The 283,592-nt window shown below is 40.5% G+C and overlaps 7 protein-coding genes across 15 annotated transcripts in view; 3 read left to right on the top strand and 4 right to left on the bottom strand.

Annotated features, from left to right (window-relative positions):
- Positions 1–150,317: 150,317 nt before the first annotated feature.
- On the bottom strand, positions 150,318–159,446 carry pfkfb3 (6-phosphofructo-2-kinase/fructose-2,6-biphosphatase 3). Of its 3 annotated transcripts, none has more exons than XM_049566706.1 (15): positions 159,186–159,445; positions 157,245–157,373; positions 157,006–157,102; positions 156,848–156,914; positions 156,667–156,741; positions 156,520–156,576; positions 156,278–156,402; positions 155,986–156,193; positions 155,747–155,893; positions 155,549–155,653; positions 155,247–155,376; positions 155,014–155,141; positions 154,611–154,799; positions 154,203–154,225; positions 150,318–151,779 (listed from the first exon to the last, which is right to left on the bottom strand). In XM_049566706.1, the coding sequence occupies exons 1-15, from the start codon at positions 159,262–159,264 to the stop codon at positions 151,773–151,775; spliced, it is 1,566 nt and encodes a 521-aa protein (XP_049422663.1). In that variant the 5' UTR covers positions 159,265–159,445; the 3' UTR covers positions 150,318–151,772. The 3 variants fall into 3 exon arrangements, with proteins under 3 accessions (XP_049422663.1, XP_049422662.1, XP_049422664.1); XM_049566707.1 differs by lacking the exon at positions 150,318–151,779 and adding an exon at positions 151,835–153,622 and having other exon boundaries at positions 159,186–159,446; XM_049566705.1 differs by lacking the exon at positions 154,203–154,225 and having other exon boundaries at positions 159,186–159,440.
- A 5,664-nt stretch (positions 159,447–165,110) lies between these two features.
- rbm17 (RNA binding motif protein 17) lies at positions 165,111–178,025 on the bottom strand. Its single transcript, XM_049566708.1, has 13 exons — positions 177,888–178,025; positions 177,400–177,547; positions 177,017–177,133; positions 175,667–175,833; positions 175,223–175,335; positions 174,091–174,135; positions 173,276–173,414; positions 173,006–173,157; positions 171,282–171,332; positions 169,995–170,071; positions 169,639–169,737; positions 169,490–169,562; positions 165,111–165,403 (listed from the first exon to the last, which is right to left on the bottom strand). The coding sequence occupies exons 2-13, from the start codon at positions 177,520–177,522 to the stop codon at positions 165,300–165,302; spliced, it is 1,260 nt and encodes a 419-aa protein (XP_049422665.1). The 5' UTR covers positions 177,523–177,547; positions 177,888–178,025; the 3' UTR covers positions 165,111–165,299.
- A 316-nt stretch (positions 178,026–178,341) lies between these two features.
- On the top strand, positions 178,342–191,650 carry il15ra (interleukin 15 receptor subunit alpha). Of its 6 annotated transcripts, none has more exons than XM_049566717.1 (8): positions 178,342–178,573; positions 179,748–179,954; positions 182,744–182,791; positions 182,907–182,954; positions 188,279–188,401; positions 190,455–190,559; positions 190,649–190,739; positions 190,921–191,650. In XM_049566717.1, the coding sequence occupies exons 1-8, from the start codon at positions 178,495–178,497 to the stop codon at positions 191,000–191,002; spliced, it is 783 nt and encodes a 260-aa protein (XP_049422674.1). In that variant the 5' UTR covers positions 178,342–178,494; the 3' UTR covers positions 191,003–191,650. The 6 variants fall into 6 exon arrangements, with proteins under 6 accessions (XP_049422674.1, XP_049422675.1, XP_049422672.1 ...); XM_049566718.1 differs by having other exon boundaries at positions 178,343–178,573; positions 188,282–188,401; XM_049566715.1 differs by having other exon boundaries at positions 178,343–178,573; positions 190,452–190,559.
- Positions 191,651–203,161: 11,511 nt separating this feature from the next.
- On the bottom strand, positions 203,162–227,049 carry fbxo18 (F-box DNA helicase 1). Its single transcript, XM_049566702.1, has 22 exons — positions 226,914–227,049; positions 226,605–226,680; positions 225,201–225,368; positions 224,503–225,092; positions 224,185–224,321; positions 222,362–222,509; positions 222,075–222,256; positions 221,252–221,326; positions 221,036–221,127; positions 219,860–220,028; positions 218,857–219,076; positions 218,672–218,759; positions 218,487–218,582; positions 218,230–218,366; positions 214,835–214,931; positions 212,501–212,667; positions 211,922–211,994; positions 209,834–210,031; positions 209,546–209,671; positions 209,185–209,291; positions 203,892–204,026; positions 203,162–203,557 (listed from the first exon to the last, which is right to left on the bottom strand). Exons 2-22 carry the CDS (start codon positions 226,621–226,623, stop codon positions 203,399–203,401), a joined length of 3,183 nt encoding a protein of 1,060 aa, XP_049422659.1. The 5' UTR covers positions 226,624–226,680; positions 226,914–227,049; the 3' UTR covers positions 203,162–203,398.
- Positions 227,050–227,972: 923 nt separating this feature from the next.
- nudt5 (nudix (nucleoside diphosphate linked moiety X)-type motif 5) lies at positions 227,973–234,534 on the bottom strand. The gene is made up of 10 exons (XM_049566726.1): positions 234,467–234,534; positions 234,063–234,136; positions 232,705–232,772; positions 232,518–232,570; positions 232,327–232,434; positions 232,060–232,155; positions 231,795–231,896; positions 229,336–229,344; positions 229,196–229,249; positions 227,973–229,117 (listed from the first exon to the last, which is right to left on the bottom strand). The coding sequence occupies exons 2-10, from the start codon at positions 234,117–234,119 to the stop codon at positions 229,008–229,010; spliced, it is 657 nt and encodes a 218-aa protein (XP_049422683.1). The 5' UTR covers positions 234,120–234,136; positions 234,467–234,534; the 3' UTR covers positions 227,973–229,007.
- Positions 234,535–235,135: 601 nt separating this feature from the next.
- cdc123 (cell division cycle 123 homolog (S. cerevisiae)) lies at positions 235,136–252,625 on the top strand. Of its 2 annotated transcripts, none has more exons than XM_049566710.1 (13): positions 235,136–235,292; positions 235,576–235,647; positions 241,041–241,104; positions 241,695–241,727; positions 242,319–242,414; positions 242,879–242,985; positions 243,420–243,471; positions 243,643–243,718; positions 246,013–246,135; positions 246,428–246,456; positions 246,555–246,659; positions 246,801–246,938; positions 249,085–252,625. In XM_049566710.1, the coding sequence occupies exons 1-13, from the start codon at positions 235,219–235,221 to the stop codon at positions 249,151–249,153; spliced, it is 1,038 nt and encodes a 345-aa protein (XP_049422667.1). In that variant the 5' UTR covers positions 235,136–235,218; the 3' UTR covers positions 249,154–252,625. The 2 variants fall into 2 exon arrangements, with proteins under 2 accessions (XP_049422667.1, XP_049422666.1); XM_049566709.1 differs by having other exon boundaries at positions 249,082–252,625.
- Positions 252,626–256,133: 3,508 nt separating this feature from the next.
- The window catches only part of camk1da (calcium/calmodulin-dependent protein kinase 1Da), an 86,702-nt gene continuing 59,243 nt past the window's right edge, over positions 256,134–283,592 (top strand). Inside the window, exon 1 of the mRNA XM_049566722.1 lies at positions 256,134–256,248. Within this exon, the coding sequence (XP_049422679.1) occupies positions 256,151–256,248 (98 nt within the window). The 5' untranslated portion in view covers positions 256,134–256,150. The remainder of the gene's footprint in view (positions 256,249–283,592) is intronic.

The following is a 283,592-nucleotide window of genomic DNA, read 5'->3' as shown; positions in this document are numbered from 1 at the left end:
GTTAGTGCTCTGTGCACCACCTAGGTCAGGTGCGAGCTAGCTAGCGGCACTGTTCATCCAGCAATTACTGCCAGTTACACCCATAGACTGTAAAAACACCAGACATAGCCACCGTGATGTCCCCAATAGGGCTGTTGACTCCTGGTTTTTCAACCAGGTCTCACTCCGAAGTTGTCAAAATCAGGCGCTTGGGCAGTGACTTGCGGTGTCACACACAGACGAAAAAAGCCGTCCTTTAATGTCGGCATCATGTGCAGCCGGTCGTCTGCGGTGTCAGGGGGATGCGCAGCAGGAAGAGAATGAAAGTTAAGGCGGTGAAAGTCTGAGGAGGGTGGGTGGAGGGGGTGGTGGATCAGTCCAACAACACTGACTTTGACCTGGAGAGAGCAGGGTTCATGTCCCGCAAGATTATAAAGCCAAGAACGTGTTTTTGTCGTCAAACATAATCACATGCATTTTTTGTCAAAGGGAGAGTTGTACAGACATGGTGAGTCTATTTTGAAAGAGACTGTAGGTAAATGGTAAATTTCCTGTGAAAACAGAAGTATATTTTGAAAGAAGACAATCCATGTAACAGGCAGAATTTGACACTGTGCCCCAGAACATCAACAACCAACTCTCCAGAGGTACCCTGCATGTCATCTCTGGATGTGGAGAGTCTATGACCAAACGTCGATATGTGACAGTGTTGGAGGGAGAATGTGTTTTGGCCTTGAGTTCGCCACTTTGGATGTTGCCATTTTGTTTTTTGGAGCCACAAGTAACCATATTTGGATTAGAGGCTGGTGCCATGAAGGAGTGAGGGGTAGATCTGACTGACAAGCCAAGGGCACTATCGGTAGACGGCCTGTCGCTCAAAGCAGCCTACCTTTAAATATGTGTAACTTCAAGCCTTAATAAAATGTGAACAGGTGAGTTATAGACAAAAGTTCACCCCTGTACAGTTGTCACGAAGACGTAATTAACTACAGAGACCAAAACTTCTATTTATTATTATTCCTTTTGTACCAGGCTGTAAACATGTTTATTTCTGCTGTAAAGTTAAGCATTTTAACATGAGGGTCTGTGGGGACTGACCGGCTTCTGGAGCCAGTCTCAAGTGGCCGCTCAGAGAACATATCTGTGTTGGCTTCATTTTTCATCCCTGGAGGTTGCTTGCTAACGGCGTCCTGACCCAACAGCATTACTATGAAAACATTGTACCCACCCTCCAGTTACATCCCAGGTTGTCTTGGTGAGCAAGCAATTTTGAGCTGCAAACCCCCTCTAGCACTGTTTACTGTCTTGTCACTGTTAGCACAGTTAGCAGTGTCAGCACAGGTAGTGGTGCTAACATAGATGACAATGCTAAAGGGGGCTCACAGCTCAAAATGAAGCTATCAAAAGCAAAATTAACTGAAACTGACATCCCTAGTTGTAACCTCCTGTAAAATTCTTTTGTGTAAATTGATGTGTAACATTTATATTTTTGAGTAAGATTTATCCATATAATGTCTTCTTTATAGTTCTACTGCAGCAGCTGGAGGCTCAATTTGCTCAAATGCACTTAGTATCTTGAGGACCTGTAATTTTATTCACACTTATCCATGGCATAAATATACACTAAAAAGTGTCATGTTTCCAACTGAACTGATAATTTCATCACTGACCAGAATAACAGCATCAAACAAAGAGGCAGACTTTGACACTGAGTACCGTGGTCTCCCGTCTCATACCAACACACAACACTGGTTTATATAACCATGACCATGAACTTTCTCTAACCTTAACCAAACAGTTTTCGTTGTCTAACTTTAACCAAAGCTCGACCACAGAGATGGCAGATAAGAAAACACTAATGTGACTAATTTATTTGTAACAGTCAATAGTATAAAGCACTAACAAATGACCGATTCTGTCTTTAGTGTATCTGCTCACTGGACGTCACTGTGTTGTGAACACAGCGGATTCTCCAGTAGACACACATAGTTTAATTCCATAGATGCGTGCATTCAGCTTATGAATCCTTTTGGACAAACTCTTGTCTTTCTGTGTCTGAGCGGATTTTAAAACCCAAGACATCAAAACACACTTGGCAGCGTTCTGTTAGCTGCACATCTGGTCTTCCTCCTCCATCTCCTGTCAATCTCAATGGCACATCTGGTATAGCTATGAATGCTTTCTTATTGGCCAGCACACACAGGCAAGCTCTGACCTGACTGATAATTGGACAGGTGAGTGGTGGATGGCGGGTGGACTGATACTATTAAACTTGAACAAAAGCAGTAGGTTAAATGGCGGTGGGCACACCCTCAACTCAGGCTGTGTACTAATGCTCTGCAAATCAAATAGTTGTGGTTGGATTTAGTCTATGTTGGCGGAGATTATAGTTTTTACTATAATGGGGTTTGAGTCTGCCAAACCGCAACCACGAAGGCAGATTTGTACTGTACCCAGTTTGAGGGAAGATTTGTGTGAAAGGCTAAACCGAGGGCAGGAAAAGCCTCCCTGACAAATTTAAAAAAAAAAAAAAAAAAAAGTTAAAGACACCCTGTGAAGGTTTTGACCACTGGGAGCACTATGGAGCCAAAAATCGTAATAATAATGAAATAATGTTTTGGCTCATGCAATATGTATTTTGGGTCATTCTGCTTCAGATGTGCAAAATATGGGAGAAGGGAATGGAAATGAAAACAAATAGCAGCTGATATATCCCCACAGACTGACCACTGCAGCAGAGCGCTATTTTATTGGACACATCTGGAGGATGACAGAGTAGAAACAGCAAACAGAAACACAAAGAGAGAGGCACCAATTAAAAGATGGATCTTAACGTTATTTGCCAGAGCTCTCAGCCGAGTGGCAATAAGAAAATGTAGGTATTTTACATTTTTTGGAACCACAAATACGTCACATTTGTATATTTTATATGTTTCATAACCACGTTTCTAAAGTGACATAATATATAAGCTGATATTCTCGTCAAGAGGATGGGTCGATGGTGTGTCACCTAGGCGAGATGCCTGCCAAGCTGCAGACCTCTGTAGATCACTGCTCAGGACCAACAAAAAAAAAACCGAACAGTTGTGATTCAGCAAGTTATTGTTGGGTTTTCATTGTTTTTTTAGGCATCAAATGTGGACATTTTGTAGCAATCCTTCACTGTTTTTCCAACAGCTTTAAGGCATGAAATACAGACATTGCTGCTTTGCCTCCCGGGAGAGTGGCCCAGAAGGATTGTTTATGACAGAGACATGGCTGCTTTTCCTCCTAGGATAGCGGCCCAAAAAATGATTATTTTTTTTACAGAGACATCGCTGCTTTCTTGTCAGAATTGCACCCCCCAAATGGGATATTTTAAGCAAAAACATTAACTTGGCTTTAGTGCCTAAAGTTCAATGAAATGATCAAGTCAAAGACACTAAGGTAATTTTTCATGACTCATTCAATCAATGATATGTTTTTTAGCTGACAATATTGGGCTAACAAACTATTATTTCCTCACACATACTGCAGCCTTGCTCTAGCAAGATAAATACATGCTTCTATTCTTGCTTCAAACATCACCTTGCAGCAAATCTAGCATCTCTTTGGACAGACCTTGAAACTCTATGTTGCAAAGAGTTGCCAATATTTTTCAGTGAATGTGCTCTCATGTGGCTCTGGCTCTCTGGCCCTGACTGTGTTTACTAAGTGGAAGAGAGCAGCAGCATGTTGAGACAGACAACTGTGAATGTATGAGAACTAAACTGATTCCCATTGTTTGTTCGAGGGAACTCTTTGTTTCTGTTTTGAATGATTTAACTTGTGTGATTTTTTTTTAAATCTCAAAATACAGTTTACAAGGATGAGTTTATTCCAGTGGCTGGAACCTCTCTAAAAATATTTTTCACATTTCTGCAATTTCAACAGACTTGGAAGAGGATGTGTTGTGGAACTTCCAGGTAATGCATGTGGTGTACCTGTACTATTGTTTCAGTCAAAAACAACTGCATCCGTCCTTCTATTTAGTTCCGAGGGACCTATAACTTCAAAGAATACATCATCCAAGTCTCGAGGAAAACTTGTTTCTTCTTGCATACCTCCAGGGTGAACAGAGAATCCAAAAAAGGTGGATCCTCTTCATGTATTAAAGTCATTGGAGGGGATTTTTATCAACAGCGAAGCAGTATAATACAAGTCTCATTTACCCAGTCGTACGCTCAAAAGCATGCCCTGAGCATGCATGTGCATATGAGCTCCGCTTTAGCAGAGTTCAAACACACCTGTGCCCAAGCATGCTACCCGGCCTACATGACGTGCTGTGTTTTAAATCAAGATGTTTGTACTGAGTATATAACTGGATAATGAGACTTGGATTATACTCACAAGTTATGTGAGAGTTTGTAAACTGATGTTTTGATCTACGTAGTTTTGCTGCTGTTAAATGCGGCCTTCATGTACTTTAATTCATGAGAAATGTCTGTCTTTTTCAGATTCTCCGTTCACTGTGGAGGCATGCAAGAAAAAGTTTTCTTCACAATTTCAAGGTAACACACGGTAAGTAATATATGATATACAAAGGGTCATTTTGTGGTTGAAATATTCCTTTAAAAAGACGGGTGCAGGCGGTTATACGTGACAAAGGAATGTGTTTTAGGGTTCAAAGATGCAGCACCAACATGTGCAGTCACCAAGGAGTATGTTGTATGCCACAGAGCGTCTCAAACATGAAGTGGTCCTAAGCCATTTGCATTTTGCAGCATCATAGGACAGAGAGAGTGTATGAAAGGGCGAATGAGCATCTAGATATGTAAGCAGTTTCCCTCTTGGCGTCTGGTAGCACTTTTTGCAATAAAGCTTTGCATTTACATTTTATGTTTGTTGTAAACAGAAGAAAAACATGGTAGTTGGCAAAGAGGAAAAAAAAAGTACAGCCAATAATCTTGGATGATGATGCTTCCAAAACTAAACCACGTTCACGTTCCATGTTCCAGTAATCCTTCAAGGCAGTTCTGCATCACTTTATGGTATGACGAATGCTGAAACAATCAAACATTTGGTTTGAAACAGGAGACGTCAGTGCATCTGTGGCTTCAGGTGACTCATAACTTTAATAATTACCTGTTTAACTTTCATGCCTTTAATCTGCTCTGCACAATGGCACCAACACAGGCATCTGCAAGTTTAACAATAGTCAGTTTACCAACTTATGGTGAAATTCATGCTTTCTTTTTCACTTTTTATTTTTAAAGGAATACCTCACCCACAAAATGATCACTTGTAAAGCAATTACTCACCCCATGTTACGTTTAATCCCTGCTGAAAACTTCAGGTTTTTTTGCATGTCTCCACAGTGAACAAAGAATCCGAAAACTGTGAAAGTTCTTGATGAACATCAAAACTATATTGAAAAATCCGTCCACATACTCTCACACAACTCTTGCAGTATAATGAAAGTCTCATTTATTCAACTGTATGCTCAGTACTTCCCCAACACATGCATTTTCGCTAAAAATTTACTATTTAAAACACTACAGGGTTCAACACTAAGGTTTTTTTTTCACTTGCCCGGTCGGGCAAGTTGGTCAGAGATCTACTTGAGTCAGTTTTTACTTGCCCTATAAAAATTGTTTAATTTAAGCAGCTATCAAATAACAAAGACTGCTTTTATGTTATGTAATCTTCATTCACACTGTATTTATTAATTAAAACAACATACGTCATGTATTGTAGCTTAATTCCTACACAAAAATGACAGTGTCAGGGCTTAAAGTGAAAAAAAAAGTGAAAAAAAATTGTTCTCCGTCTATAATTTTGCGCCCTACTTGAGCCATGCCCACCTCTATTTATTTTTCACCCCTCTCTCCAGTTCTGCTGTATTAACACTGGGTTTAATATATTTTGCTTCCATCTCTCTGCCCTGCTCTACTCTACTTCAACGCTACTTAGCTCTCTCTCTACTCTACCAGTAGACTCACAGTAGTGTTTCCCCTAGGATGGAGTTGTAGCAGCGGAGGTGAAGCACACGCATGAAAAATAATTTTCACATGCGTGAAACTTTTTTGTATGCTTGCAAAGCACAGCCTGCTGGGATGTTACATATGAGGTGTCTCAAGATTTAGGAAGATACAATTGTATTAAATATAATAAAAGTGTTGGAAGTTGTTCTTTACGTGACAACGCCTGAACGCAACACAAGCTCAGCATGAGTGCCGTGCTGCTCTGCTGTGCGAGCAGCTGTTTGTCTGTGCGTAACAGCAGTCTGTTGATGGTTATTTACACAGTGTCCATAACAATAACTTTGTCAGCTGACAAACTGCGCCGGGTTCGGGGTCAGGTTTGGTCAGGAAAATGCGGCCCGAGCCGCTCTAGCGTGCTCACCTGTGTGTGTGTGGTGGAACTCCGCCATGCGCAATACAGAGAGCAGAGGAGAATTGTTAACGCATGACCATGTAGAGACAGAAATGACACGATGACATAACACCATAAATAGTGTATTGTTATGTTATTATATGAAGCGTCTGTCGCGCAAAATAATATCAATGGGGGCTGTGGGCAGGACATTGTTACACAGCTGTGCCTGTGACTTCAGGCAGAGAGACCGCTGCATCAAAGCAGAAAAGCACGTTTTAAAATGCATTTATTTTATCAATTAGTTATTAACTTTTACTATTTTTAGCAACTTGCCTGATCGGGCAAGTGAGTTGTTAGTTTACATGCCCGACCGTGAGTTTTACTTGCCCCAGGCAATCGGGCAATCGTTATTGTTGAGCCCTGCACTATTACATAAACAGTCTCATGCACGTTCAAGTACGCTTGGGCATACGTCTGGCTGGAACCTTGCTCATGCATTCCAAGCTTGCCCAGGCATACTACTCTACCATGGAAATGTTTGAATCGTACTGTGCGAGTTGTGTGAGAGTTTGGAAACGATTGTTTCTTTAGTGCTGTTTGACATGGCCCCCTTTTTACTCCAATTTATTCCATTCATTTCCCTGTTTTTGGATTCTTCGTTCACCATTGAAGCATGTGAGAACAACAAAGTTTTCTTCACGAATTTGACGTAACATGGGGTTAGTAATTGCTACACAAATGATCATTTTCTGAGTGATGTATTCCTTTAAGTTCCCATGTGAACTTGATTTGAGTAACTGACATTAGCTTGAAAATGTGAACTTTCAAACTGTTACGGTACCTGTAAGATATTTCGTTTCGAGTTATCTCCTGAACAGGCAGCAAAATGTGAATTTTTAGAACAAATTCCAACAGAGCTCAAGCAAAGACACATTTGCACTGCACGTTGTTTTTCTCTTAACTTTATATGTTATAAAATGAACATACTGTATATTGTTTTGTAAGTTGTTTCCCCTCAATGACTAAGCATTAGTCATACATCATAAGAGGTCCCTTAATACCAACCTTTGGTTCAGCATCATCACTGTAAAGGACGTGTTCAATTTTTAACGAGCACAATGGCAACGCACATCTCCAGCAGGTCCCTTGGGCTCCCCACGTGATCATGACAACTGTGTAATTATTATCCTGGACGGCAGTGAAATCATCAAATATGAAAGGAGCGGGGGAGAGGGGGGAAGTTTTAGTGGAGAAAGTGGGGATGAAGATGCAGAGGACGAGAAAATAAGAGAACCTGAGAGAGGGGAAGATAACTAAGAAGAGTAGCTTAGAAAGATGGAGAAGACAAAGATGATTATAGGATGAAAGAAAGGAGAGACTGAAAAGGATTTTAGTTACAATAAGAATATGTACAGTATACTACTTTAATTTTCAACCTTTTTGTTTTTTGGTCACTAATTGTGGTTCGTCAGTGATATCTGTTCTGATTGGCAGTAAGAAAAAAGAGAGGACAGGAACACACAAAGTCACTGAAAGAGAAATCCAGCAGAATTTCTGAGTAGGCAAAAGAAAAAAGTTCCATCACTATGCACACATCTCAACTGAATGCCAGTGAATTAGGCTGCAAGTCAGAGCAGGTGTATCTATACAGTATCAACTTACTCAACATGTGTTTATTAACCACTAAGGCACTGGGAATGCATGATGCTAACTGCTTAGATAGGCTGATAGTTATGTGTATGTAGCAACTGCTAGCACTAGTTTCTTGAAGTTGGCTTTTGTGACTAGTACCAGTGTATCATGGGCAAGAGGGAATACAGTGTAAGCAGTTTTTACCGACTGTAACACGTACCTAATCTTTTGATAAACTTACAAGCTAATGGTCAAATGAAGTAATATGATTAGCAGTGTTAGCTTGTCGCTCCAAATCATATTTGATTGTAGAATTACAGGCAGAAGCCCACAAGTGCGAGCTAAGTCATCAAAAATATTTTAGCGTCTTACAGAAAGAGAAAAGGGAGGGAATAATACAAAAAACTGATTTGTTTAAAAATGTATAGCAAGAGAGCAATTACCAAAGGGACAGTGGACTACAACTTGGACAACCTATGAGATGCCTGTGAGAAAAAAGAAAACTCCCAACCCCTTGATCACATTATTTTCCAGATCAGTGCTGCCATAGCTCCCTCTCGTGCACCAGCCAAATATTAGGAATGCACAGATGCAACTTTTTCTTTCCCAATTAACTGACAACCACCCACTCTCCAAAAGACACTGACAACTACTTTACATGTTCAACAGTGGTACTACCTGGTTTACTTTTTTAAACATACATATATATATACCATGTATATATATATATATATATATATATATAAATTAATATTAATATTAATTAAATTGCATGTAGTAGGATGTTCTAAACTGTAGAGGCAATGGGAGTAATTGATAAAGCCAGACGAATGATTTCTGAGTTGTAATGTTGGAGGATACATATAAAAATACTGAAAACGCTGAGGCTTTGTTCTTTTAAAATGGTGTCCGTTCAGTTCCAGGGAGGTTTGCAGGACTTGCAGAAAGACAATTAATTCCAAAAGCTTTATTCGTCTGCTTGGCATCCATGTCGAGTTTTGCACTACTCTGTCAGGAAAAGACGTTTGAATCATTAACCTACAGTAAATCAACAGGGAAGTAATAACACATTTACCTTTTACTCTTAGCTGGATTAACAGCATGCCATTTCCTTTATTAGTCGTGGTTTTTCTTGGGCCTCCGGTGTATTTCCACTGACTGCAGGAATCTGGTCCTCAGCTGTCAGAGTCTGCTTGAATCTGATTGACTTCCCATCAATGGTCCTGGAGCCCTTGGCAAGACAGGCTGTGAGGCACCTCATATGTGGGTCTTCTTTGGCAATTTCCCAATCAGTTGGGCTTGTTTGTCCACTGATTGCAAACCTGGCCATACCTCCTTCTCCTTTATAATACTAAAAGAGAGAATACTTGCCTGTTAGGGTTATCTGTTATCCCAACTACATTTAAGAAAGCTGCCTCCAGCTACCTGCAGCTTTATAGACACAGAACCAGTGAAGCAGGTAAATGAGCCAGAGGACTGTCATATCAGTGACATCTTTGTCTGCTGTGTTTCGGTTGTCAAGAAACTAAAGTATAAAATAGTGATTTGATAGTAATGCATGTCTTCTTAACCAAGATAAACAAGAAATCTTTTAGTGTTTTACTGAAACTATCAATCAGTTGGAACAAAGGCTGCAAGCTAGTTCGGGCATATAACTCAAGTTTACTGCTACTCTTACCTGGCATACTCCTCCTCCAATACATATCCAGCGCACCCTTTTTTAGTATGGCAGTATTCTGTTTGCTCTTTTGCTGTGGCCATGTCTGCTGCCACACTCTTCACCTCATCACTTAAATTAATCCCATGTCACCCCCCCAATACTGTTGAATCCATTTGGGGAGTGACAGAGTCATTCAAAAATTGTATATTGTGCAGAATTTCTTTATTTATAAAGACATGTCACCAAAAACAGCCTGCCAGTGGCAAAATAAATATAGAGCATAGGGGGGTATTGTGGGATCATTGAGATGAGCCATTCGGTCCCTTCGTGATGAAAGTTAGAATTGCGTCCACATACTTGGCGTAAAGTCAAACACGTTCTCAGTGGGTGTTGGCCTCTGCCAGGACTGCCATGATGTGGTTCTGTTGGCTTCATCACACCGTGACCTCCAGCATGCACTGGGGCGGTTGCAGCCGATTGTGAAGCAGTCATGATGAGAGTCAGCACCTCCAAAACTGAGGCCATGGTTCTCTGCTGGAAGCTGGTGAATTGCACCCCCTGGGCTGGGAGCGAGTTACTGCCCCAAACGAAGGAGTTCAAGTATCTCAGGGTCTCGTTCATGAGTGGGTAGAATGGAGTGTGAGATGGATTGGCAGTTTGGTGTGGCATCTGCAGTGATGCGGGCGCTGCGCCGGACTATTGTGGTGAAGTGGGAGCTGAGCCGCAAGGCAAAGCTTTGATTAACTGGTCCATCTACGTCCCAACCCTCACCTGTGGTCATGAGCTCTGGGTAGTGACCAAAAGAATGAGATTGCAGATACAAGAAGCCAAAATGAGTTTCCTCCATGGGGTGTCTGGGCTCAGCCTTAGAGATTAGGCAAGGAGTACAGACATTTGAAGGGAGTAGAGCTACTGCTCCTTCACATCCAAAGGGGTCAGTTGAGGTCGTTCTGGCATCTGATTAGGATGGCCCCTATGTGCCTCCTGTTAGAGGTGTTCTGGGCACGTCTTACTGGTCGGAGGTCCCAGGGCAAACCCAGAACATGCTGGAGGGATTACATATCTCATCTGGCCTGGGAATGCCTTAGGGTCCCCCAGGAGGAGCCGGAAAGCACCGCTGGGGAGGGGGACATTTGGGGGGGCTTTGCTTGGCCTGCCGCCCCTGCAAACTGGTCCTGGATAAGTGGATAAAGATGGATGGATGGAACATTGTTTTGAAAATAAAAACAAAGGTTTGATTGATTTATAAGGGAGCGTGTCATGATACTGCAGCCCCAGCCGCATGTCAGAGAGAAAGAGAGCTGAAGCCCATCTTATGCTCAATGTTAAATTTGCTGCTAAAGCAGTCCACTGTAAAATGCCTTGTCTGTAATCTGTCACAGATACCACTTTACTCAGGTGAATAAATTCAAGTGTGCTGTGATGGCCTGTAACCACAGTATTTTGGGGGAATTGAAGGCACCCTGACAAAGCATGCTGTTGTTAGCTAGCTAACTTAATCATAGCTCTGTGCTGCTAAAAGTTGCAGACTGATTGATGGCTGGATGTTGTGATATTATTGGTTGAAATTGGTTGGTGCTAGTTTATATTAGCAAATGTCATATTTTGTCTTACAGGAAGAAAACATGATTGGATTTTGCTATAGGAATATTTTTGGGCATATATTCTTTAATAGATGCACAAAATGTCTGAAAAGGTTAAATAGGCATTTTTCATTTCATTTAGGTTACACTTGTCCAGACTGACTATAATAAAAGCAGCATGTTCACAGAGTAGCAGCAATTTTGTCCATCACTGAATGTGTTAAAACAGTACTAATTGCAGGTCACTTGCGTTTTCTGAACGCTTGGAAATTTTGCGTGTGACACATGAGCCATTACACAGCCTGTGTAGACAGCTGTATTGATTAAAATAGAGACGCCCATGAGAAGGTTGAGACGACTGAAATGCTTCCTGTGTAGGCAAGCCTTCAGGCAAGAGAATCGCTTGTTTAAGGTTAGGAAAAGTTTGTGGTTACAGTTAATTGCAGGTGCATTTAAGTCTAAAAATGTTACACACCCATCCTGGTGTATTTTTGGGTTAATACTGAAATCGCTTAGGAGACAAACTAGCTTCCCGTGGGAATTACTCGCCTACTCTGCTCCTCTTGCTGTTGTTGATCTTGCTTTGTGTCCTTTTGCTTATATTTTGTCTGTCCTCATGTTTGTTTAAACCTCCTCATAAGTAAATATGACTCGTATTAGCTTGACTGAATCCCAGATTTATAGTGTGGAGTTGGTCCATAGAGCCTGAAACATGATGCCATGTTGTAATACCCCAGATAACATTAAACAAGGAGACATGGTCTTTTCTGACAGACTAAATCCTGGCAAGATCACAAGCAACATCCTAAATTACATGAACCGGATTAGATTTGTTTGCACAGTAAATTCCATGTGATTCATACTGAGATCCGAGCACGGCTGTTCAAAAGTGCCGTGCGCTTGTGTCTTTGTTTGCACCGTGATAGGCATCAGCGAACAATCCCAACCACTAACAGCAAACACTGTTCCTGTTGCAAATATCAACACGGAGTAATTGATGGCACAGTGTTTTTATCACGGCATCTGCGTATCGTGCGACTCTGTTCCATGGAAAATTAAACAGCAGTGTTGACGGACACATGCATATTAAAAAGAGATGAATGCAGCACACGCATGGTTATTCAAACGCCAATGGGAACACAAATGCAAACACACACACGTAGTCATAATTAATAGAGACAGATGTGTGTTGGCACACAAAACAAACACACCTGAAAGAGAAATGAAAATGAGTGAGGGGGTGAGAGGAGGGAAGGTTGAACAGGAGTGAAAATAAAGAGGAAGACATGATGGAAAGCAGGTTGTGGAGAAAGAGGGCAGTCAAAAGGAGCAAACAGCAGGGTAGAGAAGGTGAAGAGGGCTTTCACACTCTGCTCTACTGCCTCCCAGACATTTAGACAAATAAACAGAGGAAAAAGAGAGTGGGGCCAGTGAATTACACACAGCGGATGTGTGTGCGTGTGTGCGTGTGTGTGTGTGTGTGTGTGTGTGTGTGTGTGTGCGCTAATTAATCCTGCAACCTGTAGCTTTGATGGAGTGGAAGCCTCCCTACACGCTGGTGAACACCTCCGAACAAACATAGACCTCACAGGGAGAGCATGTACTTGTGTTGACACAGGCACGACGTCGGTGCTGATTATAGACTAGCCTACTGCTCTTGAGGGACTAGTGTGACGATAGTATGTGTTTAGTGTGTGAGAAATTATGTGTGTACGTGTGTGTACATGTCTGTGTTACAACATTTTTTCTTGTTAGAATGTGTGCCTTTTTCACCAGTGTGTGTGCTGGTGTGTACGCTTAGGATTTAGTGGTCGGAGTTTGTGCATAAATGTAAGACTCTGTATTTGTATTACATGAATGCACAGTCATACAAATATGTGAATGTGTTTACAGCATGTGTCTTACATTTAAGATAGATATATAGTATACATGTCAATATATGTCTGTCACCAATATAGCTGATATGTTTTATATGTATAGACCCTCTTCATATCAGGTTAGGAAGAAAGTATTTACTGTTGTAGGGATGAATCACGTTACGTGTATTAAGGGTTGTCATGTCTATCTAATTAGAAATTGGGGAGGTATTAAGAGAAATATTGGACTTCTCCATAACGCTAACTTTTTAATGTATTAGCTAACATTAGCTTCGATAACAAAACGAACTGGAGGAAACCGTTCAAGTGTCGTCCTCCTTTGTAAGATTGGCATAGTAATCAAACACAAAGCCGGCCATCCCACCTTCAGCAAACCCGTCATATCATCCATCCACTGGGTGAGAGGATACAGGTTGTAAATCAAGGTAGTAAAACAAGTCATTTTGCAAGGGTTGTGACACTCATCCATCATCCAAAAGTCCATCCATCCACTGATTTACAGATGCCTCTTTCACAATGTAAGTCTGTGGGAAAGAGTCTTTTTGGGCCCAATGGCATCACGTGATGGACCTGAAATTTGTATTTCACAGTTTGGCCTCTATTAAATTTGGCTTCAAAGCCTGGTGCTGTTCCTGAGGGCTTGGTATCTATCCAATCAGATGGCTTTGGCTTTATTTCTAAATGTAACTTTGATTTTTAAACATAAAAGACTAAATCTAAACTTGAGGAATCTAAACTAAGAATGAATAATCCCAACTCACGGCCCTTGCCTTCATCTTTACAGCATCAAGACACAACACCATCTCTCTCTTTTGGCAACTTTAGACTGAATTAGTTTCACATTTATTTACTTTGCCAGAAAATCACAACCATCTCTAGTGGCTATACAGTATGTACATCTGCAACATATGACATGTTCCCTGACCTCCAGTACAGACAGAAAATAAACTGGAGAAACAAGGAGATTTATTATGGTATTTTATGAATGATTTGACATAAGCAAAGTTGTGCTCGTCAGAAGTCTTTTTTTGTTGACGAGCAGGGTGAAAGGGAGAAAGAAAGAGAAGAAGAAAGAAAAAAGAGCAATCAGAGGAAAGACCAATGATGATGATGATGATTATCAGAGCAGAACACTGCATTATTCATCCCGCTCTCTGGGAAGAGACAGGAACAGGAGTGATGGAGTGAGAGAAGGTAGAAAAGTAGGTGAGAGAGGAAAGGAGGAGAAATGAGCAAAGAGCACGAAGAGGAGAGCGGAAGGGGGGAAGAAGTGGAGAGAGGATAACAGGAGGTGAGACGGGGGAGGTTTAAAGAAAAGAGGGTTACTGAAGAACAGAGGAGGAAGGACGAACACAAGTTGAGGAGGTGAATGAGGATGGAGAGGAGGCTAAAATGGTGGGAGAAAGAGTTGCATTGATTCAAAGACACAAGAAATCGCTACAGGCATCCTGTCTCTTAGCTACAGTTAATGTTGGTTCCTTTCAACCTTATAGTTCTGATAGAGCCCTATTTAAACTGCTCTGGCCTGCCTACTGTTGCTGCTTCCTCTGCAACCCACTTTACAACCTGCCTCCACCCCAGCTCCTCCTTTTTTATGCTACGTCTGACTTATCAATGTCATCTCTGTTTGTCATTGATGCTGGCTCTGTTCTGTTCCGGGGAGTCTTCGCTACTGCTTTCCCTGCTGTAAGCTTTGCATGCAGGCGCATGGAAGGGCTGGGAGGTTTGCTCTCTCTGCATCAGAGCACCCATTTTTTATAGCATCAAATAACAAATTAAAACCAAACTTATCTGAAAAACAAACATTTGAACATACAGCAGTGTGGTAAGAACTATACAAAATGACAGAAACCATTTTTCTGAGAAAAAATGTATTTGATGTGTACTTTGAGTTTATATTTGGATCTATGTCCCATCTGCTATCATAGAGAGGAAGAGCTTAATGACCTATACTGCAGCCAGTCACCAAGGGGCAATCAAAATGTTTTGGCTCCACTTTTGGCTCCACTTTCTATCACGTCATCTATCTTTTTATACAGTCTGTGGTCAGCACTGTCAAGACGATTTGCCATTGATGTGAATTTTGGGGTAGTAGCCTAGTCAATTAAACTTTACCCCCATGAGTAAATGTGCCACCTGCAGCAAGTTCATTGGAGTTACACTTGCAATTACTGAAATCCATCCTGACTTTATCACCTGATGTTCAGATTTCAGATTTATTTATTTTCAAAAAATGGGACATTATATATTAATAAACAATTACTTGTAAATACATGAGATTATAGCCAGGCGGCTAATTTCCATCTCCAGTCCCATGGCAGGTTGATGTTAAACACATAAAAGGCAACAATGCCAACAAAAAGAAAAAAAGATAAATGAAACAGAGTAAGACAAGCAAAACAACATACACAGAAACATAGTAGGCAAGAGCTGGGAGACCATAGGAATTTTTAGATATCAAGTTATAAAGTGCTTGAGTGCTAGTTAAAGTGCTAAAGTGTTGAGTACAAAAGTGCCAAGTGCTAAAGTGTCTGCTTGTTTAAGTACTTGTTATATTGCACATTGCTCAAAATTGCACCAAATAGTAAAGTGCTAGATTGAATTGCATGATGCCCATAGCACACGCATGCAGGTGTGCGTCTAAATATTGCACAAAACTAGCATACATAGTGTAAAGTTTCACCTGTAACAAAAAAAAGACTTAAGGCGTTTCTCAATCTGCGTTCTTGCCTGTACTTGTGTTCTTGGGGATTTGTGAAATGTCATCAGTCGCAGCCCAAGTGCTATTCCAATTCAAAGTCTGCATCCAGCCAAGTACAGTCCAAATGCCTAGATGTTAACTTGCTCTGCCCGTTCCATCGGTGATGCATCGGGGGGTAACTTGTGTGGACTTTTGACAGCCAGGTATCCCAGAATGCATTTCTCACAGACCAGCGGCAATGGCAGCCATCCTTGGGAGTTTGTACTCCCGAGTGGAACTTGTCAAGTCCGAACTCTGAAGTGTGCATGTCCGAACTTGGCGTACTTGGTAATGAGAAACACCTTTAGAGTTCAAGATGGACTACATTACAGCAGGAAAGCTTTCTCTTAAAGAAAACACAGCAGGTTAACCTTTATCAGTCATCATGGAGGCTCTTTGGAGGTGTATACGAAGAATGGGTCTGTACTTTTGTGCAGTACAAGTCGGTACAGGAATAACTGGAGGTGTGATAGGTATGACAGTTGTCTTATGATAAAGTGATGTTTGAAAGACAGTGAAGAGGGGGGAAAGCAGTGTAACGATTGATTGAATGTTACTGTCTTGTTTTAACACTGCAGATGGTTCTCAAGCTTTTCATCACACATGGAAATACTTATCATCTTTATTTTGTTTCATTTTGCAAAAAAACATCTACTAAATGGGCTGTTTCAAGAATACTCTAAGTGGATAACCATGTGTTTCAAACCGTGTTTAGGTAACATACTTACATAACAACAAAGCTATTTTAACTGAAAACACAATCTTTTTTTAAGCCTAACTAAGTCCTTTTGGTGCCTAAACCCAACTGTGCCACCACCACATAATACAACATATTACATGTAATGCAATGTTACAGGTTTCACATATTTCTGTGAGATCACATTGGCAAAAAAAATGGCACAATTTATTGAAAGAAGGGATTCCAAAAATACTTGTTACACATAAATTACAATGTCTGGTGACAGTTTTGGGAATTGCATGTTCATTATGTTTCTTCATTTTGCAATTTGAAGAATGTAGGCCTACCTAAAGCACCTTCAAGTAAAGTGCCATAGGGATGACTATAGCGTGGACTTACGCTGTCCTTATTTAGACATCAGGAATTCTAGTATCCAGAGGCAGAGATGGTGTTAAATATTTTTTGCACTCTCCTAAAAGCTCTACTATCTGATCAAGATTGTTAAAAGAGATCCCACACATTTTAAGAATTTCCCATCTTCTCTTACAACTTCAGGCAGCAACTGGTAGGGGATTGTGAGTAACTGTGGCAGAGACAAGAGAGTTAATGTTTAAGTTTTATATCCAAGCTTTTCCAGGGATTTTTTCTCATGTAATTGATTTAAGATGTAGTATTATCATTTTGAAGAGTAATAAAAGTATTTTCAGATCTATGAGTTTTTCCTAGAGATGTCCTGAGCCAATGCTAAGGATCGTATTAGAGCCTATCTGGCCATATCTTAATGGATCATATCAGCTAAAACACAGCCAGTCAAATCTGGATCGTTTCTTTACTGTACTCTGCTATGCTTATTCCACCTCACTCCTCAGCCTGCGGGTTTGCACTGACTGCTTACCACTTCACAAATGTTGCCAGCGGCACGTCATATCAGCTTCCGCTAATTAACTTTTGCTCCAAGTCTTTTTATTTATATTTGTACATAGATAAATAGTGTACAAAGTACATAAATTCAAAGGCATTGATGATTAGAATACAAATATAAACATAAACACCCCCCCCTCAACCCTGGAACAATATTACTGTACCATTCGACAACCTAGTATTGATTGAGTTTGTATGCAACCACTTGTATTACATGCATCACGTACATATCATACATATTTTATATGAATAAATAAAAGTGATACAGTTAGAATAATAATAAGAAAAATAATAATAATTAATTAAAACAAAACAGCATGATAAACAAGTAAACAAAAGAAAATCAGCAAGTGATTGAGAGTGGTTCTTATGGGTTTCAAATTATGCATAATACAGGATCAGTCATATAGAACACCGATATAAGTGACATCTTATTTTTCTATATAACTCAAAAAAGGTTTCCATGTAGCATGAAATTTTTGAATACATCCTCTTGTAGAGTAACGAATCTTCTCTAGTACCAAATGGTGTAGAAGGTCATTGACCCACATCTTAAAGGTTGGGGGAAGTTTCTCCTTCCACTTAAAAAGTATTAATCACCTAGCCATAAGAGATGCGAAAGCTATCATATTCTTTGCCTGGCAGCTAAGGTGAGTGTCTTGTGGAGTTATTCCAAATATGGCAGTAATGGCAGAAAGTTCAATAGGTACTTGTAAAACATCTGAAAAAGTTTTAAATATTGACTGCCAGAAATTGTCTAGTTTTGAACAAAACCACAACATATGCGAGAGGGTGGCTGGTGCTTGCCTGCAACGATCACAAATGGGATCAATGCTAGATGCGAGCTTTGCTAGTCTCACTTTAGACCAATGAAGGCGATGCATGACCTTGAACTGGATAACTGTGTGTCGTAAACAGATTGAAGAGGAATGTATTCTATCTAAAGCTCTTTCCCAAGTCTCCTCAGGAAGTTCACACCACAAATCGCCCTCCCATTGAGTCTTTAATGATGTCAAAGGTTCCAAATAAGCTTCAGAATGGAATTTAGGAGGGTGTTGGGTGGTTGGGATGGGAAGTGAGTAAATGATGTGGATATGAAACTACGGAGCTGCAAAAATCTAAAAAGATGAGCATTTTGGATGTTAAATTTAAGCTTTAGTTGATCAAAAGATGCAAAAGTATTATCAATAAAGAGATTCTCTATTGTGGCAACTCCTCTATCAGCCCATTCCTGAAAAGCACTGTCTATGATTGATGACATGAACTGGTGGTTTCTTGTAGGAGCACACGTGGGTAGATCGCTGAGAGAAAAACTTCGCCTGAACTGTGTCAGAATTCTAAGTGTGTTTCACAATTGGATTTGAGGTGAATTTACATATGGAATTCAAAAGAGGAAGTTTTGAGCATAGAAGTGAGTGTAAAGAAGTATGAAAACAAGAGGAGTTTTCCATTCGTAACCACTCAGGAGTAGTGTCACCAGATGGAGACAGACGGAGACTTTCCAAAACAGCATAGACCTAATGTTGGCAGCCCAATAGTAAAACTGGAAGTTAGGGAGGGATAATCCTCCATGTTTACGATGCTGTTGTAAGATCCTTTTCTGTATTCGGGGGTCTTTCTTGTTCCATATAAATCCTGACACCAAATTGTCCACTGACATGAAAAAGGATTTAGATAGGTGTAGGGGAATGCACTGAAATATGTACAAGAATTTGGGCAAAACATTCATTTTAATTATGTTAATTCTGCCTCCTAATGACAGGGGGAGTAAACTCCAGCGTTCCATATCTTGCTTAAGGCGAGTCAATAATGGTGAAAAATTAGCTTTGAATATGTCTTTAAAGGCATGTGTTATCCAAATTCCTAAGTATTTGAATTTTTGCCGACTGACTTTAAGCGGGAATAAACCAAAGACAATTTGCTTAGCTGCTATATTCACTGGCATAATTTCACATTTCTGTAGGTTAATTTTGTATCCTGATATTTTGCCGAATTCTTCAAGCAGGTTGAGAGTATTTGGTAGACTAGTTAAAGGATGGGACAGATATAAAAGCATATCATCAGCATATAAGGACACCTTATTATGCGAATCATATCTCCGTATTCCCTTTATATTGATTTCACCACGTAACGCTAAAGCCAGTGGCTCAATTGCAGTAGCAAACAGGAGTGGCGACAGAGGACAACCCTGTCGGGTACCACGATGGAGAGGGAAGTAAGAGGAGAGGTTATTGTTTGTTCGGACAGCTGCAAGTGGAGAAGAATACAGAACTTTAATCCAGGAGATGAATTTTTCACCAAAGCCAAATTGTTTGAGAATATAGAAGAGATAATCCCACTCCACCCGATCAAACGCCTTCACAGCGTCAAGTGATAATAATATTTCTGGAATGTCGGGTGGAGTGGGACCATAAAGAATATTAAATAGGCGTCTAATGTTAAAAAAGGAGTGACGACCTTTAATAAAGCCAGTGTGATCATCGGCTACAATTGAGGGCAAAACCGCCTCTAAGCGGCAGGCCAGCATTTTGGAAAGGATTTTACTGTCTACATTTAAGAGTGAAATGGGACAGTATGAGCCACAATCTAGAAGGTTTTTGTCTTTTTTAGGAATAAGGGAGATGATCGCTTGTCGCATAGTTAGAGGGAGAGAACCAGTGGCGTGTGACTCCTCGAATACAGAGAGCAGGATGGGAGACAGCTGGTCTGCAAATTTTTTAAAGAATTCGCTCGGGAACCCATCGGGTCCTGGGGATTTTCCAGCTTGCATGAGCTTAACTGCATTCATAAGTTCCTGTGCAGAAAATGGTTTGTCTAGCTCGGATGCAGTTTTGTTATTAATTGTGGGGACATTTATTTTCCTAAAAAATGAATCAAATAGGATATGGTCGCCAAGAGATTCACTATCATACAGCTTCGAGTAAAATCTATGAAAACATGAATTAATCTCAGAATGATCTATATGCTTAATGCCCGATTCATCGTTTATCTCAGCTCTAGTTCTATCCACCGCTTTCTGATGGAGCTGATGGGCAAGAATCTTCCCTATCTTTTCACCACGTTCGTATGTTTTGCTCTGTGATTTATTTATTAAGTTTTCAATGTGTTTTGTTGATAGTAGATTAAACTCTGTTTGAAGAGTTAATCGCAGTTTGAATAAATCATCGGATGGGGTGACAGCAAGTGTAGTATCTAATTTGAGAATATCATTTGTTAGCTGTTCAAGCTTCATATTGTGACGTTTTCTTTGTTGTGTACTATATGATATTATTTGTCCCCTCAGGTGTGCCTTCATGGATTCCCACACTGTTAAAGGAGACATTCCTGGGGTCTGGTTATGTTCGAGGAAGAAGGTTATTTCAGAAGAGATAAATTTAATGAAGTCTTCATCTGAAAGTAGTAAAGTGTTAAGACGCCAGGGGTGATAGTTGGCATGGGAGATTGGTATACATAGAGTCATCAACAGGGGAGCGTGATCTGAAATAATTATGGCTTGATACTCACACTTTCTTATTAGTGAAAGAAGGCTTTCATCCAAAAAGAAACAGTCTATGCGCAAGTAAGTATGAGAAAAGAAGGAATAGCTTCTAGCCGTAGGATTTTGAAAGCGCCACACATCAGCTATGCCATTCGTATTAAGAACGAGCTGCAGTTGAGACGCTGCACTGGATTTGGATGCAGTCCTAGGCGAGCTATGATCCAGAGCAGGTGATAATGTGCAGTTCATATCCCCTCCGAGGATAAGATAGTGTGTATCCATGTTGGGGATATGAGCAAAGAAATTTACAAAAAAAAGAATTGTCATCCCAATGTGGTGCGTATACGTTGGCTAGGACAATTGGTGTATTATACAGTCTGCCCACTACAATTATGTAGCGCCCTGAGGAGTCTGTTTCAACCTTTGACATAACAAATGGGATGTTCTTATTAATAAGGATGGCCACACCTCTAGATTTGGAATGAAAATTAGAATGATATGATTGCCCGATCCATCCTCCCCTGAGTTGAAAATGGTCAAAGGTTTGGAGATGCGTCTCCTGGAGAAATGCAATTCCCGCCTTTAATTTTCTCAAATGAATCAATACTTTCTTTCGTTTAGTGGGATGGTTCAAGGATTTTACATTCCAGCTTACAAAGGTTACGTCACAGTTAGCTGATTTGTTTGAAAAATCTGTGTTAGTCGTAGCCATATTGAAAACAGAGAGAGATTAGCAGTGCATTAAGTCTGCCTGTATTTATACTTTCAAAAGTGTTGAAAGGACCTTTAAAGGATAAATAAGCATAAATGATGAACCAAGGGAAAAAGAAAAAAAAAACTGATTGGAAACCCAGGTACAGTAAATCCCCAACCCTCACCTGAAAGAACAAGGTGATTCCCAAACCCCTCGCAACAGTATCTACACATTTAAGTGCTTGTGTGAGGATACACTAGCTCTAAAAGAACAAACTCTGCTGTAGAACATAGTTTTGTATGAGGCACCTTAGAAAATGTTTGAAATTTGAAAAGACAAAAATTATTTCTTCAGTTGTCTAAGTGCTGAGTATAGACAGAAAGAAAAATGATACTGACAAGAGACACACAACAGTATTCTGACCAGTCAGATTATTATATCGGTTGCAAAAAGTAAAATAAAAGAATGGAAAAACAGGTGCCCTCTACTTCTTCTGGAACAGACTGGAGCCATTTGGCTCTGTAGAGTGTATTAGTCAAGGTGATATGTTTGCGTGACAGAATGGACAGCACCAACCTTATTCAGATGTAGAATTTAGCTATTCTCACTCATTTCAAGTTATGGTCAGTCTTTTGAAGAGTCCGATAGGATTCTGGTTTTCACGTAGGCCATGGCTTCTCCCGCATTTTGAAACTGCTTCTCAGTTCCGTTATGCATGATCCGGAGTCGTGCTGGGTAGAGAAGGCCATATTTAACACCGTCTCGTCCACGAAGTAGTCGTCTCACCTCGCCGAAGGCGGATCTGGCCTGCACGACGCTCGGGGGATAGTCCGGGAAGATGGAGATGTCAGTCCCTTTGAACCGGAGCGGTCCGGACTCCCTGGCGCGGCGAAGGATGTCAGCACAATCTTGGTAATAGTAGACTTTTGCCACGATGACACGGGGTTTACCGTCTTGGCTTCTCCGCTGTAGACTCCTGTGAGACCAGTCGATCAGGACTTCTTTGTCTATTTTCAGCACTTCTCTTAATAATTTGGAGACAGCTGTCGGTGTGCTTGAGCCTTGGGTCTCTGGGACATTTAATATTTGGATGTTGGAGCGTCTCATTCTTCCTTCCATATCAACATATTTCTCCCGCAAGTTGCCGACTTCTGTCTCGAGTTTCCCCACTTATGTTAGCAATGAAGTCACGTCGTCTGAGCATGACGAGAGCCCCTGCTCCATGTGTGCCACTGTTGTTTTCATCGTCTCCACATTGGAGCGAATCGCCACGGTGTTGTTTGCTGGCTCCGTTTTTACTGCCTGTAGCTCGGATTTGATGTTTTCAAAATCTTCGGCCAGAGCGGACTTGAGTTCCGACCTGAGCAGCATAGCGATGTCCGTTTTTGACGCCGTGAGGATTTCTGCTTTCAGGTCCACGATATCCATTTGGTCTTCAGGCTCAGGTGTGTTACACCTGGGTGGTGAATCACTTGAGCTTGAGGCTTTGGGCCCAGTTACGTTGGCTCCTCTGGTAAACTCAAATTTTCGCAAATTGTAGGCCATTCGCGCTACGGCGTCACAGTAAAAATAACATATACTGAAAAAGAATTAACTCAGAGCGATGTATCGTAGTTTTCTGTTGGTATAAGGTGCCTAAAAGAACTTTTAACCCGAAATTCAGCAGAGCACGTTGCTTATGCTGCCTACTCCATCGCCTGCTCGCTAGCGCCCCCCGCTAATTAACTTTTATTCAGTGGGTAACTAAATTGCAGGCCTGGTTCTCAGCCAAAGATCGTTTGTAAAAGAGAAAGCTGTATACCACTGTACAAGTAGATGTTCTGTTCTAACAATTCCAAGTATTTCACATTCTCCCAGATAAAGGTATACTATGCAGGCATTGTTGGCTGCTGTTCGGAAACTTCTAGTGGGTCATAAGTGATGATTGCTCCCACTTCTGTATGAGTGTATGTATATATTTTTTCTTTTTTAAGAAAATCCTGCATGTTTTACCTTTAAACTTTCTCTCTCAGCATACCGATAATTTAATCTTGTTAACTTAATTGTACATCAGTGTCTTATGAAGAGTAAGAAATTTAGTGGCTACAGCTGTTATTTAAGTGTGTCACATACATTTTTTTATTATATATGTATCAAATTGGAGCCGGTGTCAGCAGATACTCAGTATTGAAGACCTTGGATCAGGATTGTGGCCAAAAAACCTGATCAGGACATCGCCAGTAGGTGATTTAAAAAAAATAATGCCAGTAGATTGAGCCAAGATTAATTTCCTTTAAAAAAAAAAAAAAACCTTCCTGACATCCTGTAGACACTACACAAACACAATCCTCAGCCAGCCTTAGTTAGAAACAAAGTTAAAGACCTGTTTCTGCCCAAAACATTCTGAAGACTATGCTTTTATATTTTAGGCCTCAGCTGCTGAGATCTTCCAAATAGTACGCTATACACTGCAATAGATTTGCATATAGGGGCAGCCTGTTTGTTGACTCACTGAAAGCCATTTGTCAGACTTTGACTGTAATGACAGTTTCAATGGACGGCAGAGAAAACATCACAGAGAAGGAACGTACAGTGACTACAGGGAGGAAGAGTAATGATCTGACAAAACCGATGTTTAAGTGCTACGTGGAGCTCCCTCCAAAGGGAATTTCTTCTTTTGAAATATGAGTATTTATGAACATGTCTCTCGTTTCTTTTTCTTTTTTTTTTAACTTGACAAAGTCATATCAATTGAAACCAGCTAGTAAGCTAACAGGCAAAACTCCAAGTAAATAGAATACTTGTGTGCAGAAATGCACCTTTGGGATGAATGAGGTGCTGAGTCTAGCAGTCTATTTGCCCTAATGTGAATGCTCCCGTGCTAATCGCACTCAGATCACTGAGAACATACAGATGTAGATGTGAGCTTTCACTTTGTATTGCAATTCTATTGAACTGTGCTGATTCATTTCTAAGCGGACCTTTTCTGTGTAATCAAGTGTGGTAGCAGTATATAATAAGGGTTCATATATACTTGAACTGAATCTTTCGTATTTTTCAACCTGGACCATATTTTCACATGTTTTTGTGTCTAAGTGACTAATGGGAACAACAGTTTTTGAAATTGGTCCAGTATTAAACAACCAGCCTGCAGTCGACAGTGGCAGAACACGCTGCAATGTAACTACTCTGGGCATGTTCACACTGTCTGTTTACATCCACTAAAAGTACCTGTTTTTGCTACTGACAGGCTGATATTGTTATCATAGTGGGGCGGCATAGCTATAAAATAGTTCAGTTTTGTGATAAAAGCACCAAATTTGGCAGATGTGTTGACAAATATATTTAGAACAAATCTGGGTATTGGGGCATCAGAAACTTGCCCTCTGGTGGCCAGAGCAGGCAATTGAATCCTACCCGCCCGTGGACCCGTCCCATTAATTGGATCCACTCCAAAATGTAATGGCTTCTAAGTTGGACCATGCTACATGCCTCCACCAAGTTTTGTGCAAATCAGTTGGACAGTTTTCACGTAATCCTCATCCAAAAAATGAATGGAAGTGAACAATTTTTTAGCTACGTCGCCCAATTTTTTAGTTTGTTAGCAGAATTATACAAAAACTGCCTGACCGATTTTCACAAAATTCGGTGGAGGGATGTAACATATACCAGCTTAGAATACATTAAATTTTGGTGTTGATCCAACTCAGGGCACCTGTCCACGGGCCGCCCACACGTGACCGCCCATTCACTTCCATTAATTTTTTGGATGAGGATTACGTGAAAACTGTCCAACCAATTTTCACAAAACTTGGTGGAGGCATGTAGCATGGTCCAGCTTAGAAGCCATTACATTTTGGAGTGGATCCAATTAATGGGACGGGACCATGGGCAGGTAGGATTCAATTGCCTGCTCTAGCCACCAGGGGGCAAGTTTCTGATGTCCCAATATCCAGATTTGTTCTAAATATATTTGTCAACACATCTGCCAAATTTGGTGCTTTTATCACAAAATTGAACAATTCTAGAAAAATATTGAGCTATGCCGCCCCACTATCATAATTTTCCAACACTATTATGGGAAGGATTCCTACAGAGATAGACCTTTTTTGTTAAACCAGAAACAGCCCTGAAATCACCTTTGCCAAACTCAACGATATTATTTAGATAAACAATAATTTTAGCATGGAAAGAGCCAGCATAGTTTCACATCTAACTGGGTGATTAAAGGTTTATTCAAGCCAATCCAGAGTTGTTGATTGTTGGAACAGCAGAAAGACGGCTTTTCTGAATTTTGTTTTCTTTCTGTTGACTCTGATTGAAGTGTGTTTTCTGTTGGTAAAATTACTGTTTATTGAAATGTAGACTGGTGAGTTTGGTTATTGCCATTTTGAGGCAGTTTCTAGTTCAACAAAAACAGCAGAAAAAAGTTCTCTTTGTGGGCCTACTTGACAGAGCATAATTCCCCCCAGTGGTTGCATTTCAGCCTCTGCAGCCTGCAGGCATCTCACTTGGTACTAAACCAATTTAAAAAATATATTGTTCCCATTAGTCACTTAGACACAAAAACAATGGGAAAATCGGGTCAAGTTGAAAAATATCAAAGTAAAAAAAAAAATCTAATATTAAAGTTTCCCTTTAAGTAACACTTAACTAAAGCATGACTTTCGATGATTTAAATGAATGCAGGATATATCATAAATTCCTGTTGCTCACCATTAACACATAATAAAGTCACTATGACTTCATGTGATCATCTCACAACAGTATTGGAATAGTAATTCACAGTTACTTCATACATTGATATACATCCAAATAGCTGGATTCCATTAACGTAAAAGTTCATCGGCCGCTCTGACTGCAGAACAACACATATTCTCATAGAAATATGATCCTATTTTTGCAGTCCATTCTCTAATTGGTCAGTTGGCATATGCTAGACGAGTTTGGTTTTAGTGTATCTTTCTTTACTGTGCTACAATCTACTTAGTCAACATCAAACAGACAGTATGAGAAGACGAAATATCAACATGTGTTTTATGTGGCATAAGTACCATTAGGTCATGCAGCAACATGCTGCATCTGACAACCAGTTTGATTAAAAAATAGCTTCAGGTGTTTTTGTTATTTAGCAAACCCTCACTGACATAAATAGATTTATTGCATGGCTTGTATTAGACTGCACTGTTTTTTACAACCTAATAAGCTTCAAAGGGCTACATTAAAAAAAAACCTGACTTGTCTTGACCTATATCAAGCGGTCTTGACTAATGACTAATAATAACCTCTCCCTCAATGCTCAGATTGGGGTTCCCATGAGCAAGGCACTAAACCTCCAACTGCCTCAAGGAAGCAGGGGGAGCAGCTCCAGTTGCATCAGAGTGTGGGCATACTGAGCTGCAGCCTGTATGTGTGAGGGTGAAAAAGGGCGTAGCTAAAGGAGCATTTGTGCTAAGCAAACCTTCCCTGTGTAAATAAAGGTTAATTTAATTTAATAAGACATGCAAACACACACGCACTGTACACAAAGGGTGAATCAGAGATCAAAAGAAAGATGTTGCCTGTAAAAACGTGATACTACTTGGCTCCCTGAAAACCACCATGAAAGCCAATATTTACAGCTATGTGTATATTGTGGTGGACAGACATGGTTCGCATTTTGTGTGTCTAATTGATTATTTGGTCAAATTAAACACACTTGTTTGATATTGACATATATATTGTACAGTGTGTTCTGTACACTGGTGTCCTGCCAAAGGTGTTTCCCTGCCTTTCACCCAGTTCATACTGGGAGAGGCTGAAGCAGGAAGAAACCAGTCATAGATTTTCCAGTGTCCAAAGTGTAAAGATGGTACAAAAGTCCCAACACATACAAAAAACAACCTATTAATTAAATTAATTAATTTAATTTAAAAAAAAACAATGTTAAGCTGTTCAGCTAAAACATTTTCCCCAATTTTTTTTTCTTACCAAAGATAAAATGCCGTGCCTTTTTTAATCTTGAAAAAATAAAATAAAGCCTGTCTTTGAACTAAAGGGAATTATGTTACTAACTATTATTAAGTTATTTTTTCATTCAAATATTTATTCATCCATACTGTATGTCTCTATGAAAACAGTAAGGCCCGATTTATGGTTGGGCTCTTGATACTTCTGAAGAGTGACGCTCGACAGAAATTAAAGAGCAGCACGACATTTTCAATTTATGCTTCGCCGTTGGTTTTATTTGTTTCCATGGTAACTAGAGACCCCCTTTACTGTCCGAGTTGATTTCTGTCACTTTTAGTGTAGTGTAATCTGCACAGACAGCTGGTTAAAACAAATAAATATGTCGCTTTATTTGTGTTTTTAACTCAATAACCATGTGTTCATTAATTGATTAGCTTTCAGTCTGTCTGTGAGCGGCAGATTCCCCTCACTCACTAGGATGGGCTGGAAAAATTAAATTGATGAATCAGTAAATACAAACACTGTTGATTTCCTCCTGTGGCGCTGACTGTAAATTTTGGTTCAGTAAATGTCTGCTGTCAGTCAGCCTGGTTGAGGCAGTTTGGCCGGTCGCTGTCCTCTCAGCTCTGCAGGAGCTGCTGCTGACAGACGGCTGCTTCTGTAGACAGAGGTGCTGAATGCAGGTTGGGGTTGGTGTGCATTAAAAAGTACTATCTCCAACAATAGTTACACTACCAATTGCACTGCTTGACAAAATATGATGTTGTCTGCGACATAAAGTTTGAGTGACACTCCTCAAAAGCATCAAGACATCAATCATAAACTAGGCTCAACACTTCACATTCTGAATACCTGTGATTTCTTTCTATGTGCCATGCCTGTTCAAGTCCTTGAATTCCCCCAACCAAGACCTTGGAAGTATTTGAAAAGTTCTTGAAATTGATGTCCATGTAAGTGTGCTTTATTTTTGAAAGGACCTTAGATGCATTTTTAAAACACAGAACTTGATGATGAAAGGGTTACTGTAAAGGTAAACAATATGGTGAGACGCAAAGACAGATAACCAATAAAGGCTGAACGAATTGGGGTTTATTCTTATGCATTTGTTAGCCAACTGAGTGTTATTATTAGCCGATTAATGTAATGTAACTACGGTCCAATGGAGTTATAATTTATTGTCTTGCCTGTGTTTACTTCTTGTTCAGCCTTTACATTGGTTTTATGTGGTGGTTGTCACGTGCACTGACAACAGACAAGTCAAAACAGTCAGCCAAGGCTTCATTTATTTGACTGGGACACACGTCTATAACTCTGCATTTCAGAGGCAACAAAAGATGAGCAGAAAGTGAAAAGGGCTTTCCTCCTGCCCCACCTCTGTTTGTCCTGTCAGACAAGCTTCTTCAGAGATTAGACGGGACTCCAGTGGTCTTTGTGGTGTGGCAATATCTGTTTACTTACTGTACAAATGAATGTGTGTGAGAGCTGAAAGTATGTTTGTGTGTGTTCATGTGCTTGCACTGCTATGTGTGCCTGTGTGTTTCCAGTATGTCAACATTCCCATTTTGTGAGTTGTTTTGCTGAATGGCAGTGAGATAATAGTGTTGTGTTCTGCATAAGCTGGTCTGTATCCTGTCTGACAGACACTGACAGAGAATTAAATGTGATTATAAATAGCAGTTATGGTTGGTGGAAAGGTAATAGTACAGCACGTTCCCTAATGTGTGTTTTAGTGGAGGCACCCTGCCTCACCTGAAATAAAGAGCACCTCTGCTAACACCAGAAAAAATATGACATTTTTATAAAATGTAATATTAGCTGTGTTAAGCTCCAGGAATAGCGAGCAGTGATCCTACATCACATAGAAAAGAAGGAAACCCAGTGAAACAGATACCTTTTAAATGCCAAGTTTTATCACAATATTTATTTACTTATTTATTTTTTTACCTGCCTGGTCTACTTCTTATTTTTAATTCTATTTTTTAAAGACATTTTTAACTTTATTTGATAGGACAGACAAGTGTGAAAGGGGGAGAGAGAGAGGGAGTGACATGCAGCAAAGGGCCACAGGCTGGAGTCAAACCCGGGCCGCTGTGGCAACAGCCTTGTGTATGGGGCGCCTGCTCTACCACTAAGCCACCAGCGCCCCATGGGAATTTGTAATTCTATTTTTAACAGACAATTAAAAACATTAACAAATTACATGTGCACAGCTTACAACATGACATTAGTTCCCAATTATATCCTTTTTATTGGTTTCAGATACAAATACACAAAAACATAATCAACATACTGACATGCACACACATACAAAATCTCAATTTGCTGAACGCGGCAAAACTTTATTGCTTTTCTATATATATAATAGAAAAAATAGTGTGTAAATAGTGTATGAAAACACAAGACAATTAACCTACAGTATGTGCTCATATACTGTACACATACAGACCATTTTCTTCCAGGAAAACATGCGACACAAAGCCAGGAGATTATTTTTGACAGAGGTTGTTAACTTGAGTGGCACTTTGGTAACACCTTTAAGCAGTTTTTTTTTTTTTTTATTTAATTTTTTTTTAAACAAATAAGAGCTTCCTTTCTCTTTCACAGGTGAGTCAGATCCCAAGCTCTAAGATACTGAGTAGAATTTCCATTATAAAATGTATACAAAGATTGTCACAGTGATACTTCATTATTTGAAGTGTTGTTCATACAGGTTCTTATGCATTAAAAAAAAAAAAAAATTGATTTCCCTCAGCAGAACCTACAAATTGTTAACCAGCTTTTTCAAAATCCCTCACCAAACTTACATACAGAAATCAGGTTTGTTATTTAGGTGATGATTATGAAATCAAATTACCACTGAAAGCCAACAATAGCCCAGATACTTAATCACATGTTGGCATAGCTGATTTAAACTGAGACAAGTCTCTTTTATCCACTCACATGCAAGTGGATGGGTCAAACAAAACTGGACTTTCACCCAGGAGACCACTGTTTGTGTCCTGTGTGAAACAAAAGGTCAGTGTTGTTTTAACAAGACGTTGAGCAACTTATGTACCTACGTAGCACGTAAAGCCCAAAAGTCGATGTTAATACGCAATTTACGAACAGTCATTACTGTACAGTACACTGCGAAACATACTTATTTAAACCCAAAACATGATGCTGTTTTTCTAAACCTCATTAGCCACGTGTTTTAGTTTCAGCTGTGTGTCACATAGATATGCTAAAGGGTGCCCTGTGCTACACTACGAGACACAGAGGGGCATGACAAAATGTCAGTATTTGACGACCTGGGTAAGAGAAAAAATAAAGACAGTGCATTAAGACAAGGAAGCCATGTGTGACCGGACAAACCCACTTCACATCTATTTAGACAGTGAGCTGATGGTAATGTTTAGTTTTAGCTGGCATGCCCTGTTCAAGTTCTTCCCTCAGTGACAGCATGTATCACACAGAAACAGAGCGCTGTGCCCTGCACTGCAGGTTCTGATTGTGCTCAGATTTTATGCATATAGAGCCTTTCAAATGAATGTGGAACAGATAATAAATTTAGATTGAAACAGCATGCTGCCATTATTGATTGCACTGGTGATCAGTTTCCATGCTTACAGTTTTTATTTGTTTGTGTTGGTGTTGTTTAATAAAGCTATGGGAACGTAACTGTGTTCTGCACACAACTCTATAATTCTTAATTCTTTCTCAGAAAAAAAATATTTTCAATAGCTTGTTTGAATGGAGAAGTGTTGGAGTGCACTTTGGATGGAAGGGTATCTCTTTGGAACAACCATCTCTTTGCGTGTATTGACGTGGAAGTGCATCATAAGACTGAGGCATGGTGCACTTTGTGATAATTCAGATCACAAAGTTGGACGTAGCCGAGGTGGGTGTTAGAGTGAAGACCCACTTTTGTTATGCCCAACTGGTGCACTCGCCTCCAGGTCTGTGCTTTGACAAGAAAGGATTTATTCTGTGTGCTGGCGGGGTCTCACAGGGTTTTAATCTATGTGTAACAGATCTCTTATGAATCAGTGATATTGCCACTTCTGTCAGGCCATAATTCAACTAGGTGTGAAGTGGAATAAGGTCAAAACTGATCTCAACAGCTTTGTTGTCTTTTTGAACATTTTCAGTTATGACGGCATGTAGAGTCTGAATTCTTTTGATTTTTATTGTTTTCTCACTGACACAGTTCTTTGATCTTCGAAAGTCTGCTCTGTATTTTACAAGCTGACCTGTTAACAACCAACCAATAAGACAATAAGCTTGCAGCTTTTTTCCCCACTTGAATGTCAATCCCATAAACAAAATTCCCCAAGAAAATAAGCTGCATAATACAAAAGAAATAGAAAGAAACTCTAGGATCTTGTGTGACTGACTAGCACTAGTGTTTTCCTCACTGGCTAACGAGTTAGCAGTTAACTGGCCAACCACTGCAGTTCATCAGCTAACACTGTAAATAGTCACTACATCACCAAGTTTATCAATAAATAAAACCCTGCCAGTGGATATCATGGCCTTTGCACAGCCCTTGAGATGCATGGTGTCTTTTGAGGACTCAGAATGTTTGTGTGAACTTAAAAAAGTAGAAAAACAGTGTTGTCCAAGAAGCCTTATTTTTTCAATAAATATCAAGTGAGCTTTGAAATCAGAAAGATGTTGTTGGACTCAGTGACAAGATAATACACTGAGATGGTCTAGTAATGGAATTATGAAGTGGTTTGAACTCTCATCCAGGTTAACCCTTGTCAAAACATCTCTTCTGATTTAATAAATGGCCTGACTGTTTGGGTTAGATGGGTTTCAGTTTGCTTGCAATTTTGTGTTAATAACAACCAAGAGGACAGTCTTTTGTGCTCTGCTCAACCTGCTTTTAATATCTGTGTAGGTGTTTTTCCTTCTTGTGCTTTGGAGATAATGGTAGATGTTCCATGTCAGTCAGCATCTGTAGCCAATTAAGGCAGTAAAAGCAGACCATTTTCAGTGGACAGATATCCATCTGTTAGGGTGCTGTGGAATTTGAATGTGGTGGGTGGACAAGAGCTACACGAAGACGAAGACACTGGGTGTGGTTACATGATGGCTTCTCATTCGGAATGAAATAAAACTGAATGAAATCATTCGGAATTAAAGTTTTTCCAGGTAGTTTACATAGGAAATATTCATTCCGAATGAGGATTTACACGGGTCAGTTAAATCAGTTTAATCGCCTTTTAATCGCCTTTATTCGGGTCCGTGCAAGGTTTGGGGCAGGGAAGGTTTCTGATTGGATAGGGGGCGGGGCGGATGTTACGTCTTTACGTTTACCGGAAGAAAACACTGTAGTCCTCATGCCGGATAACAAGATGCTTGACGCCGCCGTTCTTAGTGCCTTTTTCAGGCTTGTTTTGCTTATATTCTTGAAACAGCAGTACGACAACAACCTTGTTCTGCTAATGCTTTGTCTGTTGATGAGGAGAAGGGAGGTAGAAGGTCGAAGAAGGGAGATAGAAGACCGTGCTGCCATCTTGTCGCACGCGTGCTATACACGTCATCGCACCAGAAGGGCAAGGAAGCAAGCATGCGCAGAAAGACCGGAATGAACTTAAAGAGGAATGAGTGTATAGTGCGAGAAATTCTTTCTTTTGGAATTCCAGCCCCTTACATCCGAATGAATTTTCAGTCTCATTGGCCATTTTCATTCCGAATTAGATGTTTACAAGATCACTTTTAATAGGAATGAACTTTCATTCCGAATGAAAAGGGAATTAAACTGTCCATGTAAATGCACTCAGTGAAGATGTTTTTGCACAGAGTAGAAGAAAGACTGCTGCACACATGATGGTAACGGTTTAAAGTAGATTAAACTGTGGTTGCAGAGGCAAATCAACAAGTCCTCCCCACTAAAGCCTCTTAAAACCACCCGTGTTTCCTGATCTGTCACGACTAACAGCAGGGTGCCATCATTCGTCAGTGCCTTCCAAAGTGGTTTCAAATGATTACATTTTCTGAAAGAACTGAAACTACTTTTTTAGTAAATTTATTGAACATATTCAAATAATAAAAACATCAAATGAAAAACTTATAAGCAATAAAAGCAAAAACAAGTGGGATCCTCAGCAACATATAAGCAACTCAAATAATAGCGTTCATGTTCAAAAGGGGTAAGGAGAAGTTAAAAAGTTTTCTAGTCCTCCCCCTTTTATTTTTATAGTTTAATCATAGAAAACAAAAGATCTGTTTACAGCCATCAGTGTCCATGATATTTATATTGGTCGGCTTAAACAAATCGACCCTTTTGGTCAGAACAAGATCAAAATAATCAGTCATAACAAGCAATAACCAAACAGAAAATCCCTGGTCCAGCTCATGCCCATTCAATGTTTTGAGTCTGAAGAGTTACTTTTTTTTTAGTTTGGATAAAGTCTACATATTTCATCTCATCATTACAGTTATTCCATAGACTAACACCCGTTGTTGTAATACGGTATAGTTTTGCATTTGTTCTTAATGGTGGTTTTTTGAATGTACAGGTTCCTCTCACCTTTTCTTTGTTTTCTCTCAGCTGGATACTACTAGGCAATTTTTGATTAGTTGCTCTGAACATAACTTGAATACATTTATAATCAATCAAATCTTACAGTTTTAGTGTTTTTAGTTTGATAAATAACTGATGTGTTGGTTCTCTGTAGGTGGTTTTATGTATGATTCGTATAGCTCTTTTTTAGAGGATGAAGACTGGATGCGCATTTGTCTTGTATGTGTTCCCCCATACTTCTACACAGTAGGTCATGTATGGGAGTATGAAGGAACAGTACTATGTATACAGGGAAGCTTGATTTAGCAGGTCTTTGGCTCTATTCAGTAATGCTATTGATTTGGATATTTTTACTTTAATGTAATTCATGTGTGGTTTCCAACTTAATTTATTCTCTATTAATACTCCAAGAAATTGTATGTATTTGATTATGGTCAGAAAATGACTGTGCTCTTCTGTTCTCTCAAAACAGTGGAAATGTATCATACACACTATTGAATTTGTCAATTACTGCTGAAAAGGCAGCAAAACAGATACTGTGTTGTTTTTGTTTAGATTATTTGGGGGAAATTTTGCTGTTAATTACTGGTGTTCAGTAGCCTGGAAATCCTGACTTAAATCTAGAAAGATTTTGAGTCTGGCCTTCACCGATACACCCTTCCTACCCAAGGGGCGGCACTAACTGAGGCATATTAAATGCCGCCGCACGCAAATGGATAGCACGATAGCCAATCAGAACGAAAAACAAGGTGACGTATTCATTGCAGTAAGCCCCATTGGTTTGCCGACCACTGGGGCTAACTGATATATTATGCTTTTGCAGTATCCCGTCGGCAAAACGGCAAAAACGTCCTTCCTGGAAGCGAAGGCTTCTAGGGCAGTCTCCTGTTCCTCTCTCAAGGAAAAAGATAAGTGTAGTTGGCTTTGCGTTTCTTCCAAAGCTACACTGAATGGATGCGGTCCTTCGGCAGCTGCCATCTTGGCTGTTACTTTTCGACTCCTAAGGCGCAGTGCTGTCCTCATCATGTTACGCCCGCCCAGAGCCCGCCTCTGTCAGATAGACTGATCTGATTGGTCCGATGGCAATTCAACGGCCTCTGCTCGTCTGGACCAGATCCCCGTGCAGAGCAAATTCAAATTTGCTAGGGGCGGGGCATCTGGATTTTCCAGGTTAGGTGTTCAGTCCATCAGGCAGACATAAAATGTGGCCAGAGAGAACTGAACAACACACAATAAAGGTCGCTGACCAAAATTGATCCAGGAGTGTTGCTATTTAGTTGTGAGCTGAATATGCATCTTAGCCCCTGGGCCCCAATAACAATATTATTATTTTTTCCAATGAAACACAGATGACATGAAAGAAGCGAACTGATTGGAACCATCATCGAGTTTGCACAGCCTGTAATCCCACTTGCCATCATTCATTATCTCACAGACAGCCTCTTTCAGGGTGAAATTGTTTGCCAGTTCTGCACAAAGTTCATGCACTGCACCAGTAAATGAGCAGGTTAGCACATTAGCTTGATAGCTAGCCACTGAGGTAGAACTATATGTTGATTTATTTAGCATGATGGGTCTGAGTGGGTATCAGCCAGTTCTCTGTCTGACCAGTAAGTTATCTTTATTATACGCCTATTCAAACAATATATGGCAAAACAGACGTAGAGGCGTGACACAACATAGCCGAGAGATAGTTTACCTAGAGTTACACATCTCTACCTTTCTTTAAAAAAATGACTTACCCCCGACCCTCTTCTCCTCTTACTGCATTCTTCTGTGTGTATGTGTGTGGGTGTGTGTGACAGTGATCCGTGGCCTGGAGCTGAACAGGACAGGAGGAGCATGGGAGGAGGAGATGGGCAGAGGAGAAAAGAGAGAAGGGAGGAAGGAAAAAGCATCTCGTTGAAGGTGGAAAAACATAGAAGGAAGAGAGAGATGAGAGGATAAAAGTGAGGTAGGGAAATAAAAAATAGGGGCGAGGCAAAGGACAGGTAAAACAAAAAGAGGGGAAGTAGCAGCTTTTACTCCTGTCAGGATAAGATTTCTAGCCAGTTTGATGGGTCATTGCTCAGCTTTTTAACCCACTTTCACACACATACATGCACAAGAAACACACTCACTGACACATGAAACAGTGCTCATGTTCACACACACATGTCCAATGTCAAGTAGGTGGATGAGGAGAGTCAGGTGATCCATGCAAGTGTCTAAAAGCACACAAAAGAACAACATGAAAGGAAAAACATCATGAAGACAACTGTAAAGAAGCTCTTAGGATTTTATTTTTTAGGTGAAAAAAAACTTAAAATGGACTTATAAAGAAAATCAAATGATTTTATAAATAAGAAATAAACACATATGCGCAATAACCTGTTACAGGGCTGCTCGCTATAAGCTTTCCCAGCAAGAAGTTTGTGACTTTTCCCTCAGGGCCTCTCCATTCCTCGGCTCAGTTGTTGGCTCAGTCTCATATTTACACTTGTCCAACACACACACACTCTCACTCTCACACCGCCTTTATCTCGCTCTCTCTTTTGCTTACACACACATGCTCTCGCTTACATGAGCAACATTTAATCTGTGAGTGAGGGGAAAAGAAAAAAAAAAAAAACGCACTCTTGCTTACACACAACATCTCATCAAAGGCTGAGAATCCATCAATCTGCTGTTGCTCACCAGATAGTGACCATGAACAAACACACACGCATGTGAGACTCACACATAAATCAAGTGTACAGATTTTGTAGAAAACCACACATGCAAATATATCTACCGGCACCCACTCATATGATGGTGACAGTGGGATCTTTCAGCCCTGTAGGGGTGTTCTAGCTTTCAGGTCTGCATGTTTGTACACAGTGTCTCTTCTAAGAACGTACTGCACACACATACTGACTGAATTCAGTCTGTTGTATTCAGGTTTGGCTCTTTTTTAGGACTCAACTAAATATTCAGGGCTCCACAGTCATGAAATTCTAGAAATTATGGAATAAGAAAAACTGTTAACTAGGCCTGGAAATGATTTGGAATTAACAGAAAGTTTTGGAAAAGTTTTGCAGTATACATTGTTTGAGGTTTTACTAAAAATGTGCTCATAAAAATCCCAAAACATGTCTAATGCAACATGAAACACTTAGTGTTGTTAAATTTATTGGTAAAACTGTGTGGGAACCCTGAATCTAACATCAACCCAGTCTGTTGTTAAGATTCAGCCTCCACCCTTAAACTTCAAAACTACCCGTTTACTATATTGCAATTGTAAAATTAGCTAATTTAAGAAATTAAAATTAAAAATTAAATTCCACAACCAACAAAGTGATAAAGTGCAGCGAGACAGATTTCTGTCGAAGTGAAAACTAAGCAGCAGTTAACTGCAACTGAACAAAGAGTCTGGTCGTTTTAATAATCTTATGTAAAATGATTCAACACAGCTGCAGATGTGAAAGTTTGTCACTAATCGAATGATTCTTTCAAACACAATGAGATTATAAATATCAGCAGGATCTCCTCATCTACAAGTTCTCTAGAACAAAAACCCTCCTTTAGCCTGACCCTTGAATGCAACATCGGGCCTTTCTTTACTAATTTGACTGCCATGGAAAGGTGTGCGTTTTCTCGGTGTCAAGTTTATGAGTGCAGCTACAAGTAGTAGTACAGTAGGGACACTTTGAAACGAAATGTTGCATTGATTTGGAGGCTTAAGAGATGTTTCACTAAGGTTCAGTTCAAATGACAGCTCATCTCGATGAGTAACAGCTGCCGGCGGCACAGTCTTGACCAGTTGAGTCAAGTTTGTTAAGTACTGCAGCTTAAGAAAAGTGAGGATGTGCTTTGTCTCAATTACCATTATCCCTCCCTCTCTCTCACACACTCACTCATTTACATACATACACACAGACCATCTGTTGTTAGGGCAAGTCCAGTACCACGCATCGCTAACCTAAAGCGTGAGACCATGTAGCAGGACATAGAAATGAGATAGGACAGAAAGAAGGGGAAGGGGGGAGGGGGAGAGAAGGAGGAGAGGACTGGAGAGAAGGAAGGAAAGGGAGGAGAAGACAGGTGGAGGAGGGAAAGAGGGGGGTAATTCAAGGCCGCAGGTTTAGTTTACCTGTCGTAGCAGCCAGACGGCAGGAGAGCTGCTGCATTAGATCACTCTGCCAGATAGGGGAGAGGGAAAGGGAAAGGGAAGGGTGTGTGTGTGTGTGTGTGTGTGTGTGTGTCAGAGTGTACAAGAGCACAAGAGAGTTGTCGGGTTAGATTGCCCAGTCCGATAAGTTTGCAGTCCCCATATGGGAGTAGGAAGGTAACAGGTAACACTAGAATAAGTGGTCCTCCTGGAATAAATAAAGGCCTCTCTTCAATGCAAAGGGGAAGGGGAATTGGGAAGGCAATTGGAACGTTTATAGACCTTAGGGCGAGCTGCAGAGTGAGCCTCTAGTTTTAGGGATTTAAAGAAGCAAAGAATTAAGACATCTTTGTAAATTAAGCTGTTTTGATTAATAAAATAATGCTATGACCAATGGCATACATGTCGATGGTGCAACCGGTGCAGTGCACCAGGGTCCAGAAGCTGTCAGGGGCCCATGTATTAAGGCAATGGAGAATTCAGGCTTTGGTGCTATGAGTCCAGGGCATGCCTTGATAAATGTGGTGCCACAGCTGCTGTCTGCTGTGTGGATCAAAGGCTGGGAGAGTCGCACTATAGTTCAACAATAGGGATGGCTGTTTTGATGCACCCTGCGTGCTGTTCAGCAGCAGTGTATTTTGGCCTTACTTCACCAGGAGGAGAGCAATGGACTGCAGGTATAGCAACTCTAATTCAACCACTACAAACCCTGTGGAAGGTGGGTCTGATCCTGCACTGCCCAGACTCCCCGCCTGATCAGTGATCTTTCTGTTGCTGCCATTACAGACATCAGACTCAGCACTGCTGCTGGCCACCACCCTGCTGTGAAAACTGTAATTTGGATTTTATCTACCAGGGCCAGCTGTCCAGCAGAAGCCTATGTGCTGAGGCATAGCCTGTATAAAATAATGGACATAGCTACCATGACTTCAAAAATTAGTTTTTGGACTCACGTTTTTGAGTTTGGCATTACGGCAGTCGCCGTCTTGGTTTTTTCGAGCCAAAGGTGGCCATACTTGGACAAGAGGATGGAGCTGTGGAGGAGCGACGGGTGGCTTTGACTCAAAGACTGTAGCCACACCTCACAGACAGCTTGTCATTCAAGTGGCCCCGCCCTTAAATATGCGTAATTTTAAGCCTTAAAAGCATTTAAACATTTGAGTTATACAAAAATTCAGCCCCGTACAGTTATCACGAGTATTGAAAATAGTAACAGAGACCAAAACTGTTTTTTGTACCAGGCTGTAAACATTATTTCTGCTGTAAAGTTGGACATTTTAAGGTGGTATGTGGGGATTGACTGACTTCCGCAGCCAGCCTCAAGTGGCCATTAGAGGAACTGCAGTTTTTGGCACTTCTGCCATGGCTTCATTTTAAAGCCTCAGAGGATGCAGCTTGGCTTAGTCCCAGTCAGCACTGGGCCATGTGTCTGTGTGCGTATGTGTAATTGCACAAGCGTGCACTTGTGTTTAGGGCGAAGGCCCATAAAAATCATTTGTACCAGGACCAATCACAATTCCGCTACGCTGCTGGCTATCACAGAAAACATGAAATTTTATTTGGAAGCAGGTAACAAAGATGTTATCGTTATCATTTTTCAAAGCTAAGTTTTGAGAAAAGAGTAAGGTATTTAGACTTAAACAACATTTTCAAGAATGGCCAGTTACCAAATAAACTGGTGCTGATTTCAAACCATGGATGTATTAATGGGAAATGCTGGATAATGTATTCAAAGTTGTAGCTCACTGAGCATCCCCATTTTGGGCCCATAAAACATGTGCATTAGAGACATCAAGAGTTTGAGAACATTTATGTCTGAGAATTCTGCTGGTCGAGCAGGCATACATCCTTTTGGCACACAATAATGAAAATAATAAACAATACTGCTCTTCTAGACTTTACAAATGGCAGCGGTTATGGGGCTATATGATGCTCAGAAAAATGTACTCACCGTTTTACAGCTGCTTCTTTTCCAATTATTGCGTATGGTCAAATAAGGTTTTTGTTTTTTTTTTTACTCAGTGTGCCTACACTGATGCCACTTAGAAGTTGCAGTAACACCACGTCGCCATTCTGCCAAAACTGCCTCACACTCCACACTGTCTGTGGGGACTTACATGAGACAGCGCACCATTCTACTTCCCATAGCCTTTCTGTTCTATAAAATTATGTACAAAGGAAAACAGTGTTCTCATTTGAGGACAGTGCTTTGTTTGTTCCCTCAAAACAAAACAATAAGTGGAATCAGGAGACCAATTCATACGATGCAGATGTTCAATCTTCACGATTGTCTCGCAGACATGTCTTATATGGTGAGTATTTCCAGTAAAATCACACGAACTGTTAAGAAGGTGGTTACCCAGGATTTCAGCCATTTGTCCTTAATAAGTGGGGCAACACCTCGGTTTGCATATGATCAAATCTTGTGTGTTTACGAAAGCAGGATGTTGGGTGAGTCAGCCCTGAGAAGAATATCATTTGGAAAGAAAAAGACATTTGAAAATGACAGGGATGGAAGTTTTATTGGCTGGAAATTTTAAATACATTCATGTTACATTCACTGATAAATTCACTGTGTCGATACTGGAAGACCTATGTACTGCAGTTGTAAACTTTTGTCAGCGGGCTTCAGTTCCCTCAACACTTCAATCTGATAAATGGTAACATAGTCTTGGCTGAACAAGAAAAGGTTTGTTCAGGTGAACTTCACTGCTTGGCTGCTTCAAATGTTTGACAGTCAGATTGAAGGCTGATAACAGAAAGCAGACCCCTAATTTGTTTCTTCACATTTAGAAAGTTCAGCGGTTATTTTTTCAAGAGACGGACCATGGCAGAGTTTGTACCAGAGTTAACACAGCAGAAAAGTATGCATATGTAACCAATACATTTGTCAGCAGGCACTATGACTTAGTTTGCCTTGTCCCTGACAAATTAATCCAAGCCACAACATGTGTTCCAAATACTTTGTATTTTCTCTCACGAGCTTCGGAAAAGTTTTTACTCTCTTCTGTTAGGGCCATAACGAACAGTGTAAAATGCAAAATACTACTGTGGATTGTTCTTAGCCACCATGACATAATGTGTATAATCACCAATACATTAAAAGGCTGTAAATGTTTCATGTAAGCTTAACTGAATAAATCTGTTTTTATGGAGCCACCACTGAGAGAAAATATTACTTACTGACCTGTCAGAGGTTGAATACATTTTATCCCAGTAGGAACACAGAGGGAATGTTAATTTAAGTCACATGGATCCTAAACACAATGGGTGGGATTTCACAACATAAATTTGAATCTTAAAATGACACCTTTGGTGTTATAAACTCACGATTGTCCATCCGAGATTAACGATTTTTCTGTTGATAATGTTTTTGTAATTTATGCTCTTTTCAACATCTTTATGTCTTTTATAGGCTGCTACCTTTGTTGTAGCTAATTAGACTCTTCTGGTCTGGTCCATAAATCACCGGTGCCCCAGAAAGTATTCAGGAGAGTGGCCAGATGGGGCTTCTGAAAATCTTGGGGTGGCACACCGAAGCCAAAAGTCATAACCAAATTTCAGGAATTTGATTATGCTGTTTAAGTATATAGGCTTGTGAAAAGTATGTCACTACGAGAGTTAACGAATCACATACTGATATATTTTGGTTTCTTATTTTATAGTTAATGTTACCGCTGTGCACTTATACTGGTACAGTTAATATTTTGAGTTTCACAACAATCCTATTTTGACATGTTATGTATCTATACATGTTAGGCGATTTATTGTTTTTCAAATAGGCTGGCTGTCCCGGTCCTCTAAAAGACAAATGTGCGGCCTCTTATTTGAAGGAGTTAATTGATTGTAAGGAGCAAATGTTTAGGGGAGACTCCTGAGCACCTATAGAAGACATTTTCATTCAGGTATCTTGAGGTGAGAGTTCAAGGAAATGCTTTTAAAATGCCTAATATTAGTTCCCTCAACAAAATTTAGCCTATCTTTGAAGCAATATTTAGCCCCCTTTCCAGCAAGACGTGACAACAGGTTGGTAACAATAAATGCCTGAAGTTGTCTAGTTTCTCAAGATACCAATATCTTCATTCTATCTTAAAAAATGTGTGTGCCACCGCCTGTTAAAAACAGTAAAGTCATTCTTCAATTGACCCTTCGCTAAGTCCCACCCCCTGACGCAGACTGACCAATCATAACGTAGCATTGGGCTGGCACAGACCAGGGTCCAACAACAACATGGCTGTGCTCCATTGACTCTAATGCAGTTGTTTCAGATTTCCTTCATTTTCAGGCTGGTTTTGTGGATTTGGAGCTAAATGTTGTGTCTGGGACACGTCATTTTATTAATGATACTCGTTACCTGGAGAGGTTCGGAAAAGATATACGTGTCTTCCCTGTCCCTAAATCAAACCCTGAAATGTGTAGGGGTAGCCATCAAGCTACTGAAGGTATAGCCAACTGAATGTATGCACATGCTGCTTTTGCTTTTTAATGATTATAACACTCAATAAAGATCAAGCCTGCTCTACAGGAACCAGTGAAGGGAAGCAGGGAAACTTTGCTGATATTAGACCAGCTGGGTGGCATCACAGTGTGTGCAGAAGAAAAGTGTTTCACTTCCCCGGTGCTCCCTGGCGGTCCAGCAGCGGAGGTCCGACGGCTGGCGGTGGCACAGGGGGGAAGCCGAACAGGATTTATCTGCACACACTGTGATGCCACACAGCTGGTCTAATATCAGCAAAGTTTCCCTTTATATTAATTGCCTTCTGTCTCAATCACCAGTGATGTGGTGGTTCACTTTTACACTGTGATCTGTAGCCTATAGTTCGGCTTTAGCTTCTATCTTTGTTTTAACCTGTTGTTGCTGCTGAGTTAGTTTGACATCCTGCATATATCCTTCAAACACAGACTGTAGACGCCTCTGTCTGCTTCTCTCTGGAATCACTATTTTCTTTTTCCAAAAATGTGATAACATCAGGGAGTGCAGTTAGTTACAGTACAGGCTCCATGCTAGCTCCAACAGCTTGACAGACCATCACAAATGGGTGGGCCTCAGCGAAGGGTCAATTATTTTTGCCACTTTTGCTCTGACTGAAAAATCGTTAGATGGATTGCATTAAATTTATTTACATACCCAATAATGTAGTAACTAGTTATTTTTCAACCTTTTATCTAGGGCCATCATTCCCATCAGTTTCTGTTATAGCCTACTTTTGCGCTAATTAGCAAATGTTAGCATGCTAACATGCTAAACTAAAATGGCAAACATCAGCCTATGCCTGCTTAACATTATCATTGGGAGCTTGTTAGCATTTACCTAAACAGCCTGGATCAAGCAAACTTATGCAATGCTGCTTGCATTGTGGTCCAGTTTTGTTCAGTTCAAGATGATAAGTTTTCAGACCAGGCTCATAGTAAAAACACATAATGATTACAATAAAGAAACTATATACTGCACTATAAACAATGAAATCATAGTAATCCAAACACATAAAACATAGTTAATATTGGTCCACCCGTGTGCAGTGCAGACCTTAAACTGTCAGGAAGCAGTACATTTAAAGGTCAAATGCAGACCGTCGACTGCACCATGTTGTTTTTCATTATGATTTAATGATTGAAACTGAACTGTTCTATTGCATACAACACACACACACACACACACACACACACACACACACACACACACACGTGTGCTCTATACAGGCTTGTTAAACATGCAGGAAACACACTGTTTGCTGGAAAGATGCTGAATGGCCTTACAGTACATGCATACTGTTAGTTGTTGTTATATTTAGATTGAGGATACAATGCATATGATACAATCTTAAAATACCCTTAAATTTGGCAGTTATAAAAAGCTAAAATTACACACTGCAACTATTAAGAGATGCATTTATTGTCATACTGTTTTATGCTTTATATTCAGTCGAGCCAAATAAAACACTGATGGGAGCAGAGAGTTCAGCTTGTAAACCTAAGGAAGCACAGACCTATAAAACCATCCCGCTGCTTCATACTGGCATTAGATGCATCCGTGTTTACTATCACCATAGCATGCTTTCATACAAAGACACTTGGTCTCATTAAGCAGCAGGCCATAAAATGCATGCTGAGAACGGAGGAAACATACAATGGAGAGGAAAAGGGTGTTGCCTGTGAAGAATTACGTGGGAACTGTAAGTGACAAAACAGTGGGCAATCAACAGTAGAGGTAAATGCAGACAGGAAGGGTGTAAAGCATGAGGACAAAGTATGCTGTATTGCCTCGGCCCTTAAGGACAGACAGGGAGGGTTTTGTTAATACATTTATTAATACATTTATTCATATCCTCACCCACAAGTCTGTTTTACAGGCTTTATCAGGTGCTTTGATCATCTACTAGCAGTGTGGGTAGGGTTTCTCTAAAATTGTATTCCATTACAAATTACTGAATACACCCTAAAAATTAATTTGACATATTTCATCTGATTACCCAAGTTCAGTATCATATGCTCAATACTTTGGATTACTTTTGAAACACTTTTCTGGATGTTCTGTTCTGGATCACTCTTGATTAAGTTGACTCTTGTTTTGGGCAATGACAGTATTACTGTCCTCAGAGAAAAAGTTAAGCAAGTACACAAAACAAAAATGTGGGATCTTTTCCTGCAGCCGATACTGTTTAAAAAGAGGAGTGGCATCCACCAGAAAGCAAGACAAAGACAAAAGACTTCGGTTTTCATTTACTTTCTCTTTTATTTCCACAGCAGCAATGTACTGCAGCATTTTTTGATGAGTAAAGTAGTATGGTTGATGACAAGCAGAGCCTGAGATGCACCAAAATGCTCTGACCTTTTTGCCAAACACGTGGTCTTGATGGTGTCCTAGTTGTGCTTCTCCCTTGCCATGGTCATGTGGTGTGTGCAGGTGCGCTGCACATGCACACATTGTTACACTTTATTTTTTTATAATCCAAAAACCTGCTGATGTATTTTGGGCATGCATCTCGACACCACAGCCTTACATGCTGTTGGCTTTGTGGTTTGTGTACAACAAATCCATGACCATGCACAAAGCTGACCATTAAAAGTGGTAAACCATGTGTTGCAAACTGTTGTAGAAACTCCAGTTAAGATGCATATTCTGAATGTGCTATATATATGCCCAAATAAGGCTCCTAAAACCCAAATAATATCGCCATATTCCACATCTTGATTGGAAAATGCTTCATTTGGGAAAAGGCCTGATTCCAAAGAACCCAAATGTAATGATTGAATGTCAGTCTGGTTTGTTCTGGTGTGGACACCAGGAAGAGTAGATGTTACTATGGTAACAACTAATGGGGATACTGAATACTAAAGACGGAAAGAATAAAGCACCTGTTATTTTGTCCCGCTGGCACACGTGTCTTCTCAGAGTGAGTGATGCTGGCCATCTGGGGTCTGTTGCAGGGTGGGGCTGGGTGGGGCCTTACCCTGAGGGGGGCTGACAGTGTGATGGACTTTCATTGTGTTGAAAAACCTTTCATAATGTTGCTCATGTAACATTTATGCCGGTTAAGTGCAATGAGGCTTCTTATGAAAAACACGATATAGAGTTGCATAAACTTTACATCTTGGCAGTGGCTGGGTCAACTAATGTTGATACAAGAAGTCCCGTAGGATAGTGGAATACAAACTAGGAACTAGAGGCTGTCATTTTTTGAGAAATCCTGTAGGTTACAAGATTCCTGGGTTTCCCACAGAATAGGGGTCAGTTTTACATCTCATCATGTGAATGGGATGCAGCCTCACCGCTAATTCCACATGCAGCATGCACTGTGCATAGGGTACCAAAACAGCCCAATATCATCACCATCAATCATATTTATATGTGTTGCGTTATGTCTCTCAGTTAAGGCCCTTTCAGACACAACGCGGTTTAAGCTATGTTGTTGATGGTATTACTGAACACAACGCAGCTGGAGTGGAAGCCGCGGCTAGTCAGTTCTTCGGCGATTCTCTCCTAAGTCGGCCCGTTTTTCACCATCCCCGTCATCTGACTGTTAATGGCCTCTTCGTTTGTGAGGACAAGGAGGGCGCGCAATTCCTTGTCTCCCCAGTTGCTCATCTTTACAGTGTCTGTCAGGTTTGCGTTTCCCTCTTGCTACTAGCTGCTTGCTAATTCCTGCTATCAGCTGTTTCCTGTTTATCCACTGCCAGTGGCTCGCACGTGCGGCATCATCAACAGCTCCTCCCACAAGTCTTCAACAGCCCCTCCCGTTGCGGAAGGGCACTATGGTCTTTTTAAACTAAAAGGGTTCTGCCAATATGACTATCCTACGAGGCGGATCAATTCGCCAATCCGGTTCTATGTGTCTAAACACTCACAGCTTGCCGGCAAACCAGTCCAACATTCGCGGAAAATCTGGCAGTGTAAAAGGGGCTATAGACAGTGCTAAAATCACAGAGAGAAGTTCGGCTAGTAATTTAAATGGCTTCTTTTTAGTAATTACAATTTTGACCGAATAACTTGGTAAGAGCACTCGTCTTCCATGCAGAAGGTCCGGGGTTTGAAACCTGCTGGGGTCGACGTCAGCAAAGGCATGCGGTCGCAACAGGTTCCCACTGCCCAACCGAATGGGATCAGATTAATCTGAGCCAAGTCCTCAACATAGACAGGAGGTTCCAGACGGAAAAGTGGATTCAACTAGGTCAAAACAAACACAAAGGATACGAATAGTGATCACTAGCTAAAGATATCAGTTGTTTAAGGTGTCCACTTGTTTAACATGTTGAAAGTACCACAATAAAGTGATACTAAGTTTAACTGTTACTGTAATGACTTGACTACAGCCCCATCAACCAAAACAGCGTTTTTATTAACTGATAAAACTGATATCACACACTGCTGTGGGAAAAATGTCACTTTATAAAATTGTTACATTCATAATCATATCTACCTGTCTGTTGCAATGACACATGTATATTAGTTCTGGCGGCACGGCAGCCTGGCTAAACAGAGCAAACAGGAAATAGGGAGGGTGACAGAAGCAATTTTAGGAGAGAAGACAAGATAGTCAACATGATCGGTGATGGGATGGCATCCTGTCAGCAAATCCTGTAAGACACCCACAATCAAAATATGTCAACAACAAGCCTCTAACGAGTTATTCCATTTCCCCATCCAAAACAAGACAGGAGGAAAGATCAGGGTGAAGTTTGGGTAAAGCTGCTGCAGGGCAGGTAGAGCGAAAACTGGCAACAACCATGCAGGTTTCTAGATAACAGAGTAAAGTGATACAGCAGAGAAAGAGAGAGGCTTCTACCCTGAACACTGACCTCCAGAAGAAAGGAATAAAGAAATGAACAGGCTTTCATTGTCGACTTGCCTCTCCATGTCTTGTGCTTAAGGCAGTTGGGGTTTTTACCTGCTGGAGGGTCAGAGGGAGCAGGAAGTGTCTTCTCAAGGTATAGGAGGGGTCACAGGGTTGAAGCCAACGCCCGGATTGTATTATTGCTGAGACCTTGTTGATGCATTCATCTGCATTGAGTTGAGCAGTGCAAACAGCTGAATTATTGGTCCACTAGTTCATATATCTTTGTTACAAAATGTGTGTGACTATGGTGCTCCTGCTCTGGTCTTGGATTATTATTAAAACAGTATGTTTGGGAGTTTCATTTAATGTGTTTAAGTGAAATCAAAATGAATGCATAAAATCAAAATATCTAATAATTTCTACACGTACTTTAAGTAATAATGCATTGAATATTTTTACTGTCATCTGTGTGACAGATTTAGAGCTTTGATTCTCTGCCTGGACCCCACAGGGCTGACCCAACCTGCCAGATTTGGGCAGGCCAGGTTGTGATTACTTAAAATACCTCTGGGGATGAATCTGGTTAAGTTTGCACCAATTTCCCAATTTTTAATTTTTTTTTTTTTTTTTTTTTTTGAGATTGACAAAACATTAGAATCAGGGGGTCATTTGCTCACATACTGTACAGAAACTCCAGTAAACTACATAGGAGACACATGAAACAGGTAGGTCTCTTCATAAATGACAAGAGTCGCATTGGACTGGTGGGAATGAGAGAAAAGCGAGAGGGGTCACAAGGCAGCTTGGTTGCCGATTATCATCTGCATGTCTCATCACTGTGGAACGCCATGTGTGCCTAAAGAGTATGACACATTGCTGATGACATAGTCTCTAAATAATAGAAGGAAGAGGAGGAGAAGTGGTGCTATATACTGTATGTATGTATATATGATGTATTTATCTATTCATTTACAGTGGAAATTCAGGTTTCTAATCCAGCTCAGGCCCAAAACTGCTGTTGTCTAGTCTAGTCTAGACCAAGTCATCTGTGACTGAAAAGAAAGAAAGAAAGAATGTCTTTGAACTCAAAAGTCAACAAATCTTCACAGCATTGCCATCACTGCAGAATTTCCCTCTGTAATGCCAAATACCTTTTCATGTTTCAATTAAAGATTATTTTTTTGAATAATTCATGTGAAATGTTGGAACTGAGTGCTGACACATTGCATCTGTCCTTTCTTTAAATATTTGGCACAGTGACATGTGTGCCTTCCTCGCAATCAGTAGTCCTTGTGTAATTGCTACCTGTCAGCGTCCTGGTTAAATAAATCTAAGCACAACCCACAGCATCAGCTCATGTGTGAGCTGATATCTGACTGCAGGAATCTTGTTGTTTTCAGCCAGGAAAATATGTGGCATGTGTGACAAGCTAGGCCAACTAGCTTTCAGTTTTCTAATGGATGCGAGTTAGCCTAGCTTGTTCGCTTTTGCTTTCCAAGTAAAAGAGCCCTTTTCACAGGAAACATTATGAGTTATCATAGTTGGAAAACCACAGGTGTTACTAATAACAGATAGATACATGCTGACACAAAATAAGGAGAATTCAAATTTCTGTCAGACTTTAAAGTTTAACAATCTGCTTTATAGCTGAACTGACAGGTATGATAAGGTATTATAAAGGCTGAGGAATTACAGGCTGGGCCACTGCTAAAAAATAAAAATGACATCAGTGATTTAAGTATCTCCTCTTCTTCAGTATCTTTCTGGAATGAGGGAGTGCTTGCCAATGAGAAAGGGTTCAACCAGAGACAGGACAACGCACTCAGAGTAGAGAGAGTAAGAGTCATTTCCTGTATCTGTGCAAGGAAAACATAAAAGAAGGTGCCATGACATCAGTGACAACGTTCAAAGAGACAGATTTTGGTGCCACTTCTATTGGAGTTAATGGGGCACCCTTCAGCTGCTTCTAAAAGGTGGTAGTAATCCAAAGCAAGACCAGGACAATACCTCTCATTCTCACCGTCACACCAGTCTCCACTCACCGCAAAACACTGGGCTCCTCTCCCTCTCTCACCAGAGTCCTCCGCTCTGTCAGATTGGCACACAGAAAAAGAGCCCCCTTGCTTACGGGCACTGTACGGGTTCCAGTCAAGTTTTTGGTGAACAAACGGACAGTGACCGGCAGGATGCTAGATCAGCTGGTGCCCATCTTCTTTATCTTCCCTCGATGTTTACTGATGTTTACATTTTAAAACTTCGACCTGGCTAGCTAGCAGCTAGCTAGCAGAAGTCATCAGAAGGAGACTTTACGGACTGGGGAATGGATGTCCTGATCCTGACGAGTGACCAACAGCTAGATGCCACCACCGCCCAAAGCCAACCACAAAGCACAGAGCACAAATTTTGCACAAATTTTGCACTAATTTAGCAGAGCTGACAGAGAGTCAACTGGAATCATCCGTGACACATCACTTTCTGTATTGTTGTTTCCAAATTTTTGTGCTTTATTAGACTGCTCAAGGAAAAGACAGCAGTACTGTCATGTTAGACTGTCATTTATGCTAAGTGATTTAAGCTTTTATTTTTCTATTTTTTATAAAATGACTTGTGACAACACAGTGGTTACGGTCCTAAAGGGTATGACTGGTGGTAGTTGTAATGTCCCTACAAAATTTCCAAATTGTAATTTATGGCCCAGTGTTAATGTGGGTTACCATTAGCTGTCACTTGTTACTATAGCAATGGTTGACTTTCGGGCTGGGTTAAAATAATCCATTCATCCATTTCAAACCGATCGTCATTTGAATGATCCGATATCAATTCATAAAATCGGAAATCGATCTTTTAATATATGCCTTTTCCCACTGATGAGTGAAGCTTTAACACCGTTAAAATTGCCGGTATTAAATGGGCCCTGGCACTACATTATTACAGACTGTAATACTGATAGGATCCTGAGAATTTCTTTCACATTCAAGCAAAATTGACATTGTAACTGAAATATCCCTAATCAAATCGATATCAAATCGAATCAGGACCTTGTGACTCGAAATTGAATTGAATCAGCGGTGATACCCAGGCCAGGAACATCCAGGTAGTGGGCTTAAAAAGGAAGTGCAATCACGCTACATCGTAAATATGAATAAGACACATTTTACATAAAATGAAAATAGGTGTATTGCATTTGGATATACGTGAATCTATAATGTCTAATAGTATTATAAATTTTGGGGAAAAAAAATTGTAAGTGAATGTTTGTTGAGTCATATTATGAGACATTCAATTTTTTTTAGATATTTTTTGGGGGCATTTTTAGCTTTATTTGATAGGACAGACAAGTGTAAAAGGGGGAGAGAGAGAGTGTGAGTGACATGTAGCAAAGGGCCACAGACTGGAGTTGAACCCGGGCCGCTGCGGCAACAGCCTTGTACATGGGGCGCCTGCTCTACCACTAAGCCACCGACACCCCGACACTCACTTAATTGTACTCAATAGTATAATATTTGAAATGATATTTTTTAGTATATCAAAATGTAATGTAGTTTGAATGCATGCCATTGTTGCTTGTTTCTCCACACAATAACAATTTACCTTAACTACAACAAGTAACATTAACTACCTACACTATCTAATAACACAACACATATAGCCTTACTAATGCTGTTTACGCAATGTCCGTCCCTCACCTTCAGTGGGGGGAAAAAAACTTCTGAGGAAACCTGAGGAACCTGAGGAAATATACGTTAGCTAGTTAACAGTGCAGCAAATTACCGTTGATTCTGCCAGGTGATAACCTGTTAAATGACAGGTCATGAGCGAGAAGACACTGATCCCATTCTTTTTCTATGTTAGACAGAGCCGTGATCTGTTCGTAGACCAATAACAAGGAAAATGAACACCCACATTTGAATAAAAAAATATATAATAAAATATATATATAATAAAAAAATATATAAAAAATACACCGCTCAACATCACATAATGTTTGTTTTTTAATCTGGTGGAAGGATTTTTCAGTCAAAGTTAAAACAACAAAGATTTAATGGGTTATATGTGATTTGCCGTGCCTGCCCCATTGCGTGGCACCAAGTCTGGCTCTTCAAATGCTGCCACTGATGTCATGCCGTTCCCCTCTTTTATGTTTTCCTTGCACAGATACAGGAAATGACTCTGAAGTGCGCTGTCTCATCTCAAGTGGAACTCTTTCTCATTGGCAAGCACTCCCTCATTCCAGAGAGATACTAAAGATGAGGAGATACTGGAATATCACTTATAATTATTGTGTGTGTGTGTGTGTGTGTGTGTGTGTGTGTGTGTGTGTGTGTGTGTGCCTGTGTGCCTGTGTGCCTATTCACACCGTTTGGCAAGTCCTAACAGAACAAATTAGATAAATGACACAGCTGACATCTTAATAAAGGTGCACATCCTGTTCCTTTGAATTGAGGCTGGTTTGAGTGGAACTACTGGTGTTTGCAAACCCTGCAACATTAACCCTGTCAGAGACTGTCAGAAATGTATCTTAAAGAGGACATGATATCACTTTTACTTACATTCACCAGCGGCCAGTAACACGACTTAAAATAAAAGCTAATGCTGCTCTGAATCAGATGGATGTGTAAATAGACAACAGTTTACCATATTAACTTCAAAGGCGTTGCATTTATAGCTTCTCGCACTGCCCCCAAGTGGTCATAAAAATCAGCTAATGCAGGTTTAAGTTGGGGTACCTCCTCAGGTCACAAGATGATTTTCATGCTTAGCCGTTTGTTCCAATATCACAGAAGCAGCAGCAGAGTACACTGCAGACACAGTCATTTATTTAATTGTGTAGCCTGGTAGCTGTGTCGAGAGAAAAACCACCATACCTTGTAGGTGCCAACTGTGTGTGTGTGTGTGTGTGTGTGTGTGTGTGAGTGTGAGGAATTCCTTTGACATATAATACATATAATACACCTGGTGACTAAGACAGCAAGCATCCTCGCTATGCTTTCATCCAACCAGAATGTTTTCTCTGTGGCTCATTATCTGTCACTTTGTTTTCTCTGCACTGTTTTGGCTGGACATAATCTGTAGTGCTTCTTTAAAAGCATTTTGAGAGTTTATTTTCTTTGCATCGTTCTTTTACCCTCCAGTGTCTGTCAGCGATCGCCCTCGAAGGCACAAGGAACTCCCACTCTTTTTTTCTTTTTTTTTTCTTTTTTATTCCCTATCGTTCCTGGAAGGCGCTTGCTCTAACTTCATATTCAACGCCGTCATCCAAGCCGTGTCTGCGTCAATTAAGAGTTTATGTGCCATATCGTCAGATACCTTTTCAAGAATTTACTCGGTGAGCTTTTCCTGGACCGCCCTGCTTCTCAAGCAGTTTCATTGCAGTTCAACCTGGGCGTGAGCGGCTCGTAAGCAACACATTGCTGTCTTATGTAAAACCTCCACAGCTGTCCACACTGGTTCCATTTAAGCTGTGCTTTCAAAAGAATAATGTCAAGACCAAAACAGAGTCAGCCTAATATTGTTACATTAATATGATTAAGGGTGCTTCAGGTATGTAGCAGCCCGATTCATTCATCAAGAACATAATATTGAATTTTTCAAATGATTGTTCAATTGTTCAAACATGTTGGAAAACACCATCAGTTATTCACAGCCACTGCTGTTGATTTAGACCTGCCAGCATGCAGTCAGTCTTCTGCATGTCATTTAACAGCTGCTGAAGATTTGCTGAAAGTCATGCAGTGTAACCAGGTGCCAAAACCCAAGAAGTAGTACAAAACTATACAAGATGTAAGGCATAAGAAAGACTTTGTTGTATTACAGGGCAACATAATCATACAAATAAACCAAACAAAAGCACATGCTTTTGCAACTGACATGAATCTATGTCAAAGGTCTAAGCTGAGGTTCTACACAAACTATGCATCCTAGCATCTAAATGTACAAGCTACAGATATACCAATACAGCATTGTTAGTCATGCTAAAAGCATGGCTCATGGGATGGTCCACCACTTCACTTCAGACAGAAATATCTAAAGGGGAACAAACGCCATTTTTCAAACTGATACTACACAGGAGGCTAAATAAAATGGTGGAAAAACTCCTGCCAGTGTTGGGCAGTAATGTGTTACAGTAGTAATATTACTTTTCCAGTAACAAGTAGAATAACTAATCACTGATAAAATGTCAGTAATAATAATACAGTTAATCCACAACCAAACAACTCTTTACAACATTACTTTTGTTATCACATCACACCAGCGGGCTCACTTCAGTAATCATTGCACTGCGCAGACACATGACATAGCAGCAAGCCGGTTGGAAGCGCTTACCTTAGCAACTTAAAATATTCCCATCATTTTGATTTTGTCAGGGGGGGAGAGATGACGAGAACACTATTGCTGCAGGTAGTTGGACTGAAACTCTTTCCACTGCACAACAACACGTCCTCAAACCTCCGGTCTGAAACACCTCGGCTACCACAACAGACAACACAACAACGTGAAGCTCCAGGAAATACACCAAAGGTGAGCCCTCCTCGGCTGTGGAGGTTGGCTGTAGCCCTACACTGGCTAAACAACCAAAACAGGATTTTAATCATAGACAGCTGCAGCTACAAAGAAGTAATGGAGCTTGAGGCTAGACATGTTGTGGATGAAACATTAATACGTGAGTGACACTTTCGGGCAGAGCCTTGGGAAAATACATACTTGGGAAAGAAGCTATCCGGCCTTAGCTACACTACAATTAACCTCAATTATGTTGACATTCGGGGCGTCGGTGGCTCAGTGGTAGAGCAGGCGCCCCATGTACAAGGCTGTTGCCGCAGCGGCCCGGTTCAACTCCAGCCTGTGTCCCTTTGCTGCATGTCACTCCCTCTCTCTCTCCCCTTTCACGCTTACCTGTCCTATCAAATAAAGGCTAAAAATGCCCCAAAAAATATCTTTAAAAAAATTATGTTGACATTCACACAGAAGGGCACATCTGAATTTTGGTGAGATACGCAGTAACAGATTTTATGTGGTGTAATGGAAAAGTAATATAATGAGTAGTGTAATGAATACTGTTGGCAGGGAGTAATAAGTAAAGTATTATAATTACTTTTGAAAAGAGTGACTAGTAATGAGTATTATATTACATTTTTAAAGTGATGAGCCCAATACCAAATACTGCAACCGCCTAATTTATACGCATGTTGTGAGAGCGCGGCAGGAAACCACTAAATAGTGGCGTCATCAGGGTAAATCGTGACTGCCTGCTAGTGGCAATATGAATGGACAACAGAACCTAACAACACTGGCAATACAAATAAACATGCTGTCACTTTCAACGATGCTTGTATATGTGGTGTTATGTGGTGTAACTTTAGCTACGATACACCTGACAGTGATGTGAGATTTACAAAATAGTAACCTAGGAGCATAGCCCACATAGAAAAACAGAGACTAGAGAAATACAGGAGGCAGTGGGAAAATGATTACCAATGGATGCCTGAGTGAGAATGTCAACTTTAGCCTTTTTCATAGTTTCATTTCAGGCGCCTACATTTAACAGACCACTTCAAAACAGTGTGCACAGATTGTGAAGTTAGTTGTACTGGAGATTTTAACATTACAAACTATGTAGTGACACAACCACTGTCAAGCTGTTGGAGATACTCTGGGCTCTCCCTCACCTGCAGTGAAGCTGCAGGGCGTGCAATGGTCTCTCTCTGATCTGATGCTTACACTGCTGGGACTTCTCTGTCATCTGTGATGTAGCCTTTTATTTCTGTCAATCACTGTCTTTACATTCAGGTAGGCCTGTTTCATCCCTGTCAATCCCACTGTTGCCTTCTAAAGCCTCCTTACTGGCTCTGAACTATATAACAAATATATATATATATATTATTTTCATGCCAATATTGTCTCTAAAAAGGCAGAAAATATCACGAAATGCACCCTGTGTTATTGTTTTTTTGTTGTTTTTTATTCTCATCATAATAGCTGTAGAGGGGAAGGGTCACTTAGGGTTGCCAGACGTTCTGGTTTTCCTGGGATTGTTCTTTTTTTTGAGTGACTGCCCAGGAAAATGACTGGTCTTTCCCAGGACACAAATTGGCCCTGTTTTTTGTGAAAATGTCACTCTAATTTAGAATGTTCAAAACTGGATGCGTCTATTGCTGTTCAGTCAATCCAGTGTCTGTAAACTGGTAAAATTGAGTGATGATTGGCCATGTGCCTATACTTGCTTTCAATAGGTAGCAGAAATACCAAAGTTTTGCTTATCACCTAGCAACTACTGCACAGGCTGTTGCTGCCTTAGATAGGCGATCCAGTCATTTAACATTATTTTGTGCAGTTAGGAGGCTACTGTATTCCCCACCGTACTGTGAGATCTTCATAACTGACACATTGGAGTGCAATGATTATTTTATTTTGAAAGCCTATGACCAGATGTCACAGTTAGGCTACTCTCATGTCTTGTGATGCTGTTGGGATGATGAAGGTGTCTAACGGCACTTTTGACGAATCAAAAGGCTGAATCACTCTGAAACAACTTGACAAAAACAGTTCAGGTTTCTATAAGCTGTCTGACTTTATGATCAGTGATCAATTCTATTTCAGCCACTGATGTACTTGGCCTATGCGTCTGTGTCCGTGGCAGCTAGTCTCTAACTCAGTCATGACTGAATGGAGATTATGCGCTCCTGTTGCTCGTGCATTAAAGGTAGGGTCTGGAGGATTTTCCAGTTGCTGTTTGTAAACACACATTCAAATTCGGCCCCTCCTATCAGGCTCAACTCTCCCGGGTGTACGGAGCCCGGAGGTACGGAAGAAGGCTTCACAAGAAGAGGTTCAGGCAAGGCTCGCGCTGGTGCACGCTCAGACACGCTCTGGCACGGCACCTGCACTCTCTCATTGGCTGGGGAAATCTCCGCTCAGAAGCAGTCCGAGCTCACAAAAACATCAAAATACAGTTAAAGGGCAGGAGCTCTGCAAACAGAGTCACCACCACACATGAGTAGAAGCCCATAGGTGATGATTAAGCAGGATTTCATTTGTATATGTCTATATTTTGTTTTGTTTGAAAATCCTCCAGATCCTACCTTTAATAACTTTTGTCATTACTTCAGTAAACGGTCAGGTGTAGTTAGTGAAGCTTACATCCATAAATAGTCAAAGAGAAGAGCAACAGCTGTATCTGACTGCTGAGTGATATCAGCTTGGCTGCACGTCAGGACAAATAGAGGATATTTGCATTGCGTGTCAAATGTCCTGGTTTTTCACAAATCAAATGTGACGCCCCCAGGATCATTCTGGGGGCCCTGCCTCACAAGGCCAGCTTCTATAAATACAGCTATCTTTCAAGATTCTCTTATTTTTCTGCAACCATACAACCAGAAGTGGTGATCCTTTGCATGTAATCAAGGCGACTGTCTGTGCACCACTGTCACCACAACAAGGACTGTCTATGCGTTGTGTTCAGACAACAAAGTGATTCTAATGTCCAACTGCTATCAGGATATGACAACAAGGTATCTTTGACCTTAAGCCTCCACAACAGGTGAACCCTGTGGGAGCATTACTGTTTTAAATTACTGATAGGTAAGTAGGAAGATTTAATTAATTGATACACATCTGAATGTCAGTTACTCACTGTGAGGTAAAAAGAGCAAAGCTGGAGGTGATGGGAGGGTGGCTGAGATAGAGACCTGGAGTCAGAAGGGTGAACCAACAGAGAGAGCGATCGATCTTGAGCCCACACACAGCTGTACATAACTGTGTGTGTGTCACTGATTAAAGGAGATGAGGCATTGTGCATTAAATTGCGTCATTGTTCCCTTCTTCCCTCTTTTAATCAGGAGAAGTCACAGCTGACAATCTCCCTGCCCACACAGTAGCTTCCTGAACGACCCAGATACAATTATCTTCTATACAGTATGCTGGTGTGTGGCTGAATCCAGTGACCTTCCCCGTATCCGTTGTACTCCTTTATGTTTGTAGACTGTCCTGGATTTGTATAGCACTGACTCAGGAAAAATCATATCACTAGGGAAATTTACTACTCTTCTTTTTATAGGTAGATCCACCACTGCTTGTGAAAAGAAGTGAACAAGTTGCCATTAACTCACACAGATTAGTACTTGACCCAGTTCCCCCCAGTTTTACAGGTCATTATTGTTATCACTTCTATAGGGTATTATTTTTTACTTTGGCAGTACAATAAATCAACAACCCAAAGCATTTTTGAAAACCTAATTTTTAAAATATTTTTTACAATTAGGAATAATATTGTGGTCATTGTACAGCAAATAATTTTACAACCATTATTTTTTTATTATTATTATTTAATTATTCTCTAGAATTTATTTGCTCATCCACTTTTCCTCCCAGTAACCCTCCTACCCCTCCACTCATACATCAACACAGGGTATCTGTCTCTGGCTCATTGAGAACAACATGCGACTGCTCGGTACATTTCAGCTGAATGTTATCTCGTCCTTACCGTCTGTAAACCAGGACAAGCAGAGCATATCTTCGGTGTGCTCTGTCTGCTCTGCTGATGAGGTGGAAACACTTAGAGGAACCACTTAAAATCCTGATCCAGAGCGGCTTAGCTTTAGCACAGGTGTAGATAAGAAGTGATGAGCCAGGGGGCTCAAAATGGAAGACGTGTCTTAGCTTATTGGCTGTGTTGCACCGTTCACTTGTATTTGACCTTTCTCTGTGAGAGTATGAACAGAGAGGTGTGGAGTGAGGACGGTTGTATGACCGGAGTCAGTGGACGACAACCTGTCTTTTGAATAACTTGTATGAACTTGTCGTCTCACTAGCAGCTAAGCTAATGAGCTAATTAACTGAGAGTTAGCAAGCTAGCTAGCTTGGAGATTTTTCCTACCCTCTTCAATAGTGCTATTTTAAATGACATAAAATCCTAAGAACACTGTCCAAAAAAACCCAGAAAGCTTTGAGAGCTTTTGAAACTGACAGCAGTCGTGAGCTCCTGGCTTGCTAGCATGTTACCTGTTAGCTAACCACTGACAGGAGTAGTCAGGCCATGGACATACAGAGAATTGGATACAGCGTTAAAAGCAGGGCCTCATTCATTCCTATGAAAGTTGCTCAGAGATGCATTAAGCCAAAAAAAAGCTTAATTTCCACCATATGAAATTACCCAACTGTTCTGCACCGTGAGGCCCATAAAGCAAATGCTTTAGAGACTTCTGCTGACTAAGCAGCTAACGTCTTAGTTTTGCACTCCACTAATTTGAATGGGGGTAAAAAATATTTAATTAATTAATTAAATATTTAATTTAATTGGCCTCCATGCCAGCGATAGCCGTAGCTCGAGACATTATGTTTTCTCTCTGTCTGCCCGTCCCATTCTCATGAACACGGTATCTTTAGACCACCTTGAAGGAACATTTTTTTAAAATTTGCCACAAATGTTCACTTGGACTCAGTGATGAACCAATTAGATTTTGGTGGTTATACGTCAAAAAGGTCAATGTCAATGTGACCTTGCATCTGTCTCATTCCCCTGAACGCAATATCTCACAAACACCTTGAGGAAATTTCTTCAGATTTGGTAAACACATCCACTTGGACTCAGAAATGAACTGATTAGATTTTGGTGGTCAGTGGTCAAAGGTCAAGGTCAGTGTGACCTCACAAAACATGTCTTTGGCCACAACTCAAGAATTCATTCAGGTAATTATGACAAAATTTCACACAAATGAGTGAGTGGGGAAAAAAACTTCAGCGTTACCTTTCAAGTGAGACCATGCATGTCCAAAAATGCAACAAGAACAGCTTCCAGTTTGCTTTGGGTTTTGATAGGTGTTTTAGATTAATTTTACAAGACCTTAAAGAGGTGTCAGTATCTGAAAAGTAATCATGCTTTGCTTTGGTTGAACACATTGTCTTCAAGGTGGAACATTAGTGCAACATTTAAGCAGTAAAATGTTATGTCTGCCACATCTAACATCAGATTTTATGGGCTCTGGTGTAGTTGGCAGTTGTATGCTATTTGTCAGCTGTTTTCATGCAGAAGTCTGGTTGCAGGCGGTGTGAAAACTAAAAACTCTGCTACTCCGCTGTGTTTTGTTCATTCTCCGGAAAGAGGAATGGTTTGGAAACACTTAACACCTTTATTCCAGGAGTCAGATGTTACATGGAGTTTAATGACTGGCTGTTTCAGTGCTGATTGTATTGTGATAAAATAGTTTGGCTTAACACTCGGGACATCTTGTCCACAGTAAAGTGGGATCGATGGAGGATAAATGCATGGTGGGGGATGAAGCTTCCACCTACAGTTAACAATTTATTATGTGCCATAGTTGCCAGAGATGGGGAGAAACAAAAAAAAAGAAGAAGAAAAGTAAATTCCATTCCTGCAGTGAAGGTGATAAACTACTTTTGCATGACTGGCAGGGACCTCAGTCAGTCAAAGTGGGAGATCATAAGAGTTAAAACCTGCTAATGAAAATGAAAGAAATAATAGCTGGAGATGAACATGTAGATCTTGAAGTTAAGGAGTGAATTGTATTACTCACTTTTTATGAGCAACACCTACTGTGTGTTCTCAGCCTGTCTTTTTACTTGGCAGTGAACTGGTGCACGATGCCCGCATGATTCCTGTTATAATACCTATAAAAGTGGTGAATTCAGTCAGGTCACTGATATTAGAACCAACTGAAGAGTAAGGCCACTGTTGTTTAATCTTTTTTATTATTATTATTGGTAGTGTTAATTCCCCTGCAGAGAACAAATCCAAGAATGATTGTACAACACGGCTTGACCCAGCTTTGCTCAAAATCAATCTTTTTTGGTTTTCCAGGAAAAGTTGTGGATAGTACCTGGCACTTTTTTGGTACCACCTTTGTCAATTGTTCCAAGCAAGCTCTGCTGATACTAAAAAGGTGGAATGAAAATACTGCAAACCACTGATTGGTCAGAGAGAATCGTCACTGGAAATGTCAATGATCAGCCAAAAACATTAGAACCATTGGTGGGTGAAGTGACTAACAGTGATCATCTTGTTATAGTGCAATGTTCTGCTGGGAAACCTTGGGTCCTGGCATTCATGTGGATGCTACCTGATGGACTCCACCCACCTAAACACCATTGCAGACAAAAAAAAACCCTTATGGCAATGACATTTGTAGATGGCAGTGACCCCCCCCTGCAAGACAATGTGAAATGCCACTTCACAAAAACTGCTCTAGAATGACCCGAGGAACATGACAAAGACCTCAAAATGTTAACCTGGCCTTCAAACACCCCAGTACACGATCTGCACTGATGTTTAAGTGGGTGGAGCGTGTCACATGAATGTCAGAAGATTTCCCAACAGAACATTGCACTGTAACAAAATGATCAATGCCGTTCACGTTACCTGTCAGTGGTTTTAATTAGGGCTGGGGCTTTAATGCATTCATTTTGACTCATTAATTACAAAAAAAAAATAACGCATTAAAAACAAACAAAAAAAACATTTAATCGCACCTTTCTCAGTTCCCTAATTTCTGGCACACCGGTAACACTGATGCACACAGTTCAGCCCAGTAGGTGGCGGTAATGCACCTAAAGTTAGTTTGCCAGCTGTGAAGACGCACAGGATTCATTGAGTGACGTCAGCGCAACAGAAAGTTTGGTGAACAGTGATGGAAGACGAGACCACACTGCAAAGGACTGCAGTGAACTGTAGACCACTTTCAGTGGTGCAGGGTAAGGGGCTGGATAACAAAAACCAAGTCAAGTCATGTCGAGCTAAACCATGCAGTGGCAATTTGTCATAACAGGCGTTTAGTGTCAGACATGGCACAGTTTGCACCCTAAGCAACCCCTTCACCACCACTACCCCAAAAAAGTATTTATTACAAAAATCAACACAAATCAGCAATGTAGCCAACAAAGTGGGTGGCACTCTATGGTGGCCTGTGTTGCCTATGGGAATCAGCCATTGCTGTATTAACTGACTAGCTGCACCTTGATGGACGCAATATCCAACCTTGAGACCAATGAAAGTCACGGATGAATTCATGTCTACTCATGACTTTCCATTTACTTTGTATGACAACAACTGAACAGTGGTAGTGTTTTCAGCTAAATGCTAACATGCAAATGTTTAAAAGGTTTAATGTTTACCATGGTCACCATCTTAGTTTAGCATGCTAACATTTTCTAATTAGCACTAATTAGAGGGTACTGCGGGGGAGGGTGGAAGTGTCGTTAGTTTTGCAGTATTAAGAGCACTGTAAGCCTAAGATGGGAAGAGCACACCTGTCTGCCCTTCCATGTGCAAATGAGGAAAGCCTGAGGCAGAGAGGCAAACAGAGAGAGCAGCAACAAAGACCCCCCTAAAATTTGAAATATGTGGCATTTCTCTTTGAAGTACAGCCTTTATCAGGAGAACATTTATGTTTCTAATGTTTCATTACCGTATCTTTTCCTTGTTTAGTAACAGTCATCCATCTTTCTTATATAATCCTGTGCCTTTTTTTCCCGTCTGGGTTATGAGACGCTTTATAAAAAGCCCTGACAAGTGTTTTAAAAATAAAAACACTCTTATAATTTAGACTGGAAGGCAGAACCGCTCCCCAGTGCAGCAGTTCTTCATTTTCCCCTGACATGACTGCTGAAGAAAGACGAGGGGGTGGTACTCGGAGTAAATGGCCCTAATGATCCATCATCTCATTTCACTCGACTGAACAATACTACTTGACTCACATTTTAAGCATTAATAAACAAATCACTGCAACGTTTTCCTCTTCAGATGAACAGGTTGGCTGATGTCCTGCCAAGCTACAATAGCCAGTAATCTAAGTCCAACACACACACACACACACACACACACACACACACACACACACGGTGAGATCAGCTTTGCCAAGACAAAACCAATAATAAGAGGTTATATGGGGTCAGCCTAAAATTTATGTGTAGGTTAAAAATCCAATTCATGTCTTTTGAAATTCTGTGTTATTTTAGTCTCAGAATAAATGTTCTTGTCCTTCTATCCCTAAAGTCGCTGCATGTTTCTTTGTTAACATGGAGGTCGACAAATACTGATGCCTGGGGTCACATTTTTCAATACCCAAGAGTTTATGAGCCATGATTTTAGAAGCTTAATCCCAGAAAACAAAAACAAAGTGAGCATGTTTGATGTGGAAATGTGAATTTCTTGCATTTAAAAAAAAAAACTTTGTTTGTCCACTTAAACTGAAAACCTCAGGTCAGTGCATCCTTATTATTAAACATTCCAAGTTTAATAGATGGCCCTGGCTCAAAAAAGTAATGGAATGCAGCATGTTAGCAGAGCAACAGCAACAGCTTCAGAGTAACCAAGGGGAGTTAACATGGATTTTTTTTAGCATCTCAGTTTTACGTCATTTGGGGATTTTGTTTGATTTGAAATAAAATCTTGGCTTTTAGAATATGACACTTTAGACCAAATTCAGATGACAAACACAATTTTGATGCTTGTGAAGGCATGATGGCAAGCGAACAGCTCACACCCTCCAACGTGCTGTACAAACGAAATAAGTCACTAAAAACACATGCACGAGAGGCAACATAACTGTCAGAGACACAACACACACAGGAACACTTCAGAGAAAGCCGCATTAGAGGGGCTCAAACACTGATGAATATATTGAATTTGAGCCTGGACAACATCATGCACTTATTTGGAAGAATTGTACTACTTTGCTTTCAATAGAAAAATACTCAACTAAACATCTGAATTCAATGATAGCATGTGTTTCCAATCCAGAGAGTGAGAGCATCACTACAACCAAACTCCTTTACTGCAGCAAGAGGCGTCTCCTGTTCTCCTGCCTCCCCTACACCTACTGACTGCCTGCACAGGAGAGATGGCAAGAGACTCTTGGCAGAGGAGCTGTGGACAGTGATAACTCTGAGCAGCATGCATGGATATCAATTACAAATATATCTTGCACTTTTTCCCAGGTGGTCTGAACAAGTCACTAAATTTGTTGCTAGATGATTTTTTAGAAATAAAGTCAATAAGAGGGTCTTTAAAGTCACTAAATCAAGCAAGAACGTCGCCACGTTGGCAACACTCTTCCCATTGCCAGTGCCTTTTCGTCTCATTTTAAATTAATAAAGTCCTGGCTTTTAGAATATTAAAAACTTTAAAAAGCTACCAGATTGCAACGGCAACCCACTTGAGCTAGCTTTGCATCACACATCAAAATATAACATTGCATGTTTAAACCATTGTCAATATGGACATATGCTACACATCGTTAGCTCAGTTAGACTCAACATTTCAGTCGCTCAGTTGTATTTACTGAAACCACAAGCACCAAGTATAATCTTATTATACAATGACGAAAACTGTCTGTCTGTCTGTGTGTGGGTGTGTCTGTGTATCTGTTCCACGTTTTTCTCCTCACTGACTCGGTCAATCCATGTGCAATTTGGCACAGTGGTAGAGGGTCATGGGAGGATGCGAATGAAGCAATATTACATCAATTGGCCTAAAGGGGGCGCTATAGTAAACGATTGAAGTTGCAAACTTTGAATGGGCATATCTCATGCCCCATATGTTCTATAGACATGACAGAGATGCCTCTCCTCGTGAGGAACAAATTTGCCTCAAGAACCCATAACTTCCGGTTATATAGATTTTCCGCCATTTTGAATTTTTTGAAAAACACTTCAAATCGATCTCTTCCTAGGAAGTTTGACCGATCTGCATGAAACTCGGTGAACATAATCGAGGGACCAATATCTAAAGTTTCCTCCTGGCAAAGTTGGAAAACTTACTCAAACTGAGCTTCTATAAGGCAATGAATATTGCAGAGGGCGTGGCTCTTCACATAAAGGTGTATAACATCTCAAGGGTTTCACGATCACCACACAACTTTGTAGGCATAGGACCACACATAATCTGAAGAGACCCCTCCATTATTGACCCCATCACAAAAAATTGGGGGGCTAGAGAGCTAATTTCTTATCTAGGCCTCACCGCCATATCGATTTTTCCTAAACTTGGTAGATTCGCTATAACAACAGAAAAATGCTTAGAAATGGCTAAAATGCGACAGCTTGCTGTGGCTCCTCCTATGGCCCAATGTTTTGGGGTTTTTTCTAATTTTTGGTGTGACTAAGTCATGGTATGGTATGCTGTACATAATCACGGAAACTGTCAGTGTGTCATTCTGTCAGTCAGTCAGTCATTCTACCAGTGCGCCCCACTTTTAAGTCAATACAACACATAAACACTTTAACTATCTGCCTTTCAACGTGCTACCTCCACTACTAATGTACAGTTTTAGCCCACTAACTATCCCACTATTGGCGATGGTACTACTGTACTTTCAATAAAGCAATCCTAGTATCAAATTCACAAAAACTCTGTCTCAATACATTGCTCTTCTTAATGGGTTCAGCTGACTATTTAATCTGCAATTTCCTATGACCTGTATCCCAAACACACACCATGTGAAACTGTACGTGGGCAACTGTGCACTCAATGGGTATGGACTAGTTCCTTCAGATTTATTGGTATGGTAAACGAGAGAGTTGGAAAAAAGTGCTGACTTCCTACTTTTGTGTCCAGTCCTCAATTATTTAAATTCCTTTAGTCCATAAGGGTCCACCTATCAAAGGGTTTTTCATAAAAACTGATACAAGTTGTGAATATAATTGTTATTACTGTGTATGCCAAGGTTGTTCATATTTTCTCATCTTCCTGCACCGTGTTGTTGGGTATGCTTGTTTTCATTACCTTGTTGGCTACAAAAGAAAGTTTCCTCAAGCTTTTCTGTGCAGTTTGTACTCCAGAACAGCCCCCAGAGTAAAGTATGCATACCCAGCTTAGAAGACCAATGGGCTCTGTCACGTATGCGGCCACCTTACTACAAACTTTGAAGGCCTTTTCCTCTCATTATGTGATGTGATGTACTTTGGTTAATTTTTGGGTACAAAAACAAAATCATAAGAAAGCTTAGAATCTCCTCTTTCTCATGGTGTCTGGATCCAAACCCAGGATAAGAGGGATGAATTGTTATCAAGGGGGATGGACTTTGGTCAGTTTACTAACAAGGGGGATGGCCCCTTTAAATCACCTACTGTTTATAGGGAACCAATCAAAATACAGATCATTTTTCTATAGCTATTACATAACATTTACATCATCATTATAAGTTCAAGAAAAAAATGTGTCTGTTTTCTAGTGCTGTCAAATGGTTTATTTTTTAAATTGCAATTAATCAATGAATTTCAATAGTTAATTGTGAATGATCACATTTTTCATTGCATAATTTAAAATCCATATTCAGTTCATATTAACAAGGAAATTCTTACCAGAGTGTCTTGACTGGGGATGATGATGATCCTGACTTTAGGATTTATTTCTTAAATCAGTACTGCACTGCTGCAACAGAGGAAGGAGACAATTTCAAAGTGCCTACTTTGTGAAATACTGTGGGTTTTGTTTGTTGGTTTGGAACGGATTACAGCATTCCACACTGAGAAATATGCATTAGTGCATGTAAAAAGTGCGCAGCACATTTCAGTAAAGTGCATACCACATCGCTCCATTAACTTGGATGTGAGGTTAACAAAATAAAACTTGATGAATTAGCCATCATTGTACTATGACTTGCTCTAAGTAGCTGACTAAAAAGAGAAATCTCTCACCTGAAATGATCTGTAGTCAGTCGCCACCCATTTTGCAAGCACTGTAGTAAAGGCATTTTTGCCTTTAATGGATAGGACAGCTTCAGTGTGAAAGGGGGAGAGAGAGAGAGGGAATGACATGCAGCAAAGGGCCACAGGCTGAAGTCGAACCCGGGCCGCTGCGGCGACAGCCTTGTACATGGGGCGCCTGCTCTACCACTAAGCCATCGACACCCCGTAGTAAACTTTGATTTGATTTCATCCACAGGTCTGTGGCAAGTTACTCACTCCAAAATAGTGCTTTGTCAGCTTTGGCAGTGTGGTCTCCCGCTGACATCAGTCTGATCAGCTGCACCTGTATGCTTAGCTTGTAAATGGTAGTTCCAACTCAAAGTACTTTGGTGATATTTTCTTTCTGTTTGACACAATTAAAAAAATAACACATTATTTTTTAATTCTTATTTTACCTTTGTACTGAGCCTGTTTCCAATTTTCACGCTTAATGATCGTCTGCTGGCTCTAGCTCCACATTTAGCATGAAAACATGAGTGTGGTATTGATCTGCTCTTGGCAAGGAGGCAAATTATAATATTTTCCAAAAAACATTCTTTTAAAAGAGTCTTTAAAGTGCAAATATAATCTCTGTGGACTGTCAACAGGCTGGAGTTGTTAACAAACTTCACTGGGCTCCGTTTGAGGCCTTGTATGGACTGTAACTGTCGGTGAATAATGACAGTGTGTCAAACAAAAAATGCTGCATTCTTATCTCAAGCACCTGCATCACAAAATATGAATGCACAATATAGTTATTTCAAATTTATCCTGATTTTTCTCATCACTGATCAGTCAAGTCAAGTCAAGTCACCACATCTTGTCTTTCACCTGAAATCTCCTGCAGATTTATGGCAGGCCCAGTTTGCTTCAGACCATGATTTTGTTGCTGATGGTTTCAACAGCTGCTGCTTTTACTGACAGGTTACCCCTCAGTCCTGCGCTGAGGCTTTGACTATGCAGACACTGGAGCCAGAATGATGGAAAACAGGCATCTCTCAGCTCGAGTGTTCATCGGTCAAAAAACAGACACACTGGCATCTCAGACTTTTTTCCACCATGTGCCTGCTGTTTTGCTGTTATCTTAAAATCTTGTTTTGAATATACTGTGTAAAGTAGTACAGCCATACAAGGAGATGAAAGAGCGCTGGGATTTAAGTCCTAAGTGAAACCGTCACCATTTAAAAAGCAACACATGCTTTTATAAAATGACTGATGGCAAGACATTAAGATTAAAATCAATCTAAGGCACTGGTTGATAAAATCACAGCATGTCTTTATTTATGTGGAGAAGGGGAAAATTGTGGATTTATCAAGCTATTCTTCAAGGCATTAGACACACACACAAGCAAATTACAATGACATCACCAAGCTGAGGCACTGAACAGCTAAAAAAAATCCTTGTGTGTGCGTGTGTGTGTGTGTGTGTGTGTGTGTGTGCGTGGTATTGGTTGCTTGACCCACAGCATGCATGTGAATACATGAATATGAAACCCAGACAATTCTTTTCAACTCTGACCTTCATAAATACTTTGGCTGTCAGTCAAGATTTAAGTTTCTCTCTTTCTCACACACACACACACACACACAGTTGTTGTGCAATACCAGACAATGATTTTTCATGGCCTGTAAATTGAAAGCAGAATTATTAAGTCATCTAACCTAAATGCTTGAGTATTGACAGCCCCATCACGCTTTTCAATTACTTTCACATGCAGTTTCACCAAACCACACAGAGAAGAAGCATTTTAAAGGACAGCCCTGCAGGTGACCGTACACCCTCATTAACTCTACCCCAACCCTAACTGTGACCCTGAACCCTAACCCTGACCCCTTCAGGGCTCATTGACACCAGGCTCATGTTTCTACTTTGCTTTTGAGGGCCAACATGAATACACAAATGGCGCTGTTTAGAGCCAGCGTTTGGTTTGATCATTCTGGGGAAACATGGCAGTGCAACATGGCTCCATGAATAAGGACCAGCTCTTTACGTAGATATGAACGACTCAATCTAAGGTAGGGCAAACATGCCAATTCATATCAATTTCATGTGATTATACACTTAAGAAAAATACTTACATTCTACCAATATAGCCATACTGAACCTTTAAAAAGAACCAACTGGAAAATTAGCAGCACCAACTCATAGTTTATTCCCTAACAGCAGCAGATGTAAACATTCATTTGTATTTGTTGCATGCACTTATTTCTATTTAAAGTAGCTATAATAAAAAATAAAAAAAAGTAGATCAGATAACAATGTGAAAACAATGTGACAATGCAACATACAGAAGATTATTACCTGAATCTGCCATTCCCCTGGGCCGCCACAGGACTTTACTCACTGTTTAGCTGTCTGGTCCTAAATTCACTGTTTTGCTTCATTCTTACCACATTTTATTGGCTCCAGCAGGCAGCTGTTTTCAGTGGAAAAAGTTCTAACATCCAAATGTACACCACCTGCTCACAGACAAGTGAGCACACAGTTAGAGACTAGCGGGTGAACATTATGGAGCATTTAGCAGCTAAAGAGACCAAGTTTTCCCTCAGGAGTGGGTAGAGACCAAAATTAAGAGCAGACATACATTTTACAGGAGGATACAAATACAACTCCAAATGAATGATAATGTTTCTCTGTAACTGCTCACTGTGTAACAAGTTTACTTGAGTGGCAGAAACGGGGCTGTAAAGGCAGCAGTGTGTCGCTAAAAAACACCCTGCTGTAAAGTCTGGAGCTGCTTCGTAGGCGGCGAATAGTGTTCTCTGTTCTGAAGCAGGAAATGCACCCATACACTCAGAATATTCCCTGAGGTGCTTTCAGTATCATCTAGAACATCTCTATAAATTCATTGTCTATGGAGCAGCTCCATACTTTATACTTTATGACATCACAAATGTGAGTTTTAGCACTCTAGTTTTGGATTTGGGTGAAAGCTGCTCATTTTTACTAATATTTTTTGCCTCTCTTGGACCATAGGAATAACTGTGAATTTTGAAAATGGGCATAGTTCTCTTTTAATGCCCTGGGAGTGAGGCCAAGCTGCTGAGGTAGCCGCAGGCATAAATCGCATCTTGTAAAATCTTCAGACGTTACATCTCAATATTAAGAGATAAAAAATCTTTCCACATCGATTATTGTTCATATGGTGAGCTACAAATTCAGAGTAAAACAGTGTCATCTTTATGATGTACATTATTTTATACACATTGCACTGAATTTGATCTGACAAATGAGGATCTTAAGGTTGTTTGGGAGCTTGACTAGGATATAAATCTTGTCATGCTGACTGATACAGAACATGTGTAGAGGCTGGAAATGCTACATGTTGCTGTAGCTTAGTCCATACTGATTTTATATTTATGTTTCTGTAGATCAACCAATGACTGAGGAGAAAGCTATGCAGCCAACTACATACACTACATCTGCAAAAACCTGAGCCTCAGTGAGGACTGTGGTGCAACTGCAGTCTTTGCATGGCTCCTGTTTTTGCCAGATTTAGCATCTGCGTCTCTGGTTTTGATTACCCCCAACCTTATAATACTCACAGTCATTAAAGAAAATAATCATTACAGTAATGGCTCTTTCTCTTAATAAAAAAAATATGTGATCATGCTGTTGGTTGATCAAAGTGACCTTATTATGTTAAGCAGTTGGAGTCATACAGTATCCTCGTCATTTAGTGGCCAATGTGAAGCCAAAGGGAACAAATGAGAGCAGCAGGGATCTGATTATGAACAGGCAACCTCAGTGACCTACAGTATAGCGCAGAGATGGGACCAAGTCACACATGTGCAAGTCTCAAGTAAGTCTCAAGTCTTAACCTTCAAGTCTCAAATAAGTCCCAAGTCATTTTTTCTTGGGCAAGTCAAGTCACCTTATTATTGTAATTTTACCTGCAGAATCTGTTCTTAATAAAGTGAAAAGACAAGATATAAGTAACTGTTAGTAAACATTGATTTCATCGCTGCAATGTTTACTTTGCAGGGATGACCCCCATGCGCGTGCACACACACACACACACACACACACACACACACACACACTAACCAAGGCAGCGGCCAAAATCACCCATTTAGCTCATTTAACCCTGTGTTGCTCGTTCATAAAATGTACAGCCGGTCTTGTGATGAACCGGTCGGAATGTTCGCTCATGTTTTCTGGGGTTAATGTTAGCAAATAAATTAAAAAACAAGTTCCACCAAACCGACCCACCCCCCCACCCCACCCCCGTATGGTATAAGCTAACGTTAGCTAACCACTGACTAACCAGATAATATTAGCTAATTGACAAGCACTTACTGGGCAGAATGGCTCTTCAAATGACAAACAAAGTTTGAAGTTGTCACCTGGCTGTCCGAGATGTTTATGCCACATGTCCTGCACTGTGCTCTTTGTCTTTTGCCGTAATAATGGTAATTCCGAAAGCCGAAGACGATGACTCTCGGTACCCCTCCCGCTGACATGTTGATGCCTATCTGATATAAGAGGGCCTGTTTCTCCAATAAACACGTAAGGTACGTAGAGAGGGCATGACTGATTGACAGGGTAGTGATCCAATCATGACAACGCCATTCTCAGCCTGCGCTCCTACCGGGTAATCAACATTATTTTTTAAATTAATTTATTCATTTTATATTCTAACCGAAAACATGGTGTGAATAACACTCAAGTCTTCCAAGTCCGAGTCAAGTCTCAAGTCTTACTTTTGTCAAGTCAAGTCACAAGTCATCAAAACAGCGACTCGAGTCGACTCGAGTCCAAGTCACAATGACTCGAGTCCCCATCTCTGGTATAGCGATAGTGCAAATAGCGCGTTGTTGGCACAATTCAGATCACTTGATATATGGAATAATGTAGCACGTCTAATCTGTGCCACAGTTCTGCATTAGATAGATATAAAAAGTTATGCAAATAAAATCACAAAAAAAATCAAGTGTTTTAAGGAATGAAGTCTTGTAGTTGGCTCTGACCATTACCCTGGAGCCCACAGGTCCTCAGGTCAGTGTGGATCCTAACAGTGTGAAACACCTCCACCAGTGTTTGCTCTGTCAGTTATATCTTTGAACGTACAGTGTGGAATTTTCACAGGACAGTGGGTCAGGAGTCGCATGATATAGAGTGAGACATCGGTACATGTCCTCAGTGTTGGAAAACATCACTCTGTTTCTCTTTTGTCCCACTTGACTTCCCTCTTGTTTCATGCTGCGCAGAACACAAGTACTTTATACACAACAGCAGGATATAGTAAATAGAGCTTTTTAATGTGAAGGAGTAGAAATGTTTGGTTTGCATTAACAGTAGCCTCAAGCCTAGTTCACATGACACTATTTTCACGCGATTTTGACGTCACAGAGGATCTTGAGAGCCACCTTGGGTCAGAGGTGAGTCGGCAGCCACGACGAGTCCTCATGTGTGAACAAGCCTACGAGCAAGTCACCCCCTCGTCTGAGACTGGGACTGGATATCTGGCATGCTAGAAAACTGGAGAAGGCTGCCACAACTGACAAAGAGCATCAGCCAATGAGAGGCGGGATATGTCCCACGTCAGCACGCAGGAGGACAGAAGAAATGTGAGGAGGACAAGCCACAGGGTTGCCACTTGCCAGGTCCGTTTATTAGCCGCGACTTTGGGCTTGTTTCTAAAGTGTAGCTGCTTATTTGGGCTTGCTCTCTGAACATCACCTTTCTCTAGATATATATATCTGTCTAATAAGTTATTTAAACACATGTCGCTTCTTTTGGGCTTGTTTCCATAGCCCTGGTTGCTTGTTTCTCTCCCAAGATCTGACAACACTGACAAGCCAGCCAGCAAGGAACAACAACAATGGCTGCGTTCACAGGATCACGGGGAGCACGTTGTGTTTGGACCCAGGATAATAAAGAATATCCATGCCTTTACGATGTGTCGTCTCCAAGTTTGGTGACATCACCACGTTATCTGGGGCTCTGTCGGTGAGGGCTCAGTGGAAAAAATCTTGTGGTGTGCACACACAGGTTGTAACGCAGTTGGCGAGACTCCCGCTTACAGAAACACACATCGCCAGGTATGAACACTCAAAAGATTACGATAGTCTCTGCGACGCAAAATCTGGGTGAAAATGGTGTAATGTGAACTAGCCTTAATACATGTCTCATACAGCTGTCGTAGAGTGAACGGTACTCGTAAGCTTAATATAGAACTACAAACAGAAGTACGTGATAGCAATGTTAACGTTACGCCATTAGTCTATGTTTTGACAATGTGCTATAACATTATCACGCAGGGGTTTGCAACCTGAAGAACTACAGCTCCTTGGAGACTGACAACATTTTCACCAATGGCAAAACAATCTAACAGTGTTTGAAAAAAGCATTAGATCCTTTTGGTTTAACTGGAAACAGCCCCAAAATCGCCCCTAATTAAATATACGTTTAAGCATGGATGGAGCCGGAATATTTCCACATCTGACTGGGCGAAGGGATTATTTCAACCAAACTAGACTTGGTGATTGTTAAAATAGTGGAAAGACAAACCAAGACAGCTTTAGTTAGTTTAATTTAGTTTCTGTCGACTTTGAATGAAGCATGTTCTAAGATGGTAAAATTACTGATTATTTAAATAAAGTCTGGTGGATTTGACGATGCCGATTTTGGGGCTGTTTCTGGTTCAACAAAAAGGATCTTACTCATTAACAAAAAGGTACATCTATAGCTATCTCTAAGGGATCTTTTTAATTATGTAGTCAGTGGCAAAAAGCACTTTTAGTGGATGTAAATTGAAGACATGCCCTGAGTGTTCACATTGCAATGTGGCTGCTGCTCTTGCTCAATACTGGACCAATCTCAAGAGACGTTTCCATTAGTTACAGAGACACAAAAACACTGGATTTTTAAATGTATGTGATGTGCAGAAAGCCACATAGTAACTCCTCAGCTTAGTAGTGAATGCTTTGTTGTACCTTTTCCTGAAAAAAGATGTGATGCTTTGTCTGTGTTTCAATAAATACTGACTGTATCTATGGGCAGGCAATTGAAATCCTGCACAAGAATGGCAGACTCCGCCACTAACAAATAAAACAACTATGTAGAGAGGTAATTACAGAATGTAAATACACTGAATGGCTATTGCTGAAAAAAGATTGACTACATATTATAACAAAAACATGATTTGATTTAATGAAAATCTTGAGGTTTGGAATTTTAAATATGTTTTTCGAATATCACTGTAATTTGTGTGAAATTTGGTTTAACTTTAATTCCTACCACACAATTTAGTAGGAGACAGACTTGTTATGATTTTGTTTTTCTTTGAATTGACACTGAGGTCAAACATCTCTATCTTTAGAAACATCATCTCCATCTTTAAATATTTTGGGGGGCATTTATTTGACAGTATGTGAAAACAAGAGGAGAGACACGCAACAAAGTTCCCAAACCAGACTTAAACCAGACATGTTTTGGTTCTTGGTCTGCACCACCAGGGAAGCCAAAAATGTTCCCATTTTTAAAATAACTTCCCTTTTTAATTTTTTTTTTTTCCTTTTTCCTCCTATTCTGTAGTTTCACAATGAATCCGCCCAGGCAGCTCAGCTCTCTCGCTTACAGAGACTTACCTCTATCTGTTTTCCTCTCTTTACTTACTGTAATTTCCTCCTCTCCCCCTTTGCTTTCCCAGGGGGTGACCCTTCCTCCTCTTCCACATCCCTGATTCAGAACAAGAAGGGCTGTAACCCCAGACACACACGCACAATCACACACACACAGACACACGCGCGCACACACACACACACACACACACACACACACACACACACACACAGTAATCTCAGCGCAACGTCTCGGGATCAATTACTGAATTAGCATCCCAGGCTGGAGTGCCAGGAACAGAATGGGGGAGAGAACAACAGAGAGTTATTTTTTTTATCATTCTCTCTTCCCCTCCATTATTGTTTCCCTCGTGACTTCCCTCTCCATCATCTGTCTCACACTGCGGCCAGCTCTTTGACAAACGTTGTGAAGATGAAAATAATTCCTTGCATTGTCTCACAGCTGAAACATGACAACATCCAAATTTCCAGTTGATCCAAATTCATGTTCATTAAGGTTTTTTGGCAGGGATGCAGAAAACGCTGAATTGCTTATTCAAATATGCACAAAAAAACCACACCATAAATAGACAAAAGTCTTCTCCTATTTAGACTGATTAGAGTCTCTCTCTCTTTCTCTCTCTCTCTCTCTCTCACACACACACATTCACACACACACACACACACACACACACACACACACAGTCTGGCCTGTAACCAGAGCCATGTGATTTTTTGACAGTAACATGAACCTATTCCTTTTTAATCTAATGTATTGTATCATCCCCCTATAGAAGCTACCCTCTGGTCATTCTCTCTCTCTCTCTCTCTCTCTCTCTCTCTCTCTCTCTCTCTGTGCGTGTGTGTGTGTGTGTGTGTGTGTAGAGGGAAAGAGAACCTAGACAGTCAGACATGTTTTGTTGCTTAATGCTCCATATTACGATATACATCAAACAAGATGTTTAGCAGGTATAAAGTTTAGCATGTTCCCCACCTTAATTTAGCATGTTGGCTAACGGTTCCTGTTAGCATTAGACACAAAGTACAGCTGATTCTGAAGGGAAATTAAGTAGTTTCACAGGTATTTTGTCTGTATACAATTTCTAGGAGATCCATCCACGAGTTGCTGAGATATTTCAGTCTGGACAATCGTAGTTGACAGGCCCTTCTTTTAAGTTGTTACTTCTTAATTTTTATCTCAAGGGCACGGCTGATATCCAATGTGGTTTGTTTACGAGGGTACAGCTGGTAGGTGCAGTGGTTTGCTTCCATAACATAACAGAAGGCCTTCTTTAAAGGAGCAATAAATGAAATTCATCATTTCTAGATTGAAGGAATTAAAAAATTGCCATGTGAAGAACTAGAGGTGTAATTTCATCTGGAGTATAGCATGACCTCACACAACCTCTCTCTGTGTTGATCTCCAGCCACTTGTTTACAAGCCTTTCCGGCTGCGCGTTCATGTACATTCATGTGAAGTCAGCTCAGTGACTAGAAGAGCTGGTAGAAGCGCTCCATAGTTGTAAGTTACTCCAGTAGCCATAGTAGCTCTAGTGCTAACTCCAGGAGCTAACGCTACTCTTCTCCGTGAGCCTGGCGGGGTCGCGGGCTCACAGCTCCGGCTCATGGAGAAGAGTAGGGACGTTAGCATGGCAGCCGACTAGTGCTAACGCTAACGTCCCTACTCTTGCTCCGGCACACGTAGAAGAGTAGGGACGTTAGCGTGACAGCCGACTAGTGCTAACGCTAACGTCCCTACTCTTGCTCCGGCTCATGGAGAAGAGTAGGGACGTTAGCGTGGCAGCCGACTAGTGCTAATGCTAACAGGAAATCAGGGAAATAGCTAAACACAGCAGAGACCGAGAGTGAGTGAAAGACATCACTAACTGCTAAACTAAGCCAAACTAATTTGGCTGTTTAGGTTTTATTTCCTCGCCCCTGTGGCGAGTGAATCTGTCTCCCAGCTAACATTAGCCCCGGCTCTCCGTTTGGATCCAACCGGAGCACCGAGCCCTGGTTTGTTATTCAGGTTAATGTGGGAGGAAGCAGCAGGTATATCGGGCAGCTGAGTGAAGTGGAGCCTGCGGAAGAAACACTGGGACCGTCTGGTTGTAATAGTCCGTGGAGAAACTGCTGTGCTCGGCTGCACAGACAAGGCGAGGGGGGTTGGGGGTGGAGAACAGAGGTAGAGGGAGGTGTGGCTCATGAGTGAGTGATGAGTGTGGCACACTTTGTTTTGGTCTACAGGCAGTGCACAACAGAAAACCTAGCGGTGAAACGATTTCGCTTTTTGACCCTTAAAAGTGTTGGTGACAAAATTCTGAAAAAAATCTCACATCATTCTGCTGATTTTAGCTATATTGTCAAAAATTTTAGTTACGTTTGCTTAAAAATAAGATGAAATAGAAAATGTTATGCAAACAGTACAAATTATAACAAGATATTGAGTATCACTGTGGGCTTAGCGTTAAACTGATCTGAGCACCATTTAAAATATTTAGCAGCCAACATTCGACACTGAGCTGTTTAATGGTCCCAACAAACTCACCTCAACAACGAAAAGGCTTGGCTCTGTTGTCAAATCCCCTATTAACCCTGTGCAATGCTTCAGTTAGCCCTGTTTTTGGGTTTGTCTGGGTGGGAGCGGACTCTCACCAACTGTCCCAGGTGCAAAGCCTAAACTCCTGTAGCAGTGGCCTCCTAGTGGGGGTGAAGGGACCGCTGAGGTCATACATCTTTCATCATTACTATTTAACATACCCTGCAAGTTTTGTCATGATTGGAAAATCAATTTCTGTTTCATGGTCTTATTTGTATTATCCCACACCCATTTTTTTGCATTTGTTGTGCCCCCTAGTCAATTGAAACGAAACTTTCAGGATATGTTCCTGGTACCTCTTAAGATATTGCTTGCAAGGTTTGTGATGATTGGACCAAAGGTTGTGGAGTTATGTGCTAAGCCGTGCCCCCTCTAAAGCTGATTGGTTAATATCTTGAAACAATGAACACAATGAGACATCAATAACACAATAATGCATTCAGTGTGGATAGAGAGTCACTTGCTTTTTTTGCTTTTAGGACAGGGTGTTAGGCCTGCTTATTGTCAGGGGGAAATATTTTTACCGGACACTATGATCTGAGAGATTTAAATATGTTGGACTTTAACAGATTTTCCTGATCGAAAAACAGATAATGGAAACCCTGAGCGCAGTGCTGATGATAAAGCTGTTTGCTGTGTGAGAGAGACAGAGAGAGGTGTGGAAGGTGGACTATTGCACAGTGTTTTTGTAAGTTATTAATAAGTAACTCAGCCTGGTGCTTTGTCACTTAATAACCCACCTGCCCCAAACCCACAACATTTCTTAACAACTCAACCAAACCACTGGGTTGTGGGTCAGCCCGCACATCACTAGTGTACGGTTAATGGTTGCGTTGATGGATGATGGACTGATGGATTCTCCATCAGTGCAACCACTGACACATCTATATGGGTGAGAGAGCGGTATGAGTGAGTTTCTGTGATGGCCTGGTCATTCAATTCATCCCTGAGTTTGTGTTAGTAGATTGTTGTTAGCTGTTGTCAGTAAAAGTGTACTACTCATTTGACTGGAGAGGGAGCGACAGATTTGCCACAAGCATGAAACAATCCAGAAAGATCAGATTTGTGATCTGGCTAATGAAGACACAAATGGCTAAATGTGTACTAGATCCAACCCCAAATGAATCCAGATTTGATGCATTTGCTAATTCATTTTTTAAATCTTTATATGTTTATTGAATTGGTTCCAGAGATATTTCTAGGGTCCTTTAAGGAGTTCTTGGAGTCATACAAAGATGTTTAATGGTTCTTGAGAGGTTTTCAAGATGAATATGAGCACATAGCTACACATACACACATAGGGCTCTAGTTTCCCGGCGCGGTGCAGGGTGGCGAACACTGTGCAGAGCTAGTTTCGAGCAGCGCAACCCGAGGCACGCTCAGTTTGGCAGTTTGGCAAACCGAGGTGCGCTGAGATGGGTGTGGCGGCGCAGCAGGGGGAGGTGTCGACAGATCCAGCTTGGCACAGTGACAGTTTTGTGCCAGAAGGCTTTGCTGAAGGTGCACTAAAAGCTTGCCAGCTGAAACCAGGTCTATTGTCAGCGCAGGCAGAGTGCAGCCGGTGTAAGCCGAAGTTTGGCTGACCGGCAGACAGTGCACACACATCACCAAAACCTCACAGGCAGGTTTCCAGAATGTCAGGCACATTAACGATGCAATAAATACCCAAAAAACCACTATTCAATGCAACTATCTGCAATCAGCACTTAAATGTATCTCTATATCGACTGTCCCGTCACATCTGATGTCAGATCAAAGGGGACTGGCACCGTTTGGCACGTTTGGCACGCGTAATGGAAACTCAACCTGATTTGATTAACACAGCAGCAAACTAATGAGTTCACATCCCTCTCAGCCAACCACAAACAGTCACAGCATCAGATAGAGAGTATATATTCAGCATCTGTCATCTTAGAAAAGTCAAAAGAAAAGAAACAGAGTGAGACTGCAAGATAGAAAGAGGAAGCGCGCGTGCGCACGACAGAAACGCAACATTGATTTACAATTGTGGTGACCTCCTCCCAGGCTACTTTTGCATCATCAGCCCGTGGAGGTCTGCTCGCAGTTCCGTATATTTGGACACTGCGAGCTTGGACCTCCCGGACCAAAACATCAGTTTCCTCCTGGGAGAAGTTTGGCCGTCTGACACTGCTGCTCTCTTCTGCCATGGCGAATTGAGTAAACTCTCATTACGCCTTCGCGCAGCGCATTTAAGGGTGACAAGAGGGGCTCATTTGATTGATGTGATGTGAATCAGCTGTGTAAAACCCACTCCATGCCTTCTCTCCTCCCTCTTTCCAACTTGCACAGGTAGGAGGGACTGAGGTGGGAAAGAGGAGTAGCTGCACCAGCGCGCACGGTGTGCCAAACTTGCAAAAGCCATCTTGTCACATCCAGTTGGCGAAGCGCAGGTGTGCTGCGCCCCCGCCTCACCCAGTCTGCGAAACTAGAGCACATAGTGTACACACACATTTACAAATCACTAAAGCTCTAGTCCAGGCATTCGGATTTGAGCCTGTGTGTTTTTTGCATTATGTGTGTGAGAAATAATGATGGTTAGATTTTGCTGCATTTTTATGATTTGTTTTAGATGTCTATCTGATGTATGTAATATCAGTAAAATAAAACTCTGTTTTTCGGCTTATTTCTACTTAGGAATTTAATTTTCTAGACTTACAACTATTGCCAGGAGTTGAGTATCAGATTTGAGATAGCAAAGGGGTACAGTCTTTAAGCATGCAAGCACAGCAACACACACACACACTGTCCTGAGTAAGAGTGGTATGCTAAAAGCAGTTGACGAGGCAGTGAAGAGGCCAAGTTTTGACAAGTCTCTCTCCGTCCCACACACGCTCATTTCTGCCTCACTCTTACACTCTGCTCATCCATCTTGCGCTCTGTCATTCCCTACTCTATTTTCAGTCGTCTCTCCTCTCATCTCCTCTCGTCCCAGACATGTCGGCAGCATTTTTTTTCCCAGGGAGGACAGACACACAACATGAATTATTTCCACAGTCCTGTCCTGTATGAAGAGGCAGAGGGAAATTTAGGACAGCAGAGGCACTCCACATCCTCTATGTCACCTTTAAAAAGTTGTATTTCTCTTTAGTATCTGAAGTGAGTGAAGAATAAACCCATCTCACGTTACTTTTTTGTACAGTATATCACCTAAGGGAACCTTGCACTTCAAAAGTTGCTTGTCAGATGGTTGAATGGGATCTGAAACCCCCTACTCTAACAATGTACTGAACTTTGCATCGACAATTTTGTAACTTTACGTAACTTTAAAGCTGCAACAGCTGATTTTGACCACTTGTAAGCAGCAGACACAAAGCTGACCTATTATCACCTCATAAAGTCAAGAAGTTATAACTGCAGCAGGAGCAGCTACGTGACACGCCCACCAGCTACACAACTCGCTCACCATAGCTATATGTCAATCCACGATTAGCCCTCGTCACCCTTTGGCTCAGGAATGTAAGCCCTAACAAAAATGCTAGGCTAACTATGAAGTATGAGGTTAAAAGAAAGGTGGTTAAGGTTAGAGCGTTATTAGGTGAGTGGGGAGTCAACCAATCAGGAGACACACAGAAACATGACTGAGCTGTAAATATACTTATCTAACAACTAACAACTGGTCCACAGTGTTTGTCCAAGACAGTCCTTCTCTTTCGTTTTTGTTGTAAACAACAGAACTTAACTATTTTGATTTTATTTTTTATTTTTTCAAAACACATAGTTTACATGAGTTTATTTCAGTGTCTGGACTCTTTAATGGCACTTCAGTTTCACATCTATACAATGGCCCTCATAAAAAGATTTTTAAATAAGAGATGGATTTTGCTGCATATGATGAGAATATAGCAACTTGAAAAATAATAAAGCTATTCTTTAAAAGTGACTTTTCGAGCAAGCTTTAGTTACTCTTCATTTAATTATCATCAGGAGTTGTGTTTGTGCCCTCCTGAAGAATTTAAGTACAACATCCACTCTCCTTTTTAGCTCTGTTTTTGGTCTCTACCAACTCCTGAAGCTCTGTAGCAGCTACAAGCTCTACTCTGTTCCACAGCTAGTTGCTAACTTTGTCTGTCCGTTGTTTGGTGCTGAGCAAAAGTTGTTAGGACAGGTTACAGGTGTTTTCTGAAGGGTGCCGGCGGTCTGGCACAGTCTAGCCAAGTGTCTTTTTTGACGTGGCCTCGTGGCAGACTTTAATTTTGATGTAATTAATGCAACTAATTTGAATTATAATAAGTTGTTTATATGCAAAATGTAGCATTTGGTCTCATATGCATGTAGAAAATGAGGCTGATTTGGTAGAAGATTTCGCCAAAGGCTCCCCAAAAGCTATAAATACCCCTTCAAGCTGGTGTGTCTACTGGCCAAGATGCAGCCTTGATGCAGTCATGGGGAGAGGAGCAGCATGTTCTCAAGGACAAAATGTGATAAAAAGGGGTAAGTAACACGATTTGAGCTGTTGCAGAGTTGAGACCTCTCAGAGTTAACATAACGTAACTTTAACTTTATTTGTAAGCTAGCGTTAGCTTTAACTTTACCATTAACATCAAACAATCTAACATTAGCTAACTGGTAACATTAACGTTATACTAGCAAGCTAACCTCATTGACTTGGGTTGAATTCCCAGTTGCAGTTGCGGCTGTCATGAGCTCAGAGGCTGGCGGTTCAGGGTCTGGCTCTGTGCTGTGTTTCCATTGTTACGCTGGTGGGGTGTTTTTCTTTACTCTCTGTATTAGGCTACTGTAGTTTTAAAAACCTAAAAAAACAAACAAAAAAAACAAGAGTCTTTTCACAGAAACAGCCACCTGACTAGAGCCATGAGATTGAACCAAAACAGTAAAGTAGCAGGAGGCTAAACCAAAACAAAGTGCTGAAAGACGCTAAAACTATCAGTACAGCTGAAATTTTTTGATAATTCTGGGTATCTGACACCCCTCTCACATGCATAATAGTCATGTGAGTCATACAAACACTCAATTTTTTTGTTATGGTATGTAGTTTGAATATTTCAACGACAGCTATTGTGTTAATTGTATGGCCTCAATACGGATTTTGAATTTCATCTGATAATAAAGACTTTACATTTAACATTTGTGCACCACGTTTTTCTCTATATGTTATCCACTGACTGTGGTGAATGAAGTTTGAGTATGCTAAATTTTCTGAGATGACTGGACATACTCCACAACAGTTTGCTGACCATCAAGACTGGAGAGCATGAACGATTAGGAGGCAGAAAGGGGCGAGTCAGCATCAGAGTGTAGGGACGTGATGAGGGAAGGGAGAGATAATGGAGTGGAAGTGAAGTGTTGGGGCGGCTGGCAGACAGCAATGTCACAACTTTGTCTGATGAGGAAATGACGGATAGAGAGAGAAAAAGTAAGTGGTTATGGCTTCCACTTAAGAGGACGGGAGTTTGGTTTCCTATGGTTGCCTTCATTCATCTTTCATTGCCTTTCTCTGTCTTTGTCAATTGTGAAAGTTCACATAAAAAAGTGGTTAAATTTCTCAGTTTCAAGTCTCCTGAGTTTTGGGTTTCCTTGATTCCTCTCGATGAGCTGTTGAGGTTTTAAAATGGACTAAATCTGTTTGTTTTTGCTTGTGAAGCCAGGGGCCTCCTCAGCCCAAGTGATGAGAGACAGAGGATATGATTTCAGTTTGCTACAAGGAGAAATGTCAGGGATTTCAACACGCAGATTTTTTTTTTTTATGTCAAGGCAACAGCAGGAAAACTGTATGTTGAATTTACACGGGAGAAAAATAATATTTGGCTTGTGTGTAGTGAGGGGAAATCCATTTGCCATGAAAAAAATGTTTATGTGACAGTGTCTTATATTTGCAACTTGATGATCTTGATATATCAGATTTTCACTCACCCACAACTTTTACAGCCTGACTAAATTGGACCCAAAAAAACTGCTGGGTTGAGTTTTTGTTGATTCTTTAAGATCAGTCAACAGCCAAGCAATCAGCCAATACAAATGGAGGAAGACCAAGATTCGCAATATCATTTATCTGAATCATTTCATTTTGTCTTGGACATTCGGTAATTTGCTCTGCGTATCTAAATTCTCCAAGGCTCATTCCAGGAGAATTTCCTCATGAATTGTTGTAATTTGCTTTTTAGTGAACTCATTCCCCTTCAACCTGCCTCATCTACATCTACTGAATTTTTGACTTGTATTTTGAGAGGATTGCACAAATGTTCTAATGTTTGACAGGACTGAATGAAATCATGTTTTGGGTTGTTCAGACTTGAGCAAGCAAGCCCCCCAGGAGCGGCACCAGGCTATGAAGCCAATTTGACATAATGGAAAAACAGTGTACTTTAATTACAACTTACGAGTCCATCATCCATTGGGCCCAAACACACTTTTTCCCGTAGACTTACAATGTGAAACAGACGTCTTTATATCAGCAGATAATTCTTTTACTTTTGTTTTCTTTTTTCCCCCCAAAATGAATACTTAAATAGCCCTTAATTAAATCATTACATCCTAAAAATTGTGAAATTCAGTAATGGCCAAATCCAGATTTATTTTCCTACTGTTATTCATGTGAACCAGCACGAGACCAAGAGGCTGGGATGTGGGGCTGAATGGAATGACCCAGCCACCAAAAGGAAATGTTGGCATACCGCGAATACATTATACTTGTATGATTCATGCTTATAATATCAGCGTTTTTAAAGTGTGTAAGAACTGACGGTCATCAAGAGTTGGAGGGGAAGGTGGATGGTAGGGCTGGGCGGTATTCGCGGTGACGGTAACATACCGCAATAAACATGAGGCACGGTACTGCTTTGGTGGTTGCCGTCATACCGCAGCACTAACAGCGCATGTTCATCAACAGTAGGCTAAAGTTAGAGGAATGGAGGATGACGACCGGGCTTCTAGTAGCACTGCTAACATTAGTTCTGCTAGTAGTGTCGTCAATGAAGAAATTAGTCAGCCGCCGTCAAGTGAAGAGGAGGGTAGGAGAACTGGTCCCAAAGAAAGGTGGAAGTTCTATTATTTGGACATGGTTTGGGTTTAAGAGGGCAAACATTCAACAAAAGACCGTGATTTGTAAACTATGTCACTTGAAAATAGTTGCTAATCGCTCCAACACTAGTAACCTGTTAAGTCGTCTCGAGCACAAACACGCACAGGAATATGAAGAAAGTCAACAAATGCGCACTGCTCAGCAACCCAGTGTGAAACGGAGGCCTACACTCAGACAGACAGCTCTCCCTGACTCGCTGAAGAAATGCACTCCCTATGAGCGGAAAACGCAGCGTTGGAGAGATATCACCAAGTCCCTCACAATCCGCTTGTGCATGGTCCCCATCCAGACAGTGGAGAAACCGGGATTCAAGACGATGATTAAAACACTGGAGCCTCGTTACATTGAAATACTTTAGTGACAAGGAGATACCCCAGGTGTACAGTGAAATCCAGGACAAGGCACAAAGTGAAATAGCAAATGTGACAATCTTTTCTACTACGACTGACATGTGGTCGAGCCGCACTTCCGAACCTTACATGAGCCTAACGGTACATTATATCGATGCAGACTGGAAGCTGCATAGCAAGTGCTTGCAAATATCGTACTTCCCCGAGGACCACACCACCGAAATGATTGCGCAAGGCTTAAAAGAAGTGCTGGAGTCGTGGGGATTGGATGAGAAAGGTCAAGTGTGTATGACCACTGACAACGCGAGTAACATCAAGAAAGCTCTGGAGCTGAATAGATGGCAGCGACTTCAGTGTTTTGGCCACAGGCTACACCTTGCCATTGGTAAGTAGGCTAGATATGCACACTACTCAGTTGAAACATTAACATTTAAATGTTTAACATATGTGTTACCTAGCTGCTTAAATAAAACAGCATGCTTCAAATGTAGGCTAATATTTTTTTGTCAGACAAAATAATTACATGTATGTTGTTTTTTGTTTTCACAGGGAAAGGTGTAGCTAACCTCCGCATTGACCGAGCCATTGGTGTGTGTAAGAAGGTGGTCACTGCATTTCCCTACAGCTGGAAAAGAAAAAGAGACCTGACCACTGCCCAGTCTGAGCTGAAGCTGCCCTTCCACAGCCTCATCGTGGAGACTCCCACCAGATGGGGGTCCCGCCAGAAAATGATAGAGAGACTTCTTGAGCAGGAGGAGGCTGTCGCTCAGGTTAGTGATTTATTTGCTTAGGGACAAATGCATTACATTGATGCATCGCAAAGAAAAACAAGTGCCATGCATTAGACCATGCCACTTTGACCCCCTCTACTGGCCACTCACATCATGTCACCATGTCCTGCAAAATAATGAGTTGACTGAGTAAACGAGTGAGACTGACCCTACCTTAGCCCGCTGCACCATGGTAAAAACACATCCCACTGTATCACATTATGCTTTATAGCTTATCTACTATTTTGCAGTTCATTACATTAGTCATTTAGCAGAATCCTTTCATCCTTTTTTTTCCTTACAATAGTTGCATTTGTGTAGGAAGTCAGTGTACTACTACTCGTCAGAACTCACAGGTGCATATCCTTTCTTAACAAGTGACTAAGAGAGTATAATCTAATTAATACCTGTTCCTAGGTTCTCCGTGCTGACCGGAAGTCACGGCACTTGGTGCGCACGTGGAGTGACATAGAGGTCCTTGAATCTGTCAACAAAGCCCTGAGCCCCCTGGTGGAGTTCACAGACACGCTATCTGGAGAGGACTATGTTTAACAACAGCCTCCTTAAGGCAGAAGATGATGACACCCTGCTGACCAAGGAAATGAAAGCTGCCATCCTTGAGTACCTAAATGACAAATACTCAGATCCAACCACAGACGAGTTGCTGGACATGGCGTCTCTCCTTGACCCAAGGTTCAAGACCACATACATAGAGGAGAGCAAGGTGGCACACATCACAGCCAGGCAGCAAGGTGCCGCCTCCAACGCTGTGGTCTTTTTAGACGTCCATGGAAACGAGCAAGAGCTTAAGCCCCAACCTGCTATGGCTGTAGTGCATTCTGGTCTATTTTTTGGTAATGTGGGTTTAGTAAATGGTCAGTTGGTCCAAAAAGCCTTCACTTTTTGACCCTGAAGGAACTAGCATCAGAATCTGACATGTCATTTTTCATGTTTAGCCACCCAGTTATCAGAACGTCCATATTTGATTCTTCTGTACTGGTAGTAGTGTATGATAACTACAGAATGGTAAGAGAAGGGTCATGGTTATGGCAAACAAAAAACTATGATGACATATGCGTAGGTTTATGCAACTGAAAGACTTGGTATCACTGGGAAACAATGTGGTTACCATTAATGAAAAGGCAAAAGCTAATTACAGATCTGCTGAATGTGAACTTTATGGGCCATCCACCACCTTGACCTCCACACAACATGCAGTGCCCTTTGCACAGTAGGCGTAAATTAGCTGCAGAAATGTCCAATATGGATGGAATCCCTTCAGACACTAGGCTAGCTAGTGATGAGCTTCACCAAACAGTCAGAGTCAAAAGTTAAGCAACAAAACCATGATCCCTCACCTGCCACCCACCCACAAGTGCTAGTTTCAGTTTTGGGACAGCACACAGCCAAGAGCTTGTGCTGTCCCAAAATTGAAACCAGAGCCTTTGCAGTGGCTGGTTTGAGGTTTTTTAAGCTTGTGCAACCCATGTGCCCACTGTTGGTTTTGTGGAGGTCTGGCGGTCAATATTTTCAACAAAACTGTTGTGGGAAAAAACGTCACTCACTTGAATCCTGATTTAAGAATCTTTACACTCACACGGTCTCCACAGCCATTGCAGATAACCGCACGTATCTGTTTGACTGTGCGTGTAAGGCAGTAGCCTGTCCTGGGCCCGGTTTCCCATGAGAGAGATATTGATTCTAAGAAGATGCTATGGGACCAGGAGCTAAAATTAGTCTTCCTACTGTTGACAAAGTCATCTGGAATCCACATCAAAATATTACTGACATGAAACAGCAGAACAACTGCTTTCGATTAAGAGTCCACATTTTTAGCATGTAGCAACGGTGATCACATCAGACTTAATAATCTTAAGCAGTAAAATCTGGAGGCTTTCTCATTGTATGTGGATGCAGTCACCCTGGTTCACCCCTGCCAGTTGTGAGTGAATCAAAAAATTGACATATGGGAAAATGAGTAACGCTGGGAATAGCAAGTAAATTCTTTCCCACGTCGATGACTGACATAGAGCCACTCTGCTGTTTCCTATCTTACCATGCTAATGCCAATGGAGTGTGTCCGTTGATTTGTGTGTGCGGAAGTGCCAGAGATTAAGTTTGGTGTGTGTGTGTGTGTGTGTGTGTGTGTGTGTGTGTTTGTTTGTGTGTGTGTGTAAAAGACAGATATCATTCCAGATATTTTCAGCAGCTACAATGTTTAATAGTAAAAAAACAAAAACAAATTAACAGTAGCCATCAAGTTTTTGTGTGAGTTCTTCAGATAGAACCATAGTGCTACCATCTGGGAGAGTATAAAGTTTTGAAGTATTCCCAAAGTAATTAGAGTTTGAAATGAAAGCCATGATGGCCAAGTTGTTATCATTATCGCTATCACCTCCACTCCCCTTGAGGTAAGCTCTCCACAGTCTGCCAGATAGCATTCTGGAAAACACTGGAAATCAGTATTGGAAGTAGAAGTAGAGATGGTAGCTCAAAGGGAGCTGGGAACAAATATTTGAGGAATGGTATGAAAATGTTGAAAATGTCAAACCATGTTTGCTGAGAGTTGATAAGATGATTCAGTAGCACTTCATAATACAGTGTTTACTAAAATACCTCAACCCCTTTTCCACCAAAATTAGCACATGTACGCAGGTTTTTTAATCATGGGAAAACCTGCTGAAAACAGGCAATGGACTCCTTCCCATTTTCGCGAGACCAGAGCTGTGTCCACGGCTCTGCATCAGATGGGTTTGCATTTCTGTTTTTGTTTTTTAATTGTGTGTCATATTTGACATCACAGACAGGCCGGAAAACAGGTTAGAAAACAGTAGAAAGCAGCATGGAGGTCAGTGAAAACTTTACTGCGGTTACTCCTTTTTATCTCTTACCTATTAAGTCTCTCTTTTTAAACATGGTTTGGACGAATTTGGAACAATGTTGAAGCATTGTTTGGACAGAGACAGATAATATTTTGTGGTGGTGCGAAACTGCATCTCACCAGTAAAGGGGCTAAAATGTGCACAACTACTGCAGAGTCATTTCATCAAGGTGTGAATGCCAATTGTAACCTTTCCCATTACAAACAAAAGCCAGATGTTAGCGGGTGTCAGTATCAGTCTTCTCAACTAACTCTTGGCAGTCAGGACACTTCAACAAAAATAATTCCAAAATAGAGCCAAATTTACAAATTGATCAACTATGATGCATGAGTAATGAGAGAGTAGCCTTTAAAGTCTGTCTTCTTTATTTAGATAGTAGGAAAGCAGAGAGAGAGAGGCAAACTAGTGAACTGACAGCAAAGAAATCACAAGTGGGATTCAGTTCCAGAGAATATTGGTCTCTAAACCACTGCATTGCCTCTGGGAATAAATGCATGCAACAGCCAGGAGAGTACACAAAAGTTAATTCTGAAGCCCCAGTAGGCCAAAATGTTTCCTGTTTGACCGAAAGGCCACTTGTCTCACAGCCCAGTGTCCTTAATACAAACATGCATTGCTCCAAGGGTTGTTTCTCTGAAAACACGCTCTCAAATAGAAGCACATGGATAATAATAATGTAGAATGATGTCACCAGACCTTTCCGCTCTAGTCTACCTCTGATTGTATGGTACTTGGTGCCTTCATTGGTTGGGTTGGGTAGGTTTAGGCACGTGGAATGAGACTGGTTATGGTAAAGGCCCTGACACACGAAGCCGACAGTCAGCCATCGACCAAAGTTGGGCCGTCAGTGAGCGTCTGTCGGCATAGTTGTTGCGGCGGCGGCGGCTTTCGGCCGATTGAGCATGTTGAATTGGCGGCAGAGCTTGTCGGTGAGAGAGATCACTCTGATTGGCTGTTCAGGTTTTATTTCCTCGCCCCTGTAGCGAGTGAATCTGCCTGTAGTGAAACCGGGGCTAACCGGTTCTTCCTCCTCAGGCTCCACTTCACTCAGCTGCCCGAGATCCACTGCTTCTTCCCACTTTAACCTGAATAACAAACTGGAGCTAGCTCTGAGGCTAGCGGAGCGTTAGCCGCAGCATGACCGTAGGGAAGCACAGTCAGTTAGCCTCCGCTAGCTTCCCAGCTAGCCCCGGCTCTCCATTTGGATCCAAACTTCCATGATGTCGGTTTGGTGTGTCCGCACCTTAAGACTATCAAGGTAAGTCTATCAGAGGCAGAGTAGGGCAGGTCCTGTTTTCACTATAGACGAATTCGGCGAGCGATTTGTGTATGCCGCCATGTTGCGGCAGTGCCATTGCTGCAGTGACGTGTCAGTCATCAATTCATTATGCTGTCATTGTGAACTGACTCTCTACAATGACAGCATCATGAATAGCTGGATTGATGATGTTAGACAGTGGCCTCCGGTAACTGATGAAGGTATCTTAAATGAGTACCGATATTAATATAGAGATTAATCCTTTGTTTGAGCGATAAGCAGGAAAGATTACCTTCAATATGATGTGATGGTCGTCTAAAACGCGGTGTAAAATTTGCCCATCGGAGGCCAGGCGATCAATAAAATATTCTTGAATACCTAAAACAAAACACAAACACGTGTTGTTGTTTTTAGTCATGTAGCCTGTCCATAATGATTAAATGTCACGCTGCTAGCTTGCTAACGTCAGCACATGTAACGTATGCTAACGTTATATTACACAGTGTTTAATGATACAGTCTGTTATCTCCCTATTACTCTAATCTTTCCTGCTTATCGCTCAAACAAATGATTAATTTCTATATTAATATCAGTACTCATTTAACATACCTTCGTCAGTTACAGGAGGCCACTGTCTAACATCATTAATCCAGCTATTCATGATGCTGTCATTGTAGAGAGTCAGTTCACAGTGACAGCATAATGAATTGATGACTGACACGTCACCACAGCAATGGCGCCGCCGCAAGATGGCAGCATACACAAATCGCTCGCCGAATTCGTCTATAGTGGGAAGGTCCGATGATGGCATTCTGCATAATAATTGGCCATGTGCTTCTGTTTGGGAGAGTGTGGAGGGTATTTTCTGAGAAAATGGCCCATCCTATTTGCGTTTATTTTTTGGATACCTGAGTTAGATGCATAAAACTCTAGATTCAAGACTAAAACAGGCAAAAATATGCATACACATCTTTTCGTCAGATTTATGAAGCTGTATGTACCCCTGATTCTGTTTTATAGATCTCTATCATTGTGGCGCTGGCCAGATGTGCCCAAGCCTTACTTCCACACCTACAGTTCTGCATAAATGGATGTAGAATCACCATTGCATATCAATACTTGTGCCTGTTCCGCCACCCATTACATCGGTCAATGAGAATTATGGGAAAGAAACTGCACTTCTCCAACGGTGCCAGAGCAGCTGTCATTATGCACGGCTGTGAATATTTGTAGCGTCCATTCATCACATTTATGCAAACCATCATTACCTGTAAAATCTCAGTCATTATTATTATTATTATACATCAGGATGATCATAATACTCATGTTAACACTGACTTTACAAAGTGCTTCACAACAATACAATAAAGGATTATTAAAAGGGAGACTAATCTAAAATAATGCTGAAATTTTTGACTCATAATTTAAAATGAACTTAATAAATGTGCCTTCGATTGACATTTTTACAGAACACCGTGTACGCTGCAAAAATAATAACACAATCAATGAGACTGGCAAACAACCTAATTACATTTTTATTTGTCTCTCAACTTAAATTTAATTTCATCCTTATTATATCGCCTACAGCTATCTCAGCTTAAACCTGTGTGTACACCTAGTCTGAGGAATGCGTGAGGTGCGCACATTCTCACCGCACATTCTTCCCTTATAAATACCAGTTTATGTGTGGAATAAGGTGTACGTATAGTTTTTCTGCGTACAGATCGTTTATGCATGTGGCCCCAAGTTGTTGGACAAATAGCCTTCCTGTCCAATGGGATATTATTCGGACTATCAAGGCTTCTAGGGCTATAGTCAACCAAAGAAAATCTTGGTCGACTAAAGTCGCACATAATCTTTAACTAATCGATTAGTCATGGGGGGAAAAAATCTGCACGTTATTTTGGTGGTGGTGGTCACTAAGCAGTGACTCCTCCAAAACACTGTCCCCCACCACAGAAAAAAAATGGATTAATCCTGGAAAGCTGTTGATGTAGTACTTTTCTCCTTATGAAAGTAACACGGCGATTATTCAACCAGTGAGAATTTGGTCGGACGAGAGCATATCGACCAAATAATCAACTAGTCGACCAGGAGACTACAGTCCTAGAGGCTTCGGAATAAAGAGCCGTCGGAGCATTTCAGGAAGCAGCCATGATTCTTCTTTGAAAATCAGCTCGCTAGTCTCTGACCTTTGGGAGTATCATTATACAAACATGCTGCTTTAACAAACAACACTGAGCTCTCCAAATCCCCCTAAATCCAGCACATACAGTGCTAATAGAAATACTTCACGGTAGAAAATCAGATGACGGCAAGGGCGCTTCACAGCCCTTGTGAGGAGTTTTTGTGACGCTCTTGTGCGGTGTCGAAGTAAGTTTGGTGTTAAATGTCTGATCCCAAATGTTTCATTGTTCAGTGACATCTTGGCAATAAAGAGGCCTAACATTTTGCCTTCAGAGCCTCCAGCCAGTCCAGTCCCTATTATATAATCAGATTTTTAATAGTGAATCTCTTTCATGCACACATACTGTATAGAGCAAAGCCCTGGGCTCAAATAACTCAAGATCAAACATGTCCGCTGACAGGGGTGGCCTAAGGTTTCAGTCTATAGCAGCATTATAAGGAGGAATTATCATGTTGTGATTTTTCTGACTGATTCTAATATATGGGTGTGTGGGTTTTTTTCAGAGCAACAGTAGCATTCAGTTTGAGTTGTGCCTCTGGGCCATTCACTCTGCGTAAAGTTCTGAGACAAATATCTGTCTAATATATGTCTCTTAAGCTGCTAAATGTTCCACTATGTTTACTAGCTGTTTGTTTACTTTGTCTGCTGTTGTCTTGTGTTTGGTGCGGGGCAGAGGGTGCTAGTTGGTCAATTAAAGAAGCAAGACTGAACCAAATAGTAAATTACTTCTGAAATCACCCTAATGATAATAAACACTCTGTAAAGTTGTGTTGAACTGCACAGTCGAGTGCCAGTTTGTAGCGATGCTCCAATTTATCAGCCAAATGTTGGTTTCAGCAGATATTTGCCTTGTGGACTGCCATCGGCCCATCTGCAAATAAGATGACATTCACCAGTGGCAGCGGCCGATGTTTTTCTCTTGTGTGATATGTCAATATTACACAGGCTAAAAAGCTTGGTTCAAGAATAAGGTTGTGCTGTTGACCCAGGGACAATAGAAAATGTGTTTGGGACAAAGAGCTCTTCCCGAGGACGTCTTGTGATGAAAGGTCTCAGTAAACTCATTATTGATGTCAGGGGACGCATCCTGTTGTCTCACCAATAAAGCCACATTGCAAACAACAAATCTACCTTGAACGTTAACTGATAGCATCTAACTGCTGACAGCGGTTGCATTGAGTTATTTCATGATGTATTCAAGCACTATTCACTAAAAAATAATATTTCTGCAATCATAAAATGTTATGATGTGTTTAAATATTGTCTAGTTAAATGTAGTTTTTGGTGATAAAGTTGAATAAAAACAGTTGTTTGAAGGAGAAATGTGTTAATGCTTTTACAGCAATATGAATTATATACAGTAAAAAGGCTTTTGAAGCAGTTGGGTTTTTTTCATAAATTTATAAATGTGTTTTATAGATGTGTATGATTGAATTTGTGATTATTCAAAGGTAGTTTAATAAAGGGCTGAATGACTTTACATTTCAGTTTGTTTATGATAAAGATTTCTTTGTTTCCCTGGCATAACAGGGGAATAAATAACAAAAAAATAAATAAAAATAAAAACATCTTTTATTTTTTTGATACTTTTAATTTAGTGATTTTAGAAGGCCATAAACATATTATATAGCAACATAAACATAGATGCTGTTATATGTGCAAATAAGGAAGAAAAGAAAAAGAAAAACAAAATAAGTCGAAGAATAAAAAAAAAGAATATATTAAAAAAGAATAGACAGGGAAAGATATGTACATACATTTACATTTAACTGAATATTCACTTACACATATACATGCATACATATCTACCTTTAAATATTTCTTTCAGCTTATATTTGGAGAGAGGTTCTGGGGGACTCATTCAAAGACAACCCCGTCTCCTCTCCAAAATTTTCCAATTGTTTGTATTTAGTTGATTGCTTGATTGGCCCTGGCGTTGCATTCTACCCCATCTCTCTTCACTATTTGTTTCTGACCCAAAATTAATTTTCAATAATTTCAATATTCAAATGCTCAGGTATACAGTCACCGCTTCCCCTCACATACATACATGTACCAACACACACGCATATCGACACTCTCACCACTCTATAGTCTGTTTTTCTGCTTATCCTATATGTTATTCTTTCCATAATATAAATTCCATTGATTGTTTCCTTCCATTTTATTATTTGTGGTGCCACCGGATTCCTAAGAGTATATGTTTTAGAGTCAGGGAAAGGTTACATTGAAATATATTATCCATTTCCTCCATTACTTTGGACCAGAACTGTTTTAGAACTGGGCATGAATATAATATATAGGAGTGATTAGCTTTGTTTTCTCTGCTTATGCTTTTGTTTAGTAAAGGTTAATGCTTTTTCAGTGTTTTCCAAATCAATTTTTCTAATTTGTCTCACATCATTTAAAGTCTGCATATTTGTATTCTTTTTATGTTAACTTTGAATTCTTTTTAAGGATTCAAATAATTCTTTTTTTTTTTCTCTTTCTTTTTCTTTTACCTACAGTAATGCAAGCATAATTATCTCCCCTCGAATTACTGCTTTGGCCCCCTCCCACACCACGATGGGGGAGACCTCTCCATTATCATTAATCTCGACATATTGTTTTATTACTTTCCTAATTTTATTGTTAATGTTGGCATCATTCAACAGTGAATTATTAAGTCTCCATATTGTAGAACTTTTTTCTATTCCTAAATTCAGTTTCATGGATATTACTGTATGATCTGATACTTCTAAAGCGCTAATATGACATTTATTTTAAACATCGGTATTAGTAAAGGCCCAGAATTTCACAAAAGGTGCATTCCTATTGATTTGTTGTGGGTTTCTCATTACACATGGTGATTTGATGCAAATGTTAATATGAAATATTTTTAAGTGCAGCTTTAACAAATTGTTAAAGCATTAACATAGTATATTACTGGCTGCCACTTTAAAAACAAGGTTGCAAAATACAATATACAATGCAATATATTTATTTAGCTGAAAAATGGACAATTGAAACTTAACATATGCTTTCTGTTTATCATGTGACTATTTGTTATAAACATTTAAACTTTTTCTTCTTTTTTTTTTTTTACTATGTCAATTGCACTTAAAATTTCCTGTCAGGGCTGTTCAATCAGGGTCCCATTTTATTGGAAATTTCATTCCAAAATGGGTCCATAATCTAAAAGTGCATCAGAATTCACCCAACCTCTTCTACATAGTTCAGCTTCTAAATTCAGATCTCCGCAAACAGTACAACAGCATAATTTCAGGATCACTGATAGGACGTCAGTTGTTACACTTGGACTTAGTTATGATTAATCTATTTTAAAACAAGGGTACATGAGAAACAGCCGATTAATTTTAAGTATTTACATAAAAGCTGGTCTGTGTTCAGAGCTGAATGGAAACAGTTGAGCTGTTACAATAAGAGTCTGTTATCAGCTTTTACTGAACCTCGTGACGAGCATCCCTGTTTGACCGTAGGTGTCAAAACAAGCTCAGGATTTCATAATAGTTGCAGTAAAAATATATTCTATGAAGCAGAGTTTGTGGACATCACAGTCTTTTGAGTCCTATAAATCTGATGGCTACAGTATAATGGGTTAAATTCACATGAATGACTGCACTGTGGTGTTATGTAATTCATTTTTTCATCCCCTTCAAAGCCCCCTTTAAAGCAGGCATGCAGGGCAAAGAACATGACTCTCTACTGATATAACGAGACACTAAAGTGACCCAAGTTCAGCCCTGCTGATTTCTTTGTGCTCCTTCCATTTATCTATAACACATCACTTAGCACATAAATACAAACATGTTTTTCATGCCATCTTCACACCACATGGGTCTTTTGAAATCATGCCTGTGGTGGGTTTAGCTGACAATAAAGTGCTGTGGAATCAAAATTGCAATAAGATGCGCCTTTCACATGCAACCCAGACTGTCCTTAGGCTTTGATCACAACAAGAGCCCATTTACAGTATGCCAGTAATAGAGGTTTCTTGAGTTATTAGACAGGGTACTGATTCTATTCATAGACATTGCTGTCTGTTTGAACATTTTTGGCATTTTGCCCCCACAGTCAAGTATGTGAGTTGATAGTATGTGAAACATTATAAATTCATCAGCTGTTGTAGATTTTGCCTTTGCCACATTCATAGTCCCAACAGGATGAGACCAATACCTTTGGTGATCTCCTGATTTTTCCTGTAGTGCCACAATGAGATTAACATCTGTGATTCTGAGTGACCTGTCTCAACATCTACTGGATTCATATCTGCCAAATTCACATTCACGTCCCTCTCAGGATGAATTCTAATAACCTCGGTGATCCTATATCTTCTCATGAGGCGCTATCATGAGTTAAAAACTTTAATTTGTCCAGTACTTTGATTTATGAATGAATGCCTGCAAAGCTAGTCACCATTAGCCATAGCTGTACTTTGTGATTAGTGCTAATGAGCTAATGTTAGTATTCTAACAGAGGCTCAACATGATAAACATTACATCTGTGTCTGTCAAAGTACAGCTTCATGGAGGTGTGACTTTCATGGCGTGATTACATACAAAGTCATGCAAAGATGCGAATAGTGAATATTGTGCTGGGTGACGAGAAATTATGCCAAATTTGCACTGTCTTGCGAAAGCCTATCAACATTAGGGATGGGCAGCACAAGCATAAACACTATTCAAAAATCGTGGCAACTATTCGACAATTTTTCGAATAATCGCCCCCCACCCCCCACTCCCGGAGCTACGCACACAGAGATCCATTCATCATTAAATGCCCGAACATACTCGGGCGGAACGACGTCCACAGGCCCTGTGCGCGCAAAGCTCTGCGCACCACTGACTGCTTGGAAAGACCGAATGACTGCGGACATTACTCGCGGAGTAGTAGTAGTCTCTGCATGTTTCTCCTGTTTGTAGAAGAGCATCAAACTAGCTGGTAGCCCATCTCACACTGCTGTAGCAATCCTATACTGCCCTCGTGCGATTAGGAGCTGAATTGCATGTCAAATAAAGGGGGGGAAATAAGACGGCGAATAGTAATAGTCGCATTAAAAAATCGATTTTTCAAAAATAAAACGACTATTCAAAATTCGAAAATCGTGACCCATCCCTAATCAACATTGAGATATAGTTGAGATTCTCCTGACGTTATTGAGAGAGGGCCTGACAATTAGTGAGCGAAGCCATCAGACTACATGGTACGCTCTGAAAATATGTATTTGTGACTTGTGTAAGCTATGTTGTTGAGTTGCTCAGCAAAACTGAAAGTAATTTAAGTTAGGCTTTAATTGTAGAAGATAAATGGAAAGGGGAAGTACAGTAGTAATGCACAGTATGAAATATAATATTGAGTGGTGCCATCTTGGTTCAAGGTGGTTCAAAGCACAGAGCATCTGCATCTACTGTGTCACTTATTTTCAGCTGTTGTTTGTACTTTACTGTAAACAGAGTTAGCCGTTAGCTGCCTTTTCCCGTTAGCACAACAGTTAGATCAGCTGTTAAAAGTAAACATTTGCCAGTTGCAAAATACTACAGCAGCTGAATTCATTCCAAATTCAGACCAAAGATTCGCATCAAGACTAGATGAAACAGGCAACTACTTGCAATGCATCATTTTGCAATGTTCTAAAAACGCACCAGCTCACACCAATGCAACTAGATGAGATGGCGTATCATCTCTATGCAAGAACTCTCTGTGCTTCTGTTCTGATTTACACATTTTTAGGCTTAGTTTGTGGCTGAATCTAATTTGTAGCATCTTAGTAGTGATGAAACAAAACGAACAGATGGACTGTGTTGATAATCAATACACCACAATACTATTAATAAACAGCAGCAATTAATCAGTCAATGAGAATGTTTGTTTGTGTGTGTGTGTGTGTGTGTGTGTGTGTGTGTGTGTGTTTAACGTAATAAAAAAAAAATGTATATAGCTATATACTTTATTAATCCCCGAGGGGAAATTCAATTTTTTCACTCTGTTGTCAATTACACACAGGTCCGAACACACACATGCACAAACAGGACCTATACATGCACAAAGTGGAGAGATGACAGAGTGGGGCTGCCCATGACAGGCGCTCCAAGCAGTTGGTGGGTTCGGTGCCTTGCTCAAGGGCACCTCAGCAGTGGCCAGGAGGTGAACTGGCACCTCTCCATACTCCATACTCCATGTTTTGGTCCGGACAGGGACTTGAACAGGCGACCCTCCGGTTCCCAACCCAAGTCCCTATGGACTGAGCTACTGCCACCCGTGTGTGTGTGTGTGTGTGTGGGTGGGGAGGCAACAGCCACCCACCGTCTGACACCTGCACACTGTGAGGAGCAGCAAACAGGCCATCTGCCGCCATTTGGATTTGACCAGCAGACTTCACTACAAGCTGTTTGGCTGTTGAAACAGGTGACGTGCTTTATGTTCTAAAAACTCCAGCAATTTGACCAGCAGAGTTGCAGATGACACCATCAGCTGAGTGATCAGATCAGATGTGTTTGTACAAACATTATCAACCTATCTGCATAGGTTGCTCTGGTAACAGTGTAGTTATAGTGGCTATGCTCGTTACATGGCTTTCCAACATGGAAGCATGAGAATTGGAGGTCCATCATTTTGCCTTCCAAACATTTTTACTGACAAGTCAGGGTTATTTATTTCAGCATCTGTTAACGGACATGCTGTCCTCTACTTTGATATTCAATTTGAGCAGCCAGAGCTGCTGGACTGAGACACACCTGTTGAAATCAACCTGGAATCCCCTTTGAAATCACCTCCAAATGTGGTTCGGATCAGATATACAAAAATCACAGACAGATATGAGCTGTGGGTCTGAACAAGGCCTTAGTTTTGTCATGTCTCTGGTAGGACATTGTTGTGTGTTGCAAATCATTCAGCAGGATTGAAGTAGGCCCATCTTAATACTCAAGTGTACAGTTTCAGCTCAAATTGCCGAAAACAGACTTTCCTGTCTGGTTATTTTATCAATAAACAGTTAATTAATTTTCCAGAAGATTTACTGTGTCACTATAAATATTGTGGTGTAAATTCATGGTTCAAAACATGATTTTATCTGTACCTCCCACTCCAAGTTCAAAAGATAAATCTGTAACATTTAATAGGGGCTGCAGTAGCTTAGTCCACAGGGACTTGGCTTTGGAACTGGAGGGTCGCAGGTTCAAGTCCCCGTACAAACTAAGTATGAAGCATGGAATGGTAGCTGGAGCGCCCAAAGCACCCCTGAGCAACGCACTGAACCCCCAACTGCCCCCAAAGCAGTCCCCATGCTCAGACATCTCTCCACTTACTGCATGTACCGGTTCTGTTTGTGCATGTGTGTGTATTCAGGGCCTGTGTGTGTGACAGCAAAGTGAAAAAATTGAATTTCCCTCGGGGTTAATGAAGTATATCTTTTTCTTCTTCATGTATCAGTGGCTCCACATGAACAAATATGGTGTTAAGTCTACCATTTTGTGAAATATGACCTCTTTCCCTGGATGTATGTTATCAGTTTACTCTGTGTGGATTTCTATTGCATGCTAGTTTAATCCTCCACATGGCTGAGTTTAGCAGCAAACAGATGTATTTCCCCAAATATCATCAGCCCAAATATCAGACAGTTTCTGTAACAAGTTTAAACTTCTGTGTGTCTCCAGTCTGAACAAACTCCACTGTCACTGTTTGTCCCCTCATCTCTCATGGCTGGGAGCAGATGCAGTGTTGGATGAAGATAAACAGGCCAGAGGCCCTTTGCCCCCTGAACCATTTCACTCCAGGCTTTTTCATCTGAGGTCATCGGCTGGAAAATGGTTTAAGATGAATTGACCAACGTGACTTACTGTCCATTTCAAGAAAAAAATAAATAAACACAGTGACCAGTGATAAGTAGAGATCATCAGACTGTCTTTTATCACCTGTCAAATCTCATTTTTTAGCCACAAGGCTGACATTTGAGTATCTTCGCCAGAATCTTACAGCCATGAAATAACAATTTCACGGATTTTCACCCTATTAAAGGAAAAACTGACTTTTAATTCTGCTACAGTAATAAAACACTGACCATGTTTTAACTGGCAAACACAAATCATAAAAGTGCCAGCTTTGCTAGTAATGAATATTTTATGTTTGGTTTTGCTTTGTTTTTTTTTAAAAGGCCAGGACCATGCTTTTATTATTGATTATGATGTTTAAAACTGTCCACGCTGTAACAGACAGGCAGAGGACGAGGGGTTGGACACTGTCCCCATAACGGGTCACGTCCTCCTGCCGTTGTCGTGACAATACACACGATGCCCGAGGACTAATCCAGCAGGAAGTAGAGATGAGCGTTAATCACTGCTCCCCTGACAGCACGCACAGCTTATACACACTCAAAACTCATATATGGACACACACATGCATGTGTGTTTATGTCATATACATACGCTTGCTTTATCATTCTATACACACAATACTAATGTGTATATTTTAATCCATTACATATGAATTTGGAAGAGTTAACATACTGTAACTGCAAACCATTTTCCAAAGTAAAACCACTTTTCAATTGCTGTCAAAGTACAATTTAAATGAAAAGTTTCACAGCTGACTTTGAAATCCTGAATGTCAGACTTTTCCTGTCAACATATGAACGCGGATTCAAAAAATTATCAGAAAAAAAAGTAATTACCTCTCTTATGTCATAAGTATGACTGATTTCCCTACAGCTGTCTGACCGGAATAAAAGCCCACAAGACCAGCTCCTATTTAAATAAGTCACAGCTGTACCACAAGGGGTTAAAAGTCAGCCGTCCCCCCACCCTCCTTCTGGGCAAATGCAGACATAATCCAAAGGTCATAATCTAGCAGAGAGGTGGCAGAGCAGGCCGGTAATCCTCCTACAACATCATCAGGGAAGCCCCCACCATCACAGCTCCCCCCTCTTGTCCCTGCTGGAGTGAACACATCCGTTTGGGCTTTATGCTGACTCTCACTACTACTGATGAAATGGGATTGTAGAAAACTAGGCAGTGAAGGGGAACACGGTGAGAGGAACAGAGTGTGAAGAGGACGGAAGAGAAGAGAGATCAAGTGGATGTGGGCGTTGAATAACAGCTGTCCATTCATAAAGTGGTTTGCGGCACGTCATGGCAATATCCTGTCACATTTGTCCACATGAGCTTCCCTGACTTGATGACGTCAAAGTGACTCATACCATGTTGTTCCATACAACAAAGGCAATAACACAGTTTTTCTGGAGTAAGGGTACCTATTTGGAAAAGCCTGTGAAATTCAAAATCCCAGGAGTGACTTAAATGACTGACTAGAATGTTGCATAATTGAGACACCACTGTTGCAAAAAAAAAGCAACAGTAAGCTCTAGCTCAAGCGAGAGTAGAGTATTAGTGTACGTTCACACCAGAAGCTTCCAAAGAGGCAAAGTCTGTCGCGGATTCCAAAGAAGCACGACTGTCAAAAATATTTTTGGCAGCTTTGGTTGCTCTAGTCGCTCATCACGTGAATCACTGAACGTTCGATCATGTTTGTAGTTGCTGTTGTCCAGTCAAAAAACTCATAGTTGGCCAACAGAAAGTTATGTTTGGTCAATTAAAACAGAAAACGTATGTCATCCCATTCAAACCAAGCAAAGAAGACTTGCATGCTATGTCACAACATTAGCCTGCAATTCTTTCCTCTATTACTAACATTACACACTGTAAAACTCACCAGACCAACCAACTACTTCCGCGACACGGTCCCAAGCCTCATTCTTCTTATTTTGGTCTCTGTAACTGAACAGTGACACATTATACAGGACTGAGTGGGCGCGAACGCAAGTTATCAACTTGTCGATATCCATTGTCGGAACAAGTGTGCTGTAGGAACCAAAGTTACATGGCTTGTTCTCTGGGACCTGCTTCATCGAAGCACGTCAGCATTCCGATTGGTTGTCGCCGAACTGTGTCAGAGCTCATTACCATAAAGTTAAACGAGTTTTAACTCCCCTCTAGATAGCTCCAGTCGCTTTGGTCGCCCAAGACGTGCAGCTGACAACCAGGTCACCCAAATCGCTGGGCTCTCATTGATAATGACTTCCGCTGTTTTGGAAGCTCTGGTCGCTGTTGGTTTGAACGTACAGTTAAAGGGAAGTCTTGACACACAAAATTACCATTTGTAAATTAATTAGTCATGCTGTGTTACCTTGAATTCATTTTAAAAAGCCTTGTTTTTCTTGCATGTCTCCAAAGAAAGCGGCAAACATATTGATTTATTGATTAATTGGGGTCCAGAAAAATAATATCAGAACATCTGTTTACAAATTTTCATGCAACTTCTGCAGTATAAGCCAAGTCTCATTTATCTAGTCGTATGATCAGTTCTTCCAAACACATGCATTTTCAAAAAAAAACAAAAACCAACTTAGTATTGGAGTCTGGCCTTGAAGGAAGCATAGTTAAGTTCTACTTTCAGTATGTTTGCTGTTTTCCTCTGAGGCATGCAAGAAGTTTTCTCCACAATATCAAGTCAACACAGGGTTGCCACATTTGATTTGTGAAAAAGCGGGACAATTGTCACATGATGCAGATATCCTGTGTTAACAGTTGTCAGACTCCCAATTGCCTCTCTTACCTCTATTTGTCCTGACGTGCAGCCAGGCTGATATCATTCAGCAGTCAGATACAGCTGTTGCTCTCCTCTTTGACCATTTATGGATACAAGCGTCACTAACTTCACCTGACCACTTACTGAAGTAATGAGAAAAGTTATTAATGTACGAGTAACATGAGTATGCTGACTTTACATCATGTCCATGACAAAAACAAGAGCACATAATCTCCATTCAGTCATGACTGGGTTAAAGAGACTGGTTGCACATCACGTAGGTGCAAGGCCGGCACAAAAACATGAATGAAAAAGAGGTAGAGCCTGCACACTTACTCCATGCCACAAACTCTTAAAAGCAAACAACGTTTCGATCCCAGAGGGATCTTTGTCAGGTCTGAATGTTAGAAAGTGGAAACACACACCTCTATTTATAACGTCATGTGCAACAGGTGTGGTTAATCATCCGATGTTTTTTAAAAAACATCAACCAGAAAAAAACAAACAACAAATTCAATCCAGGGTAACAATTCAATGCAAGTACATCAAAAACACTATGAAAAAAAATATATATATTAGAAAATTTCATCAGAAACAGGACCTACAGTTCAAAAACATCAAAAACATCTCATCAGCAGCAACCATATTAAATGCATTATATTCAATTAATCAACGTATTAGTCTCTCCAACAAGATAAAATTACAGTTAACAGGTCGAAAATACATCTTAGCAGCAAATCCACATCTCATGTATTTTAAATAAGCCTCATCAATGAAAAAAATCAAATGGTTAAGCTCGCACATCTTGAACACCAAAAAAAAACAAGTGTTCACAGTCATGTCCAAATTGTCTATTGGGACATGTAAACCGACAAAACAATATAGAAATATTTTTTTAAAAAAATGGAAACATGTGAGTTCATTACTCGAGTAAGCCTCATGGTTTTAGAGAAAATGTTTGATCTCATACTCTTGATTCAAACCACTAGGAGAAAGGGTCTGGAGGGTGAAGATATAAAAACTCTCTCTTTTCAGTAGGAGGGTGTTCAGATCACCTCCTCTTCTTGGGGGTTTGACGTGCTTGATGCCGATGTATCTCAAGGAGGCAAGTGAATTATTTGCCTCCCTGAAATGCACCGCCACCGGGCTACGTGGGTCCTGAGTTCAAATACAGCTCCTGTGTTCAGCTATCCTAGTTTTTAAAGGTCTCTGATTTTTGCCTACATATGCTAAACCACACAGGCATTTTATGAGGTAAATAACATTTTTTGTTGAGCAGGATATGGTACCTCTGATTTTCATCAGAGTGTGCATGAACCACACCAATAATGGCCAGGAGGCAGATCAAGAAAAGTTGGGTTTTTGGCTGGTATCAGATCAGATTTTACCAGCATTTGTCTCAGATTGGGAGGGCGTTTATACACAACTCTAGGAGGATTTTTAAAACCATTTTGGAGTAGTGGATCTGAACTTAAGATGTGCCAGTGTTTATTAATGATTTTTTCAAAATCGTTTCCTAGACCTGAGTATGTTAAATAGCATCTAGGATTATTTGCTAAAGTTTTAACCTTCTTGACTAGGCATTCATCCTGAGTTACTCCGCTGAATCTATCTCGGGCAGTTTTTATCCAATTGTCCTGGTAGCCTCTTTCCTTAAATCTATGCTCTAGTTCATCAGCTTGTTTGTTTTGTGCAAATTCTCCAGATACACTGATAGATTCAAAGGGAAAAATGAACAACAGTAGAAAAATAGGGTTTTATTTGGAGCTCTGACGTTCTAAACTGAGAGTATATTTTCACAAGAAAATAGGCATGATTTGTTTCCCGGGAAAGATCAGTCGTTTTCTGAGGCAGTCGCTCAAAAAAGAGAACAATTCCTGGAAAACCAGGACACATGGCAACCGTAGTCACACAGCATAAGTAGTTGATTAACAAATGGTCATTTTGTGGTAGAAGTGTGAAGCGTGGTTGAAGTATTACTTTAAAACATTATCTCTTTAAAAAAAAGGATTAGAATCAATTTCAGAAACTTTCAAACTAATTCTTCAAATTATTTCAAACGCAACCCAAAAAGCCCAATTCTAACTACACTGCTTAAAACAATTAAGGGAAGACTTAATTGTCTCAGTATAACACCAAGTCAGTCAAACATCAGGGATTAATCTGTCCATTTGCGAGGCACAAGTGATTGTGAATCAGTTCCAGCTGCTTTGGTGCAATGAAAATGACAACAGGCACAATGGAGAGGCAAAAGCAAGACAACCCCCAAAAAGGGAATGGTTACAGACAGTCGCTCTCTCCTTATCCTTCCTGACTGATTGTTCTCTAGTTTTGTGTTCTGCTAGTGTCCTTGTCACTACTGGTAGCATGAGGTGGTACCTGCAGCCCAATCAGGTTGCACAGGTAGCCCAGCTCTTCCAGGAGGGCACATCCAATTTCCAGTCCCAAGAAGGTTTGCTGTGTCTCCCAGCACAGTCTCAAGAGCATTGAGGAGATACCAGGAGACTTGCTTTTACATAGGGAGAGCTGGACAGGGCCGTAGAAGAGCATCAACTCAGCAGCAGGACTGGTCATGTCATAGCCAATGGTACCCTGACTGCTGTTAGGTACCAGGATGAAATCCTCATAGCGATTGTCAGACCTCATGCTGGTGCAGTGGACCCTGAGTTCCCCCTTGTGCAGGACAATGCCTGGCTTCATGTGGCCAGAGTGTGGAGGCAGTTCCTGGATAACCAAGTCATTGATGCCATTGACTGGCCCTCTCGTTCCCCTGACCTAAATCCAACTGAGCGCCTATGGGACGTTATGTATCGGTCCATCCGATGCCGCCAAGTACCGCCACAGACTGTCCAGGAGCTCACTGATGCCCTGATCCAGGTGAGGAAGGAGATCTTCTAGGACACCATCTGCCGACTCATCAGGAGCATGCCCAGACATTGTTGAGAGTGCATGTAGGCACGCAGGGGCCCCACATACTACTGAGTCACATTATGAGTTGCTGTGATAAAATTCACACAAGTTGGACAGCCTGTGATTTCAATTTTCGGTCTGATTTTGAATCCAGCTCTCAATGGGTTGATGATTTTGGTTTCCACTGACTGTTGTTATTTTGCTCTCAACAAATTATACAGTGTACATCAGTAAATGTTTTCAACTGGATAATTCATTCATCAAGATCTGATGTGTGATTTAAGTATTCCCTTAATTTAAAAAAACAGTGTATGTTTCGATCTTCCCCCGCCTCATGGACTAACCAGCCAACGCTACTATGAGGAAGCTGCATTTTACAAAGACAGCAAACAACCTCTTTATCCATGATTTTCCCACCCATAGTGTTGAATCCATACTTTTTCACCTGTTCTGTACAGATGGCTAATTTTCTTCACTGCATTAGCAAAGAGAACGACACTAACTGACAAGGCAACAGGACATGAAAAGTGTTGGACATTGTATTTTAGGATCATACAAGACATAGCCTGTTCCACTTTTACACTTCTCGTTTCGAATTTGAACATATTGTTAATCTAACTATCCTGCTTAAACTACGGCAACAATTTACTGGATAAGTCCCAGACGATAGATCTAAATTACATCAGATCCTCTTCCAGCGTTCATTTGTATTTGCCAACAACAATGCTAACCTGTCTAATCTGGTTAAACTAACGCCACAACTGACCCACCTCTACCAAAGCTGTGACAGTGGAATTAACACTTAAAAATATATTTTTAACGCATGTTAAGATGTACTATAGGGTAACTATAATTTATCAGTCTACATTGAAAGTGGTGCTTTGTTTGTCAGGGGATTCTGAACCGTCAAATGTTGTGTGCTAAACCAACCGTCTAGTATCGAACAGTTCCGGATAAATATCATCCGAACAAACAAACCGCCATTATTTCAGCATCAAACTCATGACAGAGATGATAACGATTATGTTACGTTACTCACTTGTTCAGGTTGGAGAGTCTTTGTTGTAAGCAATGATGTGCATCTTTGTGAGCTAACCATTCGATGACGGACGGGGCTGTAATTGCTTGGTCCTGGACCTGGTTCAGATGAGATCAGATGTTGGATTTCTCTCACATTCATATCATCCAGACAGTTGATGGTTAAGCGGTCGAGGTTGGAGGATTTTCAGAGGATAGCGTACAGCACATAGTTACATAACAAGATTAAACTTTGTACTAAGGAGTGTTTCTTTGCAATACGTAATAAGGCTTGGTGGTTATACCGGGTGATGAACAAGTCTCACTATTAATGACTGGGGGATATTCCAGACTGCCTGTAGACGTTATAAATAATACAGTCATACCCTAGGGAGGACAGCCTCGGTCCAAGCAAAAAGTTAAGGACAGAAGGACTTTGTTGATTGGGGATTTCCAAGCGACAGTAATCCGTTTATTAATAAAAGCAGACCCTGGTTCAATTGCTCCAGTGTTTAGCCTAGTTAAACCTTGCGATATGGAGTGGGTATGCAGAACCATTTTTTCCCATGTTGCAACAGTTGTTCAAATTTCAAATACAAAGTGACTTTTACTTTAGTATTACATCATCAACATACAGTATTTCAATTCCTGATATAGGTTGTCCTATAATACTGTGTTCAAGTGATAAATGGTTGAGTGGATATGAGCTGCCAATGCCAAAAACGTTCACACAATTCTACCAAGTGGCAACCTCTGAGGCTGAAAATGAAAGCATTTTCTTGAATGGCCACTTGAGGCTGGCTCCAAGAGTGGGTCAATTTGATTGATTAAGACCATTTAAAGGGTTGGATATTCAGTTTTTCTGGTTTGTACATTTTGTTATAACAGTATAAAGCCTGTTTTTCACCAGCAAAATGTAGCATTATCAAAGGTAACCCTCTCTGTAAATGCACCATAATAATCAAGCCAGCAACTCGTGTTAAGGTTATCTTCACCCCTCATTCAAATAAAGTCACCTCTAACTCCAAAAATACAAGAAGTCAACAGCCAAAATGCCAAACTCAAGGCTTTAAAATGGGATTCCATAAACATTTGGGTGACATCATGGTGTCTGCATCCATTTTTGTATACGGTCTACAAATTCTATGTACAAATGATTACAGAGCAAACATGAAGGATTTATTTGTGGCCTCTGAATGTCCATCTTATGACTTTTTGATATGATGTAAATATGACTTGTGTCATTGCTATTTTTTATTGCAGTAGTGGATCTAAACTCATCTTTTTAACATGCAAGTCTTTAAAATGGCCCAACCTAGTGGGACATGGGATTAGCTAAGAAGTAAAACTATTACCCAAGGTCACAGTGTGTGTTTGCAGTACTTCTTTCACCTTCAATTATCTGATTTCTATTAACCTAGCCAGTAGTCTACTGTGTGAATTGGCAGTGCTGATTTAGTAGAGTAAAAAGGGGGCTCAGTCTTGTAGCCATTTAAAATTAGATTCAGAATACATACAAATCATTTTCATATTGTGCTGTACTGTAGAATTAGACATCTGTCTTTGACGCTTTACGCTTTACGCTTTTTATCTGTTAGAAGTCAAGAAAGAACTTATTCACTTTTCATAGCAAACAGCACAATGCTGGAGATTGTGCCAACTAAATAGATATGTTCTTTCAAGTCCAGACTGCTGGTGGTTTAGTGGTCATAGTTTACAGAGGCTGGAGGACAGTGCGGAGGATTGGGCACAGCACATAGTTACATAACAAAGGTTACTCTTGGTAATAAACAATGTTTCTTTAGAGTGCATTTTGAGGCTTGGTGGTTACACCAGCTGAAAAACAAGTCTCATTTATTAATTTCAGGAAGTCTCTCCAAACTGCTTTTAGCTGTAGTAAATATTACAGTGGTACCCTTTGGGAGACAGCCTTGATCTGTGCGAAAAGTTGAAGAGGACAGAAAGACTCTGTTGATCGGGGATTTCCAAGCGATGCTAATCCGTTTATTAATGAATACAGGGACAGGATTCTGTTGCTACAATGTTAAAAAACATTGAAATTTAACAGTTGCATGCAAGTTTGATGTTAAAGAAAGACTGACCTTTCAATAAATATAGCCCACTTTTAACTTATGCCGTCTATACACTGTGCGATTTTAGCAATCTTATAAGACCATTGCATGACACACTGTGAGACGTGGATCTAATAAACTTTGGTACGACGTCAAGTTTGATGTGTGCAGATTGTATGATGGCCGTTTACTACTGAATCACAGGTTATGACGTACGTCAATATGCAACGTCATCAGCGTGCACCACATCAGCGTACGTCATCCATCTGCGCCACCATAGGTAACTTGCTCACCTGGAAGTTGCAGTTCCTCTGCAATTTCCTTCCATGCAGCGTCTTTTTTCTCGCGATCATGATAGCAGCTGGAAGAAACATCAAATAAAGGCTTCTGCTGCCACAGCTCCACCAAACTTTACTCTTTCTGAGAGTTCCACAGACTTCTTTTTGTTTGTTTTACCTCCATGGCAAGCGAGCATTTGTTTGGGGTTAGCGGCGGTGTCGCGGTGACCATTGTGTCATTTCATGCTGCATTTCTATTGGTTAATTAGCAGACGTAGGTTGTAGCAGCTGTCACACTGTGAGATAGTCATCCTAAATTTCTGACACTGTTAGAATTTTATCTCAGGTTATCTTTGGTCACAAGATGTTGACAACGGCCGTCCTTGAACCTGTCTCGCAGTGCGACGTAAGACCACCATTTGAGAGCCAAGACCAAAGATATCGCCACGTTTCTCCCACGATGGCCATCTTTCATCTGGGACGACCAAAAATCGCATAGTGTATACCGGCCATTAGACATCTTGACTTGAAATTGTGTTTCCTGTTTAAACGCAATCATCCTTCTCATTTCATGAAAATACCACCAGACAAGACTGGATCACCACTCGGTCAAAGCAGGAGACTGGAGCCCCGAGAGGAACGCAAACACTCCCAGGTTAACTGTGTGGAAATAATTTGTAGTAATTTAGTAATTAAATTAATTGCAGATCTGCTTGTTAATTCTTCATGCACTACCAAATAACAATGTAAGCCAAAATGATAGGGGCCTTAAGGCAACACCTGCATGTTTACGTAATCTTGAGGCCACATTTTTTCGAGGAGCCTTACATAAAACCATTAAAACTGTTAAAAGGCCTTTATTGTTTCAATTACTGTTTTTCTAAACAAAATTGCCAAGTTACCACAAACAAATTACAGATCAGTAACTATGGCCTAATCCATTTAGACACAGGTTTTTTGTTTTTTTTTTAAAGGGATTTTCCCCTCCTTCGTTCTCAAAAAAAAAAAAAAAAAATCTCCATCCACACAAGCACCATTATAAAAAAAATCTCTGTCCAGATGAAAATGCATGAAAATGCGATCCTAATGTTACTTAGGTACAGGTGCGAGAGATTGGGGGTGGGGTCAACAAGGCATCCACAATGACTTCCAAAAAAGAAAATGTGAAGTTGGTATGAAATTATTCAGATTTGGTGACAATATGAAGAGTTAAACTGACCATACTGTTGAGCTACACAATGCTGTGATTTTGATGTTAATGTCATGGGTACATAATGTATGCAGCCATGTGACAAATGTGTTTTGATGCATCAGCTTCCTGTATCTCATGCCGTTCTGGTTCCAGTGTATTTTTCCCAAGAAACCAGTCTGGAGCTGAGGAGGCATCATGCTCTAAACAGTCATTTGTTTTCATACCATTCACTTTACATCAGCTTACGCTAAATGACACGACTCATCCTCATGTGAACACGATAGCCTTCGACCTCTCAGATGGAAGCAAACATAAACTAATCATAAAGGTGATGAGTTTCTGCGACCTTTTGCCAATTATAGTGCACCATCTCTTTATTTAACTTCTGCCATGCTCACATTTCTCATTGTTGCTTTTCCTAATGTGCTTTATTTACTGCTGTATAATCCTAAAGGCCCAGTTGTGGGAAATATCTTTTTTTGGTGCTCTGTGCACAGAGTAAAATAATGAAAATAGCAGATACTGCTTTATTTTCCCAAATTTGTTTGGGTCACTCTCCTTGGAGCTGATGTGAATAGAAGGGAAGAGCGATAGTCCTTCAACTATTTCTCCTGGAAGTCATTCAACTATTTCTGAGTGATTACTATCCAGCGGGAACATAGTAGGAAGCTGCGGGCTCAGAGCCAGAGGCAATACATCTGTCAGCCGCGTCAGCTTGTTCTGCCACTTGTTCCCCATGTGCAGCAGTACATGAGGGTTACAGAGAAATTATCATGATTATGTTAGTGATTTTTAGAAATGCTTCTTAAAGAAAACATAGCTTAACTTTGGGGGAAACACAGGAAGAAACAGTGTAAGACTAAACTATGGTTCCAAAAAAGCTATCAAGACTAATACATTCTGTAATCAAGCATGTTTCCCTTGGTGTATCCTCACACTATGTCCTCATCTACAGTAAATAAATGATCTGACACTGTAATCAAATAAATGCAGTGAGTCTGGAGGCAACTAATGAAGAAGAGGGAGAGGGCAGATAACAAAGCAGCAGTAGAACACTGTTGGACAAATTGCTGCACCATTTTGGATCATTCTCAACACTGGAGCCATAAATCCTGCACGTATAGTAATAATCCACATTTTGATCCAAAAAAGAGCTGGAATTTTCCAGACTTAAGTATATTTCTTACTTATGAATCTGCTCTAAGTTACACCGTAAATACAAGGCTCGTGTAAATCCCATTAGATATGACTAAGAGTTTAAAATTATTGTGGCAAAAAGTAACTCCACTAGTTTGTTAAAAGACGTCTGATCATAACCTGTATAAAATAATGGACGTAGCTACCACGACATCACCCACTGGTTTGTGTAATACCATTCTGAAGCCTCAAATTTGGCATATATTTAAGAGGCTGGCGCTGTGGAGGAGTGCGGGGGTGCCCAGTCAACATTTGTATGTGGGCCCCATGAGGCCCAACATGGGACTGACCATGGGTTTCATAATGGCCCTATGCCAATTGCCCACATGGGTGGGTTTACCCAAGTGGCCTCACATGGGATGCCACGGCTAACTGGCAACCAAATGGGTATGGGCCCAAAATGGGCATCTTATCTTGGGCCCACCTGAGTAAAACCACCCATGTGGGAAATTGGCATGGTGCCATTATGGAACCCTTGGATAGTCCCATATAGGGCCCATTTTCCACCTCATTTACTACCCACATGGGGCCCATATACAAACTTTGGATGGCTGGATCTGACCAAAACCCCAAGGACACTATCCGTAGAAATCCTGTCACTCAAAGTGGCTTGCGTAATTATGGGTAAATTATAGCATGTCATGAAGGGGGAATGTAGCAATAGAGAGCAAAACAATTTTTTGTACCAGGCTGTAAACATGTTTATTTCTGCTGTAAAGTTGGGGCTTTCAACATGATTGTGTATGAGGATTGACTCGCCTCTGGAACCAGCCTCAAGTGGCCATTCATGGAACTGCAGTTTTTGGCACTGGCATTGGCTTTATTTTTCAGCCCCGGAGGTTGTCGTTTGAGTCCGAATGTAGGAAAGTCTATGAGTAAATGATCCAACTTCTCACTTGATTTATTACATTAAACAGTTTCTTAACAAGTTGATGGTCTCAATCACAAGTTGCAAGTCTTCTTTCACACAGCATGGTGTTTGCTTTATAAGTTATTGTCCCATTTAGAATAAAATAGACGACAAAGCAAGGTATGCTTTAGGACATGACTACCATATGATTGACAATTGGCTACCACGGCTTAGTCCGTGCATTCCAAAATGCATACTTTTTACTTTTAGTAGGTACTGTACCTGTCCTTAAAAAGTATGTACTGTTGCATGCAGTATGCATAATGGACAGGACATACTACTGTCTCACAACATTACGCCCTGAACTTTGACCCTCTTGTGTGTATATGTGTTACCTTGGAGATAAAACATACGCCACTTGCCAATAAACCTGGAGAGTTCTGCAGTCGTTACTTTGCAATGTATGTAGTTTAACTTTAAACTTATAACTGCACAAATTGTAGATTCTAACATATTATATTTACGACAATGAAATTACATCTGCAGTTCTCTGTCAATGTTATTTTTATAGATATGTCCTATTGTTGTTTGTAATGATTTTATGATTATTTTGTTGATGTGATGTATAGTCTGCTGCACAGAGGACTATGGGTCAGAATAACCAGAAAAGCATGCTGGCTTCTTCAAAATCGGACCAAATATAGTAGAACATCCTGATATTTTTGGCATTTAACATGCTATGTGTCGGGACATACTAAATCTTTTCCTGACACACTATATAGTATGATCGTGTGGGTACTGAAACGCACCTTTGGTCTCTTCTGATTTGAAAAAACCAAGATGGCAATGGCCAAAATACCAGAAACAGTGGTCCACAAACATAAAGGTGACGTCACAGTGGTTACGTCCACTTCTTTTATACAGTCTATGGAAAAGACCTCTTGTTATCTAAGATAATCAAGGATTTGCATCTCAAACACAAATAAGTGCCTGTCTTATATGGCATGCTGATGGAAAAAAAATCTAATCTAATACAACAGTGGCGGAATTCTTTAAGGAATGTTTCAATAGTTTGGGGAATACATTGATTTGCTTTCTTGTCAAGAGGTAAATAAAAAGATTAATATCACTCTCATACAGTGGCATCGTAGTAGTTGATGAGGGTTGAGTACTGCTAGGTATATGGGTAGGTTACCAAGGTGGAAGTGGGTATACTCCTCTATATCTTCCTATGACTTTTTAGCTGATAGGTGGGTGTACTGTTAAGAGCCAGAGAGTATACCCTCCACTACACCACTGCTCTCATACATGTCTGCTGAAAATGAAGCTGTAGCTGGTTAGCTTAGCTTAGCCCAAAGACAGGAAATGGAGGGAAGCAGCTAGCCTGACGCTGATGCCTACCAGCATGTATAAAAACGACAACTCTTGGTTGGTCTTTGGAAAATGCCATGCTAGCTGTTTACCCCTGTTTCCAGTCTTACGCTAAGCTAAGCTAACTGCCTTTAGCTCCACATTCAAATAGTTTTGATCTTTTCATCTAAATCTCAGCAAGATAACAAATGATTTATTTCCCAGAATGTTGGGATTATTTTAAGTTGTCATTTTGGGACTTTCAGAAAATGCAGAAAAGAAACACTAACTTTATTCTGTAACATAGCGAGTGTATCTTTCCATAAAACATCTGTGTCTGGGACTTAAGAGGCCCCTCGTTTCCCAGCAGCACATGCACATATCAAGCATTTACATGTCCTTGCACATGCATAGTTTTACTGTGAGCAGTGACCCAAGACGGGTCACATGAATTCCCAAGGTTACTATGATAAATGTGATACTCAGTATAGACTTTAAAGTGAGCAGTGACCATCTGAAATCATTTATAAAGTTTAGGTAAAATCCAAACTGTATCCTGTAGCAGATGTGAAGTAAATTTTATTTTGAGATTTATACCAGACAGGGAAGATCTAATGCGTAAATTCACACAAAATCTCAAATGTTTACTTTAAATAGAATAAGGTAGCGTGAAAGCAGACTACATTGCTTTATTTGCAACTATGTATACTTCTTTGTTTATGACTATAGTTGACTTAGCAAAGCACTAATATGTCTGCAGGAGGAGCTGTCACGCCCTACTACAAGGTGTTAGTATGATGCTTGGAAAGGACATAGCATCTGTCATTATGTAACAGTATTGCACTTGTAATAATCTACCAAGAAAGCCTCTGGAAGGACCCAGTATGCAGTCCAACCTGATTATACAGTATGCAATGCAAACAACATGATGTAATGGCACAGTGAAATATCAAAGTAAAGGTTAGACATTTTAACCGTTCCATTTTTTGTGATTCTGTCATCAAATGTCATAAACTGACTAAATATGACTCAGAAGCAGCTTGTTTGGACCCTTTCAGCTGATCTCATCAAAAATGTGCCCGCACATGCTGGCAATCAAAGTGATATTTTGACTTAGCCATCCTGACAAGTTAACAAGCTTAACAAGCATGTCTGGTTTTTGTGTATTCGGTTGTCAAAATTGATGCTCGAACAGCGGGCTCAAGTTCTACAGAATTCAGATCATGACAGTTTCAAAGGAACTGTGTTAAAGTTTAATAAGTGACCGTGTGACTTAGCCAAATGTGTTGGGGTTGCTTGTAGTGAAAGCAACAGGGAACAGAGCATGTAGGTGTCCTCATAAAAGCCTTAATTTTCTTCTTTAATCAATTATAAATTCATAGTCATCTGTGTTTATTATCTATGCCAACCCTTTAAAAAAGATACTTTAAGCAAACACAGACGCATTCAGCTGAAATTCACTAGTTAAAACACTCACTCGTTAAACTGACTGTATGACTACACAGTATATCTTCTGATGCATTTTGTTTGATGTCACAAATTCCTCCATGATTAAAAGAGTGCTGCAAGAATGAGTCCTAAATGCAGAAATAAGTTAGCATTTTAAAACTTCCAGTTTCCTCATCTTGAAGTCAATGGGTATTTTGAATAAGTTTTTGGTTAGATGCCTTAAATAAGGTCTGTGGTTAACACAAGCTTAAGGGACTTTAATGTTTTGTTCTACGGCATATAATACAACAGTAAATACCCCCTTTGTGACTTTTGAAACTCTTATGTGTCCTAAAGAAGGCGGTTGCTACCAAGTGACTAAATTGAAAATTCAATGAACAAAATCCCATCGGCTTTTTGTCAGGGAACCAGGATGATGGTAACTTCCAAGTCCATGTCAATACTACTTGGACTACAAGCAGAAACTAGAACAATTCTGATACCAAAGTCTTGTCTTGTTGCCTAAGGATTCTGCATTTATATGCAGCAGAGAACCATGGCCTCAGATTTGGAGGTTCTGACTCTCATCCCAACTGACATTATTAATGAGAAGTGCATTCTATGTTTGTGTAGTGGAACACAACATGACCAACCCGATGACAGATGACAGATCAGGAGGATTTCCTTGTGTCTTTCTAATACAAATCATTCTGTCTTCGTAGTCTAACTTGAAATAATTCTCTCCCATAAATTTGCACTGAATTAAGTCTCAAAAATACCTAACAAAGCATGTTCTGTATCAGTTCAATACATTCTTTAAGGGTGCGTTCATAAATCCAAACTGTTGCTCAACACTGAAAAGAGAGGCTGCTGTTCGAAGAAACAGAGCTTTCGCTTTTACATGAATTAATAAACCATTGAGTAAATCACACATTTACTCCACTTGGTGCTCTGTGGCTCTGTCTCCCCAGACAGAACGCCCACACTATGCTCTGCTCTGAGGGTGTGGTGCTCTGAATAACCGAACAGTATATTCCAACGATGCTCCGTATTTATGAGCAGTCCAGTTTGTGCCAAAGTGCACTTTGGCACTCGGAGTGAGTATGTTCGAATGTACCCTCAATTTCCGATTTTGGGATGATACCATATTTTATGGACTTTTGGCAAATTCTGTTTATTTTCTTGTGTGTCTGGGTGTGTTGTTTGTTTTTTGAGTATTCATATTTCAGAAACAGAAAACTGTGATCATTCAACACATTCTCACTTCGACCTCGTCACATATTTACATTTGGTCATGGACTTTCCACATTCACATACAACATGCAAGGTACCCTGAGTGTGTTGGTTTTCGACATTCTGGGACACCGTGTCAAGTACTGCCTGTTACATGCATTGTCTTCTTTCAAAATACACTTCAGTTTTCACAGGAAATTTAAGGTTTACATTCAGTCTCTTTCAAAATAAATGCACTACGTCAGTGGAACACCGCAAATTGACAGTTTTTTTTTGTCCTTCAAGAACAACGCATGGGGGGGCAGCACGGTGATGTGGTGGTTAGCACTGTCGCCTCACAACAAGAGGGTTGCCAGTTCGATCCCGGGTGTGGGAGCCCTTCTGTGCGGAGCCCCCCCGTGACCCTCAAGAGGATGAAGCGGTTAGAAGATGGATGGATGGATGGAACATCACATGGTTAGGTTTAGGCAACAAAAACACATGATTAGGTTTAGGAACAGGGTGTGGCTTTGTAATCTTACGGGACGCAAACCCCGCTCTCTTGAGTGAAAGCCGGTGTTTGTTGGACAAATCCATCACCATTCCCACCTGCCCTTGTTGGACTTTCGCTGCCTTAACTTCTGTCCTTGTCCCACCACCTTTCACCCTGATGCTGCTGGGCGTCGTGAAATTATAACACTAACTGGACGCTTTTTTGCCATTGGTTTCTGGCGCCACAAGTCACTGCCCAAGTGCCAGATTTTGACGACTTCGGAGTGAGACTGGGCTCGATGATTGTTATGTAGTATTGTTGTGAAACATGTCATGGTAACTTGTCATCCTGCTGGATGAAAAGTGGCTGGTTACTGCCTCCAATAAACATTAAATAGCCACTGAATACAAGCATTAGTCCAGATGTCATTTTACTCTATTCACCTTTCAAACTGTAACAACCTACTTCCGTGTTCTGTAAATTTTTTTGGTATTATGAAGCTTTATCACCTCTTAGTTTGTTGGCAGCATTTAGAGCGTTACAGTGCCGCTGGTTAGGACTGCTTTACTTATCAACATTTACTGGTTAGTTGGAATATGATAATGACATCATTTACACCAGCCAGACTGCATGTGTCTCCCTGCTTACCTTACATTGACCTTTACACACAGAGTCCTCATGTAACCTTTCATAAAATACAATACACAGGCCAGCCTCCAACCACTTTATTTTATCAACACAGCACTGACCACACCTGCCCTACTGACAGAAATAGAGAATATCAGAACACAATAAGTATCACTTAAAGGCTCTCTGCAAAAAAATGTTCAACATTGTTTTCACAACCTAGAACGTCTGCGCTCTCATCATAGCAAAAATAGAAAGCATATTAATTATCCTGACAGGCAGAACAATGTTTTTGACCCTCTCACCTACAGCCTGTAATGCTCCCTGTAATTGTCCTTCTGGAAATGAACCTCTTAATCACGTCATGTTGATTTAAAGTTTGCTTACAGGCAATTAAGCGGCTCTTGTATTTTTTTTGGCTTCAGAGTTTTCTTGATACTGTATAGACAGTAAAATTGCTTTATGTCTCATTACTCATAAGAGTAACATTCACAACATCAAAGGGCTTTATTATTAGAATATAAATAACTAAGATGTCAAGCTGTTTCATGTAACTTTTATGATTAGTATCAATAAACATTAGTATTTTTGATCTCAAATTGCTTGCTGTTCTGATAACATTCACAGGCTTAAATTGTTACAAAATTACTTTGTTTAGTCGTGGCAGTTTGTCTCTGTCAACTTTTATTTTTATGTTATCTTTAAGTTTTTAATTGACATCTATGTTTAATGTTTATTACCTACATAATGTAAACCTGGTTCCTGCTCAAATCCAAAATCCTATAGCACCATCTAGTGTACACAGGTAGTAATGGCTCATGGTGTCATTTCAGTGCCAACAAAACCCTGTGGATTTTATACTGTCAGATGGGTACTATTAGCTGTCTAACGACAATTCAAGAGACCACAATTGCTTTTGACTTGCTGAATGAAGAAATTGGTATTGTGCCGCACAGCATGATAATATAGGCCTCTCCTTAGATATGAAAAAAAATCTGCCGGAAAACATCCCCAGAGTCAACTGGAGTATGTTTTATGCATAAATGTTCTTTAGTGAAAACCAAACTCTAGGGGGCCTTTTTGCAGTCAACATTCAGTGGTTGGCTAATTAGCAGCCGCTGTAATTTTAAATAATTCTTAAAACTACAAAAATAATTATATATAATATAATGAATGTCAACACAGCACTGACCACACCTAATTGACATAGATGTCAATTAAAAACTTAAAGATAACATAAAAATAAAAGTTGACAGAGACAAACTGCCACGAGTAAACGAAGTAATTTTGTAACAATTTAAGCCTGTGAATGTTATCAGAACAGCAAGCAATTTGAGATCAAAAATACTAATGTTTATTGATACTAATCATAAAAGTTACATGAAACAGCTTGACATCTTAGATAAAAAAAAATGTAAATTGTAAAATAATAATTTATAAAAAAAAAAAAAAAAAATCTACGATCCATTCACTGGAAGAAACCTACAAGAAGCCATAAAAATTGTTATATTAACAATATTTAAATAACATTTTAATCACTTATATAAAACATGATATAGATGTAAAGTTGACATGATTCCTTTGTGATTAGTAAGTAGTTCTCCACACCTGTTGCCACTCAGCCAATAGCAATTTTGTGAAAACGTCGTCCTCAGGAGCATTGCTGTTCTTTCCTTTCGGGATCCTTCTGTAGAATGATGACTATTTTTCCCCCAGGCATTTTATCCTGAAGCAATTAACCCCTTTACTCCAGTTACACACACCTTACCTATTGCTAATCAGCCAATCGTTAAAGCTTTATGTTTGTTTTTCATACAGAATGACTGGATATCATTATGTTTCAGATGATTTAAGGGAGTTGCAGTTTTCCCTTTTATTTTATTTTATCTTATTTTAACAATTCTATTTAATTTTTCCTTCTATATAGTATATTTTCAAGCACCCTGACTGTGGAACAAGCAGTTTGATTCACTGTTGCATCAATTTACTTCTGTAACACATAAATCCTCGATATACTGTCCTTTTCTTACTTTAATTTGATCTATGTATTATTCCTGTGGTGTAATAAGACACAGGTTGTAGATCTACAGTGATAAACTATGGCAGTCTGAATGTAACGTGCCTTTTTCACAGCAGATATTTCTACTTGCCATAGCAGCAGAGACAAAGGTGTAAGTAATTACACTGGTATGCAGTTATTGTTAATGTTATTACCACACCTGTGCTTTTTGTACTGTGACTTGTCAAGATTCAGTGGTATTATTTTTCTGTGTCCAGAAGGTGGCGTAATTGATGCAAGGTTGTATGAATTGACACGGCAGGGAAGGTTACTGAGTTCATATACAGTAGTACGCCCTTTTTGAGTAATATGAATCAGCTCCAGTAAGGAGTTACTGTCCTACTGCCATATACTTTTATTTGATGTGCATTTCTTCCATTTAATCCAACTGAAGGAATGTGCATATAAACAGTGAAGGTGCACCAACATCATGGAGAGAGCAAGGATTTTGGCCTGTATAATCATGTCAGATGTCAGAGAACATAACTCAGGCACCAGATCGTTTCCCTGAATAGGTCTGGGGTGGCAGCAAGCCTAAAGAAAGACCTGCAAAATATCAGAAAATGGGCTGATGCCTGGAAGGTCACCTTGTGCCTAGCAAGCACAAGACAGTGATCCTATCCAGAAAAAGAAATCCATCTTGCCCTGATCTATTTTTTGGGAGCACTAAAATCAACCTCAGTGAGAAGATGGAAGTTCTTGGACTATGCATTGACATTAAACTCACGTGAACCAGCTATCTGTCAAATATGTGCCTGCTGGACAATGTCTCAGAGCATTGCAGTAGTCAGCCAACAAGCTTGATCTGAGAGGCAGAGCCAGTGTCTACAAAATCCAGGTCAGGAGTAGCATGCAGTGCTCCTGGCTTGCTTGATGAATGCCTTACAAACATCTCTCAGTCAGTCAGATATTATCCAGAAAAGGGCACTAAAGATCAGTGATGTGGGTGAGGACTATGACCAAAAGGATTATGCCATCACCAAGCTGAGCCATCGCAGAACAGTTGCTGCAACAAATATTCTTTTGAAGATGCATAGGCACAAGTGTCCAGCAGACCTGAAAGCACAGCTTTTCTCAGCTCATGCCCCACGTCAAACCACCCGGAGGTTACTGCCAAGCCATGCATGGTTTGTCAGTTTTAAGTTGTGTTGTTAAGTGACCAAAATCCAACGTTTTCCAAACATCTTCTGCCAACATCATCTTGACATAGAATAAGGACATTGGGTCGTGAGGTATGGAGACCAACCCATCATCTGCAAAACGTCATAATGCTATCATCCACACAGTGTGAAACTTTAACATCCTCAGATATTTAAAATATCATCAACCTCATTGTCACCCCAACCAAAATTTAAAGGAAATGGCCACTTAAGAATGAAAATACAGACAGTACTTACTGACCCTCATGCTGACAAGAAGTCCAGTGTTGTTTTTAAATCCACAAAACTCGTTCGGGTATCGGAGGATAACAGCTAGCCGGAATAACAGCTACACTTGAAGTGCATGGAACCCACATTTTGAAAATGTAATAAAACTCCGCTAATGCATTTCAAAAACGTCAGAACAGCTTGTCCGTCGTAATCCAAGAACCCCGAACGAGTTTTGTGGATTAAAAACAACACTGGACTTCTTGTTGGCATGCTGGTCAGTAAGTACTGTCTGTATTTTCATTCTTAAGTGGCCATTTCCTTTAATGTCTGTCCAGTGTAAGAGTCCAATATCTTCCTGACGTCATATTGATGTCTGATGCCAGCTAGGTGGTCACTCCCTATAGGGCTAACACCAAATGCCTTGATAGAAGCTTTCTCAGTTCAGCTATCACAGCATAGATTGGCCTTCGCCCTGCTGTCATTGTAGATATCACATCAAGTGGTGTTCATGCCTTCAAGAAGAGACTGAATAAACACCTGGTGAGGATGAGACTGCCATTCTAAAGCTCAAGGCCCTAAATCATATAGATATCAGCTTTATACATATTCCAGAATAGCTGCAGATCAGCGATACAGTAGGATTTCTGACCACTATTCATGAAGCCTTTGTCTGCAGAGACAAAATTCTTTAAAAAGTGATCAATTGTTTTTCATTTGAAATGAAACTACAACCCCAATTCCACCTTAGGAAGACACAATCAGCCAAACAACCTCATAGTGAAAGTGAAAAACCCCGTTGTGACAGAGATAAATTAACAACACACACACACACACACACACACAAACAAACACACTCAATGCAGCTGACTCTTAATCCTATTAGTCAGCACATTTCCTGTTTATATTCTTGTCTGTAGTTGAGTGCCACAGCCGACTGCAGCGTTGCCAGGATGTTGTCTCATTTCCAGTTTCTGATTACTGGATTCTAATTCTAAGTCATGCCAAGACATTTCTGTTTTAGTTAAATGTGCCATATGTTCATCAGAGTTACCACAAAAAACATCACCATTAAAGCATTGGTTATTGTATTTATTGTATTTATTCATTTATTGCATAAATGTGATGTTAAGCTATTAATTGTAACATTAACTCTATTCATGCTTGGCACTTGGCCCAAAGAGTTTCTCTCTTTCAAATAAGATGAAAATACAGGGTGGAGGCTTTCAGTCTAAATTTAGCTATGCCGGCCAACCAGAGGTGGAAAGTACTTTTACTCAAGTACTCACTTAAGTACAGTTTTGAGATACTTCTACTTCACCTGAGTTTTTTTTCCATTTTATGCTACTTTATACTTCTACTCCACTACATTTCACAGGGAAATACTGTCATTTTTACTTTTTGCTCTACATATTTTGACACCTATAATTACTATTTCCTTTTCACATATAAAAAACATATAATATTCTTAGAAGGAAACAGTACTATACTACTAATATACCTAGTAGTATACAAAGTATATGTATTAGTCTTTACTTTGACAAACTACAACATAAAAATGCTCTTACACATATTTGTCAGTGATAGAAACTGAAACTTGAATATTCCATAATGATGCAACACTGTGAAATGAGTCACATTATATAATACTTGGGTACTTTTACTTCAGAAACATTTCTTATTCTTGACTTTTACTTTTAATGGGGTTCAGATAATGGTATTTCCACAGTACCTTCCACAAAGGTTATACCGTCTTCACACTGTTACAGCTGAAAATTAACAGAATGACATGCAACAGAAAAGCAACTTGTTCAACTCGTTTGATCACCCCGATCCCATGCACAGCAAGCTGCAGTGAATGTTAGCATATATAAACTTGAGTTTGTGTTATTACTATGTGTATGCTGTAGCATCTGGTTTGGATTTCTGTGAACTCTAAATTACAGTTTGGGACACAGTTTGGCAGTTTCTGATTCAAGTCCGTCACCTTCATTGGGTTTGTTGGGTTTATCTGTGTTTACACTTTCTGTCCTGGAGAGGGCGCACACTCCTTTCATATCAGTTCATTCAAAGTTCCAGGGAGCAAGGGGAACATTTGAATCTCCTTCCTGTCACATGAGTGTCTGAGTCACTCATCTGTGTGGTCAGTGAAAGCCAGTCATACTGGGAATCAGTCCAAAATGATTTGTGTGTGTGTGTGTGTGTGTGTGTGTGTGTGTGTGTGTGTGTGTGTGTGTGTGTGTGTGTGTGTGTGTTGGATTTTTTCATGTTATTTGGATTAATCTCCAGCCTGTGTGAGTGAACGGCTTATAGTTCAGATTAGATGGCATTATGAATTTAACAGGACACAGTGATCTCGACACAGACAGACCACCAGACAGTCAGACAGACAGATTAACCGTGACCTCCACCAGGCGCACAGACACACATACAAATGAGTGGGGTCACAGTGAACATGTGTACCTACAGTGTGCTTCTGTCTATCCAGATGCTGTGACAAAGAACATCCAGTTGTTTAGTCTGTGTACTACAACACAAACTTTAGACTCAGTACTTTCATACTAATACAGACTAACCCATATGCTGAGTATATATTGATTTGACTCAGTGTTAGTTATCTATTTTACGAGTTTATCATATTCTGATATTTTCCTCTAAACTTTATTTTTTTTGTTGTTGTTGTTAATTTCCAGAAGAGTTTCCTGAAAGAACTGCTCCATTTGAGCCCAAATAAACATTCATTCATTATCATGGATGAGACTTTAAAACTGAGACTTTACAACTTTAAAAAGGGGCAGAACAAGAGACACAAAACAACTACAAAGAAATGCAAAACAGCTGTAAAGAAACACAAAGAGACTCACAACGAGTATGAATAGGGGCAAAACAAAATGACCAGAAAGAGACTCAAAATAACCACAAAGGGACATAAATCCCACAAAGAGGCACGAAACAGCTAAGAAGAGATGCAAAATAGCTGCAAAGAAACACAAAGAGACTCACAAGCATTACCAACAGGAGCAAAACAACCATAAAGAGACAGAAAATGACAACAAAAAGATGGAAAGTTAGCATAAAGAGACAAAAAATGGCCAGAAAGAGACTCAAGGAGACTGAAAAGACACTCAAAACAGATGCAAAGCAACTACAAATAGATTTAAAATCAAAACAACAACAAGACGAGGCAAAATAATTGTAAAGTCTGTGTGTGTTGCTCCTAAACAGGAAAAGTGTTGGGGCCTTTTGCATGTCTGTGCCCAGGGGCCCACTGTCTCATTATCTGCCCATGTGTGTAATTGTATGGTTGTATGCCGTCTCTGTTTCTCCTGTAATTAGTATCAAATTTTATAGGTCTTAAAAAAAATCTTCCTATGAATTTACAGTTAAATGTCAGCGTCTTTTAGAAGGTGGGACTACTTGTACTAAATTATGGGACCTGTGCCACAAATTGGACTCATTAACTTTCACAGAGTTTTACACACTTTTATTGTGAAATTTAAAAACAAGCACACACTGTGTCATGAAAGGAATAGTCCCACAATTTAGGAACTACTCTTTACATTCTTGCCTAGAGGTAGATGAGATGATAGTTAGCATTACCATGTCTGCATGCTGACTGTTTAGCTTTAGCTGGTTAGCTTAGCTAAAAAGGACGGATAGACAGTGAAACAGCTAGCAGGTAGAAACCCACTTACCAGGACCTTTGAAGCACAAAACATAGCTGTCACATAACCCCCTGTAAAAACCCCAGAAGGTTGTTTTTAGGCTTTGCTTTCTGTACAGACTGAACAAATATATAACATGTTAATTAGTGAGTTTTAGGCTATTAGCCAGATATGTTACCCTTTGACTTTGAGCCAGGCTAGCTGTTTACCCTTGCTGTGTCTCAAATCACATACTTCCGTGAGTACACTTCCATGTAGTGTACTATGTGCACTATGTACTTATTGGCGTAGTGTGCGAATTTTGACAGGGTAGTGTTGTCTCAAACCAAACACAGCCATTGTGTGCTTACCGGAAATGACGATTGCAAATTAGCTAGTTAGCAAACTAGTATTAGCATTCACGTTATCATTCGCGGTACAAAATCATTACAGACTGCTAAATTAACCCAGTAAATATACCGCTGGCTTATGTCCGACAACAGTATAGTGGTGCTTAGTGCAAAAAACATGTATTTGTACAATGCAGCGACGTTCACGGTCGCACAGTCCTCGGCTGCTATTTCCAGTTTGAAAAGTGGTCTCTCCCCTTCCGCTACATAGCCAAGATGGCGACCATTGAGGGCGAGAAGTGTCCATAGTTCCACTCTCAACTTCTTGATCGTTTTGAGTGCAACATCCAGGTACTCATAGTGCACTGCATTTTTCCATACTACCTACTAGTACGTGATTTGAGACACAGCACCTGACTGTTTAGGCTACTTGTGCTAAGCCAAGCTAACTAGCTGCTAGTGGTAGCTGATTATTTATGACACAGCAACATGAGAGTGGCATCAATCTTCTCGTCTAACTCTTGGCAATAAAACAAGGGTATTTCCTATGAAGTGTAACTACTGTATGTCTTTATGAGACTCAGTGTTAAAATGTTAGCTTTCGAGCAGCTGTCACAATTAGAGATGTAGTGTCTTATTTGACTTAGCTTACTGCAACATGAGAAATAAAGTAGTGTAAACTGAAACAAATTTTTCTAGATGTAGAATTGATGCTGATGGGGCGTCGGTGGCTTAGTGGTAGAGCAGGCGCCCCATGTACAAGGCTGTTGCTGCAGCGGCCCGGGTTCCACTTCAGCCTGTGTCCCTTTGCTGCATGTCACTCCCTCTCTCTCTCCCCCTCTCACACTTGTTTGTCCTATCCATTAAAGGCTAAAAATCCCCCAAAAAATATCAAGGACAAAAAAAAAGAATTGATGCTGATGACTTCTGGTTTTCATATTATCCATATAATAGTGACACAGGTTACCAAACATCCAGATTTGTGACTCATCGATCACTTCAGTCATCCAAACTCTCATGTGTTTATCACACACACTAACCTGCAATCATCCCACACAGCACACCGACCATGAAGGTACCACATAATAAAGAGGACTGTCAAAGGTTTAAAGTAAATGATAGCTTCCAAGAGGAAGCTGGTTTGTCATTATCACTACCACCCACACACAAACAGTTTCATATTGTTAAAAAAACTCAAATTATTATTCAATTAGCCTTATGAAATGTTAAACTATTACAGCACTGTAAATTTTACTGGTTACAAGTCAAACAAGAGTAAGAGTATGGATGTACAGTGTAAACCAATGATGCCTTCATTTTTTATCAGTCTAATGTCAATTAAGCCTCTTTCATGGATACATATGAGCCTGATCACACATGTTAAATTCAGATGTTATTTATTCATTACTGACATTGGCTCACAAAGTATACATAAAAAATAACTTCACATCATCATAGCTCTGTCATATACACAGTTATACACTGATTAGTGCATTTTAAGCGCTATGTGACATACAGAGCTCACTCAACCTGCCTTGTCTACTTAAAGGTATACTATGCAGGATTGTCAGTTATTGTTACCCACATAAACCCTCGTTTGGCGTTTCGCCCATAGGTGTATGAGGTGAACTGGATACAGCATTGGCTGCGGGCCTGTTCATTGCTGTGAAAGTTGCTCAGTGGCACATGAAGCCAAAGTGGTGCAACTGCTGTGTATAAAATTACCCAGATGATCCAGGGATTTTGGGCACTACGTCCAAACTGTGTGACCCATAGAGCAGGCACAATAGAGACTAACAGCAGCAAAGCACTACTGAGCACGGTCAAGTGCGGCCACATGTCTTACTTTCGGTGGCCGAACTGCTTACTTCTGCTGCTTAATGGGGTATTAACTGCTTAACTGCTTAATGGATCCAATCCTGAAACAAGTCTTTTCATTTGTGGGTTGTGGTGCTCAAAAAAATGTATCTACTGATTTACAAATGTCTCTTTCCCAGTGTAAGTCTATGGGAAAAGGTATTTTTGGGCCACATGGCATCACTTGACAAACCCCGAAATTGCATTACCACTGTTTGGCCACGACAAAACTGGCCACAAAGCCTGGCGCACTTCCTGGTGTTGGTGTTTTAGGGTTGTTGTTGGGTTTTTTTTTTTTTTCTTTTTTGGTGCTGCGTCTCTTGCATGCCTGCTGCTTACAGGCTGCCAGTGGTTGCTACCTTTTTACAAAGCCCTGACCTTACCTGAGTTCTGTGGAGGTACACGCCCAAAAAAATTCTTAACATAGAAAATAAGAAGAATTTAAGAAATTACAGACAGAGGCCAGAGTCTCCACTCATTTCTAGTGTGTGAAGTTGGCATGGACGTTTCCAGTCCTCTCTCTGTCAGCTCTGCTAAATTTGTGCTAAATTTAGGCAGTTTGCAAGTCTCTGTGGTGCTTTTAGTGGTTGGCTTTAGATGATGATGATGTGTGGCTATGAGTCACTTATTGGGATGAAGAAATCACCAGTCTGTGAACTCTCCTCCTGCTGACTTCTACCTAGCTAGCTGCTAGCTAATCAGGTCAAGGCTCCCAACTGTTAACACCAGGAAGATAGAGAAGATGGACACCAGCTGAACTGGCATCCTTCATACTTCCTCCTACAGGCATTGGAAAATAAACTGGATAACCTTCATGCCACATCAGTTTCCAGAGAGTCAGACTACAAGAATCACAAACAGTCATTTATTCTTACCTCCACTCATCCTCTTCCTTCGTGTCATTTATTTACCTAGGGAGGTGAAGTATAAGGAAAAAAAGTGAGTAATTTTAGCACCTTATTTTTAAATATCTAAATCTATCTCTTCCTGCACATGAAGGGATGTCTTCACTGACCTGTTTCAATGCTGTTCCTGCAGTGTGAGGTGTTTGCATCTCATGTTACCACATGCAGATGTTCAGAGAGAACTCGTGATTCATTCTGCATCTGAGACACGTTCCAGTACAGTCTGCTGATGGTTGACTTTTACCAGCTCTTAGTGGACATTCTTGTACAAACTTGTATTGTAGCTCTACATAGTCTCCCAAGAACATAATCAAAGACTAAGATTCAGCCAGGTGTAAAAGTATGTCAAGCATCAAGGAACAAAAAAATACCAACCACACCGACCAAACGACCACACCCTAATACATACCAGTGGTGAGAATAGGCAAATTGTTGCCTTTGAAGGGTGGTGTTAAAACATCTGCAAACACACGTCATGTTTTCCAGAGATATGTCGCTGTGGACTGAACAGAAATGCAGTCATATCAGAATACTACAGAATACAATGTAAATATACAGTTATCAGACAAGTACAGAATAAGGTTATCGATGCAGAATTGGAGAGAAGTCCTACACTTAAGAGGACACTGCTGGACTTGGACTCTGTCCTTCTTAGAAATCATTTGTAAACAAACAAAAAAATAAGATTTCACATTGAATTTCAAGTAATCATGGTCTCTGTGGGCAAAGTCTGTCATTTTTTACATTTTGATAAATCTGCAAATTGCACAAAAATGCCAGGAGAAGGGTTTTTTTCTGGATACTGAAAATTCTGGGCTTTTGAAAGTCAAACTGTGATTGGCTGAGAAGACATTTGCTGTGATACTAATGCTGTGACATTTTATAACTCTGAAGAAGTGACTCCAGCATACAGCTTAATGTCAGATTTACACAGTGTCCTGCACTGTATGTTGTACTTAATGCATCATATAGAGATCAGGGTTATGTTAGTGGGCCATGGATCCTGAGAGTTAAGAGGATATACAGCAGCTAAGAGAAGATAACATCATGAAATGTTCAGCATAGACCGGCTCTCACACAGTGCTCTGATGGATTAAGGAGCTGCAGACTCAGAGAGAAACCTGATGTCACCTGCCATGAGCATTCTGTTTGTGTGTGTGTGTGTGTGTGTGTGTGTGTGTGTGTATGTGTGTGTGTGTTTAAAGCTGGTATTTTGCTCTCAGTGTCCACATTGGCTCAAAGTACTAGTACATTCAGCAGGGATTTGAACTTTGGTCATATGACTTGGACTCGAGTCAGACTTGAGTCACAAATTTGATTACTTTAGACTCAACTTGACAAAATCAAAAAAGACTTGCAGTGCGACACCAGTGATCTGTGACTTCACTTGGACTAAAGCCTTTTAATTTGAAAATACCTGAAACTTGAAAACACTAGATACAGTACATTCCCCTTTCCCTAATTCTCCAAATTTACTTTGGCAGCATCCAATCATGTTGCTGGAGAGAACCATGAAGAATTAACATTATATTACTGAACACCATTTGGGAAAAAATAATACAAAAAAAGAATTGCAGTATGCAAAATGTGAAGGTTGAAAATTACAGATGGAGACACAAGAACTTCCAACTTAGTTCGACATTGTAAGTTGCACAAAGAACGGTACGTTGGGGCAAACATAGTTAGAGAGCTAGTGCTTAACTAACGTTATTAATCTGTTGTCAAAATGGCATTTATGACTTGTCTGCGACTTTAAACTCAAAGTTAGGGACTTGGGACTTGGGACTTGACTTGGGACTTGGGACAACTTGCAACTGCAAAACAGTGACCTGCTCCCAACTTTAATAATAAAGGGCTTAATTTGGATTACTAAATTAGCTAGTTGATTAACTGGATAGAGGATCAGTCACTGTTGTCTGGGGATGGAGTTGAAACAAAAAAAGGTTCGATTTAAATTGTCTATGTCACAGGCTGCTGAGCTCCATGGTTGAGATTCTAAAGCAGAGAAATGCAGGCAGAGAGCAGGTTTGAAAAGGATCCTGGGTAAGACCATTAGAGCTGCCCCGCTGAGAGGACAGAGGATCAGAGAGGTTAAAAGTGTCCCGGAAAGATCCACCTGCTGTGACGCCGAGGGAGCCTGTCATCAATGAACGGCTTAAGGAAGTCACACACACAGTCCTGCGGATATGGCTAGCTTTAGCTTTGGTTTATTTGTACATGCATGACTGAGGGTTGTTGGTGATTAAAACATCATTCATTACAAAAGAGGAAACCATCAAGATAATAAATGTGTCAGTGTAGTTTTTGTCTGTTTAGCTCTCAGATCTGATATGAAATGTTGTGGTAATAATATGGGAGCCTAAAAGTCTGTGAATTGTTTGATGTGCCCAAAAATAGGGGAAAAAAACACTCCTTGCAAAGTATATTTAACAGCATAATTCTTCAACTTAAGTAAACATGAAAGCGGCAAACATCGGACTCGTGATATTTTCTCAGGGGAAACGGGTGATAAGTGGCTGTGAGCTGAATGAGGTCATGCTGAGTGCAAACTGAGGGTTTACATTTGCAGAAGTGACTTGTTGCAACACTGGAAACTTGGCAACACAACTAGAGAAATTCAGCTCTGTCAGTTTGTTACAAAACGAACCTTACAATCAGAATCATCACTTACCTAGCATCAAAGGAACCAGATTCTTTGTAGGGCATGACTTTTCACATGGAATACTTCCTCAAAAATGATGGCGCATTGTAGTTCAGAACAATACTGAGATTTCGAAATGAATCAGATTGATCTGGAATTTTGTGCCTCTGACGCATGCAGTGACAACACCCTGGAGGTCAAGCTGGGTATCACATATTGTGGTGTCAGATTAAAACTGCTGTAAATTACAAATCCCAGAATGTTCTGACAGTGAAGAATTAATGCTGTTCTGTTAACCTCAGCTGAATCCTCTGTAATAATTTGTTTTCTTTAATTAATATAATAATAATTAAATCATTTGTACCTATAAATTGAGTTGGCTAAAAGTAATATATAAATGGATAGTCAGCTAAAAGTAATGTATAAAAGGAGTTAGCTAATGGATCAATGTTGAAATAGTTAGCTAAAAGTAATGAAAAAATTGTGTTGACTAAAAGTAATGAAAAAAGGAGTTAGCTAATGGATCAATTGTTGATCCATTAGCTAACTCCAATAACAGTCATAAGCCCCAGGTTCTGTTCAGCATTTTTAACTCCCTTGTAAACCCATGCGATAACTCTCCAGTTGTGCCATCGCCCACTCTCTGTGAGAGCTTTCTTAAATTTTTTATTTTCTGCCCTTAGGCCAGCTGCTTCCACTCTCACTGCCCCTAGTCCTGACCCCACTGTGCCTCCTTTACCTGCTGTCTTTGACCAGTTTGAGCCAGTATCTCTCTCCTCACTATCAGATATAGTTAAGCATCTGCGGCCGACTAACTGTCCCTCTGACAGCATTCCCTCTCGCCTTTTCAAAGATGTTTTTGGTACTGTGGGGTCCACTGTTCTTGCTCTCATAAATACCTGCCTTAGCTCAGGGTGTGATCCAGCTGCTCTCAAACATGCTGTAGTGCAGCCCCAAAACCTGGACCCTTCTCTCCTGTCAAACTAGAGACCAATCTCCAAAAATTACCATTTTTGTCCAAGGTTTTGGAGAAAGTGGTCTTTACTCAGCTGCAATCATTCCTGGTGGCCCATGACATGTATGAAAAGTTCCAGTCTGGCTTTAAACCACACCACAGTACTGAAACAGCACTTTTGAGGGTTTTTAACGATCTTTTGTCAACTGTCGATTCATGTAACTCTGCTGTTCTGGTGCTGCTTGACCTGTCAGCAGCCTTTGATACCGTGGATCATAGGATCCTCCTGTCTCGCTTGGAACAGTGGGTAGGCATCACAGGTACTGCCCCTCTATGGTTTCAGTCCTACCTGACTGATCGGAGCTTCTCAGTTAACTTAGGGGAATTCAACTCAGCTACAGCTCCTCTCACCTCCGGTGTCCCCCAAGGCTCCATTTTGGGCCCCATTCTCTTCCTGCTCTACATGCTGCCATTAGGGTTGATTTTTAAGAAACACAACATACCTTTTCACTGTTTTGCAGATGATGTACTATCTGCCCCTCAAATCCATTAGCAAGGATTCTGTACAGCCACTGCTAGAATGTTTAAAAGATGTCAAATCCTGGATGGACACTAACTTTTTAAATCTCAATGAGGATAAAACAGAGATCATTATGTTTGGATGTGACCCCTCCGATTACCCCGCTGATTTTCTGGGCCCCTTCACTCCTAACATCCGTTCCTCTGTTAAAAATCTCGGTGTGACCTTTGACAGTGCTTTTAAATTTGATAAACAAGTTAAATCAGTAATACAAACCAGTTTTTATCAACTCAGGCTTGTAGCTAAAGTAAAGGGCTATCTCTCCCCCCAAAATCTAGAGAGGATAATCCATGCTTTTATTACCTCATGTCTGGAATACTGTAACTCGCTTTATGTCGGTATTGACCAGTCACTGCTACACCGTCTACGGCTTGTCCAGAACGCAGCAGCCTGCCTCCTCACTGGAAAGCGTAAACACGAACACATCACACCAATCTTGGTTTTGCTCCACTGGCTTCCAGTGAGTTTTAGAATTGATTTTAAGATTTTATTGATTGTTTTTAAAGCCCTAAATGGGCTGGCACCCCCTTATTTAACTGAACTCCTGCACTTTCATGCTCCCTCCAGAGCCTTGAGATCAGCCAGTCAGCTATTACTGCTCCTAGGACTAGGCTGAAGACCAGAGGTGACAGAGCCTTTGGGGCGGCTGCCCCTAGGCTCTAGAATAGCCTGCCCCTGCACATTAGGTCTGCCCAGACCCTAGAGGTTTTTAAGTCTTTTCTTAAAACCCACTTCTTCTCTCAGGCTTGAGGTTGAACTGGACACCCAAACATTTTATCTTATTTTTATCTTATTTTATAACTCTTGTATTTTATTTTATTTTATTGTATTGTATTTTATGTATCTTATGATTATTATTGTCTTGTACTATTATGTACCTCATTGTATTTGCTTGTTTATTTCTATTGACCTGTTCAGCACTTTGGTCAACCTTGGTTGTTTTAAATGTGCTTTATAAATAAAGTTTGAGTTGAGTTGAGTTTGATGTAGTTAGCTAAAAAATAATGTAAAATTTGACTTAGCCAAAAGTAATGTATAAATAGAGTTAGCTAAGGAATACCAACCATTGTTGGAGCTAAAAGTAATTTTAAAATGGAGTTAGCCAAAAGTAATGGACAATTGGATAAAATAGCTAAAAGTAATGGATGAATGGCTGAAATTGTTGGCTTAAGGTAATGACCAGCTAGATAGGCTTAGTTGGATAAAAGTGATAGATAAATGCTAAATACTTTAAAGTGATTTATAAACAGTTTAAAAAGATAGCTAAAAGAAATTATGCGAAGCCTGCGGAGCTAGTTCAGGCAGACAACTCAAGTGCGCAATCCTGATCAGCTGATCAGCCACATGCTCTCCTCAGCTGATAGGGCGGGCTATTTAAACCTCCAGTGCTTACCTGATCATTCCTTGCTACTCTGCTGCTGCATGCACATGCTGCTCTGCTGCTGATCCTGCTGTGTTATGTTGCTCTCGCTGCTGCTACTGCTGCTGTCTCTGCTGCTGATCCTGCTGGGTTCTGTTGCTCTCGCTGCTGCTGCTGCTGCTGCTGCTGTTGCTGCCACTGCTGTGTGCTGCTCGTGAAGCTTCTCAAATCCCACCATCTCCCCAGCATCCACCTGTGGGCTCTGTTTCTAGGATCCCCAGCTGGGGGGTCTGCTATTCATTCCCTGTAATGTCTGTCATACAGATCATTTTCAGGGAATGAATAAATTGAGATAGAGCCCGACGCCAAACTTGCTTCAGTCATGCTAAAACTATTTATGCTCTGCTTCAGTATGAAACATTTATGCTCAATATAAATGTTAAATTCAATCCAGAGTTGTCTGGCTGAAATGGATAAATTGTTTTAATATATAACTAAATGTGATTTACAGTCAAAATAGGTTGCTTAGAGTAATAAGCTGAGTAAGTGGTTAAAATGATCAGTTTAATCAGTTTAAAGTATTTTCAACAGGTGAAAGTGGTACCAGTATGAATGCAAATACAATGGTGGAAAAAAGTTTTCGGACACCCTTAAAATTTTCTCAAATATTATCATGAAATATTTGTGGAAAAATCTTTTTTGTGTTTCAAAAGGTGTGGCTGCATTAGACAGATACAAACAAATACAAATTATATTTTTTTGTTTATTGTTTACAAGAAAAACTAACAAAACTAAATTCTTGACATTTTCAATATGTCAGTTCTCAACATTGTCGGTATCAAAGTCAACAAATAACAGAGAATGTGTTCAAAACTGAACAAAAAATAAATAAACCATCACATCATCAAATTAATATTTAGTAGTCCTGCCATTAGCACGTAGTAGAGCTCTAATCCTGGCTGGCATGTTCCCCACGAGCCTTTCACACTGTTGAGGGGTAATCTTGTCCCATTCTTCTTGAATTACTGCTTTTAATTCTTCTAAATTCTTTGGTTTATGCTTTGAAACAGACCTTTTGATAATCCACCACAGATTTTCAATGGGGCTCATGTCCGGGGATTGAGGTGGCCACTCTAAGACCTGGATACTGTGCTCCTGCAGCCAAGTTCTACTGGCCTTGGATGTGTGGCAAGGGGCATTATCTTGTTGAAACATCCAGTTTTTACCTCGACGGAACAGTGCACGCGCAGAAGGGAGCATGTGGGTTTCGAGAATGGTACAATACTTGGTAGAGTTCAATGTGCCATCACAGACAGTGAGATGACCAACACCAGCAGCACTCATGCATCCCCAAACCATGATACTGCCTCCACCATGCTTGACAGTAGGTACTGTACATGCTGGAGATAATGCTTCGCCTGGCCTTCTGCGTACCCTCACATTAGTAGGAGGAAGATAAAGCTGGAAACTGGACTCATCTGACCACAAAATCTTCTTCCAATTCCTGGCTGTCCAGTTCTTGTGTGCCTGGGCCCAACGACGCCGGGCTAACCTCTGTCTCTCATTGATCAGGGGCTTCTTGATAGCCTTGTAGGACCTTAAGCCATGATCTAAAAGTCAGCCACGTACAGTGCGGGTGGAACACTGGACACCAGTTTGGTTTGACCACTGCTGCTGAAGTTCCTGTGATGTCATTCGGCGGTTTTGCCTGCACATGTGGATCAGGATGCGGTCATTTCTTGCTGAAGAAACCCTTGGGCGCCCAGATCTTGGTTTGTCTTCCAAGCTGTTGGTTCGTCTGTATTTCTGCAGAGTGTATCCAACTGCTGAAGGACTGCATCTGCACTTCCTGGCTATGTGGCGGCAGCTGTACCCTTCCTGGCTGAGAATCTTTATCTTCAGGTGTGTTTCCTGCGCTGGGTTCCTTGTTTTAGCCATTTTTGTGTCTGAAGAACTTTCAAATGTGCTGGCTTTATGTAGACACGAAGCTTGGCAACAAAAGTTGTGTCTTTTAATAAAAAGAACGACCTTCATCACTGGTACCAAAATGACCCAATACTCAAAATTTCTTATGTATTTTTATGGAACCAATCAATTTTAAGTTTTTAATGGCTTTTTTAGGATTTATTTATTATTTTGGCTGTGACTGTGCTAAAAGAAATTGCACTTGAAGACCTAAGAGTGATTCTTAATGCAATATTTCACAAATGCATGGGGTGTCCGAAAACTTTTTTCCACCACTGTATGTATGAATACGTTTACTTTTCTATGTGTTTAATAGCATCCAGTTTAAAATCCATTAAAATGAACATAACTGGAATATGATGGATGGTATCGACATGTGTCATTCTCATAGGGCTACGGGGGCATGTCAGACAAAAAGTGCTTTTCAATTTCTCATGCATCGTAGATATTTTCTCTCCACATGATGTGAGGCACTGGGAAGTTTGAACAGGTTTAGCAATTGGTATTTCAAAATCCAATTACAGCAATTTTTAAAAATAGAGAAGTTGATTGCATTCAAAGCTTCCCATGTGTCAGAAGTAAAGTTCAAAAAACAGATGACCTTTGGGTCAACGGTCAGTTTAAACAGTGCCATATTAATGAGGCTCACTGATATTTTTATGTCATGAATTGTATTTCATACTCACCAGCTATGTAAACTTGTTAAAATGATGTAACATTATGACCGGCAGCACCAGACTTGATTTGCCAGTCTACTATGTCCACTACCAGTTTGTCTGACTGGAGTGGCCCCCTTGAACCTCCTGTTGCCCTACAGTTGCATAAGATCATTAACTAAAAGCCTGAAGTGTAAACAGCGAGCCGTTGTTGGTACACAAAATAACCTGGTGGCACAATTGGCTCCAAGGGTGCTTTGGACCTGTGACATAAGGAAGCTCACTGCCAATCTGCCTCACCCTAGGGTGCTCCTTACCCTCCTCTGTATTTATAGGTTGGGTTAGACGAAAGTTTTGGCAGCTTTGCTGACACGAAATGTTAAATTCCTCTGTAACCCCACTGTGCAGATTTGCATCACTGTGATTTTGAAGTGTCGTTTCAATAACACCCAAATTAAAATGTGCTTTTTAATTGCAAACGTCATCAGATACTGTGCACTGAAGGTTCTGTATACAACATTCAGAGCATTAATATAGCAGCGAACCACTATAAGCTAAAAATATATTTGAGTAGTCGCAGCCTGAGCAGAGAATTAAGTCACGCTACCTCTGTGTATTGTAATCCAAGCTTCCTTGTGGTTTGTAGTGGTAAGCGTGTCCAGTTAGTGCATGTGTGTATCCCACTGGCTAGCTCATCACCACTGCTTTGCATTTTGCTCATACGGCATTTACCGCTGGTATCGGGATGCCGTCATTGTGGAAGCGTAGCACCCACCCTGCAGTTCCCCCTCAGGTTAACACCATTAGCACAGTTGCAGTTGTTTACAGCTGTTTATGGAGTCAGCACCATTAGCTGCTAGCTGCCAGCTCAGCTACCTCCAAGTTGAGAAGTGTATCCACACAACTCATATGCTCTGAATTTCATGTACAGACCCTTTAATACCTGGTTATGAAAATATTACTGTGTTGAACCTGCATGTCATGTAATCCGTGGACTTGCCCTCCATCTGCACTTTGCTACTAGAATACAAAACACACACACACACACACACACACACACACACACACACACACACACACACAGATACAAACACAATAGCTGGAGGCCACTAAGAATCAATGAACTCTTGGTGCACTGAGGAAACATCAGCCCATCTGTCTGGGTCACCAACAGAGGCAAATTCACTTCATTCCAGTGTTTTTCCTCTCACTCAGTACACATGGAGTCCTGTCCACACGCAAATTAGCGCCCACATTACGCCGACCCTCACTTTGACTCACAGGCTAGACGATCAGATGATCCTTTTTGGGGAAGGTGGTACTTTTCCAGTATTTCTCCTTATATGATTTTGTGAATTATCAAGTCAGACTGGATTATCCTTAATACACCCCAGAGAGATGGCATCGCCCATATACACATGCATGCATACTTTGAATAATAATGGGAATCAGGTGCAAAGTGTTGCATGGAGGTTAAGGCTGGGCCATAAGGGCAGAGATCATCAATATTTTTTACATAATAACCAAGTCAAATGTTCAGCGGCAGTGGAATGTTTGCCATTTCCCCACCAATTGTACTTCTCGCTGTGCAAACATCCCAGAGGCAGAAATAATCTCATTGTTTGGGTTACACCTCTCTGCCTGTTTGGACCAAAACATGCATTAGCAGGAGGAGGCACTCTCGCACCTGATTCCTGCCTCTGAGGTGTGTTGGTGTTGGGATGGTTTCGGTACGAGAGTCTGCATGTAGTGCCATTGACTTGCCAAAACTGATCCATCAGAAGACAAACCTGTAGTTAGAAAGATGGTGTACTATTCCAAATCGTACACCAAACTCCCTGTAGCTCACATTTCTAAAGTTTACCATGTCAAAACTGGTTACTCTCTACAGAAGCCACCATAGAGAGAGGAAGTATTACTGGTTTGCCTAATCAAAACAAAATTCACAAGAAGTTGAACTATTTCTGTTCTTCCCAAGTTCTGTCTCATGAGTCATGTCATTGCGCTGTGTCATTCCACTTTAAAATAAACCTTAGACACTCAAATTGATACCACATCTTAAAGGGTACATGAAGCGTTTTCGTGTCTTTCAGCTATTTGATTTGGTCTCTGTGGTCTTCATTTGTACTGTTTTGGTTTAGTTTTATCACTCTCATCAACTCAACTTTCAAGCTGCAGTGGGCAGCTGTGTGTTGTTTTTTACAAAAAAGCTCTGATAAATCCACTACATGCTTCTTTTTCAGCACTAACCAATGCATATCGTTAATTCATGTATAGACTATAAGCATATCAGACATGTGTTTCACATGCAGGTTTCATGCAAAAGATATGCTCTAATTTTAATATATGCAGCTATCTTCACAGGCTCCATGCAGGGCCACATCTCAGCTGCGTCTCACTTGCATAACCACGACCGTAAGCAGGTTTTGTTTTTACACTTCAAGTCTATTTTTCAACAGTACATGCGTAAACATGAGATTGATGTCTTATAAAAAGGCATTGAATATTGTATTTATTATCTACATTTGTAGTTGCAACAGAAAGTTTGGCTGCTCCTGTGATGCTCAATGCTTTGAAATTTGCAGACAGAACAGGTACAGACAGTCACTTCAGTGTCAGCGGGAACACTGCTGTCATGTCACTGACATGATGTTTGTGGTCCGACACAGTTAGGGACTAACTGGTTAACATAAAGTGTTTTCGGACCAAACAGTTCCGGGGACTCCCTGAGAGTAACTGCCCACTGGGGAGCTCCTTTGAGACCTACATATATTCAAGGACTTTTTCTGTTTGCATTTGCACCGTTAGTAGGAACACTGAGGTGACATACTGTAAGCCAGCCAGCGTATGGTATAGCAACGTCCCTTTCGCTTTGACGAGTTAAAATCACGCTGTATTCCCACCTTCAGATATTCTCAGTAAAGGTTGGACTTCCCAGTTTGTGCATTTGTCCATGTGTTCTTCCATTTTTATCATTACGAGCTGTTGTCTGTGTTTTGTGTTGTCTGTTGTTGACATGGCTAACGGGCTTTTAAACATAGTGGTTGACCAGTCAGTTTACAATTATGATTAACTGACACCAGTTTGCAAGTTATGGTAAAGACAGTGTTCCCAGTGTAAATGTTGTCAGCATGTCTGTTGGCGAGATGCTGAGTAAGTTGGATGTGTTAGCTCCCTTCATCTGCGTAGGTTAAAAAAATATTTTACAGACGTGGCTTTGTGGTGTCCGTGGGCTTGCCCTGACCATCAGCTATGTTAGCCTAATAATGCTACATTTTGTGTCATGCATCTGCTTTGTCAACAAGCACTGGATGTCTCCCACAGTGCATGCAAGGAGTGGAAGCAGTGTGTCTATGTAAGAAATACAACTCTTATAAAAAACACTATCAATCTTAGAGCACTAATACTAATAAAACGGAGATTTGTACTGTTCTTAACAGCATTGTATTGTGATAGCTTTCTAGTGTTGGTATACTGTGCAACACTAGCAGCAACCTCCAAGGCTGAAAAATGAAGCCAAACCACATACCAGTGATGACATCACAGTGATTATATTTTACTAATATGTTTGTGTGTGTACATTATTGCTGTACATGTTGAAACTGCATGTTTTCTTCACCTTTTCACATTTTTCTGTCTTCAGAAAGGAGGAAATGGATGTTTCAACATGTTGGTGTCCATCCCCACCAGCGGTATTACTTGGGTTTTTTTCTCTCTGTCTTGCTGAGACTACGTGAGCCTCCACACATCACTCTCTCAATTATTCATGTAGACGGGGGGAAAAAAAGAGGAGGGAAAAAAAGGCGGAGGGCAAGGAGGAGAACGATGAATAGAGATGTTGAAGGTAGAAGTGACTTTGTTACCACTGAGCCAATGCCATTTTTTCTCAGGGCTATACTTTACACTTCTTCTAATGAATCTTTCCTGATCACTTTTTCCCCTCCTTTCATCTCCTCCTTCCCTCCTCGTCTCACCTTTCCTTATCTTTTTTTGCCTTGACATCTCAGGTATAGGCTACCCCCACTTCTCTTTCCTTTCTTTGTTCCTCTCATTACCTTCCCTGCCATTCCTCCTGTCACGCCTCCTTCTCCACTTCATCCTTATGTTGGCGTGTCTGCAGCCCAGGAATATCCTATTAGTCATCTATCTCTAACCCATTAACTTGGCGAGGTATTAGGAAGAGTCAGTACAGCGATATAACAGGAAGTAAGCCCCTGTTGTCTAACAACGTCAGGAGCCCTCTGAGGTGCTGTAGGCACCTTGGCAACTTTACATCTCTGGAGATTAAGCTCTTCTTCAATCGAGGGACTAATCTAGTGTCTATTAGGCCCCACAAAGAATGATGTTAATGTGTCGTCTGCCCAGACAGTTTGCACTCAAATCTAATTTATCTGCTCTCCTCTGCAGTCTTCCTCAGGAAGAGGTTTAAGGCTTGGTTAGCAAAAATACAAGCAATGAGAAGTCACACACACACACACACACTTGAAGATGTATGTTGCAATGTCACTGAGTTCTTCTTTCCAATGCGTCAGACAATGACGGACAGATTATGAGACAATGGGCCCCTGTGCACGGATATGCAAAAGACCCTACCACATCTCCTACACAGAGGCAAAACACAAAGACTTTGTAGTGGTTTTGCATCTCTTTGTAGTTTCTATGCATCTTTTTTGTGGTTTTGTGTCTTTTTGTAGCCACTTGTGTCACTTTGAGGTAAATGTGTGTATCTCAGCTGTAAATTTAGTTTTTTTGGTAGTTTTGTGTCTCTTTGTAGTCAGTTTCTGTCTCTTTTTGGTCATTTGGAGTGTCTTTGTGCTCAATACATGATGATTTAAGTGACATTTTGCACGTGAAGGCCAGGAGGGGGGTCTGACACTTTGGGACTCTGGGCCTGCGCCCAGTAAGCCCATTCAGTAAACCATCTATGGTTGTGCCTTGAGGCAACAAAGTGTGCTGCAAGTCTTAAAATTTAGGTTCACAAACCAAAACGGATGATGGGACAGTAACTCTGTTTAAAGTATTACGTTATGCTTTAGTGCCTGTTAAAGAAATGTTCCTTCTATTGCATCCAGTCCTGAAGTCTTAAACTGGCTAATTTTAGGTTGAAATTCTTTGTGGCCGGGGAGTCCTGGGCTCCCTGCAGTGTGAAGAACATTCCATGTAACCACATCATTGTGCTTCATTGAAATCAACTCAGGGACCTTTGTCACCTCTCATCCTGCTCTCTTTCAGTACACTTCCTGTTGCTGATCTCCTCTGTACAATAATGCTAACAACAAATAAAATTCTCCTACAATGTATATCTCTGAAAAAGGCATCCCAGTGCTCCTCCTAAACCTCCTTCTGCACAACCATAGTGATATTATTAATATGCTTATTTGAGCATTAGGCCTACATCAGATGTTATGATTGGGTTTTTATAGTATACTTAAGGTAGAGTATGAACCTTTTTCCAGTGCCTAATATTTCAGTTATATGACTAATTGGAGACAGAATTCTAATCCGGTGTTCAGACAGAAATTTTCACCTCACATCATCACAAGACTACATAGTCTGTGTTTATTTGCCCTAAAAAAGCCAATGTACCGACTGTGCAAGCATTAGCTGTAACCTAGCTTGTAAAAAATGCACCAGCTGTGTGTGGGAATGTTTCCATGTGCGTTCAGTTCAGCCTCCAACTATACTCAAGACTTATAAGACAACACATTCTCAGTCTGACCTTGTCACATATTCATGTTTGGTCATGGATTTTCCACGAGAAGTAACGTGCAAGGTATCCTGGGTGCATGGGTTGTTGATGTTCTGGGACGCCGTGTCAACTTCTGCCTGTTACATGAATTGTCTGTTTTCAAAAAACACTTGTTTTCACCAGAAAGGTGCAGTTTTCATACAGTTTCTTTTAAAAATAAATGCACTACGTCGAGACAACACCGCAAATCAACTTTTTTTTTACCTTCAACAACAAACGCACATGGTTACATTTTGCCAACACACCCGCCTGCTCTATTCAGACTTTCGCCGCCTTAACTTTGGTCGTTGTCCTGCCACATTTCCCCCTGACGGCCAATGATGGCATATCATGCCGACGTGAAAGGACGGCTTTTTTTGACGGTGTCGCCACAAGTCACTGACCAGTTGCCGGTCATCAACAACTTCAGAGTGAGACTGGGTTCCACCAGAGTAACATTTCCTTTTACAACGGATCATACGATACCTAACGAATTAGCACCCCAGGAATGCCATTACCTAGGCTACTTAACGTAAAGTTATGTACTTAAGATATAGTTACAGATGTTAGGTGTAAGCAAATTGAGTTACTTTGGTTAGGTTTAGGAAAAGAAACATAGTTGGGCGTCTTTAGGTAAGCTCACTTGGTTTGACATGGTCCCGAACACCGGTCTCCTGGGGGAAAATCGTATGTTTGTTTGACCGCTACAGCCTTCCCACTTACATGGGATTTACACTAATTACTGGCTTATGATTACGTGGGTTATATATGAATTGTGGTGCACTACTTGTTGTAGGTAAACATACAAACAGTGCAGAGAGCAACCTGAGAACACTGTCTGTTATTTCTCTCCACTCTCTCCCTTTTACTCTCATCTTTGTATATTAATGCTGCAGGACAAGCACAAATGTTGCACTTTAAACAAGAATTTACAAAGAATTTACATTTTTATGCACCTTTCTATTGACTTTGCATGCAACAGCACTGCCTCTGAAATTCATCTGCCATTCTGTGTGAACGCACAATTAATTGGAGGTCTTTGAACAATCACATAGATTACCTGCAACACAGAGATGAGTATCATCCACATAGAAGTTGAGATTGGTGCTACAAATTAGGTAACCACGAGAATATACATAGAGTATGTGTGCCTTGTGGACTGTGTACAGATCCCTAATAGTATGGAGGCATTAGCTGTTGTCTAGCTATCTATGTTGTCTTCTGATTCTGTGCTTCTAAATGTTGCGACTTCCTGCTTTGTAGCTGCTAGCCTTGGCCTCAAAACAGTCCTTAAAACCTCAGCACACAGACTGCCCATGTGGAACAAATCTATTTACCTACTGATATTTCAAACATGAAAAAAATACTAAATACTAAAATAATGATACTTTAAAGGTATTTTTACACAATAAAATGAGATCTTGAAACTGAAGTACAGTAGCATGGAACAGATGACACTCCAGGATGTGAGATGTAAAAAAGGATGTGGTAATTCAGAGAGTGATGAGAGGAAGTTACTTTTTAAGTGACACAAAAGAGGCACGACATAAAATAAAACTGAAAGCTGGGCACTCAGTCCACTCAAAACAAAACCCTCCACTTTTGTTGTTCTGTCTAATGTCACTAAAAGTTGAAAGCCAACTTTTATTTTACTGTTCACAGATACAGACTGCAGGTATGATTTTGGTGCACTTTCATTTTGTAATTCTGCTGTTATTAATCATAATTGAATATGTAACTTTTTTTTTTTTTACAGGGATGTTTTGTCATTTATTCTTTTATATTTGAAACAGTTGGAGTTGCTATAACTTTGTATTGGTAATAAAATATTATTAAAGCACTGAAAAAGACAGGCTGCCTGTGAAATCCCTAATCTAACAATGCAATGCAAAACACAAAAGAAAACTTTTGGATGGCTCACTACAGTAAGTCAATTTTTTGTGACGATGATAGAACTATGCAGAGGATCACGTAAGAGGGCTTTTATTCCAGCGCCGGTGTAATCAGGGATAACACATGGTCTATTTAATCTGCTCGGCTCCATTCAAGGCCAGCTGAGTGACTGATCCTCTCCATTCAGTGCAAAATCTCCCCATCAATGGCCTCTGCACAAAGATAGAGGGATGAGGTTTTACTCCGCCACATGAAAAGGCTAATCGAAGTAATGCATTCTTTACAAAACAGAAAAAAACTCAACATGAGCACGTAGGATAAACTATCCCATAATTACTCACTGCTTCATAATGATTTACGTAATGCACTTTCACAGCTCAGGGACTGCAGACCAGTACAGAAGTTTGAGTTGTTTCTGTTTTTTTTCCTGTATTAGGCTATTTCTTGTGTTTTGTAAAATGTGTTTTCTTGGACAGGGGCAAACAGAAAAATTCCAATGATAAATCACATTCATTTTCAGCTAGGAATGCACTGATGTTTAAATCCTGGCCCAATGCCAATATTTCAATTAACAATTTGTCCGAAAGCCGATACCGATGTTTTTATATTGTTGTTTATTTTGTCTTTGTTGTTATTTATTCACCTTATGCCAGGGGGACAAAGAACACTTTCAAGAAAAAACTGAACTGTTTAAAAGTAATAAAGCTCTTCATTACACTACCTTTTAATGAGCAAAAATTCAGTCACACATTTATGAAACAACCTCTCAGCTATAATTTCACTTTGGCTGCTTTAGTCAACAATACTAAAAAAAAAAAAAAAAAAAAATAGTTTATAAAGACTGTAGCATTATTCTACTGGTTGGTTCAAACCATTTTGGAGGCAGGGAGTAGCGGGGTCTCTGGAGGGCGCCTTGGCCTTTCAGATCTTGTAAATCTTCTTGTGAGTTTTCCAGGGGGTTGAATTAGAAAACTTTTCCACTCATGAGTTGTGACAGGAATGTCTGACGTTGCTGTGTCACTACAAGGAAATGGGCATGTTTGACTTTGACATGTGAGACTTTGTGAGCACGTGATTTCTGAAGTATAACAGTCATAAAGACATAAATGTGTTATTAGTGGCAGTGCAGGTACAAAGGTATGTAGGCTAGTGGTTCCCAATCTTTTTTTGTCAGATGTAGCCTCACAGCCCTTTCCCCTGCATTGACACCATGGTCATGCTCCATGCATGGTCATTTGAATTTAATAAACTTGATATTAACTATTGATTATATAAAATTGGTGGTTACAATATTTACAATACAATTAAACTGTCAATGTTACGGAGAGTTTGGGTTGGCATCAGTGCCAGCCCGTGGCATAGGCAGCACAGGTGAATGCTAAGATACCAACAACATAACTAAAGAGTAAAGCCTACTAAATAACTGAGAGGCCTTTTTTTCTGGACTCCTGCCACCTCCCAGCTCCCCTCCGCAGCTCTTTACACTTTACCTGCTCTCTGGGGGAGATGGGCGAGTTATCTGACCTCACCTGAACCCTGAAACACGCTGTATCGTTAACATGTCAAACCGTTAAAAGCTCTCTGGGGCCCACTCAACTACCACTACACTACTGAGAGGAGTGGATGTAGAGAGAAAGAACATGAAAAAAAATCCATGTTAAAATCAGCTGGAAGAGAGCTGGTTATTGTTACCTCTGAGCAGCCATGGCCACAATGAACAACTCACAGAGGTTGCACTGATTTACACTGTAAAGTGTTCAGGCTCTGTTCAGTAAAATTTAGTATTGGGCTAAGGTAAATTATAATGTTCTCATGATGTGTTCAATGTAATTTTGTAAATGTAGCTTTTGGTGAGAAACTTGAATAATTACAGCTGTTTGAAGGAGAATTTTGTTGATGTTTTCATAGCACTATAAAAAAATATTAGAGAGGGCACTTATGATGTATCATATATAGTAAAAAGGCTTTTTGCTTATATTTCTGTTAGATTTCTGTTAGATCTGCTTAGATTTCTGTGTTTCCCTGGCACAAAAGAATAAGTAACAACAAAATTGAAAATAAACACCAATATCAAACATAGGTATCAGGTATTAGATCGTCCCAGAATTTCAATAAGAAAGTTAATTTGTACATTTATTATTATTTTACGTCATATATTATTGTTTATTCCTCTGAACAGCTTAATTTTTTTTCACTGACTATTGATTTATATGATTATTATAACACATGTACAACATGTTACTGAAAGCAAATAAGCACCTAGACAGGCACACAAAACTGTTGCTCAGCAAAGATAGGAAATACGACAAAATTCTTTATTTAAACCAGTATAATTATTACTTGTTAAAACATTCGGCTAAGGATAATATATTATTTATGAATCATTCATTTGATCTGACTCCACCAGCACATCAGAGAGAGTTAAGGCTTTGAGGATTACAGCACCTGGCATACTGACGCAACATCCCTTTATCCTGTTTAAACAATGCTCACAACTTGGATTCATTTTTATGAAAAAAACCTTTTGATTCTTTTGATCTGAGGACACTGACGGACTAAAGGAATATGAATAACTTACAGGGTAATCGAGGAATGGACACATAACTTGAGGCAGCCAACAACGTGTTTTATACATACGAAGAATTTCTACAAAAAAATAAAAATAAAAGAAACTGCTTGGCAACCAGACCAGGCCTCTAATTGAGAAAGGCGTTTATTTGTCAAAATGTGCAGCCGCACCAGGCTTGTAAAAGGGGCTAGGCTTTTAATTGAAGTTTTACAGTATTTCAACCATTCATCCATTACTTTTAATACTACAACCTACACTTTTAGCTATTCCAGACAATTAGCAATTACTTAAGTGACTATTTCAACCATTTTCCCATTAGTTTTAACTAACTGCCTCAACCATTTATCTGTGACAATTAGCTAACTGTTTCAAACATTTAACCATTACCTTTAAGTATGAGTTTCAATACACTGTAATGCATGGTGTTTAAGTGTTACAGCAGAATCTGTCTGTTTTTTTTTTTTGTTTGTTTGTTTTTTGTTTTGTTTGGATTATATCATATATCGTAAATCAAATTTTCCATGTACCCCCTGGATACTGCCAAAGTACCCCCTAGGGTACAAGTACACCTATTTAGGAATCATGGATTTAGGCTACTGTGAATGTAAGTATGTTTGTGTCTCTAAGGGTCAAAGAGTTAATGTTTGCATATATGTGTGTGTGTCCTCATATGGCTGTACATGAATGTGTGTATATACTCAGTATGAGCAGGGCACAAGCTGATTAGTTTGAGCCCAAATGGGACGACTAATAAGGAGGAGCTAAGCAGGTCGAGGAGGACGAGCTGCTGAGTCATGAAAAGGAGCAACAAAGACAGACTCAGACATGATGGTAATGATAGATGTTTGTAAGTGCCCATGTTGAGGAAAAGCGCTGAGTTGTGGGCAGACTCAACGCATTGACCAACTGGGCCATTGCTCTATGTGTACGTTTAACCCAAGTGATTGGGGATGTACACAATCCTTCGTCAGTGCAGAATTAGGCAGCTATTTGCGGAGCTGCTGGCTTAGCACTGCTTGTTCACACCAAGCCCATGTACTATTCATATGCCTGACACAGCAACTCCTCTCTCCCACAGAGATTACACACACAACACACTCCAGTACCAACACCACACTGCATGCAAGTCTACTGTAGGCTGAGCACAACACAGAGTAGTCAGACAGCTGAGCCACCTGAAGTTAGATTTATAACATGCTTTTTACTAAGTTTATATCTGGATGATAAAAATGAGTCAAACATAAATAGTCAAATAAAATACTGCAATGACAGAGCGTGGCACAAACATATTCACAGTGAGATGCTTGCAAATGTGAAGCTGCCCATTATGAGAGACAACAACATGCAAAGTTAGAATGCAAAGCAGGCTTTAGAGTTTCGGTGACATGAGTGCTGAGGAAAAAGGTAAACTTATCAGGAGTCACATACACAACATATGTGTGTGAAGCTGTGTGTGTTGGTGTATGTGTGTGTGAATGGGTATCGGTGAGGCGGAGCAGTAAGTGGCGTACCTGACAGCAGTCACATAGCCAATCTGCCCACAGGATGACAAGCCTGAGCCAAGACAGTCAGTCTGCCCATGATTCAGCCTTGAGGAAATACCACATTCATCTGGCAAATGCAGAGTGTGTGTGTGTGTGTGTGTGTGTGTGTGTGTGTGTGTGTGTGTGTGTGTATTTGTGTGAATGAATGAGAGGGTATGAGAGAGATGGAGGGAGGAGGAGAGGAAATGCAACAGCACTGTGTACAGCATCCAGAATGGAAAATGTTCAGCTCAGCCCAATTCTGTACAGTATACTCATACCATAAAGTTTTTACGACATTCCCTTCGGTTTAGAACACTGAGTACTTTAATAGAAAAATGGTGACAGTGCACTATTTTGTAGTTTGGTAGTTCTATAATAGTAACAGAAAATACAAGCGTACCAAACATTTCAATTTAAAATTTGAAACACAAAAACTACTACAACTCTTTCTTATGGATTTGTAACTTGTGTAAGTCTGGACTGGAGCCATCACACCGCCACATATAGAGAGAGGACCGTGAATCATCTTATAAACATATCTCCAGTTTCACAATTTTGCAAACTCATTGCGTCAGTCTTCTTTGCAACACCAGGCACACTACAGCAATATATTCACCAATTTCTAAAGAGCATTTGAGAAACAGGAAGCAATAAAAGCATCTGATTATTTACATACGGGAAGTGGTGACAAAAGTGGTCACAAAAGACCTTTGCATTTTAACATCGGGGGTAAATTTAATCTGCTGCTTTATCTTTAAACAGCAGTGTGTCAGCTAGTGTGCACACAAGCAAAGTGTCCAAATGATAAAAACTGGCAGAAATGAATACAGATACTGAGACTGAGTGTATAGCACACTACATTCCAGTATAAACACTAAACCAGAACATCGTCATGCAGTTTGTTCGTTTGTGTTGTTCAGCTGATAGATGTCTGATGCTTTAAGTTAATATCCATCATGTATTCAGACCAGTACTATGCTAGAAGGTCAGTTCAGTCAGACAACTCGCAACACAGTTACAGTCTGGTGTCTAGACTCCGAACTCATCACGCCCTGTAGACAGTTACATGAGATGGAGAGTGATGAGTGAATGTTGTCCCCCCTAGCTGGAACCTGCAGGTGGATGCTAGGGTGGAGGTGGGGCTGAAAGAGCAGGCAGCAGCATCGACAAGGCAGAGGGAGAGCTGGGAAATTTTTGGAGCGTTAATAGACGACCAGATTGAGCAGGTGTGCTTTGTCAGTGACATGTGGGGAGTGACGAATGACGTGTGTGTTTGAATTAGTGCAGCTCAAGTTGCCTGCCTGAGCTAGATCACAGATGTTGCCCCATTAACATAGTATCAACATCAGCTCTGTTGCAGTGGTTAGCAGTCATGTGAAACCTGGTACAAATGTGTTTGGATATACTGAACACTTTCCCTTCTAGGAACCGAAATGTCCACCGTTTTTGCAGTGTTGTTTACAGGGTTCAAAATGACCACAAGGCAGTTTGTACTTAACTTTGTACAGAATGCTCAACTCTGTTTGGTCAAGTACGTCAAAGACTACAGCCACGCTAATTGCTTTATCAGGTAGCCTACTCAGGCACAGTGTTGCTTTGAGCTAAATGGGAACTGCCCATTGGTTCGACAGCCCATTGGTTCGACATCCCATTGTTCCGACCATATTAAACTCATTGTTCCAAAGTCCGTTCCGAAATCGTCATGATGCCCTGTGGTTAAGGTCTGGTTAGGTTTAGGCACAAAAACCACTTGGTTAGGGTCAGGAAAAGATCATGGTGTGGGTTAAAATGAAAAAGAAAGTGACAAACACATAAGCCGTGAGCCTGCTCCGCCTCAAGCCGGTCACGGCACACCATACACCCGCCGCGAGCCGTTCAGCACCGCGGACAGTCGGACTAATGGGATGTCGAACCAATGGGCTGTCGAACCAATGACATGGACCCGAACTAAATACTGACATCAGCATGCTAACACGCTCATAATGACGATGCTAACATGAAATTTCAGGAGTGATTTTACCATGACCACCATTTTAGTTTTTCACACTGGATGCGGAAGCGCCGCAAAGTGCACCAATTTTCTGTGGAGCGCTGCCCGCTTGCTTTCGGCGCCCTCATTTTCCAATTGACCCATGGCTAAGCCACGCCCCCTCCACTCACTCGGACAAACTATAAACATTCAGTGCCTGGCACTATGGCAGGTGTCACAGTCCACGGCATTTCGCAGGAGGCAATTGATGATTTTTGGGGACGTAACGATTGGATGTCACTGTACACTGAATCATTCAGCATAACGTTTGCTAACCTTTGTTATCTCTGCGATTACAGATAGGCTACATTAATGAAGCTAAGCTCCAGAAGTTAACGTTAGCTTAACTAGAGCCCTATGGACAACAGCTAACAATGATGTACGATCACCAAAGTACAAAACTAGAACAAAATAGGCTAATGAACTCCCAGCAAACAAGGTGACATGATGAACAACGCAGCTAGGAGCTAACATTAGGCTAACTTTAGCTAACGTTAGCTAGAGATGTTAAAGATAACTTTTTATTTCTTTCCAGCAAAGTGACAATATGTTGCCTCAAACACGATGTTGACTTACCTCAGAACAGATGTAGACATCATTGTTAATCTTATTCACGTTGAGTTGATGTTGTGGTCTAACGTTACCACACAACTTTATCCAGAGGAGACACTTTTCTCGGTTGAGATGTGGTTTAAAGTGAAAAAAATACACCTCGTCGCTCAGCCTCTCAGGATACCTTGTGTCGGAGTTGCATGTACCCCATGCACACTGTTTGACCATTTTTAAACTTCAAATCTCCGGAAAAGCTCATAAAACCGAACAAAACTGACTTTCTGTAATGCATTTCAATGAACGTCAGAGAATGTCCAAGTGTATGGGAAAGGCTGTATGCACTGTGATTGGCTCATCGCGTTTGACGGCGGGACTTAGTCATAGGTTAATTGGGCCATTCACACTGGACATAGCATGGCAGCGAGCACCCTAGCCTGCTCACAACGTGCAACAAAAGTTTCAGTGTCTGGTGCATTTTTTCCGAAAGCCGCGAGCAAATCTGCCAAGAAGACACACTGAAAATGTATTGTAAATGATATAAAGTGTAAATTAAATATGACAATTGACAGTTTTCACACATTCTCACACCACGCGTCCATTTTCTCACGCCATGAAAACGTATATTTTAATTATTAACATTACAGAGCACAAAGAAGACACTGTTAGTGTGCTGACAAAACAGAGCAGCTCAGCACAACAACATTACTGTACAGCCCTGTAGTCAAACCAGCCGCTGCTATGATTTTGATGCACGTCTATTTATACTGTTATTGTAACTGTGCTTTTATATACTAAATAAAACTGTCAGCGGGCGGCACGGTGATGTGGTGGTTAGCACTCTCGCCTCACAGCAAGAGATGCTGAAATTTTCAGTGCAGTCTAGTTTTGGATGACTTACTATGACCATGTCAAATTTGATATACTTACTGTCGAGTTTTAGCAAAAATTAAAGAAAAGTTAAGCTCAATTTACATTAGGTCTACAACACATTGACAACTTCCTTGTATATGAACTGTCATAATTTATTTCTCTTCATAGATTTGCTGAAATTTTCAATGGAGAATGACCCTGACTGACCAGGTCATCAGTGTCAACTTCATGGTGGCACTAAAGGAAAAGCCTGAGTCAAGTCATAGCATGGCTAAAGATATCCATTTGAAATTTTACTGGTTGGCTACAAACATCACATTAAGACTGACTGCCAAATTATGTATTGCTATAAAGGTCTGTGCTGTTAGTAATACCCACAGTGATCATGTATCGTGTTGGCAACATATTCAGAAACATATTAAAGATAAATGTCTTTTATAAAATTCTGTTAAATAATTTTATCAGCCAGTATTTTCACCAAGCACGTAAGGCTCATAAAATTATTTTTTTCTGCCACAGATCTTGAGTTTCCCACCACTAGACTTGCGAGTACAATAATCTCATTTTGTACTCACTATTGTTAGTGAGCGTTCTTTGTTGTATGTAATTTCACGGCATCTTCCTGAAAGCACTCACAATTATCTGATAAGCAGCATGCGTCTTTCAGTTTGTGACTCATGAATCTCGTGAGTGGGTGAGATAGTGAAGGCAGAAGTGCTGGGACACGCTGTGTACACTGCAGAGTGGTTCCATAAAAGGAAACACAAAGGGTAGACATCACACTGACGTTGGATTTGAGCCAATGAAAATAAGCAAACAACAAACACTGCATATTTTCCAGGAGTTAATTTATTGGTCCAGCAGATGCAGAATCAACTGTACAACATACTGTCCTCTCATGAATAACCCTCAATTATATCAAGGTGCCTCTCGTTCCACGCATCCAAAACTACAGAAAAATAAATAAAGAATATAATAAAACATTTTTACATTAAAAAAACAAACAAATTTCAAGTATCTCAAGCAAACATGTTAACAAAAGTTTTACTGAGAGAGGTAAGCAGCGGCTTCTTTCTCAACAGATCGTGTTCTTCATTAGTACAAAAATATTTCTACACACTCATTTCATTAAAAGACTCCCAAGAAAGTCATCTCCCATGCATTTCCAGTTATACTGTATGTACACTAACATTTACAAGATATTATTAAAAGCACGCATTGTTGTAATAACAAAAATATAGGTGCTAACATTTGTGCGTAGCAGACAGCAACAGGAAATCAAGGAAAACAAACTTGTAAAATTAAGAACTCTGTTGATTAATCAGCATGCACTGTAGCATTGAAACTAACCAAAATGCAAAATAAATATTCAAACTGTGAAAAGTAAAATATTGACGTGATATGTGGAGTTATTAGGTGATATGTGGTGCCCCTTCTCGAGCAACCAGTTCCAGAGAAATGGCAAGAGAAGCAGCGTCGGGCTTGCAAAACAAGCACTACAGGCACTCTACGGCAAAAATCACCTCCATTACCGTGATGTAACGTGACGTGAAAAAACACATAGTGACACAGAAAACAAACAAAAGTACAAATTTATCCCCACTGTGCAAAATAATCGCTTATTTTAGTGTCAGCATACAAAGGAGTCAATTAAATAATGACGCCAGTGCTTCCAAAGAAGTGCCAAAGAGTTTACAGTGTAAACTAAATACTAAATCCTTCACTTAAAACCAGTGCAACCATAAGTTGAAAAAACAAGGATGGGCTGAAAGATTTATCCAGGTATGAGGGTTGGTCTTTGGTCTCTCCTATACAATAAACCAGCAGAGACTGGTTTCCCAGAGAGCCATTTGAGGAGTGAGATGTAAAAGGAATGACTGTCGATTTAAATGAGTCACAGTTAGCTTCCTTCATTCTGAATGAATTAAATGCACGACGTTTGGAAAGGTTTCCCAAAAAACACAGATTCTTCATTCTCAAAAAGAAAATGTCTGACAGTAGCAAGACATATCCTTGAACATAAATAGGACAGTGATTAATTAACCATGGTCCTTTTTGAATGAAACAGGAAAAAAGTTACTTGTGTTCTCGGCTGACAAAATGATACATTTAGTGAGAATGTTGAAAAGTAACTCTTCAATTTTACTCTTCCTTGTTGTTTTGTGTTATTGCCTTCATTGAGTCTTTGTCAGCGATCCACTTTCCAGCCTCTAGAGCCACGTGACACATTCTTGCAATTTCATTGGCAGGGCTGCAGGACGTCTCGGCGACCAGATGAGCTTCTCCTCAGGTTCTGTAAGCACAAAAAATGCACCAAAACCATTAAGACTTCAGTTAACTTCTGTATTTGGGCAACAATTAACTATGCAACACATTACATTTGGCTGCTAGAAGTTCAACAGCAACAACACGAAAGACAGCGCACAAATATCCTCAGGCCAGATGATACTCTCATGCAGCGTAATCCCTAAACCCCAAGTTACATCACCTTTGTTTTCTCAGGCCCTGATTTCCTCTATGATATTTTTAGAGGGCATAAAAACTACCACTGAGTTCATGAGTGTGTGAAGAGGTCGCTGTGGCTGACTGCGTGTGTGTGTGTGTCTGCACCGAGGTAATCCTCAGGTGATTATGAATGAACCTGACAAGATCCTCACACACCCAACAGCGTTATCCACGCTTTTCCACTGTGCCAGCAAAACTAGTGCCAACAGGCCATTCCCCTGACGCAGTCAATAAAGACACTGCATGTTTTTTTTAACTGTCGCCCGAGAACAATTTGGTTGTCTGTGGTAGGGACCCAATTTTGGTCGAAGCCAATGTCATTATCAAAACAAAAAGAGAAGTGACTTAAACAAACCTAGAGAAAAGTCATGGTTCTACTGAGAGCTTTCACTGTGGACCAAAGTCACAGTTTGGTGGCCATTTTGGAGGATATTTAGTAGCAGTCAGCAGCTGCTTTTCTAAAACTTTAAATTGTCCATCTCAGAAAACAAACATTTCAATTTGTTTCTGAATGGAAAATCATAACTAGCTCTTTTAATTTGGCTTGTTAATATTATCAGCTTGTTAGCACATTAACTAGCTAACTACCTTTTTTTGTTTTTGCGTGCATGATTAGCACAAAACACATATCTAGTGCAGGCTAATTTTAGCATGTTACATTTGTGTCTTTGCTAATTGAGCCTGCCAGTTAGTTATTTACTTACTACTTTCTATCACAAAAAAACTAATATTTGTTTATTTTAAGTATAGAATTATTATTGATCAGCTCTTTTAATATTGAATATTGTCAGCTTGTTAGCATGTTAACTAGCTGTCATTGTTTTATTGTTAGCACATTTGATTAGCACAAAACAAACGCATCTAGTGGAAGCTAGCTTTAGCATTTTACATTTGCTAAATGAGCCTGTTGGCTACTTGTAGCCTGCTAGATTGGCTCTTCTAAAATATCTTCATTATACTTCAGACAAAAAAAATAACATTTGTTTGCTTCAGAGTGGAAATTGGTTTTATCAACGATTTTAATTTAGCCTCTAAATGCTGTCAGCTTGTTAGCACACTAACTACAATTGTTTTATCATTAACACGTTTGATTCACACAGAGCCAGTGTATCTAGTGGGAGCTAGCTTTAGCATTTCACATTTGCTAAATGAGCCTGCTGGCTACTTATAGCCTGTTTAGCTCCAGCTAAAATGTCTTAATTCTTCACAAAAAAGTAACATTTGTTTTTTCAGAATGGAAAATCATTAAATAACCGACACTTAAAATTTAGCTTTTGAATACTGTCAACTTGTGAGCTCCGAACTATCATTGCTTTATTATTAACATGTTTAAGTAGCATAAAACAAGCGCATCTATTGGAAGCTAGCTTTAGCATGTTAAATTTTTGCCTGCTGGCTAGTTTGATTATCTCTTCAAAAATTCTCCTTGTTTAGGGGCAGAATTTTCTAATGAGTTAATTGTGCCACACTAATCTGGTTCGTCTGGTTGTCAGATACTCATCTGACGTCAATAGTGTTAGATGTGGCTGCTGGCAGAGCTACAGTATGAAGCAACTGCAAAGCCTCTACTGTGTGTTTACCTTTGAAAGACTAAGAGTGAAACCACTTTCAGATATTGGAGGACGGTTCGTCTTTAAGCAGGACAAGACAGGCCAAAAATAAACCAAACAGAGACAAGAACAGGATAGTCAGCATGAATCAGCGTAGCAAATCAAGCAGATTGTGGTTATGACAACAACAATGACGCAAGCGGGCAGGAATCACAGGAATGTAAACTGGGAAGTGAGGGTTCCCCGTAACCATATATAGTATGAGAGCTTTTTTTTATTTTCCCACACTGACAGGAAACAGCGCTGCTAAACACATATTTCCTGTGAATCAGATCTGGAATAAGCAGACTTACTATGAGAGCATATCTGGGCAGAGAGTCAGTTTACCAAAATATGATGCGTTTATCATAAGAGACTCAAATGTGATTAACAGAAGTAATACATAGTGTGCATGGGTAAATTTTGAGCAAAATGTGCATCTATATTTCTTTACATAATTTGAGATTTAGCGTTTGTCTTTTTGCTGTTCTCAGTTAAGTTCAGGAAAAGAAATGTCAGCTGTGAACAATGTAAAAGAAGATACAGCCACAAGAAGAGAGCAGAGGGATGAGATAAAAAAGAGCCTGACAGCCAGAGACACTAGAACTGAGTGAATACTTACAGGCAAACTTTGCCCAGCCAGTGCTTTAAGGTGCAGAGGAGGAGAAGGCAGTAGAGGAAAAGAGGAAGGAAAACAAGTGAGTGACAAGAGAGTGAATATACATGCTGTCTGAAAGTCTGTATAAGAGGCTGTCAGAAAGGAAACAGAAGATGGGAATGTTTTGTAGTGTCTCGTGGTGTCCTTGATGCTGTTTAAAGAGTTTTCCATCCTGTAAAAAACTGAATTCTCTGCAGACACACAAACCTCTAGCCAAATAAAAAATGTCTAATTAGACACCAGCTTCTCGTGACTTGAGTCGAAATAATTAGGCCCTGGCCTTAGAAACCCATAACAATTGAGTTTTAGTAACTCTAAATATATAACACTTGACATTAAATTAAAGTGTGTTTGTGTTTATAAGAAACGTACCTGTCCCGCTAGGGCGAGAGGGATGTGTGAGGGGTTGCAGAGTGCCAGCGAGGCAACAGACGGAGGCAGCTCCTGGATCGGCGCCTCGTCCAGGTCATCGATGCGAGGTTTCTTGATGTTTGTCTCGGGGCTGGTCAGAGGAGTCACACTGTTCCTCCTGATCAAGGTGCCAGGACCCCTCTTCACCTCCTAAGCACAAAAAATTAAGACACTTAGAGTCCGAAATCAAGTTGCATAACGACGTATTTTAAGCGCTGTATATCATAATAAAACAGTGCAAAAGAATAATCTGAATAGCTTCCTATCAGCTTTCTGTAATGACCCAAGCTTTATCAATTTCTTTCCATTTCCCTTTGTAAGGGGCCAGCAGAACATTTCCAGTAATCAGTTTATCAAGCATTACCTCCGGTCTGTCTCTGTGGGTGTTCACTGCCTCCACATTTAGAGAGATGGACTCCACTTTGCACCCGTAGGCGACCGGGGTGAGCTTCAGCACCGTGTGGAGGGGACACTTCAGGTAGGGCATCTCCTCTGGAATAGGACAAACATAGATATGAACATCAGATTTGAGTGCCATGAATCATTTTTTAGACAATGACACTAAATGTGAGGGCTTATGGGAGCTGTAGTACCCACCTGCACTTTTATCCAGGAAGTAGGCCAGCAGGCAGCGCATGACAGCCTGGTGACAAATAACCAGGACGTTCTCTTGCCTCTCTAGGTCCATGATGACCGGCTCCACCCGCTGAACCAGATCTTGGTAGGACTGTAAATCAGGATTGTGTGGTTGTTTATTTTTGTCATTATAATATTAAATACCTGCGTTGTTATATCTGGAATGATAATATGGATTATTGTGCTCAATCAGTCAGAAATCAAAATAAATGCTTTGTATTTTGGGTGTGTGAAGGTGTCCAGTGGTTGCAGACTGTGTGTACCTCTCCAGCTGGGTAGCGATAGTAGTATTTGTCTTCATCTCTCAAAGCAAACTCCTCTGGGAATTTCTCCTTCATCTCATCATACGTCATCTCTTCACACAGTCCCTACAAAGAACAAAGAAGTATGATATTTCAGTTTGGCTACAGCTGATATTTTGTGTCAGGTGGTGTAATAGCATGTGTTAAAGTGATACTCACAGCGTCTATCTCATTGAGAGCCTTCCACTGCTCGTACGGGACTCCCAGGTGCTCTGCAGTCTGGATGCTGCTGCACAGCTGGCTTGTCCAAACCTTCAGATCCTGCAGCTGCTGCTCCTCCACAAACCGAGCCAGGGCAACTGAAAACTACAGCAGAGAGGGAGCAATATTTAGCACCTGATATTTATCGATTATGATGTATAAATCTATTTCATGGTTCTGTCTGTTGCTGTCTGTACCTGTTTGCCGCGAGGTGAGAGGCCTGCATCACCGCCCAGCCGTCCCTCCAGGTTGTCGGTGCTCTCTCCGTGCCGACACAGGTAGATGGTGCGGGGCTGAACGTGGATGTTCATCAGGTAGTAGACAATCTTACTCTGGATGTGATCCTGGATCCGGTTGACAAGGAAACGGCGGCCCACATCTATCACCTTGATGAAGGAGAGATCCCTGGAGGAAGAACAGGAGCGATTAGTGTCTGAGTTTGTATCGGATGTTGCGGATGTTCTAAGAAAACCAACGCTGATTATTTACCTGTCATACTGATCAGGGTCCAGAGGTTGGTAGCTGGTTTTGTAGCATTCAATTCTTCTCTGGAAATCCAACATGGCATCAGTCTTGTTGCAGTCCCGGTAGTCAGGACACGACACCTTCACTTCCTGCGCAGGGAGGAAGACTGTCAAGCGGCAAACAACACGCCTGATGCCAGAGAGTTATAAACATTTTGTGTCATTTCAAACAGGATGCATGGTGATGTCATTCTGTTTGTGACCTACCATGATGTTTGACGCGATGACGCTGGGATCGTCGCACACGGACTCGATGAAAAAGACCTGGGCACGAGACAGAAGAGCAGTTAGAAAGTTGCTGCATTGTTAATGATGTCATACCTTGAGTCCTCAGGTCGCCATAGTAACACTCACCTTGAAATCATTTTCACTGCCAAACTGCAGGATCATGTCTCGCCTTTCCCTTGTTGTGTTTGTGGCATCAAAGACCTGAAAGAGACATAAAAAGAGCCTTGTAAGATGATATGTTTTCATGAGATCATGTCACAAATTGGATTAAGTAAAAAAAGTATGCAATACATGATGGGAAACTCACCGCTACTTGGCCTCCCTCGTCCTTCAGATAGGATTTGACATCCCTCAAGGCTGCTAAGGCACATTGCCTAAGGAACAAAGACAGTTATTTTTATTTTGTGTTCTCAATAAAATGTATATAGTAGATTAATTGTGCTTGTGTATTTGTGTTGAACTTACTGCCTGATTTTCACGGCACACTCATTATCAGGCTTGAAGAAGTCATAGGAGCTGTAGTTCTTGACCGCCTCTCTGCGGTACTCTCCCACATTGAAGACTACAACACAAAGACAGAAGTAGAAGCATGAACATGATGTCCTGGAGGTAGAAACATAAGTCGATGCTGCTTGGCGAAACACTTCGAGAAGCAGAGTGTTGTCCTGTAACTGATATGCTACAAATTACCATGTGTTGTTTACCTTTGGTGGGCATGCCGATCCAGTTGAGGTAGCGGGTGAGTTTCTTGGACATGTACGTCTTGCCTCTAGCCGGAAGACCCACCATCACGATGACCGTGGGGGGGTTGGCGAAGTGAGGGGCGCCGGCCGCTGCAGGGAGGGGTGACAAGGTAGGGGAATGTGTTATGACAGCGGTTGCAGAACTGCTAACGATTTAACGCCATCCTTAACAAGCTGTATCAGTCAGTCAGTGAATGAGCAGTACAAAACACTGACATATTTAGCATATGCAACCTGAGACAGCCATAACCAGCTGCCAGAGACCTGGGACAAAGAACAGCTGCTCACCAAGAGGTGCAACTTTTCCTGGATTCATTCATTATTATTATCTCTATTTCTCCCCATGCTGTCACACACAGCGGGCACGTGGCTGTCTGCTGCCGCCAGACTCGCCTTTCACTTCCACTTCATTGCACATCTGACCCAATTCTGCGCGCGCTGAACCGGCTCACACGACCCAGATGAATTGTTTTCACCTGACCACATATACTGTAACCGCACCCTGAGGTCCATATGAGGTGTTATATCATATGATATGTTGGTGCAGGTTGCCCTGGATTTACAGAGGAATGCAGGGCGTTGTTTCGACATGAAAAACGTGTTTTGTAGGTCACTGACATTGTGAATAAATTACCTGAGATTGTTTAAGTGAAGCAGCAAATGCTTCATGTCAAATTTCCTTAGTTCCCTCATCTCCTTCAGTGGGTCTTTTTTTTTCATCCAGGTGTGCAGGACTCTTTTCAGTCTCTATCAAAGTAGCTGTAAACATTAGCAGTGCTCACTCATCGCATGATAACGCCCCGAGAGCTCATTTATACTTGCTAATCTTGTTTCCATAACAAAAGAGCCACGTTGCTTAAGCAGAAAAACGGATCATACTCTAAGACGATCCTCGGACACCTGGGTCATTGTCACCTCCCCGACCTGTCCGTTCTCTCTTCATCCATCTCCATCTCACCTACTGTACAGCATCCAACCTCTGCTGTTTTTAATTCTGCTTTTGTGAACCCAGATGTGCAGCTACTTTGTCAGTGTAAAGAAAACCTTTATGTCTTACACCTCAAGTTAAGGTTGTTCTAATATTGTTCAGTGCTTTTAAATCATCTCCAGCTGTAGCATTACATTTTAGCACTAAAATCTGAAATGTCTGCCAAGTTTGTGGAGAAATTTGAGGCAGAAATTTGCAGATATTTGACTTCTGTCCACCCTCTTTGCATCTATGAAAATTCCCCAGAAGCGCAAACAAAAGAGAAAGCCTCTCAGTGACACAGAGAGGCTGCAAATTGCTGCAGAAACCACAGAGTGCCTGTTCTCTGAGCACACACATCCCTCAACAATAATGTCTTCCCTGTGGTCTCTTTGGTGTCGAGCCAGAGAGGACACAGCGGCCAGGGTCGCGCCATGCACACGCGCTGCCCAGCTGACCAATTGGAAAATGGTACCGCTTCAAAAAGCCTGGGAGACAGAGGTTGCGGGGCACCTTGGTAACCATGGTGACGGGGGCTTCGTCACGGCTCAGATGGAGGACTGTGACGTGCGGCGCGTGCTAATGAGGACCACCAATCAGTGAAGTAAAGTCAAAAGACCGGTGAAGGGCAGGTGCGCTGCGACGTCACAGCGGAACTATGGCGGCCGGCGGAAACACGAGTGAAAATGTCGAGTAAAATTATGTTAACTGTTACAGAAACACTAATTGGTTGGTGAAAGGTTGTACTACGTGAACAGAAGTGGCCGAGCTGACCACTACAGACACGCTTCGTCACTAAGAGAGCTATAAAAGACAAAGGGGCTGTCTAAACACTGTAAGTCCATTTAAAAATACAGCAGGGACAGACAACGACAGAAGAACGTATAATGATGCTTGGAATATCATATGAATATAGAAATATCACAGGGTTTTACCTCTGCGAGGTGCCGGCTTGTCATCCTTGGTGGGCACCCAGATCTTTTGGATCCTGTTCTGGGTCAGCTCTCTGGGCATTCCTTAAGGACTGAAGAGTCGCACAGTACACGAGAACCGAGCCGGTTAAATTCCGAGGAAACAAAGGACCGAAAAAGAGCCGGTGGTTGTTAAAGCAGGAGCCTCGTCCGTTCAGCTAAAAATGAGTCGAGCTGCTCTCAATGGCGCGTTGAGCCGGGCTAATCTGCCGGTCTGCGGCACACATCCGCTATATAACCCGGCCAGGCTGGGAGAGCAACGTGACTGCTATGACGACATATACACGCGCGCGCACACACATACACGAACACGCAGGCAGCCACAGCGCCTCTGTGTGGTAATCCAACTCTCATAGATAATATTTCATGTATTTTCATTTGTATGAAGTGTAATAATAAACAAAGGTTTTCCCCTATTTTACATAGTGTCTTTATTTTTAAAATATTTTTTAATTAGCAGAGGCAGCCGAAGTAATTTATATTTATTCTATATTACTATTTTATTAACATTATTACATTATCGTTATTTAAATATACACAAATATATTACGATAGTAGGCTATATTTATATACGTATATTCTAATTTGTATTTAGTGTATTAGTAAACAAAGACTTATTCAGATTAATGTCTTCATTATTTTTTCAAAACGGAAGCAGCAGCCAAAGGGATTTAAATTCAGTCTAAATTATTATATTTTAATAATATTATTAGTCTCTTTTGAAATACAATATTTTTAAATATATTTTCAAACTATTACAGGCTATTTGCTGTTTGTTTTTATCTTTTTAGTAAGATTGCAAGTGGTAGCTGTAGTAATGTAGTAATGATTTTACTATTTTCTACATTAGATTTTTTTTTATGAAGTCATCAGAACTTAAATACAAAGGGTGGATGCCTTTAATATCACTCATAATAACTTAATAAGCACTCTCTCCACTTCTACCTGTTGCTACAACACAAGCTCCGTGGCAGTCTCCCCTCTCTGAGATCACACCCTGAAGAAACGTGCAGAATCTCACATCAACTCTTTCTGCTTCCTCACACCGGGTTGTCCCATTGACTCATAATGGGTATGGTCATATATAGCGTTTACTGTATATAGTGATTTCGTAAAAACTTCAAAAAAAGCCCTCACTGACCTAACAGGTTTGAACTCGAGTGCACCAAGAGTTTTGACGGGGAATGATGAGAAATCAGACTTAAAATAAGCGACATCACATCATAAATATATACTAATTCATCGTGTTTTAGAGCTATAGGAGAGCATGTATGAACCTATCCGATTGTTTTTAAAAAGCAGTGTGTGTATGCAGCTTTCTACAGTGCATGACTAAATATAGGCTACTCACTGAGCTTCTGCTGGTTTACAGTTTCAGCCTGAAACTTATACAACCAGGCTGCAGATGGAGAGCCCAGATGAACACACACCACCTCATCAAACCATTACCTTGCAATACTTTTCAAGCACAATATATCTTATCTTCAAATCTCTCTGACATCCAAATTTAGCAACTGCGTTATTCGCAAGTGACTCAAAAGCGCATCTGCATTGTTCATCGCTGACTTTTCATGATTCAGTTTGCACTCGCAGCTATTATTTTTCTGCGATTACACCTATAACCTCTTTTGGAATGTGCTATACCCTATGTGAAGATTGGTGATGTATACTTTTCATTCTACGGTAATAATAATGTAGTATTTGAAGTACATTGTGGCTGCACTGTAAAAAAAAAATGTAGTTCAAAATTCTTTTTATTAAGGTCTGCATTTCTTCAACTTTTTACAGTGTAGTGAAATTCCTCCGTTGCTTCAGTTTGAAAAGCCTCTGAACTCTCTCCAACCTTTTACCCCAAATTTATTGTAATCCAACTGAATTCCTGTTTATTAATCAGAGTGACAAACTTTTTTCCTGTTAACCACTTGAACAAAGGGCAGCTGTGGGACAAAAGGAGTATAGTTTTGCTATTTATGTGTTGAACATCCTCCCTAAAACATGAAGAGTGAGTGCAGTTATTTTCTCCAGCACAAGGAGAACAGAAGGAAAACGTGCACAAGGTCAGGTCATCATGTTTCCACCTGGAGGATTGAGATGTGTCAGTGTTCGGGTGGAGAAACTGGTTGTGAAACTGTTTGTCCTGATAGTGAGACACTTTTTAAACTTTGCCTTAGAATAAAAAAAAGTGTGTGAGTGTGAGAAAGATAAAGTTTATATAAGAACACAGAAGAAATTTCTGGGGTTTTATATGATAAGATTATCTCCTTTATTTAACTTACAGGAACACTCTTATTTTTACTGGAAAGACTCACAGTGAAGAAAACATGCCTGCTGGATAAAAGATGCTTATGATTCAACTAAGGCTTGTACGGTTTTTTTTTCTTATGTCTTATTGTTTTCTTAAGTATGAACACGTAACTTTTCACATATATTGCAAATGCAGAGAGTTTGACAGTGATTTAGATTGTATTTTGTCCCAGGAGGATAAACTGCTTGTCTGTCCAGGCCAGCATTTCCTAAAAATAGTGATGAGTCCAATGGGGCTAGGCTGAGAATAAGGTAATTAAAATAATATTTGTTAGGAAAACACTTGATTAACTCTCAAGTCTGTAATGAAATGAACTTTGATGGACATCTTGCTAAGCACAAAATGAGTCATTGTTCCTGGTTTGAAATATTATTTACCAAACACTGAGTAATTCAGGAGACTTTGTTAGTTACCACTAATGCATATATCCCCTGACTCCCTTAGAGCCTCACACTGAATCATCATCCAGCAGGGTATGGGACTATGAGACTATGAGTCTGACAGCCAGAGAGGAAGAGAGGAGACAGCCAGTCTCCTCCAGTGTTTAAGTCAATAGTCACACCAGTTCATTACATATAGTACCAGTACACACTTACAACTTCAGCACTACAATGCAGTAATACAATGTGCAGCATGTACTTTGTGCTTTCTAGTATATCTGATAAACATTAGTAAGTAGAATGAAAAAAAACCTTCACATTTTCATCCACCTTTTTGTTAATAGTTCACATTTTTGCCATGTATAAAGAAAATTCAAAGAAGAGACTTCCTGCCGTTTTTCAGAAGAATACAGTGGGAGAAGTTGAACCAACTATTTTGAAGCGGTAACAACGGTCTAAATTATATGGCTGTGGATTTTTTTTTTTAGCTTACCATAATTTTTTTGATATACCATACTATGAATTTTGTGTGATATACATGGCACTTTATTAATGTATTATGAATTTCTTTTGACATATTATACTATGTTCTTTTTATTCATTTTTTAACATACTATACTATGTTTTTTCATTCAAGAAGTATTTAATTACTTTATTAATAAAGTAATAAAATACTTTATTACTAGTCCATACCCATTGAGTGCACAGTTGCCCACGTAGAGTTTCACATGGTGTGTGTTTGGGATACAGGTCATAAGAAATTGCAGATTAAACAGTCAACTGAACCCATTAAGAAGAGCAATGTATTCAGACAGAGTTTTTGTGAATTTGATAGTACGATTGCAGCCACAGCGACCTGTTGCATTTTAGCCATTTTTTTGTTGCTATAGCACCACCCAGTTGCCAATTAGAGTTACATTTCTCCAGTCACGTTGAGGCGTCCTGTTCTACATACCAAGTTTAGTAAAAATCGATATGGCGGTTAGGCCTAGATAAGAAATGAGCATCCTCCCATGACCCTCTACCACTGTGCCAAATTTCACATGGATTGACCAAGTCAGTGAGGAGAAAATCGGAACAGACACACGGACACACACACAGACAGATTTTCGTCATTATGTCGTAAGATAAGATATAGTAAGATAGTATGATTAGATATAGTGAGATGACTGTTGTATTACATTTTTATGACATACTGTACTTTGACTTTCTATTCCATTTTTTATGATTAACTGTACAGTGGCCTTTTTTATTCCTTTTTAATAGCATGCTATAATATGACCTTTTTTTTGACATTCCATACTATGACTTTTGTGTGACATACTACACTATGATTATTTCAATCCATTTTTATGACATACTATACTATGACAATTTTTTGACAACTATAACTTTTTTTATTCCATTTTTATGACATATGGTATTTTGATCTTTTTTTATGAAATACTATACTTTAAATGTATTTTTTTCATGTCATACTATACTATGGCTTCCTTTAAGACAAACTATACTATAGTTATAGTGTCACTTCTTATGACTTGAGTACTTATGTCTTAAGCCTTATGTATTCTTATGACCTACTAAATTGCGACTTTTTTAATCTATTTTCATGACATGCTATACTGTGATTTTTTTTGTGTCTTGTTTATAACAAACTATACTATGACAGTTTTTATGATAAAGTATTCTATTCTATTTTTATTTTCTTTTTTATGACATACACTACTGTAACAGCTGCCATCATCGAGTCCATCCTCAGGTCCTTCATCACCATCTGATATGTGTTGCCATTGCCGAGGACATACGCAGACAAGCAGCGTATCGTATGGTCTATGGAGAAGGTCATTTGCTGCAATCTAACATCTCTTCAGAACCTGTGGCTTCCAGGACTGAGGCAGGCAGGAAAGATGTTTTAGAACTTTACTGCAGTGTACCCCTCGGGGCTGAATACACTAAACAGTGCAGTGGTGAGAAAAACAGCATCACCATGGAATCTGATTGTAACCACAGAGATATCAGTAGGCCGCATACATTTAATATAAAACCACAAAATGTATTCATTTTTTGACCTGGATACAACATATCGAGGACAACCTACATGCCTGTACAGTGACCCTGGACCACTTTAAGCAACCGACATTGTGACCTCTCGACCTTGTCTCAAGTCACACCCCCTGGTATTTAGGTCAGGGTTTAATATGCCACTGACAACCAATCACATTCCTCTGCTCTGCTGTGCACGTTCAAGACATGCTCACACCATCAGTCTCACACCTGGTTCTCACATATACACAGACTACACACACTGCTGATTGAGGCTTGACTGTGGCCTAAACAAACCTGCTGCTGACCCTGAAACCCAGGACAGATGCTTGTACGTTTGTGTGTCAGTAGTTTTGCTCTTGTTAAGTTTTGTACTTCATTCAAAATCTGTATTGTAACCAGGCTGTATTTAGCTGAACTCGTCTTTATTAAAACAGCAGAACAGATGTATTTCACTGTTTTTTGTTAGCACTAATACTCGAGTAACATGTTAATAACAATACTTGTGTCGTGGTTCTGTTTTAGTCTTCCACAGCAGGTCAACTCTCAGCTTCTCTTCATCCATATTCTGTTGACCTTTCACCCCTGCAGCATGAATGAGGGAATCAAATCTGTCAAATGGGCCTCTATTCTGCTTTCTGTTTTTCTATCCAGCCCGTTTCCCTGATCTGAATTAAACCTGCTCCAGTGGGATCCTTCCTGACGTATTTCACCGGAACCTCCAGGGCCCTTCTGGTGCACTTACATAAGTTCTGAATGAGGCTGGGGCTGCGCTCACCGTCCCGGTCCCCTTCCATCATGGCTAAGTTAAGACTCACCAACCCTGGGGATGTGTTAACACTACGGTGGAACCGGTGTTATGTCAGACAAAATTCAGAGAGGGAAACTAGGCTTCTTGGATATACTGTATATTGCTCTGTGACAGGGTGTGTGAAAGTTTAGTTTTTAGGTTTGCTTGGAAATGTTTATACCAGGATGAAATATTTCGCATTTTAAAAGAGAAAAACAACTACAGCAGAGTCACCATGACTAGGCTGATTTCTAACAGTAAATTTTAGAGATTATTAAGCAATACTGACTCTAACAAATGTTAAATTCAGACAACAAAACTTAGATTTACATGGAATAATGATACATAAATAAAGAATCGTAAACTACACATAGTTTAAACCATTTATTTTGTGCTGACATGAAGGTATTTTTCATCACAGAAAAAAAGAATAATCTACAAGACTGACTCATCACTACATACAGACACTCGACTGCTGTTTGGGAAATCTTAAAAAAAGGTTTATGTACAAGTGAGGAGATGATGGTGTCTGTCGGTGTCTGTCGGTGCCTGGGGAGATGTCAGACCTGCTCGCCGAGATCCAAAACTCGAAACTTGTCTAGATTGTAGAAGCAGGCCTTGACGACTCGCCCGCCGAAATAACGCCCATTCAGATCCACCACAGCTGCAGAGGAGAGAGAGACGGTTAAGGTCAGACTGTACCCAAAGCACGCAGATAAACTTTTCAACAACAGATACTTTGACAAGGTTTATTTCTCGTGAAGCGTCACATCTGTATACAGTATCTCACATAAGTGAGTACACCCCTCCCATTTTTGCAAATATTTCATTATATCTTTTCATGGGACAACACTATAGAAATGACACTTTGATATAACTTAAAGTAGTCAGTGTACAGCTTGTATAGTAGTATAGACTTACCTTCCTCTGAAAATTACTCAAAACACAGCCATCAACATCTAAACAGCTGGCAACATAAGTGAGTACACCCCACAGTGAACATGTCCAAATTGTGCCTAAAGTGTCAATATTTTGTGTGCCAACCATTATTATCTAGCACTGCCTGAACCCTTTTGGGCATGGAATTCACCAGAGCTCACAGGTTGCTTCAGAAATCCTCTCCCACTCCTCCATGATGACATCATGGAGCAGATGGATGTGAAGACACCTCGATGTTACTTTAAGTTATATCAAAGTGTCATTTCTATAGTGTTGTCCCATGAAAAGATATAATGAAATATTTGCAAAAATGGGAGGGGTGTACTCACTTATGTGAGATACTGTATATTTCAGCTGGAATTTCCTCAGTGTCCCAGAATGTCTTTTCCCAAGCTGAAGGGGGTTTTAATGTGACTCTCCTGTGATTAAGTTCTTTGTATGACTGTTAAAAAAAGTCCTAGTTGCTGTAAATATGCTGATGTAATGCTACCAGGAAGAGGAGAAACACACCAAACTGAATAAAGCCATGACTGTTTTTAACAGTTTGATAGTTTCATGGTGTATTTTTCCCTTTAACATCCATGGCAGAGGCCATTTGTCTTGTTCTTGAAAGAAATTATTTGATTTCTGTGGAACAAACTGTTGTGAAAAGCAGCTGAGTAATGTTAACACCTTGCTCTAAGTGCCAGTGATAAAAGCCCAAAAAAGAAAAACAACTTTGCTTTGACTTCAACACTCCTGGGAAGAAAAAAAAAAGGGAGGTGGGGGGGGGGGGGGGGGGGGATATATGACCTCAGCGTTATTCCCCAGGATTTGTCACTTGTGTGCTTCCGCAGAGGCATCACACAGTGTCCTCATGCTCGCACACACACACACCAAACTAACCCCCCTTTAGGACAACCGAGACACACAGCATTCATTCTGTCCTGTCTAGCAGTGTTAACCTTATCAATGAAGCGAACAACCTTGTATTGTCAGTGTGTGTGTGCCTCCAGTGATAGGTCTAATCCATTTTCCTAGAACGACCTGAGCACCTCATGCAGCACAATGCATGTACGACTTTTTATTCATGTGTTTGCGCGTCAGCTCCAGTGGGCTGACACTGAATGTACAAAACAAAGTGCGTTATGTTGCCATGATTAGACGGTGTGAGTCAGATGTCACTGATTGGGCAAAATGATTTAGTTGTGAATCTCATCACATCCTGAATTACATTCGTGCATGGAGACAGCTCGATATATCCTATTAAAGGAACAGTTTCTAATATTTTGGGCCCTTCTTAGGGCTCAAACAATTTCTCAAGAACAAAATTACCAAACCTATAACTATGTAACTATATACATCACAATGTGTGTTGCACTGATGATTATAACTGTCACACAACGTGCTTGCGCTGCGACAGGTGACATGATTTGATGGCTGGGAATTTCAAATGATGGCACAAAGAGGGGAGTTAGAAGAGAAAAAAATAGACATGCTCCTATCAAACCAGGAGCCAGTTAGCCAGGAAACCAGAGAAAATAAAGTCCAGCATACAACCCCTAATAAACCACTATTTGTTTTCACATAAAAAGAAAAAAAAACAAAACAAGAAATACAGTGTGCATTACTGAGCTTTAAATATGCTGGTAGGAAGATTCTTTCAGAGTTTGGACAGAGCCAAGTAACCCCATTCCTAGTCTTTATGCTAAGCTAGCTAACTGGTTTTTGGCTACAGCTTCATATTTAAGAGACAGACTTGAGAGTCTTATCAATCTTCTCGACTAACTCTCAGCAAGAAAGCACATAACCACATTTCCCAAACACTGAATATGATGATATTACGGATATCCTCAGTGCTCCTACGCTGGAATGATCATAGGAAGAAGGACAAACTTTACAGCTAATGTCAACCTGAAACCTAATGAAGTGACTTCACTGAAATTCCACACAGCCACAGAAGGAAATCAGGTGAAACTGGGTCAAACCCCAGCATGTTGCTCTTTGAGCAAACACTAAATATAATGGTCAACTCCAGCCTGTTACTGTGTGACCATGACCTCTGACCTCCCTATCCAGGAAAGACACGTGGCAAGTGGCTTTCCCTTCTGAAAGCAATAAAACCTTTCATGATTATCTACAAAAACAGATCACACAGTGTGGCAATTTAACCATAACTGAGTCCCTCTGTATTGTTACTTGAGTGTCTGTCCCGCTTTCTGAGCGATGTGATGTAAGCGCGGCTCTGCCGGTGCCGCAGGGAGATGGCAGGGTTGCTGGGCCGCATATGATGTAAGACCGCAGGGAGTCTCACCTTGTTTCTGATCTGGGCCAACCAATTTAGAATGGGACACAGTTTCACCCACATTATTAGAGCAGTTACACAATGGTGGGAAAAGGGCGATGCAGTTACGTAAGATTGAACGCGCACCCCAAAAAACTGCTGCTTCTGGATGGAAATGACCCACTGAAAGCAGAGTCACAATGGAAATGTTGAAGATGGTGATTTTCAGTGATGAGGTTGTCACTAACAACAAACGCAGGCTCAAGTTTGGAGCATCAACAAGGGTCAAGATTTTTTTCTGACCTTCTGAAGCTCTAGTGACATTTAACCCATTTTGAAGCAACATGACCTGATGCAGGTGTCTTTGTAGAGACAAATCTGCTGCCATGTTAGTTTTAGGGGGGACCTATTATGCATTTCCTTATTTTCTGTCATATATAATGTTACAATGTCGGATGTTTATATAAGTGATGCCAACATTTCAAATAATGAGATACACGTGGGGTAATCCCTGTGAGCAAAACCTCAGGCTTGAGATCATTCTAAAAAACTGTTTCCAAAAGTTTTCCTACTTTGACTATGAGATGACGTCAAATCATGACAGATTTCTTTGCATGGTCATGTGCGCTAGGCATGGTGCTACATGTAGCTACATGCTAACATCACAGACACGTGTAAACTTGGTTGCCGAAGTTGTTACTATCTCCCCCATTTCAGATCATGTTCCTGCTGGAACATGTCTGGTTGTGTTTAGAAGCTTATATTGGTGAATTTTAATGAGAGAAAGTGCCGCTATACACAGTTATTCCCTGGCAGCAAGTACATTGCTACATGTAGCTACATGCTAATGTCAAAGAAACATGTAATCTTGGTTGCTGATGTTGTAATTTCACCCCCAATTTCGGATCATACTCCTGTTGGAACATGTCTGGTTGTGTTTAGAAGCTTTTATTGGTGATTTTTAATGAGAGAAAGTGCTGCTATACACGGTTATTCCCTGGCAGCAAGTACATTGCTACATGTAGCTACATGCTAATGTCAGGGAAACACGTAATCTTGGTTGCTGATATTGTTAGTTTCGCCCCAATTTTGGATCATATTCCTGTTGGAACATGTCTGGGTGTGTTTAGAAGCTTTTGTTGGTCATTTTTCACATAAAAAAGTGCCGCTATTCTCCGTTACAGTCATTCCCCCGGCTGCAATGACGATCCACAGATAAGGATGACCCAGAAAAAACTGACCACTGAGAGCAGACTGGGCTTTTTGAGAGGGGCTCTTAAAGAAATAGGCGTTAAAACAGAGCGTTTCAGACAGAGGATGAATACAGGTGTTCCAGCACAGACAGTACGGGGATAATAAAGTGTTTTTTTGACAATTAAAGCATGTCAACATGTTCTAGTAGAAGCCCAGAATACAAGTATGAACCAGGAAAATCAGCATAGAAGGTCCCCTTTGGATTTTAAGTGTCTGTTGTGTTCAGACTTTCAGTAGATCTACCAGCAGAGGCCTCATTTATGATTGTGCACGAGACGACAAGGGTATACTGACCTTTGATGGCCGACTCCACCCTCTCGAACTCCAAAAAAATCCTAACAGCTTCGTCATCCGGCACTGCTGCAATCTGAGAAGCAAAGTGTGTTTTAGGGGTAGTCCTGTTTGATCAAAAAATTCACTTCACACTTCATTCTTTCTCTCACCTCAAAAATGACACATTTAACCACTTTGCCATATTTCTCGCACTCTTCTTTGGTCTCTCCCTCCAAGTCTTCATCCACCTCTCCTCGGCCCACCATGTTCTACAAGAAAAAACAGACATTAGGCCTACTTGCATTCAGACAATAGCAGATAATGAAATCTGATGTAACCACTGGTAGGTCTGCGCTTCAACTGCTCAAGAAGATCTTCTATTGCCTCCATTTTCTGACTTCTGATTAATTTTCCGAATTGGACTACACTTCATAATGTGATGGTGTTGAATGTTGATAATTGTTGTTGTTACATGCTATTCTATGATACTGAGCCCATCTAGAAAAATGCACAAACACGAACATACCCTCAGTAGAACAACTTTGGTCGGGTTTTTGAGGATCTCTGTGAGCGGGTTTGCCTCCGACTTCTTGGAAGAGTCAGCTGGTTGGATGGAAACAAGAAAAATTGTCATTTTTTTTTCCTCTTTCTTGAAAGACTATCCACAGACTGGAGCGACTGAAGGTGTCAAACAATACCATTTATCATATTCTATTGCACTTGATTCAATACATGTGGTATATTAAATAATTCTAAAATTCTTTTGTTCCACAGCGGTTGAAAAATACAGTTCTGTGTTTGCTGAGCGAAGCGATAGCCAATTTGTCTGCCATGTCTGGCTGTTTTCGTCATATTTTAGCACTGCTGCTTTTTGTGCGCTGTACGTGCTTCTGAGGAAACACTCTAAATGGGTCACTCAGGTGTAATGCCATTGTTAGTGTTGCTATAGAGTGGACTAAGCAGCAGAAAGATAAATGTCTATATACATGTAGCTACACAGTGCATATTACATCTTAACTTTTCAGCTAGTCCTTGGTTAACTCTGACACTACGACCGGTGGTCCCCAAAACTAGTACACAGGGCCAAAAAAGGTTCCTCAGGTGGGACCCGGCATCCTGACACTGACTTTCATTTGAGAAGAGGGAGAGAATATCAATGAGTGACTGTGTTCTCACTTAAACTCTGCACTGTATGACTGTAAATTTCCACGGCCTAGGAAAGTTCAATCAATATTTGTGAACATGAGCTCTCACAGAGCAAGAAACCAGAGAAGCTGCTCCACAGACAATGAATGGGAGCCTGGTTTTGTGAAGCAGAATGTTCTTTCTTTTTTATACCCAGATGAGTTTTATTCTGTTGTAGTGTTCTCAGCTCTGAGACAGACAACATATCCATATACTCAGAACATTCTGGACGGTCTCAGTGTCATCTACATCTTTCTCAATTCATTTTCTGAGGAGCAACTCCAGACTTTATACTTTACAGCATCTCAAATTTGAGTTTTAGGATATTTATTAATATTTTTAGACTGTCTCAGACCATAGGAATAACAGGTATGAGTGTTGAAAATGATTACTAGCACACATCCAGCAGAAGAACATGCAAAGCTATTCTACTAATTGCCATGTTGTCACATCTTAATACAGAAATTATACAGAACTACTCTTGAATGGCAAGGTTTGGGGCATAAAGCATCACTATGTTCAATTTGGTAACTGTTTGACAATAGCTAAAGTCATACATGCTTCTAGAATAAAAGACCAGCAGCACACTGTATGTAATAGGAGAGATAAAATGAGAGTGAAGACCAACCTGCAGCGCCTCCGCCTGCAGCCTCAGCAGCACCTGCCTGGCTGGACCCCGCTGTCAGTGACACACACACACACACACACACACACACACAATGAAAAAGTCTAAAAATGTGCAAACAAAGTCCCAGTGAAACATCTAACTCATCCTGGAATAACACCTTGACGGTTACTGATGAGTGACAAGGAAAATACACATGAAAAGATCAAATGCGTCTCTTGGGACTAAAAACCAATGTAGGTCAGAAACAGTCTGAGACCAAACAAGAAATACAAGGGCTAGAGATGAAGAACAAGCGAAAGTTGGTTCATGCGGCTGACAGGTGCAGCCACATCCACAGGAATACCTTTTCATTTTGAAATGGCGTTTTAGAGCAAAAACAATCTCTATATACATGAGCATTTCAGCACTGTCTCCAAATTTATCTGTCTACATTAACACACCTGAAAAAGCATATTACATGACCATTCACGTACACTGGGCATGCACTTGCCAGTGTAAACAGGAGGCAGATTATCAGTTGGTTGCTTAGTTACAAAAAATACTACAAAGATGGTGAAAAATAAGATAATATAAGACAATAAGCTAAGAATAAGGGATTTCTTTGCTTAGATCAGGGGTCAGCAACCTTCACTATAAAAAGAGCCATTTCGACCAAAAAGGATTATAAAAATCTATCTGGAGCCGCAAACATATTAAACCTGGAGGTAAAACAGTCTGTTACATTTAAATTAGCCCGTCAGCATTACAAATAGATCTAACTGAGCATGCATCAATATGTTTCACCACCAGGTGGCACTGCGGTGGGCTATTCATGATTATGTGGAACTTTAACTGTGCAGCATTGGCGGTGAAAGCAAATGAATCTCTTCACGCAGAATTAAATTCTGTTTTCTTTAAAACTTTAATTTGGAGTCCACAGCTAGCCAGGCTAGGGAGACGCAAGACTACTGTCGCCACTGCTATTGATATTTGGCAAAATGTAGAGGAGACGGCGCTGGGCTGAGGATGACTGACACATATTAAAGAAACCTTTTTTGATAGGCTACTCATTTTTAGAAATGGAGAATGTAAGAATCACTTTAAGGCGACATCATTGATAAATGAAAATTAAAATGTTAAAAAAAATAACCGCTGTTAATTTCTATGTGATTTATTTTATTTTATTTTATTTTATTTTATTTTTTGTCAAAGCCAACAGGAGCCAGAGGAGAGAGGCTAAAGAGCCACATGTGGCTCCAGAGCCGCAGGTTGCCTACCCCTGGCTTAGATCGACGACAAGGCAGAACTGTTACTGAAACTAACGCATGAGTATAAAGCAGTTAAGGTGGAGAACAACAGATTGGGAGTCATTGCAAAGCAAATACGGCAACATTTTAGAGCAGTGCTGCAAGCATTATCCATCGCAGGAGGAAGCCATGGTAATGGGAAAGGAATAATGTTACCTTCACAAGAAGGATGAAATTACAAAAAGAACGTAGGCTTTTAAAGATCTCAGTTTTGGGGGTTCCAAAATGCCAAAGTAGTGTGGACGCTAGGCGCAAAAGTAGCAACAGTTATGGATTTTAACACGAAAACATAGTAATGTGGATGTAGCCTAAGAAGGACGTGAAGGAAAGCAAAGTGAAACATCAAATAAGTGGACAAGGACAAACAGAGTGACACACATAGCACTGATTGTGAGGAGAAAATTGGCAGCAAAGAAAACATGCAAAGGTAGTACTTACGTTTTTCTGCAGCGTCGCCTATGATGATCTTTCCTCCTCTCTTGCTGGTCTTCTCCACAGACAGCGCCGTGCTGAGGCCCTGCTCGTGCTTCCCCAGGCCCTGGCCTTCTTTGAAGCCGTACTTCTGCATGATCTTATGGGCCACCGTACCTCTGTGAGAAAAGATACGGAGAAGAAACTTCTGGATTTAATAATTGTCATTACAGTACATTTTTTATATTAAACTAGAAAGAAACTGCCTTGTGTGTGTGCTGTGAGTGTGTCACCCACCCCATGTTGGCCAAGAAGGAGCTGGTTGGTCCAGGCGGTGAACGCGGCCGCTCTGAGTCCTCATACATAGGTGGAGGGATGGCCGCTTTTGAGCCTCTGGCTGGACGACCTTCATCATCGTAGGAGAATGAAGTTGAGCCTAGTCACAGAAAAACACAACTGCTTTCAGCATGTAGTCTAGCAACCACAATTTTCAGTTCTCTGCCAAATCTACTGCTGGCAGCCAGAAGAAAACTGATATTTTAGACTGTCATTCTTTATACATATATTGTGTATTCTGTTGTTTTCTATTACTGCAACATCACAGCAGCTCTGTGAAGAACTGATGATGATACTGAAGATAAAAACAACATTCTGACTAGGAAAGCCTGCCTTTCTTTTTCCCTCCTTGTAATTTTACACTGATATTTACAATGCTCATGACACCTCAAACTCTGATTATGTAGACAATTCTGCCCTCTGCTGTAGACAGTAATAAAACAGACAGAGGCTGGATGTTCATCTGTGTGTTCTCCACTGTTTCACTCTGGAATCCAGATGCTAAAATAAAAAACAACTTACTAGGGGCACTGCAGGCTACAGAGTGTTCCACACACAAGCTCAATGAGTATTTAACATGTTACCTGGGATTTCAGGGACGAAAACAAAGTAACACTGAAAATCCTGGGATAACTTAACTGTCATTTCATGCAGGATTAACTTCAACCAGACTACTGCTCCTATTGTACTTCTCCTTTTCTTTTTCTGCTGCTATTACACTGCATTCATTCTGCTGATAATTAAACCATCACTACCGGCTGGATCATAAGACTTACCATCCCTGTCCACAAGGGAAGAAGGAGGGGCGATGGCTGCTCCACCTGGAAGAGAGAGACACAAAATCCATCATGTTAGAGAAGTGAAGTTTAGTTTTTGTTTTGGTTAAAACATGATGACTAAATTTGATGTATTTAATCAGACATGTGCTTCTATGTTTCCACATCATCATCATTTCATCTTGTTATTCATGATGCTAAAATGTTTATGTTCTATGAGGTACATATCCATAGTCCGTGTTTTATATACAATGGGTGTCACTCAGCACACTTTCAGTTCAGAGAAGGAGGCAGGAGACACCATGGAAGCTAAACAATCTACTGCTGTCCATTAACAGCTTCAGTTCTCCGCCTATGCTCTTGTCACAGCCACCAGACTCCTTTGACAAAAACATTAATATTGACTTGCTGCACACGGGACCTGCTGGTCCACCACTGCCTCAATCAGTTAGTTAGTTTGTTTGTTATTGTGTGACTTTGGTGAGTCTGAAGGAACCTTTTTAAAAGCCACAGTCACACAATAACTCAACGTTAAATTCATGTAGCTTTGGCTTTGCGTAGAGCGATATGACGTCTTCATTTCCTGTTGGAAAATGCTGTTAGATGCTAATACAAAGCTGTGAAAATATTCTAAATATAGAGATGGGACTTTTTTTAAGGCACCTAGAATACATTTTGCTGCTGCCCCCATCCACAGTAATACATTCCGTGTCAGTACCCCTGCCTGATTCACAAAACTGAAACACTGACTGCCATCGACTGCAGGTAACACACTGACTATGGATAAGTACCTCCTACAAACCCACTCGAAGAATCCTAACTGTCTTCAGGTCCCTGAGTTGTATACTATGCTCCTGCAGTTTACCCTCTCTCAACCTGTGACCAAAGAAAGGCTTGGTGGCCTCACACAGAAAATCTGTGAGGAAGGATAAACCTGCGTTTGAGGGGAAAAAATCTAAAGCGTACTTCCTAAAAGTAGACCAAGCTCATCTGGAGAGACTCTGGTTGATGACCAAATCATCCTGACAAAGTTGGCCATCAGGCTATAGCTCTGAACACATTAAAATATCCAAGGATGAGGAATGTTTCTACAGGTGCTCTATATGGAAGCCAAGTAAAGTAAAATACTCACTTCGTTTCCTCCGCTCTTTCTCATAGTCCTCTTCCTCATCTGACTCGCCCTCTGCTGCAGGGAAACGAGAGAAACCACTTGGAGCTCCACCATCGTGCCGATCTTTCCTTTTTCTGCAACACACAAAGTTCATGACTGAAACAGGAACCATGTGTTCCTACAAATATTCAGTGCAGAGGACTCTTTCTTTAGTTTCTAACAAATTACTATTGCATGACAATAACCTGTATTAGGCTACAAGCAAACAATTATAGAGGCAACAAGATTTCCAAGGACCCTATAAAGCAGTAAGAAAGAAAAACAATAAGTAATTTGACTTTGTACGAAAGTTTAAGTGGAAGAGTAGATCATTTTCCCCTTTTGCCTAAGATTATATTCTCTCATGTTTAATCCCTGCTGCTGTTTTTATCACTTAGTGAGCTGAGTAAATGATCACGTCAGTACTTCTCTCTCTCCTCGATCTCCTTCTGCCGCTCCTGCTCCCTCTGCCGCTGCCGTTCTTCTCTGTGTCGCTTCACCACCTTCTCGTAGTCGTTAGGGAACATTGGATCGTACTCATCTGCCAACGGGATCAGCACATCACCAGAGGAGAAACCGCTGGGCACAGCGTCCTGAAGCACACACCAACACACATACAGAAAAGGAATATAATGTTGTATGTTTTTTTTAAGTGTGTAATCACCTGAAAATAAGAATCTTTTTTTCGTTATCTTAGAATGAGCCGTTCATAGCTAATGTTACACAGGGAGCGGGTCCTCGCTGCCATGTTTCTACAGCAGCCCAGAACTGACAAATCAAACACTGGCTCTAGATAGGGCCATTCTCGTTTTTTGTGTTGGCTTCCATAGTTAACAGCCCCTCTGCGACGAGCAGTGTTGCAAAATCACTTCTTTTTTTTTTAAAGTGAAACTTTTTTTTTCTCAATGTTTTTACCAGTTTAAATCACCACATCTGTTCTTGGTTTTTTTTTTTTTTTTTGAGAAGAAGGGACCTTTGTGATAACTGGACTCCTGGTAAAAACCTCCTGAACATCTGGATCTTAAGTTCTTAAAAACAAAAAAAAAAAACAAAAAAAAAAGTAAGCACATATGAGCAGGTGCTGGGCTAATAGCCAAACATGTCAAACAGCGTTGGAAAAAAAACAATTTTTATGGTGAAACTGCTTTATTAAGTGTTTGTACAAGTTTAAATCACCTGATTTGTTTGTTTTAAAGAGGAAGAGACCTCAGCAGATAATTCGACCTGATAAAAAAAAATTCCTGAACGTCTGATCAGAAAAAGCTGAGCACACATTAAGTTGTCAGACAAAATAGATAGGCAAACATTAACAGGTGCTGGGCTAGCAGCCCACTTGTAACATGTCAAACAGCGTAGGGGAAACACTGATTTGTAGCATGAAACTGAAATTGGTTTATCAAACTACCTAGTCTGTTTTTTATCATGAACAATGAACACTGAAGGAATTCTAACCAGGGGAGGTTTCAGCTTGTTTCAGTCGCCAAATCCACCACTAGATACCACTAAATCTTACACACTGGACCTTTAAAAGTATTCTTCTGAGAATATTTATATGTATTATCAACACATAAGGTGTAGTCTTTGTGCAGTTGCATCACTACCCCATGACTCACTCTGTATCATATTAACATTACTTCCTAACATTTTCACTCTGCATCTCTGGCTAAGATCCAGACAAATCAAATCAAGAGAAAATAAAGCAGCTTGAACATTTTAAACATTTAATAAACTTGAAGACTTCATTAACACCAACAACCAGAATTACTGGATACAAACCTTAAGTCCAGCAGCAGCATGTGGAGGAGTGTCTGTGATCTGTCTGTCATCATTGGAACCTCCTCTCTTTAAATCAATAACTGGGGCCAACACAGTGGTCTGCTTCATCCGCTGGGTCTACACACACAGAAGCAAAATGACTGAATATGTACACACTGGATTTGTTGTTTTTTCTTGTTTCTGAATACTCTTCTTGTTAATGTAGCACACAATAGCACATCATCACGTCCATCTGCTGTAAATCACTTTTTATTCATTGTCATTTGTGTGGTTACATATCATTACATGTACCTTATCATCTCTGCTGTGGGTGCACGTACCCTCTCTATGACAGATGTGTTTATCCATTATTTTACCTGCGTACCGTACTTGTATGTGCCTACCTTGGCCTGAGTCAGAGCCGCCTTCTTCACTTTCAGCTGGGACTGCAGCAGCTTGAAGTTCTTGGACCATCCTTCGGTCTTGGTGTCACTGGCACCCACACCGAGGTCATCATACAGCGACATTGCTGCCTGTCAGTGCCTCTGTTTCCTGCAGACACGGAGACAAGAATCATTTGATGTAACGTTAACATAAACTGGCTTCAGGGGCATCACTTTTCTACAAGAATGTAGCTTAGCAGCAGCCTACATGGAAAGCTGGTTTACATTTATTGTAACTCAGTGGTTTAATCATTAAATGCAATGAAATTTTAGTCACTCAGCGTTAGTTATAGTTAGACCGCTAACTTAAACCCCAGCAGGCCAGGAGAAACTGGCTAAATATTACCGAAGCTAACGTTAGCTACCTAATGCTAACATAGCTACTTTACTGTCTGCTGCTAAGCGGATATTGTGAAAAACATATATACAATTAGCTTTTTTCAACTTACCTGCTTTAGAAACACCTGGACATTAACTAAATGTAAGTGTGTCACATTAATAAAGATTTAGCCGCACATTTGTATAGCTCTCCTCGCTGGCTGTACGTGACGGAAACCCGCAGCACAACAACAAAACTAAGCGCGACAGTCAACGACATTTGGCGGCAGTCTCCTGCTCTTTCGCCACCTAGCGGCTGGATGACTGTCGTCACCACTGTACTACACTTTAATGTACTCTCCTCTCCACCGCACCATGACAACACTCGAGCGTAATGCTTTTTACTGTCTGTGCCGCCGTGTAATATGACATAACATGTACGGATGTGTATTGTTCGTCTGACATAAACAAATGCATGACTGTTGCCCATGTGAGCGTGGTTTTGTTGCGGAACTACAAACATGGCGTCCACAGCGAGCAAGCACAAGTGAGCAAGTTCACCACTTGATCCACGATGATCCGCCCATTTATTTGCATTACTGAGAGTAGTGACGGTGAAAGCGAAAGTCGGGGGCAGAAGTGAGACAGCAGCTGGACGTGTTGCAGTGAACATGAACCTTCCCGGCCGCGGTGAAGCCTACCTGGCGAACATGTTTTAAGTCTCCTCAGAGCTGTCAGATGGATCTGTGTTCCCCATTAATCTCTGTCTGCGCTATCATGATCAGTCTGCTTGGAGCTGCGCTTCTGTCCAATGGCGGTAAGTGACAAATACATTACCCCACTTTACACATGAGATTTAGTTCATAAATCCCTTTAAATAATAATCGCTTTTACTCTAGTAGGTGTATGCTGTGGATATGTGGTCCAAACCAGGGCACTGCAAATAGCAAAAAAAAAAAAAAAAATTATTATTCTACTGTATGTTATTATTTTAACTTTCTCTTTCACAGCCACTACCGTCTGGTGTTATTTGTACAGTCAGTGAATGCAGCTGTGATTAAAAAACAAAACAAACACATTAAAAAATATTATATCAGTACGATTAAAACACACAGGTTGTAAAAAAAATAAATACACCTGCGCGCATGTAAAAACTCACACATTTGAAGAAATTAAGACCAGTTATGCATCTGAGGGACACAATTTCTTTCCTTTTCATTTCCTTCTCATCTACAGTGGATAAGCACATACATCATTTTCAGATTCAGCTCTGCACCATGAACAGAGTTTGAAGTGAGACATACTCTGTCTACATGTGTTACTGATTAATCTAGGCATGTATTATAGCCTATACACTACCAGTGTCGCGGTGAAGCAAATAAACTCTATATCGTGCGTTGAATTGCTTTAGGGAAAATGGCATACTGCCAACAGGACTCATTCACAACTGATGCACCCACACACATGAGTTTTTGTGGGTCTTCTAATTATATATATATATATATATTAATTAAAAAAAGTCAGCAAAACTTAACTTCATAGTTGGCTTACAGAGTATTTATAACATTTCAGTAGCATAGTAATTAACAGTTGAACAGTTCTGCTTTATTCTATGAATAAGAGAGAGCAATAAGATATTATCTTTAGACTAAACTGAACAATTCATGAATATAACGACATGTTCTCATAATAATTGAGTTAAACTTCCCTACACAGCATAGGTTGAGTGAAAAGTTCAACTAAATTATTCTGAGATAATGTAGTGAATTGTCAAATATACATCTACAGACAAAGCGAAGCAGTTGAATCTCAACTAACAGAGTGCTGAAATGTTACAAACACTCTATAAATTATCTGCAGGTGGGCTATCCAAATTAAGTGTTACCTTAAATTTTCGGTGAATTCTTATAATTTTTTCTTGTTGCTATCTCTGTGTGGATCTCTGCATCCATATTGTAATTTTGCCACATGATGTTTTTCTTTTCTTTCAGACCAAAACAATTGTCAGTGTCCAGAAATCCCTCTCATAGATCTAACAGAGCCACCAGGGACCTGCTTCTCAGTAAACAGCCCTTTTCGCTACAAATGTATAGAAGGATACACAAGGGAGGCGGGAACATCAAATCTCATCAGATGCAAGCAAAGTGACAGTGGTTCTCTACAGTGGCTCCCGTCCCCACCCACCCTCAAGTGTATACGTAAGATTGATTTTTTTTTTTTTTTTTTTTTTTTTTTGTCTTTTCACTTTCAAATTGCCATCACTGTCACTCCTGGTTCTAGCATTATGGATTACTGCAGTTCTGCATGTGGTTTGTGTAAGAGGTGTTGCTGTACTCCAGCAGAAGCTGTTGCTCAACTGCTGTGGTTAGGCACAGTCAATGTCAGACACCAGATACCATCTCTCTATTTCAGTCATTTTAAATGCATTTAAACGTGGAAAACTAGAAAGTAAAATGAGTGTTATATCGCAATATTGTTGTCAAAGTGTGAAAGTTTTTGTGTAGTGTTATTATGTCATAAAAACATCATAGTGTGTGAACTTTTTCTGTGTGGCTGGAAATCATAAGCAGGCTCCCCAGTTTACAACTTTGAGAGTCGCTGATATGAGGTTTTTATTTCACATCGCTCTAATGAGTGTAAGGCTGAATTTATACTTCTGCGCTGAATTGAGGCCATACCTACAGCGTAGGCTCTGCAACAATGTAGAGCCTACACTGTAACCTACACCGTAGCCTGACGTGCACCTCCCTGGAAATGTAACTCCAAGTTGCGGCGTCGCAGACCTTATGTCTATTTTTGTAAGCTGACACCATTTCCCTCAGCGGAAACAAAGCTTTTATTTACTTTAATTTTAACAGATAAGAAAAAATAAATTGTGAAGATAATAAAGCCTCCACAAAAATAACATTTTAAGTCTTGTTGTGTGTGATATTTCCCTCAGGCATTTGTACTTCGGGATTTATCCTGGCTTCATATGAGCAAAGGAAATCTCCGCTAGTTGCCAGCCAATTTATACAATGTAAAATGCCATAATAACGTTAGCATGTTATATTTGTTCGGAAAACGTGTTAAGTTTAAGACAGTTGTTTTGTCGGTGAATCTCGTGAGTTGTAATGGAGCCAAATTTTGTAATGTTACCTTTGTTAAATGTTGCTCAACATTGTCCCTGGCTTCATATGAGCAGAGGTAAAGTTAGCTGGCCACCAGGCTAATTTATACAATGTTAAAATGCAATAGGCTTGTGCTAATAACATTAGCATGTTGTATTTGTGGGGAAAATGTGTCCAGCAAAAGAGTGTTTGTCTGTGAATGCTGCGAGTTACAGTGAAGCTGTTTTGTGTACTGGTGTTTGAAATTGTCGCTTTTATGCCATGTTTAATGTGTGTTTTGAAGGTGTAACTGCAGAGTGACACAGACACATCATCGCACATGTATAAATGCTCACAACAGCGTAGGTGACGTGTAGGCTCCGGCATAGGGTCTGCTGCACAAGTATAAATCCCAAGACACACTGCAGAGAGACAGAGCCATTTTGTCATGTGGCAGTGTAAACTGAGAACACTGATTTTTACGTGTTCCACTCCAACTTGTGAAACTGGTGTGTACGCCAAAGAAAACACAAGTGTGCCTGCCTATAGGGTTGTATGACAGTGATACTGTGGGTCAAGGTGATCCGATCTGAACATGTAAATAGATTTGAGGTTCGATATCTGTTTTACTGAATCTGATTTCAGAATCAAATCCAAAATGTAAGCAGCTGTTATAATTAAACCCTCAAGATCAATAACATCAACAAAATTATGTCATAAAGGAGCACTGGGAGAAATGTTGGATCAGCGACACGCTTGTCAGCACTAAGTAAGACTCTGCTGTCACACTTCTGTGGCAAAGGTTGTCATTTCACACAGATGTCTTATACACCTACACATCTGCCTGCCTTTGAGGAAATGCAGTAAAATTCATTCATACGGAGTGTGTAACTTGGTGGAAAGGAGGGAGGGAGTACGTACTGTGTAAGGATTAATACTGACTCATCTGCATGTCACAATTTTCTTGGGTGCAACTCAGATTTTTATTAAATGTAAGAGAACATGTTTTTATTGGTCAGGTATGCTGTTGTTAACAGTAAGCTGTGCAGCCCAACGGAGGCAATACAAAATTTTTACTGGTGTATTTTGTAAGAAGCTGAAGTTATGTGCCCTCACATATCTGGATTTTAGTTATTTTTTCACATCATGCTGATCAGATAAAATCTGTGGTTTGCTTCATGTGGCGAGCAAAGTGTCAGACAGTGCCGTTCCAATTCAGTTTAAACATGAGTGAAATGCATCCGGCATGCCTCAAAATGAAATGGATAAACACAAACAAGAAATGCAATGAGTGCAAAAAGTAAAGGGAAATAGTTTTGGTTTCTCTGCTGAGGTCTAGTTTCCAAATCCAAATTTTTACATTACCTATAGGCCGCCATACGTTCTCTACACTCTTGGAAAGGGAGGGGAGAGCGGAGGGGTATTCAGTTGGTTGCAATCTGCCACCTCTTCCCTAGATACCACTAAATCCTGCATACTGTTCCCTTAAATAAATGCCTTGGTGGTTGGAGTTTCTGGAAGATAGTTGCACGTTCTGCCTAATTAATACATTTTTATTTTGGGAAGTCTAAAGTTTGGGACATTTGAGACAAAAAGCAGTATTTCATCAGCATACAGTTTGAGGCACTTACAGCAGCAGTCTAGAAACTACCAATTAATAATAGAAAGCCTATGTTTTAAACTAGGGCTATTTCATTCACAGGCAAGAGATGCCATCAAGTTGCATTGTGGTAAGAGAGTAGGAAGTATAGTTTTTTTGAGGTTGACCCTTACTAGGTCTTGCAACTTTTTTTTTAAGCAAATTTATCCAGTTTTTGCTTTAAGACAGTGTTTATTTGTATTAACTGTCAAGTTTGGGATGATGAACAAACTGTTCAACTTCGTATTTGTTGTTTCAGGTGATCCAAAGAGGACCACAACACAACGACCAACCATCATAATAACAGGTAAGTGTAAGGTTTAATACAAAACTCTTCAATACTTGTACACAGGAAAGTTTTAATATGAATTGGAGAGACGTTTTTGTTTCACATGTGTGATTTATGATGTTTGATTTTGCAGAGGGTTATACTGATATTCCCCTTGACTCCACCAGTACCACCACAGTCAGTGAGTTCTGTGTTTGCAAATACCACAATTACACTAATATACTAATAATAAATAAATACCAATGATGACACTAAAAAACTCTGTCATTCACAATTTTTGTTAGTTGTGATCGTAGTAGCGGCAGTAGTGAGAGTGTTGGTAATGATTAGAAGCAGCATTAGTAGTGGTAGTCAAGGTAGTGGTACAAATATCACTAGTAGTTGTACTGGTAGCTTAAAAGCTGTGGTAGGCAGGCATCTGACAAAGGTAGCTCTAAGCCCCTCCCACCTAAAGACCATAGGCATATGCACATGCTTCATACAGTAACCTGTTATATTGTAGAGATGTGCACACAGTATTCGCTCAGGCCCTCATGCCCCGCTTTCTTGTTCTCTGTTTATTAGAGCACAAATTAGACAAGAATCAGCGAGCTAGCACTCTGCGGTCTCAATGCCTCGCTTCCCACCACTGTGGACTGCTTCTCTGAGAGGATAGTGGGCAGCACTAAACGGACCTTTGGTCAGCGACTGTAGCAGCTCAAGTTTGGCCAGTCCCCCAGCGCAGGGTCTAACTTGTGTAACAGTAGCAACAGAAAGTTTGCTGATCCGACGGGGACTTGGGATTGTCCAGCCCCCTGGCGCTGGGTTTCCACTAGCTGGATTCAGGTTGCTGCAGCCGCTTACTAGGGGTCCACCTCTGGAGCTGCTGCCTGCTCTCCTCCTGATGAGGTGGTCTTTAGCAGCAGGGAGTGAGGCAGAGGACATACTTTGAGTCAAGGCTCTAGCTAACGTAAGCTAAATAAACGCAAACTTGAAGCCGCAGCTGTAACCTCTGGCTCCAGTTTGCAGAAGGCTAAACGATTAGCTACATTTTCTCTCAATTTCTGAAACATTTGCCGATATTGACACGTTTTATTTCATTTATTGTCAGACTCCCTTTTAGACTCTCTTTTAATAAGTCCATCATACTTTTTTGGGGTTGCTTTGTAGTGTAGACAGTTGTTGCCAATGGTGTATTAGCAACTTTCTCAGCAGGATTCTCAGCCATTGAATTAGGTTTTCACCATCTGAAGAGATGCTCATGCTCATCTGAATTTGTAGAACAGTAAGAATGCCCTCTCTCTGAAATGACCTGTGATTGGCCAACGTCTCCTGTCACAAGCTAGATTTTCTAAATCCTGAAACAGAGCCAGGAGGATGTGCAGATGTCTAGTTTTCGCTCAGTCCACTTGAATTACTATATACTCAGAGTTTATTATGGGATTAGCAAAATAAACTGCCCACCCCAGCTTTAATGTAAAGGTAACAGCAGCATTAATGGTTGTAGAATTACTACTAGTAGAGTACTAAAACATCAAAAACACCAACCCAAGGAAAATCTGTGTTACTTAAAATAAAAGTCCAACATGTAAGCGTATGACGACGTGTCAAGAGAAGAATGATTGTGTGCCGGCGATGTGAACTGTTTTACAGCTGTGACTAATTGTTGTCATCAAATTATGATGAACCTGGGCACGTAGATACCTGTTATTAGGAGTCGTGATGTGTGTTCTTGCCATGCCAGAACCTTTGACTTGTCCCAACAGGAGAAGGTTCAATAAAAGTGATGATGTTCCATCAAGAAATCCTCATCACTTAAATGAAATTGAGCCGTTATTAATGTCATTAAATACACTGATGTTTTGCAAGTCAAGATGTCCACCCTGAAAATGGTCTATTGAAACATAACTGCTCAAACTAATTTAACTCACTGCTAATGAGCGTTTCTTCCCAGAGCCTTTTTAGTGGAATTCTGCAATGATTGTATTATACTGACAGCATTTACTCATGGTACAGTAGTGGTAAGAAATACTATAAAGCTGCCCTTATCTATATTTTCATGTAGTGGAGCAATTAGCTGCTAAAGAGACAGATATTCCTCTCAATGTTTGGTGGAGACCTTAACAGAGCTAAAAAGAGGTTTTATGTTGGAAATGTACAGTATGGGTCACCAGTATCTAGAAACTGCCGAATGCCAACTTGCATATGTTGGCAAATTTGCATCAAAAAGCATAATTCCGATATGGACAATATTTCAGCAACTGCTTGGCTGATTTGGACATTATTGGAATGGATTTGGGGGTAGTGAAGACGTTGAATTCATTTATGACATTTCAAAATGGCTGCTGAAACCAGTAATGGCCATATCTCAACTCCTGGTGGTGAAATTTGAGTCCGTTTAGAAGTTTAAGAGGATCAGCTGTGGACATTACCAAGTTTGGGTGAGACAAGAAGGAAGGCAAGAAGGAAGGAGAGGAAGTCATCATGTCTATCTTTGATGCCAGTCCCACTGCTTCTCCTGCCCTGTTAGATATCATCAGCTGTAGATGCAAAGCTGTGTTAAGGTTATGTACAGCAGCAAAGGGCAGACTTTGGACATGCCCACAGCTGTGGGCATGTCCAAAGTCCAGTCCGGGGCCCATCGTGGCCTGTGGACTGATTTTTAAACAGCCAGTGGCTTGTCTTTCAAAATATATTATATGTGGCCCACTACACAATATTGGTCAATTAAGCAAGATCACTTCGAATTTTTCCCTTCCCCTCAAAACAGCAGGACTATTACAGAGTTGGTAGATATGCACCAAGCAGGAAGTATGACAGCAGAACTAATGCTCTTTCATAAACAGATGGTAAACATGCAAATGAACTGTTACCTAGCTGCAATCATTTCCTGCCAGGTAGCAAACATGACCACAGCAAAGAAGCGTAAAGTTTACAGCAAGAGCTGCCGCTTTCAGGAGCAGTGAAGAGGATACTTTTTCACTGAAAGATAAAACTGTTGTGTCGTTTTTGTATGTTTTCTCAACCCATATGATGCATGGAGCAGCTGCCCCCCCCCCCCACCAGATATTTTCACATGATTTAATCTGGCCTCCATTCAAAATGGTTTGGGCACCACTGAGCTAGTGCTTCTGCAGAGGCTATGATAGGACATGTTGCAACCCGCTCACACACTCATAGCAAGAAGAGCAAGATGACAAGAATGTAGAGTCTGAAGGAGCAGATGAAAACAGAGCATATGATAAGGATGAGGCTGATGCTGAAGATATGTTGTGTAACTGGGACACAGTCTTTTAATTTTAAGTATGCTTGTGTTTGAAACCTGCTCCAGAACTCGTGATTTCTACCAGTAAAACATTCCTTAGATGTATTGAATTTCTCTTTTTAGTTATCTGTCCTAATCAATTCAGTGTCCACTAAAACTTATGAAGTGACTCAGATTTCATCAAAATCAGCCCACTGGGAGTTGAGACATGGCCGCTTTTGGTCTCAACAGCCATTTTGAATTTTGAGAATGTCAGAAATTGAATCAACATCTCCAGTAAGCCCCATGACCACTCAAATATTGTACAAAATCTGCCAAGCAGTTGTTGAAATAATGTCCATATACAGTAATTGATGCAAATTCTGCAAATTTCCCAACATTTGAAAGTTACTATCAGGCACTTGGGAACCCATACTGTGTCTTTCTCAGATAAAACTTTGGGGTGCTCAACATTTCTGGGTCAACGTTGCTAGCAAGTAGACTATCTGAAAGGCTGAAATTCTGTTTTCTCTGATTTGAGGTATAGTAAAGAGCACAATGTCATTTTGCACGAGGTGATTTTGCCAAGTAGGGCACGCTCCTGGATCAACATCCCACATTGTGTTCCTGGACCAACATTGTGATCAGTGAATCACGGCCCTCTGACATAACCAGTGTGCTGGTCCTGTGCTTCTTTCAAAATTCCTAGGTTTCCAAATTGAAGTTAGTACAATTAAAATAAATCCCCAGTATCACTGAACAAAAACCTTCTCAGCTACTGCAGGGTTAGCGAGTTAGCTTGCTAACTAGGCTGGCTACGCTCATGAGTAAACATGCCAATAGACGAGACTATTGGCGCATTAGCTTGCTAACAAGGTAGCTACGTATGCTAACAAGTAAGCTTGCCAGTAGGCTAGAATGTTAGCAAGTTTGCTTGCTAAGTAGGTAGGCTATGCTAACAAGTAAGCTGCTAACAAAGAGTCAGGATTCAGGAGCGTATATATGTTTCCAGGGTTCTATGTTTCTTGGGTTCTATGTTCCCCACTTAACCCTGCAAAAAAGGTTGTATGTTCCTCGCTTACACAAAAAGGGTTCTATGTTTCCCGCTTGGTTGAGTGGGCAACATAGAACCCGGGAAACATAGAACCTTTTTTGTGTAAGCGGGGAACATAGAACCTTTTTTGTAGGGTCAAGTGGGGAACATAGAACCCGGGAAACATAGAACCCTGGAAACATAGGGATGACCCCTGTTCAATTGTACACACTTAAATTTGGAAAACTAGCTTAGCGCTGAAGAAGCACAGGTGATGTCAGAGGGCTGTGATTGATTGATGCAATGTTGGTCCTGGAATGTGATGTGGGATGTTGATCCAGGAGCATCTCCTACTTGGCAAAATCACGTTGTGCATGGTGAAGAATTCAGGACATAGCAAGTTTTATTATCATTTGGGGCTCAAATTGAAGCTTATGACATTTTCATGGGAAGCTGGTAAGTTTTCTAAATACAATTGATGCAGTGACATTCATCATTAAGTGCTGGAAAATCATAATTTTTATGAGAATTTATGAAACACAGTAACTTTTTTGTCTTTTTGGGTATGGTGTGAGTTATATTTTGAAACTGAATGGCAGTAAGCCCTTATTGTGCTACTTCTCCATTTGTTTCAGGACATTTTCAGCCAGCTCATTCTGCTGCCTCCAAGTGGCCAAAAAATCTGTTAATAGTGCTTTAAGAAGCCCAAATATCCAAAACTTGTGTTGGTGGAAGTAGTAGTAAAGGTATCAGTTATACTAATATCAATAGTAGCAGTAAAGTAGACTCGTTAGCTTTTGTGATGTGGATATGCAGTAGCAGCAGAAATGTTGTAGATGTAGCACTGGTGCTATTAGAGGAAGTATTAACCGCAGTTGTAACAGTAATACCAAACTGTGAAAAACTAACACATAACCTTGCATGTTTTTTCTTTTTTTAATATTAAGTGCATGACATATTATATTAGAGCAAATAGCATGACCAATGTGTGTGATGCACTTGTGGAAAATTGTTTACTTACAGCACTTATAAACCACAGTCAATTGTGCATGAGTAAAGACATCCGCACTGGAACTCCCCAAATCACAGTATGCTTTGTTTTGTTCAACAGTAGTTTTACGAATAGTAGTGAGGGTAGAAGAAGCAACAGTGTAGTAACAGAGGAGGTATTTGTAGTAGAAGTAGTATTAGCAGTTGGACATGCCGTCTCTTAGCGTTATCAGTAGCAGTAAATGTCATTTCTCATCAGCAGCAGGGTCCACCAGCCAACGGACGACCCAGAGTGTAAGCCCCTCAGCTTCAGCGACTACAGAGACAGACAGCACAGAACCAACCTCACCTGGTCTGTGGACCCCGTCAGATCACTCACTAGGTGAATAACTTATGGTTATGCATGTATACTGATAGCAGTATACTGATAGCAGTATGTTGCTTATAAGTGATACGATATGCATCAGGTCAGATGATTTTATTGGCTACTTCCAAAGAATCACACCAGGGACTGGATCTGTTAAATGTTTATGAAATGGTCTTAAATGGTATACTTCCCCTACAAAATGACCATTTGAATATCAATTACTTACTGTAGGTTACCGTAAACTGGTGAAAAAAACTCCATGGTGAAGAGAAAGTCCAAAAAAGGCAAACATTCTTGAACTTAAGTCATTGGGGACTATACCTCAAAACAACTCTCACAAAATGTATGCAGTATAATCCAAGTCTCATTTATCCAGTCAAATGCTTTGTACTTCATACACATGTGTTTTTCCCTAAACCGTACAATATGAAACACTTCTGCCCACGAGTAGTCTGCATTTAAAGTACGCATGAGCACCCCCGTGCATGGGCTCCGCTTGAGCAGAATTCAAATGCACCTATGTGCCCAGGCAAACTACTCAGCCATGTATAAGATTTGCATGTGCATGCACGTGTTTGGGACGTACTGAGCATTCGACTGGATAAATGAGACTTGGATGACACTGCAGGAGTTGTGTGAGAGTTTGTAAACGCACATTTTGATGTAGTTTTGCTGTTGTTAAATGCAGCCATTGTTTACTTCAATTCATCAAGAATGGTTGCATTTTTTGGATTCTCCGCTCACCATGGATGCATGCGAAAAAAACATGGTTAGTCATTGTGTGAATGGAATATTCCTTTAAGCTTCATACACACCTTGTCATGATTAAGATTACCATTAGTCGTATCCGATATTATGTATTAAATGTATGGACACTTATTTAAGATTTTTCCCCTATAACCCTAATATCTACAGTATATATGCTATTTGGGATATTCTAATTAATAGTCTCAAATGAGTTTAAGATGGATATAGTAATATTTTTTAAGTAATAACCATCAGTGAAGGCTCTATAAAATGGTTGTATTTCAGTCAATTATATACCTTGTGATGTATATAATTATTTCTAAGACAGACACATTTAATAAAAGTTTGGCAGGTTGAGAAACCGAGAAATAGTTCAATTTGTAATTTTGTCATTTAATATCTTTTTAAAACTCACCAGAGGGCGGCACGGTGGTGTGGTGGTTAGCACTGTCGCCTCACAGCAAGAGGGTTGCCGGTTCGATCCCGGGTGTGGAGCCCTTCTGTGCAGAGTTTGCATGTTCTCCCCGTGTCAGCGTGGGTTCTCTCTGGGCACTCCGGCTTCCTCCCACAGTCCAAAAACATGCAGTTTGGGGACTAGGTTAATTGATAACTCTAAATTGTCCATAGGTGTGAATGTTAGTGTGAATGGTTGTCTGTCTCTATGTGTCAGCCCTGCGATAGTCTGGCGACCTGTCCAGGGTGTACCCTGCCTCTCGCCCGATGTCAGCTGGGATAGGCTCCAGCCCCCCGCGACCCTCAAGAGGATGAAGCGGTTAGAAGATGAATGAATGAATGAATGAAACTCACCAGACTTCTTGTTTAACTGTAGCTAATATCTAATAATTATTGCACTTTCATAATCAATATAGAGTTGGATTCAGCAGAATCATGCTGAATCCATCATGTTTTGAACATTTTTGTGTTGTACAGGACAGAGAATGGGACCAACGACGCGACCAACATTTTACTCAGCTTTAGTCATGATCAAATCTTCCCCATATTTATTCAACTGATTCCACTGTCACTCTCCTTGAGAGTGTTTAGCTTTGTGTGTGGTTGTTTCAGTGTGGTCCATCTTTTCTTCTTCAAGCTCACATAAATCTGTCAAATGATCAAAACAGCACATATACAGAACCAGTTGTTTTAAACCATGGGTTTTAAAAGGATAAAAAGCAGCACATAGAACCCGGATGCTTTCGGGCATCTTATATGATCAGTCATTCTTTATGAGCAGCTCGCACTGCCTTAATGTGCCAATGCAAAACTGTTCATGAAAAACTGACCTATAGAGAGATCTTACTCATTTGTTCTTTCTCAGCAGGGAAGGTACATGGTAGGACAGAGACCCAAACAACGCAGCAGACATCATCAGCCTCAACCACCACTGAGCCTTTGAACAGTGAAAGCAATCTTCAGATAGCCCGCAGTAAGCCTCCACACTGATATCAATCAAAGTCAAACTGATTATGTAGCATTTGTTGCCTTTCATGTTGACCATTTCCCTCTTATTGGCAGAGCTTGGCAGCACAACAACAGCGTTGATCAGCTGTGCGTCATTGGTAATCGTCTGTGCTTTGATCGGAATCGGCTTCTTTTGTTACAGGAGGTAAGTTAGAGAAAAGCAAGGGTTTGACTGAAAAAGTGATTTGTATATGTGGAATTAATTCACAGCACACTCTCTTTCACTCCATAAGATAACTAAATTTGAATGTTTATCCATCAGAGATCACCATTGCGAAATTCCAATGATCCCACATGATGCCATCACTGTTTCCTTTATACCTTAGGAGGTTAAAAAACGACATCCCACCGCAGACAGCAGAAGAACGGATACCCATGAATTGCGCTCCACCAGAGCAGGTGTCGTAGAGTTTGGTGACCTGCTGCTGACACACAGAGCAGCGACAGAGCCGTACCAGAGCTCGTGAGATCATCCCCAAGCACTGAAGAAAGTGACAATCTGTTTGATGTTCTATGGGCATTACCAGAAAGAATAATAGCTGGCTTGATATGGCATTTGTTGTTTGCATATTCCCACAAGGATGAACTCATAACCCTTTACTAAGCTAATCTCAACCAAATGCGTGAAATGCACATAAGGAACTTTGATTTTGAAGGGCCATCGGTAGCGTAGTGGAAGGGGCGGCACCCCATGTACAGAGACGATGCCTCACTGCAGCGGTTGCAGGTTCGACTCTGGCTTGCGACCATTTCATTCTGTCCTGTACATTAAAGGCAAATTTTCATTTTGAAGTCCCTGTGATCGTCTGGTGCTACAACAGGCAGTGCTTTTTTTCTGCCCTTGTAGGATATGTTTTTTTATGTTTTTATTGTCATCAAATCCTATGAAAATACCAAAAACCAACAATGAAATAATCCTTCCATTAACCGGCGATTTCCAACAGTTTGTATACAGTAGTCTATTCTTCTTTGCAAGAGAAATTGGGAAATAAAATGTGGAACACACCACCTGTTATAGTTCAAACAGGATTATGTGATCATACCTCTGCAAACTCTCTGACAGCCATCTCAAAATATTGTTGTCTTTTTTTCCTTTTCAACCGAGCATGCTAGCAGTTAGCTTGCTGTAGCTCCATGTTAAGTGAATATATGTGATGTTTCCCTGCTAATCCTCCACTCGTTTGTGTTAACGATGCATTTTACACATTTTTTTAACTTCTGATTTATTAAAAACTGTTCTGAGTGAAACATGATGCTCAATTTAGCAGCAGACTTCAGTAATAATAATATAAAGTAGTAGTAAAAGAAATTACTTTTGGCATTCATTTTTTATATGATATATGGTAAATGGTAAACCTGCATTTGTATAGCGCCTTTCTAGTCATCCGACCACTCAAAGCGCTTTTTACACTATGAGTCACATTCACACATTCTCACACACACACACACACACACACACACACACACACATCGATTGGTGGATGACCCACTCTACCTCTGAGCCATAGCCACCCATATAAAGGAAATTCGGTAAATCAGTAGCACATTCTCAGCCCTAATGACTAAATACATATTTCAAGGTATGTTGTAGTGTTGTAATGTCGGTTGAGAATGAAGTCAGACGGGGAAAGACAGGAATGTCATGTACTGACGTTGAGTGACGGACCTGTCAGTCTGTTAAAAAATAAATCAGTATTTGCTAAACTGAAGGCAAATTTCTTTCTAAAAGAACCAACGTTGGCGGTAAGCCACCAAGAGTAGCCACTGTGACCAACCACAGGCAGTCTCTGGGACTAACTAGCTTATTGCTATTTCCGCTATTTCACACAGGACGTTGTGCACATAATCATTTCTACAGTTGTGCCCTCAGGAGTAAGGTGGATAGTCCAAATAGTGTAGTATAGTGCAGAACAAAATACTGGCTTAAGAAGAACTGTCTCACCGTTGGGCTCTTTGTTGATATTGAGTTACAGATATTGGAACAGATGACCTACTCCACACGACCCCAAAATTGTGTTGTATTCTGCCAGTGATACAGGTCTTTCAAAATTATTGCAAGAGTTTCATTTCATCATTGGTGGTCACACATCGAGTGGGTGTATTGGTGTGGGAGCACTCTGCCTGAAAATTTTAGCATCAGATATTTAATTTCCTGCATTCTGATAAAATGTTCTCATGCCTTTTCTGTACCAATTTACAGTGTTAATGTCTTCAATTATGTCAACATGTAAGTCTGCAGCTTTCATGTTTTTATTGCAGGGGTGGGGGAGTGGTTGGGGGTCCAAATGCACATTTTAAATATTAAAATTTAAAACTATGGATGTACTTTGTATGTTATTTTAAATTGCCTTTATTTACTGACTATTCCATAAACATGTATTTGTTTGCTTTGTTGTTTCTCATTCGCTTGTTGCCCTTGTAATGCGAAATATGTTAATGAATTAAAAAGTTAAAAAAAGGAAAACAGCAGTGCCCAGCCGGTTCAGGGACAAGTTTTTCAAGATTCATATTTCCTGTATGAAGTAATGAGGTTTGGGCGGCCTGCCACAGACAGCGGGGTGGGGATGGTGGGGGCGGGGGACAGGAATGAGTTGATTCCCGGAAATGAGTCGGCATTTTATCTCTTCCCTCAACTTGAAGTCAATGGGGTTCTAGTTAGATGCCTGAAATGAGGTCTGTGCCATACACAGGCTCAAGAGACTTTCATGCTTTGTTCTACAACATAAAATACATCAGTAAAAACCCCACTCATGAATTTTGAAGCATTTATGTGGCTTAAAAAAGGTGGTTGCAAACAAGTGGCTACATGAGACGACAAAACGGCATCATGCTGAGCACAGCTTTACAGCCTTCATGTGGTAGTGATGTTAAGTCATATGACCATGGTGTCCTAACATTAGCTTTTTACTTCTATAGATTGCATTTAGGGTATCATAAATTTGTTGACAACAGCAATAGCCCAAAACCCAACGGAAAAATCTCATAGCCTTCTTTGTAAGATTATTTTTGGGGCTTTTTGCCTTTATTGGATAGGACAGATCAAGCTTAAAGGGGGAAGAGAGAGGATGGCATACAGCAAAGGGCCTCAGGCTGGAAACGACCCTGCAGGTGCTAAGGCACGGGCATTGTCTTAGCACATGGGATGCCTGCTTCACCCACTAAGCCACCAGAACATAACTGAAACTTCTACAGTGTGCCAAGAACTATAGTGGTCAATGCACACATCATGCAGCCCTATCACGAGCCAGTTTGATTTGTCCATTCTTGACTACCGTAGAACAATAAAGATGACTCAGTGGAAGAGGACCATGGATGGCCTGTCCCATTCATTCCCATAAAAGTTGCTCAGTGGCACAAGAAGCCAATGATCGACTTCTACGAGCCAAGCTGACTACTTCCAGTTTAGCATTTTGCTAACTTAAATGGGGATAAAATGATTCAATCATGCAGCTCCTCTGGACTTTCCAAATGCTATCGGACTGATTGTTTTACATTGAAACGGTCATTTTGTGAGGGTTGTGACACTAAAAAAAAACATATCCACTGATGTACAGACATCTCACAATGTAAGTCTATGGGAATAAAAAGTTTTATTTGGATTAATTCCACCATTTGGCCACTATGAAAGCTGGTCTCAAAGCCTGGCACAATACCTGAAGAGGACCCACTCCGTATGTATAAACGGGTCATTCTAAGGTAACTAAAACACAGCTCTTGTTTTCAGGTGATTATAAACCAATGACCATTTCTATACCATTTCTGCCGATAGATGCCCCTAAACTAGGGATGTCAGTTTCAGTGAATTTTGCTTTCGATAGCTGAACACACATTAACCATTAGCAAACTGGTAATTTTTTAATAAAGGAAAAAATAAATAAATAAAATGACATGAACTACACCAGGTCTTTCCTTTTAGTGTGAGGATTTATTAACTCAGTGATTTTTAGCACCCAATTTCAAAACCCTTACCACTTAGAGATGGTAAAATTTTAATGTTTTGTGTCATAAATGTCTCCTTTTTTTTTTAAACCTATCAACAGTTAACCTTTGACATCCCTACTCTAAATCCTAGACACTGGACCTTCATAAAGTGTTTACACAGGAAGTGAAAAGACTGATATTTTCTATGAGGTGGCAACAGATTCAAGTCCACCATTTGTCGGCAGTTAGTCTGAGTGGGCGGAAGTTTGCTGCAGAGATCAGCCTCTCATTGGTTGGAACGAGCCAGAAGTCCCGCCCTACCACCTCCGGTTGTGTAGCAGTTTTCAACAGTTTTCAACACGTCCTTTACTAACTTTTGCGGTGTTTGATCTTGCGGGGATGTAGCCATTTTTCTGCCATGGTTCGTATCCTGTAGGTGATATTTTTGTGGGCGTGTTACACCAAAACCTGTTTCCCCCGGGCAATATTTTTGCAAGCACACCGTTGCTGTGGCACCGCCCAGAACGATTGTGATTGGTTGAAAGAAGTACAAGCAGCCGGGGCGTTTTTTTTCTCCAATCTCACAGTGAGAGGCCCTGTCCAAATACCTGCACTTGCGCCCTGAGGTCTTCCCTGAAGTGCACTTGCCAAAAGTGCAGTTAGGGGCGTAAGTGCGCAAGGGATCGACGCTGTTTAAAAAGGAGAACTGGGACAGTTGTGTACACATCACTCCCTTTTGGGTCCAGCTGGTCCGTCTCCTAGGAGACGAAACATGGCGTTAGAGGAAATAACGTTGTTCGCAGCACTGCTGCTGCAAATGATAAATAGATACAATCAGCGAATGATGAGGAGGATTAGGAGCCGCAGGAGAAGGCGGCATCTACATCAGATCCAAGTACTGATGCTGATGCCCAACCAACAGGTAAATTAAATTAAATTTTACTCTTGAATTTACCTGTTAATAATGTGCATATTAGCTGTAACATCTTTTTTTACTCTACCGTTAACGTAGCCTAGATTACTGTTATTACTATTAAAAAGTTTTTTGCTTGGATAAATTGTGATATAAAATAAACTATAAAGACATAGGGTAATAAAATAATAATAATTAAAGACACAATCAAAACTGTAAAGTGATGTGGACTGTTATACAAACCTCCAGTCAACTGTAAACTGTATATTATTTCATTATTAACGCCCTGTCATGTATTATTAAGTCCACACAGCGTGTTGTTTGACGTTATGTTCCTCTAACGGTTGTTGTCAGTCGGAGTTAACGGCTCGCGGACACGTCAGTTACCGTTTGAAGATGGTGAGTTGTACCGACCAGGTGCAGTGTTACGGCGTCACGACACTCCGGAGGATTCTGGGTAAAATCCTTCAGGGAAGTGAGGTCTGATGCGCACTTTCAGAAGGGGTGTATTAAGGGCGCAGGTTTGCACCCCTTGATAACAACAGAACACAATTTGGACACCCTACGAACTTGCGCCCCTTAGCGGGAGTGCGCAACTGAGGGGCACATGGGCACAAGTGCGGGTATTTGGACAGGGCCAGAGTCGGCCCAGCCAGATCTTTCTTTTCTTGAGAAAGGTCTGGTGAGCGAGACTAGTCGGCAGTAGCCTACAGCTAAAAATAAATGCAGCAAAGAACAACCAAAATGAATCTTTAAAAAAAGTAATAATAATATTGTTGCAACCACTTCTTTTATTAATTTTTCGCCTCCTGATTTGGAAAGGTCAGCAGGCTATAGCTAAGTAGCTACCCATAGAGTTAAAGCCTAGCATGACTAGCTGTAAACTAAGCTAGGCTAATCAGCAAACAAAGCTAACTGTGGCTCTGTCATGTTTCTTCAGTTAGTAGCTGAGTGTTAGGCTTCATAATATGGTCTCTCTTTTTTTTTTTTCTTAAACAAAGCTTGGGTGACATTGTTTAACCAGAAATGTAACTGTTTGTCAAGCTAGCTGTTGTTGTTGTTGTTGTTTAGCTGCGGCGCCTGTTAGCCTTTTGTGTGTCCATACCTGTCTCTTTGAAGGGACAGTCCACGGGAGCGTACCTATGTTCCCCGGGTCCTATGTTCCCTGCTTTGTATGGGACCGGGGAACATAGAACCCTTTTTAATAATAAGGGTTCTATGTTCCCCGCTTTTCCCCAAAAGGACCCGGGGAACATAGGCCCTTTTTTTTAAAAAAGGGTCCTAACCCCTAACCCTAACCCCTTTTTCTCAAAAGGGTCCTATGTTCCCCGGTCCCATACAAACATATTTCCTTTTGGGGAAAGCGGGGAACATAGAACCCGGGGAATATAGGGATGACCCCCAGTCCACTCACATCATAAAAGACATATTTCATCTCGTAAGAACCGGGAATAGCCATACATATAGTTTATTGTATCTCCTGAGGTTTGGAGATATCCAGCTCTGACACTTTTACTGCCACTACAGTGCAATGGGGATTAATGGATATTTGTTTTTGCTGCGAGGCCATTTTGAAAACTCAACAGCAAGGTGTCTTTCTGTGAAACATAATGACATGCTGGTGTAAAAATACTGCAATAAACAATGAATAACTTATAAACTGTCCCCAGGATGTTAAAAAAAACATACCTCTGCAACTTCTCAGGAAAATTATCAAGAAGATGATGTCTAATAGCTGTTCAACTTATGGCGCAAATAAAAAGAAGAACCTTCTCCGCCTGTGGTTGGTCTGATGTCAGTCTCCAAACCAGGCTGTTAGTGGTTTGTTCCTACACCGTTCAAGTAATGGCTTTTACTTGCATGACAAATTTCACTGTAGGCGGAAGTTAACACCCGCACAAACCTCATCAGCCACCCCACTTCCCCAATTAAAATCTAAATGACTCACTCAGTTTGTTCTGGATACTGTCTTCCACTGAAACTGCCTCTTTATGAAGTCATGGTGTAAGTGTGTACTCCAGTAGCAATATTTGGCTAGTAACAACTATCTGGGTGTAGTATAGATATCCTGTATGATGCCTGGAAAGCTTTAATATGACACGGTAAAATATTACTCAGTATATATACAGTCAGGTCCATAATTATTTGGACAATGATACAGTTGTCGTCATTTTGGCTCTGTGCACCACCACAATGGGTTTTAAATGAAACAATGAATACCTGCTTAAAGTGCAGACTCTCAGCTTTCATTTAAGGCTTTTTTCAAAAATGTAGAATGAACCGTGTAGGAATTACAACCATTTCTTCACACAGTCCCCCAACTTTAAGGGCTCATAAGTATTTGGACAAACTAACATAATCATCAATTAAACAGTCAGGTTTAATACATGGTTGCAAATCCTTTACAGTCAATGACTGCCTGAAGTGTTGGACACATAGGCATCATCAGATGCTGGGTTTCTTCCCTGGTGATGCTCTGCCAGCCCTTTACTGCAGCCGTCTGCACTTCCTGCTTGTGTTTTGGGTGTTTTGCCCTCAGTTTTGGTTTCAGCAAGAGAAACGCATGCTCAGTTGGATTCAGGTCAGATGATATGACTTGGCCATTGCAGAACATTCCTCTTCTTTGCCTTAAAAATGTCTTTGGTTGCTTTTGCAGTATGCTTCAGGTCATTGTCCATCTGCACTGTGAAGCATCGTCCAATGAGTTTTGAAGCATTTGGTTGAATCTGAGCAGATAATGTAGCCCCAAACACTTCAGCTTTCATCCTGCTGCTCTTGTCAGCAGTCACATCATCAATAAATACAAGAGAACCAGTTCCACTGGCAGCCATACATGGCCATGACATAACAGTACCTCCACCATGCTTCACTGATGAGGTGGTGTGCTTTGGATCATGAGCAGTTCCTTCCCTTCTTCCTTCTCTTGTCTTGCCATCTGGTAGTTGATCTTTGTTTTATCTGTCCATAGTATGCTGTTCCACAACTGTACAGGCTTTTTAGATGGTTTTTGACAAACTCTAATCTGGCCTTCCATTTTTAAGGCTAACCAATGGTTTGCATCTTGTGATAAACCCTCTGTATTTATTCTAGTGAAGTCTTGTCTTGCTTACAAGAGCAGCAGGATGAAAGCTGAAGTGTTTGGGGCACCATTATCTGCTCAGATTCAACTAAATGCTTCAAAACTCATTGGACAATGACCTGAAGCATACTGCAAAAGCAACCAAAGACATTTTTAAGGCAAAGAAGTGGAATGTTCTGCAATGGCCAAGTCATATCATCTGACCTGAATCCAACTGAGCATGTGTTTCTCTTGCTGAAACCAAAACTGAGGGCAAAACACCCAAAACACAAGCAGGAAGTGCAGACGGCTGCAGTAAAGGGCTGGCAGAGCATCACCAGGGAAGAAACCCAGCATCTGATGATGCCTATGTGTCCAACACTTCAGGCAGTCATTGACTGTAAAGGATTTGCAACCAAGTATTAAAACTGACTGTTTAATTGATGATTATGTTAGTTTGTCCAAATACTTATGAGCCCTTAAAGTTGGGGGACTGTGTGAAGAAATGGTTGTCATTCCTACACGGTTCATACTACATTTTTGAAAAAAGCCTTAAATGAAAGCTGAGAGTCTGCACTTTAAGCAGATATTCATTGTTTCATTTAAAGCCCATTGTGGTGGTGTACAGAGCCAAAATGACGACAACTGTATCATTGTCCAAATAATTATGGGCCTGACTGTATAGATATATATATATACATATATATATACATATATATATATATATATATATATATATATATATATATATATATATATATATATATATATACACATACAGTGGTGGAAAAAAGTTTTCGGACACCCCATGCATTTGTGAAATATTGCATTAAGAATCACTCTTAGGTCTTCAGGTGCAATTTCTTTTAGTACAGTCACAGCCAAAATACTAAATAAATCCTAAAAAAAGCCATTAAAAACTTAAAATTGATTGGTTCCATTAAAAATACATAAAAAATTTTGAGTATTGGGTCATTTTGGTACCAGTGATGAAGCAGGCAAAACCGCCGAATGACATCACAGGAGCTTCAGCAGCAGTGGTCAAACCAAACGGGTGTCCAGTGTTCCACCTGCACTGTATGTGGCCGACTTTTAGATCATGGCTTAAGGTCCTACAAGGCTATCAAGAAGCCCCTGATCAATGAGAGACAGAGGTTAGCCCGGCGTCGTTGGGCCCAGGCACACAAGAACTGGACAGCCAGGAATTGGAAGATTTTGTGGTCAGATGAGTCCAGTTTCCAGCTTTATCTTCCTCCTGCTAATGTGAGGGTACGCAGAAGACCAGGCGAAGCATTATCTCCAGCATGTACAGTACCTACTGTCAAGCATGGTGGAGGCAGTATCATGGTTTGGGGATGCATGAGTGCTGCTGGTGTTGGTCATCTCACTGTCTGTGATGGCACATTGAACTCTACCAAGTATTGTACCATTCTCGAAACCCACACGCTCCCTTCTGCATGTGCACTGTTCCGTCGAAGTAAAAACTGGATGTTTCAACAAGATAATGCCCCTTGCCACACATCCAAGGCCAGTAGAACTTGGCTGCAGGAGCACAGTATCCAGGTCTTAGAGTGGCCAGCTCAATCCCCGGACATGAGCCCCATTGAAAATCTGTGGTGGATTATCAAAAGGTCTGTTTCAAAGTATAAACCAAAGAATTTAGAAGAATTAAAAGCAGTAATTCAGGAAGAATGGGACAAGATTACCCCTCAGCAGTGTGAAAGGCTCGTGGGGAACATGCCAGCCAGGATTAGAGCTCTACTACGTGCCAATGGCAGGACTACTAAATATTAATTTGATGATGTGATGGTTTATTTATTTTTTGTTCAGTTTTGACCACATTCTCTGTTATTTGTTGACTCTGATACCGACAATGTTGAGAACTGACATATTGAAACTGTCAAGAATTTAGTTTTGTTAGTTTTTCTTGTAAACAATAAACAAAAAAATATAATTTGTATTTGTTTGTATCTGTCTAATGCAGCCACACCTTTTGAAACACAAAAAAGATTTTTCCACAAATATTTCATGATAATATTTGAGACTGTGTAAAATTTTAAGGGTGTCCGAAAACTTTTTTCCACCATTGTATATGTATATATATATATATATATATATATATATATATATATATATATATATATATAAATCAAATTTATGGACAATTGAATGTTTAATAGTATAAAATGAAAAAAATCATCTTTTTCCATTGGTGCTGTTCTGTGCTCTCCATTTTCATGCTAATAAAAGTTTTATGATGATGAGTGTGCAAAGACCATCATCCACACAATTTCTTCTGAAACCTCAGTTGTGACAGACTGTGTGTCAGCAGTTTATTTAGGCAGCGTTTCCTCATCCTCGGTTAAAATCCACTGATAGAACTTTGTTTCTAAGCTCTCGTCATTTTTCTTGTCGCTCTCCACTGTCAGTTTGTGTGATAAATCTTAAAGGGGAGACACCCCAGGTGAATGGGGTAGAACTTTTAACTATGAAACTTCCCCAGTGTACTACAGGTTTATTGAAATTTTGTTTAAATATGCAAACGAGGCATTATTTAATTAAATATGCACCCATTGGCATAAATTGCTACAACAGAAATTTGGTATTTACAAAGCTTCCGCGTGACGAGAGAAAATTCTTAGAATTGTGATGTTTTCTTATAATTTCCCCTTAAAATTAAGACTAGATCCCGTTAAAGATAAAAGTTATTCACAGAGCATCTTAGACCTCAAAAGAGCTCCTAAGGTGAAAAACTGTTAGGAGCAGGGATGACTTTAAAGAGGCTTAAGAGTTTCTTAATCAGAGGAGAAAATGATGGAAAGAGGTCAGAGAAATATTCGTGAGTGAGTGAGTAAATGAAATGCTGCAGATTAGATCAGATCAAGGGGGAATACTATGTGTGGATCATCTCATTAGGGATACACACACATTTCCCACCTACAGTTTATCGCCAGAAATGAAATGATCACAACACTGAGATATTTGGAAAACTGGAAAGATGCAACACTACAGCAGCAATGACTTGGATCTGTCTCAACCTTCCATCAGCAGTGATCACATTAACAATGAGATCACTTTCAGGGTCAGCAGTTAATTTCATTTCCACTGAGTGTCCACACCTTGCAAGCTCACAAAAGGGCATGTCTGTGACAACCAATCACAACAGTAAAACAATGCATCACACCTAGCAACAGGGTCAACCACACCTGCTCACTAAGTTAAAAGTATCTGTCCCTTCCTTCTGTCCCCTAGTTGCTCTGTCGATGTATTAGAGTGAAAGCAATTCTAAAGAGGAATTTTTTCTCTTTTTATCACTCAAAATACTGCCAACAGTTATTACAAGAATCCATTTTCACTTTCTCTTGGGAATAAAATGTTATTTTAAGCAGGCTATGAATGGTATGTGAACAAACCCCTCGGTAAAAACCCAGAAGGGACATTATAGTGCTTGAGAAAAATGCCTTTAAAAGATATGTTTTGTAAAATGTCATACAATTTTAGACCAAAAAATGAGACACTACTGGTGGATTAAGTAAAAAAATAACTAATGGACATCACAATGAAACTTTTTTCGTATTAAAAGTATTTTTTTTTTTTTAAATTTTGTCTTTAAATGTGCAAATGAAGCATTATCTGATTCAGTATGGGCTTTTTCATTTCCAGAACAGATATCTGAAGTAACCACCTACATGTAAATGTGTAATTTGGCCGTTTTCTTCCCACTTCTCTGAAAGAGGATGTGGAAGCAAAAAAGCCCAGAATCTCAAACATGACCAGTGCATGACATCACATGGTGTCTCCTCTTAAAAAAAAAAAAAAAAAAAAGACATTCGTTCTGTGAATGTCGGACTTGACATAATCAGTGACTATATATAGCTGCTGATAGATTAAGCTTTCAAGTCTAAACTAGAGTATGTAGACACATTGTGCAAGAGTAACATCATTTTTTTCCCCCTCCAGTGTTGGGCATTTCCTCTGGAAGTTTTATGACTTCTCTAGTTCCAGATGTGAACTTGAGTAATACAATAACACTTGCAAGTCATCATTTCCTGTTAGATGATCCTGTCACTCTTTTGTAGAATGAAACTCCCAGCTGGTTGTGTTCAACAGTGCAGATTGACTCCTCATCAAAATAAAATCATAACAATGTGACAGAGAATTTGTATAAGAGACGATATTTTTTTAGGGTCAAACACTTCGCTCAGGATAAACAAATCTCCCTGTTAGCTTTGGGTCACTAAAAGAAAAAGAGGACTTTGTATTCTAATACTTACTCAATATTTAATATTTCATTCTCTCTCCCATCTTGTGTGCTGAAAAGCTTTTGTGGTGTTGTGCCATTAGTTGAAATGCTGTTTGACTGAGTTCTAAAGGAAATGACAATGATTGGTAACAGCTGTTTGTCAGGAAGAACTTAAAAAGGAATTCAGTAAATCCCAGTGCAGCCGTTGCTGTGTTCCTCTGCCTTACACACAGTGTGGAGTATGATCTCTAAAACCAAAACTACTGCCAACTTGTACTATCCTTCAAATATCAATAGATTATTTACTAATGCAATTACAATGAAATAAAAGTTAGGTTTTATCTTGTCAGCTACTTTTGAAGTCATAATTAACACATTTTAAACTTCAACCGACTTCAAGATCTGATTAAAAAATAAAGACACTGACAAAAGTTTTACAAGTCTGCCAGCAGTTTTCTTTTTATACGTTTGTACTCAAACACAATCACACCGTGCTCTCCAGTAAAACCTCCTACTGATGGCCACTGGGAGCTGTTAGTCGCCTTTCTTAAGGACATCTGGACTGGATATCACAACAAATTCCCTTCATTACAGCACAGAAAAATGTGTCTGTTACAAAGAAAGTTGAAAGCATTTTCAAAAATAAAAACAGTCTGTTGTAGTGTTGCTTTAAAAAAGCCCTAGGAGCATCATGTGATGGACCTGCTGCAGTCTTCGAGGCACTGGAGCCATCGAGAGTACCTCATCAGTCATGAGGAAAGCAGTTGGACCGATGCGGGTCCATACGCATCGTTCGCACAACGGGCCACCCACAGATACACCGTCAGACTGGACAAAGACAAAGAGGGAGAGTTAAAAATCATCGCAAGTCATGTCTCTGGGGGTGTTACAGCCCTTCTGCTTTAATGTTTCTGACTGTCAAAATGCTACCTGGTTAATTCAATTCAATTTTATTTATAAAGCCCAATATCACAAATCACAATTTGCCTTACAGGGCTTTACAGCATACGACATCCCTCTGTCCTTTGGACCCTCACAGTGGATAAGGAAAAACTCCCCATAACTAATGAAGGCTAACATTAAATGTCCATCACGGAAATTGTGCTGTACTTCATATAATATTTGGAGGCATCAGAATATCAGAATATTGATGTGTTCTTACACATTTCATCGTTTGTTTGCACATGATGAAGGCTGAGCCGGGTGTAGTGCAGTTGGGACAGTCTTTGACACAGCATGGGAGCGCGATTCTGTCTTTCAACAAGGTGCTGGGCATCTCCGACTTCAGAAAGTATTCCTGGAGACGACAGGAAGTTATCACATTTGAATACAATTTAGAGAGGTAAGGTTTCTCACAACTTTTCCAAAGTTAAAACATGACCAATCCTTCAAGATCTCCTCCACTAAAAAACTGTTTATGTCTTTGTCCCCTAAAATGTCAGACCTTTGCTTTGTCTCAAATCGAGTACTTCTGTACTTACACTTAAAATTTTGAGTGCATAAGTGCGTTCACACTGACAAGTATGGAAAAATGCAGTGCACTATGATTACCCGGCCAAGAAGTTGAGCGTGGAACTATGGACACTTCTCGCCCTCAATGGTCGCCATCTTGGCTATGTAGCGGAAGGGGACGGACCACTTTTCAAACTGGAAACAGCAGCCGAGGACGGTGCGACCGTGAACGTCGCTGCATTGTACAAATACATGTGTTTTTTCACTAAGCACCACTATACTGTTGTCGGGTATAAGCCAGCGGTATGTTTACTGGGTTAATTTAGCAGTCTGTAATGATTTGGTGCCACGAACGATAACGCGAATGCTAATGCTAGTTTGCTAACTAGCTAATTTGCGGTCATCATTTCCGGTGAGTGCACAGCGGTTTGAGACAACACTACCCTGTCAAAATTCACGCACTACGCCAATGAGTACATAGTGCACATAGTATACTACATGGAAGTGTACTAACGGGAGTATGTGATTTGAGACACAGCACAGCACTAACCTCACTTTGGTCTGTGCAAAGTTTGCCAACAGAGACGTGTTTCTACGGCGCTCCTAAAGTCTCGTGATTATCTTGCGCACACCAGTTAATGATCTTGTGGGAAAAAGTTATTAACTTGTGTTAATAATCCCACTTCCATAGTGAGATTAGGTATGTCACTACTACGGAAGCTAATCACTGTCAAATCTGAAACTGCCGGCAAAGGAACTGAAATCCTCCAATGTAGAGCAACTAACTACACTTAATGTAAAAATGTCAGACAGACAGACTACATCCTTCTTCTAACGTGAACTACCGTGATGCAGTCTGCTCTCCAGTAGCCAGACCAATCTCCTCCCTTTGTTGTAGCGCTGGACAAAGTGAAGCCTAGTAGAAGCAGCAATGGTGTGTGGGTCAGAGGTTTAGATACAGAAGGGAGAAAAAGCAGATGTGCTTTCAGCCCCCCCACAGCAGAGTATTTAAAACACAGAGTCATGCTGCCAGTAGCTACAAATATTTCTACTGTGTTATCATCTCTGTTTAGACTCAAGCCTGAAGGATCCAATTCTATGTATTCTATATTCCAAATAATTCTTGGTCTTTGGGAAGAATAGGGTTCAGTCTGAGGCCGAGCAGCTGTGTTGGTGGCATGACGGCTTCACAAATGAGGCAGCTCTGGCTCAGGAGGTAGAAGAGGTCGTCCACTAATTGGTCCCTGGCTCCTCTGTTCTGCATGTTCTGAGCCTCTGTAAAGAGAGTGGAGCCAGCTGGTCCCACTGTGCTTTCAGAACACCCTCACTGAGACGGATGCACTCCAGAGTAGGGGTGTAACTTGAGAGATTTTTGTTTTGGTATGTATTATGAAATATACAGCTTAAATTGTGTGAAAAATAATGCCCCAGCACTGAACAAGGCAGCCCACGTGATGCAACGGTCAACATGCTGTCTGCCCCTCCCACCCCCAGACCAAAATATTCTGCTCCAGTGAGACACTCAAATAATTTTAAGGAGCTTTTTTGGTTTTATATGCAGCTAATAAGACACTCAGGTATACCTTCGTCTTGAATGCAAGTCTTTAACGGCTGATAATGCAACATTTCCTTCCCACTAAACTATGTGGTTCCAGCATGTTTAATTTATCCACAGGCTCAGGCGCCAACAACAGCAATACATTCATGTCAACTGTATGAAAACAATTCGAACAAGAAAAGAGAAGTCCAACTGTGAAGTGTACACAAATTCAGCTTTAGTTTAGTCCTTCCTTTCTTTGTTTTTCTTTCTTCTTTTTATAGTGTGGCTTGATAGACTCCATCTGCTCACTATTTGTTACAAGCTGAGATCAGCTGGCAACAAGTCCACACTTTATAAAAGCACTTAGTCTAATCTGGCCTCCATGAAACCTGTTGGTGGAGAAACATTAAAGCAAGTTGTTGTTGACTTACTGCTTCTGCTGTGGCTTTGCTGTGGTTTGGATCACTGAGAACTAGGGTTGCACAATTCCAGGGAAGTTTCAAAGTTGGAAACTTTCCGTGGGAATTAACGGGAATATAGCAAAAATTTACAAAATTGAAGGTTGATTGCCTTAACAGGGAACTTAAATATAGTTGGGGGAAATATATTGTAGCATAATCTTGGCTAAAACAACCAGATTTAATGCACGGCAGCACTTGAATATCTATGCTATTCCTCAATCACATAGACACAGCACATTGCTTACTGCAGGGCTATTGAGGCCACACACCCTACATGCACTGTGCATTCCTCCATCACATGCACTGATGATTTCTACAACCCTGGAGTATTGAGGCCACACTTTAGGCACAGAAGTATTGAAGGCACACATTTGAGCTTGCAGACTACATAAAGTCAAGTAAGTTTTGATAATATTATGGGGTAAATATATTTGATCTATGGTATTAATGTTTAACTCGCAAATATTAAATGAAAATGTATTCATACAGTAGCTAGCTAGCTGGTAAGTTAGGTGCCAAACGTAAGTTAGCTAGCACCATTTCACTGACCATTTAAAGAGGCTAGCTCAATATGGTAGCCTGGTTCCAGACCATAGACCCCGCCCACTCAACTGAGTAGGCTTGCATCTCTGGTCTGACATACTTCAATGAATTTGCGATTTATCTCGTCCAAACGATGGACAGACCAATGAATGCCGGGAGTGGGGGCGGGCCTAGCGATTAGCCAATCAGCGCCACGCTGATGTCAAGCTGTACGCCGGTGGGTAACTGGTGAGGATAGCAACAATGGCGACCGCTACAGATCCTACAGACCACATTAATGATGCTATCGAGGTATTTCGCCACTACTCGCGTTAATGGAGGACCAAATTAAGGAAGCTGCTAAACTGGATTTAACGGTGATGCAGCTGGGCGTGCACGACAACGGAGATATTTTAAACGGGCAATGCTCGCTTGTTTTCGGCACCCCTGAGGCATGGATACTAATGACGTCAGATTCTGGGTGAGTCGTTGATCTCTACTGATTGGTTAGGGAAAAAATCAAATTCCCTCCCCCTTGTAAATCGCCTTCAATGAAAGCCATGTCAGACTGAAGGTTCTGGGAGCTTCAGTCTGACACTCAGGCTATCAATATGGTGCTAGCTACATCAAATGTGATGCTGTTTCTTCTGCCTCCTGCAAGACGGTTTTCTGTAACCATACAAGAATTTATACATCAATTGTAAAATATTTTGAAGAGTATTCCAGCTGTTTAGCTAACTATATATCTGTACATGCCATTGAATTAGTGTTTTTAAAAGCTTTTTTGTTATCTTATTTTCCAGAAAAATGCCACGTTTGCCGTCCGATGTGTGGAGGCAGTTTCCAAAATTCCCCAGCTTAACTTCCCATGGAAAATTTCTGGAAATTTACCGTACATTTTCCGCCCCTTTGCAACCCTACTTAGAACAAAACCTTTAAAGTACTTCCCTAAACAAGAGCACTCCATTAAGCTCTTCTGTCCTGGTTTATTAACAGTGACATCGATAGGTTTTCATTCTTGTGACTCCTTGGACGCTACAGTTGGTCAGTTGAGTGGGTCACAGGGAATAAGAGTGGGTCCTAGGGATGTGCGATTATGGCCAAAATGGCAATTTTTTTTTTTTCGGATCAATATAAAGATCACGATTATTTGTTACCATTATTCATTAATCTTAGGCATAAAATATTTCACATGTAAATAAACAGAACACTTCCTCCACTTCTATATTGTGCTACAATCCTGCTAATTAACAAATCTTTGCATCAAAATAAGATTTCTTCACCTGAGTTCAGTGGATCTCCGTGAAGCGCATATCAGTAAAGTTGTAGCTAAAATATAACCCAACTAAAAATAATTACGCAACCACAAGGAAACATTGGCCAAATGTGATTGCTTGGATTATTTCAGTCTGTCTTTGGGAGCTGGATGGATACACTGATGTGGTGCACAGTGTCAGTGTTATGGATGTCTGAGTTGACACTGGACAAGAATGGAGATCAACTGAGGTAACACAAGGTAGGCTTAGTGACGTTAATCCAAATAACGGATCCCAAAAAGTGGAGGCTGGCTGTTAGTTTAGGAAGCACTTAATTTAATATGCAGCAGTTTGCTATGAGTGGAGCACACATTTTAAATATCGCAGTAGATCACGTTCATTTAATTGTGGAAAGCTAAAATCTTGATCAAGATTAATATATTACACCTGAGGTAATATCCTACATATCCATGAAATCAGGTACCTACTATTAACTTAAAAATATCATCTAGAACAGAAGGTGCTGTAAAAACATACTGCTCCATAATTCCTGACAATGGCTGAAATATTTAAGTTCAGATCATATCAGACTACACCCATACTGAAATCAAGTATTTTTCAAGTATCAGTGTTTACAGTTAAACTGTAAAATATGGACATTTTTTACTGCCTAATATCATTTATGCAGTGTTGGTCAGGCTGTAGTTATTGCAGTAGGCTTATTTCAGCAACCTGACCTCACTGCCTCACTGACGTCATTCAACCCACGCTTCATATATATATATATATATGTATCACAAATGACACTAATGGCCTTTAACACCCTTGTAAAAGTGTGAGATATGGGACTTTCAGAACCACAACGTCATCCTGCTTCTCTTTATCACTGCCATAATATCCTGATAGCTACATGAGAAGATGGCCTAAAAAACTATCAGAGTAATGGAGGTGGTAAGAGGTCATCTTTATAAAAGTTAACGTATCAAGAGGAAGGACTGGGTGATAAGATGAGAGGAAATGGAAATAAAAGCATGAAAAAATAATGTGATATGATGCTGAAATTTTGCCTTAGCTGTAAATATGTGCAGATGTTTGTGCATCATTGCATTACAAGAATAAAAGACTTAACAGTGGCTGTTTGAATTTGAACATGTAGTGGTCAAGTGCAAACATAGATGAACCTGCAGAGGCATTCAGGACAAGAAGTGTGTGAGTCTGTCTTACCCCAGCCACTGTGAGAATGCGGCGGACGGTCTTAGTGATGATCAGTGACGTTCTGGCACGAGTCACCGCCACATACAGCAGGTTCCACTCATCGTCAGAGACATCACCTGAGCAGGGAAGAGACATATTTAAAGTGTGCAAATATTATCCACTTTTTTTAATTGCCTTCAAATCTGCAATAAGCGAATATCGGTTGGTATACCGGCCTGGCTATTTATCAGTCTAGCTAAGCCCTCCCTCAAAATACAAGTGTTAATAAGATGCTGGAAACAGATACAGTTCCTCCTGTATAGGGTTGCTGAGAGAGTAGCTTTTTGGCAGACAAAAAAAAAAAAATAAGTCTTTGACCAAAGAAGCATACCAAATCTGAATTCTGGATTGAAGTGCAGATTGTGCTTTGAGGCTGGAACCTTAGCAAAGTCATCGGTGATCATCACAGCATCAAACTCCAGACCTTTGGCCTTGTGTACTGTTCCCACTATGAAGTCTGGAACAAAACAGGAAACATCAGTAACAAGAGAGTCAAGTGCTTTATACAGTTTTTAACCACTATATAAGAGCAGAAACAGAGAGCAAAAGCATTATTCTTAAAGAAAGTACAGATAATTTTTTGTCACTTGCTCTGCTGTTTGTGAGTTCATTCTATTACCCGCTCTGTGGAGGTCCTGCTCAAACGAACTTTCCAGGCGCTTCACCAGTTCAGGGATGCGCTTTCCGTATTTTTCAACGATGCTGAGTTTGCCCTCCAGCTCTGCGTCCCCGGTCTGTGTGAGGTACTTTTTAAAGGCCCAGTAGGGACTTTCGTGTTTTTTTCTGGCGAAGAAGCGAATCAATGGATCTTTGATGACTGAAGGCAGAGCAAAATCAACATTAATGTCAAAGGATTAGATTTTATCTTATCTTTTTAAAAGGATGAGTTTCACCCTTACTCCTTGTTTTCAAGTGCCACGTTGCCCCACAGAGTTACAAGGGGTAGTAGTTGAAATTGTCACCTACGAAATGGGTCAATGGTTCAACCCTTCAAGACCCTGATTTTCATCAGTATCATCACTGATGGCGTTTGCATAACCAGACGCCATTATAGCAATAATGGTATCATCCCAATGACATTTGCCATTTAGCTGATAGAGATTGAAAAGCATGGACAGTCCTGATTCATTCATAACTTATGTTTCACGCTTTCAATACATCAAACAAGTCATCAAATAATAACACTGCATCATTACAAGGCCACTAATGCTGGTCTGTAAGCTAACGTTAGCAATCAGTGCTCCTAAACTGCCAGTCTGTACTGATATTAGAGGAGCAGTAACAAGTGAAGTAACTTTACTGCTTGACTTAAATTAAATTTCGGATGTCATGTGTCATCTTACTATATAATGACGAAAACTCTGTCTGTGTGTCTGTTCGACGTTTTTCTCCTCACTGACTTGGTCAATCCATGTGAAATTTGGCACAGTGGTAGAGGGTCATGGGAGGATGCGAATGAAGCGATATTACATCAATTGGCCAAAGGGGTGCACTATAGCAACCGATTGAAATTGCAAACTGTGAATAGGTATATCTCATGCCCTGTATGTCGTAGAGACATGAAACTTTGCACAGAGATGCCTCTCCCCATGAGGAACAAATTAGCTTTTTTCCGCCGTTTTGAATTTTTTGAAAAACACTTCAAATCGATCTCTTCCTAGGAAGTTTGACCGATCTGCATGAAACTCTGTGAACATAATCTAGGGACCAATATCTAAAGTTCCCTCTTGGCAAAAGTTGGAAAACTTACTAAAACTGAGCTTCTATAAGGCAATGAATATTGCGGAGGGCGTGGCTCATCACATAAAGGTGTATAACATCTCAAGGGTTTCACCGATCACCACGCAACTTTGTAGGCATATGACCACACATAATCTGAGGGGACCCCTCCATTTTTGACCCGATCAAACAAAATGGGGGCGCTAGAGAGCTAATTTCTTATCTAGGCCTAACTGCCATATCGATTTTTACTAAACTTGGTAGATATGTAGAACAGGACGCCTCAAGGTGACTAGAGAAATTTAACTCTAATTGGCAACTGGGTGGCGCTATAACAACAGAAAAATGCTTAAAAATGGCTAAAATGCGACCGCTCGCTGTGGCTCCCCCTGTGGCCGAATGTTGGTTGTTTTTTTTTTCCTAATTTTTGGTATGGTAAGCTGTACATAATCACAGAAACTGTCAGTGTGTCATTCTGTCAGTCAGTCATTCTGTCTGTCCCACGTTTTTTTCTACTCACTGACGTGGTCAATCTATGTGAAACTGCACATAGGCATTGAGGATTGGCATAGGTAGAAGGTGACAAAGCTACCAATGGGTATGGACTAGTATGTCTAAATGTAGGACTGCAAATAAATCAGCAGTAACAATAACATTAGCTTGCTAGTTACCCATTGAGACATCAGCATAGTAGCAGTTTTGTTTGTCATACCCATTGTAGAAAAGGACCACAATACATTGAGATGACATTACACTATGAGATGATTTCACATAACACTCCATTTGGATTGTAACTCTGAAAAACATCTGCTCAGAGGACCATGCAGCACCAACATTTCACCCTACCCCTCTATCCCAACAACAATCCAGACACCCTACCCGTAGAGACATGAATGCACAAAACGGAGAGTAAGTGCTAAGTGGTATGGGGTGAGTGAAGGGGTGAATCAAGATTGAGCCAAAGGGTAAATATATGTATGAATCTCACATCTTGGATTTCCTCCTCCTTCCATCAGTTGCCAGATGTCCAGGATCCTAGACAGACCGTAACCATAAACACCCTGAAGGAAAAGGTAGAGTTGTAAAATTCAGACTTCTCATGTGTACCTCGTCATCTTTCTTCCTGACTGAAAACGATTCCACTGATGTGATTATTGTTGTATTTCAAGTTGTGGGGTGATAACAACAATAACTGTGGTAAATTATTTGGTTCGTTATTTGAATTGCTATTGTTATACACTACTCTTTACTAGAAAAAAAATAATATTATTACTGCCTGCCAGTTACAATGCCTGTAACCTTGTGTGTCTTCATGATAGAAAATACAGTTGTGGTGAAAATGCAGTAATGTAATTTTGTGAACTTACTGGACTGTTCTAGCTGCTCTGTCATTATGTGCAGTTTACTGATGATTATTTATCAATAATCTCATTGTGTTAATATTTTGTTAAAGGCACCAACTGTAAACCCAAAAATACCGTTGCAATATCTCTAATGGTACTACTACTGGTAAAAAAATATCTTGATATTTGATTTTCTCCATATCGCCCAGTGCTAATACACTCACTCCTATGAAGTGGATCCGGCAGCTCGCGTTGCAATCTGTGAGCCGGACGGCTTCGCTGAACACGCCAAGATTGCATCTTGACAAGATGGCCATCTTCCCTCGGCCAAGACTGACACCCGTCATCATAGCTGCTCTAATCCTCTCTGCTGTCTCGTCACACACACCACCTGTGGATGGACATGTAGCACACACAGACATACTAACCAAACAGTGAAATCCAATATGTTCATCTTACAAATTCCATGTAGGGTTGGGTTGGTATGGAGGGGAAAAAAAAAAAAAAAAAAAAAAAAAAACTGTCCAGTTTTTGTGAAAAGCTGCATCAAGTCGGTAATACTTGACTTAGACTTTGTGAGTCCCGGGTAGCGGGAAAGGGACGGGCAATCCTCACTAGGCCTGTCACAATAACAAATTTTGCTGAACGATAAATTGTCCCAGAAATTATTGCGATAAACGATAATATTGCCGTTTTGATACCATTTTTCAACTAATATAATAATAATGGTATAATAATGCAAGTACACCCTTTTAAAGATAAATAAACTTTTATTTCTTAAGAATATTTAAAATTGGAATTGTATTATGAAAAAAGACATTGTAAATATCCAAAATAAATAATCAAAACAACCAAAAACAATAAATAAAATGGACCCTTGTCTTTCACGTTGTTGTACAGTTGTGGAATTGCCATTTGTGACACGTATGTTTTCCCTGGCAATTTGTACTGCTGGTCAAATGTTTGTAACATTTGTCGAAATGCCGGCTTTTCGACAGTGTTAAAGGGCTGCATCTCTTTGGCAATGTAGCGAACTACACCGTCTGTGAGTGCGCACCATTTGGCACTGTCACGTTTATATTTTGTTTGCTTCATAAACGCCCCAGTGATGGTGGACTGTCGGGAAGACGTTGACGGCCCCTCTGCCTCTTTGGTAGACGTTTTTTTTCCCAGCTGGGAAAACTGCAACAGGTGGTTGTGTTTGAGGTGAAGGTGCATGTTTGTCGTGTTGCCGCTTTTAGCATAAACTGTTTTGAAACAAATGCGACATACCGGCTCATTTACGTTCTGTGGTTCACCGCGGTCATTTGGCTTAAATCCAAAGTGTTCCCACATGTCAGCTGTTGCTTTCGGCTTAGAAACCAATTCCATTGTTATTTATTCCTCCAAATCTCTCCCTCTACTCCTCACGTGCCTCTCATGCTGCAGTCTGTGGTGCGCCTGGTGCCCTGCCTCCCCACACAGAGACAGAGTGAGTGACAGGAGAGTTCACTCCTCATTACGCTAAGGAACCGAGAGGAGTCAGTCGAGACGGATGCAGCGAAGTTAACTCATTATCCAGTGTCTTTGGTAAAAGAAAAATTATCGAGCCCGGCAAACTTATCGAGGTCATTTTTAATTATCGTGCAATTAATTGATTTATTGATTATCGCGACAGGCCTAATCCTCGCTGATGTATTACATCCTTTGCATGGTGAGTATGAATTATTACCATCAGGACGGAGGTAAAGAGTGCTGCCTCTTAGGACTTCCCATGCCCAGAGGTCCTTTATACCTTTTAGCATTACTCTGATAAATAGAATGGGTGAACCTGGGTGATGCTATGTGGCCGCTTTGGTTGTATCGTCTGTTGTATCATTTGATGGATGTTTAAATTTTCTTTATTGTAATGTCCAATGTTATGAATTGTCTGAGAGTTCTGTCTGCAGTGTCAAGTGTTTGTGTTGTGGTGTCTTCATTGTAATGTTTTATGTAGGCTATCTTTTTCTGTTTTCTCTGACGGCCACAGACACAAGAAAAATTTCCGAAAGGACAATAAACAATATCTATCAATCTATCGATCTAATACCAGATTTTTGCCACTTGGGTAGGCAACTGACTCATTTAAAATAAAAAACGACCTTAGGACAACAGAGTGACAGTTACACGTTGTTTCTTTTATTCCTTACAAATAAATTTTGCAGCTTACTCAATCAGTGCAAACAAGGGTTGCCTCCTTTGTCTGGCTCAAAGCCAAAGTGTTGCCATAGTGGCGCATTCTTTGATTTATTCGAGACTAAACTGTCCGCAATTATCGACTCCCCAGGCTACAGTAGAGGCGCATGCGCACTCGCACCTCCTAGCTCAGTTCCCACCCCACCCCCCCCTCTCTTGCTCGCTGTGCGCTTGGCGAAGAGGCAGACACAGGTGCTCACAGACTCAGGCGTACTATAAGCGAAGGAGTGTCCACAGGCATTCGGGCTTCCAACCCTACTTCCATGGCATCAAAAGCATTTACATTTTTGACAAACATTGTATTTCTAAAGTCGACAAAATTATTAAAAGTTTGCAGTGTTTACCTTTTTGTTTTCCTCCCACCAGAATCTTCTCCACTCCCTTGCACACTTTAAGGATGGTGGCGCCCACGTAGGCGATCTCAGCACCGAACCGAAAGCTCTGAACAAAGACAGCAGCAGCATGGAGGTTACTTTTCTCTGATTAACACTAAACTGCCGAGAGTTAAACACAAGAGTATGATGAGGAGTCACCTCCAAATGAATAGAGCCAGATGTGGAGGTGAAGGAACACACAGATTTAAATGCACACAATATGTCTGAATAGGAGTGGATAGAGAAGTGCTCTACAGATGTAATATGCTGGAGTGTCATTAACATGTTGCCACTTCTTGTTTCTCATTGTCTTTTGCCAGTTTGTCATGAATATGTTTTGAGCTCTGGCACCACAGTTACAACCATTTTTGAGTCACGTAAACAGGAAGTGTTGGTATAGCTGTGGGCTAGAGCTGCTTTTGGTGGATCTGCAGTAGTTAAAGTCAAGCTGCATCACCCATGAGCAGTTCTTGTTTACACTGAACTGAATTTATTTTTAAAGTGAAGAAAAAAATCAAAATTTGGTGATTACGTGGCAAGACATTAAAAGGACATTGTGTAACATTTTCAGGTGTTTATTGGCAAAAATTGATGTCTGCATTCATAAATATGTCATCACTGGTGTACTATTACCTCCACAAATAATCTGACTTATTCTCGTAAAAGGAGAATTTCGGATTTGTTTGTACATTGTGCGGTAAGTCGTCTGGGGGGTTCCATTACGTTTCGCCATCTTGAGAATACACCCGCCAGCAAGGGACATACAGCACCGCCTTCGGCGTTTTCGTTGAGAGCCAGGCCAGCACTGCGTGACTGAGGAGCTGAAGGAGAGGAGCAAGAGGCGCTTCGCTACTACCCTGGCAAATCTGAAACAAAGTCCCACTCTTTGAGCATAATGCAGGATCATGCATATGCAGCATCATGGGAGACGGAATCCTTGTCGCCAAGAAAGCGCAAAAGGGAATAGAAAAGGCAATGTGACCGGTGAATTAAAAAAACGAAGGCCCACATCGGGGTAGCCTTTCCCAGGTAGAGAGAGCTGCTGAGGGAGAATGGTAATGCAATCACAGGCCAGCGCCGCTGTTGGCTGTTAGCCGCTCTTAGCGGCCAGTTGCTAACAGCCTCATCCCTCTCCTCGCATCACTGCGCCACTGTTAGCCGCTGTTAGCGCTGGCCTGTGATTGTATTACCTTTCTCCTTCAGCAGCTCTCTCCACCTGGGAAAGGCAACCCCAATGCTGACCCTTGTTTTTTTAATTCGCCGGTCAAGCTGCCTTTTTGATTCCCTTTTGCACTTTCTTGGCGACAAGGATTCCGTCTCCCGTGATGCTGCATAATACATGATCCTGCATTATGCTCAAAGAGTGGGACTTTGTTATGCGGCAGTAGTGCCGCTGGCCACTAACAGCTGTTAGCGGCGCAGTAATGCGAGGAGAGGGATGAGGTGTGTGAGGTTGAGCCACTTGTCAGTTGTCAAAGGACAAGACGTGATTGGTTTGTTTCAATTTACATCCGCCCCAACAGTCCTACGTTTTGATAGCCCTAATTTAGACTGGCCAATATGATGGTGAGGAGGGGGTTTGTCAACTCGCGTTGCCTGTGCCTGTGTAGGAGCCTGAATGAATACTCCATGAAGTATCGGATGACATGGTTTCATCAGTGTTATCATAGCTTTTTGGTACACAGCGGCTACCGTTGTTGCAATACATGTTTGAAACAGTGAGGCGCTAGAGTGCGCCATCTGTTTGAATACAATATATGATTTCAACGTTAGATGGGAGAAATTCCTACACACTGTGGCTTTAAGTTAACTGAGGCACTTTTTGAAACTGGTTTTAACTTGACTTTTGGACTTTTATCCTGAATCAACATTGTTGATGCTACTATTACTGGACAGAGTAAGCTAAGCAGATTCCAGGTGTGTGCATGTTCTCATTTGGCCAACTTATGACACAATTTTTTATCTTAAACTATGGAGGGGAAAACAATGAGTTGGCATGTCCCTTTTCTGATTTTTTTGTGTGCTCTGTACAGACAGTATTATGGAGTTTTGTTTTTTTTTTTGATAGCCCTAATTTAGACTGGCCAATATGACTTAAAACTAATATCGCAACACGTTTAGGCTACATCTCAGTTAGGGTTGCAGCAGTATGACATTTTCATGGTATGATAAACATCTCAGAAAATAGTGTGGTATCACAATATACAATATTAAACAAACTATTATGATTATCAGTTACAATGATCCTTAATGGAATAAAAACAGAAGGGTTTTTCTTGGTTGAACAAACACCTTATAACTTTAACTGAAACCATTTTTCTCTCGCTAAATTGAAGATCAGATTCTCCTGCCTGTTTCATTTTTTTTTCCAATACCATAGATAGTTATCATACAGTGTACTGTCATTGCCTGTCATTATCATTGTCATACCACTGTATACTTTGAAATGGGTATGCCGCTGCAATACACATACATGATATAGATCTTGATATTTTGAAATACTGTACTACTGAAGTACAAAACTATTAAATGATCTACAGTTACAGTGAAGTTCAATGAAGTAGCTACTGCCGTATAATAAAGTTTAATAAAGTAGTTAGATAAAATATTGTTAAAATACAGTTAAATAAAATACTGTTATAATACAGTTGAATAAAGTATTCTTATAATTTAATAAATAAAAGCGGGACTACTGGTGCTTTTATTTTGAAGCACCTGGCTTGTCTCTAGCCCAAAGCGTTGGGATTTTTGCTGTGAACTTGACGCTTCCAGTCAACATATAGATGTTAGCAGTTAGCAAATAGCGATATAGCAGAAAGTTAAACCATTACCACTGTGCCTCACTGAGATGGAAACTAACAGCCCTCCAGTTCATATATTAACAGTAGTCGCACTAGTGTTCCATGGTTGCAAAATGTGACTAAATAGTCACAACCTGGAGCCCTGCGGATATAAAAACACGATCCTCGCCTCAAACACTATCTCAGGAGAAAGTGATCTGGATGAGCGGAGGAGTGTGTGCGATGTATAATGGTTGTAAGTCTTTCTTTTTGTGCGTCTGTCTGTGAGAGTGAGGGAACCGAAATGCCGAAGCGAGTCTTATGCCAATGGCTTTAAAAAAAAAAAAAAAAAAAAAAAAAGTGAAATGTGGCTTGCCCCTGTGGAGCTGTGATGTAATATGCAACACTTGGAGTGCAATATGACAAAGAGTGAGGCATGCCCAGAGCCAAAATCTCCAAAAACTGCCAAACTGAAACTTTGGATTTGAATAAAGTCGTGGTATAAATCTGATTTCTTTAGGTAAGAGATTTATCATCTGTCTCTGTGGGAATGTTACCTCTATATGTGTGTGTAATCGTGCATACCTGTGTCAGGTAGTAGATGTGTGTGTGACCAACAAGGTTCAGGGCATTGACAGCTCCTCTGAAGGTGTAGATCTGCTGATGAGGATCTCCAACCAGGATTTTCCCACAGTCCTGGGACAGTAGTATATCCATGATGGCTAAGAGGGAGGAAGGGAGGGAAGAAGGAAGACGCCATCACCATCATAAAATCAAGGAAAAATTATCACCGTTATGCTTTCCACTATCCTGCAGGGCTGTGACAGTTATCACATCATTACCTGGAGTGCAGTCCTGGGCCTCGTCGATCAAAAGGACGTCGTATTGGTGAGACAAGCAAGGCTTCGGCTCTTGGAGCTGCCATAACTTCAGGTAACCTGGAAATGAGGAGTTCAGTTTATCACCTGTGCAGCATTCCCTCCAACATTAGAACTGAATTACTTAAATTCATTTGCAGTTGGCGTACCATCATGGACCATGTTGAAGCCTTCTTCTTTTGTCACATTCAGATCCTTCATTTTGTTCCAGATCATTTGTGCGTCGAGGACAAACACCTAGAATCGCACAATAACAAACAAGTTTGAATGAGACTTTGCAGTGCTCGTGCTTATTTTTTATTCACAAATCAGGTACGCCGTTTTCATACTGTACCGCTCTTTCACTGTCGTCTATAATCTCCCTGAGGCCGTCCTTGCTCTTGCGGGACCAGGGGACATGAGTGATGTTGATAGTCGTGTCTGTTGAAGCCATGAAGGTGTTGAGAGTTGTGGTCACTATTTTGGCCTTTGCAAAGCCACCGTGACCTTCAGGCAGAACAGAGCTGATGGCGAATGGTTTCAGGTTGGAGATTAGCTTCTTACGTTGATGGTATCTGCGGCAAGAAGGACCACATAAGCACGACAGGTGATGTGGTTTGAGAATAAAAACAACTGATGCACACTGCAGTTCAAAGGTTTTGAATCTCCTACCATTGAGTTACATTATGATTCATTCATTCATTTGGTGTCTGAATTATACTGATTTTATCTGTTAAAACAGCCATTATTCAAGGAAAGAAGAAAAACATCAATAAAATGAGCGGCAGAGTACCTCATTAAAAAAGGGTTAAGGTTGTTTTACTGCTGCACTTGTGAGTCACCATGGACACATCCACAGATGTATCAGATAACACTTAAGTTCAGTTGTTAAGCAGAAGTGCAGTTTGTTATTTTGGTGGTCACACACGTCAGCATGGAAAGTTTTGTGGGCTGCAGATATTAGTTATTCAGATTAGGTTGACATGAAGTCTTTTACTTTAAATGCTTATCATTGATGTAATTCCTCAAATGATGGCATTTAGAAACATTACTGATTAACATGTAAGTTTGAGAGTCACCCTCCTCCATCTCTGGGATACTTCAAGTTCTCTTGGTTATTTCAGAATTTGTCTCAACAACTGGCACAAAATGTTTATCCAATTTCTTTTGATTTGTCAGACATGCCCCTAAAAATGAAGTGAGCAGTCAAACTTGTGTGTACATGAACAGAAAGCCAAGTGTCAAAATACAGAAAGTCTATGTCACCCTCTTTATACCCACAATATGTATTTATAAACACAAAACTCAACATCTATGACAGCCACTAGGAGCATCTGACAGGAAACTTAGGTTCTCACCTAATACCAACTTCTCTGAAAGCCATCGAGTGGATAGTCTTGCAGGACACATTGCGGGGGAAGCGTCGCTGCGCCTCAAGGGCCACTGACTTGTTGAAGGCCACATACAGGAAACGGAGGTGCGGCCACTGCTCGGCGTACTTCACCAACGTGGTCGTCTTCCCTGTACCTGTGGCAAACAGCGTGATCATTAAGCAAAGACACTATGGCCTCTGATCTGCGTGGCTGGTCCACATCATACTTTACACAGCAACACTGTTAAAAACTGATCTCTAACATTTCTCTCTGTTAGCATCAGAGTACAACATTTATAAACACACACTACTGCAACGTTTAACTGAATTTAGGAGTTTGAAAGACAGAATGTAACCAAATTTCTGATATGAGGAAATGAAACAACACATTTCACATTGTATTACAAAACCTATTCTTCAATAACTTCAGTAACTACAATTACTTAACACTCTGGGTCTCTGAACAAGAAAATAATTATCTAGTGAAAGGGTTCCCCCTGGTGATGTTTCACACACTTTACATTTAGACTAGTCCTCCCGTTACACACAGACATTGCATGTGGATGAGGGCTATGGAGTCATAACAGTGTCATAAATAAGATCAATACTACATTCACAATGCACACGGGCAAGTTAAGGTCACAACTACTTCCTGTTGTCCGTGCTAAATAAACTCCCACCAAAGCGAAACTCATGTGAGCAGTCACTGCTCAGCTTTGCCCTTTGCCCAACAGCTTGGCCCTTTAAGGAAAAGCAAGAATAGGGCAAAGAATAAGGCGAATTAAAAAAACACCAGAAAAAGTCAATTTAATGTATTGTTAAATATACACAAAAATAAATTAACAATTAAATATGAAAATAAATCAAAATGCTTTTAATAATTATTTGACATTATTATGGCACTCCTATGACTAAATACAGGCCTGCAGTGGAAGGCTAAAAGTGTAATTCAATTATTTCTATGTTCAAATGTAAATGCTGTGGGTCTGAGTCAGGGTAAATATTAAGAGTGTGTGTGTAAATTTTACACTGATATTCATCCTTGACTTTAACTCAGTGTTATTTTTTTATTTTATTATTTTATTTTAGTGTGTTCTTGACGGAGTAAAATTATTTTACAGACCATGGATGGCTATGGTGCCATGAGCAGCTGTCACTGTACCTGCAAAAGCCACGATCTTGACCACATGGTCTTCCTGGATGTTGTGGCTGAGGATATGCTGCTGTTCACGTGTGAGCTGAATCTGAGGCCGCCTAGCAGAAACACAAAAGTACGACTGGTAAAAAGCTAAAACTCCCCAGATATCCATGACTTCAGTTCAGTTTCTGTTAATGAAGGGTCACATGATCAGGGAAACGCATGCATTCAGGTCCTCACCCACTCTGACTGGAGTCGACAGGAAAGGCGCCACTCTCCATGAGGTTAAGTACGTAGTAGATGTTGTAATGCAACCTGGAGAGACACAAAAAATGAATTGTAGAGAGGCTGACAAGAAAAATGTGGGAATTGAAAGAGATAGATTATATTGATAGATTTTTTGTAAGTGAGGTTGTATGAGGTACTTCTCCATAGTCCATGTGTTACCTACAGGAGAAGCTGGCAGGAGTACCACCACTTAACCTAAGCAACATATTGCAGTGGAAGGAGCAGCAGCAAACCTTATTTTAGCCAAGTAAAATATCAGTTGAAGTGTACGTTATATTTAGAATATTTTCACCGCTTTAGGTTGCCAAAAACATTGACATTTGAAAGTGTAAGTTTAGATTTAAAGTTGCACGATAACACAAACAAACATCTGACTGAGGCAGCAGTCCTGTGTTCTGTGAGGCAAAATTATTTTTGTCAAAGGAGTCTTGTGGCTTTGAAGTGAGCACAGATGGAAACAATGGCTTCAATTTCCCTGTGGGAAAAGCTGTCTGATGGTAAAGTGATAAAAAATATTCAAACTATAGTGTACACTTGAATGAAACTCTTTCTTTTGGGTGGGTCTTTTTCTTAGTGTCTAAATTATGTTCTGCTGCTGCCTCCGTCCACAGCAGTACATTGCTTTGCTCCTGTGGCTGTACTCTTGACTGCTTCTCCAAACTGTGGGTGAGCCGACCCCACTCTGCTGTAGGTCATACACTGTCTGTTGATGCGCGCCTCAAACAACCCCACTTCAAAACATTCCAACTATCAGTTTAAAACTTGCAGCCCTTACCTGTTACTAATCTTAATGTTACTCCTCTTTAAAGCGAGCAACATCATGGCCATGTGGCTGAGGTACTCTGTGATGCCGGTGTGTGACATGCAGCCGGTGAGCAGAGACACCAAGGACTGCACGTCACCAACATTCTCACTTAGGATCAGTATGACAGCCATGGCTGCGTACGGGTTGGGACCCTGGAAGTTGGACACAAATGACATCAAGACCTTCAATTCTGATCTAAGTTCCATAGTGGTCGTGTACACACAGCACTGGTGTATTTGTGTGTGTGTGAGTGATACCTCATTGCCAAGGTTATGGTACTTCTGAATGTCAGGAATACATAATCTGATTGAGGCCTCAGCCTGAGGAAAAAGGCGATGCTTCTTAACACACTCCAAAACGTCATCCGGCCTCACCCGCTCTCCGACCTTATGCTGAGCCATTAAACTGAACAAAACACAGACAGAGGAGATAATTAACACAGTGCACATTCTAAAATCTATGCTTACCAGCATTCACATACTTTTATTCATGGTCATTTTATGTATTTATGTTGTCATTTCAATGAAACTGATCTGCAGTGACACAACGACACCAAGATCAGAAAATAACTTTAAATATCAAAGAATATACTAACGACAGTTGTCAGGACATCACACTGGATCCAAATACTAAGCAGCTTTCTGCTGCTATAATTGGTTGGCTTAGTCTGAGCTTTTGCTTTGGAGGTTTAATGTCTGTTATTTATCTGAAAGTGACAAGTTCCATATTTGTCTCCTCTGTCAACCTTCTACCACTTTGTCTTCTTTAAATTACAACTAGGGATGCTCAATATATCAATGGCAGATACACTGACTGATGCATTGGCCGATAATTAAGAAAACTAAATAACTGTTCTTATTATTGGAATTTCAGATGAATTCCATCCAATACTTGAGAGCCTGATGTAGACTAGGGTCTTAAAACTTGGTTCTGAATGGATATTTTTGTCTCTCTGTCTCCAGCTTCACGCACACACAGTAGAACAGAGGTCATGGCGGAGAGAACAAACTTGGAATTATATTTTACTCATATACATTTTAATGATTGTTATCCATAAGTGCCATAAATCTGTCAGTACGGGAGATAGTATGAGGGCTGCTGAGTAAACCATCCCACAGCTGCAACATGAGCACTTTCTCAAACAAGCAGAACATAAACTTGCAGTGTGACGTCTTCAACCGCTCGCTCTGAAGTCAACTCCCCGTCTCTTTTTTATTATGAACGAGCTTAAAATGTAGACTCATTACATGGAGAGTTGAGCCAAATTAGCCATGCGTTAAAATTAGTTAAACAAAGTTGTTTGGAAAAACGTCATTTGAACTCTGTTGAGGCTAAAAACAGAGTTCAAATGACGTTTTTCCAAACAACTTTTATGTCGGGGCTTCAGGACACTTGGATCACTACGGACGAGCAGTCTGGAGATATTTTGTGGTTTCAATTATGTGTTTTTGGACGTTTGAATCTGAGGCACCTTAAGCCTCCATTAGGTGGAGTTTTTTTGCTACCCCCTCTCCCCTGGGATCTCCGCAAGTGATGTGAGGACTCTCAAACTTCACCTGAGCCTCCCTTGGCATATGGGTGAGTAGATAATGGCTGAATTTTCATTTTTCGGTGCACTATCCCTTTAAAGGCCCTGAAATGCCATACCGATGCATCTCTAATACAAAACATTACAGAGACTCACTTTTTATGTATGTACTGTTACAGAAATATTCCCTCATTAAAGGTATACATTGCAGAAAATGTAAGACTCATATGAAAGAAATCTTTCTAAATCACCACTCAGGACTCACTAGAACTGTTTGGCAGGGTATGCATCTACAGAAACTCTGCCCTCTGCCTCTATTTTCTCATTTCTTGTCATTTTGCTGTGTTCAGGACACTCCTGGGCACAGCACACATGTGAAGTTGGGACTTAAAAGGGAGTAACCAGGTGCCAGACCACAAGCAGCACACATCCAAGAGGAAGCTCAAGATGGCATCTGGGTTTGGGTTTGACTTTCACTTTCACGGGTGACAACAAACAGTTAGTGACAATACCTGCATAGTATACAGTACCTATAAGAAAATGCAGACTTACGCAACAAGGTATCGTATGCTGTGCTGTGATGATGCTGGATCCATTATGCTGCTGTTCTCCAGGATGGAGAGGATCTCCAGCATTGTTACCTTCTCCCTCATCATATAGCGGAAGTACTGTTTTTTGTAGGGGACAAACTGCAAAATGGAACACACAACATCCACAACAACTATGTTAATTTGGTGAACTTCAATTTACCACTAAGTTTGAGTAGGACTATACGGTTAATCTCTCAAACATACTGCTACCTGACTTCAACATTAGCCCCCTCACCCAGCTGCTGATATATACTTAATGTAAATCTGTGGTTTGTTTAACCTTGGTGTCCTCGACGATGTTCCTCCAGTGATGGCAGACACGGCTAACACTGCGGTAGAGGTCCTGGGCAGGGACAAGGCACAGTATTTGTCTCAGCACCTCCTCTGGAAGGTCATCCATGCAGCCCTGCGGCACCAGCAGGGCCTTGCTGCTGCCCAGGAGTCCATAGTAGGAATCAGGGAGGGCCTCCACCTCCTCTTCCTCATTGAGAATATCACATTGGTCAAATTCATCATCGTCCCCAAACATCTCTGCTGTCAGTCCTTCCAAATGATCCACCACTTCCTCCTTCTTTGTTTCAGGCTGTGACAGCATCTCAGCAGCTAAAAGGCTCATATCGTCAACCTCGTCCTCCTCTGCTTCGGGTTCTGCCGCCAATACAGCAGCTAGCAGGCTGACATCGTCATCCTCCTCGTCTAATTTCACATCCTTTGGCCCTTCACTAGGAAAAAGTTCTTCATTGAGTCTATTTGTGCAAGTGGAAGAGCAGGTCTGGGAGGATTTGTGCGGACTGGAGCTGATGACTCCTGTCACAGAGAAGAAGTTGTTGATGCCTCTCTGTTGGCCGGCAGGACTTCCTGGGACAGATGCTGATAGTTTACAGAGGGAGAGTGGATGAACGAAGATTCCATTTCTTACGTGAATTTTAGGACATGCTACAAAATATGGATGTATAGCACAGGTTTAGAGCAGATTACCACACTTCCGTCGCTTGGTGGGTGTCCTGGGGTAAAGCCCCCGGTTGGGGTCGCGATTGCCCTGCACATGGTTGACAATGAGGGGCTGGGTGAGGGCATTAGCGCCCTCTGCATGTTGTCCCAGATCATCACACTCCTCTGCAGTCAAATGCCTCCTTTTGGCCTTTCCTGGAAAACAACAATCATCAAACCACAGTATTAGGATTGTCTTTATGCAGTGCTAGACAATTTTTACTTTTCCTTTCTGTAATGGTCTGTACTAAGGATAGACCGATACATCGGCCGGCCGATATATCTGGCCAATATTTGAGTTTTTTACTTGTATCGGCATTGGCCGATACGCGCATGGGTTCGTGGATTTATTTTTCCCTGGCACTTTTTTTCATTTGAAAGTATGTGGTTAAGTCGAACAAAGCTGTTGAATCCTACTGTGTACAGTAGTTGTTGTTTTATTTATGCTTCAGCTTAAAAATGTGTTTATTTTATAAAGACATTACTGGAAGATTTAAGAGCACTGAACTCTTTTTTTTTATTTGAATGTATAATAATAATAATATTCTACCTGTTCTACCTCAACTTTCCATCTTGTTTTAGTATTTTTTACTGTTCAATAAATGTTTCTTATTTTAAACTTGAGACCTGTAATATTTGTTATCATTGTGTCATTTTTTTGATGTAAATTGAGGGAGCAAAAGCAGTATCGGTCCCTAAATGTCGGCTCAAGAAAATCGGCAGTCCATAATCGGTCATTGGCTAAGGGTGATGGAAAAAATTTGGTATCGGCATCGGCCCTAAAAAATCCATATCGGTCTATCCCTAGTCTGTACACTTTTAGTCTTAAATATGCTTGAGTTTGGGGCGTTGGTGGATTAGTGGGTAGAGCAGGCGCCCCATGTACAAGGCTGTTGCCGCAGCGGCCCAGGTTCGAATCCAGCCTGTGGCCATTTGCTGCACGTCACCCCCCCCGCTCCCCTTCACACTTACCTGTCCTATCCATTAAAGGCAAAATGCCCAAAAAAGTATCTTTAAAATGTACTTGAGCTAGACAAACATGCAAGTTTTGTACTGTGCATTATCATTTTGACTTTTAACAGCCAGTCATATCCTTAATTGGTTCTTCCTTCTTTACTTCACTGATTTATTTTTCCTTAAGCACCACACCAAACTTGTCCTTTTATGTCAATGACAGTTTTCAAAATTACCATTAATAAGTACAGTTTAGTGTTACCATCCGTTAACCTTATTGAGTTCACATGCCAATGTTCTATTCAAACTTCACTAAATACTATTTTATGCAGAGTATACATGTATGAAGTTATTTTAACAGTTATGTCTCCCGCTGCTGACACACGCAGCACGTTCAGTTCCTCAACTTTTAACTCACCTTTAACAGCCTTAACTCACCTTTAACAGCCATCTCCATCGTTGTGTCCAGCTCATTCGTATCTCAGTCACAAATCTAACGTTAGGTCACTTGGCGCTACAGAGAGAGAATATGTCTGAGTCTGCTGTGGGCAAAGTCCATCTTAAGTTAAGCAGAAATACCATCGTCGTAGTTTGCACAAAAATTCAGATATGAACCGTCGTCGCTAACCTTTAGTGTTAATAACTGCTAGCTTATTTGTACTTATGCTAACATTAACTACGTCTCACTTGAGTTTGTAAGCACGAACTTTTTCGAAACTTAAATGTAGCAGCTCTATATTAACTTACTGACGCTGACATTTTTGTCGTAGTTTTCGCGTGAATAAAGGCGTCGGAGTTAGCTTGTAATAATTTGAGGAAAGGTTTTCAACTGTTTGTGTTGGTCAAGAAGCCACATGATTGGCCGGCGCTTCTTCTTCGTGTAATGTTATTGGTGGTTGACATACCAGCTTAAAGAGGCATTATCGCCACCTACTGGACTGAAGTAAGAAGTGAGCAGTTTTTAACAAAGTTTGCAAATCAAGTATTAAATGTTTAATTTCTATACAAATCTGCGATGAAGCTGAGGTGTGTAAAATGTGTTAATATTTTAATGACGATAACAAAGTGAAAGGTGCAGTAATGAAAACATACAACCAGGGTTTATTATTTTGGGTGAGTCCTCCATTGAAGAAAGTCCATTGCATATCACATCATATTTTCCTGAGACTCATGGGAAATAAAATTTGAACTTTTTAAAAATACTTTTAGTAATTGTGGTATGAGAAACATATCACAAAGATATTTTTCCTTAAAACAGTTGTTTATTAATGATTTATAACAATTCTTCTTAGTGGATACTGGGTCAGTCTTTCACATTAAACATACATGTAATCACAGTAACTTACAGTACACTTACATTTTATTATTTAATTACATTAACTTTTATGAAATGTGATATAAAAAGTATTGTGCATGCTTTTAAGTGGTTTCACATTGTGTGTGCGCTTTTGTGTGTGCATGTGCAAGAAAAATAGTATTTTCTAAATAGCTAAAACTTATGAAGCCCTAGTTTACATGTCACTTCTAAGCCTAAATGGTCGCTAGGTAGGGTGTAAATAATGTCATCTTCTGCCATTTAAACGTGCATGTGCAATTCCCCTCTTTTTGAAAAGACAGACGTGTTTATTGGTCACACCCCCTTGTGTGTTACATCACTAGAAAGTCCAGGATGCCCTTTGTAAAGTACATCAAGACTAAATAATAAACATGAACTCATGCACATGCACTTTAAGAAACGTCTGTCCGTGTCCCCCTTTGCTCAGTTGTTGCTGACATGTCAGTGTGATACAGAAACACAGATTCAGGTAAGAGCAAAGGTTGTATCCCATTTATTCATTGGTCAGTTATTTTTAGTTGCCAAGGTAAATACAGCATCAATATCCAGTTAATTTCACCACAATGGGATTGGAGACACAGCATGAGTTATTATCCTATTAATCACACTTATCCTATTAATCTATTGTACATTACAGTTGAGTTACACAGGAAAGATCCATCATTTGATTGTTAACACTGTTGTTAATATACCAATCAAAACTATAAGTAACCATCATCACAATGCATGTTTTTTTAGATTTTTTTTTTTTAATCGACTTCCTCTAAAGTCAGCGAGTTTCTTAAGTCCCCAGGATGCCTTTAGACAAACTCCAGACACAGGATGTGAGTCTGCATGAAATCATCCATGAGAAAAGAAGAACACACCAAACTAAATGTAGCAAGAACTGCACTGCACCTCTGCAACAGCCAGTTTTCAACAGAAAAGGTGTTTCGAGGTTGATTTGTTTGGTCAAAACAGTACGTTAGGAATGTCTCACCATCACTCGATAAAAATCTCAACAAACCGCATCTCGTCAAACTAAATGTTAATCTCATAAAAACCTGGAAAATCTGTCATGTAAGGCATTCAAGACTAAAGGCGGAAACATATTCTGTGTTAAGTGCAAACAATAAAGACTTGGCCCCACCAGAGTATGTTCCGGGCCTTAGGGTGTGTGATAGTACCTCTGTACTGAGAAAAAGTGGTCCAGTACACAGTAATGTTAACAGGGCTCCTCCATAGGTTCGCTTTCAAGACTTCTATTTCATATTTTGAAATTGTGTTTAGTGTGATTTACACACAGTGTTGCCTAACTCCCACACTGCTCTGTGGATGATCATAGGAGCAAATATTAAAACATGAGGTTACATAAGGTCTAAAACCACAATGCAACAACATCTTTTCATACAGTTCCTTATTACAGTTTGGAAGCCCTATATTTCCTTCTTCCCAGTCCTGTGTAGGAGCCCTATGTAACAGAAACAACTCTCTCTTCCTCTCATCCTCATCCTGGATGTTCTCCGTCACTGCTTCAGGATGGGGAGCTCCCTCGGCTTAAAGAAGGCCTGAACCATCCCCATGGCAAAGATGTACACTTTAGAGTCCACCACGATTTTTTCTTTCTTCAGCAGAACTGATGGATAAAGCAAACGTGAGTTAGTGAGTGTGTCCGAATGCCTGTATCGCTCTCAACAACAACAACATCACTCACCATCTATTTTCGTCTGGAATTCATCGAGAGGTAAAAGAATGACTTCAACAAATTCTGCACAGAGAGAATGAAGGCATGTGTGATGGTTTGCTTTATGAGAGAAAATGATTATTTTGGATATAATGTGGAAAATAACTCACCTCCATCACCTGTGGAAGAACAAAAGAGAACAAAATTAGTCAACATTTTTTTTATGTTACAGCCATTGTCAGTATAATCAAACAAGCAGAAATAGCAGTTCGTATGAAAAGATGAGGTTCAAACATCACTTAAGAGTATACAAAATTACATAATAGGGATCCATCTGTGAATGAACTGCCCAGTTACAGCCACTCTCCAGTGAGAGGTATGTCCACAACAATCAGAAACAACAATCTATTTGACCAAACGTCTCCCCTTCTGTTCCTGAGATATGACGTTGAGCCAGAAAAGTGTTTTTACCGAATATCATGATGTCACTGTGAAGTTGACCTTTCAGGGCTTGACGCTAACTTTTTTCCCAAGGAGTACATGTGCTCCTAAGGTGAAAAAGTAAGGAGCGCACAAAGAACTTTAGGGGCACAATGTAAATTGACCAAATAAAATATATATAATATTAATAGCCGTGATGCAAATAGACATTTACAAGCAAAATTATTTAATGAATTTGTATACAAAATGTACAGAAAGGTAAAATCATCAAGTTTTGTAAAAGTATTGCAATTTAATTTTGTCTTTAATGTTATTATCTTATATATATGTTATCTTTGCAATATGATTATCTTATATGTTATTACTATCCTAAAACATTCTCCAGGTCCTCTGAAACTCTGCAGGTCTTATTTCCTCCCTGCCCAGCAGCGGTACCGTGGCGAACGGTCCCTAACTGCGGGGAGACTGGAGCAGGCTTCCCCGGAGGTCCGCTGCTTAACCCGGTCCCTCCTCTCCACACTTTGACTTATTTCCACCCAGCCGACAGCCTGGCCGTGGAGAACGGTCCCTAACTGCGGGGAGAACAGAGCAGGCTTCCCCGGAGGTCCGCCGCTTCCTCCACACTTTGACTTATTTCCACGCTGCCGACAGTGGGACTTATATTCATTGTGCCGACAGTGGCTTAGAAAACCGCCCATAACCGTGTCAAGCGGGGAAGAGGGAAGAGGGAAGGTGGCTGGAGTTTCTCCAACATTTGCGGTTAGATTATCATATTTTTTTATTAACAAAAATATAGGCTGCTTCAGGTGATTTTTTTATGCGCACATGTGCCCCTAAATATTTTTTACAGTTCGCACACACCTATTTTTAGTCGCAAATGCGAGTGAAACGCTCGCACTGTCGAGCACTGCCTTTTAAATATATATTGTCATTGCTTCATCTTTTTATCCTATTAGACAGTGACCTCAACCGTTGACCAACAAATTCTTATCAGTTCACTGCTGAGTCCAAGTGGACATTTGTGCCAAATTTAAGGAAATTCCCTCAAGGCCTTCTTGACACATTGCATTCACAAGAATGAGATTGACATAAGGTCACAGTGACCTTGCCTTTTGACAACTAACATGTAGTCAGCTCATCCTTGAGTCCAAGTGGACGTTTGTGCCAAATTTGAAAAAAAAAAAAAAAAAAAATCCTTAAGGTATTCTTGAGATACTGTTTTCACAAGAGTGAGACAGACAAGGTCGCAGTGACATTGACCCTTGACCACCAAAATCTAATCAGTTCATTGTTGAGTCCAAGTGAACATTTGTGCCAAATTTGAAAAATTCCCTCAAGGTGCTCTTGAGATGTCGCCTTTATGAGAATGGGACAGACGGATAGATGGACTACCCAAACATTATGCCTCTGGCCACAGTTATTGCCAACACGGATGCATAAAAATAATTTAAGAGCTATATGATCCTGTTAGCTCAAACAGTGTGAATTATTCAGAGGACATAGAAAAAAATGTCACAGCAAAGATGTCCAGAATAAACACTTATGTAATGTAAATATAACCAGTCCAAAAAAAAACAACTATAAATAGCAATTTGATACGGAGCTCTCAGGAATATAAGAAAAATATAAAATAAAAGAAAAACTGCATCTACAAAAAAGTTTTCGCATGAAAAGGATGTGAAAGGAAACTAATAGAAAACTATATGACCCTGTCAACTAACTTAAACTGTTTTGAGCCCAGAAAAATATATCGTACACATGCGGTCAAAAATAAATTACAAGATTAGATACCAAGAATAAATATATATGTAATATAAATAACCTCAATAAGGGATCATAATATAGAAGGGACCCCAAAAGATTCTAAGAAGCAACCCAACAGCAGTCCTACAAGAGATGGATCACGCTGACAGTGACTTTTAGCTGAAACACTTTCGCTTCTGTTTTGCCAACATCAAATAAGAAAATATATCTGTGGGTGTTCTGTTTGTTTTGACATATTCTCTCTTATGTGCCAATGGAGGGAAAATCTGTTTGCAAAGTTTTTGCGTTGGGTACATTGAGTGAAAATGATTGGTTGAAGCAATGGGTGAGAAATTGAATTAGCCAACACGTAAAAGGAATTGCAGCATGTATACAAGAGGTAAAAGAGTAGGAATCAATGAATGGATCCTGTCTGTCTCCTCACCGAGCTGTTGCGTTGGGTGGATGTTCTCCCCCTCATCTCCGTTGATGTTGACCATGACAATCTGGGTGGTGCAGTTGGACAGGCCGGGGTCCAGACAGGTCACTGCCATAAAAACAGTTACATTAATACTAGTACTGTATGTTTCTTCTTTCCCAATTTGCACTTCTGACCCCTGAACCTCTCCAACACAGACACAGGAGATAAGATACAGCGAAAAGAGGGGCAGCTTATGCAATCATACTAGGTTATGTGTGTTTGAGGGTACCTGGAGTGACTCCTACTACTTCTCCTTTGTAGCCGGTTTCTTCTTTTAGCTCCCTCAGGGCAGCAGCCTCTGCACTTTCCCCCTCGTCAATCAACCCTGAGAATAGCAGAAACAAAAACAGATATACTATAGTATCAATAGTTTACAAAAGTCCCAGTAGCCCCATTGTGTGGGGAAAAATGAAAGCCATCAAATTTTTCAGGGCCTGAAGAAAAAAAAATTCATGACATTAAAAGTTGGGTGTCAAATTGTCAAATCGCTTCTGACCTGCAGGAAACTCCAGAGTGTAGCATCCTATAGGGGGACGGAACTGCTTCACCATCACCACGCAGTCTTTATGGAGCGTCCGCTTCAGCAGGGCGATAATTCCAACACCTAAAGAAAAGCGTGTTACAGCCGGCACAAATACATTTCTGACCTAACTGTCAATGCAAGTCCGACTGGACTGAGCAGCTCACCATCTGCATCTGTGTTGGTTTGTCTCGTTGTCCTTTTCACAGTCTCCCAGGTTCTGGTGGATGAAAACATGGAGTGAAACTGCATCCAGAAAGCGTGTAACATTACATTGCTTTTATTTTAATAACTTACAATAAGTAAGCCAACTGTGTGATCGTAAGGGCGTGTCAGTCACAGACAGAACAGTACCTGGTTTGTCCAGCACGATCCACGTATGTCGTCTTCTCCAGCTTCACCCATTTTCCTGTTGCCATGAGCTACAACATAGACAGACAACACACTGAGCTAAGATCACTTAAATGGCACCAAATGGTTTTGTTATGCTGTGATGAAACTGTCACTATAAAGAGAGTCATTAGGTGTTTGGACAAGTCTCTACAACACAATGGAATCTGATACAAAAAAGCTTGTAGCTGTCATTTTCAGTGTTACTTAACATTTGTCAGAGATTTGTTGATTCTATAAAGAAGTCCAACACTAACTAGACCCTCAACAAAACTGAACATTATAAGGGACCGTTCATTATTTATGAGGGAGGAAAGGGCTGTGCAAAAAGGGGGAAGCATGTCAAATAATCTTTTAAGCATTGGGAAGGGACTCGTGTTTTTTTATTTTGGCATAGGGGAGGGGTTTACAAATTTAAATAGTTGTATTTTGTATTTAACACTGATTTTAAAGAAAACATGCCTAACACCAGGTTCACACTGAACGCAGAAGTGCCCAGATTTGTTGATTGTTAGCAGTTGCCTGGCCATTCACACCAGTAGCGCATTTTTCCATGCGGGTCAGCAAGTGATTCTGCACTCTGCTCTGTTTATATCACATGCAGAGCTCTGTCTCTGTCAGCTTGTGTGTGTCTGTGTGTGCCTGTGTGTGTGTGTGTGTCTCTGCTCCTCTCTCTCACTATTTGTTTAGACACAGCTCTGACAAATATGTGGAAGCATGAGATGCATATTATATTATTTAATATAGTCAGATCATTTATGTCATATTTAATATACACTTCATATACAATACATTTTCAGTGTGTTTTCCTGCCAGAGATTTGCTCAAGACTCACGGAAAATATAGATCAGACTCTATAACCATCGCTGCTGATCATCTCCAGTGTACACAGCCCAATTGGTTAACATGGGTACCAAAAGCAAGGGGGCAGAACTCCACGGAAAATCAGCACACTCTGCAGCGCTTCTTTGTCCAGTGTGAACCTGGTGTTAGTCATGTTTTCTTTAGAAATCACCAAAACGACACCATTTATCATAGCCAGAAACTGTAAAAAACACAATAATAATAAAATAAAGTCACAACCCAGCCACCCTACTACTCTGACAAGTACAGAACAGTCCCTAAATTCCACAACAACAGGATTCATTGCTCTGTATTGTACTAAATTGGATTAGATTTCTCAGACGTAGCTACTAAAACTGCCAATGGATAATACAGCTTTAAGTCAGTGCTCATGTGGAGCATTTTAAGGCAGCTTTCATTGAGTTTGTCCAGACACATCCCCTATAACTCACTGAAACACAAAATAAAATCAGACGTACCTCCTCCTTCACTATGTGTGGAGTAGTATTCACTTTGGGTTCCTCACAGTTGCTCATTTTCAGTATCTGGACAACTGAAATTAGAGGAAAGTCGAGTCCAAACACTTATTTTAAGACACAGTTCGCTATGAGCTCAACAAGAGAACAAAACACAGAGTTATAAACACCATGACAGGACTGACGAGACGTTTCTGATCCTGAGTCGCTCCGTTAGCTGCTACAGCCACAGGGGACGCTAACCTAGGTTCAACTTCCCGCCTTACATTTCACCATTTCTACTCGAGTCTTTGTTTATTTTACTGTAGCTAGCGGCTATACACTTCTTTATGCTACCAGGGTCCAGTACTTGTGCTTTAAAAACTTTAAAATAATCATTTTAAATGAACAAACTAAACTGGACTCACGTGAACTCCAAACTGTAGTAGTTGTGGTAGAGATGGTGATAAAGCGCAGATGAGTCACTCTGTCACCACTTCCGGGTACCGCAAACGTCATCGGAGTGTAGTTTTATCCTTTTGTGACTTGGGACCATTGGGACACTGATGTTTTGCTACTTTACGCAACGTTTCTGGATAATTCTGGAGTTTTAGATAATTTAAACAAATTAATGTGGTTATTTGACAGAAAAATGTTGACTGATATCCGAAAAGATTGGCTCCCATCTTGTTGGTCATGCTTTTTATTTTATTTTATTTTATTTTATTTTATTTTATATATTCACTAAATACTGTGTCAAATACAGTTTACATGGAACACACACAAAGACCACGTACAGCAGCAACACACAGCCAAGACGTGGATGAAAACTGACGTTCCGCTCGTCTTTTTAAAGGTACTGAGTGAGTCCTCATTTTAATAAACGATCTCTGTCTCAAATCAGCGGTTTTTCATAGACCACGCCCACATTGTGCACTTCAAAAAGGCTTCCCCTTCTGTAAACACAAATATATTACATAATTCTGGCCATAAAAATGTGAGTTTTTAATAATTTGCTCTGATTCTAATAAAAAATAATTCACGAAAGAGCCAATAGATAGCTGTATTGTCTCAAAATTTCGAGGTGTTGAATGAGAATTCGGCTTCGACATTTTCCAAAATATCAGAGGACCGGAAGATATTTACTGATGGACACATTTCTATTACAGGATATTGCAGCATGAAGAAGGAGCAAGTTGTCAACTGTCAGTTTTCGGTTTGGTATCCGATATTCAAGAAACACACGATTAAAAGGTAGACAGCCGACGTTTGTAAAGATATTCCCGGACATATTGTAATTTTTGTATCTTAAAAAACCCCAGTACATTTAGCCAACAGCTAACGTTAGCTACCAGACAGATAACAGCTAGCTGCCATCTCTGTCTTATTGCCAATCTTTATATTTATCTTATCTGTCACTACATAATTGTTTAAATCCTTTTCAGAGCAGCTTCCTCGCACCTCAGTCTTCCTCTCACGTCTGTTGTCTGTTATTTATTCTAGTATTTACATGTGCTATTCTTCCTCTTCATTGCAGTCAGATTCTCCCACTGCCTCAGAATGTAATAGAGTATTTACTGGACGATGGCACACTGGTAGTCTCTGGGAGGTAAGATGCCACTGACACACACACACGCACACATACAAATTCTGCTCAAGTTGCCTTTGTTTGAATAAATGTGAAAACATGCCAAGGTTGAGCTCCATCTCAGAGTGCTGCTCCTATATTGATATTTTAATGGCACTTGCTGTGTGTTAGAAACATCACAGTTAAATGTGTTTTTGTAGCACACAAGTGATGTTGCAGATTGACCCTGCAGTTATGTTCACAGTAGCATATTTCAAAGCACATGTTTTCTCCATGTAAGTGTGCATTGTGACCCCCTCCTGAGCACAATCCCTTTTTCCCTCCCTTCCCCTGTTTAAGATATATATTTTAGAAGTAAATAATATTCGCCTCCTACTGGTGTCTTGAAATTATACAATTTCAATTCTTTTTTTCTACTAGTTTTTGATACATTATCATTAGAATATTAATGCATTTGTTCTTTGTAAATGGTATCTCTATGGACATTTATGCCATCTGGATCAACTCCTGGGTGTCTGCAGGTCTTTAAAAAGTCTTAAAACGTCTTGTTACAACAATAAGGCCATAAAAGTCATTACACAGTCTTGAATATGTGAGGTCTTCAATACTACAGTTTATCTAATTTCATTTATCATTTTTTTTAAATTTCTTTTTGTGAAAATGAGTGAAGCTTTTCAATGTAAAAGTCCACATTTCTAATGTTGCAAACATTTAAAAATCTATTATACTATCACTTTGCTTCCTACTTGCACCTACCTTTTGGCAAAATGTAGATTGACTTTACTCACTATAATAACCATACTCCTAGATAACACTAACCTCTGCACAAGATCACATAACCACTACTTGCCTGCAACGCGTACTGTCGATGCTTAAATTAGTAAAACATGATTTATCTGTCCTAAATTTGGTTAAAAGGTGTCTTAAACAGGTCGTAAAACACATTAAATTTAACTATCTGATACCTGCAGACACCCTGAACTCATCCTCAGTTGTACTTGTATCTTAATTGTAATATTTATGTTGAAATTAATTTTGTGTAGTAGAATTACAGTTGCTGTTGCCGTTATTGTTGTTTTTTAGTGCACCTGTTTGATTTTTTTGCTCAGCAGCACATGATTATTTATTACTAGATAATTAGATATTATTACTAGAGACACAAGTTGTTACATTTTTGAGCAGTAAGAACATTGATCTGGACGGTGAGAACATCTCAGCCTGCCTCAGCCTGCCACAGCCTTCCACGTAAGGATAAAAATGCCAAACCAACCATTGTTGTTCAGCTTACCAACAGAAAGTATAAGATTAATTTACTACGACAGGCAAAAAAACTAAAGGGCACAGGGGTGTACATAAATGAACATTTGACGAAGAAGAATGCTGAAATAGCTAGACATAGCCGCATACTCAGAAAACAAAATAAAATTCAAGCAACATGGACAAGAAATGGGAAAACATTTATCAAGTTAAATGGACCACCAGAGCAGGCAAAGGTGATTGCAGTGAGGAATCTGAGAGACTTGGAACAATACAAGTGACAATGGATGCAGCTTGGTTAGCAAATGGCACACTCAATGAGAATTGGAAAATGTTTGTTTGGTTTATTGGAATAAAGAAGCAAGATAAAGAGTTAGTGCCAAGTTTGAAGTATGAAAATAGAATTTGTTGCTTTTCACTTTGAGTTATATCCTGTGCTCTATGATGGTAAGAGAACAGCTGTTTTATACAAGCATATTGTATAATCTTGTGACTTCTGTTTTGCTGTTTTGTTGATATTTACTTTTTTTAGTTAGGATATGACAGATAAAAATATATCTTTTCCCTTAGAACAGGAGTATGAGGATTTCTATGAGAATGAAAACTATTTAGCTGAGCCCTGTTTCAATAGAATATATGAAGAGTCATACTTAAGTTTTTTGAAGTCAGCTGAACATAAATCATTTAGTTTTGAGAATGACATTGATCCAGATGCAAATTTTTATAAAGATTGGAACTCTGGGTCCAAATATTACACGGAAATTCAGTTTAATGAACTCAGTCTGAATGGATTTTCAATTATACACTTTAATAGTCGAAGCCTCTATGCAAATTTTGATCAAATCAAAGAAATTGTGCAATCTTTAAAACATAGTTTTCAAGTCATTGCCATCAGTGAAACCTGGCTGACAAATGAGAAGGGCTCCAATTTCATATTAGAGGGATACAATCATTGTAATGTAAACCGCAAGAATAAAAGGGGTGGTGGAGTGGCTTTCTTGTACAAAAAGATTTTCAGTGTAGAGTGGTTGACAGTACAGTTGTGGATGATATCATGGAGAGTCTGACAATTGAAATTCATTCCACTAATCTGAAAAGTATTATTGTGAGTTGCATATATAGGACACCTGGCTCTTGCATTGATTCCTTTGTTAATTCCATGGTTGACATTTTAGGTAAGGTATGTGATAAGAAACAAGTTTTTATTTGTGGTGATTTCAATATTGATTTAATGAAATGGAATGAACATAAAATGACAACAGAATTTTGTAACACAATGTTCAGTCTAGGTATCTGGCCTCTGATTGACAACCCGAGTCGAATAACCAAAGACAGTGCAACACTTATAGACAATATTTTTACGAATACTCATCACCAAGTAACAAGCGGTTTGCTCATAAGTGATGTCAGTGATCACCTTCCTGTTTTTGTAGTTGTGCATAATTTGCTAAATGTACGATTGATAGAAATAAACATCCCTACAAATTAAGGAGATTGAAAACATTAGAAAGAATTGAAGCCTTAAAGATGGATCTTAGAAATTGTAACTGGGGAGGTTTATGTTGATGATCCAGATTTAGCATATGATGCATTTTTGTCTGCATTTTTAAAATTATATAATAAGCATTGTCCTATAAAAATGTGTAGGGTGAAAGATCAATATGAAGGTAAACCATGGATTACAAAAGGTCTGCAAAAGGCATGTAATAAGAAAAACCAACTGTACAAAAAGTTTTTACAGCAGAGAACTAGTGATAGTGAGGAAAAATATAAGCGCTATAAGAACAAACTAACTACTATTATGAGGACTCAAAAAAAGGAATACTATAGTAAAATATTGGAGGACAGTAAAAATAACATACAAAAAACTTGGAAGGTAATCAATTATATTATACATAATAAAAGTAATAATTCAGAACTTCCAGATTTCTTTATAAATAAAGTTAATAATAAAGTGGATGATTTAAGAAATATTGTTGATGAGTTCAATGACTACTTTGTAAATGTTGGAGCTTCTTTGGCAAAAGAGATTACTGTATCTGATGACAACAAATATATGTTTAATAATTTGATTAATACTAATGCTAGTTCTATGTTTTTAAGTGGGGTACATGAAACTGATATTATTGAAATTGTAAGAAAATTAAAAAATAAGAGATCACTTGACATCCATTCCATTGATACTGTAATTATTAAAGATGTTATTGATTATATTGTCAGACCCTTGACCTATGTTTGTAATCTGTCTTTCCAAAAGGAATCTTTCCTAACAACATGAAGATAGCAAAGGTGATCCCAATTCATAAAAATGGAGATAAACACTATATGGAAAATTACAGACCAATATCACTTTTGCAATTTTCTAAAATTTTAGAGAAACTGTTTGTGAAACAATTAAATTTGTTCATTCATAAAAATAAATTATTAAGTGAAAATCAATATGGATTCAGAGAAAGCAGAACCACTGCTTTTGCAGTAATGCAAATGGTAGAAGAAATAGCAAATGCAAATGAAAATGGTGAGTGTTCTATTGGTCTGTATATTGATCTGCAGAAGGCGTTTGACACCATAGATCACAGACAGTTATTGAAGAAATTAGAGATGTATGGAATACGAGGGTTGTTCATTCTTGGCTGGAAAGTTATTTAGGTAATAGACACCAGTGTGTACAAATTAATGATACTATGTCAGCACTGAGAAAGACTACATGTGGCGTACAAGGATCAGTGATTGGTCCAATACTGTTCATTCTTTATATCAATGACATCTGCAATGTAACAGATTTTTAGATATGTAATATTTGCAGATGATACCAATTTGTTTTGCTCTGGTAAGAATTTAAAGGAACTTTTGTGTTGTGTAGAAATGGAGCTGGAAAATCTCAAGACTTGGTTTGATGTCAATAAATTATCTTTAAATATTAAGAAAACAAAATTTATGGTTTTTGGGAATCCAAATGAAAGTGATTGTAATGTTAAATTAAAAATCTGTAATGTTGACATCGAAAGAGTTTCTGAGACTAAATTCCTTGGGGTTGTCATTGATCAAAAACTAACATGGAAACAACACATTCAATATATTAAAGGGAAAATCTCAAAATCACTTGCAATCCTGTATAAATCCAGAAATGTATTGAATTCCACGGCTTTGCATTTGATCTACTACTCATTGATTGTTCCCTATATATCTTACTGTGTGGAACTGTGGGGATCCACCTTTAAAACCACCATAAATTCAATAATAAAACTGCAAAACGAGTTATACGTATTATCAATAAGGCTGATTATTATGCTCACACAGAAATACTTTTTCTAAATTCCCATGTTATGAAATTTAATGATCTGTTTTATTATAAAATAATGCAAATTATGTTTAGAGCAAAATCAAAAATGCTCCCTGACTCAATACAGAGGTTCTTTTCAATTCAGGACAGTCCTTATAATCTTAGAGGTGCTTGCAAGTTTACTGTACAAAAAGCTAAAAAAGGTATGAAAAGGAGATGTGTCTCCATTATTGGCGTTAAATTCTGGAATGATGCCAACATAAATTTAAAAACATGTCATTCTCTTTTGGTTTTTAAGAAAATGGTTTGTAAAGCTATTTTTGAAGCTTATAAGTGCGATTAATTATCTGTTGTTGTGGTTTCTTTGTTTTTTGGAGGTTGGTAGGCTAAAAAGTTGATAATATAGGATAGGCTCTTATAAGCAGTCTGCTTCTGCCTATGCCTTTTCAGTCAATATTCAACACATGATTCTTGATTTTGTGATTTTGTGTGAAATGTCAATACTGTGTACAATGTTTGGTGTTGTCATGACTGAATAAACTACTACTACTACTATTTCAAAGGCACACATGATGGCAATAAAGCACAGAGCAAATCTGATGAAGCAATATCTGAAACACATAGTTTGCTCCTATTTTTGTTTTTAATGTAAGCTGTCAACAAATTAAGTATCAATCTGAGTATCCTGTATGTTGGAATTTTGATTTCCTTTTTGGTTCATATGGTTTTTCTGGCACTGGATGGCCCCAGGAGAGAGGCATGCCTGTGCACAGGGTATCTTCAATTCTGTGTGCATTATGATTCCAGATCTGTTCTGTGCCCGATGCAGTCGCTAAATTGACCAGTACTCATCTGTTGTTTTTCCTCCCTTCAGTGACCATAACACACAGCAGACACATACTAACAACAGCGACTCAGACGCAGAGGAAGACATTCAGGTACAGCAGCAGAGACTAAGGTTGTTTGTCCAGTAGAAGCTCCCTACAGTATTCATCCTGTCTTGTGTTACAGATTTGCACAAAAAGGATCAGAATTCTGCTATAATTTAAGAAATCACATTGTCACTTCTTTTTATTATGTACACTAGATATTTGTGCAGTTATTTGTGACTGGTTTTTAATTTGCTGAAAGGCCAAATTCTGAAGTGGCACATAGATCATCCTTGGGGCACTGAAACCTCTTCTGAGGAGTTTTTAGGTTATCAGCATTATGCTTGCCTGCCACAGCTACTTGAAAGTAGGAAACTCTGAGATATAATACACTTTGTAAAAATGAGGAGTTGACTTATACTGAAACATTAGTGAGTAAATGCATTTTTTGTAGTCTGTTTTTAGAGACTTTTATCAGGGAGCGATGTCAACATATTATTTTCATTAATTAGCTGTCTTGTGACATCACCTTTTTTTTGTGCTGCCACAACTTTATAGCACTAATGCAACAGTGAAAGAATGAAGTCAACAATTAGAACTGTATTTTCATGTTGATGTTTACTCTCCAATCCTGTTTCATGCTCTCTACTTCCCTCTAGTGGTCAGATGATGAGACAACCAGCACTGTCACTGTAAGTACACTCAGTGTTTCTCATTACCTCATATTCTTAAAGTGACAGTTCACTCCAAAATCAAAAATACATGTTTCTACTCTTACCTGTAGTGCTATTCATCAATCTAGATTGTTTTGGTGTGAGTTGCCAAGTAATGGAAATGTCTGCCTTTACTCTCAAATAAAATGGAACTGGATGGTGCTTGGCTTGTGGTGCTCAAAAGAGACATTGCTGTTGAGTTTTTCAGATGTATTTTTTTGGTACTTTGAGCACCACAAGCTGAGTGCTATCTAGTTCCATTATATTGGAGAGAAAGCTGACATCTCTATAGCTGATATCTCCAATACAAAACAATCTAGACTGATAAATAGCACTACAGGTTAGAGGGAAAATATGTTTTTAAAGGGGGTGAACTGTCCCTTTAATTTATTTCCTACCTGATAAAAACATTTTTTATGTCTGAAACCCCCATTTATATGAGCATGAAGTATTCCACCTCACTTTTATGGTGCATTACTGCTCTTTGCAGTAATGCATCACCTCATACATATCATTAAACAATGCAATAATTATGATCACTGTGTAATTATGTGGCTTTGTGTGTGCTAGGCTCCAGAGTTCCCAGAATTCAACTCTAAAGTGCTGGAGGCGATAAACGCCCTGGGTGGACGTGTCTTTCCCAAACTTAACTGGAGCGCCCCACGGGTACAATACTGCACTCAGCTGCTTTTAAGGTTCGGTGTGGAGGATTTAGGGGGATATATTGGCAGAAATGGAATATAATATAATAAGTATGACTTTTTGTGAGTCTATAATCACCCAAGATTAAGAATCGTTATGTTTTCCAGAGACACGCCCCTTTTGTGAGACCACTAATTCCCCATAAACCTTTCACACTGCTCCTTTGACAAAAAAGAAAACACTATGTTTGTCTGTTTCATTTCAAGTTAGCAGAGAGTTGATTTCATTACCTAAGTGTCGACATGAGTTATTTTTATTATTATTTTGCATAACCCAATTATGTGCTGGCGAAAAGCCAAGTGCATTGAAGAATAGAGTTGCTGCTTGTACCACTGCCAGCCTGAAGGATTGAGGCATAACTTAACATGTGTGTCTGTGCATGTGTGTGTATGCGTATGTGTATGTGTGTGTGTGTGTGTCCCTTTCAGGATGCTAACTGGATTGCTCTGAACAGTTCCCTGCAGTGTCACAGCCTCAGTGATATATTCCTGCTCTTCAAAAGTTCAGACTTCATCACCCACGACCTCACGCAGCCGTAAGCCTCGCCATCCAACAACATCAACCCATACACACACACGTGCGCACAAACACAGATTTTGCATTTAGATGACAACTGATATCAAAAAATAACCAGGCTGGGTGTACGTGAGCTTATTTCAGTCTGCAGTAAAACACAAGTGGCAGCTGGAGAAATTGCTGTGATGTAGATTTATGCCTCTGCGCTCTGCATGACAAACATTTAATGCGGCGAGTGATTTACTGCGGCGCACAGCCTCGGGAAAACTGTTTGTGTGAGTAGAGAAGGCAGTGTGATATATGCATGTTTGTTGGACTCTTTTACAAAACTTTTCTCTCAAACTTGCTGAGCATAACGCAGCAGCCAAACTATGACTGATTCGATTAGAGTGAAACCAAACAGAACGTTGTTTCTGTTTAACAGTTGTAAATGTTATTAATTTCTTTGTGCAGATTTCTTGTATGCAGTGACCAGGACTCCCCAGATCCAGTCATAAACTATGAGGTATTTTTAACTAAATATTAATATTATTATCATGTGTTTACTGACTTGTAAGTCCCATCATGCACTGACAAAGGCTCGACCACCTCCTCTATGTTGCATTTGGTCGAATGCTCTCTGTGTACAAACTCTCACACCCCTGTCGATGTTATCTGTGTTGTCTTCTGTCCCCAGCTGGTTCTGAGGAAGTGGAGCGAGCTGATTCCCGGTGGAGAGTTTCGCTGCTTCGTCAAGGAAAACAAACTGATCGGTAAAAATTCTCCACTCACCAGTCTTTATTTTGAAATAATCATCAGCGTATTATTTTCAAGATAGTAGAGGGAAATGTTGTACTCTTTAGTCCACTATATTTATTTGATAACTTTAGTGACTTTGCAGATTCACATTAATAATAGAGGTTTAATCAACTAAAACATTATGATGTGTAATTATTATAGATTACATTGAACTACCCAGCAATCAATTGAAATCAGCTCCACCTTTATCAGCCCTTCCAGTCTTTATTAAAGTGATGCATAATGCATCACTATTTATAATCCAGTAATGTGCACATACATTATTCAGTATAAGTGGTACTTGTGGTACATCAAAGGGGCACAATGCAAAATTCAGAGTGTATGAGTTGTCTGGATTTGGCTCTCAGCACAGATGTGGCTGAGCAGGCGGCTTGCAACTAACCATGCTAACTCCAAAAACAGCACTAAACAATGGTAACAGTGCTGACAGAACTAACAGGGTTAACCGTTGGGGAGGAACCAGAGGGTGGGCGCTTTGTTTACATGATGCCCTAGTCCCCTGCGTGAGTGCAGTGCAAAATGGCGGTGATGAGCTAGCTGGTGGGACGCCCACACAAGAGCCCTTTTTACACAGAGATCGTCCTATAGAGCCGCTATGAAGTCCCTTCATTATGCCGCCTTTACATACTTACACGGAACCAAACGACAGTGGCATCATTTCGCTCCTGTGTGTGATTTTAGACAACATGTCAGCATTGAGGAATCAAAAGAGGCATGACAGGTGAGACATGTGACACAACAGCATATGCCTCTAGTGTGACGTATAAGGCCCAAACATACTCGGGCATACTATTAGCGGAGCGGACTCGGTGAGGCTTTCATAGTCGAGCGCACTTCCGCGTTGTAGTTTCCTGTAAAAATGTCCGTGAAAAATCCCCGCGATGTGAAAAATACATGCCGAGTAGTCACTGGTGCACGAAGCGGAGTCCGCACAGTCGTAAAATCTGAGCTTTGTGCGCACAGGGCTTGCGTCGGCTTTGAGTCCACGCGGACCTCCCCGGAGTCTGTTCCCCGTACGCTCCGCCCGAGTATGTTCAGGCCTATAGCATATGCAACTGCAGCGCTCTATAAATAATAAGAATTGCAGTAACAATCATTTTACTGTCTCTGTTTTATGGCAGCTAATCTCGTCCTCTGCCCAGACGATAAGAAACTCCCAGACCTCATTGTTTTCCCAATTTTTCAGACAATGTTCTTCTTCTTGGAGTTAGCTGCTAACTGCTATCAGCTACTTTTTAAATCTCCTGCAGTTGGTCGCACTCATAGCACGTCATCCTGATCACTATCTCGTCCTGTTGGCTGTCCCGTTTATACAGAATGTTTCTACACTGTTCCCCCCTCCGATCCCACCTTAAAGGGTAGACCACTTCTCCCATTCCGCAATTATACCTTTTATATAGAACAGCAAGGCGGCATAACAATATGAAATTCCCACCTTGAAAATGCAGTGTAAAAGGGGCTAAGGACTCACATGCAGGCAAGGTCAGACTGGCTTACAACAACAAATAACAGTGAAGCTCAGATTACAACACAAAGAGGGGGTGCGGCTTCATTCTCTGCTTAGGACGCCATAACTCCACTATATCTTTTTATAGCAAATAGAGATTTGCTGCTATACTAATGCTCTAAATGGCATAATCAGAACCTTGAAGTATATTTTGATGCTAATACTTTTGTACGTTCATTTCAGGAACTTTTTGAATTCAGTGCTTTTACCTCTAACAGAGTATTTTTACACTGTAGTATTGCTACTTTTGCCTTAAAAAAAGGAACACTTCACTCACAAATTGACCATTTGTACATCAGTTAGTTACGCTGTGTTACCTTGAATTCATGAGGGAAATTTTGTTTTTCTCGCATGCCTCCATGAAAAACAGCAAACATATTGATTCAGTGATTGATTGGGGACCAGTGGTATACTAAATCAATCTGTTCACTGTTTTCTGTGGAGGCATGTGAGGAACAACAAAGTTCTCCGCACAAACTCATGGTAACATCTCCGTTGCACTGAAGAGGTGACCACGTCTTATAACAAGGGAAACATGCAGGATTGTTTTACAGCACAAAACAGCAAGAGGGCACTCCAAGCTGAATATATCTAAAAAGGGAATTAGTTTGGGGAAAAAAACCCTCCAATGTTACAGCGAAATAATGATGTTCGAGCTGTACTTTTACTCAGCAGGCTAATTTAGGAACAATTATAAAATTCAATTTGAGCTCCACCGATGGCGTATGTGTCTGTTCCCAGCCATCTCCCAGAGAGACTACACTCAGTATTACCAGCACGTCTTGAAGCAGGAGGAGGAGATCTGTCACGCCATACAGGGATTCTTCAGCCAGCACATCCAGTACAACTTCCTGGACGAAGACTGTGAGCACCAGCATCCGTTTTTCTTGCTCTAGCCTGTAGACAGCTTCACACCTCCTCCAGCTCTGCTCAGACAGAAACAGATTGCTTCATTTTTTTTTTAAAGTCATTTAATATTTATAGTTGTAAACAGGATACTGGGACAGGAGAAAATGCAGGGAAACATCCAGTGTGTTATTTTTCACTTAGAAATGATTTCAAGTAGTATTAGAAGTTTTTTTGAATTTTAGGTGTGTCTTTGTGAAACTAGCAGACACATGTTTGATAACTATATTTGTTTTTTTGTGTTTAACAGTTGTGTTTGATGTCTACAGAGATAGCCAGGTAAGCACAGTGATGAATTTTGATAAAGGCATTTTAAAAAAAAAAAAAAGACATTTGCAGCCTTAGTTACACTTATCTATTTTGTGTGTGTTTTGCAGGGAAAGGTGTGGCTCATCGACGTGAACCCTTTCGGAGAGGTGACAGATTCGCTGCTGTTCACCTGGGAGGAACTGACGTCTGGCGGCGAACTCACACAGCAGCAGGTCAGCCATCATGACACACTTGTTCTGAAAAATGAAATTTGTAGCGGGACAGCAAGAAAAGTCTTTGTATTTGACCTTTATAGTAGTGATGCTGAATTTCGATAAATGAATCAAAACTGACGTTTTGTTTCATACGTATAGGAGGGACCGGCGTTTCGCTGCACCACCAGCGAGGTGACGGTGCAGCCCAGTCCCTGTCTGAGCTACAGAATCCCGCGGGACTTTGTCGACCTCTCCACCGGAGAAGACGCCTTCAAACTCATCGACTTCCTCAAACTGGTAGGATATTGTTTGTACAGATCATTTTTCATGAGCTTATTTAGCTTGCAGATATTGTCCTGTTGCTTCACAATGCCACAGAAGGCTGGGGGGCTGTCTTATTTTGGCGAGAATCAGAATTAACTCGACAAATGGTGGATGAGCCTGTACCAAGTCTGACTCATGCGGGAGCCTGGAGTTCATGTCCCACCACAGATTGGCAGTTAACATACTGTAGGCCTCTTTCTTAACCATAATCACAATCTTTCCATAACCAAGCGTTGCAGTTGCCTCACCATAACAACTTGAACATATCCGTAAACGTTCTCTAACCTTAAAGTTTCAGTCCTTAAGAGTTTCATCAAATCAAACCCACTTTTTGATTCCACGATTGGGATTAAGTATATCTACACTCACTATTTGCTTCATTATACAGTAGTTTGCTTTGTCAGTGGCAAGGTCCGCCATTCCTATGGTGCTTTTAAATGGTGTACCGATGCATAAGGGATTCACAGGAACCAAAACATGTACATACTGGATGAAATTAGGAGGACTCTGCACCTAATTTGTGCAGTGAGCTACGCAATGACAAATCCCGGGCATTTTGAAGAGGAAACATATTTGTGTAGCTACAGAGATTTATAAAAAGCACAGGTTGCTTGTCTTCTTCTGTCATATTTGTGATGGAGTCGCTCCTTAATCCCATTTCCTGCCCACAGTGATCAGAGAATGTGTCATTTTACGTGGAGGTGTAGTGCATGAAGACATTCTCAGAGTTTCCACCAGTAACTATGTATGTCACAAAATCAGCTATTACTTTACTCTAAAGGTTTCTGAGTTAAACCACACTGTAGTTGCCATGGGCAGACAGGGTTTCCAGATGGAAAAGCATAAAATATTGTACCAGAGGCTTAAAATTATTGTCACTGAGCAAAATCTTTGCACGTAAGTCATAATCTTAAGAAAAAATGGGCGTAAATGTGTCATTTTATAAAACATCTTTTTGACACACCAACAAATCTATCCCATTGTTGCTGTTTTTAAGCACGCTCATATAGCAATGATGAGCTTGCATCATAGCCTACACCAAGCATGGTAGGCTAGGAAGAGGTCACATTAGAAGAGATGCAAAAAACACAGACGAAGGATCCATATTTAGCCAATCTGATCATGTCAAGAAATTGACTGAAATGAGACCAACCACTGATTGTAAATTTTCGTACGTTGTGGCACTTTTGGCATCATCGATGGTACGTCATACAGAAGGCAAAAACATTGTACAATTACGATAATCATCTGATCATCCCATCAGCATCTGGCAATGCTGTGTGCAGATATAATAGAGTAAGACTATTAAAATGGTGACATTGAATGTAATCTAGTGTTTTTCAGAATTGTCCTATGTTGGCATTCTTGTCTTTTTTCCAATGTGAAACTTCCACATACTCAAATGGAGTCAGAAGTTATTTGTTCAAATAAACACAAGAAATTTGTGCTCTAGAGAAAGGATCAGCACTCAGTGAATAACCTCCTAAACCCTATGATAAGCTATTATGGCAAGGCTTAACTATACAGACCAGTGAGCAGTGATAACTAACATCTTCTTTGGGGTCGTCAGGTGGGAACCTCCTTTCACCAATGTTTTGTCTAGTTGGGTTAGACAGTGATAATCTGGCGTCCCAGAGTCACTCCCCTAATGCCAGCTCTCACTGCTCCCCGCACCAACCCAATAACCTCCTTTACCTTACTTACACATGGCTTTCTCAGCCCAAACAGCACTGCCACCTTCAACAAACCCAGGCTCCATACATGCAAGCTCCAGGTAGAGACAGTGCTGATACTACCTTTCCTAGCGCATTCACCATACTCTATTTCACATGCTACATAGCGTAACTCCAATGAAAGCTAAAGTTAAAGGAAATAGAGAAAATAAACTCACAGGCTTTCTCAGCCCAAACAGCACTGCCACCTTCAACAAACCCAGGCTCCGTACATGCAAGCTCCAGGTAGAGACAGTGCTGATACTACCTTTCCTAGCGCATTCACCATACTCTATTTCACATGCTACATAGCATAACTCCAATATAAACTAAAGTTAAAGGAGATTGAGAAGATAAACTCACAGGCTTTCTCATTTTATTTATTATTATTTGCCTCTCCACAGAAGAAAAGTCAACAGGAAGAATCTGAAGAAGAAGAGGAGGAGGAGGAGGAGGAGGAGAACGCTCCACAGTGACACGGTTCCTCTGAAACCTGAAGAACAGCTGCTAGTGTCACCAGCCCCTCCGTATAACGTTTTCTGCATGAAGTGACTCTTCACCCTCTGTCCTGTTTAAGCTTATTCTTCAGCGCAGCCTTCATCCTCTCACGCTCGTCTGTGAACAGTACGCTGTGTACCCTGGGTTTCCTTCATAGCTCTCTTGTGTTAGTCTAATAGAACATGTTAAATTAGCAGATCATGTTGATGGCTCTTTGAGGATTCATTTTCTGTCGGGTTGTTCTTTGCCTCCGACACTGCGGAGCGCCGTCTTGCTGATCGTAATGGCTGAATGAGACAGTGGAGGGAGGCCTCTGCAGTGTCGATTAGCCGTTTATGTCAGTTCGGGGGGCATGATTAGTTATTTTTATGGGGGGAAAGCTTGTGTTGATGAAAGGGGATGTATTCACTAATACTGTAAAGGATGCCTGCTTTTATACTTTGAAATAAGTGTGTAATATAGTTTATGTATCTTCATCGCAGCCCAGACAGTGTCTCTGGACACACACACATTTAATTGTACATGTTTGTGTGTTGCGAGGCTGTGACAGACCTCTCTATTTAACACTAAACCTGTTCATCACCGAGTCACCTTTAATTTTTCTCCCCAGCAATCCCTGCTCCTCCATCTCTCCCTGCCAATTTCCCCTGAACAGTTTTGACACACTCATTGCTCCGAGCCGCTCCGGGCGCTCTTTTCGAGTCCTGTTTCTCCCATCATGCATCGCTGTAGACTGTTGCTCCACAAAACACCATTAAACTTCTTGTCGTGTATTGGTTCGGCTGTCAGTCTGGTGGGTGCTGTAAACTAGCACATTAGAAATTGATTGTGCTTTTACGCAACGGCTCTCATTACGCCGGGAGCTAAATGAGCTGTGCATGCACAATGCAGGGCAGTTCATTTTGGGTTGGGTTTTTTTTTCTCCTCTGCTGAATTGATAGAGCAATTACAGGGAGATGGAAAGAGCTGGTGTGATGAGAGTTACAGCTCCCCGGGTGAAAGGCTGTGGACGGGAAACAGTGTACAAGGCACATATTGCGGGGAATGTTGCACATTAATCATCATTTTAAAAATGAAATCTGGCTGTAAACAAACCAGCCAGACCTGGAGGAGGCATCCTGGTTTGACCTGCGGTGGTGGAGGATGAGCTTCAGTTTCTGTACGCAGGGTTTTTTACCAGTAAATATAAAGCTTAACCAATGACGAACTCCACTCTGCAATGAACTAATGTACACAGAAAAAGAGACTCTTATATAGCATATTCAGTTTTCTTGAAAAGATGTACAAGCAGTTGCCAGTTTTTTAGGTGCTCCAAGCTAAAACTAATGTGGTATTATACACAGCAATGCAATAAATAAGGCAGTAGCTCAGTCCATAGGGACTTGGGTTGGGAACCGGAGGGTCGTCTGTTCGAGTCCCCATCCGGACCAAATATGGAGCGTGGACTGGTGGCTGGAGAGGTGCCAGTTCACCTCCTGGGCACTGCCGAGGTGCCCTTGAGCAAGGCACCGAACCCCCCAACTGCTCGGGGCGCCTGATCAAGGGCAGCCCCCTCACTCTGAGATCTCTCCACTTTGTGCATGTATAGGTCCTGTTTGTGCATGTGTGTGTCTTTCGGACCTGTGTGTAATTGACGAGCAAGAGTGAAAACATTGAATTTCCCTTCAGGGGGATTAATAAAGTAAATAAACTTAAACCTTCCTTTATGAAGGTTATAATGTTCAGTTCTTGCTTCAGCTGTCGTAGAGAAGGTGTTGATTGTGTTAATGTATACTGAGAGGCATTTAAATAACTGGACAAAACATCAAAAAACCTTAGGACAATGCAGACTTGATCTGTTTTTGCAGGGCTGATGTATAAGACTGCATTAGTTTTAGTTAGGTGTACCTAATAAACTGGCAACTGTGTGTATTTTCATGTAACTTAAAGCTGCAATAACAAATATTTATGTATACAATGGATCAAATGACTTCTTTATATAAAAGGTGTGGCTCATAGGGCTAAAGCCACAGAGAATTATCAGCCAGTTCTGCAGTGCCCTTCAGCTCCATGGAGAATCTCTCAGTTCATTGTTTTGGTTTTCTGGCCCCAACCCACGGTTCCTATGAGTGCCATTTTCAGACATATTAACTATTTTCAGTGACAAAGCAATTATTAACTGACTGTATGCTACATAACCAGCATCAAACAGAAGAAAAAGTTAGCAATTTATAGGTGAACATTGTGAAACATTTAGCTGCTACAGAGCAAGATCATTCCCTCAGAAGTCAGGGCTGCGTCTGAACGTCTATACTAACATACAATTTAGCATGCTTAAACAGCATGTACGATGAAACCAATAATATGTGAATTGAGTTCCTGGTGAAATATTACACTATGTAAACACTGGACACTAAGCTGGCATAAATACCCCACAGTGCAATGGTGGACAGAGACCAAGACTGCTTTGTAATGACAATAACGTTTCCATTTAAGTCTACGATTTCATTTAGCTAGGCGTGATGTATTTTTAAAAATTTGTTGGTTGGCGCCATAGTTGCGCATCTCCAATTGCAAGGATGCTCTTGTCCAAAAAGATACATACTGTTTAGGTAAACAAAAGTATGCTGCGATCGTACACATGTTGGATATGTAGCACATAGTACACGGTTTCGGACACAGCACAGAACAGGATGTGGATGTATAAAGAGAACCTGATACAGTGTTCGAGGTGGGGTCACATTCATTCCTACGAAAGTTGTTCATTGGAACGTAAGGCCAAAAAAAATTTGATTTTCCGAGTGTGAATTTACCTGTATCATTTGCATCATTGGGCTCACAGAGCAGGCGCACTAAAGACTTTCACAAGCTTAGACGCTAACTGGCTAGCTGGCTAGTAGCTAACTTACAGTTCAGCCTTTACCTAATTTGATTGGTGGTGAAATAATTTGGCTTTTCTAGACATATGAAATGTTACCGGACCTAATGAATCAAATTCTGATAGTAAAACAAGTTATTTTGCAGAGGTTGTGACATCCAAAAGAATGTATTCAATGATATACAGACGTCTCTTTTGACATGTAAGTCTAAAAGGAAAGCCTTTTTACGGCCAGTAGCATCACATGACAGACCCATAAATTGTAATTCCACTGTTTGGCTGTAAGGAAAACAGGCTTCAAAGCAATGTTATTTAGCAGCTGTTTGTTGATAGTTTCCAGCTTGTTGTGCTGCCCCCAAGTGGCCAAAAAATCAGGTTTAAAGTTAATACTTGCTACATACCTTGAGTATAGATCAAAACATGAACAGATATTCCTCAGAGGTAGAAATTATCTAATCAGTTGCGTAAAACCTGTAGGTGGAGCCAAAGAATCACAGTCCTAGAAGGTAAGGAAGGTTAGCCTAAAGCTTTGAAAAACATACAAAAAAAGGCTAATTGAAGAGTTCTTTCTTTGCCAAACAAGCTTCTCCGTTAGTTTCATTAAATGTAGGTAAATAATACATTCTTCCACACCTCCCACTACGATTTTATTTAGCTAGATAGATTTATGAAGTGCTTGGGGAAACATTGGAAATTATCTTTTTTTAACAGTTTTTTTACTGAATTTCGTCGCACAAAAAGCAGTCTACGGGAGAAAACACAGAATTCTTATTTTTCATTATAATATATAATAAAATGAAACAAAAATAATAATCCCACAAGACCAATCCTTCCCACACACACCACCCAACAAAGACCATAATAAAAGAAATAATAAAAAACAGAATAAATATTTCCCATGTAACTACTGAAACCAGACCAGCAGTTATCAAAGAGATTTGGTTTTCTTTGGCTAGTTGAGGTCAACAAGGGATCTCAAACCCAATAATCCCTTTCAGAATTTCAAATATCAAATCCCAATAATGTTTTAATATATGTTCGTTTCACATCCAGGGCAAGAAAAATGAAATTTATTTATTTATTTATTTATTTATTTATTTATGGAGTCTTTCTGGGATGAAAGAGGTTCTGTGGATAATGTTAAACTGCAAAAGTCAATAGCGACTGTTACATGAGAAGGATGGTGCTTCCTTACATTTCGACTCCCATTCACTGTTTGCAATAGTATACCTTATCAGCCTTTTTCACAGCAGGCATTTTGACGTCATAGTAGAAAAAGCACAGGTGTTACTAACAGCATTAACGCTGGCTCTGTTTTACTCAAGTGTCCCAGTAAGCCATGACATGCTGACAGTGAGCCAGCACGTATAATACCAGAGAGTCAGCAGTCATCTAGCTTATGTTATTTATTATACACATGTGTTTTTGTAACTGTGATATGTCAAAGTGTCTTGTGTAAAAAAGGCCTGTAGTTAGTGACCTGAGCGGTGTGTGGATGAGATAATGTGATGGAATTAGCCCTCAGTCTGTGCCTTTCTGATCTGTCAAATTATCTTATGTCTTTAAAGGGGAACCGAGTCATTAAATGACATAGGTTGACATGTTAGTGCACAGCCAATGAGATGATAACATAACATTTATGGCAGTGTTTAAGCTTCAAACAGGGAGTCGATGCCTTCATCTCTCTCGACCTTCATCCTCCTTTTAACCATCTCTCTGATGGCCTCCCTGCCTCCCCTCCTCCTTCCTTTGCAGCTGGGTAATCATCTTTCATCAAGGGGAGGTCAGATGTGCTGACTTGGAGTAAAGGATGAGGAGGAGGGGGAGGAAGGTGGACGGGGATGTGGGGGAGGAGGGAGAAGAGTTTTCCTTGGTTGCTGCTGAGGAAGAGCTGCAGTAGTTTGCAGCCAGAATACTCATGAGCAGCTGAGGCTGCAACACATTGTCCTCTCCCTCCCTCCCTCCGGTGTTACACACACACACACACACACACACACACACACACTAACAACGCCAGAGGTCCAGACTTGGTGTGTGTGTGTGTGTGTGTGTGTGTGTGTGTGTGTGTGTGTGTGTGTGTGTGTGTGTGTGTGTGTGAGAGTGAGCAGTAACCCGGCCTGAGCTGACCCCAGCGCTTGCAGCTGTCAGAGTCCAGGGGGATCAGTGCTCCTCTGCAAACTGAAACTTTGTAATCCAGGTGTTATGCGGGCTGGTTAAACCCAGGTGAACGTGCAGCAGCAGCCGGGGGGTCAGTGCTGATCCCGGGGCAGCTGCGCTGAGCCATGCCGACGCCTTTGGGGGATCCCAAATGGTGATGGGTGCATGATGGTTGTTGTCTGCAAGTTGGTGCATTGCGAATTTACTGCTGCCACGTCCTGACCGGACACACACACACACACACACACACACACCTCTCTCCCTCTGTCGGACTGGATGCGAGCAGCATCCCATCAGCTCTCCTCATTGCCATAACAACCTGCCCTGCCACAATAAGGCTCGATTTAGGGTCATTATACAGTGTACAGTTATAAAGTCAGGGAGTTAACAAGGGAAACGAGGATTTTTAGCGCATAAAATTGTTAGTGAGAAGTGGAAATCCCGAAAAAGTGCCGACAGCGCAGCTATTAACGACGTTTACACAATTGCAGGTGGCAGCTGGTTTACAGTCAAGTTAGACGGACGTAACCAGCGTAATACAGGAAACTGGGGGATATTGCCTTCAAAATAAAAGCACAACAAATTATTTTTAAAATTATTTATAAAATGATGGAATTGATAAATTAACTAATAAAAGTAGAAGGTTTGTGGTAAAGGTGAGGTATCAATTGAGTGTGATTTGACTATCTTCATAACATAAAGCAATGACAATTATACCATTAGACCAAAGATACTCAACTTGAACTGCCCAAGGGGCCACTTTTCCAAAATGTAAGGAGGCCAGGACCCAGTTTATAAACATAAACTAAAAATGAATGATATTTAATTGATCATTTTAAACAGTATATAGAATAAATACCTGTTTTCAACCTTTCGACATTTGCTGTGAGCATGGGGTGTCACTAGGATTTGAGATTATTCAGGGCTTAGCCACAACCTCCCCCTGGCACTTTTTTTTAAATGAACAAACTCTACTTTTCTGCTTTTTAAAAACACATTGACATTTTATTCACATTCAAAGTCCAAAAAAGAATCCCAGTGTAAATCAATTTATTTTCATTGTGAAATAGAAAATGGATGGTGGCTACCCGGCACTAGATTGCCAGATTTGGACCATGAGCCATAAGTTGAGTATCACTGCATTAGACCATTAGCAATATTAGAAACAATCTTAACACACTTTCCCAACCAGTACAATTTAAAAAAAAAAAACATCCTACAAACAGATGGTTTGTGGCCACTGGCTCTCAAACCTGGAAATATATATATATATATATATATATATATATATATTCTGGTTCTAATACACCTTTAATAGTCTTATAATGCTTTTTTTTCTGTGTGTGTGTTTTTTTTACATGTATATTTTATTCGTATTTACTGCATATCACCTAATAGTTGAGCCTACTTTTGGTTCCTTGCGTTGATTTCACTTTTTCTGCTGTTTATTTCTGTATGTTAATCAAATTGAAAAGCTTGTAGGAGAGTGTACAATGGTGATGACGATATTGATTTCATGTCATTAGTCCTATTGACTGTAATTATAGTGTAATAATAACATACACACTTTAATATCACCCACTGAACATTTTAACTGCTATAAATGTGTTTTATGCATCTACATTAATAAACAGCCATTTATTTTGAAAGTCTTGACAGGAAGTGCCGTTATCTCCTCGTTGCAGTGACAGCTGCCGTCCAGACGGCCGGAGAGGAGGAGGGGAGGAGGGAGAGAGAGAAGAAGAGGAGGAGGGAGGCAGCAGGGATACGGTAACCTGCAGGAGGACTCACATGGTCCTGCAGCAGAGGAGCACAGACCACCGGGACTCTCCAAACCTGTGTCACTCAGCTCGGCTTCATTAATATTTTTATAGACACTCCTCCGTCTTTATTGTCCTTTGTGTCACATCCCTGCTCCCGCAGCCCAGTGTCGGTCGGACTTGCGCCGGTAAAGCAGCGCCATGGCTCGGGAGAACGGAGACACCGGCAGAGGAGCGACGTGGAAAAAACAAGTCGACGATATCAAGAAGATTTTTGATTTCAAAGAAGTCCTCGGCACGTGAGTTGACTAACTGCACTTCACATATCTCCGTATATGATATTCCTGTGACATTCCCATTGGTGTTCAGTGTACATGTGGGGCTCCGTACTGAGTTGTCAGTGACCTTAGTGCACTTAAGCAATGTTACAGTTTTCCACTGATATCACCATAGGGACTCAAAATGTGTCTCAGCACCAAGCTTACACACTTGGACTTGTTTTACTCATGTCTTCCTTTATCGTATCACTGTAGTAGAGGCTTGTCACCGCTGCATGTGTAATCTGTGGTTGCTCAGCAGGAGGGTTTATTGTGTTTATTTTTCGAGATGACATCACTGGCTGTTTGTGTATAATGTAATGTATAATGTTTTAGTAATATTCCTGAACGGATCTGTTGTGCTTAGGGAAATTACAGTCTTCCGGTTTACCAATAGCAAAAGTGACTCCGTGACAACTGTTATCCATTAATTTAGCTATTTCAACCATTTAATCAACTTCTAGCATTTTTAATCATTTATCCTTTAACATTACATTTAGCTAACCATACCCAATTTACTACAACTCATTTCGTTACTTTTAGCCAGCATGTCAACTACTTCAATAATTTGCATATTAGTAATTTTTTAGCTATGTCGTCATTTAAGTTTCAGCTTAGCTATTAGCATACTTTTAGCTAACTATTTGAACGGTTTGTGTGTTATTTTAGCTATTCCAATAATTTATCCATAAACGTTACATTTAGCTAATGTTACATAACATATTGTAACCCAGCATCTGTAACTGTTAGCCAGCATAACTACTTCACTAATTGAACGTTACCTATTAATGATTTTTAGCTAACTTTATGTCACCATTTAAGTTTTAGCTTAGGTATTAGCATACTTTTAGCTAACTATTTGAACAATTTCTGAATTTTATTAGCTATTTCATTTAAAATTTGAGCTATTTCAATAATTTATCCATAAACGTTACATTTAGCTAATGTTACATAATGTATTTTAAGTCAGTATCTGTTACTTTTAGCCAGCATATATACTTCACTAATTGAATGTTACCTATTAATTATATTCAGCTAATGTTATGTCACCATTTAACAATTTGAGCTTATTAGCCTACTTTTATCTAGAATGGTGTATTTTTTCCTAGCTGTTTCAACCATTCATAAAACTTTTAGCTATTTCAATTACTTATCCATTAACGTTGCATTTATCTTAACGTTATCTAACTATGTTAACTAACTTCAACTCATTATCTGTTACTTCTAGCTAGCATGTTAAGTACTTATTATGTCACCATTTATTAATTTCATCTTAGCTATTAGCCTACTTGTAGTTAACTATAAGGGATGGGAATCACCAGAGGCCCCAAGATACGATATTATCATGATATTTATATTTTTGTGATTTTTTTCCCCAACCCCGACTAACTATTGGAGCAATATACTTATTATTTTTAGCCAACTACGAACCATTTATCCAAATTAATTTTTCCAGACTTTGACTGACCAATATCTGTATGGATGTGTATTTTCTAATCAAATGGTATTTTCCTGTAACAAATAATTGTTATCATATTTATATAAATTAACATCAGTTTCCGTATAAACTCCATGCAGTACTATTCATGGCGGATGTTAATATGTTTAAGTTTAAGTTCATAGAGACCCTGATAGCATTTCTTTTGATCTCTAAGGCTTTGACTAATAGTGCTCCTATGATTTAATGTAGTCTGTTATACTCTATGTGGTGTTTACATAGAAACTTGGACTATGGCTTAGGATGGCTGTGGTGCTTAGAAATGAGATTATAGTGATACCGTGGTTCGGCACATTCTGTCATATTCCTGGAGGTGATGTTCTTGTTGATGACAACAAGGCTTTAACAGACCGCAGGAATTTCGGTCTCTCAGCAGTAGTAACAGTGTCACCATTACACTCACAGTCTTTCTCTTTCACCTGAGTCATGAAGGAAATTTTACTCTCCAGCTCCATGTTAGGAAATCTCTTCTTCCTCTTCCTTGTTCCATCTTTCCATCCGCTTCCTTCACCTCATTCAAACAGCAACAGAATACAGGTTGGCGCCCCCGACATCTCTGACAGCTATTCCCTGTGAGCGTCTGTCTGCCCATTCTGTATTTCCTGCTGTGAGGAATGAGCTCCTGCGGCTGTTTGGACGGCAGCCTGAAGGGGGACACACAGGGCGGATGCAGACTGGGATTAACTGCGCAAGGATTAGGAAAAGTTCCCCTGAATAGAAGGAAGTTCAATCATGTTGTGTAATGACTGAATGAGGATGGACAGCTAGCTGGCTGGAGTTTGTTACTCCGAATCACCTTTAATTTGGACCGGATGTGAAAAACACTGAGAGAGAGACACACACACACACACACACACACACACACACACACACACACACTCTTAGGACGCAGACCGGCACAGGACTCAATGATCCGAGTCAGCCATGTTGTAGCCACACATTAACCAGAGCTGTTGACGGATCGTTGAACCTGATGCATCAGCAGAAAGCGGAAAGGAGGAGTGTGTGTGTGTGTGTGTGTGTGTGTGTGTGTGTGTGAGATGGAGAAGTGATTTGTGATTAGCATGGAAAAGCAGGATGAAGGAGAGGAGGAAGAAGAGGAATAATCGGTGGTTGTGACTCAATCGGAAACAGATTAGAGTTTTTATGATGAAGCGAACAGAGTAGAGATGAAAGCAGCAGCTTGGAACCAATCAAAAATTACTTGTTGTCCAAAAATGTGCCATCCGATTGGATGACCAGCCAAAGACACATTGTCAGCAGTAACAGGGAAACTAATAGAAATACTAATTTGAACGTTTGCATTCACCACCAGCAGCGTTGAGTACAGGTGCACCAGCACATGTGGGAATACTAAAGCTGTAGTGTTACTGCAGCGTTGAATGTTTTCTGCGTCAGCGTTTCTGAGCTGCATCTGTACTGACAGGATGTGATGTCACAGGTCTGACACTGGTCCCATCATATTTTGTCTCCTGACACTGAATCACCCTTGCATACACTGGCCAGTCTATGTGTGCATGAGTGCACATAAATGCCTCCTCCATTCTCGGTCTAATGGCCTTCCTCAGTGTATGACATACCATTTTATTGTCCCCTAATACTGGATTAATTTTGCCAGTATCAGCTTGTATTGCCAGGTGTGTGTTTGTGTGTGTGTGTGTGTGTGTGTGTGTGTGTGTGTGTGTGCATGTACATGAGGCACTCCTTGGTGTCTTATTACCCTCCCCTGGTGTGTACGCTGTGTGTGTCCCTGTCACTCACTATTCAATAATTCAATACCAACAGGAGTGTGCTCTTTGTGCTTGTGTGTGTGTCTGCATGTGTGTTTATGAGTCTCACGTAGGCCACAGCTCTCAGTAGGAGGGATCACACTAAGAACAAGTGCAGAATACAGACAAAAACAAAGAAAAAGAAAGAAGAGAAGGCCAAAGAGAACCAGTATGGGTGAGTTCTTTTGTCAGTTAAAGCATTTTTCCACATGCTTATACACAATTGGATTTGCCTCATGTTTTAGACTCTTAAAGGGACAGTTCACCCCAAAATCAAATTTCCATATTTTTCCTTATTCCTGTAATGCTGTTTATCAGCCGAAGAAATGTCTGCCTTCTCTACAATATAATGGAACAAGATGACACTCGGCTTGCGCTGCTCAAAGCGCCAAAAAAATCATACATCTGGAAAAACTCAACAGCAATGTCTCTTTCCAGAAATCATGACCCGGTTTCTCACGATAATCCACAGACCTTGTTGTGAGCAGTTTGTGAGCTTGTTTGTTTGACTCAGCACCTTGTTGCTCTGCTATTGCTCTTTCTGTTTATCCTGAGACTACTGCTTCAGGAGGGTTAGCACCGCACTGGTGACAGTTCACTAGTTCAGTCATCGGCATTGCAGTTTTGTAAGACCATAGATTTCTGGTGCCTGGTAGTTAGGTTTGGACACAGCGTCTTCTGTGGCTGTGAAGGCCAATCTGGGAGTGGCAGACCCGGCCACAGATGTCACAACTGTAGGCCGGATTCTGTGATGTTGAAGACGTGCTGCTTTCTCAACTTTCTTTTTGTTTCTCGTTGTTGAGACAAGGTTGTTTCATGGGTCTGCAGTCCGGTGCGGAGTGCCTGCTGCCATACGCCTCTTTCACACAGAGCGCGATTTCTGTGGCGCCCACCGCGGGGTAGGGTGCAGAGCAAGCGGAGAGCAAGGCGCGCATCCTTATACCGAAGCAGAGGGCGGCCAATTGGCCTTTTGCCAGATGTTAGCTCTGCGTACAGTATGTCTTTTGGCATGCGACCATCGTGCATCTGGCGGACACGGCCCAGCCAGCGGAGATGTCTTTGCCTCAGAAGACAGAACATTGTTACAGGGGTTACTATTAGCATCACAGAGCTAACATTACCTAGCCTATTAGTTAGGCCTATTAGAGTTCAGCTGTTTTGGTGTTGGTGTGAGTTAGTTGGGACTGTTAATTGGCTTGGTGTTAGATGTTAGCTGTTGTGTTAGCTCATGCTCACTGTTCACACTTTGAACTGACTGGGAGGAGGGTAGCTTGGAGGTGGCCCTTTGTGTTGCGTAACATGGAAGAATATGGAAGTCACTTGAAATGCCCATCCCTAGGAACTGCAACTGCCAACCGGATCACCGTGCAGAAGGCAGTTTGTATCTACTCATGGGCAAGGGGCTTGTTGTCCTGACAGCATGAGATGTAAATATTAATGGCGTCCTCCTCAGCTGAGCTTTATTGTTACTAGCTCAGTGGTGCTAGGTGAGCTAGCAGTAGATGCATGCTTCATTCTGTGTGGTGATATGGTTGGCAGGTGTAGTTTAGTAAAAGAAAGTAGTTCCTACATGAAACTGCTCACAACACGCTCTGTGGATTATCTTGAGTAACAGGGCCATGATTCCTGAAGAGAGACAATGCTGTTGAGTTTTTCAAATGTATTTTAGAGGTCTAGGACTCAGTGGACACAGTTAAAGGTCTTTCCAAGTAGCTCTACAGAAAGACAAAGTGCAAAGTGTGTGAGTGAGATAGAGACATAAAGTAAAGTGGTGGCCATGATGGTGGTGCATTGTGGGAACGTCACTGTGCCATCTAGGGCACGCTGCCCTTAATTGATGCTCTACTTCCCTGCTGCTGGCACTGTTCTCTCCACTGTTTCTGGGACTCCCCCCCCCCCCCCCCCCCCGTCTCTCTATATCTCCCTCTATATGACTAAAGCTCTATTATACACCATCCTGTGTGAAACTCCAACAAGCTTTTCTTTCTTTGACTTCTTTTGCACAGTAGAGTGAAGAAATGATGCAGATTTTAAAGTTTCCATTGTTTTATCCCTGTTATAAATAGGCTCTTATAAATAGAACAAAAGATGATTGTTTGCTATGTGACAAACCCAGCTTCATCAGTAGACTGCTAGCCCACGTTTTTAACAGTGTGTGTGTGTGTGTGTGTGAGCATGTGCTTGTTAGATACACTTGCATATGTGTACGTGTGTGTGTGTGTGTGTTTCTAAGTTTGTGCATGCATACACACTCACAAATTCTACCACACTAGAGTGAAATTCGAATACTTGCAGTATGTCGGCAGGCTTGTCCTCTGTTCATCAATCCATCTGTTCAACCCTCTCCTTTTTTTCTGCCAGCCTTTCTTCTGTTGAGTCTCAGGCTGTGATTGGTTGTTGTTGTTCCTTGCTGTTTGTTGTTGCTGCTGCTTATGACTGCGTTGGTGTAATGAGGCAGTTGTTCTTGTCGTTGATGGCATTGTTAATGTCATCAGTCATTATGTTGGATTGCTGATGTGGCTGAAATTATCAGTGTTGTTTGTTATTGTGATGAATCGCTGATGACGTTGTTGGCATTGTTGATTCTGCTGATGCAAGTCAACAATCATACTGTTGCTCATATTAGTCTCTATTGTTGACAATAACAAGATAGGTGATGATAAGGTGTTGATGACGTTAGTGGATTTGATCGACAGTGAATTGTTTTGTTTTTTGGTGCTATTAATGTTTGGATGTTGATCTTGATGATAATTATGTTGCCTTTCTGTTGATTTTATTGTGGCAGCTGTGGATGAATATATTAATAATGCCATTAATGTTCTGGAATTTTGTTGATAATAAGCATAGCATGTTCATGTAGATGTCGTAGATGCTGTTTGTGATGCTGATATTAATGAAAGGGCCTTTTTAACAAAACAGTCCTTACTCAAGATCCACTAACTAGTTTTTCCTTGCAGCTTTCAACCTCATGTCACAGTCTTTATCAGCAGACGGAGTTATTATGGAAATGGCAATGGAATTCCTATCACATGATAACAGGTGGTTGTTTGCCATCGTCAACAATAAGTGCGCCATCTCTGTGACAATTTTGAACATGACATCCACTGGTGAAGAATGTGTGATGCAGTTGAAAGCTCTGAGGGAAAAAACAGTAGAAGTAGATCTCTAGTTAGGATTATTTTTCTCATTACTACTTTCAAAGTCAGGAATGAACTTCCACACTCAACTTGGGCCTTAATGAGATAGTTTGGGCTGGATGATATGATGTGTGTGACAGTAGAAATATGTCCACTGGTAGAGATTTGGCAATATGGTGACTACAGCAGGAGCTTTCAGGGCAGGCGTAGCAAATTAGGAATGGGTTCTCGCGTGATCTCACAAGCTGCATCCAGCTGTGTGACAAGGTTACATAATTCAGGCGGACAATGGGAAGGATAGTGAAATTTTAAATACAGAAACCAGTAACACTTTATCTTATTGTTCTCAGAAATGTTAAAACTTCCATTTTAAAGAATTTTTGTTTCACTGTTTTGAATCTTTTGTTTTTAGCTCAAGTGTTGTCTCCTGTAAGGCAGATGTTTTTGTTTGTATGGAAAATGTGATCAAGTACGGTATGGTTTAGGGATGTCCCGATCCAGCTTTTTCACTTCCGATCCGATACCGATATTACAGCCTTGAGTTTTGGCCGATACCGATACCAATCCGATCCAAGCGCGTATTATACATATTCACTTATTTTGTTGTTAGTCATGTTAGAAAAGCTTTGATCAAGCGATATTACTCTAACAAGAACAACTACATAATCGGGTTAGTTGGAATGATCCACAACAGTTGGTATGAGAAACTGACCTGTTTATTGTTAACAGGGTTAAATAAACAAACTTTAAATTTGAACATTAACATTAAATAAAAAATATAGCTGGTTTTCTTTGGCTGCTTTGGCCCCTTAATAAATAGAAAATAAATCAACACAAGAAATCTTTAAAATGTCTAACAATGAAATTAAAATAGCAGCAAGACTCCACACACTTGTGCTTTGGCCCCCTAATAAATAAAAAACAGATTAACACCACAAGACATTGTTGACATTTAACAAACAATGCAGCCTTTCCTTTTCAATTATTTTTGTAGTGTCAGTGCCAGCCTGGTGCTGCTGTTTCCTGTGTGTCTGCATGCTGGCCTGGTTGATTGATAGTAAGTGCTGGAGCGGATCACTGGAATGGACTGCTTGAATATAGGAGTGCTGGGCTGGCCGGAAAACCTGGATTGGCATTTTTCCATGCCGATGCTGATTCACGTTTTTTGCTAATATCGGCGGCCAATACCATTTCACGACTGAATTTACAGAACTATAGGCCCGTTTCCACTGAAGAAGTTCCTGGTACTATTTGGGGGCAGGAACTACTACAGGAACGTCCTCTCGCTCGGCCAGCTCAACCGCCGTGTCTCCACTGAGAGAGCAGAGTACGAGGAAGGTTTCTGTAAAGTTACCGGGCTCTGTATGTGATGTAATCATTGCGCAACCATTTTGACCGGGGCGACGTAGTGGCGTAGGGACACTGTTAGCCGATAGCAGTGTCTGTAATAACTCACGAAACTCACAAAGTGGCCCGTGAAAAAAATCTTTTTTTCCAGCGGATGAAGCTCACTGGAGTAGTTTCATGTTGTATCCGACAATGGCAGGCTTTTAACAGATGACGTCCTGATGTTAGCTTTGCTGCTGCTGTTAGCTGTCCCTGTCAGCTGATGCTTTCTAGACATCGTGATTTCCCAAAACTGAATAAATACCACACATAGCAACACAAAACTGCTTTGCTAGCTCAATCATGTTGTAACTAAGATACCCGCTGGAAAAGATATGTTTTTCACGGACCGGTTATTGAGTTTGTTTACATGGCGGTGGAAGCTATGAACGAGCTAACCCTCGTCTGCTGAGTTTTAAAAATGCCAGCTATTTTGTTGCTTTCTGTTGACGTCACATCCCTCCTTGAGTATATTGAGTCAGCACCAAGTAATCCCCAAGCCCCAGCCAGGAGTTTTTCGGGGCCGTTCTGAGTACCTACTCCGAGGCAGGGACTTGTTTAGCCCCTGTAAAAGTTCCGGAACTCTGTCCTTCGGGGGTGGTTCCTGTGATGGAGACACGCACCAACAGCCCTGTAAAATTTACCCCAAAGTTCCTGCAGTGGAAATGGGCCTAATTACTGCATTGAGGTATGTTCTGTTGGCATGATATAACAGCACATATACCAGGATGGAGGATTTTGGCCATATTGCTCACCGCCAGGGGTCAGATGATGAGATATGTTATCAATAGAGGTGTAATGATACATTGATCTGGATCTGTATATTCATTTAATGATAAACAATCCAATATCATCGATGCTAAGTGAAAACATTGATACATATCACCATCTTTAAGTTACACCTTTATTTTAAAATTCCCATGGCATGTCTTTGCACCATTTCTGTCCAAGCACCCCTCCTTCCTAAACATTCAAACAGAGCCAGCAGCTTAGTGCCATGCAGATAATGCTTAGCAGCCAAGACAAAGACAATCAGGATATTGATTGGAATTGTCTCATATTGATCACAGGCCCTTGAATTGAATAAAATCGAAATCATATTGCAGCAGACTTGTTGTATTGTTGTCCAAACAGTCGATATAGTATTGTATCATAATGACCCTCTTACACCCCGAGTTGTAAATAAGCATTTCAGCCAGATTTATATCAGGGAAAAACTCAAAGTAAATACACCCACAGTGTTGCCAACTCTTTTCCAATGAAAGTAGCTAGCACTATCTCGCTGAAGTCCCTGATGTCTCCAGTTTATATCATACGCTCATTTGCATATTGGTGATGTCATTACGTATTAATGGTACCATTAAAACTTCCACTAGAAATGTCCTTAACAAGACATTTGAATAGCATGAGAGCTATAGTGCCTATTTTATAGTTCAACACTTTCTCGTGCTTCCAATTCAGAGAATGAGAGCATCAACGCAACCACAGACACTCACAACCACTTAACTCCTGTGGCGAATGGCGTCTTCTCTCTTTCTGCCTGCTCCACACCTATTGCATGCGGCAAGAAGAGAGAGGAGGAGAAACCTCAGGCTAATGGTGGAAGAGTTGTTGACCGCTATAACTATTAGCAGCATGCATAGGAATGAATTACATTATAATTTATTCCTCTCTTTTTTCCTGATGGTCTGTATAAGTTGCTGAATTTGCCACAAGCCACTTTTTAGAAATTAAGTCGCTAAGAGGCTTTGAAATATCGCTAAATCTAGCCAGAAAGTTGGTAACACTGCACACTTTGTTATAGCCATCTCCCTGCATTTCCAGACCTTTAACATGGTGAGTGAAATGTTAATATTACCCTTATGAATTATAGCCAGAACTAGACTGATCTTTTAATGGTATTGCTGTTATTGTTGCTTTGTTGATGACTCTGTTGCTGATGCTTGTTATAAATCATTGTTGACACTGATACTTTAGGCTGTCTTCTAGTTATAGATGAGTGGAGGATTTAAACACAGATTAAAACTGAATATGCTGATCTCAGTTTGGCATCTCAGTGCTACCAAATTTGAGCTACAATCATGTCACACACCCCGCACGCGCACACACACACACACACACACACACACACACACACACACACACACACACACACACACACACCAAGCAGGACATTTAAAAGCAGCAGAGGGGAAAAGTCACTTTTTCCTTTTCGTACATGCAGCAATTAAAACACTTGCTTCTGCCAGCTGTCAGGACTTTCCTCATCACCAAATGCATTTTATGTGAAAGTATTTGTGTGTGTGTGTGTGTGTGTGTGTGTGTGTGTGTGTGTGGAGGGGGAGGGGTACCATCCCATCTCTCTGCACAGATTGACACGTGTATCCAGACCTCTGAGTATTAATGATCATAAACTTTAGTCCATTATCGGATCAGCGCTCTATTTTAAGCCTCTCGGCGACCACATCCAGCTTATAATGGCCCGAGCTGAAAGCCTGTTGTCTCTGTGCTGCTCTGTCTGACAGCTGTGTGCACGCTGGTGTGTCACTGTCCATGTATGTAAACACAGTCACCATCTTCAAGTAGAAGTATGGAGAAAGTGAATGTGAGAACACAAGAACACGGACATTTATTTATTATTTTAGAAAATCCTTATCTTAACAGTGACCTCATGCTGTACCATTAGTTGCACATAAAAGAGAGGCGTCAAAAACACTTCACACTTGTCTGGGGCAACTTGTCCTGATATCCCACTGTGACTCCATTTTTGTACGTTATTAAAGTTATTAAATGACAGTTCTTTTAGGAAATACAGGTGAAGATGGAAATGTTGTGCTGAGAACACATACACCCACAAAAGACATTTCCCATCCTTTCTTTTATATGACCTGCAGACACAAATGAGGTACATGAACTACTCAGGAATACAAACTAAATGCTGGTGCTTTTGTGGCAGCTTGGGAAACGGGACACCCAGTTGTAATACTTCAGTTTGTTTGTCCTGACTGCATTATCTGGTTTCAGGCCTGTTTCACAATCCTAAAGGGTCTCGACAACAACATCTGCTGTTCGAGAGGGGAATCAGGGCCACAGCCTGCTGGGGGACAAATGTTGCTTGTTTTGACGAAGTTAGCAGTTGGTGGGACGAACATATTTTGGTGATCAAGGACGACAGGGTGCCGGGGGTCAGTAGCGTCTCAGGGGACGTGAGCAGTGTTTCTAACTGTCTTCCTGCAGGCTGTTGGCCTCTCGAAACAATATTAGAAAACAACAGAAGATATTATGTGGTGTATGTGTCGCAGTTCTGCTCTCAGCAGAGAGGAGCTACAGACTGTATGAATAGGAGCTTAATTGTGTGGTCCCCAAGATGCCAAATAAATCGATGATAGCCCCATTAAAGTTAGTGTCAAATCTCAAGTATTTCTCACATAAAAGACATAAATTGTCATGCCATTCCAACTGAGCCTTGCCCACTTCACAACTATTGAAAGAGCCCAGACAAAACAACACATAGAGAAATGAGGCACTGAACTGAACTGAATTGATTGAAAAACTTAAATGTGAAATAACCAAAGTAGTTCTAACTTTGGCAGGCAGTTGTGTGTTCATGCAGGAGCCAGTTTCTCGTACCAGGAAGCAGGGCTGTACCCGACTCAATCTGGCTGTTCAATACAAATATTTGACTGTTAGTTCTTGTGAGAGTTTGAATGGGATTCTGTGGGATGTTCAGGATGAAAGTGGCGAGCTAGTCCTCCAAGCCGATAAGGACGAATCAGAAATATGCAGCATTTTTGGCCAACACTAGATATCAGACAAAAGCCAGAGTTTGTTACTGTGAGCTGTAAATTCACCACTTTTAAGCAGAAGGCAGAAGATAACGTTATCTTAGAGCCTGGCCGAGCAAAGCCTCTCTTCTTCTGGGCAGCTGCCTCAATCTTACTCAGTCTCACCTCAGCTCTGGGTCCGCAGTTGCCTGTATCAGAGCAGCGTGGAAGTAAGGAGTGCTCACTCTGCAGTGAAATCTGAAGGCTGAAACGTCACCAGAATTACACTGCACTCTGACTGACAAAAACCCCCCAAAAAACCAAAACCTGCATTGCAACTGATGATTTGAATCTCTGATTTTCACTGGGCAGTCCTATTAAGAAGTTGGCAGGTGAAACAAAAAAACATTTCCAGGGCCTTTACTGCACAACATTTATACATAATTAATCCTGGTTTGAAAACATTACTAGTTTCTTATTAGCTGCTTTTGGGTAATACATTGGCCAGGGAATCTGAAGATAGGTCATGTCCTCTTTATTGTTTCTGGGAACTGAGGAGATTCAGTGACCTGAGTGTTTCCTGGCACTGTGGAGAGGCTTTGAAACAGCTCTTAGACCATCATGTATCATAAAATCAGCAGTAAATATAATTGAAAGAATTCATTTAAAAAGGATGTTTTTAAATACTAACAGTATTTTGGTGGCTAGTCAAATATGTCTTTGGTGGGTTGTGTTTTGCTGGAGGAAACTAGACTCATCATGACCTCAGCATTTCTGAAATCCTGGCTACAGCCCTGTAAACCAATCTTGCAAGGAAACCACCACTGTTTATTGTGGCGAAAGAAAAAATAGACAGTTGGAGATAAGCAGCAAGGCAACCCTGAAAGAAAAAGAATATCTTCCTTGAGCAAGGCACCGTAACGATGACTGCTCAGCCTGTGGTTGGATTTGAAATGTCACTGTGAGGCAGAATGTTGCTGAAACAGAGCAGACCCTGTTTATTGGATAAATGAAGAGTTAGTACGTGTTGTGGTTACTGTCAGGGAAATGCTTTCAGACTGCAGGGTGTGTTGGAATTATGTCACTTGTAGTTTCACCACAAGCTTCCATACATTTATATCATATTAGAATCACCAGGAAGCACTTTTACAGAGCAGCCAAATGCCCTCATAACAGTGATTAGCTTAAGTGTCACACTATATAACACATCTGGGCTATGGATCAATGCTTAATTCATTCTCAGATTTCCCATAATCCATTTCATCACAGCAGAAGCACAGCTTCATATTCCAACTACACAAAATGTTTGAGGCAGTTAATAGAAAAGTTTTTGTGTACTCGATATCCACAGAGAGAAAGGAAAGATGTTTATTTATTTCAAAATGTGTAAGGTCAATATTTTTCATACTTCTTTAAAAGAGCTTCAACAGTAAACTCAGTGGCTGTGATACCAGCTTAACTGCTGACAGATTTTCATCCTCTACCTGAACAGAAAGGCAAGTCAGAAAGCAGCTTAGCATATTTTCCCTCGAGGCTCTGCTGCTTCTTACAGTGGCAGTGCAAAATATTACAAAATACCAGAGCAGAGGAGGAGGAGGAAGAAGACGAAGAAGAAGAGATAACAGAGTGAAAATGAGGAATTGTAATGAAAAGCAATGAGGGTGGGAAATGGAAGCACATATAAGCCTAAGGGGGTGGCCTCAGGGGCCCCTACGGGTGTCCTGTTCCACTGCTAAAGGATAAATATGTTGGAAGTGATTTTTTTCAGTCAGCCTTCCTCTCCTTCCACCATCTGCTACCAGAAACTCTGAAAGCTTTTGCTTTGAAAGAACAGCACTCCCGTCTTATTCTGTGCCGTTAGATTTCACTCCAAACACAACCCCTTGTAAAATGGAGAGCAGAAGCTGATGATTTTGATCATGATGAATTAATGGTGAACTGTCGCAGTGTTAGGCTCACATGAGAAACGGCTGCCCTGTCGAGGGAGAGGATATGGGGCACTGTTCAGAACCCAGAATGAATCATCAACCAGACTGTCTCAGTCTGGATCTGTCTCCGCTCTCTCTTTGTCCTCTGCAGGAACACAGAGATCTAAGCTTCCCTCTTTCTGCTCATCTCCTGTTGAGACTGCAGCCAGCAAGAGAACAGGTTGCACAGCTGCGATTGAATTTCAGAGTGAGACAGTAAAACTTTGCAAAACAGATAAATTCATCCCAGATGTTGTGGTGAATAAAAATGTGAGTTACTGTTGACCTCTGGCGATCACCATAATGCTTTTAGCCACATTAACAGAACACAAGTATATCTCCAGGAGCCATATATAAGTTTGATCTTGTTGACCGTGATGTATATGAGGGTTCCCTGGTAGATAAGATTCAGACTGCTATCAGTGAACAGGCATGTAAGTACATGTTTGAATGTACTGTTTATGCGTCAGTGTGTCTTGTGATTTACAAGTGCACCATATCTAGGTGTTCTGCCAACTTAAACTGCAAATGTACTCAACAAGTGTTCCTACATAACGATATATGCTCCTGACCCAGTACCAGAACAAACAAAAACAGTGCCAGCTAATTCAGAATGACCTGTTTCATTCCACAGTCATACCCAGAAGTCTGTGTGAAGAGTGTTATCAAACCATTCCCCAAATGCTGTTCAAAAGTAGCCAGACATGGTGTGAAAATGTTGCATTCAGTCGGTTTTACAGCTCTGCATCAGCAAAGAACACTACCATTATATGTGTTGTGTCTTGGTTGACACTGACCTTCAACAGTGTATCATATTGTAGGGACCTGAGGCATTTCCGTCACTTAAGCATTCAGAAAATGTGTTACGGAAAAAAATAATTCACTTTGGGGAAGGCATGCCTTCTTGGCAACTCAGCAAGAGAAAAAATCAGTTTTACAGATTACTCTGATACGGTAAAGGCTGATTTACACTAAAGTCAATGCAACTCATGTTCACTTAAAAATCGTGCCGAAAGTCTTCCTCCCTCATGACCAGGAGCAGCCCCCTCTAAAGTCAGTGCAACTCATGTTCACTTAAAGATGGTGCTGACAGTCTTCCTCCCTCATGACCAGGAGAAACTTCTTCTAAAGTCAGTGCAACTCATGTTCACTTAAAGATGGTGCCGAAAGTCTTCCTCCCTCATGACCCGGAGTAGCCTCCTCTAAAGTCAATGCAACTTATGTTCGCTTTAAGATGGAGCCGAAAGTCTTCCTCCCTCATGACCCGGAGTAGCCTCCTCTAAAGTCAGTGCAACTTATGTTTACTTAAAGATTGTGCCAAAAGTCTTCCTCCTTCATGACCAGGAGCAGCCCCCTCTAAAGTCAATGCAACTCATGTTCACTTAAAGATGGTGCTGACAGTCTTCCTCTCTCGTGACCAGGAGAAACTTCTTCTAAAGTCAATGCAACTCATGTTCACTTAAAGATGGTGCCGAAAGTCTTCCTCCCTCATGACCCGGAGTAGCCTCCTCTAAAGTCAATGCAGTTTATCTTCAATTTAAGATGGTGCTGAAAGTCTTCCACCCTCATGACCTGGAGTAGCCTCCTCTAAAGTCAATGCAACTTTGGACGAATATATCGCCAATCGCCCATTGGCTGAGTCCATCACGGTTGGTTTCATTTTTGGCGATTTTTTTGGGCGATTTTTGTCATTTTATTTTGCTAAATTAATGGTCTGTCTCCACAGAATTAAACACGGTACATATAGTCCATAATCACTATGTAGAGCACAATTCAAAGTGTGTGCGTATTGGAACTGGCAGCTTCACACTGATTTCCAACAAGTCTTTCACAAAACGCGTCAGTGATTGCGGAGCTGAAAGTTACGGCTGGGGTCCACCGGCAACGGGAGCGGCGCGACACGTCTGCAGGGCGAGTCCCGTAGCAGCTCGCCCCTCCCGTTAATAAATTACAGCAGCTGCACCGGCAATGGGAGCGGCGCGACAACTCTCTATTTTAGGATGCTCTTCTATTTTTGTCGCGCTACGCTCCCCTACGCGACCCTCCAGCAGATAAAAACTACATGAAATAGTGTGCTAAACGAGCACAATGTGTTTTTAAATGAATAAACCATTATCAGAGGTGATATGTGATGATTTTCATTTTCATGCATTTACCCATGTTTATCCGTGACATTGTGTAAATGTCCGTGGCGGACATTTGAAAGCGAGTAGATGACAAACAGTACAGTAAACTTGTAGATTACTCAAATATATGTAATAACTTAGGTGGAAAATGCTTTAACTATCATGGCTCAGCAAACGGTAAACAAGATGCTTGACGTGATGCTTACGTTTGCAGCCGGTGGAACCTGGCCGTAACGTGAATTCATATGCGCATATGGTTAACAATGTTACCAGCTGTGTTAATCACCCTCTCTGATGGCGTGCTTGTTGCCGGTATGCACAGATATTTCCGTGCCATGTTGGACATGAGTGGGCTCGCAAAGCACGCTGCATTTTTTTGCCGCATTCATGTGGTGTCGGGAGATACGAGTTGCCGAGTTGTTTTTCTGACATGAGGTGGCGTTAATGTGAATTATCCCATTCTTAAAGTCATTTTTCGATTCTTTCCGACATCACATGAATGCAACATCCCCCCTCTTTTTTTTTTCTCCGCCACACACACAATTGCCGAATATATCGGCAACCGCCGGTTGATGGGCTGACGGTGGCCGATTGGAAATTTTTAACATATCGCCCAACCCTAGTGCCGAAAGTCTTTCTCCCTCGTGACCAGGACTAGCCTCCTCTAAAGTCAATACAACTCATGTTCACTTTAAGATGGTGCCGAAAGTCTTCCTCCCTCATGACCAGGAGTAGCCTCCCTTAAAGTCGATACAACTCATGTTCACTTAAAGATGGTGCTGAAAGTCTTCCTCCCTCATGACCAGGTGTATCCTCCTCTAAAGTCAATGCAACTCATGTTCACTCTAAGATGGTGCCGAAAATCTTCCTCCCTCATGACCAGGAGTAGCCTCCTCTAAAGTCAATGCAACTCATGTTCACTCAAAGATGGTGCCGAAAGTCTTCCAACCTCATGACCAGAAGTAGCCTCCTCTAAAGTCAATGCAACTCATGTTCGCTTTAAGATGGTGCCGAAAGTCTTCCTCCCTCATGACCAGGAGTAGCCTCCTCTAAAGTCAATGCAACTCATGTTCACTCTAAGATGGTGTCGAAAGTCTTCCAACCTCATGACCAGAAGTAGCCTCCTCTAAAGTCAATGCAACTCATGTTCGCTTTAAGATGGTGCCGAAAGTCTTCCTCCCTCATGACCAGGAGTAGCCTCCTCTGAAGTCAATGCAACTCATGTTCACTCAAAGATGGTGCCGAAAGTCTTCCAACCTCATGACCAGAAGTAGCCTCCTCTAAAGTCAATGCAACTCATGTTCGCAGAAGAAGAAGCAGACGAATCTGCAAGCTCATGTTTTATTTGCTCATACAGATACGTCAGGTCTCCCTTCTGTTCAGGCAGATTTCCAGCCAGCCTGGCCTGGGTCTTTCCAATCATAACCTTTTAGCTAATATAGGGCGTGTTTCAAATGGTGATTGACAACTTCTGGAGCCTTTGCACTTTACACAGAATACATGATGATGTAGTTTTTTGCAGGCACATCTTGGACAGGACAAGCATAAACCTGGCTTAGGAAGGAATGCAGTTGAGGCATTTTCAAAAACATCCAAGATGGCTGCCGCTGATGTTGCACTTTCTGTTGGAGTACTATTTTCAAATGCGAAAGACAAACACAGCAACACTCTCTCACAACATATTGATGCTTCACCATCACAGCTTATCTCTGCATCCTGGCATCCATTTACATTTTCCGCCCTTTAGCAATACGTCACACGTTACTCTGACTGGTTGTAGATCCATCCACTTGTGTTCAGAAGAGGCATTTTGATCTACCCCCGTTGATAATGCTCCTTGGAAACTGAAAATAAATGGAGAGGTTCCAGACTAACCCACATATGCAGTTTGGTATGGTGATGTCAGGCTAGGTCAGGAGTGTTGTTCAGCACCGTTATGCTCATTCAGTAATTAATCCCTAATGAGGCGGCAGATGAAGGCAGCCTGTGCCAATGTGGATGCTCCTCAGCCTTCAGACTATTCTATTCTGAAACTGGTTATGACACCACTTTTGTTCAGTTCACACATGATGGGTGTTAAAGTGCTATGTTATAATTAGGCTTTAGAGAGCATCACTATTGTGGATTATAATCAGATATGATTAGAAATCAAGATAATGTATGTTGTTTCTTTGCATCCAGTTGGAGCATGGGCTGAAGATATAGAATGGGCTTAATTGTAAAGTGTAAATTTAGAGGTTAAGATTACTATATTTACCTCTGCCAATGAGGTTATTATTTGGTTCGGTTTATTTGTTTGTCGGCTTGATCACAGAAAAAAACGCTGGCCTCGTTCTCATGAAACTTAGTGAAAGAGTGTAGCATGAACGGATTACAGGACAGACACACAAATCATTTTTCACTTTCGTTAACATTGCAAGATAGGGTATTTGGCCTTGAGTGACCTTCTAGTTTAAGATGCAGCAGCCTCTAAGGGACCTTCTGGACATATTTCTTGACAAAAAATGTATTTGTTTACACACGTGTCATAGCAGTATTTTACTGTGGTAAGCCACCTGTTTACCTCTGCCTACAACTTAGATTTGTTTATGTGTGATGCTACAGCAGTATGATGAAATAACAGTAAAGTTACAGTGACCATGAGTCTGACACAGTTAACATTTTGTGCAGTTCATTCCTGTAAGCTCCAAAGTCCAAAAATCTTTGCTACTGTCAGCTTATCAGTAACATTTTATTTAAGTTTAAATACAGCTTAAAACTTTAGCCTTAATGTGTGGTCTAGATATTATTTGTGACCAATGAACAAGACATTTTTATGTCACTAGTTAGTCTTATCACATAGAGTCATTTTTATTTTCTAATAACTCACCTGCGTCTTGTCTTAATAACCTTTCTGGGGCCTTATCCTATAGCCATCTGATTGCTTAGATTAATTATAGTGTAACAGCTTGTACCCAAATAATATTTGGCATAACATTTAGCAGGCATGCAGAAGGTTGCCCTAGTAACGGCTTGCTGTTGCCCATCAGATTGTGAATGATTGTTGCCGTTAATGGAAGCAGTGCCACAGCAGCTCCACTGCTGGCCAGCACACACTCTGTCTTTTGGACAGGTAATTTAGGGCAGAATGAACACACACAAACACACACTCAAAGAAACACAGAAGGACGCAGACACACACATATACATGAGCCAAGTCACAAAAATATAAGACACAGGCACACACAGTTTCTGATAATATCAGAGACACTCTCTCTCTCTCACACACACACACACACACACACGCCAAATCGCAGCATATTTATGTAAATCCAGTTTTGTTTAAAACATAGCAAAACTAACACACACACACACACACACACACACACACACACACACACACACACACACAGTGTTACTGTAAAATGACACACACAAACTTTCTGCTCTGGTAGGCATTACACTTCACAAGACTGACACACACATACACACACACACACTCATCTGCACCTTGGGGGCTTTTTCTGTATTATAGCAGACCTACTTTCACAGAGTCCCACTACTGTACTTAGAGCACTGTGTGTATGTGTGGCTGTTTATCTGGCGCAGCTTGGCCCAGTTACATTCAAGTCGTCCTTGAGCAGAACACAATGCCGCAGACAAACACAAAAGGTAAAGTGCCAAAGTTTTAAAATGTCTCAGAGTCTGCAGGGAGAGGAGGGGGGGGGCTGAGACGTCATTTGTATGCAAAAACTGCTTTACCATTTGGTCACACCCAGCTGTGTGTGTGTGTTGGTATGCGTGTGAGAAAATGTTTTATGCGTCATCAGTCTAGTCAGAGCAGCGCTGTGTAGCTTTCAGTCATTTGTCTGAATGCCACTTGAGCACCACACACACATACATTCACAGTACATGTAGTCACAGCTCTAAAGCAGGTGTGTGTTTCATCATTTAATTTGTATGTTGGTGTGATGGCATCATTGGGATGTAATGGTCAGTCATTCATATTATTTTGTCTGTCTGGGGAATGATACATATCAACAGCTGCAGTAACCTTATTTTGTGCCCGTCACGTAAAGGAAGGAATCAGCTTAACGTTCTATAATTTAGGTAGACGATGAGAGAAACCTGATTGTCCTGGCTAGATTTCTCCTGGAGAGTGCTCATTTATTGGCAGTATATGTGTAAATAGGTAAACTGGGCTTTAACATATAGTGTATAGAACACCCCTGCTTCAATTCCAGCAGGAAAACCAATTGTTGCGTGTCATACCACTCTCATAGCCCCGTGTTCCCAGTCTGTTTCTCAACTGTACAGTACAGTAATAAAACAGGCAAAATTTAGGGGAGTCTATGTGAGATGAGAGGAAAGATTATTAAACAGTTGGAGAAAAAATAAGTCAGCCTGAATATTTAACAGTTGTAACATTCAGACAGATTTGCAAAAGTGTGCTCTCACTGCAATCTGTTCACTGTTCCCTCAGCCCTTTGAAACACACACACACACACACACACACACACACACACAACAGAAAGCAGCTGTTGTATTGCTAGAACAGTTGAAGAAATAGTTTGACATTCATGGAAATACACTTATTTGCATTTTTGATGAGGGTTAGATTAATAACACTCATGTAAGGCTGGACAATGTATCAAAACTGTAATCGATATCATGAGATGTGACAAGATATCATCTTTGACTATCATAATACTGTGTTTTCTTTTCCTGGTTTTAAAGGCTGCATTACAGTAAAGTGATGTAATTTTCTGAATTTATCAGACTGTTCTACAGGGTTCCCATGGATCCTTAAAAAGTCTTTAAAGGCATTCAGTTTATTCATCTATAGAATAAGGCCTTAATTGCTATTAAAATGTCCCACATCAATCTTTCAAAGGACTTAAAAATGAGAAGTAGGATATTATGAATCATTACTTTCTGAATTAATTTCTCAAAAATTTGAATTTCTCAAAAATAATTGGTAATATTTATTTTTGAAATAATTTCATTTAATGTTGCAGATCAGGATAGAGGAACCAACAACACTCCTATGCATTTACCACATATCCAATCAAATGAAAAATGAACACACTTTTTCCAAGGCAAACCAAATTGATAGTGTTATACTAACGTATATAATTGTTTTCCACGTGTTCCACTCTAGAATTTTTTTTAAGTAGATCATCTAACTTTTTAACTCGACCAAAAAAGTAATGTTTTATGTTACATCAAACATTTGGGCAAAATTGTCCTTAACCCTAGGTAACTGACGTTGGTTCATGATTTCACTTCTTTGCTATTTTTTTTTTTTAAATTGTTCCTAAATGTCACTCCTAGTGGCATTGAAAATAGTCTTAAAAAGTGTTCAATCTTTCTTGCCTTCAGCTGTAAGGACCCTAGTTCTAGCTGTTCTAGTATTTGCCTTTACTCACGTGGTCATTATATCCAAGTTTCTGATGACAATTCATCAAAAATCTCATTGTGTAAATATTTTTTTGGAAGCACCAATACTCTATCCTGCAGTATCATCGCAATAGTGATATAGAGGTATTTGGTCAAAAATATTGTGATATTTGAGTTTCTCCGTATTGCCAAGCCCTTCTCTCATGCCTGTATGCTAAAAATTAAGCTACAGCCAGGAGACGACCAGCTTAGCGTAGCATAAAGACCGGTAACGGGGGAAATAGCTAGCCTGGCTCTGTTCCAAGATAACAAATTCCACTTATCGCACTTCTTTAATTCACTTATAAAAATGTTGTATTGTGTTTGTTTACTCCGTGCAAACTTCTAAGAGTAAAAAGTGTGCTGGACTATTTCATGGCTGGGTGCAGTGACTTCCTGGTGTCTCAGACGGTTAGAGTTAGAGGGTATGAAATTTATGATGAAGCCTCTTGGATAAGAGGTGAAACGTCTTCTAAGACAAAACTAAGTCCGGTTGCGTTGGATTCAATTGCCTTGAGATGGTATGAGATTTATAAAATTGATAAAATACTTTGGCACATAACCTCAACATAGAACCACAACTTGTTTTTACACTGCAAAAAGCATCTGATTGAGGTTTCTGAGTGCAAATAAATGCACTCAATGTCTCAGATACTGCTACTGGGTAGGTCTGACAAAACTCTCAACACTGTTAAAGCATTTTAACATTAAACTAAACAACTGGGAATTACTGGCGTCTGATTGACTCATGTAGTCTGAATCATTCGAGGGCTGACATCATTATTAGGTCATATCCTCCAGCCGCACTCCAAAACTATTACATTGACATTTCATTAATGTCGTTGACACTCCTACCCACAGTTAATCAGACTTGCTTGACTGTTGGTGGATGCCTTTCACTATTTGTGACCTCGAGGCCAGCCGCACCCCGACGCAACCTTCCGCCACTGTTTACACACCTCCCTTGTTTTGTATGTGTAACTTGTGATATGGTGACATTAGCAGTGATTAAATGAATTTGTAATCTATTGAACAAAGCCAAGATAAAGCTGACTAAATGACTGTTTGCACCACAGCCTTGTTAGCACCTGTTCTCTTGTGTGTGACTGAGCCTGTGACGGAGGTATATTGGGTTAGTTTTGTATGTGTGTGAAAGAGATGTAGTGGAACAGCTTGATAGTGCTCACATAGTTTCATGAGAAGGAAAAACAAGTGTGAGCATGTATCCGTGTGTGTGCCGATACTTGGGTATAAAAAAAAAACACAGCAACCACATTATGACGTCATCTTTAAATGTTTGCAATAGGCTTGTTTATTCTGAAACAGCCACTTCAATAGAGGTGGTTTTTATCATGAATCTCTAAAGCAAACATGTTGGTCTCCATCATGGGGGAAGATTTGCTTGTTAATTACTAATTTCCATGTCTAACAGCCAGACTGGAAACAAAGAGCTGCATCTGACAGTTTGTTGCAGCGAAGCTGAAGGGCCCTTCAGTAACACTCATTGATATTTTCACTGAACAGCCCGTGAAGGTTTTGTAAGGTGATAGCATATTATAATTCTTTAAACAGATGCTGGTGCTTCAGTGAGATTGAGCTGATGAACAAGTGACCTCAGCCTCACATATGAAAGGATTTGCATCTCATTTGTACACTTTGAACTTTCTGGTTTTGGATTGTTGGTGTTCAGGGTACATTATACTTTTAAAGGATGAGGTGGCTGTCTCACTCTGCCGACAGAGGAATCAGAGGACATGTTGGCCTGCTTTCCTCTGACTCAGACTCCACTCTGTTAAGATAACAGGAGTGGAAAACATAATGAAAGGGCTGCAGCTCAGGCAAACACAGCGATGTTTACCATCAGAGTGTTATACATGTAGATAAAATCCCCACCGACCCAACAGGTATAATAGACTGACAATATACATGTAGGTGTTCTTGCATCTTGTGCAGCTTTTCAAATTACAGCTCAATGTATGAATATGGTTTCATAGGTTGTCTTTGCACTCAGGTGTCCTGGTCTCTCAACACTGAAAACACATCAAGCAGCGGTGAAGTGCAGCCTTCGTGGAGCTTCCATGCAATGGCTATGGAATGTAGTAGTGAGCTGCGGCAGTTTTATTCTGTGACTAAGTGCAGCCAGACTAACGCAGAAAACATATAGACATATATACGTAGATGCAGCATTGGCTTCAACAGGTGTTAGCATCAACTCCTTGATCATAACAGAAGATCATAAACGGACTCATTGGAGTCAGTTGAGAAATGTACGATATAGTGCTTTTTAAAACTGCAGCTCTCTGTATTACTTGCATTTGTTTATAGGCGAGTCTCGCTCTCCGGTGGATGAATTGTGAAACTTACGTTACACACAAGGTAGCTGACACTAGCTCCATGCATGTGACCTCTGCTCTGAGGCCGGATATCATGAAAGAGTCTTCCCTCTCATCTCCTGGCAAATCCATTTTACTGCTCTCGTCAATATTTCCACAGCAGTTATTAGACCTCCAACATGGCCTTCATTATGTCAAGTTGTGTCTTTTTATCTCTAGCCTTTGGAAAAAAGACGATAGATGAAATGCTGTTTCTCTCTGTCTGCCCCATCTTCCATTCCAACTCTTTCACTGCCCCCCTTCCCTAGTCTCTCTCTGTGTCCCTCTGTATGCCTCCCTCTCTCAGCGTGAGTCTTGATGTACTGACTGGGAGTCTGCGTGCTGTGCTGGCACTGTTCATGTTGCTGTCACTGCAGTCAGCCTTGTACCTCTTTGCTACATCTGATGTTATTGTTGCCCATCCATCGTGTGTGTAAATGGTTAGGGCAATCTCCAAGGTCACAGGAGACTAACTGCTGAGTCACCTACTGCTCCGTCATCAGAACAGTCTTCTTGCTGTGGCAGTTTATTAAAGTAATGTTCTGCTGTTTTTGTTATAGATTTGGGCTATTGTCAAGTGTTAGATTTATATAAATAGAGCTGTCATTAACACCCACTATCCATTGATCTGACCCTCTCACCTATACACCATCAGCTCGCATAACAACTGTGGATGTTGGTGTGCTGGAGCAAATCTTTCTGCCGGTCTGAAAAATGTGAAAACATATATACATAATATTGCATGTTATATTTTTTTTCTGAGTGGTTTTGAAAGAGTGAGTCAAGACAGTGAGCATCCTCTGCTGGCTACTTGCACTAGGCACAGTACACTTTTTACTTTCAGGGAGCATAACCAAAGCAACAGTTGTGTTGTAGAAAACCTTGATAGGCAACTGTATTTCTTTCAGTTAATTCCAAAACCTGCATTATTTATTTATTTTTTTTAACCACTTTGGGGCCATTTATGAAAATAATGAATATAGCCACCATGATGTCATCCATGAGATTGTGGACTCTCATTTTGAAGCTCTGAATAGGCACTTTGGCCATTGCCATTTTGGCCAGCCTCAAGTGGCCATTCAAAGAACTGCAGTTTTTGACACTTACGCATTGGCTTCATATTTTTAGCCCTGGAGGGTATCTGTATAAAGATGCTATGGCTAACATGTTGGTTAGCAAAGAGTCACCTATTAAAGCATCCAGAGCAGTTATACTCAACTTAAGGCCTGTGGGCCAAATCTGAGTGCTGGGTGGCCTGCAACTATTTTCTTATTCACAGTGAGAATAAACTGATTCTTACTTGAACTGGCATTCACACCTACATTTTGGGTTTGTCCATCCATCCATACGTCTGTATGTCCCATTCTGAAACCAGTATCCGCTTGGACTCAATAATGGACTGATTAGATTTTGGTGTTCAAAAGGTCAAGGTCACTGTGACCTCATGAAACATGTATTTGGCCATGACTCCTGAATTCATATGCTAATTACAATAACATTTCACACAAACTTCTAAAAGGATAAAATGATGACATGATGACATTTTGTATCCAAAAAGTCAAAGGTACTAAAAGTCATAATTCAGGAACAGAAGGGGAAACATTTGGTCAGATACTAAACTGGTGACACCAAGCTTGGGTGCCCACCTTTAAACTGTGCTGATTGTGTAGTTCTTTGCTGCTGGTTGAAGACATGTCTAAAGCATCATTTTTTTTTAGAATCAGTAGCTTCTTTGCTGTAACATCCATATTCGAGGCATTGTCTATTGTCATAGTTACATATGAGTCTGGACAGAAATGAATATAACTGCCACTTGGCTGGTTTGCAGAGGCATACAACCACAAGGCAGTAATTCTAGTCTGTATTTTGGATATAAAGTAGGTAGACTGCATATACAAGCATCAAAATAGAGCTTGTTTATTTAAACAAGTGCCAGAGAAGGACCCCCTGGACTCTCAACAGAGGTCCGTGCTAAGCCCCAAATGTCCCCAAATCCCAAACCCTGCTTACATCTGACCTGTGTGGGACTGCTGTGGCTGACTGCGTGGGGCTGCTGCGATTTGATTTTCCTCTTGGCAAGTGTGAATGAGGACAGCAAATGTTGAAAGACTGAAAACAGGCAACTCATTTATACTGATAAGTATTAGTGTTTGTTTATTAACTGGCTGTTGGTCTCCCGTCATTTTTTTTAAAAGTGCCCACGTGTAAAGCACCCCTGGATAAACTCAATATTCACTCTCCTTAGCTCCATTTTGGTCTCCACAACTCCTGAGGGGATGATGATCTGGCTCCAATTTAATGTTCTACTAATAATACCAGCTAATTGCTAACTTTGTATGTTTATTGTTTATTTCTAGTTGCATTGGTTCTATCAGATTCTCTCCTCTGCAAACAGCTGGCTGCTGCATGTGGGAATAAATGAGGATAGTATATGAAAACAGTAAAAATGAGGGTTGGAAAAATCAAACAATGAGCTGAAACATATAAAAATGTTCCATAGAGATGAGGGGAACTGCAGGGTTGGGTCATGATTATCTGTGTGGTCGCAATCGCAACTACAAGCAACTCCTTTCACACAGAACATTTGATCCATTGAGTGATGTTGCCCAGCATGTTGGTTGTCATCATTTATCAAGTTTTTCCCTTTTTTCTTCTTCTCTTTTGTGTTACATTTGTCATTTTAATCCTACAAACATCTACTGCCCTCATGAGTCACTCTTTGCATGCTCTCATCACTCATTGTACATTTAAAAATGTGCACTCGCAAATTTTGACTTTCACATTGATCACAGGCAGTCATGTAGACACATGGATTCAAAAGCATTCACAAAGGACCACGGACATGCACACGGAGTCTCTTGCTTTCACACACAACATGGGATTACCCAGAGTCTAGGCACATCCTCACACACAGGCTGAAGCTGTGTTTCCTGAGATCCCAGTAGTGGTCAGGGCTGTTGCCATGGCAAATCCATACCTCAGAGGCTACATGCATGTGTGTCTGTGTGTCTAATGTGAACACACAAAGCAGACAGGAAGCATCATCTTTCTTTCCTGTGTAGTCACTCCCTTTTTCCACTTAATTACACGCACACACATCTCATGCCACTCCTGAATTTGGTGTCTCTTGTCTCGGGGGAGTCCAGCTCATCAGGCTTTGTAGCAACATGTCTAAGAATAATGAACTGAAACAAAATAACGAAACAAAATCAGTCAAATCAGAAACGGTGGGGGAAAGAATAAATACTGATACAGCCAAAGAAGCCATTATAAACATGATTCTAGTAAGACAATATGGCATTAAACATTAACAGTGCTGAGCGTTACCATCACAAAAAATATAGACTGCCTGCTGCCTTGGTCACTTAAATGGATGGATACACCGATCAGCCAAAACATTAAAACCACTGACTGTGCACATTACATTGGTGGGTGAAGTGAACAACATTGATTATCTTGTTAATGCCACCTGACACGCTTCACCCACTTACACACCAGTGCAGACCAAGCATCCCACGTTATGGCAACGGCAGTCCCTAGTAGCTGTGGCCCCCCAGCAGGACAGTGTGCTATGCCACACCACAAAAACTGGAGTGGTCCGAGGAACGTGACAAAGAGCTCAAGGCATCAACTTGGCCTCAAATTCCCCAGATCCCCATCTGATCAAACATCTATGGGACATGCTGGTACCTTGAGCTTGAGCTCTTTGTCCAGTTCCTTGGGTCATCCCTTAGCAGTTTCTGTGGTGTGGCATGGCGCATTGTCTTGCTGGGGGGCCATTGCCATGAGGGGGTTTATTTTGTCTGCAACGGTGCTGGGGTGGGTGGAGCAGGACAAGTAGCATCCACATGAATGCCTGGACCCAAGGTTTCCCAGCAGAACATTGCAC

Source organism: Epinephelus fuscoguttatus, linkage group LG22 (assembly GCF_011397635.1).
Source record: "Epinephelus fuscoguttatus linkage group LG22, E.fuscoguttatus.final_Chr_v1".
Classification (NCBI taxonomy): domain Eukaryota; kingdom Metazoa; phylum Chordata; class Actinopteri; order Perciformes; family Serranidae; genus Epinephelus; species Epinephelus fuscoguttatus.
The sequence above is the reverse complement of the archived record's forward strand: the minus strand, read 5'-3'. Positions and strand labels throughout refer to the sequence as shown.

What these genes read in the sequence shown, in the direction of transcription:
- pfkfb3 (XM_049566707.1), bottom strand. Translation starts at nt 159,264, where the DNA reads ATGCCCAGAGAGCTGACCCAGAACAGGATCCAAAAGATCTGGGTGCCC. An exon ending in ATCGCTACCCAGCTGGAGAG is followed by an intron (nt 155,377 to 155,548) that starts GTACACACAGTC and finishes CCTGATTTACAG; the next exon opens with TCCTACCAAGATCTGGTTCA. An exon ending in TGGCTGGGCAAAGTTTGCCT is followed by an intron (nt 153,623 to 154,202) that starts GTAAGTATTCAC and finishes TCCTGCTTAAAG; the next exon opens with ACGAACCGTCCTCCAATATC.
- rbm17 (XM_049566708.1), bottom strand. Translation starts at nt 177,522, where the DNA reads ATGTCGCTGTATGATGACCTCGGTGTGGGTGCCAGTGACACCAAGACC. An exon ending in GAGATCGAGGAGAGAGAGAA is followed by an intron (nt 175,336 to 175,666) that starts GTACTGACGTGA and finishes TGTGTGTTGCAG; the next exon opens with AAAAAGGAAAGATCGGCACG. An exon ending in TTCCCTTGTGGACAGGGATG is followed by an intron (nt 173,415 to 174,090) that starts GTAAGTCTTATG and finishes TTCTGTGACTAG; the next exon opens with GCTCAACTTCATTCTCCTAC.
- il15ra (XM_049566715.1), top strand. Translation starts at nt 178,495, where the DNA reads ATGGATCTGTGTTCCCCATTAATCTCTGTCTGCGCTATCATGATCAGT. An exon ending in TGCGCTTCTGTCCAATGGCG is followed by an intron (nt 178,574 to 179,747) that starts GTAAGTGACAAA and finishes CTTTTCTTTCAG; the next exon opens with ACCAAAACAATTGTCAGTGT. An exon ending in CACCAGTACCACCACAGTCA is followed by an intron (nt 182,955 to 188,278) that starts GTGAGTTCTGTG and finishes ATTTCTCATCAG; the next exon opens with CAGCAGGGTCCACCAGCCAA.
- fbxo18 (XM_049566702.1), bottom strand. An exon ending in TTCAGAGAAGTTGGTATTAG is followed by an intron (nt 219,077 to 219,859) that starts GTGAGAACCTAA and finishes TTCTTGCCGCAG; the next exon opens with ATACCATCAACGTAAGAAGC. An exon ending in CTTCAACATGGTCCATGATG is followed by an intron (nt 218,583 to 218,671) that starts GTACGCCAACTG and finishes CCTCATTTCCAG; the next exon opens with GTTACCTGAAGTTATGGCAG.
- nudt5 (XM_049566726.1), bottom strand. Translation starts at nt 234,119, where the DNA reads ATGAGCAACTGTGAGGAACCCAAAGTGAATACTACTCCACACATAGTG. An exon ending in CACTCTGGAGTTTCCTGCAG is followed by an intron (nt 232,156 to 232,326) that starts GTCAGAAGCGAT and finishes TGCTATTCTCAG; the next exon opens with GGTTGATTGACGAGGGGGAA. An exon ending in ATTCCAGACGAAAATAGATG is followed by an intron (nt 229,118 to 229,195) that starts GTGAGTGATGTT and finishes TTTATCCATCAG; the next exon opens with TTCTGCTGAAGAAAGAAAAA.
- cdc123 (XM_049566709.1), top strand. Translation starts at nt 235,219, where the DNA reads ATGAAGAAGGAGCAAGTTGTCAACTGTCAGTTTTCGGTTTGGTATCCG. An exon ending in ACGCAGAGGAAGACATTCAG is followed by an intron (nt 241,105 to 241,694) that starts GTACAGCAGCAG and finishes ACTTCCCTCTAG; the next exon opens with TGGTCAGATGATGAGACAAC. An exon ending in CAACTTCCTGGACGAAGACT is followed by an intron (nt 246,136 to 246,427) that starts GTGAGCACCAGC and finishes TGTGTTTAACAG; the next exon opens with TTGTGTTTGATGTCTACAGA.